The sequence below is a fragment of the Amia ocellicauda genome, chromosome 2 (assembly GCF_036373705.1).
Source record: "Amia ocellicauda isolate fAmiCal2 chromosome 2, fAmiCal2.hap1, whole genome shotgun sequence".
NCBI lineage: Eukaryota > Metazoa > Chordata > Actinopteri > Amiiformes > Amiidae > Amia > Amia ocellicauda.
This window is the reverse complement of record NC_089851.1, coordinates 39,081,025-39,369,382: the sequence shown is the minus strand read 5'-3', so window position 1 is coordinate 39,369,382 and position 288,358 is coordinate 39,081,025. Positions and strand designations below refer to the sequence as shown.

The following is a 288,358-nucleotide window of genomic DNA, read 5'->3' as shown; positions in this document are numbered from 1 at the left end:
TTAAATGAAAAAGCAAACTTGTGGGGATTTTTAACATACGCATTGTATTATTTGTTGTCCTGTCTTTTATTCTTTCTGGAAATTAAGGTTAATGGTTATATATATATATATATATATATATATATATATATATATATATATATATACACTCACCTAAAGGATTATTAGGAACACCATACTAATACTGTGTTTGACCCCCTTTCGCCTTCAGAACTGCCTTCATTCTACGTGGCATTGATTCAACAAGGTGCTGAAAGCATTCTTTAGAAATGTTGGCCCATATTGATAGGATAGCATCTTGCAGTTGATGGAGATTTGTGGGATGCACATCCAGGGCACGAAGCTCCCGTTCCACCACATCCCAAAGATGCTCTATTGGGTTGAGATCTGGTGACTGTGGGGGCCAGTTTAGTACAGTGAACTCATTGTCATGTTCAAGAAACCAATTTGAAATGATTCGACCTTTGTGACATGGTGCATTATCCTGCTGGAAGTAGCCATCAGAGGATGGGTACATGGTGGTCATAAAGGGATGGACATGGTCAGAAACAATGCTCAGGTAGGCCGTGGCATTTAAACAATGCCCAATTGACACTAAGGGGCCTAAAGTGTGCCAAGAAAACATCCCCCACACCATTACACCACCACCACCAGCTTGCACAGTGGTAACAAGGCATGATGGATCCATGTTCTCATTCTGTTTACGCCAAATTCTGACTCTACAATCTGAATGTCTCAACAGAAATCGAGACTCATCAGACCAGGCAACATTTTTCCAGTCTTCAACTGTCCAATTTTGGTGAGCTTGTGCAAATTGTAGCCTCTTTTTCCTATTTGTAGTGGAGATGAGTGGTACCCGGTGGGGTCTTCTGCTGTTGTAGCCCATCCGCCTCAAGGTTGTACGTGTTGTGGCTTCACAAATGCTTTGCTGCATACCTCGGTTGTAACGAGTGGTTATTTCAGTCAAAGTTGCTCTTCTATCAGCTTGAATCAGTCGGCCCATTCTCCTCTGCCCTCTAGCATCAACAAGGCATTTTCGCCCACAGGACTGCCGCATACTGGATGTTTTTCCCTTTTCACACCATTCTTTGTAAACCCTAGAAATGGTTGTGTGTGAAAATCCCAGTAATTTAGCAGATTGTGAAATACTCAGAGCGGCCCGTCTGGCACCAACAACCATGCCACGCTCAAAATTGCTTAAATCACCTTTCTTTCCCATTCAGACATTCAGTTTGGAGTTCAGGAGATTGTCTTGACCAGGACCACACCCCTAAATGCATTGAAGCAACTGCCATGTGATTGGTTGGTTAGATAATTGCATTAATGAGAAATTGAACAGGTGTTCCTAATAATCCTTTAGGTGAGTGTATATATATATATGTGAGTGTATATATAAGGCCTAGATCAAATCAATTTATATATAATAATAATACATTATTTATATAGCACCCTTCATACAATAAGTTGAATGCTTAACAGGATGAAACAGAGAGAATACATAAGACAACAAATACAGATTTAAAACTGTCAGAAGGCAGTAAAATTATGTAACACAAGAAGCATATTTAAAAAATGATGCTTTATAGTACTACGTTTTCAAAAGGGTTTTAAAAGAGGACACCAATTTAGCAACCTTAATCTCATCTGGAAGGCTGTTCGAGAGTGGAGGGACTTTAACTGAAGAACCAAGCCCCCATTAGATCTAAGTTTTGACACTGGAACAGTCAAGAGATCTTTATTTTGCAGACCTTAGATTTCTGTTAGGAGGGTAAGGATCTATATTTGGATAATATAATCTACACACAAACACTGAATACATACGTACACTAAACAATGTAAAGGTTACAATAATAAATATGTTGATATTGTAGTTTAACAGTGTTACAATCAGAGTTTGAAAGGGTTATACACATACATAAAGAAAAAAACAGGAAATAGCATCACAGTAACCACAATATGCTTCAAAAGATTACTTCTGCACTGAAGTGCTAAAGTATGCAATTGCATTACATTCTTGCATGTTACCAAAAAAAAAAAAGTAAGACAAAAGGAGTTTATTATGGAGACTCAATTCACATATTGCACTTCCCTCCCATTCAGAGATTGTATTCCCTGCATTACTGAACTCGAGATCTAGAAATAAAATAAGCTATTCAAGCTACCTGAAATTTTGGGTGTGTAGCAAAACTGTACATGTCATATAGCAAACTAGACATGTTTATTCATGTGTTCATTATAGCAAACTTTGTATGGCATAACAAATGTAATAGGCTATATATCAAACATTGTAAGTCATTTACCAAGCTTTATATCAAAGTGGAATAGGACACATTTAGTTTGTATATGACAAACCGAATTTGCTATATGACTAATTTATTTTGATATATGTTATAAAAACTTTAGTGTATGATATATCACACAGAATGATTTACAACATGTAGTTTGCAATATTAAAGGCAAACATTGGTATATGATGTATCTAGTTTGCTATATGAAATGCATAGTTAGATGTATGACCTATTCACTTTCTAATATGATGTATATAGTTTTCTATATGGTGTATTTAGTTTGCTATTTCATACTCAGTCGGTGCGCTTCCGTTGAGAGTATTTGGACGGAAGAGTGAAGCTGATCATTTGCGCGTCAAGGGGCGGGACTTCCGGTGTACGGCAACAGCAGCAGCCTGCGAAGAAACAGAATATGCGGCTTGCCATAGTCCACAAATATACTGGATAGTGCTTGTGTATTTATAGAAAATTGGAAGAAAATAAAATTCCGGTTGCATTATTGTATTCAACGTTCAATATTGTATTCAAAACCTTCCTTTGCGTACTGTTCTTTGATTAACTTAGTGTAACTTTAAAATAAACCGAGCAACAACAACAAACTTTTTGGACAGTGACATGTGTTTAGCTCTTCAGCAGATTTGAAGCAATAACAGCATTAAATCAATACGAAAAGTGAAACTAAATCCCATTTCCGGTGCACCCGCCTCCAGAAGTGAGCCGGACAGCAGCGCAGCGCCGAGGTAACGGACACGCCAGTAACCGTCGCGTTTATCCAGGTTTCAGGTTAAAGTGATTCGTGACATTTAGCGACATGCGGAGTAACAGTAGCGCAAGGATGACAGGTTTGCGCGCAAATCTCGGACAGACTGCGAAATAAACATGAGTTTTGTTCACTATTTTGATAACATTTGCCACACTGTAGGCTAATTGGGTACAATAAACGTTTACAAATTGGATGTAGTAGTACGGCTGAAGCAAATGTTATTTAAAGATGTGGCAAGAGTTGTGAAATGTAAACAGACTGTAAATCCAAATTATTGCGCACTACACTTAAACGTAATGCTGTGTATTTTGACTTCAGAATAAAGTTCTTGAAAGTATTTGTTTTACAGAAAAAACTTTATTTGTATTGTTATTATTAGTTATAATATTAACAACAACAATGATAATAACAGATACAATTCCTCAGGTGGTTTTACAAACTCTAATATACCTACATATACACAATATTACAAGGGTAAGATCAGAATATCAGGAATAACTGCACTGTGAAGAGCAGAAATGTATTTAAACAAGGATTTTAAAATATGCCATTAGCTTAAGGCAGTGATAATGAAGACAAGTAAAGTCTGATAAAGTTTCACACAAAAGATAAAATCTCAATTTAAAAACAGCAGAATCCAGTGTAAGGTATGCATGTGGATTGAGAAGTGTTCAAAGTCTAGAAAATAAGTATTTCTGAAGATGGGACACGTTAGGACCACTGTTTGCTCATTTAGCTTACTAGCTTATTTCTTAATAGCATGTTATTTTGTGTAAGACACAATAGTAGCAATTAGAAAACAGTATAGATGCAGCACAGGAATTCGAAAAGACACTGTTTAGGACTGGGCAGACACCTGGACATATAAATGTAATCTGGATTAATGGAAAATAGTATATGGGGATAGCAGGAATACAAATGATGCATATAACATGGAAAATGGGTGGCATTGAACACAAGCTTTAATTTTAATCAAGGAAAGTAATGCTAAAACATTTTAAATGGTCTTTGTACTTATATTGAGCAGGCATAGATGATGGCTCAATAATATGATGTCGGAATCAAAGATATTGGGAGATGATTAGTTCACACGTGTTCATGTGTTAAATTGTGTCACATTTTACCTCTGTCCCACTTCTTCCTTCCTTCTCCTACACATTTAGGTCAGTGTACAATGTTGCATGACATTGACATTTTCTGCCTTTTGTAATAATAAGTATCTTTCTTGAAAAACAAACACTTCCAGTCATAAATATAGTATGACGATTAACAACGTGTGTTAATACTCTTGGAGGTTGCTAATTTAGAAACTAAAAACAGTTAACATAAAATCTACCTTTTTGTTCTATCCACCCTTCTGCTTTTAAGGTCTTCACAGGTATTCCCCTGTGTTATTTCCAGCATGACTGATATAAGAAGCTTTGACAAAAAAAATCCTAACTGAAATACCATTTTCTTTCATCAGAAACAGAGAACCGAATGACATGGAGTCGACACTTCTGATCCTGCTGTGGATCTTTTAGGCCCGATTTCCACCTTAACTGAAGAGAACCCAGGAGCCATAAATAGATCAATATAACATGGGGAACTGTTGTGAAACCCAGCCCATCAGTGTGGAGGAAAGCAAAGGTTTGCTGCAAGACACATACAAGGTCCACAATCCCTCTCAAAGTAACATAGACGTTCCACCCAAAACTAAAGGGAAATACACTGAAGATGCAGTACATTCTGAGGAGGCTAATGCAATTGATTCAAATGACTCTCATAGAAAAAGGTAAATATTTTTTTTTGTTATGTTTTGTTCCCCCAGTATAATGTAATTATGTTGTTTTCTTGAAAATTGAAATCCCAGGTAAAGTAGCCCTCCCCCCCTTATCCAGTGCCTGACCTTGTACTGGTCATCTAATTAATTATGAATTATGTAAATTTGCCACACTGGACAATGAAATACCAGTAAGTGTTTTAAAACAATAAAAATATATTGGTTCAACTTTCTCTGCATCTCACCTTGAGGAAGCTACATTATCTGTTCTGAAATACACTTTTATGAATTAAAAAAATATGAAAATCATCAGGCCTATATTGCATAGTGTTATTATCATTGTCGATCTTTTTCAGATCTTTTCCAACAAGTGTGCTTGCCCAGGAGTAGCATAGATTACTGTTATCTATTAAACAGTACTTTTGATATAAAACATGATCGACACTCAAATGTTGATAGTTTTTTCATACATATACATTGTTCAAGTAAGTAATACTCGAGACATTGTATTTATGTAAGATGTCTTATTTTTATTCTAATGAATTACATGAATAATCACTAGAGTTTGCTAAATGATTTCTGATCTTTTCTTATCAAAATATGTTACAATTATGTAGATGGTTATGCCTAATGAGCAAATACATAAATCCTTTTTATTATAATTGATCATTAAAATAGGATTTTGATTATATAAGGCTGAAATACGTGGCCATACACCTTTAACCAATACATTATTATAAACAATAATTTCTGTGGTGTTACAGCATTGGTAAATTATATCAATTACATCGTTTTTCAGTTAAAAATCTTGTAACCCTTTTAACAGTTAAATCAGATGGAATCTCTGCACAGAATTCTCACGTTCTAATTTATATCCGATTGCGTGTAATTGTCCTTTCATGTTCAGATATAACCTCACAATATTTGTTTAGTAAAGTAATTAATAAAGTAATAAATGCCCTTGTATTATTATTCTCGTTTTTCTTTCTGAACCATACAAACTGTCTTGAGTGCAGTCTGCTCAGTGGGTAGGGGGGAACTAATGAATGGCAGTGTAGCTTTCCGCGGAAGGATTAAGCATGAGAACCATTATCCTGTACTAGGAAGTATAGTTTTGATTGGGGAAAAGGCTAGTTTCAAGCAGTACATGGTGAACTATAATGTCCATAATCCAAGTTGTTTTCAAGAAAGGCTACTGTGTGAAATCTCAGGAAAGTAGTTTCAATAATTAAAACCGAAGTTGTGGTGACACGTCGTCCGTATCGGCACGCAGAGACAGGGAACTGCTTTTCACTGGAGGCGAGTCAATTCCTCCGCGTATCTGGTTAAGGTGAGTTGTGCTGAACTGTCAAAATGCGTTTTCAAATGATTAGTCCACCTGTTTACATATTTTACAACTGTATACCCATTTTAACAACACATCGCAAGGATCGTTCTCTGTGGATGGACACCTGTTGTATCTCAGTATGGGCTTATTGTCTATAGCTGATAAGTGCAGTACTGTAATCGCTTCATTTTTGCAAATTATTACTTAGGATTAGCTACCGCTGTAAAATAAATGTCAGTCTGATTATCATCTTAAATACTTCTAACAGTAACATGTGCTTTTGTTTTCGTCTGAATATAATTTACTGAATATAAAAGTGAAAGTGAGACATCACACCTGTGTGTGCAAATAAATATCTTGATTGCTTCTTGTGTTACACTGAGCCCTATGTAGTCGGCAGAAAACATTAAGTACATCAATTGTTACATTGTTTCAATACACAAGTGTTTAAGGGAATAGGCCTAGTTACTAGATTAAGGAGTGATTACTAGGATTAGGTTTCTTTTAAAAGTTTTAATTTACAAAGTTTCACCTACCCAGCCAATGTTATTTTTTAGGTAGAGTAGTACTAACCGCTCCATGAAACCAGCCATAACTGTTAACATTACTCTTATTGTGTTACTTGTATTATACACTCACCTAAAGGATTATTAGGAACACCTGTTCAATTTCTCATTAATGCAATTATCTAACCAACCAATCACATGGCAGTTGCTTCAATGCATTTAGGGGTGTGGTCCTGGTCAAGACAATCTCCTGAACTCCAAACTGAATGTCTGAATGGGAAAGAAAGGTGATTTAAGCAATTTTGAGCGTGGCATGGTTGTTGGTGCCAGACGGGCCGGTCTGAGTATTTCACAATCTGCTCAGTTACTGGGATTTTCACGCACAACCATTTCTAGGGTTTACAAAGAATGGTGTGAAAAGGGAAAAACATCCAGTATGCGGCAGTCCTGTGGGCGAAAATGCCTTGTTGATGCTAGAGGTCAGAGGAGAATGGGCCGACTGATTCAAGCTGATAGAAGAGCAACTTTGACTGAAATAACCACTCGTTACAACCGAGGTATGCAGCAAAGCATTTGTGAAGCCACAACACGTACAACCTTGAGGCGGATGGGCTACAACAGCAGAAGACCCCACCGGGTACCACTCATCTCCACTACAAATAGGAAAAAGAGGCTACAATTTGCACAAGCTCACCAAAATTGGACAGTTGAAGACTGGAAAAATGTTGCCTGGTCTGATGAGTCTCGATTTCTGTTGAGACATTCAGATGGTAGAGTCAGAATTTGGCGTAAACAGAATGAGAACATGGATCCATCATGCCTTGTTACCACTGTGCAGGCTGGTGGTGGTGGTGTAATGGTGTGGGGGATGTTTTCTTGGCACACTTTAGGCCCCTTAGTGCCAATTGGGCATCGTTTAAATGCCACGGCCTACCTGAGCATTGTTTCTGACCATGTCCATCCCTTTATGACCACCATGTACCCATCCTCTGATGGCTACTTCCAGCAGGATAATGCACCATGTCACAAAGGTTGAATCATTTCAAATTGGTTTCTTGAACATGACAATGAGTTCACTGTACTAAACTGGCCCCCACAGTCACCAGATCTCAACCCAATAGAGCATCTTTGGGATGTGGTGGAACGGGAGCTTCATGCCCTGGATGTGCATCCCACAAATCTCCATCAACTGCAAGATGCTATCCTATCAATATGGGCCAACATTTCTAAAGAATGCTTTCAGCACCTTGTTGAATCAATGCCACGTAGAATTAAGGCAGTTCTGAAGGCGAAAGGGGGTCAAACACAGTATTAGTATGGTGTTCCTAATAATCCTTTAGGTGAGTGTATATACATTATATACAATTGTAAGTCACCCTGGATAAGGGTGCTAAGAAATCGGATAATAATATATATATATATATATATATATATATATATAATCACACACACACACACACACGCATGCACACACACACCAAGAAGTAGAAAGTATAGTAGGGGTTTTAGTAATCTGACCATTGGATGGTGTTTGATTTGTTGCTATTATGTGATATTTTGTACAAGCTAGATACACATAGCTAGTACTTGGGAGGAGTCTTCACTGTAGTATTATATATGGTGTTGGTTGTCTGCATTATTAGTAATATAATCTTTGGGTTTGCTTCTGTTGACCTGTGGTCTCTGTAACCCTGATGACTTTATGACTGTTATGTATTGGACACATTTCTAGGGAGGTGTTTGCTTTGGTGTAACAGCAGTTGATAAATCTCAATGTGTAATATTTCAAACAATATGTCAGGCTCTAGACTTCAAACATACAGTATTATAACATCAACAATAATACCAATAGAAGTAATGGCATGTTTTGTTTTATTACTATTAAATGTTGGATGCCAAAAAACGTAGGTGTATCAATCCATATGTAGGCCATTTTACTTAGCATCCGTTAGCAACTAAAAATGCAAATCTAGGTTACAAATTGTACTTACGGTCAATTTCCATTAATAGTTGCCATCTCATTACCTGGAAGAACTTCTTTGCTCCTGAACATCTCTTTGTGATTGCCAAATATTTCCTGAGTAAATATGAAACGAGAGTGTAGACTAAGAGTGTGTGGCAGCACTGTGAAACATCTTTCATCGGAAACCCCCAGGACATGTCTTTGTGTATGTTAAAATCGGCCCTTGTGCATTATTGTGTATGTTAGTAACTGATTACAGCACAGAGCTGTTTTTGTGCTTTATAATGTATCACACATGCAGTAGGGCTCTACATCCTTACACTACAGGGCAGGGTATGTAGGCTACTTGTTCTTCTTTATTATATTAATGGCTGGACTAAAGTTTAGGCTTATGTTAAAAAAAAAAAAGTGTACATATATGCTGTATTGTTTGCAGTATATTGTGTAGTAATTCACAAACTGAGCACACACATTTTATGCTCAATTATAGTGGCAACATTATCCAAAACTGAGCATTGTCTTTGACAGAGACTTGTTGTTTCTGAAGTTCTTGTTGAATGTGTGATATTACATATGGTAATATAATATATAATGGCTAAATTGCACCCACTTGTTGGATTGGCATTGGCCTGTTGATATGACAGGAATGTGAACTAATTGTGCTGCGTGGTAAATTAATATATTGGAATAATTGCTTTAAATTAACTTTATTTGTTTGTCTTTGTATAGCAAGGAGGTTGAGGGTGAACCACAAGACAGTAATGCATTAGAAGCTGGTGCTGTGCAGAAAGTATGCTGTGAAAAGCAGAGAGGAGAAGACCTGCCGCAGGCTCAGTGCAGACACCCAGAGGGGCTGGTTTCTTCTGACGAGGTTGTCCTGGAGGACAGGGCGCCCAGCCTCCAGAGGGCAGAATGTGCTCCTGTAGGAAGCGTTACTGAAGCTTCTTCCACCGGACAAGGCCTTGATGTTCAAGTGGGAAACTATAATGGGTAAGGCCATTCAGAGAGAAGTATAGTGTGTTGTGGTTCCACTTTGGCCTCTGCTGGATCTATTTCAGGAATTCAGCATTAAAACACTTTTAATTAAAGACTCTTTTTAAGATAATTTCAGGAAAGTTAATAATTATATTAATAGAACATGGCTGTTTTGGCGGCAAAAGGGGGACCTACACAATCATTAGGCAGGTGGTCATAATGTTATGGCTGATCGGTGTATAATAATAATAATAATAATAATATGCTATAATTCTGCAATATCTAAGTATTAACTTAGTGTGCCTGTTTTATCAGGTAAAATTGGACAAAGCAGGCAAACAATGTTGCCAAATGGATAACACAACTTCACAATAATATATGAAAAATATTTTTATTACATTTTATCTCTCAGTGTCCGCAAACTACCTAGCTACCTTTTATAATGAATTAGCCTACATGTCCTTTCAAATTAATAACTTACAGCTCCACTCCCTGGATAATTGATGTATCCTCCTGATTTTTGGCTTCTTGAAAACAAATACTGTGTGATAATTAAACTCATTAAGTTTACTAAAAATACATAAATAAATCATGGTGTGCATCTTATGCTGCAACCAATAACCTAATGGCAGATTCAATTTGTTTTTTTCTTTTTCCCCTCTTATTCTACAGGACAGCACTGGAAATGGTTACAAAACCTAAGGAACTAAGTTGTGCAATGTTTCCTGATTGCAAGGAAAAGAGTGTTGAACTCGAAGAACGAAATGCAATCAATGATGCCAAGAAAGAAAGCAAGATAGGTTTAGGAACAGAATCAGTGGATCTGGATCAGGAAATCTCTGTCCCAAGTTCAAACAGTGACATAAAAAGACCCAGGTTTTCAGAAGAAGTGGTGAGAAACAAGAGGTATGTTCAGCAGACTTTGTGCATGTTTGCACTAGGGGGTGCCAAATGATCACGTGGGACAGGTTTTTATTTGAATCCTGTAGCTGGAAAGAGTTGTGATATTGGTGTTGCACTGTTTAATCAATTGATTGTGTATTTACTGCTCCAGACGTGGGCTGGGAGGGGGGGTTGGAAGACTGGAATCTGCTTTCTGACCGTACACTGCACTTTGGCGAGGGTTGGGAACTTTAGACTCAGTTTCCTGAGTCCACTAGTGTGCTGGTGGAATTATTGTATATTTGAACATTTTAAAATCATGTATCCTACATTGTACAGAGGCTTAAACTATTGTACATATATGAAAATTATTGTACATCTGACAACACTGCCTGTGACGTGTTTTTGACAGTAATTCCACAGTCTTTGCAGGTCAGTCAAATCCACTTCATAGGATTCAAGTTGCTTTGTTTTTTTAATGAATGCATGTTGATATATGAATATGAGAATGTTTGATGTACATTTATTGATAATTTGTACCAAATATACTGAATTTTATGTATAATATCTTTTACACACATGCACATATTTTTGACAGCGATTTTAAATCCATTATAACCTTGAACAGATAACATGCAGCTAGCTGTGTGATAATTAACTGATTCAATTTTTAGATGGATGAAGAAACCTCTGGACTCATTATTTATACGTAATTTCTTTATTGCTCATCCCAGTGCTAAGCATTTCCAGTTTGGTAGTAGTATCCCACCCGGTCAGCTGTGAAAGAAACTCCTTTTGATAACAAAATAATCTTGAACTGGAACTAATTTACATACAATTTTGTATACACATCGGAGTATGCTGAGTTTTGAAGCAACATATTACATTCACTATATATATGTGTTAATACATATTAACATACATGATAAAGTAACTTATTATTTACCATAATGCTTTGTTCTAATACTTGGCTACATCTGATTTCCTTATTCATTTTTTAAACAATACCCCATTCACTTCCAGCACTATTTCAATATAAGTTTGGTTATTCCTTCTTTTTAATGTTACATTATTTTCTACATTCTCTGTGTATTTAATCTGCAGCTCCAGGTACTGGTCAAAAACATTGAAACGACAGACAAGGGTCATACAACATGTATGCAAAGTATGTGGCTGCCACACATAGGTGACTAGGGTGTGAATAATGCAGATCTCTTCCCAGCACTCCTGTCGTTGTGTATATGCAGGCAAGCTGTGCCTTGAGTCTGGTATTATGAGCCAGCGTGGCTGCAAGAGGAGACCTCAGTATCTTTGAATGGGTTGGCAGGCTTTTCAATGACTAAGGCTGCAGAGATTTCTAATGTGTCACGAGGAACTGTCTTGAAGGTGATGTCAGTCTTGGAAAAAGAAGGAAAAACATCACTGAGCAACAGTGGCCGGAAACGCATACTCCACAACCGCATGCACAGGCATTAGTCTGGATTGTGAGGCAAAGCAGAACAAAGTTGTGTGCAGAGTTCAATGTGGCTTGTGAGCATCCAGTATGATTGAAAATGATCAGAAGGGAGCTTCACAGAGCTGGACTCCATTTGTGGGAGTGTCTGAAGAGCTGCCTGTAAACACCTTTGGAAGAATGGGCCAGATTCCTACACACCCTTATCGCCATGCCACAGTGTGCCATGCTGTCCTGGGTGCACGCAGTGGCCAAACACCCGACTGGTTGGCATTTTATTGGTGTTTCCATTTTCTTGTTCACTACCTCTATTTTCAAATCCATTTATTTTGACTGAATATTTTCTTAGTTTCATTAACACATTTTCCACATTTGAAATTGACTGATTGAAATAGTCCATCTATGGCAATCCAGTGCAACACCGCAAAAAACCTAGGGCTGGGATTAAATCATAACTACAAACCTGAACTTGGTGGTGACTTCACAGGAAGGGTCTGGTGGAGCTGTAAGGAGCAGGACACTCTAAAGTCTGCCTGAGTTGATTTAAATTTGACTGGTGACTCTGACGCACACACTCTGTTTATATGTTACATAATATTAAATTAAGGTGCTCTGCGCAGACCAAATTGAAACAGTAAAAGAGACTAAATAACAACCATTCTGAAGATGGGGAAGGAAATGTATAACTGTACATTGTCTTGGGTAATGCCACTGGCTCAGAAATCTATTGAAAATGAAACAAAACATCCTTAACCTCATTCAACATACAGGCTTTCATTCAATGTTTAATATAGCACTCCCAAAAGGGCCTTTCGGAAGCATTTTATATTTTTTCTAAGAGACCTTCTACTTCTACCTTCTACCGTTCTTTTGCTACACATTGTGCACTCAGTTTATCTGCAGTACAGTTTGACACAGGAACATTTTCAGACATTTTAAATTGTCTCATGACTTGTGCACATGCTTCCCGCAGCCGAAAGAGATGCAGCAAAGATAGCCCCTAGTTTCCAAATGTGTGAATTGCCTTTTTTTTGTGAACCATACTCTGACTGACAGTTTCCCAGAGGTTATTCTGAGAATTAAAACTATGACACAGTACATACTGTGGCTGTTATCCATTGCAAATGATCAACTACTCTGCTGAAGAAAAGGAATGCAAACTGTAATTCAAATAAGTGAGTAGAATTGGGCTACTTTGCATAAGACCTTTTCATATATTTCCACAATGTTTTACAGCACACGAGTCTAGTGTATTAATTAGAAAGTGTGTGCATGTGTGTGTATTGGGGGTGGGGTAAAATGAAAACTTACTGCAGGGCATAATTGTTGCTGCACAGGAGTTAATGTTTTAATATAATTCACTTGCTAAAGATTTAATAACAGCCTATACATTTTTCATGTGTGTACTGTTATAAACATCAGCAACAAAATGATATGACTACACAGTTTTATCTTGTTTTTATTATTAATGGCAATATTTGTTGGACTATACATTATTTTGTGTGCTATATAATTTAAAGGAAACTCCTTGATGTGTTTTCAATGGTTTTTGCAAACATTAAGGTTATTGGTTATGGTTTTATAGCTTTTTCCTAAATTTGCAATAGATTTCAACCGCTTTGATTCTTTCTATACAAAGTAGACTTCCGAGGCTTGTTCTGAATTGATTTTTCACTGAAGTTTGTTTGATTAGGTAAAGCCATACAAAACCACTTCCCCTCCCCTCTCTGTGAAAGGGAACCAGTAACATTTTATTTTTTTGACTGAAAAAGGGCTTGTTTTGTGACCGGGATATTTCACAGATCTGTTTTGTTCTTCCCTGCTTTGACTTCCAAGGCGATATGTTTTTATTTGGTCTAGTCCATAGTGTTTATACTTCTATAACATATAACAGTTTTGTGAGCATTTGTATTATTAAATACTGCTTAATAGACCTTTAATCAATTCATTAAAATAAAATGATCTCTCTTTACATTAGAAAGAATGAACTGATGAAAATGTTAAATGATTACAGGCATTTTCTTACTTAGCACACTTATAATGTGATTCTTTTGGGTCCTGAATATAGTTTAAAGCACAGAATCTCCAAAGAGATGTTTTGTCATCTGTAGTTCTCATGTTTCCCCAACCATCTCTAGAGACTCCCAGGAATCATTAGCTGAAGGTTCTGCACCAGAAGTTGTGCTGATCAATGAAGTGTCATCTCTGGATGATATTGGACAGGATGTATCTGTGGAAATTGAAGAAGATGAGCAAGATAAGAGTACTCAACAGATGACGGAGGAAGACACCGCTTGCAGCGCCGAGATGGAGCTTGAGGGCCAGGCTGAAACTGAGAAGAGTTTGACTGAGCAACTTCCTTCTTCATCTACAGAAGCAGAACAGGTGAAAGATGAAAGTAGGACTGCTGAAGAAGATATTAATTCCAGGTATGTGTGTCCTGCATGTCACTTACTGTGGGGTCTTTATTTATAAACTACAGGTGCACTCCAACGTATCTCTATCTCCTAGGGGCATGCCCCACAATTTGGGAACACCCTAAGGTGTTAATTGGAGCCAGGCCAGATTACAATGATGTTAATTAACTGCAACCTTAATGTCTAAATCTAAATTGGCTTCTCAGTCCTGGGAAAGGATTTGTGGGGTATACCTTTATATTATTATTTAAACTGATACATTCTCTTAATGCATGATGAATTTTCCATTAACAGTAGATTATTTCTGTGGTCCTTTATGCTGCTTGTGTGGTGGTCACAGATTGGCACTTAGGTGCTGAATACTCCTATATCTCTTACCTCTATTCTTAAATGTCGTCTTGTAAATGTCTTGGGCAAATGGCTTCTCACTTGACAAAAAATGTACCCTAATCTGGAGACAAGTGTGCATTGTATTGTTCACACAATAGTCAAGAACACCATTATATTATTACATATAACCTGTTTTGAAAGCTTAAATTGCTGTGAAATTAATATACATTTTTGGGTAGTGCATTACAGCTGGAAAGTAAGAATACACAATAACTCTGGATTTGCCAAGCATTTGTAAGTCAGAAGTGAAGTACTAAATCTGTTTTTCTTCGCAGTGATGTTGACTTGTATCGTGCTGAGGAGGAGATTGAAGAGAGTAAATTGGAAAGAACAGATGCCCGCTGTAAGGATGAGCTAACGGGGATGTATTTTAGATTTTTTCATTGGAAATTGAAGGCCATATGTGGTCTGTTTTGTGTTAAAAATAGATGCTTTCTTAATTTTTTCTAAATTTCTTAAAAAAATGTTTTGTCTAATCCCTCCATTGTATTAAGAGGTGTACCTAATCAGGAAGTTGTTTAAGTAGTACAACTAAAATAACAAGGAAACTACAATTATTATTATTACTAATTAATACTACAACTACTGCTTATTATTATTTTTTTAATGTTTTTTCTAATTTTAAAGGCAAATGCATACATACATCAGTATGTCTAATTTATTTTGAAATGTTGATCCTTGACAGCAAAAACACTTTCTGATGGGTTGACAGACATTGATTATCACTAGTCTTGGACTACCCTACCTAAAATAACATTGTCTAGTTCAAGATTAGTGCTAATTAGAGTCTGTGAAACCACCACTTTGACTTATCAGATCTCAACTGTATTTAAAGTGTCAAAACCAGGCACCAAAAAAGTCAAGGTTATCTATTTATGTATTCTACGTAATTTATATATTCATTTATTTTGTCCTGTTGAGTTTTTAAATTGTATCTATCATATTTTGTATGCATGCAGTATAGCTTCAGACAAAGACAATGAAACTATAAACAATTTACTACACAATTCCACATTTGCAGAACCATCTAAACATTTTAAGGAGAGCTTTCCTCAGTTTCCCGAGAGGAGCAGATTTCGTTTTTTCTCTTGTGATTAGTTTTTATTTTTTCACTGTACCTCCTGCAGACTGTATTCCTGTGTACACTTATATAATGAATATTAAACACAAAAGGCAAAGACACTAATGCAAGAAGACAAGGATATTAACATGTACCTCGTGTGATGTCTGCTTTCATGCAATGTGAATTACAGAGCTCATTTTAAAGACTTCATACGAGTCAGTAGATTTCCTCCTTGTGTTCCAAATCATCCCTTAAGGACACAAAATGCAGGCTGATGAAGAGACTACAAAACCCAATACATATGTTACTTTCAATATCTTTGAAACTGGGTTACTGAATAATTTACTAAGAACAGTGGCCCTGAGGCCATTTTTTTGTTTTGCGGAACTCTTTCCTTTTCTGTCATTGTTGGCATCGCAGAAGGGTGTTTGCTTTTAGGTGCGTTAACTTACAAATTGTGGTTTAATTGCACTGCACATATTTTACACCTATTTTAATTTACATTGTACTTCCATGCAGAACTTATCTCTTAGGAAGCCATCAGTAAGTGCTAAGTCAATCACAGACAAAAAATAACAAATCCCACCGTCCTGTCAATCTTCATTACTGCTACATAGAGAGCCAATCAACAGTACAGGCTTTAAAATAAATGATTATACTAAAAAAAAAAATATATATATATATATATATATATATATATATATATATATATATTGAACGCTCATATATTATCTCTAATATATACACATGCACTTAATTTTATGTTTGTTTTTCCTGATATTGTAGTTCTTCAAGACAAATGCAGTATTGCTCCAGAGGTGGACATTTTAGCGTACAGTGAAAAAGAGTGGAGAGGAAACACTGCCAAGAGTGCTCTGATTAAAAAAGTATGTTAATGTTAATGTTTTTCAGAAGTGACAATACATTTCCAAACCCACTGTCTCATTTTAACAGTACAATTCTGCTTGAGTGAATTGAGTTCTTTGAAGTCAGTTGTATACACTTTCTCACAATACTGATCAGCTTCTGATCATGAATTTTGTATCTGTCACAAAACAAGTTCTGAGAAAAAGGAAAGATATGAAATTATCACTACATTTTACTGAATGTGAAATTAATGTGCAAACTGTTCTCCTGTTGACATGTTGTTCATTATTTTCTGTCTTCAGGGTTATGAAGAGGTCTCCAAACACTTCAGTGGGTTGCGCAGAGTGAGAGGTGATAATTACTGCGCTCTTCGAGCCACTCTGTTCCAGGCCTTGTCCCAGAGTACCGAGGTCCCGAACTGGCTTCAGAAAGAAGACATCACCCAAGTATGAAAATTGATGCATTCATTTGTTTGTGGACTTGGTCAGGGTTAGAATTGTATTGTCTGCAAGGTCACTTGACCCAATTTACCATCCTGAAATGCTGAAATAGTCCACCACAAATCAAATGTGTTATTAAATGAGATCATGTATGTGGGGAGAGCCCTGATTTTGCCATGAATTTTAAAGTAAAGTAAAGGATGACAGATAAAAAAAATATTTATTTAAAAATGAAAGAAGCACAGAACACTCAATGATTTCACAGTAAAAGTACAGTTTAGACTGGCACAATGCAAAACAACATAAAATAATATTAATATCAGTGTGTACAGGAACCATTCTTTGCAATGGATTAGCATGGCTTAGACAATAAGATTGTTTTTAATGCGAAATGGAAGAATCTCAGCAGTCAGGTGAAGTTCTCCCAGTAGTTCATTCCAGATCTGTGCAGGGAAAACAGAGAACAGGGTTTCCTGAAGGAAAAAGCAAAGGCCAGGTGGCAACCTCCCACAGATGGCAAAGCTCTGTGGCACGGCTGAGTGTGATGTAGCAGGACGTGGCGCAGTGTGACAGAGTAAATAGGGTTCGGCAGTACTGGTCATAGTGGAGAAAATCATTGATCACAAAGTAACAGATTAAACCGTAATCGAGAACATTTATTAAAGTACACACAAATAAGTACTAATAATGAACTTAAACTTAATCCTCTTTCACACACAGAGTTGTCACAATCTGGAACAAACTCCCCAGCGATGTGGTTGAAAATTTGGGAACATTTAAAAATAGAGTGGATAGGATCCTTGTATCACTTAGTTATTCATGGACACCAAACGAGCACGATGGGGCGAATGGCCTCCTCTCGTTTGTAAACTTTCTTATGTTCTTAATATGGAAAAAATGTTGGTTTGGTTTACAGAGATCTTGCAATGTTTGCTCCCTCCTGTCTAGCTAGCTAACCAAATAAATAGCTACACATTTGTGAACTAACTAGCTATATTTTTATTTTACAGATTAACAATAACATCCTAAACAAAACAAATTGTTTTATTAAATAGTCTACTTCACCAGATATTACCAAAGTAATTTTTATTGGATGTTGTTAACAATATCATCATCCACTGCAAGCTGCCAACATGAGATCATTCTGGCCTCCTCTTAAACGGTAATCTTAGGGAATGTTTTTAATTGTTGCTCATAATTAATTTTACTCGCCAAAAAGTGAGCATGACAAAGGGACACATCTTCTAAATCTTTTATTTTTGACCTTGATTGATTACGTTCAGTTCCCTACCATACCATCGCTGCAGCTGTTAATCCTGCGATATTTATCTTGACCAACAGATGGCATCATTGATTCTGATGTTTTCAGCGTCAAAGAAACACTTCATACTGCCAAGGAGAAAAGTGTTTTAATATAGATTATTGTGTACATTTTTTTTATACATTCATGCATTTGTTTGGCTTGACTGTATTGAGCTTCTGTGCATTTTTTGTAAATGTATAACTTGCCGTCATCCAAGTTAAAATAGTTTTAAAGTGAATGCAACATTTTCATGTTATGCTTTATAAACATTAATCTTAAAACGATACACCAGTGCTTTAAGGTGCCATTGGTGCTCTGCTATTTCAGTTGCCTGAACAGCTGGCTGCAGATTACACGTGGATCACGAAGTGGCGGTTTCCCCAGGCGTCTGGAGAGGAAACCAGCATCACACAGTTGCTCAAACAAAACCTAGAACTTCTGAAGGAAAAGGTACATTTTCATGTAGTATAAAGAAAACTCAGTGGTTGTAAAACTGGCCTTTTTAGGTTGATGCATTTCGTCTTATGAGAAAGCAAAACTGCTGCTTTACTTGAAACCCCGTCAAGGCTTGTGTGTCAGAGAATGCAGGGCTCTATCTGTGTCACCCTGTGTCATCTCTTCTCCCAGTTAGATTCATTACAGAATTATTTGACTGTCAACTCCTCTTTAATTATAATATTTATAATAGAAAAGTCTTTGAATTAGACAATCTTCAATAACAACCAATGAAAATATGCTAAGCTTGGAAATATATGGTAATTCTTTCTTATTCTGATCTTGGGACACCATCACAAAAGACAACACACATTTATTAAATACATTTATCATACTAAAAAGACAACATTTAGTCTTAACAGGGTTGGGAGGGGGGGTCGCTATTAAAGAAATATCAAGTACTAAAATCCTAAATGTAATTAATAAAACTATGAAACAATACCTAATCTTGGCCTTCCGTAGGATTTACTCATAAACAACCCCCAGCTATACAAAAAAAAGTTCAAAGAAAGAGCAGCAGCAAAATACGATAAAGCCAAGAAAGTGCAGTGCATGTTACAGTAGTGTCTCAGTCCATCTGGTTACTCCGGCGCCATATTCCAGCACCTCACAACACCCCAGAGTATAAACAGGAAGTGAACACAGTTTCAAAACATTTCATAAAAAGGTCAGATCTGTCTGTAGAAAAACTGCAAGGGTAAAACCTGATGCCCTGTTCACTGTCCAGTGGCAGGCCGTGGTGCAGGCCCCCGGCCCCGCAGAGCGCCGCACGCTGTGCAGCCAGGTCTTCTGTAACTCGGAGGAGGAGTACTGCGTCCTGGAGGCGCTCAAGTTCCTGATGTTGAGCACCGCCATCGAGCTGCACACCCTCATGCAGCGGGACAGCGACGTACCCGTCTTCTGCTGGCTCCTCTTTGCCCGGGACACCTCTGAATCCCCTCACACATTCCTCACCAACCACTTGAATCAAGTTGGCTTCACCGGTGGGCTAGAGCAGGTCTGTCATGTTTTCCAATCTTTGTGTGTTTTGCCCCCCCCCCCCAACTCGCTTGTCACCAAGAAATGTGTTGATAGGTCTAAAATGTCATGGATATTTTAATATTAACCAAAAAAAAAAAAAATGATGCCAGGGATATCTTTTATATATCGGATCAAAAATTGTCAGCTGAGATGCTTTATAAACACCAGTCTGTTCTGCATTCAACCTACTGATTTACGTAGCTCTTTTTTATTGAAATACAAATACTTGAGCATATACTTTCTAATTGGAAAATTTAACTGCATTATTATTTCATCATGAGACACTAATTGCTTGTTAGAATCTATTAAGACTGATAAATCCTCTTGTTCATGTAATCGTGCTAATATGATCGTGCTGTCTTGTGGTCTTGGCTTTATATTACAAATACAATGTCCTTTCTCTAAACCTTAATTCATCTGTTACCTCAGATTATTTAATCTGTGCTTCTAGAGCGGTGCCCTTGACCGCCACCCAGCCGGCTCAATCCCCGTTAGCGTTTTATTCCGGTTTACTGATTCACGTCAGCCTTCATTGTGAGCTTTTTAAAAGTAGAAAAATGTGCTTGTTTTAAAGGAATCCCTCCAAAAATGTCTCTTTCAGGTGGAGATGTTCCTCCTTGGATACACTCTGAAACAGACAATACAGGTGTACAGGCTTTACAAATCAGAGACTGAGGAGTTTGTGACGTATTACCCCGACGATCACAAGGACGAATGGCCACGTTTGTGTCTCGTTACGGAGGATGACAGACATTACAACGTGCCTGTCGCAGAGCAGGAAGGACAAACGCCATAACCAAAGGACTTGGACTGCGTAAGCTTTTGTGTTATTCAGCTGTGAAAGACGTGTATAATCTAGCTTGGTTTCATCTTTGAATCTATCCCTTTATTCAGGTAGTAATTCAAGCAGGTTTTTCAAAAAGATTTTGTTAATGTATTATTTTAGGAATGGTGATCAAAATCCTTTTTTTTTTTCCTTCATGAAAACCTTTCAGCACTATACAGTCTAGATGGGAAAGTTAAGAGTTCATTTATATATAAAAGAGAGAACACAATATATTTTGATACCAGTCCCTAAAGCGTATGTTTTCTTGTGTTTTTTCAATTGTTAATTTCTTTAACCTTCAGTCCTACAGACAGGCTTCTGAAGTAGTACCCTCAAAATCTGCCTGTGTCAGTTTACAATGTATATACAGGACAAACTGGATGCCGTGTAAAATGTTTTACTCTGGAATTGTAAGTACAGTGTTGGCTATTGAAACTAAAGTCAAACCAGTTTATAAACTAAATAAATTGGTGGTATTATAAAAAACACTAATGTTAAAAGTAAGAAGACCAATCAGAATCTGAAGTCATTGATTCATTTGAAAGCTCAGAGAGGATGGAAACCAGAACCCCGTCCTTAGCAAGGATCTGAGATGGACATTGCTGCCGCTGATGTCCTCAAGCTTTGCAGAAATAGAATTGACATTGATTGGCATCTGCGGACTTACTGGTGGTATCTGGGGTCATTGGTGCTACTGGCTTGCAGTTCTCAGACAGGACATGTTCAACTGTATGTTTTCCAAGGTCAACAATGGTATGGAAGCGATGGCATGTCCATAATTATCACAGGAAGCCTGAGTAAGCTTTACTCCCAAGTACAGGAATCTCCAGCAATGAACGTTAAAGTGACCAAAGCAAAATCTGAAATGAAATTGGATGTAATTTGTGTTATTGCTTAATAAATCTTAATTCAATTTCTATTTGTAATACAATGTAGATTAATTTATTTAGTAATCACTTTGATTATGCAAGTCGGGTTTGGAAATGGTGATTTATATGATTATACACATGCATGATTATGCTTTTGCATGGCATCTTAATAGTTCACAGCTTTGGTTTGGTGCTGCAGGCTGTGATGTGTAATCACTTGCTTTAGAGATACTGTAATGATGCACATAGTTGTAGCTGAAAAGGGTCTTTCACTGTCCACTGGAAGAGATGGCAAAGATTTTCTTCATGCAATTTGTATTCACAGCTTCCACCTTTTTGTTCTTCAAAAGATTTAAAAAAGCAAATCAGATTCACGACAATGAGAAGAGCAGCTCAGCTTGCAATGGGTGAACTATTTTATTTAAGAAATTCTGCTATATGACTGAATAATGATGAAAAAGACCACACATACAAATGTGAAATACTGTGTGAAAAACAACACTTTAGATCTGCACAAATTAAAGAACGAGAGTGGGAGTAGAGACATTTTTTTTCCATATCTGTTACGAATTGGGCGGTTAGCATCCATTTCCCTGTGTATGAGTTCTAAGGATATTTGATCATGGGAAACATTGCTAAATCCATTATATAACGTGATGTTCAGGGCCAGAATTAAAACAAGTTTCTGTGAAGACAGTTGACACTTCTGACAGGCAAATTAAATATTTTATTTCCAAAAAGATGGGAACATACAGTCAATGAGAAGACCAAGCTGACAGCAAGAACTAAGTACTAACTGGCAAGGGCAAAATATTTTAGACCATGGAAGATTTATCTTTATTTCAAAGCCATCTATTTTGTTGGTGTTTTTATCCCAGCTTTAGCAAATACTGTTAAATAAAACTAAAAGGAGAGGCAAAGTGGTTTTATTTATTCATAATCCACCTTTACAATATACAGCTGGATAAGGCTGTATAATCTAATTATTTCAGACAAGTAAAGCAAGTGGTTAGGGTGATTTGTTTTTCCTCTTTGATTCCTTGTGGACAAGATTTATATATATTGGCAAGACACAGTTGTAAGCAAACGGTGCTGAATTTATTTTGGAAATATAAATTATTCTACTATTGAAACAGCCTATTGAAGCATTTGTCTTCTCCAATAGCCAATCTGTAAATTGTAACTAAGAAAAATAATAAGACCACTGCAAACTTGTATTTTTGACTATTAATTGCTTTCCTTTCCATGGAGAGGAATTGCAGATTTGAGTTTTCTTGTCCTCCCAACAGTTTAGTATAGTTATATTTAAATGCAAAAGGGCCACAGAAGTCTGCCGAGACAGGGCTGTCAATTACAGTAACCTACAGAAGCTCGTGTACTTTTTACATGTTCCTGGGGCATTATATATATATATGAAGAGAATGTGTGAACTGGACCGACTATGTGTATCATGGAGATCCGTCCTGAGATTAAAAAAAATAAATTTCCAGAATCAAGAAACTGGTTCCAACAGACAGGATAAAAAGTCCGGAGTAGCTAACTGACCACCACTCGAGACAACCCCTGCCATTTCAGTTATACAATGTCACCTGTACAAAATCAACTGGTAACAGTATTTGTACACTTACACCATTCTATAATTTAAAAAAGCCCTATAAATGGCACTAAAGCACCAACCCTACATGCACACATCATTAAACACTGTAACCGCTATTTCAGAACAGGTCAAATTAAATATAAATCTAGATATAGTGACTCCTCTTCTAACTGCTCTGCCAGTTAAAAAGCCAAGCATTTTCAGTTTTTTTTTTTTTTTTTTTTTAAACCAAAGCTTAACTGGTCATTAGCAGTTCTATGGCAAATAAAAGCGCAACGGTCAACGACCTCAATGTAGTTTGTTTTTTGTACATTCAAGATAAAAAAAGTCTTTTCGTTTCAAGCAATTAGTTATAAAGTCGTCGTGTCTCTCTTTATGGTTCGTGAATGTAAAGGACGGTAGCACAAAAGTTTAGCCGACAGAAGGATATAGATGCACAACATTGCTTTGGTACAAAATAGCATCTTTGCTGTCCTGCGCTTGGGGGACCGGATGAAAGCTGGAAGACTCTTTTTCAGAGAGAATGCGTCACTCAAAGGATGCGCCAAACATCGCCATTGCATGCAAGCAAAGGCCTCCCCTCCGGCCCCTCCGACGGACACGCCCGGAGCGCCGTGAGGAGGGTGTGTCGGTCATTGGCAGTCAGGGTTCGGGTGGCAGCCTGAAAAGGAGCGTGGGTGGGGTGCGCCAGCGGGTCCCTGCAGAAGGAGAGCGCCCCTCCTCCGAGCTCCCGCTTCACTCATCCTCTTCCCTCATCTCCACGATGTCGTCGATGTGCCCTCTGGACCCGACCTCGTTCATCGGCGCCGAGTCTTCGCCGCCGGCCGCCGCTTCGTCTTCGCTGTCTTTCTTTTTCTTCTGGGGGAAAAAAGACGGGGCGATCATCTCTGTGCCTCAGCTTGTACGTGGAGACAAACGATTCGGGGAAATATAACTCGGCCTTATCTTTAGACCGTGAATCATAAACCAAAAAAGCACGGAAAGTCCTCGAAAAACGTAAAGAATGTGATGACACTAGTTTTCGAAAGGAAAAAAATAGATCTTGATTGTTAACTACAGTAGTTACGTTTTTAATCACAACCCCAACATGAAATGAGAATTCTATTTCAAAAGGCAATCGTGTGGGTTATGACCTGATCTCACACTGGGAGCAGGAGTAATCTAATTCCAAACCATATTTGTTTGCATTGCCTTTTTGTGATTATAGTATACTGGAGTAAAGATAATGTGAGTCTCTCCAAAAAACCTTCATTACAGGATGGTGAATGTGATATAACAGTTCAGAAAGAATCAAATCGTCAGAAACATGCAATCCTATATCTATGAATCCAACATACTCCATAATTATGCATGATTCTGATATAACACGAAGACTAAACATTAAGATGGTTCAGTCCATTTTTAGAAGTCCCTCAAACCATTTTATTCACTTTTTTTTTTTTTTTTTTTAATCTGGACAACAAATAAGAATCAGCCTGATAAACATACACTCATCAGAAAGAGAATAACCGTATCTACTCAGACAAGGAATTGCACATATTTAAAAATGACATTTAAGAATGAGACACTTCTGAAGCTCACATTGTCTTAGCAGCCCACGCTTGCTATAGTGTACACCAGACACTGAAAGTCACAGACAATCCCCTTGTTTGCGGCCCTAGTGACATGCAATGGCTAAACTGCATGATGGTTATAAAATGAACAACAAGTCAGTGCTGGTGCCACCCAGAATTATGCGTAAGAAGAAAACACCCCTGCATTGCAATCCTTCAGTCCATTTATAAAATGAAGATTGAATTTCTGTTGACTGTTAAAGCCCTCAGATTGAAATTGTATTCCTATTCTGAAATTATGTACTTTTTTCCCCAATCTGTATTAATTGACTGATTTAAATGAGTTTTGCACATTGCGTGTATGTAGCAGTTATTGAATCAACAATTATAATTATTTTGACTGCACTTTACATTTTTACTTATTTTCTTGTAGTGCCTTTGATATGCTTACAAAACTAAAATGTTACCACTAGAGGCCAAATTATTTGTAGTTTTCTGTAACTGCTTTCCTCAGTACCCCAAAATAGTTTGTAAGCGATTTTCATTTTGTTTAATACATTTTGTAGTAAACTGTGCTTTACTTACCTGTTTGCGATATACGTAGCAGGCAGCTATTGCAACCATAGTAGATTCCCCGAGGAAGCCAGCCAGCAAGGAGCCCACGCCTAATGTAGCTCCATGGACCCTAAATTAAAAAAAAAAAAAGGAAATCAATGCTACTTACAAAATGTTGATTTCATATCTGTCTACAATATACACTCATTAACTTGTGATTACTACAGAATAATACATCCTGGTATTTTTATTGGAAATTAAAGATCACACTATGGAAAAAAAAGGGGGAAAATAATCATTTTTGGCCGTATGAGAAATATCAGCATGACCGTGTCATTGTCACTCCTCAGTCACGTCACCACGACAAGTCATGACTAAAATGACTAAAAGTTCTTTATAGTCCTAAATGGTTTAGAGGTTCACAGTTGACATACATTAGAAGGTATAAATTGCCAGAAATTACTGAATGGAATTTCCTCTGGATGGCTGGTTGATTAGAATGTTTTCCTGTAATATATTGGCAGCTCGGTCATGCTTGAAAAAGTATTTTCATCCTCTTGAAGTGCCTATGAGACTTACATTTTCTTCAGTTCTGAATATAACTTCTGTTTTATAGAATATATGTATAGAATAAATGTTATGCCTGGATGGGATGAATAAATAAGAGAGGCCACAGGTTTCACTGCAGTGCACTATACATAATGCAGTATGTATAATATATACAGTTTAATGATTAATGTCATATTTCTTTGTCTTGATATTAAGTGTCCAGTTGAATGAAATCATACAATATGTGGGCTTCTTATCAGAAAAATCAATGTCCATCCGGAGTCAGAAAGCAGGAAATCAGAAACAAAATCAGGGACACAGTTCAGTGCTCCAGTTGAGACATGCATGCTTGTATAATAAATGTGTTATATCATGCTGAGCACAAGAATGTAAAGAAAACAATCTTGAATCTTCTTAGACTTGAAATACAATGGCCTCCAGATTTATTCCTACCCCTGAATAAATTGGATTGGATTGGATAATACGTCTAAACATTTTCAACTGTAGTGCCATTAGTACCGCAGAGAGCCGTGCCATATTTGGCATAAATAATTAACTTAATTCTAGAAAACACAAGGGCCGCACTTATTCACACCTCTATATATGCCTTTAAATAAAGTGGTTTGGAAGGTAAATATAAATCCAAAGGCAACGGTTGGAGATCTCCAAAATAGACTGGCATCTTCAGGATATGAAGTCTTGATCACCTGCATGAATGTGGCACTGATCATGATTACAATTTCTTAGAGAAGTGGCCATAAGACCCTTTAAGACAACACAAAAGTCTGTTCCACATCACACCAATAGGTATGTGTGCATGTATGTGTATTAGTAACAAGGAAAACGTACACAGTACTATAAAACTGCTCTTGGCTGAGTGAATGAAATGACAATAAATTCTTTATTTTCTGCAAAAAGACCAACTTTCTTTCAAGTAAGCCGAAGTATTAGATCAGTAAATAATTTACCTTCAAATTATTTGGCCATTATTATTATGGCTATAAGTGCCATCACATTCATTCAGAGCTCCTTTATCCAGATTCCACAGACACCTTCATGCATTCATTAGCCCGGGGAAACTGCTCTTCAAATATGAATAGGCCTCATGGTGTCCACAGTTGATTGCAACTACATTTGATAGCAAGGACGCATATAATTTAAGACTGGGATCCTTGCTTTTGCTGGTGCATTCCCAAGTGCATCAATACAAGAAAATGTTGACTTTATGTTTGAAACTAACAACCAAAAATAAATTCTAAATATGCAGACAGCCTTGAATTAAACAATTCCAGTGGTAGCTTTTTGAGGGAAATAAAACTGTTTCATATGCACATTCAGCAGATAAAAGACAGGTGCATACGTAAAATATGCCAGGAAAGACATTATTAGTGTCTGTTATTAAATAAATCAATATCATAATAATACAAATAATATACTAAACAAACTCACCTCAAAAACAATTATTTACCTAATTATATTCTGGACACTAATATATTCATTGGTTCTCCCATACAACTGACAGTTACTTTCTCTGTTTTTACTACTTTTTAACAGTTACACATGAAAATACACTTGCATTAGGCCTCCAGGCATTAGGATATGGTTGGTATAACAACAACAACAACAACATGTTTGTGTAACGCACTGTACTCAAGTGACAATTAATCTTTTCAGTCTGTCAAACAATTTATGTTGAAACTTGTGCTGTGCAGTTGTTTTTGTGTCCTATGTTTGGGACTCCTGCTCTGTTATCAGTGTGGCATGCGATTTCACAAAAAAGTGTCGTGCCAGGATTGTGTTTAAATTGGAAATATCTTATGTTGTCAGCAAAATGCATAGTTCTTGATATTCTCTGCCTTACGGGCTGGGTTGTGTCAAAAACAATCCCAGATTCTGGCCTTGTAATTACAGTTTGAACTGGTTCAAACAAGCCTGTGAAAGGGGCAGGAAGATTGCACTGACGCAGGCCCAGAGTTTTATAGTTTCACAATATCTTTATGAGCAATGGTGTAATTAGAGCATACAAATCAGTCAGTGTAAATGCATATCACACAGAATGTGTTATGTAAGGACAGCTGACATAGGCTTTATTTAATTTAAAATAACTCATGCAATATATTTTTCTTGTTGTTTTAAATCAAATTTAAAAAAAATAGTTTTTGTAGTTCTGGGTATGTGCATGTATACATTCTCTGGACAAACTAATTTCTGTATTGTTGTATACCTGTAAAAATCCAATTATATAAATATATGTTTAATAAACATACATCTAGTATAGTATAGCATCTAGTATGTGTTAAGCTCACTCAGTTCTATCAGTGGGTTTCTCTTGCAGTTGTCAGTATCCTATGCCTGCCTCAAAGATGCACAATAATAGTTCAAATAAGAATTTGTCAATTATTTGTCATCTTGCCTCTAGCAAACAGTTTTTATATATATATACACACACATTTATAGTTACAGAGTTACCATGTAGATGACCTAAGCTGCAAGAAAAAAACAAGTAAACTGCTGAAATTGCTTTATTAATAGGTAACGCTTTTGTAGGAGAAGATAGATTTATCTAGTATAACATTATATTGTGGATTCCGGTTGAAAAGCTTTATTTTAACCTTTCCTTCCCAGTAGACTACCAACTGTTACAACAATATCTGGTAGGTAATGTAAAACAATTACACCTGATGGAATTTCCCACTTTAAATGAATACATTATGTTCCATCCAAATCTTATTTTGTGTTCCCACTTTTTCTGGCTATAAACCTGGATGAATTTTCTAAAACTATGCTAATTCAATTTCTAATTTCCATACTTATTTCTCCTGCTCAGTTTGTACCTTTTCAGCTTTACAATTATGTGCTCTCTCTCTCTCTACTTGGCATTCATAAATGTATGTGTAGTCATCTTTCTGAAGGCACTTTCACACGGCATGCTTCAGAACAAAGTGAATGCTTTTATTTTATTACTGGAAGAACTTCCCCAAGAAAAGTATTATCTATTGAAACTGGCTTTATGCTGTTATGAGAGAAAAGATCACTATTAACAGTATGAATATAAAAGCTTAGTAGGGTGCATAGGGTACAAATGTGGCAAAGAAAATAAGGTTATTTAGATGCTGTCAATGCTCTTTCCCACAGACTAACATATAGAGAGAATAGTGGATGATTAACCATCCATTGCAAGACTGTGCTATTGATCGAAGCCAAGCCCGGAGTTCAGTTCAAGAGGTTTCCTGGCTTCACTTCTCCAGATGAGAGAAAGCGTTATGTATGCATGGTCATCTATCCACTGTTTGTAGTCTATGTTTTTAATAATTTACAAACTCTAACAGCACTGAATAGAATGACAAGTGCATAGCTTGAAAATTTAACTATCAGATTGCAATGCTTGGAGTAGTTATTTTTATTTTGACGTTACATTTCATTAGTATGATTCACACTGAGTTTTAAGAGGCTTGGGGATTTTTACAAGTACAAGTTCTTTCATTTCTTTTTACCACAGATTTTGTTCACTAAAGTATATTTCTAACAAAATTAATCAAAATTAATTAATTTTTTACATTGTTTACACTTTTTCAGGATTTCCAGTAAAATATTAAAATCAGGCTTAATTTTTAGTGCATCAAGGTTAGTGCCCTGTTAGAATGAATAACAGTACTTTTAAGTGACAATAGAGGACTCAGAAACAGATGCTTTCAATTAAGCATTTCAGACTATCTCTGGCTACACACATGAAGCATGGGTTGATTTTCAGTCCTGTCAACTGGGCTTTTGTCTGCATAACTCGTATTGAGATTGTGCTGCAGAAAGAAGCAGCTTCTCAGCGTGGGCTTCATAGTCACCCTCCTGCAGTACAAGCAGAGTACTACCTGTGCTGATATCATGCGGCTCGCAAAATGTTGGCATCGTCTCCGAGTTACTTGGAGGCACAACAAATGTTACGTGTATGAAGAGTCATGTCAGGACAGCACGTGAGGAATACAGAAGTGTTGATCTCATGTATCATGTTTTTATCCCGAATAACTCTTGCTTTCGACCATAACCACATTTTTGGCGATTGATGTCTATACATAATGTTGAAACGTACATGTTATAACAATCCCATTCTCACAGAGAACACCCTCCTTGCAGGTTGTGCTTTGAAAAGTAAATCTGGTGCGTTTTGGGGTGCTATTTATTGAAGAAACACTACTTGGGCCTTCCAGTGTACAAATACCCATGGAAGCTTCAGAAGGACAATACAGGACATTACTGGCAGAGTCTGACCTACCCCATGTATGGAAGCACGATGAGGCTGGTGATGAGAACAATGATTCTCAGGACTGAGCTGGGAGCCAACACGAACGTCTTCTTCAGCGTCATCAGCCAGCCAGTGAGATGTGCCCGGATCGTGACTGCACAGAGGACAGAACATGCAAGAGGTCAGGGGTCATTCAGGGGTTAAACTTGAAAACAAAAACAAAAAAACTTCTATGAAAAAGAAGATTCCTTAAATTGGAGGTGGAATTAATTGTTAACAGTGATTCTAAAATGGTTACATTGTTGAGGGATATTTAATATTTAACCAGATGATGTGAAACTTTACTTAATTTCCACGATTGCTTCAAAGGGCTGGCTTGATTAAAAAATCATTTTAGATGGTCGTGAATTTCACAAGGCTTTACTTATGAACACTATACCGGGGAATAAATTCAATAAATACATCTTCTCAGGTATGAACGTGACAGTGGAAAGGATTTCTTAAAGGGATTCAAATAAACAATGATTCAGTAAGAAATTAATGCTTGAGCAAACGTCACTGGAAAACCATGTGAATTGCTATAGCGTGCTGTCAGACATTACAAACTGTATTTAATAGTCTGATGGTTTAATGTATACAAATAAGTACAGTATACTCTGTATTTATCTAGATGGAGGGAGGCATATAACGATATTACGGTGAAACAAAGACCGTGACAATATCACCGCTTGTCCTGTGGATAATAACCGTGAATGCCATAACCATGCCAACTATTAGTAACCAGACAGGTTTTAGTTTAAGCGATCTGAGGAATGGCTAACATTTACATTTCACAATGCTAAAATTCCTTTATTGAAACATTGAATGGAAAAGATGTCATTCCTAATGAAGAACAAACTATAGCCTAAAGGAGCCTCCTTGTGTGCACCATCTTTCACACCGAACAGGCCAGGGAAGTCAGTCATTTTAAACTTCGGAATATCCAAATTATTATTATATCTGTATAACTGTAAAAATAAGTAAGTACACACTTTAAATATTTCCTGCTGATACAATTTGTATAGTCTATGTATTCGTTTTTTCCTCCTGGCAAAGCACCCTGTAACTTCCCTCTAATTGGCAGATGGGTGTATACGGCATGGCAAAAGATGAAAATATTTTATATCCTTCGTGCTGCTCCATCTTGCTGCTTGAGTGCCCTGCCCAGTTACTGGTGCGCATGCCCACCTTCATTGAAACATACTGCATCTTCCAGCACTGTCCATCACATCTGGTGTGAAAGCTCCTTAAGGGATATGTAATGTATTCAATTCTCACATACTACTCTTAAGATTATAATTTTTTTCTCCAAATCTGCCATCCTAGTAGATATCAACAGTGAGCTTCCTAGCTATACCCCTGTTCCATAAAGTGAAACAAAACAAAAACTGCATCTAACATGACATGAACTCAGCAGGAATGTATTATTACTACTATTCAATAATCAAGAATAAATCCTGCCAGGATTATTGCACTGTGACAGAGATGCTCTTTATAGAAGATGTGCTGTTTCTGTCTCTCTTACAATCTAGTAAATCAAATGAAAAACAGCAGATTATACCTGGTAGGGGGAAAAAGGAGAAAATCCGCAGGGGAGCAACACAGAGCTCTGCGAAAGCATAGTCCACACCAATGATATCCACCAAGATCTTCTCAGAAATGTGTGGGGTCCAGAAAACTACAAAACACAACTGGGAAAAAGAACAAGAAGTTGGACATTAACAATGAAATAGATAAAACTGTGAGAAACGTTATATGGTTAACCTTTTGTGTGTTGATCTGCTTTGGTGAAAATGTGTAACTGTCAGTATACACTCACCTAAAGGATTATTAGGAACACCATACTAATACTGTGTTTGACCCCCTTTCGCCTTCAGAACTGCCTTAATTCTACGTGGCATTGATTCAACAAGGTGCTGAAAGCATTCTTTAGAAATGTTGGCCCATATTGATAGGATAGCATCTTGCAGTTGATGGAGATTTGTGGGATGCACATCCAGGGCACGAAGCTCCCGTTCCACCACATCCCAAAGATGCTCTATTGGGTTGAGATCTGGTGACTGTGGGGGCCAGTTTAGTACAGTGAACTCATTGTTATGTTCAAGAAACCAATTTGAAATGATTCGACCTTTGTGACATGGTGCATTATCCTGCTGGAAGTAGCCATCAGAGGATGGGTACATGGTGGTCATAAAGGGATGGACATGGTCAGAAACAATGCTCAGGTAGGCCGTGGCATTTAAACGATGCCCAATTGGCACTAAGGGGCCTAAAGTGTGCCAAGAAAACATCCCCCACACCATTACACCACCACCACCAGCCTGCACAGTGGTAACAAGGCATGATGGATCCATGTTCTCATTCTGTTTACGCCAAATTCTGACTCTACCATCTGAATGTCTCAACAGAAATCGAGACTCATCAGACCAGGCAACATTTTTCCAGTCTTCAACTGTCCAATTTTGGTGAGCTTGTGCAAATTGTAGCCTCTTTTTCCTATTTGTAGTGGAGATGAGTGGTACCCGGTGGGGTCTTCTGCTGTTGTAGCCCATCCGCCTCAAGGTTGTACGTGTTGTGGCTTCACAAATGCTTTGCTGCATACCTCGGTTGTAACGAGTGGTTATTTCAGTCAAAGTTGCTCTTCTATCAGCTTGAATCAGTCGGCCCATTCTCCTCTGACCTCTAGCATCAACAAGGCATTTTCGCCCACAGGACTGCCGCATACTGGATGTTTTTCCCTTTTCACACCATTCCTTGTAAACCCTAGAAATGGTTGTGTGTGAAAATCCCAGTAACTGAGCAGATTGTGAAATACTCAGACCGGCCCGTCTGGCACCAACAACCATGCCACGCTCAAAATTGCTTAAATCACCTTTCTTTCCCATTCAGACATTCAGTTTGGAGTTCAGGAGATTGTCTTGACCAGGACCACACCCCTAAATGCATTGAAGCAACTGCCATGTGATTGGTTGGTTAGATAATTGCATTAATGAGAAATTGAACAGGTGTTCCTAATAATCCTTTAGGTGAGTGTATGTATGTGTATGTACCATGTATGTATGTATGCATGTATGTATTTTGAATTGTTATGTTTTAGCTAAGTTGAACTTGTAATGATTTATGCCTTGTACTTCTCTGTATTTTTGCACTTATCCAGGGCGACTTACAACATAAGGGCGTCTGCCAAGAAATAAAAATAATAATAATAAATTATATTATATATCTTCTGTGGAAGGGACAGGACTAAAAAAGCATCGACCAATCATTGCATTCGGTCCGAATGTAATGATAGGATGTCCTTCCGGTCTGTCAATCTATATTTGCATACCGCCGCGCAACTTGTTCGCGCAGAAAATCACACGTCATCAGCGCGGGAACCTTGACGCTGTGCAGAGCGAGCGCGAGAATGGAAGGCGAGCCGCAGCTAATTTTTAAAAACATATTAATCGTAAATAAGATGTTTACATTCGTTATTATTGTAATGTCTAACCTATGAATGAGACATGCGATAATCGGAAACTGTTGCGATCGATTCCACCCACACGTCTCTCCTGGCGCTGAGACTCTGCGCTGTGTGTGTGCGCATGTGTGATGGAGGGGGCGTGGCTTTGGAGACGCTCTTGAAGCGAGGGCGGCTCTGTGCTTTCAAAACAAGCTGCTGACTGCTGGCCTCTCAGGATTGCAAACCCTAGCTTTAAATTTATCTTGGATGTATATCAAATCAATGAAAACAAATCAACCTAACCAGAATCCATTTACAACCCTCCCCCCAAAAACATGCATTCCCAATTAGGCTTAACAATTGAATTCAAGAAAAGGGACAACCAAATGTAAAGAACTATTCTCATAGGAATATGTTAGAAGTTCTTAAAACATTGGATTTCAAAACAGTTCATTAACAGTCCAATGAAAAATAAAAAGATGTACATAGTTATTCATATTTTTCTTGTTATTCTGAATTCTAAGAAATATGTTGAACACAAACAATATTATTATTGCAAGAGAGAGAAACGAAAATGGCAAGAACCTGGACACATAGCAAAATAAATGGATCATCCTGGATACTGGACTGGATGCAGGAGACCAAAAAAAGTGAGCGTGAATATAGTAATTGAAGACAGACATTCATGACTGAAGCTTGGGGAGGCCTTCATTCAGCAGTGCACTGCCTAAAGCAAAATATACACATTAAATTATCCATTTGGAAAAATATGTATTTGTATATCTGCAAGGTATCAAATACATATACTGAGAATGGAAGGTTTAAATAACGCTATATATTTGCAGTCTGCTTCCATTTTACCACAAATGCTGACTGAATGTACTCCTGGTATTGATAAGGTAATTGAAGTTCCACTGCTTTTTGGGATGAAAAGGTTATTTGAAATTGAGCCTTCAATATCCTCCGTCTGATGCACGAGGAAACCTTTTATTGTGTGTGAGTATTCGACATTTAAAAAGCAGAAGAGAAATTCTGAGATGAGGTATTTGAAAACAAAACAAAAACATTTAAACACAGAACCTTTAATTTAATTTAATTTAAACAGGTTGTAAAATATGAAATGCTTTATTTGTCTGTAGGGTAAATTGGTGGCCAAAGTAAAATAATAAAGACTTTTTAAACCCAATGTGTCAAGCTGTGTGCTTGATGGTTCTCTCGTTAACATATCACTATTTGTCTAGGAATAATTTGGCACTGCGGATTTCTTTATTAATAAGGGAATTAAAATGCTATTATGTCAAAGCAGATGTGCCAGACTATCAAGACTTAATCTCCTTTTGCTTTGGGATAAATCAGCTTAGTTTTGGTATATTAACTCTAGCATGAAAACGGTAAGTCGCCCTAATGGTAAGAATGTCTGCTAAGAAATACTTAATAAACAAATAAATCATAAAAATAGCATAATTCACTTGATTCAGTCATTTCTGATCTAAGCGAGCCCAGACAGTCAAACATCTGAGGGAAGGCATGACTAACTGACCTGTATAAGATGAATAGAGAGGGAAAGAGGGGATTTAGGGAAAGGGATTGGAGGTAGGGAGGATCACCAGGGTGAGGAGAGAGAGACTGTAACTAAGACGTCTCTCAGGAAGCGTCTTCGGTGTTCGGTATATTTACATCACATTAAAGTATTATGTAAAGTGGGCTATTCAAATAAAAATACATACCAACCAGTACACATGCAGATTACAGTTATATTATTCAGGTTTACAAACATAGGAACATTACTGATCGGGAGAAAATTAACAATAAAAGAATGGGCAGGAAATCTGTAGGACACATCTGTAGGACACTTTTCTCTCTTTTTGTAGCTTAGGCTTGGCTCATGCCTGCGTGCCCATGGGGTTTCCTGGGATGCCCCTGAGATTTATTGTGTAGCTCTCATAGATCAGGGTTCGTCTCTCACATATATAACAAATTATTAGTCTGCAATATTAAGACCCTCACAATTATATCCATCTGGCACAGGAACTTAAGTAAGATTGCTGTTACTCTGGGCACTATCTGGGAAAATATTTTTACTTCATCAAAAACTTTGGCTCTTCAGCTCATTCAGTTTAAATCAGCTAACAAATTCTATGCTACTCTTCTCAGGAAGTTTCAGTTGAAAATTGGTGCCTTGGGAGTGACGGGTCCCTATTTCCATATGTCCCTATTTCTAGGATGTAAGACCTCATATTGTTTACTGTATATCTCGTATACACTTGTGTAAATTGTAATTTGTAAAATGTATTATGCCTTGAACTGCACTGTATTACTGCACTTTGTATTGCTCTTATATTTTGTAAGTCGCCCTAGACAAGAGCATCTGCTAATAAATAAATAAATAATAATAATAATGTTCTGGGAGTGCCCAAAGGTTGTTACTTTTCCTGTTCTGGGTGTGGTTCTCTCTCCTGCAGGTTGATAACATCTCAATCCAGGAAGTTGCTCCTAGCACAGATGAGGGCAGCTAAGAAAACTATTCTGAAGGGATGGGTGGAACCGTCTTTTCCGTTTTCTTCAATATGGCTTGATTACATTAAGGATATTATTAATTTAGAAAGATCCACAGCTCTACTGCACTCAGCCTCTGCTGGGACTACGATTGCATGGGACTGTGCTGTCGACAGTGTTACACAGCTATTTTAAGTTTATTTTATTGATTAAAAATAATACTTGGGAGGGAGGGGGAATCATAGGGGAGCAGGGTAAAATATATATATTTGTATTGCTATTGACTGTTTATGTTTCTGTCAACAACAAAAAAAACATTTGTTCACAAAAAAAAGGTGTACCATTTTTTGGGTAATAGATTTGGCCGTTTGGGTTTTATTATAATTGTTGTGTACTCAAGACAGAGTCTGGTTGCCCTGAATAGTAAGTATTACTGCTCCTGCTGGCACCCTGCAATAATTATATTTTTAATAATTATACATTTACAACACATATCCCAATACACCCATGATGTACAATGACATGGTATACCTAGGGAAAGCATTATGTACAAATGTTAGTTCATAAATGGTTGGATATGGTTCTTATATCCACCATAGATCTTACTTTTCCTTTAGACTTTCCGAAAATGAATATGTTTGGAAAACTAAATACATGTTTTTTTAAAAGGAAACTTCCCTGTTTACATGACGTTAGTTAAATTTTATATATTTTTCTTTAAATGTAAGATACCCGTACAGACGCTATGACCCAAACCAGAAATGTCTAGGTACTGTTTTCCAAAAAACTGAATACTATAATGAAAATCTTTACATGACTCTTGGTATTGTCAGGCTTGAGTAAATGCACTGCCATGAGATAGCAGTCAAATTCCTCATTCTCAATGTACAAGTCAACCATCTAATGGGGTTATCAGGTAGACACTTCCAGACTTATAAATTGGCAATCTGAGTCCTGGTCTTTGGTGTCTTTTGTACGTTTGCCCACTGACAAAGAAAGGATCCCTCTATAATTTTAATGGGAGGTGTATTTTAACAGTGAGAGACAGAATAACAACAAAAAAATCTAGAAAAACGCATTTCAAAAAAGTTATAAATTGATTTGCATGTTAATGAGGGAAATACGTATTTGATCCCCTATCAATCAGCAAGATTTCTGGCTCCCAGGTGCCTTTTATACAGGTAACGAGCTGAGATTAGGAGCAGGGAGTGCTCCTAATCTCAGCTCGTTACCTGTATAAAAGACACCTGTCCACAGAAGCAATCAATCAATCAGATTCCAAACTCTCCACCATGGCCAAGACCAAAGAGCTGTCCAAGGATGTCAGGGACAAGATTGTAGACCTACGCAAGGCTGGAATGGGCTACAAGACCATCGCCAAGCAGCTTGGTGAGAAGGTGACAACAGTTGGTGCGATTATTCGCAAATGGAAGAAACACAAAATAAGTGTCAGTCTCCCTCGGTCTGGGGCTCCATGCAAGATCTCACCTCGTGGAGTTTCAATGATCATGAGAACGGTGAGGAATCAGCCCAGAACTACACGGGAGGATCTTGTTAATGATCTCAAGGCAGCTGGGACCATAGTCACCAAGAAAACAATTGGTAACACACTACGCCGTGAAGGACTGAAATCCTGCAGTACCAGATAAGTTTCTGGTAAGCCGCTACCACTACAGTCAGACTGTGTTTTGCTTAATGTTTATAAGGTTTTGCTGCATTGTCACATCTCTCCTACAGGATTGTATATTGTTTGGACTAGAAATAATACGACAATGAAAAATACGGAATAATATTTTATAAATAAATTACACTCTAGTTGGGTCTTTTACTTTACCACGATATAGTGCCTCCTTGTCAGGATAAAATGTAATCGTCGACTCAAAGATATCAGAGGGTGCTATGGATATTCTAAAATTATAAAGAAATGAATGCATCCTGTTGCTTTTTTCTGTGGTATATTGCTACTGAAAAAATGAACCACTTGTTTATTTTGTAATAATAACTTGTGCGGTTTCTTTGTTTAATGCTTACGTGTTCCACTGCCAGATGGAAAAACAAATGAAGATACTGAGTCTCAGTAATTACATTTTGTGATAACAGGAAAATGAATGTTTTTTTCAAAACAAAAAATGATGATATTATATATTGAGTTTAAAACAAACGGAGGCACTGAAAATAATAAATTGAAGCTTCATACAACAAAGAAATGTAGTTTACCATTTATATAGCAGGTTTTTGTTAACCATTTTACTAATACACTGAACATTGCTAGACATGTTTTAGTTTTAAATTGTATTTTACACAATAAATTATAGCGCTGCAATAGGGGCAAAATGTAGAGTTGTAATCTACTGGCAACCCTTGTTTTATGAATTAATGTTTATAAGGTACAACAAAACAACAATATTTATAAACGTATAATAAACAGTGTGAGATGTGTGTGTGTGTGTGTGTATATATATATATATATATATATATACATATATATATACATATCTATCTAGGATAAGATACACAGTCCCTTTTTCATACTGTTTGTTCCTCCTTATCATCAAAAGAGAAGAAAACCAAAATCTTGCAGGGCTCTCCCTTGCATGACCGTCAGGCTTTGAAAAGACTGGCCCTGTTATTAATGCGTCTCTGCACCCATCTGGATTACAGCCCTGGCTCTGCCCTGGCCAGGGTCGCTTTGTTTACCAGACAGAGATTCCACATCTGGCAAAGGCGGCAGCTGCCTGATGCCATGCTTTAAAAAACTTCCTGTTTTTGAGCCATAAAACCCAAGACAGATTTTAGCCTGTTAACATCAAACCATTTCATTCCCTTATTTTTTGTCCTGCCGAGTCTATTCTATCAAATGAAAAACACAACCCATAGGAATGTGAGAAAGGCACCCTACCTGAGGGTGACTAAATGAGTCAAAACAGGTTTGAACACTACAGTCTGCAAACATTAGGTGAAATGCAATTTCTGTTATTATTCTATTAAGATGTCTAAATATTGCACTTACTGTTGTATTCACACTGTATTTTGAGAAAGAAAAACATAGTATTTTAAGTTAAACAGACAGGAAATTAAAAATATGTATTCTAAAAAGGGAATCTAACATGCATAACCCTGGTAACATCCTGATTTGCAGCACATATTTAGGGGAAAACACAAAGCCACTTTAAAGTAATCTGTTGTTTATAACCCAAGTATTATTATAATTACAATTATTGTTAAAATAAATGTGAATGAAAATGTGATTGCTAAATATCCTATTTTGTCTCTCTCATGAAATTGTGGAAAATTACTAATTCTTCTATTGGCAATTGCCTTCAATTATATATCCTGAAGACACTAGTCTATAAATGTATGTAAAAAGTAAAAGGGAATGCCATTATCTCATTATTAGTGTAATAACCACCTGTCAGTATCAAAATCATGATTTTGTGAGTTTTAGGTGAGGCCAGTTTTACGGATAAGTGAACTTTCAAGGAAACTGACAACTTGTTTAATGTATGCTAACAGGACAGGTCACCTCTTCAAAATGTGTTTAGCTAGCTACTTTTAGCTGCTAAAAACAAACAAACCAAAAAAAAACAAAAAAACAGTAGCTTATAGTGTAGCCAGTAACTTTTTTATCTGCCAATAACCACCATGAGACACTGGGAAACAGAAGCAGACAATATTCCACAATGAGAGAGAACACAAGTATAGGGCTAACATAAGATGCCATAGTCACCAACACACTTTGAGACATTTTAAAATTTGCTTTTAAATGGAATGACACTAACATTAAAATCAACCATTTCACTTCTGCTAAATGGAATACTGATGCTCAATCACCCTATATAGCCACTAAAATAACAGACTTGTGTTTTTGCTGAGTATTAATTTATAATGTGACATACTGAAGGGAGCAGTACAAAATGGATGTTATGTAAGAAGGGATCCTGCTGGAGCTGTCTCGTAATCACGCAGCTGTCAGACCTGCAGGTGAGCCACACCTGCCAACACCAATGAACTAAACCCTATAAAAGGACAACACCCTCTCTGCCTCATTGCATGCTATCTGAGGGGAAGTGCAGGAGGGCATGAGAAGTGCTTCTGAGCAAGTAAGCAGCAAGGGCTAATAGCTTACTTTTGTACTGCGAACCCAACTTGGATATCAAGCTAGACTGAACCTTGGCCACAAATGTTGTATGACCCCCCTTTTGTCTGAATCATGACAACGAGACCGTTAAATGATTTGGATTGTGTACCTAGTGTTTAAATTAGGAATGAGTAGTGTCTCACTCCTAGACAGGGAACATCAAGAGTGTTAATAAGTGTCCAGGCATGGACTTGGTTTTGTTTTCATGTTTCTTTTCCTGGCCTTCTGCCAGCTACTAAGGCAGCAATGCACACTTTTCAACCTTGATCCCAAGACACACTCATCCAGCACCATGTAAAATGCCTCTCTTGGTGGAGAATGTGGGCAGTGCTCCGAATGTCCGCAGACTGCCATGATTTCCATAATGCAAAACTGATTTCTGTGAACTCTGACAACATTATAGCTGCATCAAAGAGAGTGACAGTTCTGGACACCGTCGTTCAAACCAAAACGACAGAGCATGACCATATGGAAGCCTGCTTGTTGACATTTGACATATCTACATTGTTTATTATTCAGTAGCCAATATAACCTGTTAGCTTTGTATATTAATCAGTATTTTATGCATATTCATTGATTCTTCCTCATTGTTCCCATATATAGACTTTTCTTTCTTCACTTTCGAGGTCTTGACCTATAAATAACCACACCTATTTTTGCTCTGGGCTCAGAACCTTCTCCGACTCCGGGGATCCGCCATATCTCTGTCACCAGTTTCTCTATTATTTTATTACCATTATACAATAAACATCTTACTGATTCACAGTGGTCCTGTGAATTCCTTACACTTCTCATTTCTTACACCGGGGTAATCAAAAGGCTAGTTGGGGGACTGATATCTCTGAGCTCTTCTATACGAAATAAAAAATTCTCAGGTCAATCATGGCAATCCCCAAAGCACTGGGGAACTTTTAGACTTGGTAGAATGACACCAAGCAACAGTGACCCTACAACCATGCTGTGCAGCCCTGTGAATTCCAGCCAAGAGATCAGGTGCCAGTCCTCATCCCTACCTCTGAAAATAAAGTCCTGGTAAGCTGGAGGTTATTGCATGTAAAACAAAATAGGGCCACGTGAACAATAAGATCTCATGACGAAATAAAACACAACAGGCTTAACCTTTTGCTATTGTAGCGTGTGCAGGTCAGAGCCCCCGTGCCGACAGAGGCGCACATCTGACTGCACCGCACCACACAGCACCATCCAGTAGGGGATAAAGGAGATTTATACACTCAACTGATTTCACATAGGGTTTACAGTAACAAGCTTATGTACACAATGAGCCATATTACAGTATAATTAAGTACCAATTAAGGAGACCAGGACACCACATCTCAGCAGGCGTGCCTCCAGAATGCTCTTAGTCAACAGAGAGGTTGGGCTTTTATAAATACATATTGTTATAAATCTGCTGACACGTGCAGCTCAGCCATCATTCATTGGCTGGACACCACCAGACCAATTGGTGGGCTGTCCTCTGACTAGAAATGCCATTGAAGAACCATCACATCACCATAGATCACAACCCGTAAATCTGAATTGTCCAATCACCACGGACATGGAAAGTGTGAAAAGAGCAAGTGTGCTCAGTTCACAAGAACAAAAGGTACACACACACACACACACACACAATTGTTAGCACAAAAAACCTCAGCTTCTGACTTCACTCTTCCTCCGTGCGCTGCAGTCTGTTCCTTCCAAGAAGTTAAACCACTTCATAAGCTGCTAGAATCACCTTAATTCTGAAACGGAGACAAGCCAGCAGCGAGCCTCGAATTACGAAATATACAAATACTTTCTACAAAGTCCTTTTGAACAAAGAACTTGAATTACAACGCATTTTTGTAACCAAGTTCCCTCTGATAGACAGACACCTAACAGTTTGAAACCTTCAAACTCTTTCACCAGCCTTGAAAGACATAGAAGACCTCCAGAGTTTTTCCTGCAGAACAACCTTCTACAAGCCAAACTGAAACACGTATCACAACTTCTTGGCAGGAGTGAATTGATAAGTATGACATTCATTATTCATCATCATTTTGAATTTGAGAAGTATAAACTAAGCGCACATACATTTATGAGTTATATAATCTGTAAAGATTGTATCCCCATTTATTTAATTTTCAAGTTTAATGAGAATTATTGCTGTTAGCCATCTGGAATCTAAACTTAACAAGAGGAAATAGTACATAGATTTGCATAGACCCTGTAAATATCTAAAGTGAAAGAAACCAATTCTTATAAGAATTAGATAATTATAGGACATTAGATAATGAGACAATGAGATGATTAGAGATGACAATTTTCAATAACTCCAAAAACGCAATTTGATATTTGTGTCAGGCTAGCAATATTAATATTAACCTTCAATTTAATAAGTTATTAAAGTCACTAAACCCCCAAATTACATTAGGCATATATAATATTAGTATCGGACTAATTAAGCTTCCTCTTCTTGTATTACTAGTTTAGTTATTACTTTAAAGTGTTATGTTGTATTTCTTTGAAAATTAAACCGAGTTAGTTTATTCCAATAAATGTAGGCTCTACTGACTAATGAACTTCCTATTTGCAAATACAGTTTTTTCCATTTCTTGGTCAATGACACGACAAAACCAATTACTTTGTGCAGACTGTACTGGAATAAGCCAATTACTATTTACCTTGCAAGCACAGTAGATTCCGAAAATCACCCACTTAACATACATTACTCTGCATTAGTCTGTTCATACAAACCAGCGCATGCAAGTGGGATGATTTTAGTGTTGCAAGTGTTGGAATGCACTGCAATTAAAGGGATCATTGTAGATTGCTGATTTTTCACTCTTTGAATGTTGGATAGTTTACTAGTTCGCACAAACGAACTCCACTGCCCATTATTCTCCTCTGAAAGGAGAAAAGATTAACTTGGTCTTCACTGTTTTCCTGCAGCTGTGCACAGAGGAACAGTTAATGGAAATTACCTTCATGGAGTAATACCGTGAAACACTAACACATGGTTCACTTGATAACAGTAATGCCTTGAGTTGTCATGGGGAAGCCAAATCAGGTGCTTCTGTAGTTTTTATGCTGTGTTTCCACTATCCAGGAACTTATTACATAACATATCCTGAAACCCTGAAATAACACTTTATAAACATCTACCATTATTTAGTGAGTTTTACATAACAAAGTGTTAAAAAGCTGCTTATATGATAGAATCCAACTGGAAAAATCTCATATACCTTACTTTTTCATTTTAGGAACTGCACTAGTTCCCCTTTAAGACGTAATTATCTTGATGAACAAGTTCCTTTTGGGTTTCTTTTGTGCTGGGAATCTGTGGAAAAAGTTATTACTTCTTTCCTCCCTAAAAACAAGAAACTTGCATTTCCATACACACAATATTCAGAATATTATCTAAATACTCTTACTTTACATGTAATGTAAAAGATATAAAAGTACAGCGCTTACCGTTACAGAAAGTGCCAGACAGACAAAGGTGAACTTCTTGATGTGTGACTTGGTGACTGTTGTCCCTGTGCTGACCAGTTTATTGCTGGGATTATTCTATGGAAAATAGAAAACATTGTAACTTATTATTAAGAATAGCATTTTTAATTGACATCTTAAGCTTAATTCATGATTCAATAATAACTATCAAATTTTGTGATAATTATAATACTGTAATTTGACCATACTTTATACTGTGATTAGTGTAACTACTACTACCACCACCAATAAAAAAACAACAACCAATAAATCATAATTAAACACAATAAAAATAACAAATCAGGCTCGCTAATTCAAGTTCAAAAAGTTCTCAGGGAGCAGGGAATCAATGTACCAGTATGTTCATACATTCCAAATGGTAAAGTTTACCACATTTTGGTACCCTAATTTAAATCAGTTAGCTGCCTTCCAGGGATTAAGGTCTAAGAAGGTCCATTATATAAGCAGGGCCCTGACCATTTATGATATGAAAATGAAAAGGAAGTCAATGCAGATACTTTAAGACCAGAGTAATATGTACTGGCTGCCTGCTGCACCAACAACAATAGGTTGCATCCACGGATTTCTGAGACAACTATTATTTTCCTGTATGTCTGTGTAAATAAGGTTATTGTGTTACTGTGCCATAGTTCGACTCAAAATAACAGGCTTTGATTGGACCCAGTTTAAAGCCAGCAGTTTTGGGCTAATATATAATATGTAGCCCCTTTGATATTATATGTATCTCGATATTAGATGCAGATCTCAAGATTGCTCGTGCTGTACCAGATATGGCTTTTCTGCCAGAGTTTGCAGGCAAATAGAAGATAACTTATACTGATCACAGGCAGTACGTGATTCTTGCTTTCGCTCTTGTCTGCCAGCATAAGTGCTTGTACTTCTTACTTTGTTAAGATTGTTCTACTGACACTGCCTCATGAATGACCTTGCTTGCAGTAATGTTTTTGAGCCTTAAATCAGTGGCTTCTGACAGGAGTTAACATTTGCATAATTTTTTTAAATGTATGTGCAACTACACAATATCATGTAAAGTAATATTTTGTTTAGCTTTTTAGATCATCAAAAATGTTCTTGTTGTATGCACAGCTTGGGGGTCACCGATTTAAAAAAAAAATAATTGCACAAAATGATGCATTTTGTTTTGGAAAGATCAAAACAGGTTATGATCTGTTAACTACTCTTAAAATGTATATATCTTAAAATAATCAGTGAAACTTATGTTGAAAAGAATGTCATCCCCACTGTAATGTAATGCTTGAAACTACATTTTGTTCAGGGTGATAATACCCCCAACCCTCCAGGTGCCCGCAACTTTTTGGCAGGGGGATAATCTAATTTTATTACAAATGTATTACATGCAGATAGTTAAACAATTTTACTATTTTATGCAAATGTTTATAGTGTTTATTGGGTACTGTATTATGACTACCATACCACATTAAAATTACATTTGTGTTTATTGTTTATAAATGGGTGCCGGTGTGCTTGAAAACTGTTGCATGTTACGTTATGCATGTTGAAAACAAGGATGCAAGTACTGTGGTGGATTAAAGCATAGTCTTTAAAGGGGGTGAAAATTAACGGTGTGACAGTGATTGTCAAGCGACACTGTACAAGAGAAAAAAGGTAAACGAAAGATGCAGCAATTCAACAATACATACATTACAAATGATATTGGGATGCATATTATTATTTATTTGTTTTTACATTGACCAGATTTCCATTTTATCATATAACAGTTTGTAAATATTCAGTAGCAGCATGTGGTGGTCCATGAAACTTTAAAAGTTTTAAAAGGGGTTCGCAATCTTAAAACGGTTGGGAACCCGATTTAGAACATCGTGAATAATTCATGATTTATTAACTTATTCGTTATATTTAACTAATGCAGAAAATGGCAATATATACATTGTTACAAAGCAGACTGCATATCTGTTTAAATGCATCTCAAATGCCCTTGTGAAAATGTAAGAATAAACATAAATACTCTTGTCCGATTCTTTAAATCGCACCAAACACAAAAAAGCTGTCTGAAGAATTCCATATGTCCATGTCTTTCTAAATTCTAAAGAAATAACAAACCTGTCCAACTTCTTTTAAAAAATAATTAAAATATTTTCGATGTTTCTCCTTTCATGTGCCTTAATCTTTTTGGAACGTGTCGTTACCATAATGTCAATATGCTTCCATTGTAAATGCTGAAGCACTGAACTTGCTATTTTTGTCCATTACCAAAACTTAATACAACTACTAATAATAACCACAACAATTACAATGTCCATGTTTCAGCCTACATTTTACAGTTAGTGTGGCATACTACACTGTGTTTATACTTTGTGTACCCTGCTGCCAAACTGTACTCATCTCCCACGCTGGTTCGTTATGGTTCTGCTAAAGATATTGCTTATCATGTGGGACTCAAATTACTTACAGCCACTACCTTACTGTCCTGAAGTCATAATATTTCATGCTGAACACAAAACCTGCCAAACTAGAAACAAAAATGTACCATCATTACCTTAAAAGCTGTTATTACATACTCTATGATTTAGCTCTAGTCTCACACTGAGTCACCTGTGAATGCCTTGTTACACAAAAGGTTATGAAGGCTATTTCCAGACTATTTGTATTCAATGTTTCCCACCACAAATGAATGGCTTATATAAGTGTTTGCTTAGCATAAATTTCCTTGGAAGCTTGGCATGAATGATTCTTATGATATATAAGCACATCCAGTTTAATTCAAACAGCACTATCACACTGATATTAAGATTGTATCTCAATCTTGAAGAAAGAATAAACCTAAAATAATATGAAAATAGAATTAATCTCTGTGGTAACTTATCTATGTCCCCACTGGGCCGACACTCTTTAGTATTATTGTAGCCTAATTCCTTTGTTAGTTTAGCAGTCTAAAATGAAGGTAAACTCAACCCAGTTTAATACAATTCAGCACTTTGGGAAAACAGGAAAAAACAAGCCAACAAAGGTCACACTAATTCTGAGTTCATGATAGATGTCTCCTGCAGGAATATGAGTATGTCCCTTACCTTGTCAAATGCAGGATAGACAGCTCGCAGTTCTGTCAACCAGCCGTACGGCATGTGACCCACCGGGTATGTTGCCGTCAACACTGCAACAGCCTGCACAGCAATCAAACATAAAATAGAGGGGTGTCAATTTATACAAACCTTTTCCTTTTATGGGTAGTTTTTGCTTTACGGTTCTTCAAGGATGGAATTTCAAAGGCCACCAAGCATCAAAGATGAGCTGTATCCCAATTCAGTCCCTTTGACCCAGATATAGGTGTGTGACTTAAGTTTCTGTCTTCAGTGAGCCTGGAATATTATTTTTTATTGTTTTGTTTAGGCCATAATTATATTTAATACAGCATAAGATAACTAATTATAGTTAGTTCTGAAATAATCCTCAGAACACAAGGAAATGGGTGTATGACCACAATTAGCATGGGTTAATGAGTAAATTATAACGTTTTCTCTCTAAATAGACATTGTAACCACAGATTTGCTTTAAATGCAATGTTTTGTTTAATCCTTAGGAGCCCAGCATGACATGTCATATTACACATTTCGATCTTAAGGGTTAACATGCTGTCACTGTTATTCCTTCAGAAGGTTATTTAACTCATAGGGCAACCTGTAATAAATCCAAAGTTCAATTACTATATAGTGTCTAACCATGGATTAGACACACTGTTTTATTATGGTTATATTCCAAGTTGCTATACATTTTACACCACTGAGTAAACTAGAGAAATCAATCAAAGATAATGTCTTTAGGTAGTGATATGAAGTGTACTGAAACAAAGAAGAACATTTGTAAAAACTGCTGAAAATGCAGACGTTATAACAATAAAATACTCAATACAAAAAAATAAGATTTGAACATTAACAAACTTAGGAAATAAAAAACATTTATATACAAAGAAGAGAGTAAGTGGTTTTTATAGAGGGTAAAGGCTACAAAAATATATTTTCTACAAAAAATACTTGCAGTGAAATCTGCATTGTTGTACTTCAAGAAAAAACTAAATATTACATTTATTGGCTCTTAAAACACCAAAAACCTAAAGGCTTTCTTAAGAAAGAAAACATTGTCATGATTCACTGCTACAGTGTTTAACAAAAATGCTTGAGGGATCCCTTAGAACAAACAGCATTTGAATAGCTAGCTTGCCCACAGAAAATGATGAGGATGCTTACCTCTGTAGCTGCTGAGCTGCCTTTGAGATCGCGGGAGACAAAAAGATTGACAATGGGCCTACTTATACGCTGGGTCGCAAGAATTAGTGCAAGGGGCCACCAGAAACTCAACATCTTTTTGACTGTGGCATCGCCCTGAAATACAAAAAAAGTGTGCATTTCACAGTTGTGGTCTTGTTTAGGGTGTGAAAAAAATAAAACGAAAAGTTAAATCTCTCTCTAAACTGTATTACTTTACTTCTATTCCAATGTTTTAATTGTGCTTGTGGGACAGGACATGTAAAACAAATGTGTACATTTATGATACACAGGCATTGACAGTGAAATTGTTCCAAAATGTCTTAACTCTTACAAAAAATACACAAACTTTCAATCACTCTGTCACTTATTGCCTGCCAAACAAAAACATGAATAGTAATATTATATTGGAGCAACACAAATAACTGAACTAAGAATGACTAGGCATAGCATCTGGATGGAAACTCTACTATGTGGTATTAAAACAAGCTGAGGAATTAAGGAAGCTAATAAATCCACCCCATACCTCTTCAAATAGAGCTGGTTTCTTTGTTAGGTTCTACTGTATCATTTAACAGGGGACATATGAGGAAATCTCTCAAAACCACTGAGCTGAATAGGGAGCCCGGGAAAATCCACCCACAAAGAATCCTTAACCACTGGACTTTGTGCAGCAATGATTTGCTTCCTATTGTTTGATATGTTTCGAAACCTAAATAACTATTATTATTGAAGTTGAAGGTAATCTGAACTAAGATATCACAAGGTTACATACTTTCGGTATGCTCAGGAAGAACAATAGCCCCCAAAATGGCAGATATACATAGTATATTTACATGTATCTCCTTTATAATAACTCTGCATAATTCAAGGGTTCTTGACAAGTAAGCAAAGTTTTTTTTGTTGTTGTTATATGATATTGACCCGTTTATTTGTACCATTTACATACATTTGAGTAATGGAAGAACATTTAGAAAACCTACCCCCACTTCTGGTCCACTGGAGTCTGGGATAATGTCGTGAATGTTCCTGTAGTACCCAAGACCCACAATGGTGAAACGCACCAAGGCACCCATGTACAGAGACAGGATAGGGATGAGTAGAGGCTCCACACACTCCAGGTGACTGTGAAGTAATATCGAAACAAAAACAATCTAGAAGAGAAGAAAATTATTATGAAAACTATAAATACCTGAGATCTGCCATTATTTCGTGAAACAGTACATTTCTAATATATTATCTCAATTTAAAGTTGTTGTATACAAACAGCAACTTTACACCATTTTCATCTCTGTCACTATCTTATTCTTCAATCTATCTGAAACTGAAACTCTGTTTTAAAGTAATGCATAATTTCCACTGCCCGAGCAAGTACTTTTAACAGTAACATGAGAAAGCATTTCCATGAGGAAAAATGTAATTGCAATATTTGCATAATAATAACAATAAAAATTAATATATTTTCCTAAAAAAAGTACCTTTTAAAAAGCAGCACCTCCTAAACAATAAGATTGGGTGCCTTCTTTACCAATTATGATTATTTTATTATTATTACATTTATATCAACATCGCTGCATGCTGCTAATGACGGTTAACGGAGACGGTTTACCATGTTGTAACTCCATACCTGAGCTATGACATCAGAGATAGATGCACAACCCACAAGTAAACTGTACTTGTGTTTCAGCAGAATCCCAGCATGGGTCCAGGCCTACAACAAAAAATATTAAGCAGAAATTTGATTCCATACTTCAGCAAGCTAGAAGTTCTCTAATGTTTTTTTTATTTTTTTTACTTGCTTTTTACTTGTTTTTGTTTTGTTGCCAATGAGACCGGATGCATATGATAAAATGCAACTGATGGATGTCCAAGTTAGAAAAAATGCATAGTGTAAATTAACATGGATAAAGGCATCAGACAATATACAATATACAAAATGTTTTCAATTTGAGCTTCATTGTGGATATGTAAAGGAAATATCAGATATTCATTCATTCTTGGTTTTTAAAAAGTGCTTTTTTTCAGAATCAGAATTGCCGGCATTGAATTTAAACCCTTCTTAGCATTATCTCTATCACATTATTTAAATAATCTAGAAATGACACAGGTAGAGTCATCAATGGTAAAAGTACAAAAAAACTGGTGTTGACAACCATTTCCTAAAATGTCAGCAGCTGCATGATATTGTTTTCATTACACAGTTCATTACACCCTGGACTTCCAGTTCATTTGTAACTGGACTCGAGCAACAGCTGCTACACTTAGAACATCAGAAACAATCAGATAATAGGCTATATGTAGCCTTGAATCCAGCTGATTAATAAACACAGCTTAAAATCAGAGCTAATCTGCTTTATTGACATACTTGCTGTTATCAATATCCAACACATCTCTCTAGATGGACAATTAGGTGGAAACCTAATTCAATTTGGTTCAGCATTCATTTATTTTTTGCACAAAAACCATGTTTCAGGAGCTTGGAAAAGCCCAAATATACTTAGCAGAAGGTAAATAGAATTGATTTTGGACTAGACTTGCTTGGCTGAGGGAATGATGACCTGGCCATGGGGACAAGGCCATCAACCCCCCCTCCCTACTCAGTGGATCAACCAAGGAACAATGGAACCAAGAAAACACTCACCATTGCATCCAGTAATGGGAAGGCTGCCAAGTAGAGAAATGCTTTTCTGGTCTTATTACCCACAGAATCATCCACATGATGAAGTTTGTTAATGATATAGTACCCCAATTCTGTATAAGCTGCAAGTAAGTATATAGATAGATAGAAAGGTAAGAGAAAGATTCACAAATTGTACAAAATAGATCCAGTCTGGCCAATCAAAACACAAAAAGAACAAGCAGTTTATTTGGAAGGACACAAAGTTATTACAAGCTGAAAAAACAAAGATACATGGTTGCTTCAAACTCACACTTCTGAATACCTTGAACATGGGATTTTTGAAAAACCCAGTGTCAACCCTTTCAATAGTCTATGTATTTAACAGAGGGATTTAACAAGGCTGGAGTCTTACATTTCAATGAATAGAGCAAAAACGGCTAATGGCCGTGCAATAGTCACATAGTAAAGCCAACAACCATTATAATGCCAGTATATTAAATCAAACTGTAATTTAAATATAATTGGTCAATACAAATAATTCCAAATCAACATTTGTTTTAGAATAACAAACAATCCAATATGTATTCCATTACATATTCTGCATTTCAACTTACAGAGCACAGAGTTATAAACTAGAATGTGCCTCTAAAATTATAATAATGAACCCTTGTTATCAGCATAAATGTGCGATCCAACTGAAACATATCTAGTTCACTTGAAACTGTATTTTCCAGACTAATTTTCAATCTCTAACTTTTTAATGAACAACTTGTTTTTGGAATTGTTGTTGTGGCTTTGTCATGGGGCTCTCAATGTAAACTGTCTATTGAATATCATACTGCTTTATTATAGAATGTTAGCACAGGAGAAGAAATAAAATGACCACAACTCAGGATAACACACACATTCTTCTAAACGTAAAATTGATAGCCCTGCTGCCTTAGAAAACCCTGATAAGAGTGGGATTTGGAATATATCTCTGCTAGACACTCCCCAACACAACGACACAACATGCTGTACTGTTGGATAAGGACATTGAAGAGGGCAGTATGCTGCACAGTTTATATCCTGCATTAGAAATATGCTAAAAGTTGTATGCACATGTGAACAAACTATTAGAGACATTAGAGGTTAAAGACAAAGTACCACTATTTAAATGCAATACAAACTTAATTAAAACAAAACGCTCAGCTCTAAGAAGCATATTATTTTCTAAAAGTATTGGGTTACAATAACGGTAAAAATAAATGTATGTTTGCATTGTAATCTCCAAAAACAGAATGCCCTGTTCAAACACACGCATTTGAAGGGTAGTGTGGAAGTGCTTTGACTTATATAATATAAATACATAAACAAATCAATGTGTATTTTATTGGAGGTACCGTTATGTTTTTTAACTCAGTAAATGGCACAACTATGAGACTAACTGTAAGCGTTTCATTTAAAATGTTTATATAAAACAGCTCTCCAAGTAGGCAGTGTGGGATTCTATCGTTTCTGTTTTCTGTAAACAATGCACAGGCAGCATCTTGTCGCAGACATATCTGTTGTCTGCAGGGCTGTGTTTCCTAAGTTGGCTCTCAAAAATATGATCTAAATCCTACATTTAAAACAAACATGTTTGTGCTAAAAAGCAGATGGGAGTGTAAGACGTCTTACAGAGCATATAACGTCCCAATTCACAAACCTGACTACGGGTGCCTTACCTATAAGCATGTGGAAGATAACAGCTATTGTGCCGGCAGCGACCATGCACAGCACAGCCTTCGTTCGGTCTCGCTTGCTGTTCACGAACACCAGGCCCACGTTCTTAAAGTCGCTCATGGGCCCAGTAAAGAACTTCATCAGGGAGTAGGCAAGCCCGTAGCTGGCCAGCATCTCAACCGCATCCTCTTTAACTGCTGCTATACCCCTGTTCAAAGCCTGCGGGCGAAAGAAGGACAGGGCTGTTGTGAAAATGTCAACTTATCAGAAGTTATGGAAATGTAATGGTGGACAAGATGGAGTACAGGCTATTGTAAGATTAGTTCAGACTACATTTTATCAGTGGGAGTGTTTATTCACAATTATGTTTTTTTTTTTTGTTTTTTTTTTGGCAAACCACGACACCTACAGTAAAAAATAAACTGTTTTAATTGACTTATTTTGTTTATAGGATGAATGATGAAACAATTATACAAATAAAATAGTGCAAACATTATCCCTTATTTAGACAACCTGTGTTTAGTTTGAGGTGAGGGAAGGGAGTGTGGTGGTGAAATAATAAAGCCTTACCTCACTTTACAATAAATAGCTTTCTAGCAGACCTTTCATAACAGTCTAATTGTGAGTCTTAGGTGGCAGATTTCATGGGCTATTTCATTTATTATAATTCCTCAGTTCCAGGAAAACAATATCTCCACGCCCGCCTATTAAATACCATAAATACCTGTCCTGTTATATCCAGTGTGTGTGAGACGTATCTATGAAAACATAACCCTGAACTACCATATTTTAGGCAATATGGCCAAGAGACCCTTGAACCTAGTGCAAACCTATATCCCAATATTTTGCTTTTTATATGCCTAGCGATTATGGCACAGGTTCGGTAGGACAGGGATGTGCAATTATATTACACATTTTACTGTAAATATATAATTTTATCCACTCCCACATTTAAACATTGCCTTTTTTGTCAAATTTCAGCAATTAAACTATACTTCCCCTGGAAGAAGCGGAAGGCTACTTCATTCGGTCTTCTGCATTATGGCATGACAGCAAATAAACAGCTCTCTTATTTCCTGCAGGAGACCTGTAATTCAGTAATAAACCTCCATTCCTGTGCCAAATGTAAACCTAACCAACGCTACACATTGGTGTCCAGCTGAGCCTGAGCCTTTTCAAACTTAAGTCATCAAATGAGTCCCTCATTTGCACAAAAAGGGCGCCAGTGTGTAAACGATATAAACCAGCATCGAGACACAAGAGTTCTCCAAAAACAATGCAGCAAAATATTTTGAGCTCTGAAAAATAGCCTCCAGACTAAACAGTCCCATGAAACGCATCCAGACTGTGTAATGGTCCGTCTTTCATTACCTGTTGTTTTTTGTGCAGTAAACAGGCTTCACTGTGTTAAATATATAGGCCTATAAACTGAAGTACTGATCTTACCCCCCCCCCCCCCCACCAGAGGATTGGTGAATATGTTGCTTACATGTGTCTTTACTTAAATTTGAAAAAGACAAATCAAAAGTTACCTATGATGTCATTATAAAAATAAAAGTGGACATCCAACCCGAGCCAGAACAAAGCTGGAACCTAGCCAAGCCGATCTGGCTGCGCTGGGCGATTTTTCATAACACAAACTGACCTGAGGAAAATTACCTTAAAAGCTTACCTATTTCAAAAGCTGTGTTGCAACATGGAAATGTTTGGATTATTCCTTGTTACCATGGTTTAATTTGTAATGAAAAAGCTATCAGCTTTTACTGTTATCAATAATAAATAAACTTATCTATCGAGAGAGGAGAGAGAATTAGTTAAAGTTACTGGACTCTAGAGGTTAAAGACATACAGATGAAGGGCTACAGCTCAAAAAACGACCTGTAACAAATTATTTTATTTAAACTCTTTGTGTAGATCAATCCTATGATTTAGTTACCAATATAGGACTAGTAGTTCATTAAGTATTTGTAATGTATATTATTAATGTATTAAATATTTGTAATGTATTGAAACCTAGTAATAGGGTAGACTGACGCTACGTGATAACAAGTTCAGTTAACTCCACCCTCCAGCCCTACTCGTCTTCTCGGCTCCGAGCCAGCACTAGGGTAAGGAGCAGGGCTGAAAATTCAAGACCTGGTTCAGGGTTGGCTTGACAATATTGCCAATGGGTAACATGTCACATCACAGCCTGGTTCTAGGTCTGGTCAGATAATGGAAAAAGGGGTATTTTGTTCAAATTAAAAAAATTAAAAAAATATATAATTTTGTTCAAATTACAAACAGGTATGCAATGAAACTGGACAGCTTTCTCCATAACATTATTCTCAGTCAGTCATTTTCACAGCTTGTAGCTCACATACATTTGTATGCTGGTTTGTATATTTTCAAATCTTATTAAAATATTATTTAAGATCAACCAAAATTATTTTTTAGTCAATGCTGTTCTCTTCATAACCTCTTTTAATATTTTTTTACTGTTAGGCTGAAATCTGATGCATTCATTTTGAATTAGGCTAAATACTTTTTCTGGTTTTACATGATCACAAATTTAAATCCATCACATTATTACCATAGAAAAAATGATTTAAAAATAAGTATTAGGAGATTAAAATTATGTATTTGTATGGAAAGCAAACAGCAGAAAACATATACAGATGTACTATATTTCTCCTGGAAGATGTGTATAAGTATTTTAATTTCTGTACATTAGCATTATGATGCTTTTCTGCTAACCATTATTTATACAAGAGGAGTATATAACCAAGCTAAGAATTAGTTTACAAATCTGTAATGCTATTGATAGTTAGAGCTCACAGATAAGCAGATACACCAAATCCCTTGGATAAATGTCTCAAAGAAAGCATCAGTTACATCACTGTGTGACACACTAAACCAACAAAGCACAATTATAATGCTTGATCATTCTAATGAGTGCATAGTATTTTCAGATGCTGTGATAGGTCAAGTTTAAAAAGGTGCCTCTCTGATTGGATATTGCTTTTGTATTTTTTAACCCTAACGAATGCAGTGTGACAAATTTGGATAATGTATATATTTTTTTGACATATGCATCACATTGGACTCTTAAGGATTTCATAGCTTTCAAGGGTTCAGACAAAAAATAAATTACAATTTTGATTTGACTTTTAACATCAAGTAAAGGACAAAGTGGTACTAACTATGGTAGCAAATGTACCAATGTTCTTACTACAGAGTTTATTTATAACTTTTAATGAAATTAAATAAAAATAAGAATTGGAATGAAAAAAACAAGCCCTCATTAACATAAATAGAATAAGCCTTAAGCTGCCGCAAAATCATGCACAACTTATTTTAATGTAATGCCATTACTAATGGAAAAGCACAGCTATTTATAGTGCCCACATAACCATTACATAAGTATAATCCTATTTTCTGAGAGCTTCACTCCCACAGATTGGACAAATGTCTGCTGGGTAGCGAGTGTGAGTGTGAGTATGTGGGAATGATAAAAGTTCAGGTACATGATTCAGGTCATGCATGAAATGTGTGTGAAAGGGGAGCTGGAAAATAAAACTGAACAGACAGAAAACACACTGTTATGTTAAAGGTGAAACTGGGAATATAACTGCAAATGCATAGTTATAATGCATTAGTAAATACAGTACATTTAACACTATAGGCTAAAAGGAAGGCTTAGGTAAACTAGCAAATTATAAAAATACAGTTAAAAAGAAAAAGATAAAAGGACAGCAAAATCCTGAATACTGCATTTTGGGTTTATTCAAGTCTATACAAAGCACAGACTCATAACATTAAACTACAATCACTGGCTATTATTTCTGACTGGATGTGAAAAAGATGATGTGTTAAAAAAAGTGAATTAGTTACTTTAAATAAGAAACATGGAATTGATACAGTACTAAATGCACATAAAAAAAAAAAGATGAGACATTGACTACAGTGCGTCATATATATATATATATATATATATATACACACTCACCTAAAGGATTATTAGGAACACCTGTTCAATTTCTCATTAATGCAATTATCTAACCGACCAATCACATGGCAGTTGCTTCAATGCATTTAGGGGTGTGGTCCTGGTCAAGACAATCTCCTGAACTCCAAACTGAATGTCTGAATGGGAAAGAAAGGTGATTTAAGCAATTTTGAGCGTGGCATGGTTGTTGGTGCCAGACGGGCCGGTCTGAGTATTTCACAATCTGCTCAGTTACTGGGATTTTCACGCACAACCATTTCTAGGGTTTACAAAGAATGGTGTGAAAAGGGAAAAACATCCAGTATGCGGCAGTCCTGTGGGCGAAAATGCCTTGTTGATGCTAGAGGTCAGAGGAGAATGGGCCGACTGATTCAAGCTGATAGAAGAGCAACTTTGACTGAAATAACCACTCGTTACAACCAAGGTATGCAGCAAAGCATTTGTGAAGCCACAACACGTACAACCTTGAGGCGGATGGGCTACAACAGCAGAAGACCCCACCGGGTACCACTCATCTCCACTACAAATAGGAAAAAGAGGCTACAATTTGCACAAGCTCAGCAAAATTGGACAGTTGAAGACTGGAAAAATGTTGCCTGGTCTGATGAGTCTCGATTTCTGTTGAGACATTCAGATGGTAGAGTCAGAATTTGGCGTAAACAGAATGAGAACATGGATCCATCATGCCTTGTTACCACTGTGCAGGCTGGTGGTGGTGGTGTAATGGTGTGGGGGATGTTTTCTTGGCACACTTTAGACCCCTTAGTGCCAATTGGGCATCGTTTAAATGCCACGGCCTACCTGAGCTTTGTTTCTGACCATGTCCATCCCTTTATGACCACCATGTACCCATCCTCTGATGGCTACTTCCAGCAGGATAATGCACCATGTCACAAAGGTTGAATCATTTCAAATTGGTTTCTTGAACATGACAATGAGTTCACTGTACTAAACTGGCCTCCACAGTCACCAGATCTCAACCCAATAGAGCATCTTTGGGATGTGGTGGAACGGGAGCTTCGTGCCCTGGATGTGCATCCCACAAATCTCCATCAACTGCAAGATGCTATCCTATCAATATGGGCCAACATTTCTAAAGAATGCTTTCAGCACCTTGTTGAATCAATGCAACGTAGAATTAAGGCAGTTCTGAAGGCGAAAGGGGGTCAAACACAGTATTAGTATGGTGTTCCTAATAATCCTTTAGGTGAGTGTATATATATATATATATATATATATATATACACTATAGGTTTAAGCAAAAATCTAACAGGGATTAAGGATCAAAGATTGTGGAAGATATTGAGGTATAATTATAAATTAATATTTTCCTATTTTAAAATGAGAGTTCATAGGGATGTTATCAGTCTTTTTCCTGAAGCCGTTTGACAGGTTTTAACAATATTAATTCACATTGACCGGGCATTAAATTAAGCACTATGAACAACAGGTTGCTTCCATTATGAAATGCATGTGACAGCTCAGTCTTTTTAATTACACAGATCTTTCCAAGCCTTAAAAGACAAGTAGAGTAGTTTGAATTTAATAATACAATCTCCAATCTGGAGAAAATAACTAATAAAAGGTTTCCTGGCATTCTCCATGAAATGCATATCTACATGACATTCTATCTTCCATAGTTTCAACAACAATTTCCTGAAAAACACTGTAGGTGGAATACTAAATACTCAGCTACAATACCTAAAGATAAGCAAGTAAACCCTGCTTTACAACGAACAAACAAAATATAAAATGGTATGGAACATACAGGACTGTAATATAGGCTACAAAAAGAAATGTGCTCTTGACAAGGTATATACTGTACTTCACACTGAGTAGTCTCACAGTTGTAACGTTTAGTATGGGATCAGCCCAGATCATACATAGCTTCGGGTGTTCATTTCCGTTAATGGCTATTTACTTTTCATTATTAAAACATAACTGTGCAGTCTATACACACTGTTGTGAAGGGAAATGGAATTCTGGCAAATATTCTGTATTGTTTTCAGAGACAGACTCCGTGCCATAATGGATCAACACAATATTGAAAGCAGCAGGAACAATAGCATATTTACAGCGCATCATTTAAACTAAATAAATTGTTAAATTTCATGTTTTTTGTTTAATAAAAACTGTAGTAAAATTATTTTACAGTAATACAAAAATACAAAACACAACAACTAAATACACTATATCGGCATCTGCACGAATGTAACGCTTTAAAATCCGCATTCAACACATGGGGATTTCCGTTTGCACATCCATCATCTGCAATATGTAATTTCTAATATCCCCCAACCGTAGCTGGAATGCTACTTTTCATGAAGATTAACTTATTATTAACTGCCGGCAGAAGAGTGCTTCTATTGCCTTAAGAGTTACTTCGCTAAAAAGCAACTGGATTGGAGAAGTTGCGTGAGTTTGTGCACAGATACAGCTGCATCCATGACGGGAAATACAGTGTCCTGAAACAGATCAAGAAAGGGCCCTGGAAGCGAAGTGGATGCACAGTTCTTTCTTACTTAAAAAAAGCCTGGCAGCAACAATAAATGTCTCCAGATTTACATGCAATATGGATGTTGCTGTGTAAATAAATATGGAAACCAATGCCCTGAATTCTGGTTATGTTGCTGCTCACACTAAAGAACAAGAAAGTTAAAGAGTGGCGAATGGAAATGTTCCCCATCTTAAGGGAGATTTTGGAAGAATCTCCCCACCTCGCCATTTCTAAAGCTGTGTCCCAGCCCCAGGACGTAAACACTGAGTGTTGTCTAAATTAATAAACGAAGATGGCGGGAGGTCTCTTCTGCCTCTGCTGTTGAGCACAAAACTAAAGTGTGTGGTATGTGTATTGAACACACACACCATATTATTAAATTGCGGTTATTAACTACAATTTAAGACAATGTAGTTATGGCTAGGTCAGACAGGTGCCACTTATTTCATCTGCAACTTCACAAGTGCAATTTATTTAAAGTATTCTGAAATTAAATTCTTAATTGCTATATGACAAAGCCTTGGTAATGTTCAGAAGGTGGATGTATGGCAGCCTTCCCATTAACAGGATGCTTTTGTAGGTGTATTATTTTCCCTCATTCCTTGCAACAGTTTTGCTCTTGGTGAGGTAGTATCCTATTCTAGAATGGTGATTGAACATCTTCCACACCGGCACCAAGTGACTCCTTTCTCTATGTCTCTTTCCTGGAGAAACTGACAGAAAACATCATTATGAGATGGGTTCCTTCCAATTAATATTCATGTGTCAAAAAGATCACAAGCTAGACTTAAGGTGTCCGAGTCTATACAATGCACAGCCAAACTGCTCAGCATGAATAGCTTACTTGACTAAACAGCAATTCTAGTGGTAAAATTAGTAACTCAACTCAGCACTGCCTTGGTTTATAGTGCCATAGAAAGCATTTGAGAGATTTTGAATTGTTTTCATCCTTATTATTATGATCATAATTATTATGATTACTCTCTAGAATTCATTATCCTATTGTGGTAATTCACAGATTTGTGTTGGTTAGACTTAATTAGTTCAGTCTGAAAATAATACCTCTATTTAAACAGTAACACCACAGGACGGTAGAGTGTAACACCACAGGCACAAGAGTCAGTAATTGTCAATATTTGTCACAAGCAGAAAAGCGTGCGGTGGTTTCAGCTTCAAATGTATTAAAAGACAAGCTGAACACAATGTTTACCCTTTAAATGTTCTGCAAAATAAAACTGGTGTGCAGAAATTAAAATATAAAATGAACTTAGGACCCAATAAAATACCTCTCCATAAAGAGTGTTTTCATAAATTAAAGTGGAGGGAGATTATTTGGTTGCAAATGTACCTGAGCCACACCTAGTCCATGTAAAATTTAAAGGTGTGGTTAGGTGTGGCCTAAACATTACTCTCAATTAATAAAAATAACCCCCAGCTGTGCCCTTGAGTTTAGTAATGATGCTGATACACATTCTGTATTATCCTTAAAGGAAAAACTTATTGCACCTTGTAGACTTCACAAATGCACCCTGTAACTTCAAACTTTCTCATTAAGCTTTCAAAGAAAATATAGTGTCAACCTCAATATAAAAAAAAGGACTTCTTGTTTTCAATGTGTATTCGTTTTTCTAAGATTTCCAAGTCCAATCCTCTCAAAATATTTAGGTTATATAACGTTGTACTCTGAAATGCCTAAGTTGTGATGTCTTGAGACAACTTCAATCAAAACTTTGTGTTCCCCAGGCTATAATGTTCCTCATTAAAAAAAGTGATGGTACACCAGTGGTATGCAAGAAATAAAAAAATAAAAATTCAGAATGCACAATGCAACAAAGAATTTGTGCCAGTGCCACATACAGATGTTTGGATACATTTTGTGTTAATTCATTTGTAGGCTAGCTATCACCTTGAACATAGAAAATATGGAATTCTATCAGTTACCGCTTGAAGTGAAAAACTTAATATTGCAGACCCCTGATATTACTGCCAATTTCACAATTTCACTATAATTGGTGTATGGGGATATGTGTTGTTACTGTTTGACACTGAAGCAGGTGCTAGCAGGAATAATGCGGGGGTATCTGTGGCAACCAAACTTGGTTTTGAGTAGAGAAATATAGCCTAGTAAAATTTTACAAAAATCTTTTTATTTATTTATTGTATTTCTTGGCAAGAATAAAGATGCTATCGTTCCTGCTGCTTTCATGATTGTGCAGATACAGAATATAATGACAGTGTCTGAAACAGAATATGCCCCAGAATTCCACTTCCCTATGCGGTGTATATAGGCTGTGCACAATGTTGTATAATAACAAGTAAATAGTCATAAACAGAACTGAACTCCTTAAGTTATGTATCATTAGGTCTGATCATCCTCAAAAGCTATTAAATGCATACGTGTTATTTATTATGATCAGCCTATTATTTTTCATTCTGATATCTACTACTAAGTCAAGGCTGGTTGAATGACAGCTACAAACAATACACTTGAAACAGATTACATGAATTATCTGCAGAGGTTGCCTATATTTAGCAATTGAAAAAGGTGCAGTTGCCAATTTCAACAGCTCGCCTGTACACGTCTTTTCTGAAGACCGTCAAAATCCGTGCAGTCAAGCAGTCCCTTTCAAGGATTGTTTTAGATCACAAGCTAAGGCAATGATAATCAACTGTTTTTGAAAGGATCCCCGAAATTAGAAAATTATAGGTCTGTGTTCAGAGATCTAAATAATGTTACAGCTATGAGACTAATAACTGTCCATTATATACTTGGTCGACAGTAATTGTCTTTTTGTAGCCTGTGTAGTCTGTGCAGTCAGAGCCCCAGCTCAGATTTGTGACATTGGTGACCACGAAGTTGCAAAATTCTGTCTATTTGCAAATACGGTGTTCCTTAGACAGTAGAGCACAAATGTATTAGAAAAAATTAACAGATTGAAGTTCAAAATATTATTTTTTATGAAAGAAAGTAATAAACTAAACCAGTAGTACAAGAAGAGGAAAACTAGTTAGTCAGAGATACTAATATTCTATGTACTTTAGGGATTTAGGGTCTTCATTAAATAATTAATATGAATGTTAATATTGTTAGTCTGACACAAATATCTAATTTCGTTATTATTTTGAGAATCCTAATGGCTTTATCTAATGGCTAAAAATATAGTTATAGTTCTGTGTAGGTTGGGATGTCATTGGTGATCTTTCGAATTCCCATAAGATATTGTTGCTTTCACTTTAGATATAGATATATCCTAGTCTATGCAAATCTGTCTACTATGAACTATTGTTAAATTTAGATTCAAGACAGCTAACAGCAGAAGAATGAATATCTTTAAATGCAGTGTGAATAAATTAAAACAACTCACAATTATCAGTTACATTAATTCTCATTAATTTCTGAAGTTGAGAAAATTATGAATATAGAATGTTTAATACTTATTGATTTACTTTGTGATACGTGCTGCAGTTCCAAGGCTTGTGGAAGGTTTTTCTGCAGTTCTTCAAACTGTTAGGTGTCTGTTTGAAGAATGCATTGCAATTAAAGTTCTTTAGTTGCTGACTCGTCTTCATTTATCAGTGGAAGCATACTGGAATGCCAAGAATGTTACCACAATTATCAAGCCTTTCCAGATTAAAGAGAAAGGTACCAACCACCTGAATACATTACATACAAGCCCATGCAATACCTAAATTAAAGCAGAAATGGGTCCTTTTTTGGTAGCTGGTTGCAGATCTATGCATTTAATACATTTTATGCATAGATACATTTTAGAACTCAATGATCCCTTGCTCAATTAACAGACGAAATTTCAGATGCCTTACACATAAACCTACACTTCAAATAACTCAATTTTGAATGACATAATGGTACATCTTAAATGTAGCCTACTACATACATTATTTTGTTGAGGAGATGAAAACCCCACTGATCTCATTTCATTTTTTCCCCTCCATCTCGCAACAAACTGGATGCTACTGCAGGAAACCTATGACTGTGTAAATCTTCCCCCAGATAAAAATAAATATTTCCCCAAAAGCACAGCAGATGGCAGCAGTAAATTAACACAAAATAATTTAATTGCAGAAACAGATCATTTTCTACAGTACGTAATTTCACATGGGTTTGAATCGAACAAAAAAAACAAACGCGCAATTATGTAACAGCGATGTACAAAGTCCATTATTCGGAATGGCTCTTAAATTTTGTATTTGAAGAATTTGAAACTTGACATCACACAGCTGTGACATCCATGAACCACAAATCATATTTCAAATGCAGTTTGTTTTAGAAACAGGGATCATCACTGCCTGTCTGATGAATATCAGTCAAACCTTGAAATATGTTCAACTGCATGGACTTTCTCTGACTTTATGAATGAGGAACAGAGGGGAGCTGGAGGAATTTCTGGTGCTTCAAAATCAAATATAGTTATTCCAGGAGATCCTCCACGGTATCTGTCAGGATGTCTTGTCATGTGAACACTATTTGTGTTGATAATGACAACATGAACATGACCGTTAAATATGAATTCACCCACATACTACATGCACCCAGTAGTGAGTAAATACAATAACTCAGGGAATGTTGGCCGTTGTAAAATCTTAGGAGAATTAAGATCACAAATCGGGTTGACAGTTTACATACACACGTTTTTCCTTATTTACTAAATGTACATATAAAAATTACAGTATCATCCTTCCTTTGTAGGAGAAATGCTGTTGTTTAGAACAAAATGTGTGCTTTATTTGAGCCAACGAACACACATACCGTATGGTCTACACGTAGCCTATACCCCCATTTGGAATGGCAAAATGTAGTATGTATGTATATGACTTTGCAACAAGTATTTGGAATAAATATATTCTAGATAGGTAAATACATTCAATTCTATATAAACCTATAAGCCATATAAGGGGACAGACAGCCAACAAACAGGCTGATACTTATTAATAAATAGTAAATAGGAATTTAACAGACCTTTGCTCTCGCTGACAGCGCTGTATAGGTCTATATGCACTGCATTCTAAATGGTCATTACTTATGACTGAACTCGATTGTTACTCAAAATGTGGCTCTGGCAAACACATTTTTCCAATGTAATCCGTTTTGTTCATCTGACGAAAATGAAAATGAAATAATGCAGTTGTATTTTAGATTTTTTTTTTGCAAATATGAGCACAGCACTGGTGAACCATTTTTTTTATGTGGACTAATGTCACCAATTAGTACTTGTTTCTGCATGGATTCCACCCTATGCACTTTGTAGGGCACATTTTAATTAACTGGAAAAAAGCCATGGTACATGGTGCATGGTGCATGGTACCACAGATATCAGTATATAGAGAAATTCTGTAGCCGGGGTGAACTTACCCCTACTGGCGACCAGGGTTCAGATTTCCAACGCAGGACAAATCGTTCACCTCGTGCTTGAAACACGTTCATGTGAATCATCACCTGTGTATTGTTCCGCAAGGCAAATGTGAACACAAGCAGGGCTGAACTCAGGGGTGAATCACCCTGGATTTGCCACGGGTCCACTCAACCCGGGATTCCTAGATGGTGTAGCTTGAAAATAACTAATATCTATCACAGTGAATATGCACCACTGATAAATAAGGAACACTAAAACAAAATAGAAATCAAAAATCCTCAAAGTTCAGATTATTTGAAGTGTAAATGTATCCTGTTATTATGTATATTAAAGAACTTTACATTCTGTTCAGTATACTTAACTCAACTGCAGCTCAGAGTCAAAAACTGAAATAGAAGATCAAAGATTCCAAACAAGAGTAGACCATTCTGTATACTCTCTCATTTGGTTGCTCATAGTTTCATAGTGAATCAAGTGGTTTCTTAAATGATTCCAAGGAGCCTGAACAATGCAGACTAGGACTCTTTTCAACAAAAATGTGACTCTTTGTGTTAGGAAATGTTTTCTGTGCTGACTGTTCCAATACGGTCCAGGTACTTCCATCATTGTTTGGGTTTACCTGCACTTGAATAATCTTTTCCACACTCATACATTCTTCACGATCAAGCAAAAAGGCATCGGGTGGCACATTTTATTGGCAAAGTCAATCACTTTCTCTCATCATAAAATGTAGGAATCGTACTTATCTCTCAAGAGACTTCCGCAATCAAGATCCAATTTAACTGGCTTAATCTTCGTAGTCTAAATGGTATATCGTAAAACACACACACAAAATGCAAGTGCTGGCATCGTCATGACAATGCTTTAATCACAATGCCAAAGCATCATGAGGAACACTGTCAAGACTTTCATGAATATTACTGATCTTATAAAAAGTACCTGGATCATTTTGTCACTATTTTCCAGTAATGTGAACACCTGTATCTAGCCTCATGTTTCTTTACTTTCTCAGATTGAAGAGATTAATTTTTCTTTTAGTCTTTCCAATTATAAAATTCCTATTCTGTGCAGCAGCAATATCCCTCTTTTAGTGTGGTGACCAGAAGTGAACGCAATAGCCCAAGTGAAGTCTAATTAATTAATTAATGCATTGTATACTTTTACCGTTACTTCCTTTACATTCTATACTTGTTTCTATATGCAAGCCTTTTATTGGCCTTTTTTTATAGATTATCCAGATTGTCTACCTCAGCAGAAGTACAGTCAATATTAATTACAATACAGTCATAAGAAATCTATTTAACAATTAAAAATACTTTTTGGCTACAGTCGCCACAGAACAGCTTTGTGTTCACCCTTTCCATTCGCTTTCATGTAACCCAGAACTTATTTATGACTCAGGGGAACCTAAAATTTAGTGAAGTGTCAAATGTAAATTATTAACTCCCAGATTAATGAAAATCTGTGCCATTAAAAAGCAGAAAATGTAATTCAGATATTAAAATTAATGAATTAATTAATATTGGTTAGGTGTTACACAGTAGGGTAACAACCATTTTAAAAATGCATAAAACAATATTTAGTATGTTTAATAAAGGCAAACAAAAATATTACAAATGTGTGCTTCAGAAAACAATGCAGTTAATTTTGTAAAGAATATGCAAACAATATTTGGATTAATTTGTCTTTATTTACGCTTTGCAGGTAGACCTCAATAAATGTTAAAACTAAAAATAGTATGCTGTACAAAACAAACCATGGTGTTGCCATATTTTGATATCCTAGAATAATACTAATAATAACATAATAATATGAAGAATAATAAAACAATGTGAACTGGATGACAGAATATATTGATTGTTATTGTTTTTTTATTCTTTTTCAATATTGATCAATCTAAAGCAGTTGTTAAACTCAACCAGTGTAGAATGATGGGCTTATTTTAGAGCAAACTGTCCTCACTAGAATATATAGCCTATATTGTCATAGAAATTTAGGGCATCATAATTTGTCACCTTTCAGACTTGAGAATCATATCAAAAAGAAAGTGAAAACTATTTCATGTTTACATTTCAGCTGTCCTCCACTCTTATGCATATCTTGGTAGTGGGGGAAAACAAACTGAATTAATTATTTGATGTGGTTTAATATATATATTCATTTAAAGGGGATAACACTTTTATAATAACATTTTTGGTTTTGAAACTAGTCAAGCAAGATTCCATACTGCTACTACATTTAAAACTATATGATTAGGATGATGCATTTTTCCCCCTCTCTCTATGGGAAAAAAACTGTTTTTATGGTGAAAAACACTGCGCACTAGGTTAGTAGCACAGCAACCTACTAAAAATGCACAATCATCTCGTACATATTCTGTACCGGAACGCAGCTCATTGTTTCATCCCTGAAAAGAGCCAGTCCTATGTAAGAGGATGTATAGCCATTTACACACACAGGTGCTCTGATCGGGGGGGTTTGTGTTACACATACAGTTTTAGCCATTGCTTTTAATATACGCAGATGAAACGTGATTGGTACCCGGTATTTCGACTCATCATAATCCATGGAGCCAGGGCATAAACAAGGGGTTGTCAATAAGGAGATGTAATGCAAATGTCATGTTATGAGCCGTCTTCATGTAGTACTAGTTCATAGATTATGTAAAACTGCGGGGATGAGCAAACCACATTTTACACATTTAGGATTGCAAAATAAAGGAAGCTGTAATCGTCTTCATAACGGGTCTAGTTAAGCAAATTCCTAGGATGGCATTTCTTTTGGTAGATCATTTATAATAATTATAATAATAATATTAATAATGGTACTCACCTGTTCCCCGAGGTCGATGGCTATATTTGTGATTGCCAGAGGAATCAGAAAGCGGATGAGAGGCCAGTAATGTGTGAGTGCTGGGAATTTCACCATAATATCGTCGGGATGACAGCACCACATACATCTGCTGCTGGGTACGGAAGGGAAAAACAACAAATACCAATAACACGGCTGATGGTCTCGGTGTTTTCTAGCAGAAATCCAAAAAGATCAGGTCCGTCCCTGCCCTCCTACACAACAACAGCATCAAAAACAATGATCTACCGCAGGGGAAAAGAGGAGGGTCACCAGAATTTTCTGCTGACAGCTTCTCCATTGTTCATCAGTAGAAAAAATAAATACATTAAATGCGACTGGGGAAAAAACAATACGATCTCGCCGCAAAGTCGGGCTCCTGTGGGGGCGGCAGGGGCGGCAGGGAGGCGCTTTTCGGGGCGGCGGGCGGCGCGCGGGGGGCTGTCAGGGAGATTGAGCAGCTCGCGGCTCCACGAGCGCTTTAAGCACCTCTCTCCAGCACGTGGGCCCGGCGCAGCAGCCACGCCTCCGCTGACGTCACCGCGGCGTCACACGCCCGACACGCCGGCGAGACCAGCTTGTTTTCCGAGAGCCATCACGTGTGCTTTACGGAGCCTTGCATCGCTCCGACATGTCCTTCTCTTGTCAGCAATCAAAGCGGATAGCGGCCATTCATTTGGATACAGACAGAGGGACGTCTGCGAAATGGAAACACACTGAGATAACAGATATCGCTTCGATGCAGTGAAGCGTTTCTCTGTCATCCACCATTCGTCAACAAATATGTACTATGCATTTCCCTTACACCTCCTGACTTGAGCTCAGTCGCTGGTTATCGATTAAACTGCTCACCTTTGTGCTACAAGATTATTAATAAACTTAGGTGTTATTGCATGCTTACAATATAGGTCTACCACAGTAAACAAGTGGGCTAGTTTCGAATCTTCAACAAATAATGGCATTAAAGCAATGGGAAAGTAATGTTTTTACCCAAATTGAATAATCCTCAAAACCTAGTTGCCCTGATCTTTTATATAGTAAACATAATTTAAATACATATTTGTAACAAACAATGATCAAAAGAATTGCATTTTGTTTCTCAAATCAATTAAAATACGTAACAGTTTAATACTAACAAGGTACAGAGCAAGGTCATGTTTTATAAATATCAGCGAAGTTTAAAAAAGAAAAATGTTGACATTTCTTCACACCTGGAAGTATTTCAAAATAAAATCCTACAATATGAATCGTTCATTAACTTTCTGACGTCTGGAATTGAATAGGTGACCCTCAAAGGTCACCTGTTTCCATGGTGTATAAAAAATCCATTAGTGCTATTCATCAGCACGGTCAAGTTCAAGGCTACTGTAAAAGGCTGTACTGTGTCCAGCACAGAATGCAAGAAAATATTACCAATATTTCCAATATTACCAATACGTGCTGTGAGAAAAGTGGTTTGGGGGCAAATGAAAAAACCTCTTAACTGTTGCCCTTGGATTGGCAAGAGAGCGTCATCAAGATACAATGTCTTAAACTCTACCATTTGATGTCAGCTGCTTGACTTGACTTGACTTGTTAATGGCAGAATTATCAGGAAGACAACACAGATTTGGGAGCATGTTTTATGGTCAGATGAAACAAAAACTGAGCTTTACAGACATGTACATCAGCATTATATTTGGCTCCAAAAAAGGGAACTTCATGTTGAGAATATCAATTTCCTCTGTGTAATATGAAGGTCTATCTCTTTTTCTTTGGAATTGTTTTCACATCTTCTGGTGCTGGTGCCCTTTCTAGAATCAAGGGAAAGATTTTGGACAAAAACCTCGATCCCTCTACTAAGAACTCAAGTCTGGTTGAAAATTGACATTTCAGAAAGATAATAGTCCAAAGTATGCATCCAAGACTCACAATATGTTCACAATATAAGTGGTCAAAAATTATATTTTTTATTATTTATCAACTCTTTGCAGATGCCCTTATCCAGGGTGACTTACAGTTCACACAGGCATTATAAAAGTGCATTAATTAGAATCAATAATAATATTAAAAAAGTCCTTCATTAGAAGTGTCACAACCATAAAAAAATACTAGATTTAAGGTCAAAGGAATGCACAAAATACAGAGGGAGTATATATGTGTGAATAACTGATTTTGAAAACCATGCAATTATTTGCAAAACATATTTTCGCAAACCCCTGAGGCAGATTCAAGGGGAGAAACTTACTCAGTGATTTGCAGCACAATCACAATGCTGTATTTAGATAACATGTCCACGTGGTGTTCAGAATAAAAACGGAACAGCTGCAATTGGGGGTAGCTGCACTCTGAAGAGGCATAGCTCCCCCTTATACAAGATAAACTCACTAACTACATGTGACCACATGCTAGTCCAACCCCAAAGGTCAGCAGCCACCTATCCCTGTAACTTTCACCCTACATGACACACAACATAACCCAAAAGAATATTAATCCAAAAGCATCTTAGGGAATTAATTTACCAGAGGAACTCTCCCAGAAATATAATGTAATATGTTTAATTCAAAATCCATTTTTTTATTACAAAGTGGTTCACTACTTAATTTCAATTTAAAGTCAAAGCATAATGTAAACTAGAGTTCTTAGGATATCAGTTTTAGCTTGATAACAAAATTAATGTTCAAAGTGTCATCTATTTTGATAAAAGTATCAAACTATTCTTTTTCAGCATTAAGCTGTAATATCTAGTCAGTATGAAATATTCACAAGATAGTATCTTACATCAAAAGTGAGTTGAGTCAAGTTTCCATTTTTCTAAATACATAAAACAATATTATGTGGCAGTTATTATATTAAACTTATTTTAATCGTATAATGATGCACAATACACTAAGGGGTTTATTATATCGTGCTGAGAAGTATTGTGATTCATCGATGCTCCATGAATCAGATCACTGCCTTGAAAAATGAAGATGGCACAACCAGTGATTATCCAGAATGGCAGAATTCTACAGAAACCTGAATAGTATTGCTAATAGTAGTTAACAGGAAGGAAGTCACAAGTCACAAGCGACATGCGTAATACCAGATTTGATTAAAAAAAAAGTAGTGTATGCTATAAAGAGCATCACAGCAGAAATCCTAAAAGCTGAAGGAAATAATTTTTTGCAAGGCCTTGAATAAGGCATATCCCAGATAAATTGAACATTTCAGATGTGATTTGTTGTCACAAGAAAGGAGACAAATACATTAAGAAATATAGGTGTGCTGGTATGCAACTAAAGGGTTAAGTCACAGACTGCCAGGATGTAGCAAGTCTAATTGACGACAGACTGTGCAACTTAGCGATGTCTGGGAACTGGATCTTCCAATGTGGTAGACTGTAAATGCCTTTTATAATGTCTATAACTTTATTAACTAGCTGGGTGAAAGGTATGGTGTGTAAGAGTCTTCACGTTGGTGTGAAGTGGTATTCTTCTATCCCAGTAAACACATAACATGGTGTCAGAAGTGCCGAACTAAGTGAGTACAGAAACAAAAATGTAAATAAAAAATATTTAAAAAATAATTAAGAAAGTTTGCGCCAGAAACTAAATATGCAGCCCAACTGAAGTAACAAGATGGATCAAATATTTCCGATTACACCACCGGGTGTAAAGAGAGAAAGGTCAAACAAGAAGCATTAGTGGTGTCAGGTCTAGTGACACCACACTAGGACTACCAGCAATACAAAGCTGGCACCTTTTGAAACAGATACAAGCAGTTAAGTAAAAGTAAAATGGTAATTAGAAAGAATGGAACACATGGAGGACATCAATAATTGAACAGCCTACAGAATGGTGGTGGTTCAAAAACCAAACTGTAACATAAGAATCTGTGTAGATCTCACCAAAACTAAATGAAAATGTCTGAAGAGAAAGACATTCTGTCAGCTGCCGTCGAGACTTTAGCACAGTTGGAAGGAGCTGCAGTCTTCTCAAAGCTCAACGCCACTTGGTAAATACCACTGCACAGAGACTGACTACATTCATCATACCCTTTGGACGATACTGCTTCCAGAAGTTACCACTATGACTCTCTTCAGCACCAGAACATTTCCAGAAGAGAATTTCACAACTCTTACAGAGACAGAGAGGAACATGACAAAAGACTACATGAAGTACTTAAAACAAAGTCCAGCAAACTGGTCTGATGCTGAATGACAAGTCTCTGTTTGTAGTAAACAAGTTTTTGGGTTACAAAGTGAGTTCCCAAAGAATACAGGCAGATGCAGAAAAGATCAAAGTGATCCTAGACATGCCAGATCCCAGAGGTGTGGCAGATGTCCGCAAGTTAATGAGCATGGTGAATTTTGTGGGGAAGTTTTCACCGAATCTGCCGAGCCTCACAAAACCCTCTGTCATGTATTTAGAAGTGACAGTAGTTGGACATGGGATGCTCAACAAAATAAGTCGTTTGAAGACACACAAAAATAGTTATGTTTACCAGTAATTCTAGCACAATACAGTCCAAAAAGAGAGACAAGAGGGTCAGCTGATGCTACTTCGTATGGCCTAGGTGCAGTACTGACACAGTTACAGTTCATTTCCAGAAGCTTAATGGACACAGAATGCAGATCTTAGGGCTATATGTAATCCGCGTTGCGGAGAATACGGACGGAATCACGGAATTCAGGGTAAAAAATGGAAATCAGGCACTCAAACACATTACAACAAAATCAGTTTAAAGAACCTATATATATATATATATATATATATATATATATATATATATATATATATATAAAATTAAAACAATTAAAGAGTACACTGTTTGTATAATAAGAAGCTTCAATCCAAAAAAAGGGCACCCTGTCTTAGTGAAGTGTGGTCCAGAGGAAGGGGGCGTGCTGACGAAGTGTGTTGGGGGGGTGCTCGGGAAAAAGGGCAGGGGCTCAGATGGTTTGCTATTGAAAGGAGAGCGAATAGTGATTCCAGAGCAGCTAAGACCAGAAATGCTTCACAAGCTTCATCGAGGTAGTCAGGGAATAAATAAATGCATTGCAAGAGCTCAGGAGTCCATCTGGTGGCCAGGAATAGCAAGACCGGTACATGAACTAGTGAAAATATGCAAGAATCACAGGTTAGACCAGAGCCTTTACTGATGACCGCATTGCCATTGAGACCATGGCAGCATGTGGCAGCCGATATCTCCCACTGGAAAGGTGGAAACTACCTAGTAGTAGTGGATTACTAAAACAAGATACATTGAAGTTGCAAAAGTGATCTCAACAACAACGTTTACGATGCATCTTTGCCAGGTATGGTGTTCTAGAAACTCTGATTACAGATAATGGGTTGCAGTTTGGATTCTCAAAATTTGCAGACTTTGCAAAAGAGCACGATTTCAACCACACAACAAGCAGTCCTCGCTACTACACTGCTGAACAAAGAAACAGATCCTCATAAAGCATTGATGGCATACCGGTCCACTCCATTAGCGCATGGGATCTCTCCGGCACAACTGCTGATGGGAAGGAAAATAAGAACACCGGTTCCAACTTCGCCAAACCAGCTGAAGCCCAAATGGCCCAAACTCAGAGCATTCAGAGAAGAAAAAAAAATGCCAAAAACATTGAACCAGGACAGAGGGTTTGGATCAGAAACAAAATCTGAAGGAACAGTCCTAGGTCAAGCAGACACTCCAACGAAATAGCAACTGAACCGGGGAGTCTTCACAGAAACCGGTCACATCTAAGAGCTGTTCCAGAGAGTCCTCAGGTTAAGCCAGGAGAGACAGTGGCGGGATGTGTAACTAAAGGCTAAAGTCCCTGAGAAACAGGATGTAGGGAGGAGGATTTCCAAGGTGAAAAGCATGGTAAGTAGTTCAATAAAGAGTCTTCATGTTGGTATGAAGCATGTCATCTTCAACAATAGGCACATTGTCTACTTACCACTGTGTACACATCGCTTTCAAGAAACCTTGGACTTTGCCCAGCCAAGAGGACAAGCAGGATGCAGAAGTGGATATATTCAAATTGTTTGGGGAGTCTTGGAAATATGTAGAGAATACAAGCATCCTCTGAACCTGGGCTTTATTGACAACCAGAAAACATTACACTTATTCTATACATGTTCAGTCATCACTGCTCTAACAAATCACTGTAAATTGTTTAATTCCTGTTTGTCAATGACTCTGTTCAGTAAACCTAACTGTCTGCAAACAGGACAGAAGAGCGGGGCAAGACAATGATCTATCCTTACCAGATGAAGCGGTGGATCCTGCAGTTTGAGTGACGGGGGGGTGTCCCCTGAGACAGCAGAAGAGGCGTCCGGTCAGCCGGAGGTTCCCTGAAAACTGCAGGAAGATAGAGTTCAAGGCAAAGCAGTTAGCATACAAGAGAGTCTGTGCATAGAATTTGTGGACTTCTTCACCTGAATTGAGGGTTGCTTGCTTTTCTTTTATAACTTTTTTTCCCCCAATTTCTATTGTAGTTTTTGCAGGACTTAGATTGAAAATTCCTGGATATTCCTTTTTGGACTGTTTAAAAAGTAACTTTTTATAATGGTCTCCCCCGAAATATTTAAGGTGAATATACAGTTTTTCAAAAAATGTCTCCCTTTGGCAGATAGTGGGGAATATTATAGCTATTTATAATATTTTGTGTTCTCCTAAAGCCTCATCAAGCCTTTTGTTTGCGATGTGTAGATTGTCTATTGATTTAAACTAAATAAACACGAAATTAATCAAACTGCTAGCTATGAATTGGAAGTATTATTCCATTAATGACAAAATAATGATCTGATTAATATACATAATTTTAATGTAAATGTATGTCATATTTTGAGTTTGAAAAGGGATTCGCACCTCACACCTTAAAATGTTGGGAACCTCTGACCTACAGTGTCATGAGATCATTTTAAAAAGCACAAATCTCTAGATTCAGGCGCCCTCATGTGGAGCTTTTAGCCATTGCAGCTGTAAAATTTGACAAACCTATTGGAAAGCCAACATACTTTTTAAATGATTTTTATATACATTGTAAATTATTGAAGCCTATGAAAAGTCTATTTGACAAAGTGAGTCTATGTATGTATGTATTTATGTTAAAAAAGGATATAAACTCACTTCACAACATTAAACCCGTTTCGCTCTCCTGGGAAAGTCCCAGACTTTATTTATTTATTTATTTATTTTATTCTTTATACACAGGAGACAAGAATAACATTGAATTTGACAGCAAGAATAGTCATTCATATTAAAGCAAAATGAGGAATGCGAAGACTGGGCTGAAACTAGGAAAACAACAAGATGGCTGCCTCTCACCTGTACTGTCCTGTGTCTGTCTGTGGCAACTTGTAAATACTTCTGTTTACCTCTTGGTCTCAACAGCTGCTTTAAATAGCTTTTGTCTACCTGCCACCAAATCACACTTACTGGCCCCACCTGTACTCAACTGTCTGTCTGTCTGTCTGTAGCAACTTGTAAATACTTCTGTTTAGAAACAGATCCTCATAAAGCATTGATGGCATACCGGTCCACTCCATTAGCGCATGGGATCTCTCATGCACAACTGCTGATGGGAAGGAAAATAAGAACACCGGTTCCAACTTCGCCAAACCAGCTGAGGCCCAAATGGCCCAAACTCAGAGCATTCAGAGAAGAAAAAAAATGCCAAAAACATTGAACCAGGACAGAGGGTTTGGATCAGAAACAAAATCTGAAGGAACAGTCCTAGGTCAAGCAGACACTCCAACGAAATAGCAACTGAACAGGGGAGTCTTCACAGAAACCGGTCACATCTAAGAGCTGTTCCAGAGAGTCCTCAGGTTAAGCCAGGAGAGACAGTGGCGGGATGTGTAACTAAAGGCTAAAGTCCCTGAGAAACAGGATGTAGGGAGGAGGATTTCCGAGGTGAAAAGCATGGTGTGTAAGTAGTTCAATAAAGAGTCTTCACGTTGACATTAATATTAATTTGTATTCAATGTGGTGGAATATATATTCTGATTCATATACATATATATATACATATATATACATATATATATATATATATATATATATATATATATATATATTGAACTGAAGAGTGGACATTTTATTGTATCAAGGAACAAAATACGTTTTCAAGTAGTCTTGGATTCTTTATACACAGGAGACAAGAATAACATTGAATTTGACAGCACTTCAGATAGGGCGGCAAGAATAGTCATTCAGTGAACAAAGAGATATCAACTAGTCCCAGCCTAGGCACCTACATCAAGCCACTCTGACAAGGAAATAGAAGGAAGAGTATGCTTTTAAAAATCACTTTGGAAGACTTCAATGCAAGAACTGGAAAACAAGATGAGAACTCAGTAGCTAAATATGGATATGGAGACAGGAATGAAAGAGGTGATATTAGTCACTGTCGCAGCCAGAGATTTTAAGCCACTGGGGGAAAATTAAGGGGTGACCGATCGGGGGTGCAGCGATTGCCTCATGCCCCATTCCCAATGAGGTCACCCCCCCCCCAGTAGCCGCATGGGGCATGAGGCAAGCCTGATTGGGTGACTGCCTCATTCAGCCACACCTTGGCAACACTAGAGCATATACACATACACACACTGTGAAGGGCCTCTGCAGCAAGAAGCAATGCAGTGCTGGTGATTAAGTGACAAAGCACACAGATTAATCAAAAGGCCTATAGGCTAGAGCTGGACTCTGAATAACACCGACACCCACCCATGACTTTAAACCATGAACAAGCATTGTCTGTATAGCCCAACTGCAGATTCATTCTGTATGGGAACAAACCCAAGAGCAAGCGTGGGAAAACACTCTTTAGTAGCCGAGATGGACACAAACCTACAATGCAAGATCCAACAGAAAGCATATTAGAAACAGCCTTCTTGTATTAAGTTGGAAAAGTTACGTTTAAAGATTATATTTATAAAGCAAAATAACAACCAAAAGACATCACTTACCGTGAGACATGTTGTTCTTCATGTATCCCGATGCATCCGCTTTTCAAAAACAAGCACACGGAAAGTAAACGTGGCTCAGTGGAGCTGGATATACTACGGGTTTAAAAAAACATCTGATGTTTAAGAAACAAACGGTGTTTATCTGACGCCCACAAAGCGCTGAGCTGACGTCATCAGTGCGAGTCCCTCACCGACCTGATTGCATAGCACCTGTGCCCGTGACGTCATCACTGCCTGCCTTCTTCACAGACACGCCCACGCTCAGACGTCAGAGACGCACGGAGCCGCCTGCGCTGCTGTGCGGCAGGGTGCGCCAATTACAGGCTAATGAAGGCGAGCCTGTCTTTTTATTTTATCTTTTTAGCACAACTACCAAGTAAATAAAATTAATTAAATGAAAATGAACACCAAGGGTCAATTGCAACGAACCTGCCTAATAAGTTGCCTACTACCTAAAACTATATCGAGATCATCCCCAGCTGCATACTAATGCCCCGTTTCCACTAGACTTTTTAGCTGCACCTCAGCGTGTCCGTGCCGGGGGTTTCCACTAGGGCTCAGCTGCGCCTCCGCCTGCGCACAAACTAGTTTCAGACGGCAGTTTCGTACGTCGTATTGGTCCGGGGCACGTACTGTGACGTCACGACGCAGCGCGTCTGGACTCTGACATTGTGACTACAGTAATGGCGGCCGCTCTCGATGCGAGAGATGCGCTAGAAACGGACTGCAATACAATGTGCCCTGACGAAATACAGTCCTTTTTCTGTTATAAATAACCGCAAACATTAAATATTCGTCCTGGATTTCAATTAAATGTCCCGATGTCTTGCAAATTGCCTCAATTATTTAAATGTCACGGTTTTTAGCTTCCCCCTGTTTACACTATCTTAAAACTATTAAAATGTTTAAAACACAGGCTAATTTTTGTGATCAATCGCATGAAGAATCGTATATTTTAATTACATTTCTAATCCCTCATTATTGCTATAACTACACTCACCTAAAGGATTATTAGGAACACCATACTAATACTGTGTTTGACCCCCTTTCACCTTCAGAACTGCCTTAATTCTACGTGGCATTGATTCAACAAGGTGCTGAAAGCATTCTTTAGAAATGTTGGCCCATATTGATAGGATAGCATCTTGCAGTTGATGGAGATTTGTGGGATGCACATCCAAGGCACGAAGCTCCCGTTCCACCACATCCCAAAGATGCTCTATTGGGTTGAGATCTGGTGACTGTGGGGGCCAGTTTAGTACAGTGAACTCATTGTCATGTTCAAGAAACCAATTTGAAATGATTCGACCTTTGTGACATGGTGCATTATCCTGCTGGAAGTAGCCATCAGAGGATGGGTACATGGTGGTCATAAAGGGATGGACATGGTCAGAAACAATGCTCAGGTAGGCCGTGGCATTTAAACGATGCCCAATTGGCACTAAGGGGCCTAAAGTGTGCCAAGAAAACATCCCCCACACCATTACACCACCACCACCAGCCTGCACAGTGGTAACAAGGCATGATGGATCCATGTTCTCATTCTGTTTACGCCAAATTCTGACTACCATCTGAATGTCTCAACAGAAATCGAGACTCATCAGACCAGGCAACATGTTTCCAGTCTTCAACTGTCCAATTTTGGTGAGCTTGTGCAAATTGTAGCCTCTTTTTCCTATTTGTAGTGGAGATGAGTGGTACCCGGTGGGGTCTTCTGCTGTTGTAGCCCATCCGCCTCAAGGTTGTACGTGTTGTGGCTTCACAAATGCTTTGCTGCATACCTCGGTTGTAACGAGTGGTTATTTCAGTCAAAGTTGCTCTTCTATCAGCTTGAATCAGTCGGCCCATTCTCCTCTGACCTCTAGCATCAACAAGGCATTTTCGCCCACAGGACTGCCGCATACTGGATGTTTTTCCCTTTTCACACCATTCTTTGTAAACCCTAGAAATGGTTGTGCGTGAAAATCCCAGTAACTGAGCAGATTGTGAAATACTCAGACCGGCCCGTCTGGCACCAACAACCATGCCACGCTCAAAATTGCTTAAATCACCTTTCTTTCCCATTCAGACATTCAGTTTGGAGTTCAGGAGATTGTCTTGACCAGGACCACACCCCTAAATGCATTGAAGCAACTGCCATGTGATTGGTTGGTTAGATAATTGCATTAATGAGAAATTGAACAGGTGTTCCTAATAATCCTTTAGGTGAGTGTATATGTTAATGGTAATCCAAGTATAGACGCTTTACCGACTGCAGAAATACAAACCTTACAACCTTATTAAACGTAGCGATTAATACTGATCTGTTCATTACGGTGTCAAAGGCGTTTTTAAAGGAATCCCATTCGCAATAAAAGCTGATGCCCCTTATGTTGCACAGGGATAAATCTGCAGCTACAAACTGTTCAGTAAGTTACGGATCCCAGTGTTGTAGCCGTATTTATATACACATGTATGAGTTTTGCTTAAGAAACTGTCTGTGACTGTCAGACTGTGTATTTCATGATATATAGATATGTAGTGAGTACACGGGACAGATTTAAACCCAGCGCACTGTATTTAATAATGCAACGCAGTTAATTCTCCGACAGATAAATAATAAGGGTCAATATGTAGGATACTTAAATTAATCTATATCGTAAATGTTAATCATATCATGATACAGGGAGAAGTAACACGGTCATTTACGATGCGCTGGTAAACAAAATAAACTAGATTAAATTTTAAGTGATGTCATTTGTTTTATATATTGTTTCAGTGTGTCCAGGTTTCTACTTTTGATATCTGGTACAACTTATACTATAAGACTGTGTTAGACATCGTAAAAACATTTCAGGCCAAAGTTTATTGCACTGTAATGTTAGCGGTATTTCAGCCTCCAGTTTAAAACACTAAATACCAGAATGCCGAGCGGCCCAGATGCGGTTTGACCTTCCGTGTCTCACAGTCTCAGAAACCCTGAGGCCTCTGACTGCTGACGCCGCTGAAATCGCTCTGGATAAACTGATGTCTTTTGCACCGACGTCTCTGTGTGAAACCAGTGTTTCTGCACTGACACACATTACACACCCGCACTGTTTCTGCACTGACACACATTACACACCCGCACTAACACACATTACACACCCGCACTGTTTCTGCACTGACACACATTAAACACCCGCACTGTTTCTGCACTGACACACATTACACACCCGCACTGACACACATTACAAAACCGCACTGTTTCTGCAATGACACACATTACACACACGCACTGACACACATTACACACACATACTGTTTCTGCACTGACACACATTACACACCCACACTGTTACTGCACGGACACACATTACACACCCGCACTGACACACATTACACACCCGCACTGTTTCTGCACTGACACACATTACACACCCGCACTGACACACATTACACACACGCACTGTTTCTGCACTGACACACATTACACACCCGCACTGTTTCTGCACTGACACACATTACACACCCGCACTGACACACATTACACACCCGCACTGCTTCTGCACTGACACACATTACACACCCGCACTGTTTCTGCACTGACACACATTACACACCCGCACTGACACACATTACACACCCGCACTGTTTCTGCACTGACACACATTACACACCCGCACTGTTTCTGCACTGACACACATTACACACCCGCACTGTTTCTGCACTGACACACATTACACACCCGCACTGTTTCTGCACTGACACACATTACACACCCACACTGACACACATTACACACACGCACTGACACACATTACACACCCGCACTGTTTCTGCACTGACACACATTACACACACGCACTGACACACATTACACACACGTACTGTTTCTGCACTGACACACATTACACACCCGCACTAACACACATTACACACACACTGTTTCTGCAATGACACACATTACACAAACGCACTGACACACATTACACACCCGCACTATTTCTGCACTGACACACATAACACACCCGCACTGTTTCTGCACTGACACACATTAAACACACGCACTGACACACATTACTCACACGTACTGTTTCTGCACTGACACACATTACACACATGCACTGTTTCTGCACTGACACACATTAAACTCCCGTACTGTTTCTGCACTGACACACATTACACACCCGCACTGACACACATTACACACCCGCACTGTTTCTGTACTGACACAATTACACACCCGCACTGACACGCATTACACACGCACTGACACACATTACACACCCACACTGTTTCTGCACTGACACACATTACACAAACGCACTGTTTCTGCACTGACACACATTACCCACCCGCACTGACACACATTACACACCCGCACTGTTTCTGCACTGACACACGTTACACACCCGCACTGACACACATTACAAAAACGCACTGTTTCTGCACTGACACACATTACACACCCGCACTGACACACATAACACACCCGCACTGTTTCTGCACTGACACACATTACACACCCGCACTGTTTCTGCACTGACACACATAACACACCCGCACTGACACACATTACACACCCGCACTGTTTCTGCACTGACACACATTACACACCTGCACTGACACACATTACACACCCGCACTGCTTCTGCACTGACACACATTACACACCCGCACTGACACACATTACTCACACGTACTGTTTCTGCACTGACACACATTACACGCATGCACTGTTTCTGCACTGACACACATTAAACTCCCGTACTGTTTCTGCACTGACACACATTACACACCCGCACTGACACACATTACACACCCGCACTGTTTCTGTACTGACAGAATTACACACCCGCACTGACACGCATTACACACGCACTGACACACATTACACACCCGCACTGTTTCTGCACTGACACACATTACACAAACGCACTGTTTCTGCACTGACACACATTACCCACCCGCACTGACACACATTACACACCCGCACTGTTTCTGCACTGACACACGTTACACACCCGCACTGACACACATTACAAAAACGCACTGATTCTGCACTGACACACATTACACACCCGCACTGACACACATAACACACCCGCACTGTTTCTGCACTGACACACATTACACACCCGCACTGTTTCTGCACTGACACACATTACACACCCACACTGACACACATTACACACCCGCACTGTTTCTGCACTGACACACATTACACACCTGCACTGACACACATTACACACCCGCACTGCTTCTGCACTGACACACATTACACACCCGCACTGTTTCTGCACTGACACACATTACACACCCGCACTGACACACATTACACACCCGCACTGTTTCTGCACTGACACACATTACACACCCGCACTGTTTCTGCACTGACACACATTACACACCCGCACTGTTTCTGCACTGACACACATTACACACCCACACTGACACACATTACACACACACACTGACACACATTACACACCCGCACTGTTTCTGCACTGACACACATTACAAACACGCACTGACACACATTACACACCCGCACTGTTTCTGCACTGACACACATTACACACACGCACTGTTTCTGCACTGACACACATTACACACCCGCACTGACACACATTACACACCCACACTGTTTCTGCACTGACAAACATTACACACCCGCACTGTTTCTGCACTGACACACATTACACACAGGCACTGTTTCTGCACTGACACACATTACACACCCGCACTGACACACATCACACCCGCACTGTTTCTGCACTGACACACATTACAAACACACACTGTTTCTGCACTGACACACATTACACACCCGCACTGTTTCTGCACTGACACACATTACACACCCGCACTGACACACATTACACACCCGCACTGTTTCTGTACTGACACACATTACACACCCGCACTGACACACATTACACACATGCACTGACACATATTACACACCCGCACTGACACACATTACACACACGCACTGTTTCTGCACTGACACACATTACACACACACACTGACACACATTACACACCCGCACTGTTTCTGCACTGACACACATTACACACCTGCACTGACACACATTACACACCCGCACTGCTTCTGCACTGACATACATTACACACCCGCACTGTTTCTGCACTGACACACATTACACACACGCACTGACACACATTACACACCCGCACTGTTTCTGCACTGACACACATTACACACACGCACTGACACACATTACACACACGCACTGACACACATTACATACACGCACTATTTCTGCACTGACACACATTACACACCCGCACTGACACACATTACACACCCGCACTGTTTCTGCACTGACACACATTACACACAGGCACTGTTTCTGCACTGACACACATTACAAACACACACTGTTTCTGCACTGACACACATTACACACCCGCACTGACTCACATAACACACCAGCACTGTTTCTGCACTGACACACATTACACACCCGCACTGTTTCTGCACTGACACACATTACACACCCGCACTGACACACATTACACACCCGCACTGACACACATTACACACACGCACTGTTTCTGCACTGACACACATTACACACCCGCACTGACACACATTACACACACGCACTGTTTCTGCACTGACACACATTACACACCCGCACTGTTTCTGCACTGACACACATTACACACCCGCACTGTTTCTGCACTGACACACATTACACACCCGCACTGACACACATTACACACACGCACTGTTTCTGCACTGACACACATTACACACCCGCACTGTTTCTGCACTGACACACATTACACACATGCACTGACACACATTACACACCCGCACTGACACACATTACACACCCGCACTGTTTCTGCACTGACACACATTACACACCCGCACTGACACACATTACACACCCGCACTGCTTCTGCACTGACACACATTACACACCCGCACTGTTTCTGCACTGACACACATTACACACCCGCACTGACACACATTACACACCCGCACTGTTTCTGCACTGACACACATTACACACCCGCACTGTTTCTGCACTGACACACATTAAACACCCGCACTGTTTCTGCACTGACACACATTACACACCCGCACTGACACACATTACAAAACCGCACTGTTTCTGCAATGACACACATTACACACACGCACTGACACACATTACACACACATACTGTTTCTGCACTGACACACATTACACACCCACACTGTTACTGCACTGACACACATTACACACCCGCACTGACACACATTACACACCCGCACTGTTTCTGCACTGACACACATTACACACCCGCACTGACACACATTACACACACGCACTGTTTCTGCACTGACACACATTACACACCCGCACTGTTTCTGCACTGACACACATTACACACCCGCACTGACACACATTACACACCCGCACTGTTTCTGCACTGACACACATTACACACCCGCACTGTTTCTGCACTGACACACATTACACACCCGCACTGACACACATTACACACCCGCACTGCTTCTGCACTGACACACATTACACACCCGCACTGTTTCTGCACTGACACACATTACACACCCGCACTGACACACATTACACACCCGCACTGTTTCTGCACTGACACACATTACACACCCGCACTGTTTCTGCACTGACACACATTACACACCCGCACTGTTTCTGCACTGACACACATTACACACCCGCACTGTTTCTGCACTGACACACATTACACACCCACACTGACACACATTACACACACGCACTGACACACATTACACACCCGCACTGTTTCTGCACTGACACACATTACACACACGCACTGACACACATTACACACACGTACTGTTTCTGCACTGACACACATTACACACCCGCACTAACACACATTACACACACACACTGTTTCTGCAATGACACACATTACACAAACGCACTGACACACATTACACACCCGCACTATTTCTGCACTGACACACATAACACACCCGCACTGTTTCTGCACTGACACACATTAAACACACGCACTGACACACATTACTCACACGTACTGTTTCTGCACTGACACACATTACACACATGCACTGTTTCTGCACTGACACACATTAAACTCCCGTACTGTTTCTGCACTGACACACATTACACACCCGCACTGACACACATTACACACCCGCACTGTTTCTGTACTGACACAATTACACACCCGCACTGACACGCATTACACACGCACTGACACACATTACACACCCACACTGTTTCTGCACTGACACACATTACACAAACGCACTGTTTCTGCACTGACACACATTACCCACCCGCACTGACACACATTACACACCCGCACTGTTTCTGCACTGACACACGTTACACACCCGCACTGACACACATTACAAAAACGCACTGTTTCTGCACTGACACACATTACACACCCGCACTGACACACATAACACACCCGCACTGTTTCTGCACTGACACACATTACACACCCGCACTGTTTCTGCACTGACACACATAACACACCCGCACTGACACACATTACACACCCGCACTGTTTCTGCACTGACACACATTACACACCTGCACTGACACACATTACACACCCGCACTGCTTCTGCACTGACACACATTACACACCGGCACTGTTTCTGCACTGACACACATTACACACCCGCACTGACACACATTACTCACACATACTGTTTCTGCACTGACACACATTACACGCATGCACTGTTTCTGCACTGACACACATTAAACTCCCGTACTGTTTCTGCACTGACACACATTACACACCCGCACTGACACACATTACACACCCGCACTGTTTCTGTACTGACAGAATTACACACCCGCACTGACACGCATTACACACGCACTGACACACATTACACACCCGCACTGTTTCTGCACTGACACACATTACACAAACGCACTGTTTCTGCACTGACACACATTACCCACCCGCACTGACACACATTACACACCCGCACTGTTTCTGCACTGACACACGTTACACACCCGCACTGACACACATTACAAAAACGCACTGTTTCTGCACTGACACACATTACACACCCGCACTGACACACATAACACACCCGCACTGTTTCTGCACTGACACACATTACACACCCGCACTGTTTCTGCACTGACACACATTACACACCCGCACTGACACACATTACACACCCGCACTGTTTCTGCACTGACACACATTACACACCTGCACTGACACACATTACACACCCGCACTGCTTCTGCACTGACACACATTACACACCCGCACTGTTTCTGCACTGACACACATTACACACCCGCACTGACACACATTACACACCCGCACTGTTTCTGCACTGACACACATTACACACCCGCACTGTTTCTGCACTGACACACATTACACACCCGCACTGTTTCTGCACTGACACACATTACACACCCGCACTGTTTCTGCACTGACACACATTACACACCCACACTGACACACATTACACACACACACTGACACACATTACACACCCGCACTGTTTCTGCACTGACACACATTACAAACACGCACTGACACACATTACACACCCGCACTGTTTCTGCACTGACACACATTACACACACGCACTGTTTCTGCACTGACACACATTACACACCCGCACTGACACACATTACACACCCGCACTGTTTCTGCACTGACACACATTACACACCCGCACTGTTTCTGCACTGACACACATTACACACAGGCACTGTTTCTGCACTGACACACATTACACACCCGCACTGTTTCTGTACTGACAGAATTACACACCCGCACTGACACGCATTACACACGCACTGACACACATTACACACCCGCACTGTTTCTGCACTGACAAACATTACACACCCGCACTGTTTCTGCACTGACACACATTACACACAAGCACTGTTTCTGCACTGACACACATTACACACCCGCACTGACACACATCACACCCGCACTGTTTCTGCACTGACACACATTACAAACACACACTGTTTCTGCACTGACACACATTACACACCCGCACTGTTTCTGCACTGACACACATTACACACCCGCACTGACACACATTACACACCCGCACTGTTTCTGTACTGACACACATTACACACCCGCACTGACACACATTACACACATGCACTGACACATATTACACACCCGCACTGACACACATTACACACCCGCACTGTTTCTGCACTGACAAACATTACACACCCGCACTGTTTCTGCACTGACACACATTACACACAGGCACTGTTTCTGCACTGACACACATTACACACCCGCACTGACACACATCACACCCGCACTGTTTCTGCACTGACACACATTACAAACACACACTGTTTCTGCACTGACACACATTACACACCCGCACTGTTTCTGCACTGACACACATTACACACCCGCACTGACACACATTACACACCCGCACTGTTTCTGTACTGACACACATTACACACCCGCACTGACACACATTACACACATGCACTGACACATATTACACACCCGCACTGACACACATTACACACACGCACTGTTTCTGCACTGACACACATTACACACACGCACTGACACACATTACACACCCGCACTGTTTCTGCACTGACACACATTACACACCTGCACTGACACACATTACACACCCGCACTGTTTCTGCACTGACACACATTACACACCTGCACTGACACACATTACACACCCGCACTGCTTCTGCACTGACACACATTACACACCCGCACTGTTTCTGCACTGACACACATTACACACACGCACTGACACACATTACACACCCGCACTGTTTCTGCACTGACACACATTACACACACGCACTGACACACATTACACACACGCACTGACACACATTACATACACGCACTATTTCTGCACTGACACACATTACACACCCGCACTGACACACATTACACACCCGCACTGTTTCTGCACTGACACACATTACACACAGGCACTGTTTCTGCACTGACACACATTACAAACACACACTGTTTCTGCACTGACACACATTACACACCCGCACTGACTCACATAACACACCAGCACTGTTTCTGCACTGACACACATTACACACCCGCACTGTTTCTGCACTGACACACATTACACACCCGCACTGACACACATTACACACCCGCACTGACACACATTACACACACGCACTGTTTCTGCACTGACACACATTACACACCCGCACTGACACACATTACACACATGCACTGTTTCTGCACTGACACACATTAAACTCCCGTACTGTTTCTGCACTGACACACATTACACACCCGCACTGTTTCTGTACTGACACAATTACACACCCGCACTGACACGCATTACACACGCACTGACACACATTACACACCCACACTGTTTCTGCACTGACACACATTACACAAACGCACTGTTTCTGCACTGACACACATTACCCACCCGCACTGACACACATTACACACCCGCACTGTTTCTGCACTGACACACGTTACACACCCGCACTGACACACATTACAAAAACGCACTGTTTCTGCACTGACACACATTACACACCCGCACTGACACACATAACACACCCGCACTGTTTCTGCACTGACACACATTACACACCCGCACTGTTTCTGCACTGACACACATAACACACCCGCACTGACACACATTACACACCCGCACTGTTTCTGCACTGACACACATTACACACCTGCACTGACACACATTACACACCCGCACTGCTTCTGCACTGACACACATTACACACCGGCACTGTTTCTGCACTGACACACATTACACACCCGCACTGACACACATTACTCACACGTACTGTTTCTGCACTGACACACATTACACGCATGCACTGTTTCTGCACTGACACACATTAAACTCCCGTACTGTTTCTGCACTGACACACATTACACACCCGCACTGACACACATTACACACCCGCACTGTTTCTGTACTGACAGAATTACACACCCGCACTGACACGCATTACACACGCACTGACACACATTACACACCCGCACTGTTTCTGCACTGACACACATTACACAAACGCACTGTTTCTGCACTGACACACATTACCCACCCGCACTGACACACATTACACACCCGCACTGTTTCTGCACTGACACACGTTACACACCCGCACTGACACACATTACACACCCGCACTGCTTCTGCACTGACACACATTACACACCCGCACTAACACACATTACACACCCGCACTGTTTCTGCACTGACACACATTAAACACCCGCACTGTTTCTGCACTGACACACATTACACACCCGCACTGACACACATTACAAAACCGCACTGTTTCTGCAATGACACACATTACACACACGCACTGACACACATTACACACACATACTGTTTCTGCACTGACACACATTACACACCCACACTGTTTCTGCACTGACACACATTACACACCCGCACTGACACACATTACACACCCGCACTGTTTCTGCACTGACACACATTACACACCCGCACTGACACACATTACACACCCGCACTGTTTCTGCACTGACACACATTACACACCCGCACTGTTTCTGCACTGACACACATTACACACCCGCACTGACACACATTACACACCCGCACTGTTTCTGCACTGACACACATTACACACCCGCACTGTTTCTGCACTGACACACATTACACACCCGCACTGTTTCTGCACTGACACACATTACACACCCGCACTGTTTCTGCACTGACACACATTACACACCCACACTGACACACATTACACACACACACTGACACACATTACACACCCGCACTGTTTCTGCACTGACACACATTACAAACACGCACTGACACACATTACACACCCGCACTGTTTCTGCACTGACACACATTACACACACGCACTGTTTCTGCACTGACACACATTACACACCCGCACTGACACACATTACACACCCGCACTGTTTCTGCACTGACAAACATTACACACCCGCACTGTTTCTGCACTGACACACATTACACACAAGCACTGTTTCTGCACTGACACACATTACACACCCGCACTGACACACATCACACCCGCACTGTTTCTGCACTGACACACATTACAAACACACACTGTTTCTGCACTGACACACATTACACACCCGCACTGTTTCTGCACTGACACACATTACACACCCGCACTGACACACATTACACACCCGCACTGTTTCTGTACTGACACACATTACACACCCGCACTGACACACATTACACACATGCACTGACACATATTACACACCCGCACTGACACACATTACACACCCGCACTGTTTCTGCACTGACAAACATTACACACCCGCACTGTTTCTGCACTGACACACATTACACACAGGCACTGTTTCTGCACTGACACACATTACACACCCGCACTGACACACATCACACCCGCACTGTTTCTGCACTGACACACATTACAAACACACACTGTTTCTGCACTGACACACATTACACACCCGCACTGTTTCTGCACTGACACACATTACACACGCGCACTGACACACATTACACAACCGCACTGTTTCTGTACTGACACACATTACACACCCGCACTGACACACATTACACACATGCACTGACACATATTACACACCCGCACTGACACACATTACACACACGCACTGTTTCTGCACTGACACACATTACACACACGCACTGACACACATTACACACCCGCACTGTTTCTGCACTGACACACATTACACACCTGCACTGACACACATTACACACCCGCACTGTTTCTGCACTGACACACATTACACACCTGCACTGACACACATTACACACCCGCACTGCTTCTGCACTGACACACATTACACACCCGCACTGTTTCTGCACTGACACACATTACACACACGCACTGACACACATTACACACCCGCACTGTTTCTGCACTGACACACATTACACACACGCACTGACACACATTACACACACGCACTGACACACATTACATACACGCACTATTTCTGCACTGACACACATTACACACCCGCACTGACACACATTACACACCCGCACTGTTTCTGCACTGACACACATTACACACAGGCACTGTTTCTGCACTGACACACATTACAAACACACACTGTTTCTGCACTGACACACATTACACACCCGCACTGACTCACATAACACACCAGCACTGTTTCTGCACTGACACACATTACACACCCGCACTGTTTCTGCACTGACACACATTACACACCCGCACTGACACACATTACACACCCGCACTGACACACATTACACACACGCACTGTTTCTGCACTGACACACATTACACACCCGCACTGACACACATTACACACATGCACTGTTTCTGCACTGACACACATTAAACTCCCGTACTGTTTCTGCACTGACACACATTACACACCCGCACTGTTTCTGTACTGACACAATTACACACCCGCACTGACACGCATTACACACGCACTGACACACATTACACACCCACACTGTTTCTGCACTGACACACATTACACAAACGCACTGTTTCTGCACTGACACACATTACCCACCCGCACTGACACACATTACACACCCGCACTGTTTCTGCACTGACACACGTTACACACCCGCACTGACACACATTACAAAAACGCACTGTTTCTGCACTGACACACATTACACACCCGCACTGACACACATAACACACCCGCACTGTTTCTGCACTGACACACATTACACACCCGCACTGTTTCTGCACTGACACACATAACACACCCGCACTGACACACATTACACACCCGCACTGTTTCTGCACTGACACACATTACACACCTGCACTGACACACATTACACACCCGCACTGCTTCTGCACTGACACACATTACACACCGGCACTGTTTCTGCACTGACACACATTACACACCCGCACTGACACACATTACTCACACGTACTGTTTCTGCACTGACACACATTACACGCATGCACTGTTTCTGCACTGACACACATTAAACTCCCGTACTGTTTCTGCACTGACACACATTACACACCCGCACTGACACACATTACACACCCGCACTGTTTCTGTACTGACAGAATTACACACCCGCACTGACACGCATTACACACGCACTGACACACATTACACACCCGCACTGTTTCTGCACTGACACACATTACACAAACGCACTGTTTCTGCACTGACACACATTACCCACCCGCACTGACACACATTACACACCCGCACTGTTTCTGCACTGACACACGTTACACACCCGCACTGACACACATTACACACCCGCACTGCTTCTGCACTGACACACATTACACACCCGCACTAACACACATTACACACCCGCACTGTTTCTGCACTGACACACATTAAACACCCGCACTGTTTCTGCACTGACACACATTACACACCCGCACTGACACACATTACAAAACCGCACTGTTTCTGCAATGACACACATTACACACACGCACTGACACACATTACACACACATACTGTTTCTGCACTGACACACATTACACACCCACACTGTTACTGCACGGACACACATTACACACCCGCACTGACACACATTACACACCCGCACTGTTTCTGCACTGACACACATTACACACCCGCACTGACACACATTACACACACGCACTGTTTCTGCACTGACACACATTACACACCCGCACTGTTTCTGCACTGACACACATTACACACCCGCACTGACACACATTACACACCCGCACTGCTTCTGCACTGACACACATTACACACCCGCACTGTTTCTGCACTGACACACATTACACACCCGCACTGACACACATTACACACCCGCACTGTTTCTGCACTGACACACATTACACACCCGCACTGTTTCTGCACTGACACACATTACACACCCGCACTGTTTCTGCACTGACACACATTACACACCCGCACTGTTTCTGCACTGACACACATTACACACCCACACTGACACACATTACACACACGCACTGACACACATTACACACCCGCACTGTTTCTGCACTGACACACATTACACACACGCACTGACACACATTACACACACGTACTGTTTCTGCACTGACACACATTACACACCCGCACTAACACACATTACACACACACTGTTTCTGCAATGACACACATTACACAAACGCACTGACACACATTACACACCCGCACTATTTCTGCACTGACACACATAACACACCCGCACTGTTTCTGCACTGACACACATTAAACACACGCACTGACACACATTACTCACACGTACTGTTTCTGCACTGACACACATTACACACATGCACTGTTTCTGCACTGACACACATTAAACTCCCGTACTGTTTCTGCACTGACACACATTACACACCCGCACTGACACACATTACACACCCGCACTGTTTCTGTACTGACACAATTACACACCCGCACTGACACGCATTACACACGCACTGACACACATTACACACCCACACTGTTTCTGCACTGACACACATTACACAAACGCACTGTTTCTGCACTGACACACATTACCCACCCGCACTGACACACATTACACACCCGCACTGTTTCTGCACTGACACACGTTACACACCCGCACTGACACACATTACAAAAACGCACTGTTTCTGCACTGACACACATTACACACCCGCACTGACACACATAACACACCCGCACTGTTTCTGCACTGACACACATTACACACCCGCACTGTTTCTGCACTGACACACATAACACACCCGCACTGACACACATTACACACCCGCACTGTTTCTGCACTGACACACATTACACACCTGCACTGACACACATTACACACCCGCACTGCTTCTGCACTGACACACATTACACACCCGCACTGACACACATTACTCACACGTACTGTTTCTGCACTGACACACATTACACGCATGCACTGTTTCTGCACTGACACACATTAAACTCCCGTACTGTTTCTGCACTGACACACATTACACACCCGCACTGACACACATTACACACCCGCACTGTTTCTGTACTGACAGAATTACACACCCGCACTGACACGCATTACACACGCACTGACACACATTACACACCCGCACTGTTTCTGCACTGACACACATTACACAAACGCACTGTTTCTGCACTGACACACATTACCCACCCGCACTGACACACATTACACACCCGCACTGTTTCTGCACTGACACACGTTACACACCCGCACTGACACACATTACAAAAACGCACTGATTCTGCACTGACACACATTACACACCCGCACTGACACACATAACACACCCGCACTGTTTCTGCACTGACACACATTACACACCCGCACTGTTTCTGCACTGACACACATTACACACCCACACTGACACACATTACACACCCGCACTGTTTCTGCACTGACACACATTACACACCTGCACTGACACACATTACACACCCGCACTGCTTCTGCACTGACACACATTACACACCCGCACTGTTTCTGCACTGACACACATTACACACCCGCACTGACACACATTACACACCCGCACTGTTTCTGCACTGACACACATTACACACCCGCACTGTTTCTGCACTGACACACATTACACACCCGCACTGTTTCTGCACTGACACACATTACACACCCACACTGACACACATTACACACACACACTGACACACATTACACACCCGCACTGTTTCTGCACTGACACACATTACAAACACGCACTGACACACATTACACACCCGCACTGTTTCTGCACTGACACACATTACACACACGCACTGTTTCTGCACTGACACACATTACACACCCGCACTGACACACATTACACACCCACACTGTTTCTGCACTGACAAACATTACACACCCGCACTGTTTCTGCACTGACACACATTACACACAGGCACTGTTTCTGCACTGACACACATTACACACCCGCACTGACACACATCACACCCGCACTGTTTCTGCACTGACACACATTACAAACACACACTGTTTCTGCACTGACACACATTACACACCCGCACTGTTTCTGCACTGACACACATTACACACCCGCACTGACACACATTACACACCCGCACTGTTTCTGTACTGACACACATTACACACCCGCACTGACACACATTACACACATGCACTGACACATATTACACACCCGCACTGACACACATTACACACACGCACTGTTTCTGCACTGACACACATTACACACACACACTGACACACATTACACACCCGCACTGTTTCTGCACTGACACACATTACACACCTGCACTGACACACATTACACACCCGCACTGTTTCTGCACTGACACACATTACACACCTGCACTGACACACATTACACACCCGCACTGCTTCTGCACTGACATACATTACACACCCGCACTGTTTCTGCACTGACACACATTACACACACGCACTGACACACATTACACACCCGCACTGTTTCTGCACTGACACACATTACACACACGCACTGACACACATTACACACACGCACTGACACACATTACATACACGCACTATTTCTGCACTGACACACATTACACACCCGCACTGACACACATTACACACCCGCACTGTTTCTGCACTGACACACATTACACACAGGCACTGTTTCTGCACTGACACACATTACAAACACACACTGTTTCTGCACTGACACACATTACACACCCGCACTGACTCACATAACACACCAGCACTGTTTCTGCACTGACACACATTACACACCCGCACTGTTTCTGCACTGACACACATTACACACCCGCACTGACACACATTACACACCCGCACTGACACACATTACACACACGCACTGTTTCTGCACTGACACACATTACACACCCGCACTGACACACATTACACACACGCACTGTTTCTGCACTGACACACATTACACACCCGCACTGTTTCTGCACTGACACACATTACACACCCGCACTGTTTCTGCACTGACACACATTACACACCCGCACTGACACACATTACACACACGCACTGTTTCTGCACTGACACACATTACACACCCGCACTGTTTCTGCACTGACACACATTACACACATGCACTGACACACATTACACACCCGCACTGACACACATTACACACCCGCACTGTTTCTGCACTGACACACATTACACACCCGCACTGACACACATTACACACCCGCACTGCTTCTGCACTGACACACATTACACACCCGCACTGTTTCTGCACTGACACACATTACACACCCGCACTGACACACATTACACACCCGCACTGTTTCTGCACTGACACACATTACACACCCGCACTGTTTCTGCACTGACACACATTAAACACCCGCACTGTTTCTGCACTGACACACATTACACACCCGCACTGACACACATTACAAAACCGCACTGTTTCTGCAATGACACACATTACACACACGCACTGACACACATTACACACACATACTGTTTCTGCACTGACACACATTACACACCCACACTGTTACTGCACTGACACACATTACACACCCGCACTGACACACATTACACACCCGCACTGTTTCTGCACTGACACACATTACACACCCGCACTGACACACATTACACACACGCACTGTTTCTGCACTGACACACATTACACACCCGCACTGTTTCTGCACTGACACACATTACACACCCGCACTGACACACATTACACACCCGCACTGTTTCTGCACTGACACACATTACACACCCGCACTGTTTCTGCACTGACACACATTACACACCCGCACTGACACACATTACACACCCGCACTGCTTCTGCACTGACACACATTACACACCCGCACTGTTTCTGCACTGACACACATTACACACCCGCACTGACACACATTACACACCCGCACTGTTTCTGCACTGACACACATTACACACCCGCACTGTTTCTGCACTGACACACATTACACACCCGCACTGTTTCTGCACTGACACACATTACACACCCGCACTGTTTCTGCACTGACACACATTACACACCCACACTGACACACATTACACACACGCACTGACACACATTACACACCCGCACTGTTTCTGCACTGACACACATTACACACACGCACTGACACACATTACACACACGTACTGTTTCTGCACTGACACACATTACACACCCGCACTAACACACATTACACACACACACTGTTTCTGCAATGACACACATTACACAAACGCACTGACACACATTACACACCCGCACTATTTCTGCACTGACACACATAACACACCCGCACTGTTTCTGCACTGACACACATTAAACACACGCACTGACACACATTACTCACACGTACTGTTTCTGCACTGACACACATTACACACATGCACTGTTTCTGCACTGACACACATTAAACTCCCGTACTGTTTCTGCACTGACACACATTACACACCCGCACTGACACACATTACACACCCGCACTGTTTCTGTACTGACACAATTACACACCCGCACTGACACGCATTACACACGCACTGACACACATTACACACCCACACTGTTTCTGCACTGACACACATTACACAAACGCACTGTTTCTGCACTGACACACATTACCCACCCGCACTGACACACATTACACACCCGCACTGTTTCTGCACTGACACACGTTACACACCCGCACTGACACACATTACAAAAACGCACTGTTTCTGCACTGACACACATTACACACCCGCACTGACACACATAACACACCCGCACTGTTTCTGCACTGACACACATTACACACCCGCACTGTTTCTGCACTGACACACATAACACACCCGCACTGACACACATTACACACCCGCACTGTTTCTGCACTGACACACATTACACACCTGCACTGACACACATTACACACCCGCACTGCTTCTGCACTGACACACATTACACACCGGCACTGTTTCTGCACTGACACACATTACACACCCGCACTGACACACATTACTCACACATACTGTTTCTGCACTGACACACATTACACGCATGCACTGTTTCTGCACTGACACACATTAAACTCCCGTACTGTTTCTGCACTGACACACATTACACACCCGCACTGACACACATTACACACCCGCACTGTTTCTGTACTGACAGAATTACACACCCGCACTGACACGCATTACACACGCACTGACACACATTACACACCCGCACTGTTTCTGCACTGACACACATTACACAAACGCACTGTTTCTGCACTGACACACATTACCCACCCGCACTGACACACATTACACACCCGCACTGTTTCTGCACTGACACACGTTACACACCCGCACTGACACACATTACAAAAACGCACTGTTTCTGCACTGACACACATTACACACCCGCACTGACACACATAACACACCCGCACTGTTTCTGCACTGACACACATTACACACCCGCACTGTTTCTGCACTGACACACATTACACACCCGCACTGACACACATTACACACCCGCACTGTTTCTGCACTGACACACATTACACACCTGCACTGACACACATTACACACCCGCACTGCTTCTGCACTGACACACATTACACACCCGCACTGTTTCTGCACTGACACACATTACACACCCGCACTGACACACATTACACACCCGCACTGTTTCTGCACTGACACACATTACACACCCGCACTGTTTCTGCACTGACACACATTACACACCCGCACTGTTTCTGCACTGACACACATTACACACCCGCACTGTTTCTGCACTGACACACATTACACACCCACACTGACACACATTACACACACACACTGACACACATTACACACCCGCACTGTTTCTGCACTGACACACATTACAAACACGCACTGACACACATTACACACCCGCACTGTTTCTGCACTGACACACATTACACACACGCACTGTTTCTGCACTGACACACATTACACACCCGCACTGACACACATTACACACCCGCACTGTTTCTGCACTGACACACATTACACACCCGCACTGTTTCTGCACTGACACACATTACACACAGGCACTGTTTCTGCACTGACACACATTACACACCCGCACTGTTTCTGTACTGACAGAATTACACACCCGCACTGACACGCATTACACACGCACTGACACACATTACACACCCGCACTGTTTCTGCACTGACAAACATTACACACCCGCACTGTTTCTGCACTGACACACATTACACACAAGCACTGTTTCTGCACTGACACACATTACACACCCGCACTGACACACATCACACCCGCACTGTTTCTGCACTGACACACATTACAAACACACACTGTTTCTGCACTGACACACATTACACACCCGCACTGTTTCTGCACTGACACACATTACACACCCGCACTGACACACATTACACACCCGCACTGTTTCTGTACTGACACACATTACACACCCGCACTGACACACATTACACACATGCACTGACACATATTACACACCCGCACTGACACACATTACACACCCGCACTGTTTCTGCACTGACAAACATTACACACCCGCACTGTTTCTGCACTGACACACATTACACACAGGCACTGTTTCTGCACTGACACACATTACACACCCGCACTGACACACATCACACCCGCACTGTTTCTGCACTGACACACATTACAAACACACACTGTTTCTGCACTGACACACATTACACACCCGCACTGTTTCTGCACTGACACACATTACACACCCGCACTGACACACATTACACACCCGCACTGTTTCTGTACTGACACACATTACACACCCGCACTGACACACATTACACACATGCACTGACACATATTACACACCCGCACTGACACACATTACACACACGCACTGTTTCTGCACTGACACACATTACACACACGCACTGACACACATTACACACCCGCACTGTTTCTGCACTGACACACATTACACACCTGCACTGACACACATTACACACCCGCACTGTTTCTGCACTGACACACATTACACACCTGCACTGACACACATTACACACCCGCACTGCTTCTGCACTGACACACATTACACACCCGCACTGTTTCTGCACTGACACACATTACACACACGCACTGACACACATTACACACCCGCACTGTTTCTGCACTGACACACATTACACACACGCACTGACACACATTACACACACGCACTGACACACATTACATACACGCACTATTTCTGCACTGACACACATTACACACCCGCACTGACACACATTACACACCCGCACTGTTTCTGCACTGACACACATTACACACAGGCACTGTTTCTGCACTGACACACATTACAAACACACACTGTTTCTGCACTGACACACATTACACACCCGCACTGACTCACATAACACACCAGCACTGTTTCTGCACTGACACACATTACACACCCGCACTGTTTCTGCACTGACACACATTACACACCCGCACTGACACACATTACACACCCGCACTGACACACATTACACACACGCACTGTTTCTGCACTGACACACATTACACACCCGCACTGACACACATTACACACATGCACTGTTTCTGCACTGACACACATTAAACTCCCGTACTGTTTCTGCACTGACACACATTACACACCCGCACTGTTTCTGTACTGACACAATTACACACCCGCACTGACACGCATTACACACGCACTGACACACATTACACACCCACACTGTTTCTGCACTGACACACATTACACAAACGCACTGTTTCTGCACTGACACACATTACCCACCCGCACTGACACACATTACACACCCGCACTGTTTCTGCACTGACACACGTTACACACCCGCACTGACACACATTACAAAAACGCACTGTTTCTGCACTGACACACATTACACACCCGCACTGACACACATAACACACCCGCACTGTTTCTGCACTGACACACATTACACACCCGCACTGTTTCTGCACTGACACACATAACACACCCGCACTGACACACATTACACACCCGCACTGTTTCTGCACTGACACACATTACACACCTGCACTGACACACATTACACACCCGCACTGCTTCTGCACTGACACACATTACACACCGGCACTGTTTCTGCACTGACACACATTACACACCCGCACTGACACACATTACTCACACGTACTGTTTCTGCACTGACACACATTACACGCATGCACTGTTTCTGCACTGACACACATTAAACTCCCGTACTGTTTCTGCACTGACACACATTACACACCCGCACTGACACACATTACACACCCGCACTGTTTCTGTACTGACAGAATTACACACCCGCACTGACACGCATTACACACGCACTGACACACATTACACACCCGCACTGTTTCTGCACTGACACACATTACACAAACGCACTGTTTCTGCACTGACACACATTACCCACCCGCACTGACACACATTACACACCCGCACTGTTTCTGCACTGACACACGTTACACACCCGCACTGACACACATTACAAAAACGCACTGTTTCTGCACTGACACACATTACACACCCGCACTGACACACATAACACACCCGCACTGTTTCTGCACTGACACACATTACACACCCGCACTGTTTCTGCACTGACACACATTACACACCCGCACTGACACACATTACACACCCGCACTGTTTCTGCACTGACACACATTACACACCCGCACTGTTTCTGCACTGACACACATTACACACCCGCACTGACACACATTACACACCCGCACTGCTTCTGCACTGACACACATTACACACCCGCACTGTTTCTGCACTGACACACATTACACACCCGCACTGACACACATTACACACCCGCACTGTTTCTGCACTGACACACATTACACACCCGCACTGTTTCTGCACTGACACACATTACACACCCGCACTGTTTCTGCACTGACACACATTACACACCCGCACTGTTTCTGCACTGACACACATTACACACCCACACTGACACACATTACACACACACACTGACACACATTACACACCCGCACTGTTTCTGCACTGACACACATTACAAACACGCACTGACACACATTACACACCCGCACTGTTTCTGCACTGACACACATTACACACACGCACTGTTACTGCACTGACACACATTACACACCCGCACTGACACACATTACACACCCGCACTGTTTCTGCACTGACAAACATTACACACCCGCACTGTTTCTGCACTGACACACATTACACACAGGCACTGTTTCTGCACTGACACACATTACACACCCGCACTGACACACATCACACCCGCACTGTTTCTGCACTGACACACATTACAAACACACACTGTTTCTGCACTGACACACATTACACACCCGCACTGTTTCTGCACTGACACACATTACACACCCGCACTGACACACATTACACACCCGCACTGTTTCTGCACTAACACACATTACACACCTGCACTGACACACATTACACACCCGCACTGTTTCTGTACTGACACACATTACACACCCGCACTGACACACATTACACACATGCACTGACACATATTACACACCCGCACTGAAACACATTACACACACGCACTGTTTCTGCACTGACACACATTACACACACGCACTGACACACATTACACACCCGCACTGTTTCTGCACTGACACACATTACACACCTGCACTGACACACATTACACACCCGCACTGTTTCTGCACTGACACACATTACACACCTGCACTGACACACATTACACACCCGCACTGCTTCTGCACTGACACACATTACACACCCGCACTGTTTCTGCACTGACACACATTACACACACGCACTGACACACATTACACACCCGCACTGTTTCTGCACTGACACACATTACACACACGCACTGACACACATTACACACACGCACTGACACACATTACATACACGCACTATTTCTGCACTGACACACATTACACACCCGCACTGACACACATTACACACCCGCACTGTTTCTGCACTGACACACATTACACACAGGCACTGTTTCTGCACTGACACACATTACAAACACACACTGTTTCTGCACTGACACACATTACACACCCGCACTGACTCACATAACACACCAGCACTGTTTCTGCACTGACACACATTACACACCAGCACTGTTTCTGCACTGACACACATTACACACCCGCACTGACACACATTACACACCCGCACTGACACACATTACACACACGCACTGTTTCTGCACTGACACACATTACACACCCGCACTGACACACATTACACACCCGCACTGACACACATTACACACACGCACTGTTTCTGCACTGACACACATTACACACCCGCACTGTTTCTGCACTGACACACATTACACACCCGCACTGTTTCTGCACTGACACACATTACACACCCGCACTGACACACATTACACACACGCACTGTTTCTGCACTGACACACATTACACACACGCACTGTTTCTGCACTGACACACATTACACACATGCACTGACACACATTACACACCCGCACTGTTTCTGCACTGACACACATTACACACCCGCACTGACACACATTACACACCCGCACTGCTTCTGCACTGACACACAATACACACCCGCACTGTTTCTGCACTGACACACATTACACACCCGCACTGACACACATTACACACCCGCACTGTTTCTGCACTGACACACATTACACACCCGCACTGTTTCTGCACTGACACACATTACACACCCGCACTGTTTCTGCACTGACACACATTACACACCCGCACTGTTTCTGCACTGACACACATTACACACCCACACTGACACACATTACACACACGCACTGACACACATTACACACCCGCACTGTTTCTGCACTGACACACATTACACACACGCACTGACACACATTACACACACGTACTGTTTCTGCACTGACACACATTACACACCCGCACTAACACACATTACACACACACACTGTTTCTGCAATGACACACATTACACAAACGCACTGACACACATTACACACCCGCACTATTTCTGCACTGACACACATAACACACCCGCACTGTTTCTGCACTGACACACATTAAACACACGCACTGACACACATTACTCACACGTACTGTTTCTGCACTGACACACATTACACACATGCACTGTTTCTGCACTGACACACATTAAACTCCCGTACTGTTTCTGCACTGACACACATTACACACCCGCACTGACACACATTACACACCCGCACTGTTTCTGTACTGACACAATTACACACCCGCACTGACACGCATTACACACGCACTGACACACATTACACACCCACACTGTTTCTGCACTGACACACATTACACAAACGCACTGTTTCTGCACTGACACACATTACCCACCCGCACTGACACACATTACACACCCGCACTGTTTCTGCACTGACACACGTTACACACCCGCACTGACACACATTACAAAAACGCACTGTTTCTGCACTGACACACATTACACACCCGCACTGACACACATAACACACCCGCACTGTTTCTGCACTGACACACATTACACACCCGCACTGTTTCTGCACTGACACACATAACACACCCGCACTGACACACATTACACACCCGCACTGTTTCTGCACTGACACACATTACACACCTGCACTGACACACATTACACACCCGCACTGCTTCTGCACTGACACACATTACACACCGGCACTGTTTCTGCACTGACACACATTACACACCCGCACTGACACACATTACTCACACGTACTGTTTCTGCACTGACACACATTACACGCATGCACTGTTTCTGCACTGACACACATTAAACTCCCGTACTGTTTCTGCACTGACACACATTACACACCCGCACTGACACACATTACACACCCGCACTGTTTCTGTACTGACAGAATTACACACCCGCACTGACACGCATTACACACGCACTGACACACATTACACACCCGCACTGTTTCTGCACTGACACACATTACACAAACGCACTGTTTCTGCACTGACACACATTACCCACCCGCACTGACACACATTACACACCCGCACTGTTTCTGCACTGACACACGTTACACACCCTCACTGACACACATTACAAAAACGCACTGTTTCTGCACTGACACACATTACACACCCGCACTGACACACATAACACACCCGCACTGTTTCTGCACTGACACACATTACACACCCGCACTGTTTCTGCACTGACACACATTACACACCCGCACTGACACACATTACACACCCGCACTGTTTCTGCACTGACACACATTACACACCTGCACTGACACACATTACACACCCGCACTGCTTCTGCACTGACACACATTACACACCCGCACTGTTTCTGCACTGACACACATTACACACCCGCACTGACACACATTACACACCCGCACTGTTTCTGCACTGACACACATTACACACCCGCACTGTTTCTGCACTGACACACATTACACACCCGCACTGTTTCTGCACTGACACACATTACACACCCGCACTGTTTCTGCACTGACACACATTACACACCCACACTGACACACATTACACACACACACTGACACACATTACACACCCGCACTGCTTCTGCACTGACACACATTACAAACACGCACTGACACACATTACACACCCGCACTGTTTCTGCACTGACACACATTACACACACGCACTGTTTCTGCACTGACACACATTACACACCCGCACTGACACACATTACACACCCGCACTGTTTCTGCACTGACAAACATTACACACCCGCACTGTTTCTGCACTGACACACATTACACACAGGCACTGTTTCTGCACTGACACACATTACACACCCGCACTGACACACATCACACCCGCACTGTTTCTGCACTGACACACATTACAAACACACACTGTTTCTGCACTGACACACATTACACACCCGCACTGTTTCTGCACTGACACACATTACACACCCGCACTGACACACATTACACACATGCACTGACACATATTACACACCCGCACTGACACACATTACACACACGCACTGTTTCTGCACTGACACACATTACACACACGCACTGACACACATTACACACCCGCACTGTTTCTGCACTGACACACATTACACACCTGCACTGACACACATTACACACCCGCACTGTTTCTGCACTAACACACATTACACACCTGCACTGACACACATTACACACCCGCACTGCTTCTGCACTGACACACATTACACACCCGCACTGTTTCTGCACTGACACACATTACACACACGCACTGACACACATTACACACCCGCACTGTTTCTGCACTGACACACATTACACACACACACTGACACACATTACACACACGCACTGTTTCTGCACTGACACACATTACACACCCGCACTGTTTCTGCACTGACACACATTACACACCCGCACTGTTTCTGCACTGACACACATTACACACCCGCACTGACACACATTACACACACGCACTGTTTCTGCACTGACACACATTACACACCCGCACTGTTTCTGCACTGACACACATTACACACATGCACTGACACACATTACACACCCGCACTGACACACATTACACACCCGCACTGTTTCTGCACTGACACACATTACACACCCGCACTGACACACATTACACACCCGCACTGTTTCTGCACTGACACACATTACACACCTGCACTGACACACATTACACACCCGCACTGTTTCTGCACTAACACACATTACACACCTGCACTGACACACATTACACACCCGCACTGCTTCTGCACTGACACACATTACACACCCGCACTGTTTCTGCACTGACACACATTACACACACGCACTGACACACATTACACACCCGCACTGTTTCTGCACTGACACACATTACACACACGCACTGACACACATTACACACACGCACTGTTTCTGCACTGACACACATTACACACCCGCACTGTTTCTGCACTGACACACATTACACACCCGCACTGTTTCTGCACTGACACACATTACACACCCGCACTGACACACATTACACACACGCACTGTTTCTGCACTGACACACATTACACACCCGCACTGTTTCTGCACTGACACACATTATACACATGCACTGACACACATTACACACCCGCACTGACACACATTACACACCCGCACTGTTTCTGCACTGACACACATTACACACCCGCACTGACACACATTACACACCCGCACTGTTTCTGCACTGACACACATTACACACCTGCACTGACACACATTACACACCCGCACTGCTTCTGCACTGACACACATTACACACCCGCACTGTTTCTGCACTGACACACATTACACACCCGCACTGACACACATTACACACACGCACTGTTTCTGCACTGACACACATTACACACCCGCACTGACACACATTACACACCCGCACTGACACACATTACACACACGCACTGTTTCTGCACTGACACACATTACACACCCGCACTGTTTCTGCACTGACACACATTACACACCCGCACTGTTTCTGCACTGACACACATTACACACCCGCACTGACACACATTACACACACGCACTGTTTCTGCACTGACACACATTACACACCCGCACTGTTTCTGCACTGACACACATTACACACATGCACTGACACACATTACACACCCGCACTGACACACATTACACACCCGCACTGTTTCTGCACTGACACACATTACACACCCGCACTGACACACATTACACACCCGCACTGCTTCTGCACTGACACACATTACACACCCGCACTGCTTCTGCACTGACACACATTACACACCCGCACTGACACACATTACACACACGCACTGTTTCTGCACTGACACACATTACACACCCGCACTGTTTCTGCACTGACACACATTAAACACCCGCACTGTTTCTGCACTGACACACATTACACACCCGCACTGACACACATTACACACCCGCACTGTTTCTGCACTGACACACATTACACACACGCACTGACACACATTACACACACATACTGTTTCTGCACTGACACACATTACACACCCACACTGTTACTGCACGGACACACATTACACACCCGCACTGACACACATTACACACCCGCACTGTTTCTGCACTGACACACATTACACACCCGCACTGACACACATTACACACATGCACTGACACATATTACACACCCGCACTGACACACATTACACACCCGCACTGTTTCTGCACTGACAAACATTACACACCCGCACTGTTTCTGCACTGACACACATTACACACAGGCACTGTTTCTGCACTGACACACATTACACACCCGCACTGACACACATCACACCCGCACTGTTTCTGCACTGACACACATTACAAACACACACTGTTTCTGCACTGACACACATTACACACCCGCACTGTTTCTGCACTGACACACATTACACACCCGCACTGACACACATTACACACCCGCACTGTTTCTGTACTGACACACATTACACACCCGCACTGACACACATTACACACATGCACTGACACATATTACACACCCGCACTGACACACATTACACACACGCACTGTTTCTGCACTGACACACATTACACACACGCACTGACACACATTACACACCCGCACTGTTTCTGCACTGACACACATTACACACCTGCACTGACACACATTACACACCCGCACTGTTTCTGCACTGACACACATTACACACCTGCACTGACACACATTACACACCCGCACTGCTTCTGCACTGACACACATTACACACCCGCACTGTTTCTGCACTGACACACATTACACACACGCACTGACACACATTACACACCCGCACTGTTTCTGCACTGACACACATTACACACCTGCACTGACACACATTACACACCCGCACTGTTTCTGCACTGACACACATTACACACCTGCACTGACACACATTACACACCCGCACTGCTTCTGCACTGACACACATTACACACCCGCACTGTTTCTGCACTGACACACATTACACACACGCACTGACACACATTACACACCCGCACTGTTTCTGCACTGACACACATTACACACACGCACTGACACACATTACACACACGCACTGACACACATTACATACACGCACTATTTCTGCACTGACACACATTACACACCCGCACTGACACACATTACACACCCGCACTGTTTCTGCACTGACACACATTACACACAGGCACTGTTTCTGCACTGACACACATTACAAACACACACTGTTTCTGCACTGACACACATTACACACCCGCACTGACTCACATAACACACCAGCACTGTTTCTGCACTGACACACATTACACACCCGCACTGTTTCTGCACTGACACACATTACACACCCGCACTGACACACATTACACACCCGCACTGACACACATTACACACACGCACTGTTTCTGCACTGACACACATTACACACCCGCACTGACACACATTACACACATGCACTGTTTCTGCACTGACACACATTAAACTCCCGTACTGTTTCTGCACTGACACACATTACACACCCGCACTGTTTCTGTACTGACACAATTACACACCCGCACTGACACGCATTACACACGCACTGACACACATTACACACCCACACTGTTTCTGCACTGACACACATTACACAAACGCACTGTTTCTGCACTGACACACATTACCCACCCGCACTGACACACATTACACACCCGCACTGTTTCTGCACTGACACACGTTACACACCCGCACTGACACACATTACAAAAACGCACTGTTTCTGCACTGACACACATTACACACCCGCACTGTTTCTGTACTGACAGAATTACACACCCGCACTGACACGCATTACACACGCACTGACACACATTACACACCCGCACTGTTTCTGCACTGACACACATTACAAAAACGCACTGTTTCTGCACTGACACACATTACCCACCCGCACAGACACACATTACACACCCGCACTGTTTCTGCACTGACACACGTTACACACCCGCACTGACACACATTACAAAAACGCACTGTTTCTGCACTGACACACATTACACACCCGCACTGACACACATAACACACCCGCACTGTTTCTGCACTGACACACATTACACACCCGCACTGTTTCTGCACTGACACACATTACACACCCGCACTGACACACATTACACACCCGCACTGTTTCTGCACTGACACACATTACACACCTGCACTGACACACATTACACACCCGCACTGCTTCTGCACTGACACACATTACACACCCGCACTGTTTCTGCACTGACACACATTACACACCCGCACTGACACACATTACACACCCGCACTGTTTCTGCACTGACACACATTACACACCCGCACTGTTTCTGCACTGACACACATTACACACCCGCACTGTTTCTGCACTGACACACATTACACACCCGCACTGTTTCTGCACTGACACACATTACACACCCACACTGACACACATTACACACACACACTGACACACATTACACACCCGCACTGTTTCTGCACTGACACACATTACAAACACGCACTGACACACATTACACACCCGCACTGTTTCTGCACTGACACACATTACACACACGCACTGTTTCTGCACTGACACACATTACACACCCGCACTGACACACATTACACACCCGCACTGTTTCTGCACTGACAAACATTACACACCCGCACTGTTTCTGCACTGACACACATTACACACAGGCACTGTTTCTGCACTGACACACATTACACACCCGAACTGACACACATCACACCCGCACTGTTTCTGCACTGACACACATTACACACCCGCACTGACACACATTACACACCCGCACTGTTTCTGTACTGACACACATTACACACTCGCACTGACACACATTACACACATGCACTGACACATATTACACACCCGCACTGACACACATTACACACACGCACTGTTTCTGCACTGACACACATTACACACACGCACTGACACACATTACACACCCGCACTGTTTCTGCACTGACACACATTACACACCTGCACTGACACACATTACACACCCGCACTGTTTCTGCACTGACACACATTACACACCTGCACTGACACACATTACACACCCGCACTGCTTCTGCACTGACACACATTACACACCCGCACTGTTTCTGCACTGACACACATTACACACACGCACTGACACACATTACACACCCGCACTGCTTCTGCACTGACACACATTACACACCCGCACTGTTTCTGCACTGACACACATTACACACACGCACTGACACACATTACACACCCGCACTGTTTCTGCACTGACACACATTACACACACGCACTGACACACATTACACATACGCACTGACACACATTACATACACGCACTATTTCTGCACTGACACACATTACACACCCGCACTGACACACATTACACACCCGCACTGTTTCTGCACTGACACACATTACACACAGGCACTGTTTCTGCACTGACACACATTACAAACACACACTGTTTCTGCACTGACACACATTACACACCCGCACTGACTCACATAACACACCAGCACTGTTTCTGCACTGACACACATTACACACCCGCACTGTTTCTGCACTGACACACATTACACACCCGCACTGACACACATTACACACCCGCACTGACACACATTACACACACGCACTGTTTCTGCACTGACACACATTACACACCCGCACTGACACACATTACACACCCGCACTGACACACACTACACACACGCACTGTTTCTGCACTGACACACATTACACACCCGCACTGTTTCTGCACTGACACACATTACACACCCGCACTGTTTCTGCACTGACACACATTACACACCCGCACTGACACACATTACACACACGCACTGTTTCTGCACTGACACACATTACACACCCGCACTGTTTCTGCACTGACACACATTACACACATGCACTGACACACATTACACACCCGCACTGACACACATTACACACTCGCACTGTTTCTGCACTGACACACATTACACACCCGCACTGACACACATTACACACCCGCACTGCTTCTGCACTGACACACATTACACACCCGCACTGTTTCTGCACTGACACACATTACACACCCGCACTGACACACATTACACACCCGCACTGTTTCTGCACTGACACACATTACACACCCGCACTGTTTCTGCACTGACACACATTACACACCCGCACTGTTTCTGCACTGACACACATTACACACCCGCACTGTTTCTGCACTGACACACATTACACACCCACACTGACACACATTACACACACGCACTGACACACATTACACACCCGCACTGTTTCTGCACTGACACACATTACACACACGCACTGACACACATTACACACACGTACTGTTTCTGCACTGACACACATTACACACCCGCACTAACACACATTACACACACACACTGTTTCTGCAATGACACACATTACACAAACGCACTGACACACATTACACACCCGCACTATTTCTGCACTGACACACATAACACACCCGCACTGTTTCTGCACTGACACACATTAAACACACGCACTGACACACATTAATCACACGTACTGTATCTGCACTGACACACATTACACACCCGCACTGTTTCTGCACTGACACACATTACACACATGCACTGACACACATTACACACCCGCACTGACACACATTACACACCCGCACTGTTTCTGCACTGACACACATTACACACCCGCACTGACACACATTACACACCCGCACTGCTTCTGCACTGACACACATTACACACCCGCACTGCTTCTGCACTGACACACATTACACACCCGCACTGACACACATTACACACCCGCACTGTTTCTGCACTGACACACATTACACACCCGCACTGTTTCTGCACTGACACACATTAAACACCCGCACTGTTTCTGCACTGACACACATTACACACCCGCACTGACACACATTACACACCCGCACTGTTTCTGCACTGACACACATTACACACACGCACTGACACACATTACACACACATACTGTTTCTGCACTGACACACATTACACACCCACACTGTTACTGCACGGACACACATTACACACCCGCACTGACACACATTACACACCCGCACTGTTTCTGCACTGACACACATTACACACCCGCACTGACACACATTACACACATGCACTGACACATATTACACACCCGCACTGACACACATTACACACCCGCACTGTTTCTGCACTGACAAACATTACACACCCGCACTGTTTCTGCACTGACACACATTACACACAGGCACTGTTTCTGCACTGACACACATTACACACCCGCACTGACACACATCACACCCGCACTGTTTCTGCACTGACACACATTACAAACACACACTGTTTCTGCACTGACACACATTACACACCCGCACTGTTTCTGCACTGACACACATTACACACCCGCACTGATACACATTACACACCCGCACTGTTTCTGTACTGACACACATTACACACATGCACTGACACATATTACACACCCGCACTGACACACATTACACACACGCACTGTTTCTGCACTGACACACATTACACACACGCACTGACACACATTACACACCCGCACTGTTTCTGCACTGACACACATTACACACCTGCACTGACACACATTACACACCCGCACTGTTTCTGCACTGACACACATTACACACCTGCACTGACACACATTACACACCCGCACTGCTTCTGCACTGACACACATTACACACCCGCACTGTTTCTGCACTGACACACATTACACACACGCACTGACACACATTACACACCCGCACTGTTTCTGCACTGACACACATTACACACACGCACTGACACACATTACACACACGCACTGACACACATTACATACACGCACTATTTCTGCACTGACACACATTACACACCCGCACTGACACACATTACACACCCGCACTGTTTCTGCACTGACACACATTACACACAGGCACTGTTTCTGCACTGACACACATTACAAACACACACTGTTTCTGCACTGACACACATTACACACCCGCACTGACTCACATAACACACCAGCACTGTTTCTGCACTGACACACATTACACACCCGCACTGTTTCTGCACTGACACACATTACACACCCGCACTGACACACATTACACACCCGCACTGACACACATTACACACACGCACTGTTTCTGCACTGACACACATTACACACCCGCACTGACACACATTACACACATGCACTGTTTCTGCACTGACACACATTAAACTCCCGTACTGTTTCTGCACTGACACACATTACACACCCGCACTGTTTCTGTACTGACACAATTACACACCCGCACTGACACGCATTACACACGCACTGACACACATTACACACCCACACTGTTTCTGCACTGACACACATTACACAAACGCACTGTTTCTGCACTGACACACATTACCCACCCGCACTGACACACATTACACACCCGCACTGTTTCTGCACTGACACACGTTACACACCCGCACTGACACACATTACAAAAACGCACTGTTTCTGCACTGACACACATTACACACCCGCACTGACACACATAACACACCCGCACTGTTTCTGCACTGACACACATTACACACCCGCACTGTTTCTGCACTGACACACATAACACACCCGCACTGACACACATTACACACCCGCACTGTTTCTGCACTGACACACATTACACACCTGCACTGACACACATTACACACCCGCACTGCTTCTGCACTGACACACATTACACACCGGCACTGTTTCTGCACTGACACACATTACACACCCGCACTGACACACATTACTCACACGTACTGTTTCTGCACTGACACACATTACACGCATGCACTGTTTCTGCACTGACACACATTAAACTCCCGTACTGTTTCTGCACTGACACACATTACACACCCGCACTGACACACATTACACACCCGCACTGTTTCTGTACTGACAGAATTACACACCCGCACTGACACGCATTACACACGCACTGACACACATTACACACCCGCACTGTTTCTGCACTGACACACATTACACAAACGCACTGTTTCTGCACTGACACACATTACCCACCCGCACTGACACACATTACACACCCGCACTGTTTCTGCACTGACACACGTTACACACCCGCACTGACACACATTACAAAAACGCACTGTTTCTGCACTGACACACATTACACACCCGCACTGACACACATAACACACCCGCACTGTTTCTGCACTGACACACATTACACACCCGCACTGTTTCTGCACTGACACACATTACACACCCGCACTGACACACATTACACACCCGCACTGTTTCTGCACTGACACACATTACACACCTGCACTGACACACATTACACACCCGCACTGCTTCTGCACTGACACACATTACACACCCGCACTGTTTCTGCACTGACACACATTACACACCCGCACTGACACACATTACACACCCGCACTGTTTCTGCACTGACACACATTACACACCCGCACTGTTTCTGCACTGACACACATTACACACCCGCACTGTTTCTGCACTGACACACATTACACACCCGCACTGTTTCTGCACTGACACACATTACACACCCACACTGACACACATTACACACACACACTGACACACATTACACACCCGCACTGTTTCTGCACTGACACACATTACAAACACGCACTGACACACATTACACACCCGCACTGTTTCTGCACTGACACACATTACACACACGCACTGTTTCTGCACTGACACACATTACACACCCGCACTGACACACATTACACACCCGCACTGTTTCTGCACTGACAAACATTACACACCCGCACTGTTTCTGCACTGACACACATTACACACAGGCACTGTTTCTGCACTGACACACATTACACACCCGCACTGACACACATCACACCCGCACTGTTTCTGCACTGACACACATTACAAACACACACTGTTTCTGCACTGACACACATTACACACCCGCACTGTTTCTGCACTGACACACATTACACACCCGCACTGACACACATTACACACCCGCACTGTTTCTGTACTGACACACATTACACACCCGCACTGACACACATTACACACATGCACTGACACATATTACACACACGCACTGACACACATTACACACCCGCACTGTTTCTGCACTGACACACATTACACACCTGCACTGACACACATTACACACCCGCACTGTTTCTGCACTGACACACATTACACACCTGCACTGACACACATTACACACCCGCACTGCTTCTGCACTGACACAGATTACACACCCGCACTGTTTCTGCACTGACACACATTACACACACGCACTGACACACATTACACACCCGCACTGCTTCTGCACTGACACACATTACACACCCGCACTGTTTCTGCACTGACACACATTACACACACGCACTGACACACATTACACATACGCACTGACACACATTACATACACGCACTATTTCTGCACTGACACACATTACACACCCGCACTGACACACATTACACACCCGCACTGTTTCTGCACTGACACACATTACACACAGGCACTGTTTCTGCACTGACACACATTACAAACACACACTGTTTCTGCACTGACACACATTACACACCCGCACTGACTCACATAACACACCAGCACTGTTTCTGCACTGACACACATTACACACCCGCACTGTTTCTGCACTGACACACATTACACACCCGCACTGACACACATTACACACCCGCACTGACACACATTACACACACGCACTGTTTCTGCACTGACACACATTACACACCCGCACTGACACACATTACACACCCGCACTGACACACATTACACACACGCACTGTTTCTGCACTGACACACATTACACACCCGCACTGTTTCTGCACTGACACACATTACACACCCGCACTGTTTCTGCACTGACACACATTACACACCCGCACTGACACACATTACACACATGCACTGTTTCTGCACTGACACACATTACACACCCGCACTGTTTCTGCACTGACACACATTACACACATGCACTGACACACATTACACACCCGCACTGACACACATTACACACCCGCACTGTTTCTGCACTGACACACATTACACACCCGCACTGACACACATTACACACCCGCACTGCTTCTGCACTGACACACATTACACACCCGCACTGTTTCTGCACTGACACACATTACACACCCGCACTGACACACATTACACACCCGCACTGTTTCTGCACTGACACACATTACACACCCGCACTGTTTCTGCACTGACACACATTACACACCCGCACTGTTTCTGCACTGACACACATTACACACCCGCACTGTTTCTGCACTGACACACATTACACACCCACACTGACACACATTACACACACGCACTGACACACATTACACACCCGCACTGTTTCTGCACTGACACACATTACACACACGCACTGACACACATTACACACACGTACTGTTTCTGCACTGACACACATTACACACCCGCACTAACACACATTACACACACACACTGTTTCTGCAATGACACACATTACACAAACGCACTGACACACATTACACACCCGCACTATTTCTGCACTGACACACATAACACACCCGCACTGTTTCTGCACTGACACACATTAAACACACGCACTGACACACATTACTCACACGTACTGTTTCTGCACTGACACACATTACACACATGCACTGTTTCTGCACTGACACACATTAAACTCCCGTACTGTTTCTGCACTGACACACATTACACACCCGCACTGACACACATTACACACCCGCACTGTTTCTGTACTGACACAATTACACACCCGCACTGACACGCATTACACACGCACTGACACACATTACACACCCACACTGTTTCTGCACTGACACACATTACACAAACGCACTGTTTCTGCACTGACACACATTACCCACCCGCACTGACACACATTACACACCCGCACTGTTTCTGCACTGACACACGTTACACACCCGCACTAACACACATTACAAAAACGCACTGTTTCTGCACTGACACACATTACACACCCGCACTGACACACATAACACACCCGCACTGTTTCTGCACTGACACACATTACACACCCGCACTGTTTCTGCACTGACACACATAACACACCCGCACTGACACACATTACACACCCGCACTGTTTCTGCACTGACACACATTACACACCTGCACTGACACACATTACACACCCGCACTGCTTCTGCACTGACACACATTACACACCGGCACTGTTTCTGCACTGACACACATTACACACCCGCACTGACACACATTACTCACACGTACTGTTTCTGCACTGACACACATTACACGCATGCACTGTTTCTGCACTGACACACATTAAACTCCCGTACTGTTTCTGCACTGACACACATTACACACCCGCACTGACACACATTACACACCCGCACTGTTTCTGTACTGACAGAATTACACACCCGCACTGACACGCATTACACACGCACTGACACACATTACACACCCGCACTGTTTCTGCACTGACACACATTACACAAACGCACTGTTTCTGCACTGACACACATTACCCACCCGCACTGACACACATTACACACCCGCACTGTTTCTGCACTGACACACGTTACACACCCGCACTGACACACATTACAAAAACGCACTGTTTCTGCACTGACACACATTACACACCCGCACTGACACACATAACACACCCGCACTGTTTCTGCACTGACACACATTACACACCCGCACTGTTTCTGCACTGACACACATTACACACCCGCACTGACACACATTACACACCCGCACTGTTTCTGCACTGACACACATTACACACCTGCACTGACACACATTACACACCCGCACTGCTTCTGCACTGACACACATTACACACCCGCACTGTTTCTGCACTGACACACATTACACACCCGCACTGACACACATTACACACCCGCACTGTTTCTGCACTGACACACATTACACACCCGCACTGTTTCTGCACTGACACACATTACACACCCGCACTGTTTCTGCACTGACACACATTACACACCCGCACTGTTTCTGCACTGACACACATTACACACCCACACTGACACACATTACACACACACACTGACACACATTACACACCCGCACTGTTTCTGCACTGACACACATTACAAACACGCACTGACACACATTACACACCCGCACTGTTTCTGCACTGACACACATTACACACACGCACTGTTTCTGCACTGACACACATTACACACACGCACTGTTTCTGCACTGACACACATTACACACCCGCACTGTTTCTGCACTGACAAACATTACACACCCGCACTGTTTCTGCACTGACACACATTACACACAGGCACTGTTTCTGCACTGACACACATTACACACCCGCACTGACACACATCACACCCGCACTGTTTCTGCACTGACACACATTACAAACACACACTGTTTCTGCACTGACACACATTACACACCCGCACTGTTTCTGCAGTGACACACATTACACACCCGCACTGACACACATTACACACATGCACTGACACATATTACACACCCGCACTGACACACATTACACACACGCACTGTTTCTGCACTGACACACATTACACACACGCACTGACACACATTACACACCCGCACTGTTTCTGCACTGACACACATTACACACCTGCACTGACACACATTACACACCCGCACTGTTTCTGCACTAACACACATTACACACCTGCACTGACACACATTACACACCCGCACTGCTTCTGCACTGACACACATTACACACCCGCACTGTTTCTGCACTGACACACATTACACACACGCACTGACACACATTACACACCCGCACTGTTTCTGCACTGACACACATTACACACACACACTGACACACATTACACACACGCACTGTTTCTGCACTGACACACATTACACACCCGCACTGTTTCTGCACTGACACACATTACACACCCGCACTGTTTCTGCACTGACACACATTACACACCCGCACTGACACACATTACACACACGCACTGTTTCTGCACTGACACACATTACACACCCGCACTGTTTCTGCACTGACACACATTACACACATGCACTGACACACATTACACACCCGCACTGACACACATTACACACCCGCACTGTTTCTGCACTGACACACATTACACACCCGCACTGACACACATTACACACCCGCACTGTTTCTGCACTGACACACATTACACACCTGCACTGACACACATTACACACCCGCACTGTTTCTGCACTAACACACATTACACACCTGCACTGACACACATTACACACCCGCACTGCTTCTGCACTGACACACATTACACACCCGCACTGTTTCTGCACTGACACACATTACACACACGCACTGACACACATTACACACCCGCACTGTTTCTGCATTGACACACATTACACACACGCACTGACACACATTACACACACGCACTGTTTCTGCACTGACACACATTACACACCCGCACTGTTTCTGCACTGACACACATTACACACCCGCACTGTTTCTGCACTGACACACATTACACACCCGCACTGACACACATTACACACACGCACTGTTTCTGCACTGACACACATTACACACCCGCACTGTTTCTGCACTGACACACATTACACACATGCACTGACACACATTACACACCCGCACTGACACACATTACACACCCGCACTGTTTCTGCACTGACACACATTACACACCCGCACTGACACACATTACACACCCGCACTGTTTCTGCACTGACACACATTACACACCTGCACTGACACACATTACACACCCGCACTGCTTCTGCACTGACACACATTACACACCCGCACTGTTTCTGCACTGACACACATTACACACCCGCACTGACACACATTACACACCCGCACTGTTTCTGCACTGACACACATTACACACCCGCACTGTTTCTGCACTGACACACATTACACACCCGCACTGTTTCTGCACTGACACACATTACACACCCGCACTGTTTCTGCACTGACACACATTACACACCCACACTGACACACATTACACACACACACTGACACACATTACACACCCGCACTGTTTCTGCACTGACACACATTACAAACACGCACTGACACACATTACACACCCGCACTGTTTCTGCACTGACACACATTACACACACGCACTGTTTCTGCACTGACACACATTACACACCCGCACTGACACACATTACACACCCGCACTGTTTCTGCACTGACAAACATTACACACCCGCACTGTTTCTGCACTGACACACATTACACACAGGCACTGTTTCTGCACTGACACACATTACACACCCGCACTGACACACATCACACCCGCACTGTTTCTGCACTGACACACATTACAAACACACACTGTTTCTGCACTGACACACATTACACACCCGCACTGTTTCTGCACTGACACACATTACACACCCGCACTGACACACATTACACACATGCACTGACACATATTACACACCCGCACTGACACACATTACACACACGCACTGTTTCTGCACTGACACACATTACACACACGCACTGACACACATTACACACCCGCACTGTTTCTGCACTGACACACATTACACACCTGCACTGACACACATTACACACCCGCACTGTTTCTGCACTAACACACATTACACACCTGCACTGACACACATTACACACCCGCACTGCTTCTGCACTGACACACATTACACACCCGCACTGTTTCTGCACTGACACACATTACACACACGCACTGACACACATTACACACCCGCACTGTTTCTGCACTGACACACATTACACACACACACTGACACACATTACACACACGCACTGTTTCTGCACTGACACACATTACACACCCGCACTGACACACATTACACACCCGCACTGTTTCTGCACTGACACACATTACACACCCGCACTGACACACATTACACACCCGCACTGTTTCTGCACTGACACACATTACACACCTGCACTGACACACATTACACACCCGCACTGTTTCTGCACTAACACACATTACACACCTGCACTGACACACATTACACACCCGCACTGTTTCTGCACTGACACACATTACACACATGCACTGTTTCTGCACTGACACACATTACACACACGCACTGACACACATTACACACCCGCACTGTTTCTGCACTGACACACATTACACACACGCACTGACACACATTACACACACGCACTGTTTCTGCACTGACACACATTACACACCCGCACTGTTTCTGCACTGACACACATTACACACCCGCACTGTTTCTGCACTGACACACATTACACACCCGCACTGTTTCTGCACTGACACACATTACACACCCGCACTGTTTCTGCACTGACACACATTACACACCCGCACTGACACACATTACACACCCGCACTGTTTCTGCACTGACACACATTACACACCCGCACTGACACACATTACACACCCGCACTGTTTCTGCACTGACACACATTACACACCCGCACTGTTTCTGCACTGACACACATTACACACCCGCACTGACACACATTACACACCCGCACTGTTTCTGCACTGACACACATTACACACCTGCACTGACACACATTACACACCCGCACTGTTTCTGCACTGACACACATTACACACACGCACTGTTTCTGCACTGACACACATTACACACCCGCACTGACACACATTACACACCCGCACTGTTTCTGCACTGACACACATTACACACCCGCACTGTTTCTGCACTGACACACATTACACACACGCACTGTCACTCACAGCAGCGCAAACTGGGTCTTTACTGGACTCGTCCATCTCCAGTCCTGGCCAGTCAGAGCAGAGGACCGTCAGACAGCGTGTCTGAAAGCCGCTGATTGGGCTGCGTCCCAAATCGCACACTTGTTCCCTCGTCCCCTTCCCTTGCGGGCGGCGGTGCTCCGGTGTCTATTAAGCCTGTCTGCCCCTCAGGAGCGAGAGAAGGAGCCCGACGCGCTGTTTGCTCTTCAGTGCTGCTCGGCGCAGTGAACACAAGAGCGCACTGATGCGGAAGAGTTTTAGCGCTGAAGTATGGGCTCAAATTAGCGCCATAAGTATCGCATTAATATATATATATATATATATATATATTGTAAACAAAACAAAAACTTGAGAAAAAATTGATGTTGAAATCAAAAATAAAAAAATCGAATGCAAAATGTATAGAATTGTAAACAAAAAAAATGTATCAAAAGCACAAAAAAAACTTAAATTGAGAGCAAAACCTGTCTGCAGTTCCTGTCTTTGCTTGCGATGCTGCGATTTTTGCTTTCGCCGCCAGTTTCTTTGCTCTCGATTTATTTATTTTTCGTTACAAGTTTTTGCGCAGTTTTGTCGTGAGGGCGGGATTTACAGGGAGGCGTGGATCCTGGGTCTCCATTGGTCCAGCAGGTCTGAGTGACGGGTCTTGCTGACCCAATCAGTGAGGTGGGCTGGTCTGGCGATCTCTGTGGGTGTGCACACTTGTCGAAGGGTGTGGGAGCGAGTGTGCGATTTGGGACGCAGCCTTGGTAGTTTCAGGTCAAAAACACACAGCAGTTTATATGAGCTGATAATTACAGTAAAATAAATACATAAGAATAACTTGTCATCGAGTGGAAACGAGCTCGCCACGACTCTCTGCCGCAATATTTAAGAAACGCATTAACAAAAAATACATTACACGCGAAATAATGCAATGTGACAATTTTTGCAATTGCAAGAAGTTCTGAACTTGATTTTAAAATACTCATCTAACACAACTTTATTAAATACATTCAGAAACATACCTGTGCGTTCAAGTTGCAGTGAAAAAAAAAATATAGCAATAGCTGTCTGTGTGTTTTAATATCAGTTCGTTTGTTGCTCCTCTTCCCTTTTCTGTCATCACTAGTTTCGCAGAAGGGTGTTTGGCTTAGGTGGGTTAACACAGCAGCTGTATATTTGTGGTATATTAATAGCACTGCACATACTATACACTTAACAGTCTTTTAATTTACTTTGTCAAAGTATTTCCACGCAGAAATTCTCTGAGCGGAAGCCATTGGTCGAGATCTGCGCAGATCTGCAGAACTGCACGGATCCCATTGGCGGAGTCGCTCAGATCTGTCATTGTCAGCCAATCACAGACAAGAAATATCATTACAGCTACACAGAGCCAATCAACCGTACAGTAAAATAAATTATTATTATTATTATTATTATTATTATTATTATTATTATTATTATTATTATTATTTTAACATTTTAACGAGCTGTGACCCAAATGTTTTTGGGGGCGCCACCAAGAAAGTTTGGGAACCACTGCGCAAGAGCACTGTTTAGAGTATCAGAATCAGAGTAGAACGAACAATTATAAGGCGATTAATAAGGCTTTTACACAGCTTCTCTTAAGTAACAGGTTTGTACTACTACTAGCCTACTACTACTACAAATAATAATACTAATTTAGCCTTACGCTTTGTCCTTGGTGATTTACCTGAGTAAGGTATTCAATCAAATTAATATAAGCTACATGAACATCATTATACATAAATAATCATATATGATACAGTTCATAAAATGAAGAGAAGAAGAAAAGGTATTGGTAGACACATCCAAGAACAATAAGTAACCTAACATTCATTTTAAACAGCTCCTGGTTCAGAAAGTGATTGTATTTTTATCTTTTGAAAATACAGTACAGTCCTTCTGACAAAGCTAATGGATTTTTTTTTAAATAATGGATGCCTCATTATTATTATTAATAATAATTATTATTCCTTACAGTCTGCCTGAATTTGACTAATGATCCACTCTATCTGGATAGCAATTCATTAATTTACCTTGCTTTCTCTAACAGCAGAAATCAGAAAAGTAATAAAGAAACCAAACAAGACAATCGACATACAAACCTCATAAATCTTGAAGGGGGAGTACAAATTAGAACTGAAGAACCGATTTAGAGTCCTTATGACCAAAAAGAAGACATTGATGCATTACAGTTACTGTATGTGAGAAAATATCGACACATCACAAGATACAAATCTCTCTCAATGAACAAGAGAACTTATGAAGAAGAGTAATAAGATACAGTCAAGACCCCAAATCAAAAGTAAATTACATTGAGCTGTGCAAAACCTAAAGGGAAAGTATTAGTATTACTGAAGATGCATGAAAGTCGAACAACCTAATTAAACCATTGAAAATAATGGGGAACATAAAAAATGCAAAATAGGAATAGGAAACAATCAAATCATTGCTCTGAAAAGAGATGAAGGCACAACAATAAAACAAAAAAAACAGATTGATTATCAATGTAAGAATTCTAAAAAAAAAATGATAGTGATGACAGCAGTGAAGAAGATGAAGAGGAGGTCTTAATGAACACAAGTGAAAATCAAGGAGGAAGATATGTAGAAGATGAAAAATGGAAAAGCACTTGTAGATGATGGAGTCCTAGTGGAGATCCTAAAAGAAGCTGAAGAAGACTATTTAATATCTATTACTATTCATCTATTTGTTTGTCTGTCTGTCTCCCTTATGAAAATGGCTTACAGGTGTCAATAGAATTCACTACCTATCCATCTATTGCAAATACTCATTGCATAAACATATGCCTACTAAATGTTGTCTGTACAAAACCAGGATACCAATGCCAGGTGTTTTTCTGTGGGGAAAAAAAATAAAACGAAAAATTCGTAATGATCATGATTATTGCTTGCTCTGGGTTCGATACTATTTCATACACATTTCTACATGAAATAAGAGTGTGTTGAATGTAAAGGTAATGGTTATGATATATATTCATTTTTTGGGGTGCAAGCTGTAACTATTCTTGGGATACATTGTGTTGGGATTGCTAATACTATGCTCAGTCCCAAACAATTTTATTAAATATGGCACCAAAAACTGCACAAACAGAAATAAAATCTTACACATCCACAGAATCAGAGGAGAGGAATCAGATTCAAACGGTAAATATGCTACATGTAGTCTATACAGTGTGTATGTTAGCTGGCTCAAATAAACCAGATATGGTTTATGTTTTCATCAAACAACAGAATTTCTCACACAACAGAATGATGACACTGTAATTATGTTATATATGCATAAATATATTTGGCAAATAAATAATTAACACGTGCATTGTATCCAGGAAACGTCTTGCAGGGTGCATTTTTAATGAAAACTGTGGAATGGCAGAGGCACAAACGGCAGAAAAGATAACCCAATTTGGATTACACTCTTCAAAATACAAAAAGGCATTGTATTCTATTAAGTACTGGGTGCATGTGGAATATGTGTGAATTCATTTAACTTAACACATTCATGTTGTATTTGTCAACAAAACAAACAAACAAACAAAAATATATATATATACACTCTAAAGGATTATTAGGAACACCATACTAATACTGTGTTTGACCCCCTTTCGCCTTAATTCTACATGGCATTGATTCAACAAGGTGCTGAAAGCATTCTTTAGAAATGTTGGCCCATATTGATAGGATAGCATCTTGCAGTTGATGGAGATTTGTGGGATGCACATCCAGGGCACGAAGCTCCCGTTCCACCACATCCCAAAGATGCTCTATTGGGTTGAGATCTGGTGACTGTGGGGGCCAGTTTAGTACAGTGAACTCATTGTCATGTTCAAGAAACCAATTTGAAATGATTTGACCTTTGTGACATGGTGCATTATCCTGCTGGAAGTAGCCATCAGAGGATGGGTACATGGTGGTCATAAAGGGATGGACATGGTCAGAAACAATGCTCAGGTAGGCCGTGGCATTTAAACGATGCTCAATTGGCACTAAGGGGCCTAAAGTGTGCCAAGAAAACATCCCCCACACCATTACACCACCACCACCAGCCTGCACAGTGGTAACAAGGCATGATGGATCCATGTTCTCATTCTGTTTACGCCAAATTCTGACTCTACCATCTGAATGTCTCAACAGAAATCGAGACTCATCAACCAGGCAACATTTTTCCAGTCTTCAACTGTCCAATTTTGGTGAACTTGTGCAAATTGTAGCCTCTTTTTCCTATTTGTAGTGGAGATGAGTGGTACCCGGTGGGGTCTTCTGCTGTTGTAGCCCATCCGCCTCAAGGTTGTACGTGTTGTGGCTTCACAAATGCTTTGCTGCACATCTCGGTTGTAACGAGTGGTTATTTCAGTCAAAGTTGCTCTTCTATCAGCTTGAATCAGTCGGCCCATTCTCCTCTGACCTCTAGCATCAACAAGGCATTTTCGCCCACAGGACTGCCGCATACTGGATGTTTTTCCCTTTTCACACCATTCTTTGTAAACCCTAGAAATGGTTGTGCGTGAAAATCCCAGTAACTGAGCAGATTATGAAATACTCAGACCGGCCCGTCTGGCATCAACAACCATGCCACGCTCAAAATTGCTTAAATCACCTTTCTTTCCCATTCAGACATTCAGTTTGGAGTTCAGGAGATTGTCTTGACCAGGACCACACCCCTAAATGCATTGAAGCAACTGCCATGTGATTGGTTGGTTAGATAATTGCATTAATGAGAAATTGAACAGGTGTTCCTAATAATCCTTTAGGTGAGTGTATATCCTAACAGATAATGTGGAGGACAAATAACTTTATTGACAATGGAGTATGAAGCACCAGAGCTTCCATTTCCTCCTGTTCCCCTCTGTTCCTCTTTCAGAAAGCCAGAGAAAGTTCATGCAGTTGAACCACGTTTAAGCGTTTAGCTTATATATATAACATCAGAGAGACAATGATGACCTCTGTTTTTGAAACGATCTCCACATTCAAAATGATTCATGGTTCTTCTGAGCCACAGATATTACAATTGTGTGATGTCAAGTTTCAGATTCTAGTAGACTATGTGTTTGTACATCACAGTTGCTTACATTTTCTTTCTCTCTATATTCATATACTGTATGTGTGTCTGTTATTTTTGCTGGTTTCAAACCAATGTTAAATTCTTTAGTGTAGAAAATGATTCAGTGTCATTAAATGACATGGCATGACTGTTACTCGAATGTGGTATTTTTTTCTCTTCCTGTAAACATTAGTGGTAGTCTTTACAGGTTGTGGTTATTATGGGTTCCTGAGTTCATGTATGAACTGCTTGAACCCTACTGCTGCCATCGACTGCACTTTTACTGAAATGCTTTCATTGTATAGGGGGAAGATTTCTTCAGTCGTACATTTTCTGCTGTTACACCCAGATCTGCATGTATGGTGCTTTCAAAAAGTATTCAGCCCCCAAAACATTTTCCACAATTTGTTGTCTCAGATTCAGATGTCCTTGAGTCCTGACCTTAATTCCATCAAAAATCTATGGCAAGACCTCAACATTACTGTCCATCACTGTTCCCCAACTAACTGGACACAGGCTGTGAGACTCTTAAATGTGAAACAAATGTTGTGGGCTGAATACTTTTTCAAGGCACTGTATGTGGATATAAACTCCTCTTGCTCTCTATATTACCAATCGTTTCTCTTTTCAGGTTCTGAAGCACTTTAGGGGCACAAGTTGATTGATCTCAAGATCAATAACAGGGAATAGAAACAGCATGTGTCTGTAGGTAATGCTATTTATAGACTATATAAACCACCTGTATCAGCGATTATATTGTACAATCCAGCTGTGCAAACGTGGTAGAGACTTTAAAAGACTCACAGCTGTAATTGCTCTTCTGCAGAAGCATACATTACTTGTACACTTTGGGAATGCAATTTTTGAAAGACCCTTTGACGGGAATATGTTAATATGACTGGATTTTAATTAATTGGAACACAGACCTGTCGTTTTCCCTGTTCCAACACAACAAACTGTGGCTGGCAATCTTAGGTATTTGAATCCTTGCCTTTGTCTGTTGCTCAGCATTATTCTTTGGGCATGGTGACAGCACTCATTATTTAATTATCACCTTGGAGTTTCCTTTGTTTTCAATGTGTTTTGCAGTTGTCTTATTCACAGTTTGATAGAATCTGTGATTTTCATTTTTCCATTTTTTGGGGGGGAATTTTGTGTTTTAATCATTTGTTTTATTAAATTATGGCATGTGTTTTGTTTAGTATTTACTAATTAGTTTTAGTAATGGTTATTCCCCTTATTGAAGTTTGCATTTGGAAGTACAGACTTCATGCCCTGTGTTTCCCTGAGGAAAAATGTGAAATACTTGTTGAAAACTTACCTGTGTCCGTGGTTGAGTGTCCTGAGATCCTGAGATGCACAGCCTTGGGAACACATCACTCTTGTACTGTATAACCTGCTCTGGCTACCAGTAAAAGACCATATTAATTATAAAATGTTTACTGATGACCTACTTAAGCTCATAATGGTTTAGTTCCTACATATCTGAGTGACTTGTTGAACTTGTACATTCCATCCCCTCAGGTTAGGTCCATCCCTGCTGGTCATCTTCTTCCTCCAAGGACAAAATTGTGTACTTCCAGGGGAATGTTAGCACAAACAAATGCCTCTGTCAAAACTAAATTTACATCTTACCTCTTGCCTTTTGTTTGCAGTGTTTTCTTCTGGTGATAAATGTTGGTCTATTGCTTGAGTGTCATCTAAGGGGAAATTGCAGGCTGTGCAAAATGAATTATTCCTATCGAAGCATAGAATTTAAGGTGAATGTTTTTTGCTCAATTAAATTATTTTTGATTGCCATCTCAACATTTGTTTTAATTTAATTCAATTACCTTATTCAATTCTTAATTGTTAATTAAATAACATAACATTGGGGACTGCATGGACATCTGGGGCATATCAGTTGAATTACAATTGGTAAAAAATAACAGAAAATGCAGGGACCTACAATACTGTGCAAAAGTTTTAGGCAGGTGTGAAAACATGCTGTAAAGCAAGAATGCTTTCAAAAATAGACATGTTAATAGATTATATTTATCAATTAATGAAATGCAAAGTGAGTGAACAGAAGAAAAATCTACATCAAATTAATATTTGATGTGACCACCCTTTGCCTTCAAAACCGCATCAATTCTTCTAGGTTCACTTGCACACAGTTTTTGAAGGAACTCGGCAGGTAGGTTGGCCCAAACATCGTGGAGAACTAACCACAGCTCTTCTGTGGATTTAGGCAGCCTCAGCTGCTTCTCTCTCTTCATGTAATCCCAGACAGACTCGATGATGTTGAGATCAGGGCTCTGTGGGGGCCATACCATCACTTCCAGGACTCCATGTTCTTCTTTACGCTGAAGATATTTCTTAATGACTGTCGCTGTATGTTTGGGGTTGTTGTCATGCTGCAGAATAAATTTGGGGCCAATCAGATGCCTCCCTGATGGTATTGCATGATGGATAAGTATCTGCCTGTACTTCTCAGCATTGAGGAGACCATTCATTCTGACCAAATCCCCAACTCCATTTGCAGAAATGCAGCGCCAAATTTGCAAGGAACCTCCACCATGCTTCACTGTTGCCTGCAGACACTCATTCATGTACCGCTCTCCAGCCCTTTGGTGAACTGAACAGAACTGCCTTCTGCTACCGCCAGGTATTTCAAATTTTGACTCATAAGTCCAGAGCACCTGCTGCCAATTTTCTGCACCCCAGTTCCTGTGTTTTTGTGCATAGTTGAGTTGCTTGGCCTTGTTTCCACGTCGGAGGTTTGGCTTTTTTGCTGCAAGTCTTCCATGAAGGCCACTTCTGACCAGACTTCTCCGGACAGTAGATGGTGTACCAGGGTGCCACTGTTTTCTGCCAGTTCTGAGCCAATGGCACTGCTGGACATCTTCCGATTACGAAGGGAAGTAAGCATGATGTGTCTTTCATTTGCTGCAGTAAGTTTCCTTGGCCGACCACTGCGTCTACGGTCCTCAACGTTGCCCGTTTTTTGTGCTTCTTCAAAAGAGCTTGGACAGCACATCTGGAAACCCCCATCTGCCTTGAAATATCAGCCTGGGAGAGACCTTGCTGATGCAGTATAACTACCTTGTGTCTTGTTGCTGTGCTCAGTCTTGCCATGGTGTATGACTTTTGACAGTAATCTGTCTTCAGCAGCCTCACCTTGTTAGCTGAGTTTGGCTGTTCCTCACCCAGTTTTATTCCTGCTACACAGCTGTTTCTGTTTCAGTTAATTATTGTGTTTCAACCTACATATTGAATTGATGATCATTAGCACCTGTTTGGTATAATTGTTTAATGATACACCTGACTATATGCCTACAAAATCCCTGACTTTGTGCAAGTGAACCTAGAAGAATTGATGCTGTCACACCAAAGACGGATTTGATTTAGATTTATCTGCTGTTCACTCACTTTGCATTTAGTTAATTGATAAATATAATCTATTAACATGTCTATTTTTGAAAGCATTCTTACGTTACAGCATTTGTTCATGCCTGCCTAAAACTTTTGCACAGTCGTGGCATCTGTCCTTGAGGCCTACTGGTCTTGGACATGGCCATTTTGACTTTCATTTTCCTGTTAATGGACGCGGTGCTTGTAGTGCTCTGCGTGTGTCTGTCGTTTGTCCTCTCTAGGGACAGCGTGGATATACAGTATCCCATCCTCCATTCAGGAATAATTTTCAGCTTGAAAGATAATACTAGGTTGCAGATATGACCTTGCAAATTTGGGAATTATTTTCTCTTTCAAATAACTAGGGTTGCATATACCAGGAATCACGCTATAATCACATACCATGACGAAAATATTATATTTCTTGGCAGACACCCTTATCTGTCTACCTGCACATGTTACACTTGCAACAGCTGTCTCTTGCTAAACTAGTACATCTATTATTGTACAGTACAGATCCCAAAAATATATCCCAATAAACACTGTTACAGTTTCTGTTTGCCAGAGTCTTAGTGTGGCCCTGTAATACTCAGCGTGTATTAAGTTTCAGTTCATGTGCAGCGCTAGTCTTCCCTGTTTCAGTGCTCTGTCTTTGGCTTGGCAGAGGACCAAGCTCTAATTATAGCTTGAACACTTTAGCCAAGTGGAACCTCACCCAGTGCTGTCTTATTTCATTACTAAACATGGATTGTCTGTCATTCAGCACGTTCATGCAGTATACTTAGTAAAAGTTGACCTTGGTTTCACTTCCAGAGAATTTGGTACCGCTACAAATGTTTAGAATACCTTAATGCTGTACTTGTCTGTTCCTCTGTTCAATAGAATAAAATTGAATAATGAATCTACTAAATTATTTATATTTTTGAATTAGTAATTAATTATTAATTCCACTCAAAAAAAAAGTTCCTTTAAAGAAGTATTTTATTAGAAAAGAACGATAATTTTAAATAACTATGAACGTAAAGTATATTTAAAATGTTCAATCCTGGCCCCGAGGAACCCAGCTCAATTAGCTCAATTAGCTCCTAATCATGTAGGCTTCCTGGACCATCAGTCCAATTATTTTCATAGTAAAATTATCTACACATAGATCGTGGTGTCTACTGTGTGTTCAAATCACCTCTTAGAAACAGTTTGTCATATCTGAGAATTTATTTGCATTGAATAACTGTAATATGGGTCAATAAAAGTACATTATTCACATACAGTTTTCCTATACTGTTATTCAAATAAGTTAATATTACCTTTATAGAAATACAACAGAACTGCTTCCTTAGATAATTATGTCCCATTACAGTGCAGACAAAACAGGGAAAGCCATTTACAGCAAAGTGTCATAACCTCACAGACTACACCACAGTTAAATAATAATGATGATAAATTCCTGTTGAGTTTGAGTCATGTTAGACAGTTTGTTTTGATGACAGCAGTTACTTTTGACCTGCCTGTTATACTTCATTATTATTATATTTCTTAGCAGACACCTTTATCCATGGCAACTAACACTTGTTACAATATATCACCCTATTTTATAGCATACAATTAGTCATTTAAACATTGATGTGTTTACTGCAGCAATCTAGGTAAAGAACCTTGCTCAAGCCAGGTACAACAGCAGTGGCTCCCACCTGGGATTGAACCCATAATCCTCCAATCCAGACTCCAGAGCCCTAATCACTACTCCACACTGTTGTCCTCTATTCCACCCTGCCGCAGAGCTAATAGTTATTAGTTTCATTTAGAAATGAAAGACCGTAGGATCAGAAACCCCTGAATAATACTTAATGCTGTGTAGATTTTCAAATACAATGTAATTGTGAAGATATTTAAAGCTACATTTGGTTAACATCACCTTACCAATTCTAGAGACATAAAACAAACTCATCATACAAATTCTGTCAATGCTAGTTCCAATTCTTCTAATTTTGGATATATATATATATATATATATATATATATATATATATATATATATATACACTCACCTAAAGGATTATTAGGAACACCTGTTCAATTTCTCATTAATGCAATTATCTAACCAACCAATCACATGGCAGTTGCTTCAATGCATTTAGGGGTGTGGTCCTGGTCAGGACAATCTCCTGAACTCCAAACTGAATGTCTGAATGGGAAAGAAAGGTGATTTAAGCAATTTTGAGCGTGGCATGGTTGTTGGTGCCAGACGGGCCGGTCTGAGTATTTCACAATCTGCTCAGTTACTGGGATTTTCACGCACAACCATTTCTAGGGTTTACAAAGAATGGTGTGAAAAGGGAAAAACATCCAGTATGCGGCAGTCCTGTGGGCGAAAATGCCTTGTTGATGCTAGAGGTCAGAGGAGAATGGGCCGACTGATTCAAGCTGATAGAAGAGCAACTTTGACTGAAATAACCACTCGTTACAACCGAGGTATGCAGCAAAGCATTTGTGAAGCCACAACATGTACAACCTTGAGGCGGATGGGCTACAACAGCAGAAGACCCCACCGGGTACCACTCATCTCCACTACAAATAGGAAAAAGAGGCTACAATTTGCACAAGCTCACCAAAATTGGACAGTTGAAGACTGGAAAAATGTTGCCTGGTCTGATGAGTCTCGATTTCTGTTGAGACATTCAGATGGTAGAGTCAGAATTTGGCGTAAACAGAATGAGAACATGGATCCATCATGCCTTGTTACCACTGTGCAGGCTGGTGGTGGTGGTGTAATGGTGTGGGGGATGTTTTCTTGGCACACTTTAGGCCCCTTAGTGCCAATTGGGCATCGTTTAAATGCCACGGCCTACCTGAGCATTGTTTCTGACCATGTCCATCCCTTTATGACCACCATGTACCCATCCTCTGATGGCTACTTCCAGCAGGATAATGCACCATGTCACAAAGGTCGAATCATTTCAAATTGGTTTCTTGAACATGACAATGAGTTCACTGTACTAAACTGGCCCCCACAGTCACCAGATCTCAACCCAATAGAGCATCTTTGGGATGTGGTGGAACGGGAGCTTCGTGCCCTGGATGTGCATCCCACAAATCTCCATCAACTGCAAGATGCTATCCTATCAATATGGGCCAACATTTCTAAAGAATGCTTTCAGCACCTTGTGGAATCAATGCCACGTAGAATTAAGGCAGTTCTGAAGGCGAAAGGGGGTCAAACACAGTATTAGTATGGTGTTCCTAATAATCCTTTAGGTGAGTGTATATATATATTGGTATATATGTGCACTCACAATTTATCAAGCCTCAAACTTCAGTCAATCCTTCCTTTTTTTCTGTATATAATGTCACAGGCATTTTTTTGTACCCAAATAATCCATCCATCCATCTAACTACCCATTCATATTCAGTATACACTTTAGATAGTATAGGGTCATGATGAGACATGCAAGGTATCCAAATGAAAAATCATAATAATAATGTTAAAATTCAACCAAATATCCACACGTTTAAATGATGGGCAAGGTTTTGTCCACACTGGTGTACTGTCAAATGTTTCATTATTTCACAATAGAAACATCTTCTGAAACAACTTATTGTAGACAAGTAATTATATTCAATAAAAAGGATTTACAAGAATAAGTTCTAGACAATACATTTTAATGTTATTTATCTGTTATTATCTGAATTAATTTAACAGAATTGAGATTCACATTGGAAGAGAGACATAATATTGGATTGCAAATGCCACAATGCTTATCTGAAAGACAGAACAGATCCCAATAAAGGGATTATGTGTATTACCTTTCACCAGGAATTGAAACTTTATAGTAAAGCTGCCAATAGGCTATTCTGTGCTGTGAATGCTTGGCCCATCACCTGTGACAGTCCAAGTTCACAGGACGCAGGCTGCCCCAGCCTGTTAGGACTGCAGAATGACTTGTTTTCCCTTTCAGATAACAAAGGTTGTATCCACAGCCCAACATTATTTTTCAATTTGAAAAAAAGAGATTATGGGATACTGTGTAAAGACACTTGCAGAAAATATACACAATAGAAAATGGGAGCACCACGTCCAAGGGACAAGTGCAAGCATCAAACAGACAGAGCAGGGAGGAACTCAGCCTGCTCAGGCGGTAAAGCAGAACTGAGTACAGAAAATGTAAGGAAGAGAACAGCGCCCAAGTTAGAACTACATAAACAGATGTGGCCTAGACCAGCTCGCCACAGCACAGACCTCGGACAAGGGGAAGCAGCCAAGAGGCAGCCACACCATGTGTGGAATGTGCTACCAGCCGTTCAGGCACCTGGAGGCCAGCTGACTCATGAGCTAAAGCAAAGGCATCCACAATCCAATGAGGCAGGCACTGTTTGACAAGACCTGCTCCAAGGTGCGAGAACCATGGCAGACAAACAGCTGGTCAGTCTGCTGCAGAGGGCACGTCCTGTGCATATAGCATTGCAAGGACCACACTGGACAGAGCTAATGCAATTGGCAACACTCTTCCGAAGAGAAGGAGGGAGGATGAAAACCATCAAGTCCACCAGCCTTGCAAAACACAAGCAGGAGGGATGCATGCAAGTCCCCCAAATCACTTAGCAACAGCTAACAAAGAAGCATGTAATTTCTTTTAGGAGAGAAACTTCAACTTACCAAGAGAAGGGGCTCAATTGGAGCCATCACAACATCAAGGTCCATGAAAGGAAGCATATGAGACACAAGGGGGTGAAGATGCTAACTCCTTTCAGAAAGTGAGAACCAGGTAACATACTAACAATTTGGGAACGGTATGCAGATATCTCCACCAGATGGACCCAAAGCCTTCTCCGTGTCCAACACCTCCTGTAGTAATTGCAATACAACCACCATGAGACAGGAGACAAGGTCATGATCCTTGTGCAGACACCAAGTCTTGAACAACTGCCAGTAGGAAGCATACCAAAACTTGCGTAGAAGGGGCTCTTGTGCTCAGCAAGGTGGGACCACCACAGCTGGCAGCCCTTACACTGAAAATTGGACCCTCTCACCAGCTAGATCCACACATGCCCTACCAAACTGAGCCCAAATGCTATATACAGGGCCTTGCAAAAGTATTCAGAACCTCTCACAGTTTTCACATTTTGTTGCTCTAAAACTTGCAGTCATGACATTTTGAAATAAGAATTAATGTGTTATACACAACCAAATCCACACATTCAAAGAAAAAGTAAGTAGAGAATTAATATGAAATAAAAATTGAAATGTTATGATTGCATAATTTTTCAAACCCTTTGCTGTGAGCAACCCTAACTTAATTCAGTTGCACAAAATGGTGATAGTCACACAATTGTGGAATGGCCTCTGCCTATGTGCAATCATAGTGTCACCCAGACACTGTCTAGATCAGACCATCCCTCCAAACTGAGTTGCCGGGGAAGGAGGAAACTGGTAAAAGATGCCACTGTGAGGTCAATGACAACTTTAAAAGCACTACAGACTTCAATGTCTGAGATGAGAGAAAATGCACATCTGTGAACAATATCCAGAACACTCAAAAAAACTAGTCTGTATTGTAGAGTGGCAAGACAGAATCCATTACTAAAAATAAGTCATCTCAAAGCACTTGAGTGATCCTGCAAAAAGGTGGCAAAAGGTGTTGTGGCCAGAAGAGACCAAATTGGAAATTCTTGGTCTTAAAAACTGCTATTCATATGCAAACCCCAAGCAACTTGAGAGATCTTGAGCAAATCTGCCAAGAATAGGAAAAAATGGCACCAACATGGTGTGCAGGCTGGTAGAGACTTACCAAAAATACTTGATGTTGTAATTGCTGCCAACGGTACTTTCACCAAATTTTGATTATGCAATAGTTGCCCATTCTTCAAAATTGTACAAATTCTGTCAAGTTGGATGCTGATCATTATTATTATTATTATTATTATTATTATTATTATTTTTTTTTTTTATTATTTCTTGGCAGACGCCCTTATCCAGGGCGACTTACAACATAAGTGCAAATAAAATGCAAAAAAACAGAGAAGTACAAGGCATCAATCATTACAAATTCAACTTAGCTAAAACATACTAATTCAAAATAATACATTTTACAAATTCCAATTTACAATTTACACAAGTACAGTAAGAGACTTCCTACATCCTGGACGGTGAAAGCTAAGTGCTGTCAAGATGTAGGGTTACAGACGAGGGCTACGGGAAAGGGAGCAAGGAGGAAAACAATCAAGAATGCGAGGAGCATAATAAGCTGAAGTGCTATCTAGCAGGGATAGAGTACTAATTTTACAAGTGCTGTCGGAAGAGATGTGTCTTGAGTAAGTGCCGGAATGAGGTCAAGGACTCTGCTGTTTTGACTTCGGTGGGCAGGTCGTTCCACCACTTAGGGGCCAGGGATGAGAAGGAGCGGCTCTGGAGGAAGGAGAGTGGAGAGGAGGCAGAGTTAGCCTTCTGGCACTGGAAGAGTGCAGTGGTCTGGAGGGGATGTATGGAGAGACGAGTGTCTGAAGGTAGCTTGGTGCAGTGTGGTCGAGACAGCGGTAGGTGAGGGTCAAAGTCTTGAACTGAATGCGTGCCGCTATCGGGAGCCAGTGGAGGGAGCGGAGCAGTGGAGTATCGTGTGTGAATCGTGGCGAATAGAGAGAATACCAGACGAGCCGCAGAGTTCTGGATGAGCTGGAGCGGCGTGTAGTAGATGCAGGCAGGCCGGCCAGGAGGGAGTTGCAGTAGTCCAGGCGGGAGAGGACCAGTGACTGGACGAGTAGCTGAGTCGAGTAGTCGGTGAGGAAGGGACGGAGTGTATGTTGCTCAGGAAAAATCTGCAGGTGCGCGTCAGCGTGGTGATGTGCTGGGAGTAGGAGAGCGCAGGATCGAGGGAGACTCCTAGATTTTTAGCGGAAGAAGAAGGAGAGAGTGTGTTGGATTCCAAGAGGATCGAGATGGGGACATCAGTCTTAAAATCTTGCCACAAATTCTCAATCAGATTAAACTCCCTCTTGTTTTTAAGCCACTCCAGTGTCGCTGTGGCTATGTGTTTGGGGTTATTGTCCCAATGAATAGTGAATCTCTGTCCCAGTCTTAGGTCTTTTGCAGGGGTTTTTGAGGCTTTTCTCAAGGATTTGCCTGTAATTTAGCTCCATCCATTTTATGTCTCTACCCTGACAAGCTTACCAGTTCCTACCGCAGTAAAGCATCCCCATTACATGATGATGCCACCACCATGCTTCACAGTAGGGATGCTATTACCTGGGTGATGTATTGTGTTGAGTTTGCGCCCGATATAACACTTTGCATTTAGGCCAGATAGATATTTAAATTGTATGTATTAAATCTCACCACAGAATCTTTTGCTACGAATCTTTTTACGAATTACAAGCTGGATTATACACACTTTTTTTTCAGAAATGGCTTCCTTCTTGCCACTCTTCCATACAGGCCAGGTTTGTGGAGTACCTGAGCTATTGCTGATACATGGACAGTTTCTCCCATCTTAGCCATGGAACACTGAAGGTCTTTCAGAGTTGTCATTCGTCTGGTGGTTTCTCTGAATAATGACATTCTTACCTGGCTGCTCAGTTAGGGAGGACGGCCTGCTCTAAGCAGATTCTGGGTGGTGTGTATGCTGTCCACTTCTTAATGATCGAGTTGACTGTTCCAAGGGATATTCAACACATTTGAAATCCCTACCCTGATCTGTGATTTTCCACAACTTTATCCTGGAGTTGTTTTAAAAGCTTCTTGGTCTTCATGGTGGTATTTATGTTTGAATGCACTACCCAGAATTTACAGAGACAGGTGTATTTAATCTGAAATCATGTGAACCACTTTTAATGCACACAGATAGATTCCATTCAACTTATTGTGTTAGTTTATTAAGAAATGTCATAGCATCCATCCATCCATCCATCCATTTTTGAAACTGCTTATCCTGGCGAGGGTCGCGGGGAAGCCGGAGCCGATCCCGGCAGGCATAGGGCGCAAGGCAAGAATACACCCAGGAAAGGACGCCAGGCCATACATGTCATAGCAAAGGGGGTGAATGCTTCTCTAATGAAGACTTTTCAGGTTTTTATTTTCAATGTATTTTTTTAAATTAAATGATTTGGAAAATCTATGATTTTTAGTTGCTCTGTGCAGTGTTGTAAGGATTACATTTTACATATTTTCATTTATTTGAGCTTCAGGAGTTCATAGAACCCTAATACGTGTATGTAGTCAAAGGTAAATAGTTTATTTTAGCTTAGATTCTCTTGACTAAGGGAAATATGACCTGGCAAGGAGGATAAGGCCTTTGGAACCCCTCATAATTGTAATTCATCAGCCAGATTACCAGACATTTCTGGTTTCCTGTTATAGGTTATGTAGTTAAATTGTAGCATGCTGCCTGACAACACCAGCAGCAGAAGAACTTGTGTGTTGGCTCCTGAGAAGGTGAAAAAACTGAAAAACCCATTAATTGAATAAATATGGAGGCCACGGTATAAGTACATTAGCAAAATAAATATTTAGCACTGGATTTTAAACTTTGAGGAATGGGATGCATCTGGGTAGATATTTACCTCACGCCTCTTCCCTGTTGTAAATTTCAATGAAATCCACAATGCTGTATTGCCAAAACCTCAAAATAGACTTTGATTTTTCTCCCTTTATCTCATGGCATTTTGTAACCACTGTAAGATTAATTGCCAGAGTACATCTGTTCTAAAGGACGTCTGCCCACACCATTGAGGAAATGGGCAATTAATGTAGCTAACACATCACCCTCACATGAAGCGGGAAACAGGAAGCGGTTTTGACTATGAAAACCGAACAGTAGCAAAAAGAAGAGGCATTGATGACACTGTACATTCCTCTCTGTAACTTACAAACAAACAAGTGACTATTTAACTTAGGCTAGGGCTGTAGTATATTGTTCCCAGTAATTAATGTTTTCATAGAATGACAGAAGTTCCAGAAAATGTGCCTTATTATTTCACACAGTTTGATACCAGCAATTAGAATGACTTGTACCCATTTTCTCTACCTGCTTAGTGTGGAGCAGCAACACTTGTTTGTATCTATGGTCAATCTGTGCTGAGATGTCCATGTTAGTAGTGCAATTTGTTTTCCTAGTCTTTCTGACAAGTGTTATAAGTCCCTGAAGCCTGATTTTGTCCAATCGTTTTTTCCACTCAGATAAAATCCAAGGAAAACAAAAAAGCAGATTACAGTAATATCTCAAGACAATAACAAGACATCAAGGATTTCACAGTACTTAAATGACTGGCAGGAAGTGACGAATGCATGCAAAATAATATATAATTGCAAGGGATGAAGCTAAAGTGATCCTCCATTACTCTATCACTAGAAAACAGCAGAGCACATGCGTGATTTACAATATGTTTTGTCCTGTATTTTGGACAGCATGGCGATTATCCTTCAGTGCAATTGGAGCTGGCCCCACAGACACACTTTCAATTGTTTGTCTGTGTTCAACATCCTATGAGCACAGTGACATTGCCATATGTCTTACAGATTTTTCCTTCTGGTTATGAGCATTAGCTTTGTCTAACTGTGGGATATTTACCATTTCCATGTCTGATTTAAATAAATAAATAAGTAACATGTTAATTGACTTTTTTTTAACCTTTTTTCAAGTGGGGTCACAGAAGATCACTGGAGTTCACATTATTTACTTATTGGTTGATTTATATATTGACTTATATATTTTTCTTATTTCTCTTTTTGTGGTTTATTTATAATAGGGTGCTGTATTTGCTATTCCTTTTCACTTTATGTTTGGACTTTATTTAGTTTACTCATGATTGCTTATTTTTGTTACTGTATTGAATGATTGATCGCAGGGTTGTTTTAATGAGCTCCAGATACCATAGTTTACATCTGAAGGAGATAAGTGTGTTTCCCTGACAGCAGCTCACACCAGAGCACCCTTGGATTGTGCTGCCTGCTTAAAAGACGAGAAGCAAGAGGGAAACACAGTAGCTAATGGAGCAAGTAGAAGTAGTAACCAGGACAACTCCAGGAACAGTGACCCAAGTGTGGGCAGGGCGAGAGAACTGCAGCTGGAACACAGGACGGTATTTCATGCTGGGACTGTGATGCGTGCCTGAGTAGGGAATTGCAAACTAAATGCTAAGTACTGCTGAACTATTAGAAAGATACTCCCCTTTCCATGTTGCTGCTTGGTTGGAGAAGAACCTTATTTTCTTTATATTGGCATGCTGTGGAAAGAAAAGGGGCAGGAAACACAGTAATGATTGTTGAACCAGTGGGTTGGCATTGAGGGGAATAACCACAGTGCTGGGTTTGTGGATAGGTGGGATCTAGGAATGTAGGCGTACACAACAGGGAAATGGGTGAAATGTGGTGCTTTTATTATATACAGTATAGAGCTAACTACACATGTGTTGAACATACACAAAACATACCACACAACTAGTCTGATCCATATATTCCATGATAGGAATTTGATCCCTTCCTGTTTTATCATTTGCAGGGTACATTCACTGGGCTCACACTAAGGGGGGAGGCACCAAAGATGGCCACCTTATGCATTTGTGTGTGGAGAATTGGAGGTAGAATCCAATAAATATCTCTTTTTGGAGTTGCCATACAACTGACATACAACTGAGTGTTGAGTTTATGACCCTCTTTGGAATAGTTTGCTTGAATTGCTGACAAACTCTCCATTCTTTGTGAATTAATAGCAGAAATGGCCCCTGTCCTCAAGAGCCTCAAACAATCTTCTCCTCCTGCAAGCCCTCGGCTGAGAAAAATCCTAAAAAAGGAAAGGGTGGCATGGACATCAATCAGGAAAATAGGATGAAGAGGAGGTAAGAACATTTTTCACAAAGATTAGTACTGTTGTTGGCAGAAGATTGGACCTCATTAGACCCCAACATTAATCTAGGAACTCTGAGGTCAAATCATAATCAAACCTAATCAATGTCAAGCTAGTGAACAACAGACCATTCAATCATGCTATGTTGCCAACATTCTTAATGCCAAATCCCAGATCTCTTGTAAATAAGATTGATGAGTTCCAGGCTATAACATGTAGATGTGGTTACAATCTCAGAAACTTGGTTTACTCCCTACATACCTGACGAGTTACTGTGCACTGTGAAGAGTATTCACCACCCCATTCACCACATCAGAATTAATTAATTGAACATCTAATAACAATTGTGTCCTTTTGAGAACTAACGCACAACCCAGACCTTTCCAGTGCAATAAAAGAGTAATACGACCTATAAGGGAGCCTGGCTTGAGCGACTTTGGCAGGTGGATTACCACTCACTTATGGCTAGAGGTGAACGAAGCAACCAGCAACAATGAAAAAGCCAACACTTTCAATTTCAACAACACCATCCTGCCTGAAATTGATAGACATTTTCCTATGAAGACGGTGAAAATCTATCCCTCAGACAAACCATGGATCACCCCTAAGATCAAGCTGATGAACCAGCAACAAAAAGCCTTCAAGACTGGAAAATCATGTGCCCTGGCAAGGTTCTACAGAAGAAGGTCCAAAGGGAAATACATGTGATAATTGCAAACGCAATCAACACAAAGTTCATTAAGGTGTCCCAGTCACTTCCACCTCTTGAATGTTCAGCTCTATCTTCCTTCCTGACAACCCTCCCACTGCCAACCATTCCAATGTGGGATGTTTATAGTAAACTATCCTTGCATGTGAGATAAGTGTTCCTCTCTGTGATATCATCAACAGTTCTTTGAAAAAGGGGGTTGTCCCTGAACAATGGAAAGAGGCTACTATTGTCCCCATACCGAAATCTACCCCACCAAACATTGATGAACTGATGCCAATCTCCTTAACAGCCCAGCTCTCCAAACTATGAGAACAGTTTGCTGCACACTTGATCCAAAACATCAAACCCAAGCAGTTTGGCAGCCGACAGAATCGTTCTGTAACACACTGTCTCGTCAGTCTGATGGACTTTGTGTACAAAGCCTCTGATGTTCCAGGCTCAGTGAGTACAATAATTGCAAGTGATTTTGCCAAGCCTTTGACTCTGTAGATCACACAGCAGTTCAGTGCCTCCTTGACCTTGAAGTGAGACCGGGCCTGAGTCCATGGATCTGTATCCCTAACCTTACTACCCCTTACACAGTTCCCTGACTACAGACCAGACTTAAAATCTGGAACGCATACAGAAATGAGCCTGTTCTCAGGGTACCCAGAGGCACTCTGCACTCTCATATTGTGCACTCTATCAGAGATTCAGTTGTGCCTGGATTTTGCCAGAAAGCTGCTAAAGTCCAACTTCAGGGACTGGATACCTTCACTCAGGGAGGAGCTTACAGGTCGTCAAACAAGGACCTCAATCAATCTGGCCATCCCAAGATGTCAGACAGAGAGATACAGGAGATCACCGATCCCCTATGTGCAGACTCCTAAATGACAACCGATTTTAGCATTGGGATATTAGATTTTAGCTTAGCTTTACCTCCAAGATATTAGCTTTGACAATTGTTGCATTTTAAATTGTATATGTTACGGGCGGTGCGTGACGGGCAAATTATCACTTAATTGGTTAATTATTGTATTATTTCTTTCATTAAATTATACTGTTGTGAGCACTTGATTATGGTTGTTCTTTTCACTTATTAAGTATGTTTTTTTGCTTCTCAATTTTGTTGTATCTTTTTTTACTTGTATAATTGGTTTATTGGTTTTTTATTGGTTTATTGTTTGTCTTGCCAAGTGCACACTGCCAACCCACATTCTCACCTGGACTTACCTGCACACTCTCTCCTAATCACCTTCACCTGCACCCCTGTCTCAGTATTTAAGCTGGGAGAGATCCTTCAGTAGCAGAGCAAACAGAATGAGACAGCTTGCAATGTGACCAGTAGTAGCACTGGAGAGGGGACCTGTGGAAACTATTGCAGTGACAGATGAACTCTTTACTTGCTGGTGGATTATAAACAGGGCAAACGGAGATCCCGAACCCTGAGATGGCGACGATACACCCCAAGGACTTGGCGGCAGTGGCATTGATGGCGTGAGCTTCGAGCAGCTAAGTTGAGGGGTTTTTGATTGACTGTGTAGGCAGGAGGGTTGCAGTAAGCGAGACTGCACTGAGCAGAATTGAAGAGACTTTTAATATGGAAATCAAGAGCCACAGGCAATTGCACTTGGAACTATGGAACTGGCTTTATTTCGAACTTGGTCTGCGTTACAGTGAGGAGGCCTAGATCTCTTGCTTATCTCCTCCCTCAGGTATGCTCTGCATTGAACTTTATTTGAAGAAAGTATTATTGTGAATTATACTTAAGAGCTGTGGCAAGAAGCTAACATTGAACATTGACTGCTCTCATCTTACCTGAGGTTTCACTGCCTTTGGGCAATTAGGGAGCCCCCCTTTAGATAGATCAAAACACGGGTTTAGTGAGTTCTTTACTAACCCTCTTTTTGTTCCTAGCCTGCTGCTGTCGGCCTGTGGGGAAGAGAAACCACCAGAAGTTAATTCCACTTCCCTGTGTGGCTTGAGTGCTTATCGCACCTGCGAAAGCAAGAGGGACTAGAGTTAGTGGTGTCTTTGTGCGTTTGTAGTATAGTTGTATGGAAATGGTAGTTTTATAATTTTACTAATTTTCTTCTTATTTTTGGGTAGGCTTTTTAGTGTTTTATACACCCAGGGAATTAAGGCCGTTTGTCCACCAAAGCGTTTTTCCGCAGCTGAAAGCGCCCGGAAGAGCGCTCTGGAGGCGCAGCGCTGTTTCAGTGCTATGATACGGAATATCTGCGGAAGTCATGTGTTGAAGTACCTAATGTCGCAGATAGTTTGTGTTGCTAACAAATACTGAATGTACAATGTCGGCACAAGGTAGAGAGAAGGCTGAAGTGCATAGAGAGAGAGGATGGATGGTTGGAGTGGTGTTTGTCCTGCCCCTCCTCTGCTGTGATTGGACAGCTGGGTAAAAAGTGACAGTGCGTTTTACCCAAAATTTAACATTTTTCAACTCGCGGCGACCAGATGAAAACGCTCAGTGCTCAGCGTGAAAAAGGCGCTCAGTGCCGCGTCACGCTGCCGGCGTTTTAAAAACGCGGCGCTCCCATTGCAAACAATTGAGAATTAGCTAGGTTTTATATAGGAATTCTATTTTATATTCTGTACAACTTGTGACATCCAGGACAGTCTTCATGCCCTGACTGGAATTTAAATATTTAAATATTTTCCTTTACCTGTCCTTGTGGGAGTGTCTTGGGGTTCTGTCGAGCCTGGCCGGGGAGAGAATTGGTGTGGGTAACAAGGTCCTCTCTCCTTTAACAAAGGAGGTGGCGTGGTCGTGGATTGTAGTTGCCCCTAAACGCCCACTATGGGGTATGACATATATGCATTGATTTTTATTGTAATGGCAAAATTCAGTGTTTTTAATGACAATCGTTTCAGGACCTGTAAAGATCAATAAACAAATGTCAGGTGCTTCTTTTGTGTCCCGCCCAGCATGGCCCCAGAAAGTAAAGGAATAAATCCTCCCGCCAACACAAAGGATTTTTTAAATTTTTTTTTAATTTAAGTCATTCCAGGCACATAGGAACTCCCAATTAAGGTTATGGTGCCTAAGAGGATTTAGGCAGTGAGTGAGAAAAGCATCTATTAATTGAATAACACAAGAGAGATGGCTGCCAGTAGTATAAAACTGGTGAGTAGACCTACAAGTAGGAATTGTTTTACATCCCTGACCCAATGAATATCTGGATGTGGGGCAGCCTGTTTTAGTTACAGCAAATTAACCAGAATTGTAGCAAAGCTAGGGTACCAGATTGGGTATTTATATGTGGGATATTGAAAGGCACTACCTTGAGATCCTAATCTTTGATAATTTCACCAGTGAAGGGGATGTCAAATTTTAAACTGCATGTAACACTCCAGTAAACAATATTGCATTAATTAGTGCATACCAAGAACAGCAGCATAATGGGTAAAGTGAAATTGCATGATTGCATAAATTCACGTGGTTGGTTTCCTGTTTGCAAAAGAGGAATTCCAATGTTCACCTCAACAAACATTTTTCCATTTTGTGAAATGGACCAACAAGACCACCTCTTCCAGTTGCTCACCACTGTTCTCCAAACTACCACTTTGGATTTTAAGTTAGCTACAGCAATTGTTTTATAGACTTCTACATATGTTTTCACCATATGAATATGTATAATAAACATTAAGGTCAGATAAGAGTTTTTCAGAAAAAAAAAAAAACACATTACTATGCACTTTTGAAAGTTAAGTGTCCACAACTTGGCTTTTGTTTATGTCCAATCTTATGCAAAATGGTAACATATCGCAAAATGCAATACCTCCTTTGAGTTGTGTTTTCTTCAGACTTAAGCTGCATCTCAAACCACTCCTTTGCTACCTTCTCATTTTGATAAGTGTATACATATGATTTACTGATGTTACAGACTGTGTACTTGAGTCATCGAGGGAGTAGGGTGTAGAGAGCAGCACAGAGCATTAAATGGGATGCACTGCATCAGAATACTATGTATTGGTATCAGTATATCAGAATGAGTAACCATAAAAGACTACAGTAATTTCAATACTCCCCAACACTCTTTATAAATGGAAATAACTGAAGACTGTTATGGTTGAAGGGGGAATAATGTACAAAGTACTTCTAAATAACTGCAGGGAAAGGAACAAATTTAAGAAAATTGTGAGAATCTTTAGGGGTCCACTTTGTTTTAATTTATATGCAGCCAAGCTAAAGGGTGCATGAATGAGCTCTATTCTGCAAACAATATCTCATGGTACACAGGACTTTATTTTAAAATAATAGAATCAGTCAAGTCATAATCAGAACATCTGTATTAATTTATGTAGAAATCTGAAGCAATGCATAGCCTACATTCATTATTTTATATCAGGATACATAACAATAACAAAATTACAATAAATATATGAAAACCTTAGAGTTGCTAATATTTAGTTTCCAACTGGATTCTCAACTTCCAAACAGCTAACTGTAATCCTTCCTTAAAACACCTGCAATAAATAGTGATATTGATAATTAATTGTAATACATTGTAATGAATCAACAATCCTTATTTTGGTAGACATTCAAGCACTGCAATGACTAGATTAAAATACATCCTTCTGATAAAATAATGTCTACAATATGACATAAGCAACTGAATTATACAGGTATAGAAGTAGGCTAAATAATGTTTGGAGCTGTCCCACCTAGGAGTTTCAACACTACCTCTGATTAAAAGATACTATAAAACTAAACTTGTGTTGGACGGGTTTAAGTTTATGTGACTTCACCACCCAAAGACATAGACAGATAATCAAATTCACCTTGCATGTTTTAGGAAGCTAAAATGAAGATCTCTTTCCTCTCTGGGCATGAAAATATGAAATCATGCTAATGATCACTCTACCCAATGTTGTTCCAGTCAGTCAGAGCTATCTAGGACCATTGTACAATCTCTTGCACACTTCAAATAAAGAGCAAAGTGATGAGAAAGAAACTACACCTTCATGTTTTACCAATTGGACTAAAACCCTGCATACAGATATGATTGTCCTTGTTAGATTGTCATTGGAGTCATTGGATTTATCTCTGCTATGTTACTACCTGCTGTAATCTCACCTTAAATACAAGATGTCCATTACACCAAGCTTTGAAAAGACTACAACCCAACAGAGCCGTACATCCTTATTTCCAGCTAGGTCACTGCTGTTTTACACCCATAAATAAAATTGCCACAAATTACATTACATGCTTGATGTTATAGGCTACAAGCTGGCATTTTGTCCATGTGCATACCTGTAGATTGTAATACCCATTTATGAGCATGGTGAAGCTTGTGTGTATTCCCAATGCATTCTGGGTATTTTGTTACTTACAATTAGGCAGTGTCCAGCAGCAGCTTCCACTGGAGAGATGCTGAAATGCTGTTATCCTAAATAGCCTATAATGTCAGAAACACTTCTCACAGACCCAAAATAAGTCTAAAAAATCTAATGTTGTGAAATTTCCCTTTGATCAAATTGGGCCTTCATGGGAAACACTGGTTAATGCTTAACTGTAATTGTGGTGTGGTGGTTAGCGCTGCTGCCTCATAGCTCCAGCGGTCCCAGGTTCAAGTCTTAGCTCGGGGTGCCTGTCTGTGTGGAGTTTGCATGTTCTCCCCATATCTGCATGGGTTTCCTCCAGGCACTCCATCCTGGGTATATTCCTGCCTTGCACCCTATGCTTGCTGGGATCAGCTCCAGCTTCCCCACAACCCTCACCAGGATAAGTGGTTTCAAAAATGGAGGGATGGAGGTAATTGCCTATCCATAGGCCAAGCTTTTGCTTTAGTAGACTGTGATATAATAGGTGATATAAATATAGGATATAATAAATTCACCCTGTTTAAACTTATCTAAATGAATACATTGCATTTTAAAAATAATATTACCTCAAAGCTGAAAATTTTAAATAGATTAATTTACTTATATTTGTAGGTCATGTTGTTGTGAAACTTATTAGAATATTTCTTATATTTACATATAGGACTCATATTGGATCTAAGTATTTTGGTATTTAACCTGGATGATTCTTTAAGAGCTTTTGGTATTACAAGAAGCCTGGCAGAAATGGTTGTGTAGGACCTCCAACCACTTTAATTTGTTGAAGATAAAGTTTTTCAAAATTTTGTTAAGACCCTTGACCCACATTACAAGATTCCAAGTAGGAAACGGTTAATGAAATAGCTGAGCTGTATCAAGGATGCCAATTAAAAAATCAAGGAATCACTGGGAGGTTTCAGCAGTGTGGTCCTCACCACAGATATGTGGACATCATGATCCACAGAGGCCTACTTAATGGCCCTTGCAATTTTATTGAGAACTGGCAAATGCAAGAGTTTGTCTTAGAAACCTGCAGTTTTGAAGGCCAGCACACCTCTGGCAATATTTCCTCTGAATTAAGAAGGATAACAGATTAATGGAACATAACTGAGAAAGTTCAGGCTGTCATAACAGAAAATGGTGCCAATATGGTTTCTGTGGCGTGCAAAGCAGGTTGGAAACATTATCCATATTTCCACACACTTCATCCAGGCTGTTCCTGATGTACTTCACATTCAGGAGACATGCAGTGTTTTCATAGCATTCACAGCACAAGAGCAGTTGTGAGGCTCAAACAGATTCAAAAGCAGTGGAAGATGACAGATCACAAACTGATTCAATCAGTAGAGAAAGGTGAAACTCAGTGTTTGACATGAGCAGAAGGAAGCTGTTACCACAGTCCTCCTTGAAAGAGCTCACTGTGCTTAAGTGAGGAAGAATGGTCCATGATTGATGCCTTGAGACACTTTGAAGAAGCAACATGGGAGATTTCAGCTGAAAAACATGTCTCGGTTTCAAAAGTGATTCCACTTGTGTCATTACTCAGGGAGAAACCGCATCTTCTGAGGGACAAGGTAGCTCCCCAGCTACAGAGCTGTCAGTGCAATGTCAACATCGGTTCTGTTGCCTTGAAATATTTTATAGTCTGCCTGTCAGCACCTTCTTGGACGCAAGGTTTAAAAATCTTGCATTGCGCGACAGGGATAATGTTTGAAACATGAAAGGGTGACTCCTCTGTGAAATGCAGGTTATACAACATACCTCAGCCACTTCAGTATCAGCTCCTACTACACCTACCTTGAGCAAGCTTCCCTGCAGTGGCTGCTGCATCCCCATCTGCAGAAAAAGCTGGGATATGGGAAGAGTTGGACATGGAATTACTTCAGCCCAACAGCATCACACAATTGGCACGGATTAATTTATTGAAATGCGTTGGTCCACGAGATCAGGACTCATTACTTTGTTGGAAACCGCATGAGCAACCATTCTCCTCTCTAAGCAGACTAGCCAAGAAATACCTGGGAATTGTTGCTTCATAGGTACCTTCAGAAAGGATTTTCTCAAAGGCAGGAGAGTTAGTCAGGCAAAAGGGAAATAGATTGAAGGGGAAAAATATCAACATAATTTAGATTCTCTACAAAAACCTCTCAATGGAGGAGTGATGGCAGAGGGCAGTTTGCATGTCCTTGTACTCTGAGCAGCAGCTATATTTTAATACAGGCAGTGTGTTGTTAAGAGAATATGTCAAGGTAAATTTACTCCAAGCCTGGGTAAACAGCAATAACAACGAATGTGATTGTTTTTGAGTAAAGGTGGCTTACTCCAAGACTAAGCAGCAATTATTATTTTGTATACATTTTTATATATTTTTTAAGTTTTAACATTACACAATGTTGGGGGCACACTAAAACAACTTTAAAATAAAGCAACATCTTCCTCACCCTCACCCCTGTACCATTAGATACACCGTGGAGCTGCAGCTGCTGCTGGCGCTGCTGTAAGGGGTCAGCAGCTCTCAGGAGGTGAGGGCCACGCATTTCGAAAGCCCTCATCTGACCCCTGCCCACTGTCCAGAATGGCAGGTACAACAGTATACTTGCATTATGTACTCTGTGATGGTGCCAGCTCCTCTAGTGACCGGAGACAATGAGCAGCTGGGAAATTGAATAGTGGGCAGTGGTTTTAATCACTGCATTATCAATACAGAGTCATAGCAACACTGTTATCAATCAGTCACACCTGCTCCATCTACACCAGAGCCCAGATCCCATCAGCCCTGTGACTCTCACAGCACTGCCAGCTGACAACTACTGGGGTTTATGGTGAGCTGATTCCACTAGGGGGCGGCCTCAGCTACACTATATTAAACCTCTGCAGAGTACACTGCAACAGGCTGCACTTTGGGATACGCAGTACCTGACACTATAAACATAAATTCATATCCCTACATAAACAGGAACATGTATCTCAGAAAACATAATTAAGGATCCTGGTTAACTTCACACATCATCTGTCTCCCCTCCCATAATTCCTACACAAAGTCTACTATTACTGCTCTTATATTTTTATAATACAGCACAATAACAGAGCTTTCCACAGTGGCAATGCCACCTATCACTGAAACAAACCAGAGTGCGATACATAATGAAATACTGATGAAAACTAGTCAGTACTATTATATGACAGGAATAACTTTGCTCAGTTACTTGTATTTAATATAAATTCTTTAACATAAACAAAGCGGCTGCTAATGCAGTACTAGGCCACTCATCATTAATGCTGATTTGTAGCGTTGACATGTAAAAACGCGTACCATGACAAGTAAAGGGAAGTAACATAAATAACCCAAAACGTGAACAATTGTACAGCGCGAGTAAACCAGTTAAACAGGCTGCAGCAACATGCATCCATTCATAGATATCATCATGAAAATGGCTGGTCAGCTCCATGATTTGTTGATCTAACCCCTCACTCCATAGATGCCTCAAGTCTTCATTGGTTTAAATACTGACCAATTTCCCAATTGTGCTTGTGACTAAAGATGCACCAAATGTTGCAGGAAGTGACATCCCATTTGTTGCTGTCGTTGTTTTGAATTAAGTCTTCAGTTAACAACAAGTTGTATTGTCTCTAAACTGCTTGAAATATGATTTCAAGCCATCAATCAAATGAATGCAGTCCGTGACAGACACAGCAGGTGACCACTGCCATTTCAAACATCCAACAGCCATTTCTTTGAGCACTCCACCTCGAGAGGCTTGTTTAATGACCGAGTCCCTCCTCCAATTTCATTTTTTTTAAATACTTTTTAATAGAGCTTTGCCATTGTTAGCATTAACACCACCATTGCTATCCCCACACTGTATTGTAATCAGTGTAAGTGACGCTGACGTGAAATATAGGATGGTATTCACATATACCAAACTAATTGGATAATATGCATGGACACACATTGTGACAGAAGCCGATCAGATTTCATAGCTTAAGTTATTGACCCATCCACCATATTCTGCAGGAGATTTATGTTGTTTAGCATTATGGCCGAAACGTCCGGCGGAAGTGTATTTCGTATTGTTTGCTACCAGCTAGGAGTTTCATAGCTAGTCAAGTATTCGGTTTATTTGTTGTTTGCTTTACCAATCTTTTTTTCTGTGTGGTTAAAGCTTAACATTAACACAAAGTGTCTCTAGATCTAGTGAATTTAAAAGTGCAACATTGTTCATGGCTGCCAATACAACCAGGCTAAACTTGGAGTCAACAGTGCTTTGATCAGACACCATTAAAGGTCTGAATGCTCATGTCCACCATCGTATACATGCCATCATCTACCAACAGTTGAAGAAGACAATCGAACAACTGCAATAATGTTTATTTCATACATGGTGATTTCAAAAGTTTGAGATCAACAGGATTGAAAGGAACAAAAACAGACAGGTTAAAACAGATAGGCTTAGTTTTTATTTTTATTTTTTTCTGATATTTCTGAGTTTCCTCCACAGACACACGTGTTGTACAAGACATTCTTGCCACCCAATATGGAGTAGGCTGTTTGCTTGCAATTTTAAATACAGTAGAAAATAAAATAAATACAACTTGCAATAAAAATAATATTATGATGATGATCGTGATGATTATCATTATTTCATATAACAACCTGTTAAGTAAATAAATGTGCATGTGTAGTAAAGCCATGTCCCACTTGTAGCCAGTCTCCAGCGCAATGGTACATGATTTCTGACCCGTTTATTTCTCAAATAGATAGTTTTCACACTTCAACCACTGTTACATTTCTCATTATTTCAGTAGACGTGAAAACATTGAAAAAATTGAAATTTCACACCACATACTGAAAAAAAATAATATGAATGTTTATCCAAAATCTATTTTATTTTCAAATCAAAACATTTAATATATGACCATAATTTTCAGGAACTTTCAGAAAATTGAATTGATAAGCCTTACACGGACCCCCCATCCCTACTCTTAGGGTTCTATGTAGCCTCATGAGTAAACTTAAGTTCCCAGCAGCAATTGCGAACTCAAAACTCTGGGAATACCCTGGAATGGTGGAATGGTGACCCATCAAAATTATCAAAATTAGCATGTTCTTTTTAAAGAAACGTAAAATGTCAGTTGAATAAATTAAAATGCAGTGTAGTTGCAGCAGAAATAACAATATGATCATGTATTGAAACATAAAGGGACAAGTTCACTTATTATATGCACATGTTGCAACAATGAATGCTTAAAAGTGAAAATACAAAAATTAAAAACCATAACGGCAGAGGGCGCAGTCGCACCACTTTACAGAGGGAACAAAGCACTTCTGCCCCACCTCGTACAGCAGCAGTGGGTCTGGAGAGACACTTCTCAGAGCCATCAATGCATTGTTTGCACACATCACTCAAGTGTTGCAATAGTGATGAACTGGGCCACTAAACATAAACTGCTCTGTGTACAGTGTCACAGAACCATAACATCATATTTATAATTGTGCAGTTGGCAACACCCCCACCCCCAGCCGGAATAAGGGATTTTGAATAAACCTTTAAAAACACCTCCAAACTACTGAATTGTATTTTTCAATAGAGGGTAGTAAGAGCACAGATCTGTTTTAAATGAGAATAGCAGCACATATTCGCAGTCAATGTTATGATTGCGAGGTCAGTAAGTATAACTAAAGTACATCACACAGCATTTATTTCCAAAGGGGATTTTTATGTTTTGTCACAGGACCAAATTGGAAAGGCGAGGAAGTACCGTGCACTTGGACAGCATTGTGGATTTTGGAAATTGGGAGGACACTGCAGTTATTATTATTATTAATAAAAACAACAATATGTAAACAAGGTGCCCAGTCTATAATAATAATAATAGTCAAGGTTAAACCTCAGTTTTTATTAAAATGAATACATGTGTGTGAATGGGCTCCTTGTTTACATATTGTTGTTTTTATTATGACAGTTCAAATCAAACCACATTCGGGAACGCGTCGACATTTCCACTACGACACGCCAGCTACTACTACCACTACTACCACTACTACTACCACTACTACCACTACTACTACTACCACCACCATAAGCCCTGCTGTCTGTGTGCGCCTCCTCTCACTGTGGCCACACGCCCTCAGGTACAGTGGTGCATTACTACTGTTTACTACGGCTGCTCAGCCTGTGCCATCCCGCCCCCCTTCCGCACTGAACTAATATCCCCCACCGCCCGGGCCCCCGCCCCTCTGCGCAGGCGCGGCAGCGAGCGCCGGGCCCCGCACTCCCTTCAGTTGGCGGGAAAGCGTGACGCGCGGAGGTGGGCGGGGCGCCGCGGCGCAGGGACAGAAAAAAAGCCGCAGTCGTATTAAAAGCCGGCGCGGCGGCCGCTCTGGTTCTCACAGTGCCTGACACCGGCGCACAAGCAGGCGCAGCCGCCGCGCACAGCACACGGGCTACAGGGGCTTTTAAACCCGACACCCGGGGACACGACTCCCCCTCTGGACTATTACTTTCACTTGGCACTTCTCAAGCGGCTGTGTTGATATTCGTGTCGGTTTATTCGCGACAAGCTGCGTTTTGTGTTTCGGGTCTTTAGTCTCTGACTCGGTAAGGCATTTAAATTATTATTATTAATTTTGTTTGTTTGGTTTGCACGGCAATTTTATTTTACAAGCGTTTTTGAATATTGATCGCATTCGTACTTAAAATAAGTGTGTGTGTGTGTGTGTGTGTTATATTGTGTAGTATGCCGTGACCGGGATCATGCGGAAGAAAAGGCAGCGTTTTAAATGCCGGCTGCTCCTGTAACCCACTGACAGCTGCTGTCTTGGCCCGCACTGAGCCGCCCTGCGCCTCGCTCATCTGCGGTCATACTGGAGAGCCGTTTTTCATATCCAGGCTTTAGTTGTGGATTGGTTAGAGATGAATCCAGATCAGTGCAAGCGCCCCAGCTTTGCTTTGAAAGCCGATGCCCAGCACGGGCAGGGAGGAGGTGTGCGTTTACACTAACACGCTTCTTCGTGCTTTCGCAGGCGAGTCACCATGCCGCTCCAGTCCAGCCTCTCGAGTAAAAACTACGACTACGACTACGACTCCATCCAGCCCTACTTCTACGTCGACAACGAGGAGGACTTCTACCACCAGCAGCACAGCCAGCTCCAGCCGCCGGCTCCCAGCGAGGACATCTGGAAGAAATTTGAGCTGCTGCCCACCCCTCCGCTCTCCCCCAGCCGGCGACCCTCTCTCTCCAGCCTCTTCCCGTCCACCGCGGACCAGCTGGAGATGGTCACCGAGTTCCTGGGGGACGACGTGGTCAACCAGAGCTTCATCTGCGACGCGGACTACTCGCAGGCTTTCCTCAAGTCCATCATCATCCAGGACTGCATGTGGAGCGGCTTCTCCGCGGCCGCCAAGCTGGAGAAAGTGGTGTCGGAGCGCCTGGCGTCGCTGCAGGCGGCCAGGAAGGAGGCGTCCGGCGACGGCGTGGGCGGCCGCTTGAATGCGAATTACTTGCAAGATCTGAACACCTCGGCGTCGGATTGCATAGACCCGTCCGTGGTCTTCACTTGCCCGCTGAACGAGCCCCCTAAGCCGGGCAGTGTGACGCTTCCCCCGGGGCTGGCGGAGGATACGCCGCCTAACACTAGCAGCAGCAGCAGCAGCAGCAGCGGCAGCGATTCTGGTGAGTGTTTTACACGGGTCTGTACGTTATAGTGCGGATTACAGGGGTACATTGTAGTAACTTGTCTGATTTGAAATGCATTGTGTTGCATGGGTTGTACGCAGTGCGAGCCGGAGTGCTGAGGGAAAAGAGCGGGCAGGATGCAAATGCGTGTTTGTGAAGTGCTGGTCGGGCGCATATGTTAATGGTAGGAAACCAGTGCCAAATGGGTGATCCTGTAGTGCGGAAAACCCGCAGGCGGCGGCGTCCTTGGAGTTAAGGGTGGAAAGCGTTAAACTGCAAACGGGTCTGCCATGTCATTGGGAGTTGCGTAAGAGTCTCTCTCTCTCTCTCTCTCTCTCTCAGCGCTAGACTAGTCTGGAGGGAAAGGGTAGGGTTCAATGCTACAATGTGCACAGGAAAATCAGCTGATGAGAAGGGAGGGGGCTGGCGGGGCAATGCAGAGATTTGCTTCTATAGCGTAGCCAACGTGCGTCTAGATTTCCTTTTCACTTTTTCATACAGGTTGGGGGCGGGGTGGAGTTTAACTGCTTATTTAATGTGAACCTTTTTTTCTCTCTTCTTGCATGTGTAGAAGACGACAACGAGGAGGAGGAGGAGGATGAGGAGAATGACGAGGAAGACGACGAGGAGATCGACGTGGTGACGGTGGAGAAGAGGCACATCCTGAAGCGGGCCGCGGCGCACCGGCAGCAGCAGCTCGGCCCGCTGGTGCTCAAGCGCTGTCACGTCCCTATCCACCAGCACAACTACGCCGCGCACCCGTCGACGCGCAGCGAGCAGCCCGCCGGCAAGAGGATAAAGTTGGAAAGCAGCGGGAGGGTGCTAAAGCAAATCAGCAACAACCGCAAATGTGCGAGTCCCAGGACATCTGACACAGAGGATAATGACAAGAGACGGACTCACAATGTTCTGGAGCGCCAGAGAAGAAACGAGCTGAAACTGAGCTTTTTTGCATTGCGGGATGAAATCCCTGATGTAGCGAACAATGAAAAAGCCCCCAAGGTTGTAATACTGAAAAAAGCTACAGAGTGCATCCTCAGCATGCAAACCGACGAACAAAGACTCGTTTCATTAAAGGAGCATTTGAGGAAAAAAAGTGAACAGTTGACACACAGACTTGAACAGCTGAGGAATTCTCCTATATAAACCAATAGGATTCTGGACCTTTTTAAGCCTTTTTGTGTGTTTTGTCAACAAAGACTTCTATGTATTATAATATACATGAAATTGCATGCACATGCAAAAAAGTAAAGAACAATATGGGGAGAGGAGTCAAAACTACACAACCTGTGTTGGAATCCTCTAATGGTTCTGACAAAAGCTGAAACTGCCTCAGTTAACATAGAGGGGAGGTTTTTGTTTTTGAATTTGCAAATGTATTTGTATTTAAGTCATTTATTTTTATTAAAAAAACAAACAAAACATAAAAAATGAAGGTTGGTGCCTAATCTGTCTCAAAATATTTTGTATCTTCCCCCCCAATAAGTAATTTGTATATTAATGATTTAACATTTTGAAAGATGTCATTTTTGTATGTAAGCCATGCAGTGTTTCAGTTAAAAACACACAGGTCTGGTTTCAATCAACATGGTTTGTGCCATAAATGTAATGTTTCTGAATTGTTAAATACATTTCTTTATGAACTTGACTGACTTTTTATTGCCCTAAATCTTTTGTTTATCCAGTATTGATTAACCATTTTCCACTGTTTGCAGGTTATTGTTATTAAGTCACAATACCCATACTTAAAGTGCATGATGCATAATCCTGTAAAAGTGCTTAATTTAATGTCCCAGATAAGTATTTGTGCATTTATTTCAATGTAGTTAGCATCAAAAATAGGCAAACTGTATTGCACCTTATTGCATACAAAGAAAACCATCCCAACAATCTGAAGTATTACTGCACTACATTAAATTCAAATGTAGTCAATGCATGTATTCCAAAAGTGAGTTTGTCCTTTTTCTTAACATAGTAGGTGAGTACACAGAGTTTATGAAATACTGTTTGTTAAATTTTTTCAATTTTCACATTACTTTTTAGATTTCTATTATACAATACATAAAAGTAAACTACTATATCCTATACTATAATATGGGTCCTTTAGAAGCATTGGCATCTACAGTAAATCCCTTACTTTATATGGTGATGGTTCAGATTTGTAGCAATTAGGGCTGTAAAACTAAGTTTAAATTTGCAAACCACTTTCAATGTGGCCATTTATACATTCGATTTTTCACTAATTACACCTTTAATATTGTATCACCAATATTTATGGTTACATTTGATCCCATTTTATTATATGGAGTCCTTATGACATATTCACTAAGTCAAACAACATTTATATTCTGTCAATAAAATGAGCCCTTATGCATCTTTACATTTGTTTCAAGAAGTGTTTTTTTCTGAGGTTTCTAAAAAGGTGTGTATGTTTTCCCTTTAATCAAGATTTACCATATAGAATATAGGGACCACAGTTCTAGAATGGACAGTCTGCCTATGTATCACTTTCTACTGTATCCATCCCCCTTTTAATATAAAGTGAAAACGCTCACATGTACCACTGAATATTATGCAATTTCTATACACACTTGACAGTATGACCGTTGTTTGTTATAGTCTATTTATTTCCTACAAAGTGTCATATATTTCCATTAGAAATGTATATTTTTCAAACATCTCTTAAAAAAAACATTGAAACATGATCTAGTCCTGAAATACAGAAATAATAGCTACCGACCATAAGATTCAGCATTATACATTTGTTCCACTTCCATATTGAATGTCTGGAAAGCAACACGCTGCATGAAGTTTACCGTCCTTGAAATGAAATACACTTTTTTTTATATTAGCGATTTTGTGATAATAGGCTACAGGCTTTCTAAAGTATTGTCTGTGAAAGTTGAACCTGTTTCTTCGACGTCGAAAGGAAATTATATTTATTCTGGCATGTGACAATCATAGATCTCACATCTGCTATTCAGTGTTAAGCTATACGTTTCACAGTAATCAAATGACCATCTCCTTCACCTGCCTTTTTGTGGTCTTCCACATCTTGTTAATTTTAATTCCATTTTACCAGCCTACATTATTGACATTGGCATATCCCAGCATCAAATCATGGCCTCTAGTTTTTAACTCTTCAACAAATATCTACATCCAATATGAAAATGATAGAGGGATACTTTCCCTTTTAAGATAATATAAAACAATAATGAAAAACTTTAAATAAGAACCTTCATTCAACAAGAGAGCAATGCACAATACCATAGAGACATTTATAGTTGTGAAGTATATTCTTTCTTTGTATTTTCATTCTAGGTAAACAGCTCTAGACCAAAGACATGTGCATTTCCCTTCCCCCCATGTAAGATATATAATCTCATTCTTCTTCATACATCTGTTATTTTGAAAATGAATTATTGATAATGCCAAGACCATGTTCCATTTTATTATGCCTCAGAGCTCTGAAATCCATTACATGTTTCTTCAAAGAAACCACAACATCATGTTGGGGAGGTTTTTGTTTGCCTTATAGGGTAGTCTGCCTGGGGAGAAAGCAAAGAACCCTACAGCAAGACTGACTTTACAGTCATTAAATCCCCATCTTCTGCATACTTATTTCTTTAACAGTTTGAAAGTGGTTTTCTGTTTCTTTTTCTCTTGAACAACTCAGCATTATCTGATATCACATCCATTCTACCTCCCGAAATATACAAATTCTACCTGATTATTTAAAGATGTTGAATTCAACCTAGCATATTATCATTATGTAACAAAATCTTGACTTTTTTCATCACTTGTTTAGCAGTTTTGTTTCTTCTGTTTACTGCATTACTTTGTGACATATATCATTCTTTCATGTTTTCAGATGCTGAAGAAGTATGCCCCTTTTTGAAGGGTTTTACTAGTCTTGCATTTTTATGCTTGCGTTTCAGCAGGAAATGTGCTCTCACTTTTTAAACCACAGTTTTGTTACTAAACCTCAAAATCATAGCTTAAAAACAAGTATTTTTTCATCTTGAAGATAGCATATGAAGCTGATAAATGATATCACAGAAAACATACTTTCTTTAATGCATTTCATATATGTCTTTGATAATGATAAAATGTTAGCTCATCTGACATAAAATACAATGTCTGAATATATACATACAAATAAAAAGCTCCAAAACTTCAAAAATCACATTCATTAACACATGACATGGACATGAAAATGTTAGCACTGGGGTTTAAAACCAGTTAATATAACTATATAATTATATATACTGTAGACATTTACAGGTAAACGTGTTTTGTGACATGTAAGCGGCAACATTATATAATGTTGAAAGCATCATCTATTTACCATGTTCATCTTTGCTTAGGAGCAGAAGACTTGCTAGTGGTGGGCATACATGTTGTAATATACTTTATTTGAAGACAAAAACATGCTGAGTTCAAGCTTCTGTAAAATGTATCATTAGATAATACATTGTAATCATTGTGGTCATGTTGTGTTGCAGAGTACTGTAATTAAGGTATAGCAAATTTGATTTTATACGTGAAATATTAAAGCTTACAAACACCCTATTTTAACATAGTTCAAGCAGGTGGAATCTTTAGTTTTCTCTAGTCTGAATCAGTGTTCAGCAAATTCTGGAAATATACGATTAGTTATTATTAACTGCTTAACAATGTTTATATATATATATATATATATATATATATATATATATATATATATATATATATATATATATTGTGTAGTACAGATAATTACAGTTAATGTCCATAAGGACTTCCGTCCATCCACCCATTTTTAATAACATGTCATCCAGTACAGGGTCACGATGAAGACTTATTTCATTTAATATATTATCAAAGGCATCTGAATTCACAGAGGGGATATTCCATTACGCATTGAGGTTACAATATCACAGCATCCAGTCTGATATATAAATACAGAAAACCACAAGTTAACCAGTATGCTACACATTAAATTGATGTTGAACACACAATATGAAAAAAAAAAACATTCTAATTTATTGTGTGTTGCTTCTCTGTTTATGTACAGGCTCCACCACTTTTTGCATAATGGACTCATTACACTTTACTGGTTTTGGTCCAGTATACAAATACACAAAAGTAGGAGCAGACAGAGATGAAAAGTGTTGAGTGTAATAAACTGCAAGTTACAGTTGCAGGTTGATATCTATTACAAAAAAAAACCCAACAACAAAGAAACAAGAATGACAACAACTATGTAAATGAATGACATTTGAGGTAATCTTCCATGACATTTATATATCAAATGGTTGAATCACCTAAAGAACCCAAAAGTTATATAAATAAAATGCTTGTGATTATTATATAGTGAATTTCCCTATAATTGTAAACTGCTGTGGTATGGAAAGAGTCCTTACCAACCTTAAACTTTGCATGGTAGTAAATTATAATAAGTTACTTTAATAAATCAGTACATTTTAATATATTCATATTAAAATTCATGCACTCCTGTAGTCGGATAGCATACAAATGTGAATAATGTGAATGATAAGGCCAGCTATGTCATCTGATTTCTTATTACTCAGGGATGTTTATTGAAACCATTTGTTTTGCTAAAAAACAACCAACCAACCAAACAAACAAACAAATAATACAGTATTATTTGTATTTCAGTTGTGGCCAGCTATAATCCCCTGGAGAGGCTCTGGATTTAATCTCTTGTTGGGGTTTATAGTATAATCTTCCCCCTGTCTGTTTTCATTTTGGGGTAATGCTTGAAAATTATGTTTGTTAACATATGTTACCTGTACCAGACTATTTCATGTGGAAGTTTTGATTTCAATTGTTATGGGAAAATAACAATGGCTTTGTCAGTAGTAAGTAAAAAAACGTTATCTATTGTTCAAGCAGCCTCCCTTTGTTATCAATTCATCCTGTTGTGTTGTGTTTACTGTCAAAACAAGATCCATTCCTCACTCTGGAGAATCTACCCTGTTTTCAAGATTTACAGGCGCTTACTGTAAATGCATTTTAGATAACGAGCACACATATATAGTCATCTGTCGTTTTGTGACGCATCACTGGTCACATTCAAAAGCGACACTTTGAATGGGTGTGCTGCAAAAGTCAAATATGTGTGTCCCTAAACAAAACGACGCAGTGAGAACCCATTCATAATTGAGCACTGACGTTGTGCAACACAGTTCCAACTCTGTGCAATTACTCCGCGTCGGTCAAGCAGGTCTATGGCACCGTATTCAACAGTTGCTCCGGCGTTTGTTGCGCACCGCACTCATTTTGCGCACATGGAAGTACGCCGACATGCACGAAACGAGCGATTGTAGGACGTAACGGGACGTATACAGACCTGCTCCCGTCGAGGCGTGCAGCGCGCATAAACCCAAAGCAGCGCAACGAAGCGCAGCCGTGCAGCCCCGGCTCTGATCTCACCCGCGCCGTGACGTCACGCGCGGTCCGTGAGGTAGCAGAGCGTTCCGCGCAGCGCGTGCTCCGAGCACATGGAAAGAGGTCGCGCCGAGCCGAGCCGCGCGCGGGGCTGCGTTCATGTCACTTTCTGCGGCTTTTCCACCGCTTACCTGGGATATAAACGCCGCAGCGAGATGTGGGACAAGTCGAAGAAAGGGTAAGTCCTTGCATTCTTCCACCCCCTCCCCCCCTTCTCCGAGGCTTGGCTTTCTGATGCCCAGGGATGCAGACAGAATGCTTCAAATGCAACGAGTTTGCACGGCGACGTCATTGTAAACCACACACGGTTGGGTATTTTTACATGTAAATGGGGTTTTCTGCTGTAAAGTTGGATTTGGGTGCATGGTTTGAATGTGCTTACTGTGTGGGCATACTACTATAATACTAATAAAAACCATAAACTAAGCAGTTTTATTATTAATATTGCTTATGATAATCCTACCCAGGTAGTGGCCTTGATTTATAAACACGTTTCAGGTTCTTTGCTTTCATTATGCCCATCCCCCCCCCCGTCCTACGTCAACTGTTTCGTTTATTTTAGCGTATTATTTAGTAGTAGTGGTTATATTATGTATCATATGAGTCATTATTGGTATTAACAGCAGGTGATCTTTTCTTCCATCTGACTTTACTTAAGTATCATTGCAGTCTGCTTCCTGAAATATAGGTTACAAATCAAACCAAAGTACTGTAGTACCTCTCCTTGCAGTTCTAGATACAGTAACAGTTTTCAGAAGCAGGATCTGTTTTCACATATAATGTAGTACACATGAGATTAAATCACGTCGTTATGAGTAGTCCTAGTCTATGTAGTAAAGTGAAAAGTCTGATGGTGAAGATGTCCCATTACCATAGATGCGACATATAGCTACTAGTTCCATAACCTATACTAGATACAGGTGTTATGTTCTAGTTTCATTTCAAGATGGAAAACAAACACAACAAAAGGAAACCCTGCACGGAGTCTCACCTTTTATGTTTGATTTTTATGTATGTATTGATTTCTTTGATCTATTTGAGAATGTGGCTTTCACTTTTATAATTCTAGAAAGGTTCTTTTTACTTATTTCCTATATATAGGGTATGATTCTCAGTTTAGCCAAGGTTAGGTTGAGAAATGCCTATTCAGCTAATATCTGACAATGTGATCAAATTATTCTGTGTTAGACCGTTCATATTTACCAATACATATTCATTTGCTGAAAGGGACCTATAATAATTGAATGGAAGTAGTGTGGAATTGTATATTGGACAAGAAGCAAATGGCCAAATCTGCAGGTGCCAGACATTGAAACATTGTTACTGAGAAACAATTTGTGTTACTTTATAGACATGTTCAGTGTGATATGTTATGATCAATTGTTAATTATATAATAATAATAATCATATATTGGTGTTTTAAAATGCCTTTCATCCCAAATTAAAACAAGATGCTTTAAAAGTTGGATCCCAAAGTGCTTTCTGCCATTTCACCACAGGAGATAAGCCAGAGAAGAGAGGAACATCTTATCCAGTTTAACTAGAGGGGGAAGATTTGGGAAAAGCCTGAAGTAGATTTGATCTTGGGCCTGCAATTTGCACTTCTAAACTGCCCTGCAGGACTTAGGAGTTAAGAGTCTTTCTTACAGGTTGATGGCAGTACATGTTCTCCTGTGCATTACTAAAGTCCCCTAGCTGGAAGTGCCAGTATGATGTTTGATAAAGGTTGAAGGATGAAGGGTTTGCTATCTAGGTATTTCTTACAGCTCTCTCTGCACCTGTCAGATATCTGAGTCTGAGTGAGTACTTCAGGCCATTTGTGAAGAGGACCACTCTTGTTTCCATGTGGTGTTATCCTGCAGCATGCTACTTTATTTTGTGCCACTATGGAGAATATTGTATTTTGGGAGTTTTCATTAAGTATAGGCTACCACTACATCTTTCTTTATGTCTTTCTCTCTCAGTAAGAGATGCATAACTTTATTTGTTTCTCATTATATTAAATTGTCAATCAGCAGATGCTTTAACCAAGTAGATAAAAAAATGCTGCTACAGGCCTCGATTTTGTATCAAATCCAATAGACACGGTATCTTGATTAGGGTGACACAGTGAGTCAGTGGCAAATCTAGGGTTTCAACCTCCTGGTAAGAAGCTCTTTCCCTTAACCAGTGATCCATCTACCCAGCTATTTCAGGTGTAGGTCAGCAAAGCAATGTTTGTTAATGTCGGTGTAAAATTATAATATTTGTTTTTGTAAGCATGAAAAATCATCTGAAATAGTTCATATGTAACATACTGAAAGGGATAAGTAGAACCACTGCCAAATCAATAATTACCAATATAAAAACTAGTTTTTCCTGTTCCTTTACTACAGGTAGCTTAAAAATATTCTTCTACACTTTTGATGTCCCATGCTCAATACACTCTTCTTCCCAAGAACATACAGTAATCATAACAAGATTGTAATTATGTATTGATATGAAGATTGTTTAAATATATATTTTTAAGACCTAGCAATACTATTGACATTAAATTATGTTTGTTGGATGCTCTTCCTACCCACATCCATTTGAATTAAACTGTGTAGGCAATATGGCACTTGTTTTCTTGTTGTTGTTTTGTTAAATTGTTGTTTTAAATGTCAGGTATTTTATCTTTAAACTCCCAAGTTCGGAAACACATTTTTTCAATGGGAGTGATAAAGAAAAAGTATGTGTCCTTTGGCAATGTTTAATCTGCTTCAATACCAGAGCATACAAATCACCTCTTGTTTATACATCTGCTTTCTTAACTCATTTCAGTCAATTTTCGTCGGTTTTCTCTTGGCTGAATCAGTTTTCAGTAAACAGTGAAAGGATTTAATTGATAAATAAGCAAAGTAAGCTGAGTTATCTTACCTGAAATCTCTGTGAAATACAGCACATATAATAGAACAAAAATATACACGGAGTAAACTAACAAGAAGAATACATACAGAACATTATACATGAGACAGTTACATTAATATCAGTCTTGTATTAATGGATTTTTTATTATAATCTTGAATAGACTAGTAAGTGGGATATCTTTAGAGCATGTAGCCTGTTTGTTTACAAATATGAAATAACACAAAATGTAGCATTACAAACTATAAATACTTGTCACATTGTGAAGTTAAGTAAAAAAGCTGTACTACCAGGTATCACCCAATCTGTTGTCAGGGAAACATTGGAACTGAATTAAGAAATTCAAATATGACAGGAGAGTATTTATTGAGGATACAAAACAGCACCGATATCTTCAGCTAAGCTTGACTATTCTTCAGTTTCATTATTTGAATACTTTCAGGGTGAGGCAGTTTATTCTGTGTTTTAATATTCACGCAAAAGAGAAAGTGTTGGTACAGAGAGGTAATATTGTCCCTGTGGTTTCTTTTAAAACACAAAAAATACATTTGACATTACCTTTACTGCTAGCCTACGATTGTTTTTTTTATTTTACGTCTACTTAAATAATTATATTCATATTTATTGAAATGATAAAAATAATGAAACAAAAAAATACAATTACTGTTGTAATTAATTTGGCTCCATGCATTGTGTATTGAGATCTGTGAGTCCTACTAGTTATTGTTCTAAACCAGCCTGGGTGTGTCAGCCCTCTTGAAGTCTATACAAGCAGAAGTATGCATTATGCTGCGGGATATAGGCTAATGTACAGTTATTTTTCAGTATTCCGGAGAGTTTTGAGGTGGGGTGATGTGCGTCAGTTGAAGTGATACAAAGACAAAACAAATGCAAATATTCCTAAAAAGCTAACAAAGTAGGCCACATTTGTTTCCAATTAAGTAGGGTCTTTGTGAAAGTTTATGAATCCATGTAAGCTAATGCTCAGTTAACAAAGTTTCATTATATAATGTTTTACAAAAGTCAACTTTCTATTGTTTATTCTGCCACCAGACAATAGGGAAAACATAAACAAAAACAGGAAACGCATATTGAACAGACAAATTGTATAATGCATATTAGAGTATTTCATTGTCTGTATTCCTCTTATTCAGTATTGCCGTGACACAACATTGTAAATGATCCGAAATATTGTAGCGATTTGTTTAAATTACATTCCTTGAATGTATCACCTATTGTCTACCCATGAAGATAATACAGACAGTACTTTATTCCTAGAGGAATAATTAACTAATTTCCAATACTGAGTACTTGTATTTAATACCAAACAATATCATCTTGCATACCATCCACAAATATTGTACAAGTCATATACACTACATGGCTAAAAGTATGTGGACATCTCATTCCAAAATCATGGGCATTAATATGGAGTCGGTCTCCCCTTTGCTCCTATAACAGCCTCCACTCTTCTGGGAAGGCTTTCCACTAGATGTTGGAACATAACTGCAGGGATTTGCTTCCATTCAGCCACAAGAGTATTAGTGAGGTCGTTCCCTGATGTTGGGCGATCAGGTCTGGCTCACAGTCGGCAGTCCAATTCATCCCAAAGGTGTCAGATGGGGTTTTGGTCAGGTCTCTGTGCAGGCCAGTCAAGTTCTTCCACACTGATCTCGACAAACCATTTTTGTATGGACCTCGATTTGTGCACGGGTGCATTGTCATGCCAAAACAGGAAAGGACCTCCCCAAACTGTTGCCACAAAGTTGGAAGTGCAAAATCGTCTAGAATGTCATTGTATGCTGTAGCGTTAAGATTTCCCTTCAGTGGAACTAAGGGGCCGAGCCTGAACCATGAAAAACAGCCCCAGACCATCATTCCTCCTCCACCGAACTTTACAGTTGGCACTATGCATTCGGGCAGGTAGCGTTCAATGGCATCCGCCAAACCCAGATTTGTCCGTCGGTCTGCCAGATGTTGAAGCATGATTCATCACTCAAGAGAACGCGTTCCCACTGATACAGAGTCCAATGGCAGTGAGATTTACACCCCTCCAGCCAATGCTTGGTATTGCATATGGAGATCCAAGGCTTGTGTGTGGCTGCTCGGCCATGGAAACCCCATTCATGAAGCTCACAGTTATCGTGCTGACGTTGCTTCCAGAGGCAGTTTGGAACGCGTTAGTGATTGTTGCAACCAATGACAGATGATTTGTACGTACTACGCGCTTGAGCACTCGGCAGACCTGTTCTGTGAGCTTGTGTGGCCTTCCACTTCGCAGCTGAGCAGTTCTTGCTCCTAGATGTTTGCACTTCACAATAACAGCACTTACAGTTGGCCAGGCAGCTCTAGCAGGGCATAAATTTGACTTGTTGGAAAGGTGGCATCCTATGACAGTGCCATTTTGAAAGTCACTGAGCTCTTCAGTACAGCCCATTCTACTGCCAATGTTTGTCTAAGGAGATTGCATGGCTGTGTGCTTGATTTATACACCTGTCAGCAATGGGTGTGGCTGAAATAGCCAAATCCACTAATTAGAAGGGTGTCCACATACATTTGGCCATGTAGTGTATGTTAACTTCCAATGTAACACACAATAGGATTATAACTGAATATGACATTTGCCATGTGGACAATACAGTGGATACATTACCCTGCTTTGGTGAAGTGTCAGTAGTAGTCTCTACCGTATCTCAGTACATTGTCAGTGCTCGCAGAGACCAACTTCATGGTTCTTAGGAGATTACACCTAGTACACTGATATGATATAATAATATTGTGGTATTATGAAATGTTTTGGAGTATACTACTATTATATAATGATTAAGTACAATCACCAGCAGGTTAGAAATGTTTTATTTCGATTTTGTATGTAGTCTTGATATACCCTTTAAAAAGAATGTAAGGGAAGTTCAAGCAGTCAGTGAACATGTATTTGTTTTTGTGTTTCTGTATTATTTTTTCTGTAATCTGAGAGGAATGATTTTTCTGAGGAACACGTTTGAGAACCAGGGTCTTAACTGACAAGCACTGTTTTTTACACTTTGAGTACCTTACTGCCTAATCAAATCTGTTACCCAGAACAGATTTAGAACATTTTGAAAAACACCTTTAATGAGCACATTATTTATGCAGTGTCTAGGTAACTTGAGGGGTGGGAATCTAAATATCTCTGGGCAATTCTGTTTTCCATTTGTCAGCATTGTCAGGGCATCACACAGTGGTTGCCTAGTTATTAAGTATATAGTGTGCTCATGTTTTTTTAGGTACAGATGGTAATGCTTTTGCTTCACAGAAGATTAGTAAGTCTTTTAGAGAAATCACATACCTATTGTTATCAAAGAGGCTCTACTGTAAGGATGTGGGATGACACAAAGTAAAACGGAATGATACAATGTTTTGAGGTATCGATCCACATCTTCATAAATTGCAAAGTAGTGTCTCATCATCAATTAAGGATGAATAAGAATATTTTTTTCAGGATTGGTGATAGTGAGAGAATTTATCAAGTCTCTTATCTTGTATTAAGTATTTTTTTAACTTTCTGCTGCAGTAGAGCAATTATTTAGAAATGAGAAGAGGATTGATCACAGAGATCTTATACAGACTCTACTAAAGAGCCTTATACAGTAAGTGCTTTTCAGTCCTCTCAGCACTACAGTGTGTTTTAACAACCACATAGTTTCCTTATGACATATTTTTCCTACCGTAGTCATGCTTCCATACGCGGATGGGCTTTTCTGTAACAAAGCTTCAAGGAAGTTGCTTTCCGGAATGTTGACCAAGGGTGTCCTCTTGCCAAGTATTTTCCACATATAAGGTTTTCAGTTCTGGGATATGGGCTAGGGCACCATGGGCAACATATAATATGATGGAAAGTAAGGAGTGTCTCTGATTTGAACAAAACAAGGAGATAGATACACCCTTCCGCTTTTGAGGAAATCTATCAGTGCTTTATCAGAGCCAGAGCAGAAAATAGAGTCTGGACCATCGGCAATGATGCATGGAATTGCTTAACAGCTGTTTGGGAAATCATATTAAGTTTAAACTTGTGCGTAGCTGTTCAGGGGTGGGATCAAAACTTGTGCTGATAATGGTCCAAGAAAAGCATCCGTGTTTTGAAAAGAGTTTGAATTTCATCAGTTCCTAACTAAATGTCTCTTTTACTAAAGTATGTTATTGATTTTGAACCCCTTAGTACACAAGTCTGATTTAATTCTGTGATATTGTAATTTGCAGTTCTAGATAATAGGCAGACATTTCAAAGGATGAGTGTTTCTCAGATGTCTGTTTCTCTTTTCAAGATTGTTTGAAATTATCTACAAATGTTATACATTAAGTGCATCCACTTGCGGGCCACGACCACCTCCCCCACCCCCCAAAATTAAAACAAAATTAAGAATAAAGTAGTATATTTATGCATACATAACTGCATATTTTGTATACATGTGTTACTTCCTTAATACATTGTTGATATGTATGTATTGCATTATAGTGTTTTTTTTTAAATGAAAATTTAGTATTTGTGGCTTGTAACTGTGGTAAAATGGGTCTTGCGGCCCAGGCAGTAATTTGACACCTGGACTTCTGGCCCACTGATTAAGTTAGGTTGCCCATCACTGATCTAAGCCCATGAAAACAAAAACATTTAAAGTGTCATTAGACAATTATTATTTTATGTATAACATAGTAGCCTATAATTTTCTATAAAAAATATTTAATTGAACTTGAAATGTGTATTATTATTTTGATATGCTTTATGGTGCAAATTCATTTTATGTCTTCAGTGTAAGACAGAATCCACTGTCAATTTTTCTTGCATTTTATGGTTTGTGATTTTTTTATTTATTTGTAAAACAAGGAAACTTCCTGCAAATTTCAAAAGCCTAGTTTAAAATTGTTAACATACAACATACAATTTTCACTTAATATACTTGCATTATTAGAGCCACATCTGTTATGTTTTGCAAATGCTGTCTTAACATAATCACCATAGGATTGTATGATGCATATCACAGATAATTATTAAATGGAATGTTGTCAAGAAACCACCAAAGTCTCATTTGTCTTAAAAGTTTAAGAGGGAAGAACCACATTTGGTACCAGCTGTCTAATGGTTAAGCACTGCCAATCAACATGACTGCCATGTGCTCTAACAGGTTTGTGAAGAGGAACGTCAAATGTTATGACCTTGTCTGAAGCTTTAAGTCAGATGTTCAGTTCCTATTGAAAGACCTTGGAGGTAAAAGGTCTTAAATAACCTTTCATTGGCAGGTCTCTCTAGAGTGAATATAAAGTAGAAAAAGAAAAATGGTATATATTGAACAGCTGTTTAATATTTGTCTCTGTAGTAAATATAAGGTTTGACCACAAAAAAAGCAAAACTGAAATCAGGTTCTGTGTTGGTGCATTGTACATTTTGAAATGTTAATTTCTCACTGGAATTCTTTTCTCCTTATTCTCAGAAGATGAAGAAGGTGGGGAGCAGTGCTTTTCAAGAATGAGGGATTTACAAAACCACCAAAGGAACAGCTGGAGTATGCTGAGCAGTCTGAAGGCAGCTTTGAAACAACTCGGATGGAAAACTATAAGAAGAATTTGTTTTCTTCAGTGAACTGCAGTGGTGGGTGTAAATGTCTTTACCCTGCATTGATTTGAGAGTATTTATCTCTCTCAACACAGCATCATGGAGATACCACTAATATATTTCCTTTGGAGGAAGCGCATGTTATTATAGTCCCTTGCCTGAAGAATCACTACAGGTTTACAACTCTCAGCCCTTTTGTTGCAGGTACGGATAGCTTCTTATTGTATCCTGGATCTATACTGTCATTTGCAATGTTGCCAGCACTTCTTTAGTTACAGCCTGTTGTAATTCACGCACCAAAAGTGTGACTTTCTCTCATTCTGTAGTTTTACTGTGGTATTTCAGAGCTGATTTGAACATGATCCGTACCATTCTCACTTATTGCCTATACCTTTAATCAAATTTGATATGTATCTTGATTTTATATGTAGACAAACTTACACTATACAATTGATAAATAAGTATAGTTTAATTAACAATATCTACTAAACAAACAAATGAATTAATTATATTGTGTGAATACAGTGTGAATACAACTATATATATATATATATATATATACAAAATGGGGCTGTATTCTCAAGCATTTGAATGGGGCATTTGAGAAAAATGTATGACCTTGTCTAATGTTTTCTTCAACTATTGATTCTGAAAAAGTAGAATTTGGGTATTCAGAGTAATTCTAATAAACTTCTCCTGTTTTGTTTATAATTTCTGTTATTATAAACTCGAATAAACATCTTAAATATGTACACTGATACACACATTTCTTAATTCATACATCATTCTCATTGTCAGAAATCTCATCACTTTTAATTATAGTTTAATATCTTCAGTATCATTCTTCTGATTGCCATAATGGATTCTGAAATGTATTTTGATCTTTTTAGCATTTTGCAAATTTCTGAACTGTTATGTAGATGATTCAGGATCAATATGGGTTGGCCTCAGACAGACAATATGAAATGGGCAGAGGAATCTCCAGTAAAAGTAAACAAGTGGAACTTTTATTCACTAATTACATATCTAAGGATGAAGAATAGGGTTGTACAACTACCAAAAAGCACTCATATACCACAGTACATTTTATGATCATTCACTGCTTTCTCCTGTAATAATTGACTTAAATAAGGAACAGAAAAAGCATTTTGAACTTTGTGAACAGAGAACAAATGTGAAGTCTCAATTCAAATTCCACATTCCACAAAACTATTATCGTAACAATTTCAATGTTTGAGAATAATGTCCAGCATTTGAAGTGTAATCATTGCCGCTGAAAACTTTTTTCTTTAAGTTAATTTGGGTATTTGCCTCAACAGCATTTTCTATAATATAAAAAATATTGGAATGACTATTGAATAAAGGAAGAAAGGTCACCAATAAAACAATCCTACATTGCTAACAGTGTAATTTACAGACCAGCTATGTCTTTAAAAACAAAAAAAACATAAACTCATCACAATCTGTCATTTCTGTGCTGACTCACATTGCAGTGGGCAGGGCAGTGTAAGTACATTTGTCTGAGTAAAAGTGGTTTGTGATGCCTGTGGTTGACTTGATGAGTAGGTCCCTGGTGTTTTGATTGTAAATTGAAACAGCTGCTGAAAGACCGGGATTTTTTTGTTCTGGCTGGAAGCATAGGTGTCACTGAGCAAGCAGCTCCTGGTGACCCGATCAAATGTGTTTTGTATTCGGTGGATTAAAGGAAACTCTCCGCTGAGATTGGAACTATAATGCCCAAAGGCCTGTTGTGAGGGTTGCTACAACATGTTTTCATGAAAGAGAAAAAATGTTGGCACATTGCAGGAATATTACTGTGGTGACGAATGGCTTCTCCTCAAACACAGTCTGTAATCCTGTGCCGGCCGCACATACGCACAGAGAGTGGGGGGCTTGCTCAGGCTTTTCCTTTGTTCTCTGCGAGTCAGTTCAATGAGGAAACTCAGCAGTTGATGAAAAATAATAAAAAGAGGGCTGTAGGCTTTAAATGTCAGAAGCTCATTGGGTGGGATTTCTGTCGTCTCGATTCTCGACATTTTGAGAGATCCTGACATCCTGTACTTGCAGTAAAAGATTTGTTTTAAACTTTTGAGGAAGAATTGAGTTGGGAAGCATTTTTTAATTTTTGAGTAATGCAAGTTATTATAATTATGTTTTTATCTCATGCATCTTCACATGCTTTGAGAACACATGCTTAAATATCACTTTGTGTGTAACGTATTCAGCTTATTTATCAAAGATACCAAAAAAGCTATACAATACAAAAACTAAAGCATATTTGAAATAATGTTGTACTAAATCATTTTTACTGACTTGCCTACCTACCTATCTTTCCATATTTGTAGTATTATTCTTAAGAAATAAGTATTTTTTATGGTATTTAGTTTTGTTTCTGTTATCTTAACTGAGAGTTAAGAGTGAAAATTAATGGATCAGTATTTGTTAGTGTTGCAGTTTACAACCTAATTTAGTTATCAGCCATTGTGAAATCATTTATTAACCATATACCAATGTAAACAATATATTGACATCAATACCTTTTAATTTTTCACACAAGATACCATAACTGATTATAATACTAAAGCAAAAAAGGCATCAGTTAAGTTTTAATTTAACTTATGATAAAATTAACAATACACTCTCTAATAAAAATAGCTCTGATTATAAAATATATACCAAATCAAATGTGTTCTCATTCAAATAATGTAAAGCATAATTAGCATAACACTAAGTATAACACTAATTATAGGCTACAATATAAACTTAAAAATATAATATTTAAAACTATAAAAATAAGCATCTTTATAAAATCCAGAAACGTAGTACATTGAATTTTGTCAGTATTTGAAAACTGGTACACTTATAATAATAATAGGCATTCCATGTTCATTGTATACTGGATACAACAATTCAGACTTAACCAATGATGCGACTGAAATTTTATTTTCCATTGTATCCTATAGAAGGAGGATAATTTTAGTGTGGCTTTTGTTTTGTTGTGAACGATTTGCACTGCTGCTTTTAGCAAGCCTAACCGAATAGTAAAATGTAACAAGTTTGTGGTATTTGGACAGAATGCCATTTCAGCAATGCATAGTTTGCAAATAGTTTTGGTTTTATTAAAGCAAAGTCCGTTCCCATCAAAACAATTTCCAAGAACATAACAAGCATCACTTTTCCATTCTTCCTTTGCTTTTCCCCAGAACCCTGCCCTAATAGTTACTGTATATACCTATACAAATAAGGAAGTACATTTTCACAGTTGTCTTGAGTGGTGACTTGTTGCCACGTACAGCCTGAATCATTTTGTGTTTTCCTGACCAGACACTGTTGTGGTTCCACATTGTAAACTGTTGTTTGACTTCCACATGGATGTAATTACTGAGCTGTTTGCTCAGCTGTGGCAGTTAAGTAAAGTTAAAGTGGATGGTATACTGTATATAGTGTTCAGCTTCAAGTACCACTGAGTTTACTTTCCATACATGATGAGGAAGCATTCACTCACACAATGGATACATTAGCAATGCAAACATAAGCTACTGTATAGACAAGATGCAACTAGATTTGAATGAAAAACATTGAAATACAGTTTAAAGCAGACACTGCAAATAAACTAGACCTTTGTTAGTAGCAACATATGTTGTCCCTTGTCCTGTGTTGCTGTTAAGTGTCGTTGATATTACCAGAGGTGTCATCTGACCAAAGGCAACACGCTTTTTTCTGAAAACTTAGCATGTGCAGCACACACCAGTGACAGTAACATTTTAAAGTACACACCTATATTTGTTTAAATAACAGATCTTTTACAAGGCCAAATGTTTATTAAAGGTCTGCATACCATCAGCATTGTACACTTGTAAACTTCAGTATGGTATGCGTTTGTAGCGTACATTGCAACAAACCATTATTACCATGAAGTCAACCATCAAACATGACAGAAACAACCTTTTATATTCATTCTATTATATTTATTCAGTTAGAACTACATTCACTTGTGAATTAAGATGAAATAGGAGTCCAAGAAAACTAAAAATAAATATTAATAACATGTTTCATACTATTAATAAAATACCTATAAAGAAATAAGAAATGTTTGCTCTGCTTCTGGTTTGCCACAATTTTGAGTTGAAGGTGTCTTTCAATATCAAAATCTTCCTGTCTCTTTATTATCCCCTAGATAGTAATATGTTTTACCCAAACAAGCTTGTTTATTTAGCCATTGCAGCAGTTGCAGTGCTCAGTAAGTCCTTGTTAGTTAAGTCTGCGAATGTGATCAAATCTTCATCCACAGCTTTGTTACGTTGACATGGAGCAACCAGGCATCCCAATATAAATCTCATCTGTCAGTTGAAAATATCTTCATGAATACATTAATTTGATTCAACTATTAAAAATACATTTAGCTGGTCCTGGTTAGATGAAGAAGTTGAAGTTTATTTACCAAACAGGTAAGGCAAGGCAACTCACATTAAAATCGTTGACTGCATTAAGAAAAATCAACAGCCCTAGTTACACCACTTGCAAATCACTTTACAACTTGCTACACTACGCAGTGCAAGGAAGGTCTCATACTCACAATTGATCAGGTATGATTATTGATATCATTATTGATATAATGTATGTTCAGGTCTAGGCTTACATTGAATGGTACAATTATGAATGGAATCAAAATGTAGGTCTTAAATTCTAATCTAGATGTAACAACATTCGCTAAATTTGATTTGCTTAAACTTTAAGTATATAATGTATTAACATGAAAAATATTCATTATTAAATATTTTATTTGGTCTTCTATCTATTTTTTCATTTCTTGGGATCCATTCGATAGCTTACTTCGATGCGTCTTTGGTCTGTTCTTCTTGCCCATTACCATTTTAACATTTTCACTTTTTCAATGATTTCACATATTTGTGTTTGTTCCTGGATCCATTTATTTATTTTTCTATCTCTTGTTATTCCAAGCATACACCTGTCCATGCTTCTTTGCGTTGTTTGCAGTTTCTGTAACATTTTTGCGTTTAGTGACCAGTTTTCACAGCCATAGGTGAGCCATGGTAGTATGCATTAATCAAATACTTTTCTCTTCAGGCAAATAGGCATCGTGCTGTTTCTTCCAAATGCACTCCATCCCATTTTCACTCTTCTTTTGATATCTTCCATAATATCATCTGCATTGATTTGTTTTCCAAGGTAGATATAACTTTTGACCATTTCAAGTATCTGTTGATTTACAAAAATTCTTAGATTAAACAAAGCTGTTAAACATGACTTTTGTTTTACTTGTGTAAATTAAAGTCCTGTTTTCTTGGTTGCATCTGATAGTTCTTGAATTTGAAGTTCTTCAAGTGTTTTTCCTAATTTCAGCAAATTGTAAGTTGTTCAAATAAGCATTTAACTTATTCCTTTTTTGAACACTTCTTCAAGAGTTACCGTGCAGAGGTTTGAAGAGTTTTGGAGAGAATGTGATTCCTTGACATACTCCTTTTCAGATTATGATATTGCTAGTGTCGTGGTTGAGTGAGATTGTTGATGTTGCATTGTTGATTTCTTAGAGCCCTTATGACTTATTGAATCAAATGCATTTTCGGCATCGATAAAAGCCAGGCACAGAGGAATCTCCTATTTTCTGCATATTTCCAATACTTTTTGGACAACTTGTACATGATTCGTATACAATATATCGGAATCAGATCAGATGCTTTGCTTGTGTGACCTGGAAAAGGCCTTCATCCAGCAGTGGATCAATGAAGCCTGATGATGATGATGATAACCTTTACCTTTCAGTAGTCAGAGAATGACAAACTCTGTTTAGATTATTATTATTATTGTTAGTTTCCCCATGTTTGTGGTACTAAACTTCCAATTCCCAAGGTTTTCTGCCGTGTAATACAATTTATATTTAAACACAGTCTACTACTGTGTGCAACTCTTGCATGTTTTATGTTCGTCTTGTAGTTGAGCCAAGTAAGCCTGAGTATATTTTACTTTCCAGGGAAGGCATGTTTAAAATTGTGCAAATATTAGACGGGACACAAGATCCCCACAGTGGAGGAGTTATGCTTTGGCAGCTTCTCACAACCCAGAATGGCCTCCAGTAGAAAGCAACTGCTCTGTAGTAGCCTTTCTGAAACCTTACGGCATGCCATGATGCCTGACCTTATTTAAAGCAATCTCTCATGACAGTCAGATGACAGAGAATACTGCAGATGCGTAGTCTCTTGGACGGTAGAAATGAATGAGTAATCACTTTTAATAATTTTTTCTCTTTCTGTCTAAAGTCAGGCACAGTGTCAGCAGGTGTTACAAGATCTATCTCTCACACCACTGTAAGCACACATCGGTTTGGATGGGAGCCTGGCATGTCATTCAGGCCTCGGCTCCCTGTCAAGACAGATTGCAGAAGTATGCTGAGTGAGGTGGACCTCACTGCTCTGTAGTGCCATCTCAACCTTGCCCTGGGGATGACATGATAGTTCAGACTATATCAAAACTCTGCCACTTGTCTTAAGCGTTCCCATAGGGTGCCAAGACCGTAATGAACTCTGAGGTTCTTTCCCAAGGTATTGACACGACAGCCACAAAGGGATACATTAAAAACACTGCACTTGTATTGCTTGTGACAGAAGTCATCACCAGAGGCAGAGGTGAAAGTGAAAACACTAGTGATTTAGCTCCTTGCTTTAAATATATATTTTTTCTCTTCCCCTGTTCCTACCATTCAGCATGTTAATAAAAATACAGTATCCCCTATCTTGGGCCACATTCCCTCATTAAGGCTAAATGCATTTACAGTGTAACTGACCTGACTTCCTTTTCTTCTTCACTTTGACTAGTGGACTAGGGACACAATGGCTTGCTCCTCTTCTGAAGCGCCGCGTGTCCCCGGGGAGAGTTTGATTGCCTCTGTGGTTCTATGTAAAGCAATAGGAGATTGCTAACCATCTGGTGAAAATGATACTAGACTGCTGATTCATACCATTAAAAAAAGTGTCCCCCCCACAAAGATTGCCACAGGGTGCTGCTTCTGGTGGTTGTAAAGCTAGCCTTTTTTTTGTAAAGACCCTTGTGTCTTTATGTAACAAAAATAAAGTGGGGAAAAAAAAAAAAAAAACAAGACTGGAAAAACCCCCTTGCCACACTAACCACACACACACACACATACACACCCACACACATACACACACATACACACACAGTTAGTTTTAATGATCAGTTTTTATTAATCTAAATTAATAACCAAGTAAAGTTGTTATAAATAAAGAGTGTATATACTTTTTAACTGTTAATGGTTTAGATTTTCCTCTCCTTTTCCTTCATGGTTTGAAAAAGTCTTTCAAGGGATAATAACTCTTCTGTTACATATTTATTCTCCAAACTTAATGTCTTATTACACTCACAGTGACAGTCTCTTGCTTGATGTAGAATTCAAAAGAAACTAAGATGGTTAGATACTGCAGCATAAGGAAAAGCAAACTAACAACTGATAACCTTTCTCCTTTCGCTAACCTTGGAAATTGTTTGCTAGTTCTGAAAATTCACCCGTGTGCCAAACTTCGATAAATGACAGAGTGAACTTTGAACTAGTCAGTTAAGTTAACAACTCTGTTCTTCATGTGTTTTACAATAAAAATGCAGGTCTTATTTTGTCCTCATTTATACTGCTCGTCTGCTTTGATTGAACAAGACTTGGAAAAAAAAATTGGATGGGATGAATAAATATAAATCAAATGCTGAAAGTTCACATCCCAGATTGTGTTTTGATCATTTTAAGACATGTTATGTGACTCAGTTGAGAGTTTGACACGCTTGTAGTAGGTAGGGTCAGACACTTTCTTTTCTTTTCATTGACAAGTGGTCATTTATTTTGACTGAACAGATGGACCCACACAGGCTTATGCACTTCCCTACCTCGGAATGTCATTGTCCCTTTTTCATTAACAGCTACATGCAGTGTCATTTGGCATATGTATTTTCTCCCTTTTAAAGCTGTAAGTAGCTCTTTAAAAGCTAGCAAACCTGTCACACCTGCAAGGACAGAACTAATGATACAGATAATTAACTCATTCAACTAATGATACAAATAATGAACTCGTTCTTAAGTTAATTACATTTTATATACAGTTTAAAGAGTGGATGTCATATAAAATGTGTTTCTTGTAATTGTATAATTGAAATATCCAGATACAGGGAACATGAATAGCAAGGACTGAGCCTGACTTGAGTGCCGACACCATCTGCCTCTTCTGAATTCCTTGACCAAATGTTTTTTTTCTGTAGCTGTACTTTCTGCTTCTACCAACTTTGGTCTGTGCAATTCTTATTTCCCTCCATGCAGTGCAGTTCTTCTGGTCTTCAATTACATTCACTTCAACAACCTTACATCAACAACTCTCTACTACAACTCTACTTATGTAGCTAGCCTCCTGTTTGACCTGTTATGCATATAAGATATTTCAAATTGTATTGCTTGATATATGTGTGTGTCTTATACAGAAACTGTATAAACTGTACAACTGCACAGTATGTAGCCCTAATTTATCAATATATAACTCATATGTTTCCATTAGAAAGAAAAATGCTAATAGACTCACTGCATACGTTTACTTGCTTGCAAATATACTAATGTGCTATAGTGAAAACATATTGCAGACAATTAAATCTCCACTGTCTCCACTCTTGTTTTGTTTAGATTTGGATGTCTAACTGCCAAAGAAAAAATCCTACTGAATAGTTTTGCATGTCTTATCAAAGTTCATTTCAGTTTTTCCCATGGAATGTTTGGTTAGTGTTCCAGGATGTTTTGTCTTATTATTAAAATTATTGTTGTCTGTATTATTATTATTGCAGCAATTAATAGTTAGTCTGGCTGATAATGATCTTATCAAAAACTGCAAGAGGTAATCACACATGACCAAATGACATAATAGGAATGATAAGCACTTTTTACAGCAAGGCATTAACAGTCAAGATACCAGATTAGTCTTGTAATGAAGCCTGCATGAATAAAAAGGGTGAGGTTTGTTTACATTCACATGCTGTTTATTGTTTTTTAAACTATTCATGTGGCCCAATTGTTTTATTTCAGTTATTTAATATTTTCATCTGTCAGTTGTAAAATCTGCACTTTTATACCTGTAATTTGTGGCTGCTTAAGCCTTTCTGTAACAGCACTTGACATAGTACCATGTGTAGGACAATTTTGAATGATTTATGAATGTAAACAAGTGCTAGGAGAACTTGCTCTTTCTGAAAATAGGCTTAGAATGTAACCTAACATTGAACTTCAGAGCAGATACAAGCATTCTAATTATGAGTGCTTAATTATTATTATCAGTATTTGAAGTTGTTGGATAATTGAACAAACAAAGAAATTATAATTGAACCCTTGGATTCTCAATCTAAATCTAATTTAGAATGCAGTAAAAGTAAACTTCCATGATGTATTCTGTATATTCAGGAAGTGTAAATAGCATTTTTACATTTATAAATGGTTAAATGCTCTCTATAATGTTTTCTTTGTTTTTTTTAATATCAAATTATCAAGTTAGGTATTTAATATTATATTGATAAGTTGATATGAACACTTTAATTTAAATTAGTTGTCTATATAAACTATATAAACCTATTTAGTACTGACAAACATTGAAAAGGAATATTAAAAGGATCTTCATATACATTTTATTGTGCTTTCCAGTAGGTTATAAAACATATTAACCTAGAATATCCCTACATTTCTACATAATATACAGTTATAGATATGTTATGTTTTGATTTAGATATGTTTACATAAGTAACAAATACTTCTACTGGTCCTTTATGAATCAGCTGAAAGAGAATCTTTAATTACTAATACATTCAGGAACTTGAGCTATGTGTGACTCAGCCAGGCATTGTAAAGGTCTTTTTTATGAAGCACAAGCTGTCAGTGTCAGTGTCAGTCTGCTGCTTTATGTAAGAGTAAAGACTGAGATAATGTATGCCAAAAGACTTTAAGGAATATTAACCGATTAAGCAATTTACTTTAGGCAGATTGCATATTCAGATCGGTGAAACAATATTCTGAGTGACATAGTCCTAATGTGAGAACCCAGCTTCTGGGTTTCTGTAATCCTGGACTTACTGTGTAGTTGAAAAAGCCCCCTATTGTCATACAGATGGCAAGCCCTCAGATGAGTCAAATAACTTTCCACTCATGCCCAGAGGTAAGTGAATACTAAAATCTTTGTTTCAAAACCAGCCTCATACTTAATCAATTTCCTGTTATAAAATCAGTAACGTGTACCTTTTCAGTTGACAAACTAGGTTTTTACATGTATCATTTTCCTATCAATACTACTACTACTACTACTAATAATAATAATTACTTTTCACAAAATGAATGGACACATCAGTGCTGATTTACTTTAACTTTACAGCTTTAAAGAAACATAAGCATTTCTAAATTGTCTACACTAGCTTCCCTTTGAGTCAGATGTAGATTTTAAAAAATAAACTTGATTTATATATGTCTTCATAATTGCCTTCTTATTTATCAGTGCTGCTGGTCCCTGCTCCTTATCATTCTCTTAGGTCTTCTGGACAGTGTGCAATTCATCCCATTGATTTAACACAAAACCTTTGCTGACCATGCTTTTCGTGTCAATGCTTGTAGAATTTAAAATTCTCTCCCTGCTGACATTATAGTAAAACATAAATTAAAAAAAAGGCTTTTCGCTAAGTTTTAACATTGAATGACAACATTGATGACATTTAGAATAATATTCTAAACAGAAAGTTCTCTAAAATACCACCCCTCCCAAAATAGAAAAATTAAAAACATATCATAGGGCATACAGGGTGTGGATGAAAAAAATATTTTCAGAGATTGTGGAAAGAACAAGCTTCCAATACAGTAATAACCATTTATCTCCCACGACTTCAAACCCTATTTTCCTGCATGATTTCCCCAGTAATTGAATGCATGATTCACTTTGTAAATCATGAAAATCAACCACCTGTGTTCTCTACAGTAGTGTATTTCAGGGTGTATTATTGAAGAAATGTGGCAGTAATCTGTTGAGTATTCAAATTACTTGATCATTGCCTCTTTTCAGACCTAGTAGTGCAATCATCTATTTATTCACTGCTGTGTGCTCACTCATTTGCAAACAATGAGAACCAAATAACTGGAAAATAAATATTCTTATTCACGCCCATTTGAAATGGATATCCAGTCATGAGTAATACATTCATGAAAATGATCTCACAATAAGGCATTTTTGTAAAGACCACACATTTGACAGTTTTTTAGCAGTTTTCTACCATCATTTCACAAAGACTGAATAAATATCACCATCATTTTCCAGTTAACTTTAACAAGAGTAAGAACAGGCTAGAATAATCACAGGAACAGCTCATTAGGGTTACTCAGGATGGATAAGAAGTTAGCAATGTATCATTCATAAAACAATGCAGTTGTTCACTGACACACTCTCACTCAGTAGAGTGACTTTCTGATGGAGCTTGATTCCAGACTGCGGCCAATTTAAATAAAAGTACCCGTCCACTTGGCGGGCCAAGGGCAGAGCTGTCATCATATCCTGTTACTCAGCGCTTCGTGCCAGATGGCCATTGTGTTTGACTGTGTTTGTCTGAACAGAAAGGCATGTGTTTTTCTGACAGCTGATCTGTCCCAGGAGGCCAGGCAAAATTTGTGAGTGCTAGCTGTGCCTTGAGAGGAGAGGGCTGTATTGCAATACAAGCTCTGAATATGGAAATATTTTGTATTCCGGAGGCTGATTATGAATACAAGTAGCAGATGAAAGTGAGATTCCTGTTGAGTAGAACAATCAAAAGAAAGTGATGTTGTAGGTAAGTTGGTGTAAGTTGTTTTATGAAGAACCTCCAATAAATGCACATGCACTAAATACTAGAAGAAACTTATCAGATGTTTTGTACACTGTAAAACCATCCTTCTGCAGTGTCAGTGAAAATGAAAATGTTCATTTGACTGATGTTTTTTGTGTCCTGTGTTTAATATCAGTTTTTACAATGGCTTTAACAAGGGTCTTTAACCAAAGTATACGTATATCTATTAGTGTGTGTATCACTGAGGAAGATATTGAGACTGGAGTTTAACTGGAGTAAATATGTGCAATAAAACTGATATTATTCTATAGTGCCATTAGCAATAGTTAATTTAATTAATTTTTCATGTAGAATCAACTATTATTATTTCCCCATTTTATAGTTCCCAATATAAAATAGCAGAGTGTTACTCAACACAGCTTACCACTGCAGCCACTGGCCTGAGAAGGGAAAAGACAAATGCATCCTCTGAGACATTATTTGCCAAGCCATCTGCTTTTGTTGTCATGCTGAGATCCCTGACCACAATTAGCCCAGATTTTGTGACTTCTACAGGAAGGGTACAACTCTCATTGCGAGCATTCGGCCCCAGTGCTGACAGGGGTTGTTGGTGCACAATATGGGGGTCACAGAACCCTCTGCCCACTCCACCCAGCCCAGTCCCTGCGGTACTTGGCCAGTCACATGGCACTGTTTGGAGTTTTTGGCAATAATTTGAAAATACCACAGTCTGAATTTAAATTAGCACTCTGTAAGATATAGATTAAATCTTTAGCAAGACTTTAATTTAATAAATTGAGTAGAACAGGATTTATTTTCTGGACAAATAGGTTTCTAGGGTGTAAACAGTAATTGAGGCTTCTATCTTCTATCCCAAAAACTTAAATTTAACTTTTGGGCAATACAGAAGTGTTCCCGAAATAAATTATTCTATTGTTAATTCTAACTTCTATGTATTATACATGTATGTGTTTTTTTTTCCTTTCAGACAAAAATTGCTCAAATGGTACTTGGGTTTGTGAATTTCCCCCATTGTGTAGAGATTGTGAGAATGCAAATGTATACCTGATGCCCACTTTAAGGTCTGGACTAAGACTCCCAGAGTAACTCCTTTGTTGTATTTTACCCATACCTGGGTACCACATTGCCTTGTGTAGCATGGACTGCAGATCTTAGATAAGATAGATCATACAGTTAAAAATGAAAGTTTATCATCATAATTCTCTAAGTAAGGTTGGTTAATTTATCTTGGCATTCATAATTCCTTCACCTAAATTACAAAAGTAATATTCTTGGCAGGAAGAAAACAAAGAAAAACATATATGTTTGTGTGTTTGTGTTTGTATTATGTTCACAGGTTCATATAAAAGGCTGTAAAGTTTGAAGGTATCCATGTGCTAACATTCAAGAGCGAATCTTTGATCTGCATTAGAATTAAACAGGGAAAAGCCTCAGCAGTCACTATGCCCTGAAAAGGAGGTCGAACCCAGAGACAGGGGTGCATTACTGTGCAATGGAAAGCAGGAGGTCTGGCAATCATCAGGGGTTTAAAGGCATTTTGTCCAAACTGTTTTCTAATTTGCTTTTTACCATGTATTCAACTTCACAAGTGCATTTCAAACATTAAACAAACACAGGCTGCTGTGTAAATATTTAGCCCTCCCTGTTTAAGACATTCAAAGAAATCTGACAAAATGACTGTAAGACTTTTATTTTGGTCCCCTATAAACACTACATGATCTAAGTTTAAACAATTGCAAGTTTAAATAGAATGCTAGACAGCCATAATTGAATGAGTGCAGCTAAAAATATAAGACAATGGGGGAAATACTCAAGGCCAAGTATCATTAGAGCAATTTGTGTCTGAAAGGAATAAAAACACATACATGTAGAATATATAGAAGTTATAATTAACAACAGAGGAATTTATTTTAGGAACAGTTTTGTATTCCTAAAAGTTAATTTTAAGTTTTTGTGTTGTAAATTTCTATATTTAAATCATAAATCTGAGGAACAAACAATCACTACATGTATAATCATACTTCTGTAAAACTCTACACCATAGAAAGCATTTTTTCCAGAAAATTAAATCCTTAAATTAGATAATTTATTAAACTAAAGTCTGTTTATTAAACTAGTGTCTTAGGATAAATTGTCTGGTGGTAACCCTTTGAATTCAGCTTTGTGAATGAAAATGCACCCATTTATTATCTAATTAAAGGCTGTCTGAATGAATCCTATTGTTTTTGTTCTGTTTGTTGTTTGTTTTTTACAGTAATTTTCTGCTAAATTAAAGTTTATGTAAAGCAATGTTTAGTAAAAGGTGCACTGAGAGATGAAGATTTTGTTTCACGCTACAGGAATAACACTGGGAGTGACATGATATCTCTAATGCCATTCAATACCGGATATCCACCAAGAGTTTTATACAACTTTGTGCTGGTTAATATCTAAAGTGCTCTATGTTGATATCCCAATGTTTATTTACATTACTGCTTTCCAACTGGGATAAGATATCCAACAAGCAATACCTTGGGCTCCACGTAGGTCTATATTCTTTGTAATAGCAATCAAACCTCATAACATTTTTTGAAACACATAGATTGGTACATAGTACATAGATTACTGTCTGATTATAGATAGTTTCGTAAACAAAGCAGTACTGCTATCTTTCTCAGATTCATATAATCTGGCAAGGTATCAAGGAATTTAATGTGGAGTTGTGATCTTATCACATTGCCACCATTGGTTAGCTGACACATATCCTATACATATCTATGTCTTCATCGCAGGGCAGCGATCTGTTTACATTAGTCAATAGTACTTAAACTTCAAAGCTGTAGGGGGAGGAATAGGTAATACAGCTTCCTTACACTTGGTTGTTAACACTTGTCCCAAAGTGATAAGGAGAATTTATCATAACACTTCATGAAAGTCGTAAAAATTATGTTGTTGTGGCTTTTGGGAGGCAGGGTGACTTCTCTCACAAGCTATTTGAGGCTTCTGTCTCCAAGTCTTGCCTGAGGATTATCTGTTTCAAAGTATTTAACATCTCCAAGTGATTAAATTATCACTTTTCTCCTCTTCATGTAGGATTAACCCATAGTTGAAATGAGGCTCTGGTTACAAGTTAATAATCTTGGGTGTGTTCTATAGGTTGGATTAGTTTTTTTCAAATCCAGCTTGTGACATTTCTGGCTCGAGGGAGAGTTACCAAGGGCTGATGCACAATTGGCTAAAGACTATATGCATTCTGGGCTTCTACAAAAAAAAAAAAAAACAACAACAACATAATGTCCATATTTTTTTTGTAGTAGTAATACTTGAGAAAATGTTGAGTGACCTTTAAATTGCCCCCCCCTCAACAATGTATGCCAGGCTCCATAGGTGTACAGCCCACTTGAGAAGAATATTGATGTCAACCCCTCCCCACCCCCAGCTGGCAAGAGTCCAGGCAACCCTGGCAAGAGTCCAGAACCCCTGAGACCACTATAACAGTAAAATCCATACTTTTATGTTTTCTTTGGAATTAGTTGGAACCTGGCAACCAAAAAATCTGTTGGCAACAAGTGGTAAGTGCTGTACATCAAAGTCTCAGACATCAAAGCCTGGTTTTATTGATGGAAGGTTGAATTGTATATGGATGCTGTTACTGTAGAGACATCAAGAGCGGTATAAAGCATTCTGATGCATTTCAAATTTTTGTTTCATAATTCAAAACAGTCTGCTCTTAAAATAGTTTGTGAGCTAAAGCTCCATGATTAGGGTTAGGCCAACAGTACCACAGAGAGAAAGATGTGCTGGAATGGATCCAAGTCTGAAGAATGAGTTGTGCGATCTTAGTAAGACTGGTCACATCATGCTAACCAAATTATATTCCATGTGGAGATAAATTGGTGTTTTCCCGCTTTCAGCAGATGGAAATAATGTAGGCTTAGGATTTGTTTTAGCCTAACATCTGAACTGGAGGCAGTTTGTCTTTGCATTAATTCAAAGGTCTAAGTGTTTTAAAACATAGCAGTTCTTTGTCCCATCACTTTCTGACCAATTTGTATGTACACTACCGGTCAAAAGTTTTAGAACACCTACATTTTTCCAGTTTTTATTTAAATGTACGTAGTTTAATGTCTCAATGTTCTCTGACATGAAAGCATAGAACAAATAAACAATTGGAGATAAAAAATAAATCATGGAATCATTTTGTTTAACAAAATTTAAGCTGACAAACCCCTCTGGTACTCTGGCACCAAATCCATGTGCTTCTCTTTCATCCCATGTGTACTCTTCACTGTTGTGTTGTTTGCCAAGTGTTTGGTATCCCATGAAAGCGAGATGCAGCTTTGTAACGATATGAAAAAGTCTGTGATGTGATTTTTTTTTTTTTTATACCCCCCCCCACACACACACACATTTATGCCGTGTGTGTGTGTGTTTTATATATATAATTATAATTTAGAAAATATAAACAATTAATTGATTATTTCTGGGCCCACAATTTGTACTATTTTGCCCTAAACTAAATAGTCTGCTTAAAATGGCTTTACAGCATGTCTTAAGGTGGAAAATTGTTGTTGTTGTTTTTTTTCTGAATACATTTATTTTAAGATTTGATATCAGTTGTTTTCCTTGTATTTCCTTGTATTTTGGGTTGAACTGACAGTTTAAGGGGACTCTTCTCATGCAATGTGTTGCTAGTTTTGGGAAGAGATGTGGCATGCCCTATGGTATGCTGTGAATCCTTCCTAAATATAGATTTTTTTTAAGCAACAGGTGCTTTGGTTTATTACTATTTTAAACTGGTAAATCAATAGTAAAACCCCATGATATCATGGGGAACAGAAAAGCCAAAGGACAGATCAGAGGAGATATCTTGAGTGATATAGAATTCAGGAAGTTCACCCTTTGTAAAACAATTTCAGGTATACGATTTAAACGTGTAGTGAGACATGGGGGAATAATATCTTAAATGTTGTAGAACCCCCACTACCTGGACTTTAAAAGAGACATCAGTAATATGTAGTGAGTCAGGACCAGTAGGGAGTGTCATTTGTTCTACCTGACTCATGCATATTTATCCCCACTGTCCTCTCATTTAACTTTAATTTAATTAGATTGTTTCCCACATCCCTTTGGTTTCTTCCCCTCAATTTATATTCTCATCTGTACTAGACAGTGCCTTGAGGTCGGCCTGTGTTTGTGGTCAGTATAACTTCATGGTCTCAACACTGTGAATAACTTTTTTTTTTTCCCTCGCAAATACTTGAATCGTTTCTGTACTTTTCTGGCCTTGTGCCTGGAACACACTGTAAATGCCAAAGAATCTCAAAGCTACAAAAAAAAAAAGAAAAAAGAAAAATGAAGCCCGTCACTAGTAAATAAGACCCCATGTGAATTGAATATCGGCTATACTACGTTGAAGGTGGCGTCACAGTGCCAGGCTCCAGGCGGAAATGAGGCTGTGTGAGCTGTTGGCTTAGCAGTTTTCCAGTAAACGGACAGTAATCCTGTTTCTTTTCCAGCTATGCACTCACTTTCCAGCCAGGGGAATGCTGTGTCACTGAAAACCTCACCACTTCATGAGTAAACCATTTAAAAAATAAATGTTGAGTAACAGATGCATAGTTTCAAATTACCCTCTCTCTTTTTAAGGAAACAATGAGTATAAAACACACAATGCAGACATAGAAAGGGTTTCTTTTTGGTTGTTTTTTTTTTACTTTTCTTTGTATTTTTCCAAGAATTTTCTTAAGTACTTGAAGGGATCAGAAAAGACTCATATTAAAAGATACATTTCTCAGTTCTTACCGCGACTTGTTGTTTATATTTTATTAAGAAAGGCTTCCTTCCTTTCATTTTATAGTGCTTATTATGGGATTTTAAAACAGTTTTCCCGTGTTTGTGGCAGGATGTTGAATTCCTCCACTCCAGCTGATTAGTGGCTACTTCAGCTCCACTCCGTACTCAGAATAAATAACTTACTTACTCAAAAGAATGATGTACTACAGGCTTTGTCTTTTTTTATTATTATATATTTTTTTTGTTCCTTTGTAACATTTTCTATTTTTTAGAACTAAAATAGTGAATCTAAATTGATCTACTATTGTCAGCACTGTATTCAAGGGGTGGGGCAGCAAAGGGAAATGTGCTTTGTTTGATTTATGACTCACTTTGTGGATTTGAATAATATTGTTTTTACATACGTAGCATACACCTGCACATTTTTAAAACATCTATGCCATCTATCTAAGCAAGGCATTTAGTTTAAGTTTTGCTAATGTTTGATATTGTAATGATATTTTTAATTTAATTTAATTTTTAAATTATTCACTTTGTACTATAATGAATCTGTGCATAGCAGGTCGAGCAAAGCAGGGAATATCTGTAAGTTACTTTTGAGATATCTGCATAAATTACAAGGTTATGATACCTGAATTGTGTATAAAAGTTGTACGATTCCACCACAGGAATAATAACTGTTCTGCAGCATCCACGAAAAGGAATTCCATCCGACACTAGGCCGTCTTTGTTCTCATATCCAAAGTACATCCATGCAGTAGATTTAATAGGGGTTGGTGAATATTAAATATTAAATATTTTTCAGGCATTTTGCTTCCACAATAAGGGAGACTGCACAGCGAGTATTATATACACTATACAGGATTATATGAATATATATTCAATCCAGTTATATTTCTAAAGCATGACCAGTAGGGCTCATGTCACAGAAAGGTCATATACCATGTATACCATAATTACAATAATTACAAGAAAGGTATACCGTAATGTATTTAAGCTGCGGTAAACCGGTAAACCACCCATGTCTACTACATTTAATAACCAGTCAGCACAAACAGGTTCAGTAAAAGCTAAAGGATTCATATCAACCAATTAATATAATGTCACATACTTTTGCTTGCTTGTAAGAATCACCACATGATTTAGCACTAATGTAACTAGTCTCACTACCCCTTAACAAAACAGTATTTTCTGTATTTGATAGCCTGTAAAATGACAGGTGCATGTTTACAATTATCAAAACTTGCTCTTCCTCAAAGTAGTGAAAGTGGCATCAACCATAACCTTGTGACCTGTATTTGTTTCTCAAAAATGACATTGGACAGGAATGTTGTTGCAAAATGACTGGTAGGTCTTCTACTTGTACTTTGTTTGCCTTGAATAGAATACCTTTCATTAAATAAAATAAGTAACTATTTGAACAATGCCCTTCAAAACTTTTCAACTATAACTTCCTTCTAAACTTAATTAGAAATGTTAGGAGTTAACCCCAATGTGTAAAAGACAGAAGGGTTTTGAAATATACTATATTTTTTCAAATTGCTACTAGCTTATGCCACTTTTTCTGATCAAGGCTGTAGAAATATAGATTTAATATGAATCTTTATTTGCTGTGCAGAATGAACATTATAACAGCTTTCAAAAAACAAAACCTGTTGAGAGGGGGCTTTAATGGGGGAATTTTAAGCAACTCACATTGTGAAGTTTACAACAATATGTTTTATGTATTATTTTAATGCTCTATATTTTGCACACTGCCTGCAATTAATCAAAAAATTCAATTAAAATTAGCTTCCTTTACATTTCTACTGGAATAGGGGCATATTTTTTCCATGAAAGTTACCAAATACAAGTAAGGAGGTGTTTTTGCTTATTGATTTTGTTTAGGCTAAATAGTAATTGGAAAACTGTGTTGTAAATGTACTCAATGTACCACCATAAACAAACTCTCTTCCCTCCTTGGTGGAATTGCCTGAACAAAAATATTCTATTCACAGCTCTGCCCAAAAAACCACAACACCTCCCCATCCTCTATGTTTACACAAAGACCGATGACCCTCCGTCTCCCTGCTGTTCAGACCTCTGAAAATGTTTAATGTGCTTCAGGCCTGATATATGCTACAGAGCTCAAATTAATCTTTCCCCACCCATGATCTGTGGTCTGAATTTTGGTGAATATTTTAGTAAACAACATGTTCTAACCGCAGTCTAACAGAGTTGAGAAATTGCCAATAGACTAACATGCACTGAAGGACAGTGTCCAAAGTTGGCTGCTAAGAAAGGAGCTGTTCTTTTCAGTGGCCCTTTCTAAATTCTGTTTTCAAAGCAGATGTGTTTATCTGAGGTAAATTCTGCAGCCCTTTAAGCTATGCATCAGTTCAGGCACTTTAATATGTCTGTTTGCAAAAGTAGACATTTCTCTGATAATAACAAATCACATTAATTGAGAAGAATTTGAATGTTATCCACTAAAACAATTTAAAGAATGTCATAAACACCATCAGGATCTGGGAACCAGGGTGCAGATACCTTGATTTATTTTCAGTTTTCACAGAACATTCTTAATGACACAAAATAATAATCTTCAAAACCGTAGAAAAGCTAGAACAGTTTAAATTCTTTAAGCCTGTTTCCACACTAGATAACTGAAGGATTGGGGATTGTCCTGAATATGGTACATATACTGTACATTATATATATACACTCACCTAAAGGATTATTAGGAACACCATACTAATACTGTGTTTGACCCCCTTTCGCCTTCAGAACTGCCTTAATTCTATGTGGCATTGATTCAACAAGGTGCTGAAAGCATTCTTTAGAAATGTTGGCCCATATTGATAGGATAGCATCTTGCAGTTGATGGAGATTTGTGGGATGCACATCCAGGGCACGAAGCTCCCGTTCCACCACATCCCAAAGATGCTCTATTGGGTTGAGATCTGGTGACTGTGGGGGCCAGTTTAGTACAGTGAACTCATTGTCATGTTCAAGAAACCAATTTGAAATGATTTATCCTTTGTGACATGGTGCATTATCCTGCTGGAAGTAGCCATCAGAGGATGGGTACATGGTGGTCATAAAGGGATGGACATGGTCAGAAACAATGCTCAGGTAGGCCGTGGCATTAAACGATGCCCAATTGGCACTAAGGGGCCTAAAGTGTGCCAAGAAAACATCCCCCACACCATTACACCACCACCACCAGCCTGCACAGTGGTAACAAGGCATGATGGATCCATGTTCTCATTCTGTTTACGCCAAATTCTGACTCTACCATCTGAATGTCTCAACAGAAATCGAGACTCATCAGACCAGGCAACATTTTTCCAGTCTTCAACTGTCCAATTTTGGTGAGCTTGTGCAAATTGTAGCCTCTTTTTCCTATTTGTAGTGGAGATGAGTGGTACCCGGTGGGGTCTTCTGCTGTTGTAGCCCATCCGCCTCAAGGTTGTACGTGTTGTGGCTTCACAAATGCTTTGCTGCATACCTCGGTTGTAACGAGTGGTTATTTCAGTCAAAGTTGCTCTTCTATCAGCTTGAATCAGTCGGCCCATTCTCCTCTGACCTCTAGCATCAACAAGGCATTTTCGCCCACAGGACTGCCGCATACTGGATGTTTTTCCCTTTTCACACCATTCTTTGTAAACCCTAGAAATGGTTGTGCGTGAAAATCCCAGTAACTGAGCAGATTGTGAAATACTCAGACCGGCCCGTCTGGCACCAACAACCATGCCACGCTCAAAATTTCTTAAATCACCTTTCTTTCCCATTCAGACATTCAGTTTGGAGTTCAGGAGATTGTCTTGACCAGGACCACACCCCTAAATGCATTGAAGCAACTGCCATGTGATTGGTTGGTTAGATAATTGCATTAATGAGAAATTGAACAGGTGTTCCTAATAATCCTTTAGGTGAGTGTATATATGGATTTATTTGAATAAGAGGGTATACAAGAAGCTCTTGCTGAGTGTAAAATGCAGTCAACACTTCTGGCAAACCACAATACACAATACCAGATGCAATAATGTTGAACCACACTCAAATCTGCCTCCTGAACTTTCTACAGTGTGGTTCTAGACTCTACTATGAAATATTCTGAAGTGTGGATTCTGACCACATTTATTCATTTTAAGGTTTCAGGTTATTACTACAGTATTAATGCACATTTTGGATAGTATATTATTATATTATATCATCTTAGTAAATTTTAAAACACCCAATTACATCCATTGTAAACTCTAATAATGAAGTAACACATACAGATATTCACAAATACATCCACCCTCCTGCAAAATTTCCACATTGTGTTACCGCCTGAGTTTGAAATCATGAAACATTCAAATAGGACTAATCTACTCCAACCCTTTCTATGGCAACCCTAAATCAGTTCAGGTGCAAAATATAAGCTTGAAAGGTTAAAGAAATGTTGGTCTCTTTGTAATCAAAGTGGTTTAACTTGACTTCAGAGTAAATTAATCTTTTTCCTCAGTTAAATATTGCATTTCAAGCCACAACTCACACATTAATATGGCACACCAAACATAATGCCACTGTGAAGGCAACAGTTTTTTGTTTTTGAAAGAATCAGTCTGAATCAGTGTACATACATCGACAATATCCCAGTCCCTACACAAAGCTGGCCTTTGTGGGTAAGTGGCAAGAAAGCAGCCATTACTGAAAAAGACCCATCTTATATGTGGTTTGCGACAAATCATGTAAATGATACTGCAGACATGTGACAGAACGATTTGTGGTCAGATGAGACAAAAATGTAAGCTTTTGGTCTAAATTCAAAACATTACATCTGGCACAAGCCCAAAATAGCACATCACCCAGTCAATTACCATCCCAACTGTTAAGCATGGTGGTGGCAGCACCATGTCCTGGGGATGCTTCTCTTCAGTAGGGACTGGGAAGCTTGTCAGGACTAAGGAGGTTGCAAAGTACAGCCAAATCATACAGGAAAACCTACTTGAGTAGTCAAGAATGAATACTGGGTCGAAACAAAATGACAGTTCAGTGGGACAAACCCCAAAGTACAAGGCCAAAGCCACACTGGAATGGTTTTAAAAGAAGAAAGTGAATGTCCTGGAGTGGCCCAGTCAAACTTGAATCCAATAGAAAATGTATGGTGAAACTTGAAGTTTGCAGCCCATCAACGATCCCAAATGAACTTGTCAGAACTAGAGCAATTACACTACCACTTTTATTTATGCTTCAGTTTCATTTTTGGTGAGTTTCTATCAGAAGAAAATTATCCCTGTTTTTTTTAATATGGGCTTGTATTTTCTGTGATGCAATGAGGGAGGAAGGGAGAGGGAGGTGGAGAATGCAGTTTTGTCAAGTTTCTCAAGCATGTACTATACAGTATGAAAGGCCTGGATATAAATAGCTACTCCAGCTTACTGATGGAGCTCCTGCCAGTTGTGAAACAGTTTGCCAGATTCCTATCCCATGACCTGTGTACAGTATTCCTATATAAAGTAAGCAGGCAACAGGATATTTACATGTGCCAGATGGGAGTGAGCCAGCATTGTCAATTTTGCCATAGTGTTCTGTTATGCCAATCAAAAACTGAGAAGTGCTGAATACGGTTGTTGCACATTCTGATGCAACATTGCCTCCCGTGTGAATGTTCTGTTACAGGAATTCATTTTGTCATTCTGTCAGGACACAATTGAATTAGGTTTATGTATGTGATGTGACATATGTTTGCTTTAGCCTGTGAACTGTCATTCTTGTTTTTATTTTGTCAATTTATGCAAATGTACGCAAATTGCCAGGACAATTTTAAAACATTTTGTTCCAGTACAAAATGAAGTAGAAAGAGTTCCAGGAGAGGAAAAATGTAATGTTTTACTTTATTGTTTATTTTTATTTTTTATTTTTTTAACTCTAAGAAATCTGGAAAAGTGCACTGAGAAACCGTCTGAGAATTGTTATGGCTTGATAATTGACATAAGAAAAAAAAGTTAAAATATGCCACCAGTCTTAAAAGTGCAGTATTTACAGCAGGTACCCTAACTAAATTAAACTGATAACTACATAAAAACAACTGGAGAATGTAGTGCTGCTTCATGTGTGATATCTTGCATTGCTCCCACATGGGAAAGTCACAGTCCAGCACTTGTAAGTCAGAATCTGATGGCACCAAAGAGTTAAATAAAAATGCTTAGGTCATAACTCGGTGTTCCTCACTCTGTAGAATCCCTTCTGCCAAGAGACACACCTGTTTTGCAGAGTATATGCCAGGAGCTAAATGTCACATATTCTATATATTTTTAATTTATATTGCACAGCTGTGTCTTGAAGTCAATTAGCGTCTTGTGAGGCAACCCTTCAACATTTCACTGCTGTGGGTGTATCAGTGGCATAACTGAGCTGTAACTCTGAAGGACAGGGAGTCTGTTACAACAGTGGTCTTAACTCTTAACCTGTCGGATGGTGTCCTCTTCGCTTGTGTCTTTTCCAGACATGATGCATATTTATGTGATATCTGTTGGATTAACTGATGTCTCATAGGAGCAACACCCCCCCACAATATATTTAAGGACAGGTGCTAATTAATATTGTAATCCAGCAAGAGCACTTGAGCTGAATGTGGCAACCTTTCATTGTACAGCGAATTTCAAGTGTAAGGCATTGCATTTGAAGCTGCAGAGACAAAATGCAGCATTAAAGCAATGTTGAAATACGTCTGTGTTCTGAACTGGCAGTAGTACTCTGTTGTCATTGCTATTGTAGTGAATTGCTTTTAGTTAGTGGTACAGTCTATGAGCAGATTAAACTAAAACCCTTATCAGGTTCATGAGCTTTACATTGATTTCTATCAATAACTAACAACTAATAACTCAAGAGTTGTTTTTCCAGTCAGACCTGCTATTCAAATACCAGGAAAAGGTCAAGAGTATCATCTTAAATAAAAAATAAATATAATGTAACTTTAGAATATTTCATGGAAATGATAAACAGCTTGCCAATATGAAAAAAAACTCTGAGAAAATGTATAGTCATAGGTTTTATTTCACAACCCGCGCGTTTTTAGTGGAAATGTAGTTCCTTGCGGATGAAGCAGAGCAGTGTAGCGGCAATGCTTTGCAGAAATGACATGTCCAGAGGAGGTTTGCCCTATGTTAACCTTCCGCCCTCTCTTGTTTTCCTAAAACTCAAGTGAACAGCTGTGGGAAGCTGTGTCAGAAATACCAATACGTAAAACAGAAGCTGTTAATGGGAAATAAGCTCAGTAGGAAGAATTCTCCCTGGAGCCCACTCAAGCTCTTGCTGAGGTACTTTAAAAAAAATAAAACTTTCTTGTTTCAAGTGACAAGGTCCCCCTGTTGCCCTTGGGTATAGGGGTGATTAGCTTCAACAAGTGAAGCAATTCAGAAGGGGGTTATTAAGATGTCTATCAGACTCATAAAACAGCAGTGTTCCTCTGGCTGCCTAAGCTGAACATTGTCCTGGTTCAAAGTTTTATACACGCCGGATATTTCAAGTGTGATTGGCACAAAAGGCAAAAGACACGACTGGTGAACAATAGTAAGTTAACCAAAGATGAACAGCTGACGTTGTCGACTGCTCAGACTTGGCAATGGGAAATCAAGGGAACATACATTCATCATTCCATACTTATTATTTCATTCCAGTCTTAGGGTGTTTTGGGAGTCATGCCACATTTTTGTCTAATGGGAACATCTATGGGAATTTCTAAACATTTTAGTTTATTAGCTAGTTAGTACTTAAACAAGGACAGCATTGTGACAAATTAAAAATTGAACAGTTTCAGTTAAGTATTCTGCTTCCTTTGTGACTGAGTATCTGAAGAATACGTTTTGATTACTTCCACTTTGAGAAATTGTGTACCATAGGGCTGCAATGTCTTATAAATCACACTGCCTTTTAGATCTTTCTGCCATGGCACAATATGGCTAGGGCCTTTTCAAGTACTTTCTAAGTACTTCCACCATGTTGCTATTTATACAGTAGCCACATGACTTATTTGTGATGTGCCGGGGAGGGTCTGATAGGAAGACATGTCAAACATGGGCTGTGTACTCGCACATCTCATTTTACAGAAGTGAAAGGTCAGAAGGCCACAAGAATAGGGAACACATACAATTCATTTATACATATGTTTCAGTGTTTTGTTTCGTTATTTGACCTTGGATATTGAAATAATCAGGCAAGTGTACTCCTTCATACAGAAACGTGTTTTGTGAAGCAGTTGTTACTGACAATTGTATATAAATACAAGTGATATTTTTCACTTATTATGCCAGACATTACACTTAAATGTATCACCTAAGAACTCTGGTGACTTTAAAGACAAATATAGTCACTTTATTATTACAGTAATATGTGTAGTAACAGTAATTTGCATTGAGAATATGTTCTTTATAACCACACCGCAAAACAAAAAGTACAAAACGGGTGCAACTTTACCTCAGAAACCCATGTTATAATCAAGGATTCGTTCCAGTTTCTCAAAATCACAGCAAATTAACCATATTTTCTACAAGAAAAATTCTAAATAAACGCAACATTTTATATAAAATCCAAATAAATAAACTTTACAAATACAAAACTAAATATACAAAATAAATTAAATGATGTACATATCTTTTGAAAACCAATACCAACTGGACGAATCTTTCAAATCTTTCAAGTACTTCTGTCTTCATACCTAAGGGACTAGCCTTCCTGTTCTTCTGGGATTCCCAGATATAGATATTGGTATTTTTATTTTTTATAGGAAAGCACAACATAACCCAGTAGGGATTCTCTTTGACAAATGGGTCACTTTGACAAATTTGGCAAACCTGAGGTGTTCCCTAAATAATTGATGACACACAAACAAAATGATGCAAAAAGGGCTGACACAAAAGGGGGGATTACTGTATTATTATTATTATTATTTTATTTCATAATATGTTTTTTTATATTAAGTTATCTTTCAATTTCTAAGCAGTTGCCCTAGGTAGCATCTGCAACACATTGTAATTTGGCACCCACCATTATCCAAAACTACTTTATACTACAATGTACTACATATACTGTACACAACATTACATCATTTTTTTTTTTCAATCTTGTAAGATGGTCCCTTTTCCTGATTCGGTTTACTTCAAACACAGCTTTGCTGCCTGTTCAGCTTCAGTCAGTGAAGCACACTAGTCAACCAGAGGACTGAGCCATTGTATTTTAGTAGTTCTAACCCCTCTCCTGATGAGGAATACAGACATTCCTGGTTTTGCTTGAAAGCTTAGAGCAGCAAACACCTCAGCTGGCCGAGTAATAAACTCAAAAGCAAACATATGGACAATAGCTCTTTAAACTGAGAAGTGTCTCGAGTTCACAATGCTGCAGCTCTGGCTAGGAATGCCGTATGCACATCTTTTGAAAGCTCTGGGTCTCTTGTTTCAAATAAACTATGAAGCGTGACTATGTTTTGTGGTTTTTGAGATATTTCAACTTTAGTGTTCAGACTGTTGGAAATAACTTTGAAAATATAAGAAAAATAATTTTGATTTGTAAAAAATTAAGCAATCTATTTTGGTGTTTTATATGAACTTTATGTTGGTATTAGGTACTTGTTTGAAATTCCAATGACACAATTTCACGTAACGCTCTGATTTCCAGGAGTGTAACTACCATGTTGTTCGAGGATTACCTGTAAATCTGAATAATTAATTTAGAAACTTCCCACTCTTAAGAATTGAATTACTGTCAGCTCCAGCACCAGTGACGACAGGTGTCCCAATTCATTGCAAAGATGCTGTTAGTCTCCAACCCCCCCCCCAAAGAAACACTGTTAATTGACAACAAATACTCTTAAGCTTATTTACTACAAGTGCTGGCCCATTTGTTAAACCCCTTAAAGTGTGCTTCAAGGAATGTGTATTCAGCATTATGTATGGTATTACTTTCATTATCTAGGCTTTAGGTTTTCTTTCCTAATCACACAAAATATGTTATTTAAACTCTCATTCAATTGTAACACAATACTGCCGAGAGAAATATAAACCTACCTTTCAAGAAAATCTAGGATGTCCTTGTATATTTTGAGGAAAAGAAAAGAGAGGTAGGAAACATCCAAAGATTAGCATTATATTGATTTGCAGCTCTTGCTAATTGTGAAAGTTTGCAATTTCTACTTATTACAAATCCTAAAATCATTTGACGTTAGACAGTTCACCTCTTGCTGTGAACTGACACTTACAGTGAGGGAAAAAAGTATTTGATCCCCTGCTGATTTTGTACGTTTGCCCACTGACAAAGAAATGATCAGTCTGTAATTTTAATGGTAGGTGTATTTTAACAGTGAGAGACAGAATAACAACAAAAAAATCCAGAAAAACGCATTTCAAAAAAGTTATAAATTGATTTGCATGTTAATGAGGGAAATAAGTATTTGACCCCTTCGACTTAGTACTTGGTGGCAAAACCCTTGTTGGCAATCACAGAGGTCAGATGTTTCTTGTAGTTGGCCACCAGGTTTGCACACATCTCAGGAGGGATTTTGTCCCACTCCTCTTTGCAGATCCTCTCCAAGTCATTAAGGTTTCGATGCTGACGTTTGGCAACTCGAACCTTCAGCTCCCTCCACAGACTTTCTATGGGATGAAGGTCTGGAGACTGGCTAGGCCACTCCAGGACCTTAATGTGCTTCTTCTTGAGCCACTCCTTTGTTGCCTTGGCTGTGTGTTGTGGGTCATTGTCATGCTGGAATACCCATCCACGACCCATTTTCAATGCCCTGGCTGAGGGAAGGAGGTTCTCACCCAAGATTTGACGGTACATGGCCCCGTCCATCGTCCCTTTGATGTGGTGCAGTTGTCCTGTCCCCTTAGCAGAAAAACACCCCCAAAGCATAATGTTTCCACCTCCATGTTTGACGGTGGGGATGGTGTTCTTGGGGTCATTCCTCCTCCTCCAAACACGGCGAGTTGAGTTGATGCCAAAGAGCTCGATTTTGGTCTCATCTGACCACAACACTTTCACCCAGTTCTCCTCTGAATCATTCAGATGTTCAGTGGTAAACTTCAGACGGGCCTGTACATGTGCTTTCTTGAGCACGGGGACCTTGCGGGCGCTGCAGGATTTCAGTCCTTCACGGCGTAGTGTGTTACCAATTGTTTTCTTGGTGACTATGGTCCCAGCTGCCTTGAGATCATTAACAAGATCCTCCCGTGTAGTTCTGGGCTGATTCCTCACCGTTCTCATGATCATTGAAACTCCACGAAGTGAGATCTTGCATGGAGCCCCAGACTGAGGGAGACTGACAGTTATTTTGTGTTTCTTCCATTTGCGAATAATCGCACCAACTGTTGTCACCTTCTCACCAAGCTGCTTGGCGATGGTCTTGTAGCCCATTCCAGCCTTGTGTAGGTCTACAATCTTGTCCCTGACATCCTTGGACAGCTCTTTGGTCTTGGCCATGGTGGAGAGTTTGGAATCTGATTGATTGATTGCTTCTGTGGACAGGTGTCTTTTATACAGGTAACGAGCTGAGATTAGGAGCACTGCCTTTAAGAGAGTGCCCCTAATCTCAGCTCGTTACCTGTATAAAAGACACCATGTGACCCAGAAATCTTGCTGATTGATAGGGGATCAAATACTTATTTCCCTCATTAACATGCAAATCAATGTATAACTTTTTTGAAATGCGTATTTCTGGATTTTTTTGCTGTTATTCTGTCTCTCACTGTTAAAATACACCTACCATTAAAATTATAGACTGATCATTTCTTTGTCAGTGGGCAAACGTACAAAATCAGCAGGGGATCAAATACTTTTTTCCCTCACTGTACCTGAAACATTATTAGATATATTTTCTGTAGCTGATGCATAACAAAGTTTGTAGCTGAGCCCTATCCTATACAGCACATAAAACAATACATCTTTCTCTAAATACAGTATGTAGGTTTTCAAATCCTTTCTATAAATGTACTTATTGACTTTTGACACCCATATTTACAAATTCCACTTTGCTAATTTGTATATTTAAATCTGTCATACTAATTATTGTAACTCCAGTTGACTGATTTTGCATAGAAATGCTTCAGATCATTTAACATTACTGCATTTCTCAGAATACATTTGCAGTTTTAATTACAATTTACACCAGATCTTTTACAGGGGTCTTTACAGAGACCCGTTCTTGCATCTTTGGTATAACAGCACGTTGAACCTTACACATTCACAGGCATATATAATTAGTGACTTCGTAAACTTCAAAACCTAGTAATTTCTGCTGAATTATGTTGGGCAGGAAGCCAGCAGTTCAGCGATGTTTGAGATATGCAAGCTTTATCAGAAGAGCTTCCGGTGATGTCTGCTAAAAATAGAGCCCCACACAGGCAAGGAGGTGGAGAAAGTGAAACACAACTGTAAGGAACCATTGTGTATTAATTTGGGGTTATGGTTTAACTTTTTTATTATGTTGTGCTTGCAGTTAGTCTTTAAAGCTTTGGGCCTCACATTATGTGTAAAGGAAATAGTTTTTTCTTCCAGATTTGTAAAATCAGCTGATTGTCAGCTGTCTAGCCATAAAATGCAACAGCCAGCAGTGGCCTCAGTAGAACTGAAAGTGCCTCATTTATGCTTTGGTTGTGATTTGTTTTAGTGATAGTAGTGGAAAAAAAGGCTGTACTTGTAACACCACAATGAGATCTCTTCTGATAACACACTCTAGTTAAGCTTTCTGAGTGTGTAGGTTCTGTGTTTGGATGATAAAAATGAACACATCCATTTTAACCATGCGAAAACAAAGCATAAGGAAACCAAGAGGCCAAGATTGGGGATAACTGCCAACTGCAACCCTTCTTTTGTGATCAGAAGAAAGAGATAAACATTGAATGAGGCAGATGCAGTAGTTCAACAGTACTACATGAAACATCTTTCAATACTATGAAGGTTAGTCCATTATAGGCATGATATACACACACACACTGAGTAAGATAATAACAATGCATGACAGTGAATTCTGTACTTCTTTACATAAATGTTTTCTTCCAGTAAAATTATGATTCTTAAAAGAAATAGAAATAAATTCACACTTTAAAACAAATGATATTTTTAAAATGGCAAATTGGAAGTATTAAAAAAAAAAAAAATCCCCCCCAGTAAAAGGAAGTACATTTGAAAGTGGAAACCGAAGAAAATATATTTCTCAACTCGGTTCCTTTGACCTACAGCTAAATACACCAGTCTTTCACAATTAGAAGTAAATAATACAAATCTTCAGCTTAGAAAAGTTGGCCACCAGCTCCTGGTGTACTGGTTTCTTGAATGAAACAGAACTGGTCCTATAGTCAGAACATTAGATTGTGTGCTGACGTATTCCCTTAGTCCCTTATTCCCTTAATTATGTTGCCTTGTGAAGTTTACTGTCGAGCATAGTTTAGGCTGTTATCTCAGGAGATGGAGGCTGAAAAGGGAAGTCTTTTTCACTTAATATCAAATTCTGTAGACATATAATAAATAAAAATATATCCCCAGTTATAGTTTTCGATTTGAAAAGCCAAAATTGGACGTATGTAATTCGTTGTTCATGACACTGCCATTGTTCTCCCGAGTGGAGCTTCCTCTCAGATGATATCACGGGTCGGTTGTGTTTGGAGAAATCTCCAGCCTCGATAGATGAACAATGGTGAGTAATGCTCAAGTGGCTGTGCAGCAAAACTGTTTAGGTGTGCATTGTATTGCACCTGACGGCACAAATCATAAGTATAAACAAATGTGTGCATTATCATTGTTTGCCTATGGATAACAAAGCCTTTTATAACTATGCTTTTATAACTTACTTTGCTTTCCTTCACATTCCAACAATTGGCCATGCCATTTCACTACTGTGTGTTTATATATCGGATTAAACTTCCTGCCAACCTGTGATGTCACTGGAGAGTCTCGACAATATGGTGGAGAGTGTCTTGGTGAATTTAAGTCATGTTATTTTATTATTTGCGTGGTATATGCTTCTTTTTGTTGCATAATTTATTTATTATAATAACATAGCAGTTTATTTAGCTAAAATTCATCCCTTGCTTCTGTTAACCTTTAACATTGAAAGGACTACGGTGGCAATTTATTGAATTTCACCACCTTCGGTCATGGTCTGTCCTCTCCAGGCAGTGATTCGAAATGATGTTGTTGTACCAGGAAGGCCAGAGATGGAAAGTGTTGCTATACCACATTGTCTATTGTAGAGCTGGGCTGAGGTGGCACAAGAACCCACAGTCACCACCTTGGAGAAGTCGAATTGGAGAAGAGAGGGCTCTGTGGTTTCACTGCTGTAATCAAACATTACTCTAGAGTAAATCAAGAGTGTAGATATGGAGTGAGTAAAAGTTCTGTATCCCAGATGTTCATGTTTGCACGATCACTGTTGCAGAGGTTTTAAAACTTACACACAAACCACACAAGGAAGTACTTTTGTATTTTTTGGAAGAACTATCAAGGTGAATGTTGGTACTGCTGTATGTCCTTTGTTTATATTAAATTTGGATCAATTTCTTTGAAAACCTTTTCAGATTCTTTGTGTTTTTGGGTTTGCATGAACATAAGGAGCTGATACAATGTGTAGAGCAGCATGGGATTACAACTACATGACAGAAAAATTCAGTAAACAAATCTTAGTGTGTCATAAAGGAAACAATTTCCGAGAGCAAAAACTAAACAAAACAATAAACATATTACTAAGAACACCCAGAAGTCAATTGGGAAATTACATGTAGCCTACACTTTGTTTTTGCATGCAGTTATAGTTTCCAGACTTCAGTCCTTGGTTGTCTTTGCCTGAGTGCATTTCGTATGTATGAATGGGTAATAGATTATGAGTAGGAGTGTAATACATCCTTTATGTGCTGTATGATCATCAAGTGTATCATAGGTTAAAGTGCCTGGACACTGAGAAGAAAGCATGCATGTCAAAAGAAAGTGTCAAACAGAAAAGGTTGTAGTAACACAGATTTCCATTTTAGGTTCCACCCTGCAAGATTAAAAACAAACTCCTGTCTTAGATTGATTAGATACATTTGAACTTAATGTAACAGTTAACAAAATACGCTATTTTACACTGTGAGTTCAGTGCTTTGTTCCTCAGTGTCTAAACGTATGCATATTGAGTAAGAAGAAATAATAATTACTGTAGATGTAATGGGTTTAACACAGTGTTCCCCAGCTTGGTCCTGGTGGGCTATAGTGTATTCATGTTTTTGTTTTACCTAGGTCTGTGGACTCCTACTTTAAAATACATATTTGACACAAAAACTGCCATTGTTTGAATGTTGACCAGAGAGAAAACTATTTCTAATTGTTTTGCACTTTACTATAGGAGGAAATGGAGTTTCTGTGTCTTGATTTACTACTAAAATCACATTTAAATTCACGCCAGCATTGTATTTGATTATCTCTCTGTGGTTAAAGTGCTTCTGTGGAATTATCATTAACATCATCAGGCTTTGTCAATCCACTGCTGCATGACTGCCTCCCCAAGATATTTCCACTTGTAGTCTATTCTAATTACATCTTTCCTTCTTCTATGTGGTCTTTTTCTTGGTATTTCGTCATCTCTTGGGATCCATTCTGTAGCTTCCTTAGTCTACCGCTCATCTGTTTTTCTTGCAGTTTCCAGCTCATTGCCATTTTAATATCTTCACTCTGTCAATGATGTTACATATCTTTGGTTGTTTCTGATACATTTATTTTTCGTTCCCTTTATGTTATTCCAAGCATACATATTTCCATGCTTATTTGTGCTGTGTGCAGTTTCTAAGTATTTTAATTTAATTAGCATTTTATTGTGTGTATATTTATTTATTTATCTGTATTTTCAGATGCTAAAACCAATCTAATTTGCATGCTAAATTGGCCTTTGGTTGGTTTGTATTGAAGTGTATTGTCTGTTTCATAAGTATCATAATTTAATCATATTTGAATAAACATAATTTTAAAATGTTCACATGAGAACAGTCATGTATAACCTCATGTGAAATATCATAATCTAAGATAAATAAATGTGTGTATATATATATATATATATATATATATATATATATATATATATATATATATATATATATATATATATATACTGGATATAAGAAAACAGAGTTGTGACTCTGCCATTGTCTCTGTGCAGGAATGTCTCTGCTATTACTGTGTGTAGTTTTTTTTTAATGTAGTTGATTCCTTTAACAGACCATTTCAGACGAATCTTCTGTGGAAGTACATGTCAGGAAGCAAGTACCCAGGGGTGTACTTACTGTTTAATCAATGGGAGTAAGACTCAGTGAGTGTGATTCACACATACACTTTGTACACCCTGTTTATGATTTTGGCAGACTGAAGGACTGCTGCAGCTTGTGATGGAAAAAGATGAATGCTAAGGAGCTAATAAATAATAATAATGATGATAATAATAATGATAATAATTGGGTTTAGTTTGCATTTCAGGCCTCTAATCTAGCTAAATTCCCGATCGGATTCAAAGGCTGTTTTTAGGAGTTCTCTCAACCCTCAAACACTTATACTCACCTTTACTTCACAAAAATATGTGAATGGTTCTGTAGCTTTAGACCAGTGGTCCTCAAAGTAAATTGGGCATGGGCATAAATGTTATCTTACTTAGTTGTTTGATGGCATACTGACTAACAATAATGAAATAAAGTAAAAATAATAATACTATATTATAATACATATATATACTGAGTGTACAAAACATTAGGAACACCCTCCTAATATTGAGTTGCACCCCTTTTTCCCCTCAAGACAGCCTCAATTCATCAGGGCATGCACTCTACAAGGTGTTGAAAGCGAAATGTTGACTCCCCACAGTTGTGTCAAGTTGGCTGGTAGTAGCTCATCCCATCTCATCCCACAGATGCTCTATTGGTTTGAGATCTGGTGACTGGGCAGGCTACTGCAGTGAGCAGAATTCACTGTCATGTTCGTGGAACCATTCCTGGATGAACCTAGCCTTGTGGCATGGGGCATTATCCTGCTGAAAATAGACCAGGCAATGTTTTTCCAATCCTCCAGTGTCCAGTGTTTTCATTCCTAGCGGACTGCAACCGCAGTTTCGTGTATTTTGCTGAAAGAAGTGGAACTATGTTAGGTCAGCAGCAGCCATATCCCATTTTTGTGAAAGTATGATGTGTTGAGCAGAGCAGATAGAGGAGCAATGTTATTTTAAAATGACAAAACTTGAGACCTTCATTGTCTCAGGGGGAAAAACTCTTCTATGGCAAGAGAGAGATGTAATATTACTATTGATATATTATTATTATAATTATAAAATAATACTACTACTAATAATAACAATGATTATTTATAAAGCACATTTCATGCTCAATTCAGCTCAAAGTGCTTTACATACAGAATAAAAATACAAGAGAAGAGACCAAAAATGAGACCATTTGTATCGAGACAGATCATGAGACAGGGTACAAAGACACAAAAATAATGTATAGAGAGACGTGAAAGAGTTTAAAGGGACAGACAGTGATCGTATATGTTGACAAAGATACAGGCAGTAAAGTACTAACATTATAATAACATTGAGGGTAATGAGAGAGAAACCAAGGAAAACACCAAGGAATTGCTTTCACTCAATGTGATGTTCCCTAAGATTATTGTGGTGTCATTGTAGTGAAGTCCACAAGTCATATAGCGTCCATCCAGAAACAAAATGAATTGCCACCACCAGCCTGGGTACAGGATTTGAAGCAGGGCTCTGAAACGGCAGTCAGCGCAGCACAGCTTCCTGTCATTTCTCCACAGCAGAGCAATGAGGACAGAGAAGATGACTAATGGTCCCAGAAACCACAGGCAGACATAAGTGAGTCTCACCCACACTGGTGAAACAGTATTGCTGGAGATGCTCAGGACTTTGGATCGAAGTTCATCAGCGAATTTCACACACAGTTTTTTGGACATTGTGAAACTGCCTAAATTGTTCGGGAGGTGCTTCAATTCGATCAATCAGTTTTAATTTGGCACAGAGCTCTTCCTGTCTCAGATTTAAGGCAAACAATCACTTTGGCAATAATAGCCAATGTATCGATCAGGCACAGTGGCGAGAAAACTACAAAATCCCCAAGGTGGAAAAGAAAAACTATTTTACTATTTTATATGTGCCAGTGAAGATGGGAAAGGCTGTATGTGTATAATTTGCCTGAAAGTTTTCCCTAATTGAAGATACAAGTTAAATAGGCACTGCAGTACAAATCATCCAGAATATAAAGACACATACCTGATGTAGTGGAACGATCTTAAAGCTGTTTAAGTTTTCAACAATGTAGGCAGTGCAAATCTGACCACCGAAGCATAATTTGGAATCGCATGGGTACTCACAGAGAAAAAAACATGTCAAGGTAGGGAAATGGTCAAAGAAAGTTTTCCGCAATCATTTCATTTAGCCCCCCAAGGGCTCTAACCTTGATTAAAATGGTTAAAGTTTGAATACAAATGTTTAATTGTACTCAGTATATTGTGTATATTCTCTGTCAAACCGAAACATGTATTTCCTGCCAGCGCCTCTGCTCTAACACACACCTTTTAGGATCCTTATATTTTGGGACTCTAACCCAGAAGTTGTGAGACTCTTATCCACGCCTTTAGAATCCACTTGAAAACACTGTATAAAAAAATGATTGTGTTGCCTGGTTGGTCATATCGGATTCAGTTAATTTCTTAAAACATCACAGCAGTTTAAACTTTGCATGCTAGTATTTCAGTACTTTTCTTCAACATCAGCTTTCAGCTTGACAAAAGCATGGATATTGAGGATGTTGTTGGAGTTGTAGTTTGTTTAAGATACCCACATGGTGTTGGACATGCTTCTGATGAAAGCTGCAAAGTGGATGCATTTCGAGAAGCTTTCATAATAGATGTACCTGTTCACTTCAGCACCTTGAACTTTACCCAACAGGGAAAGGACAAAACCCCAATATAAATGCTTCCTGCAGTAAAAACATTTAAACCAAAATACCTTTTTAAGGATGATGTGAACAACAAAGACTTTACCATTTCCCGCAGCTGTGGAGCATGACAATTGAAAACCAGAATTTAACAGAGCAGTTTCCGACTGATGTGCACACGGAGCATAAAACCGACCTGGAGGGTAAATTTGACAGTCGCTTCACAGAGATTTTGTACTTCAAATTATCTATCACATTGCTAGATGCTGCTTTCCTACAAAATGTGAGATAAACGGTTTCTAGTCTTAAACCTTTTTATTCTGAGAAGGCAGCTATGCACTTCGAAATGATCTTTTTGCAATAGTACTGCAAATCAGTGTAGATTTTTGGCTGCAGGTACCAAGAGAGAAGTACCTGTGTTTGGAGGATTAGGACAGAAGAGAGGCCCCAAAAGCAGATGTTATTATGTGTATAAACAAATACATACATTTTAAGATGGATTGCATGTTCAAAACTAATTGTGGATATCCCACAGAGTAGGTTATTAAAACATTAACATTATCTAAGTATACATATTCATCTAATGATTCAAACCATTTATTCTCAAAGACATTTCGGTCTTCAGACATTAAAGAATCAATAAATAGGTTTCCCCCATCAGCGTTAATCAGATGTCAACATATTTTGGATAAATTTACTCTACGAGTTGCAGGTATCATTTAAATTGCCCTGTTCTGAAAGTTGAGAGCCTTCAGGAAGCATCTTGATGTAATTTGACTTAATTATAAACTAAACAAACAAATTGTCTCTTTTTGTTATCTTAACCTATCTTTTATAGTATTGCCAGTGGAAAGATAATTTACTCCAAGCTCCACTTGCTCCATGTCAAGCTCAAAATCTAATTTTTACATGCTGGTTTTGTACGTCAATTGTATATTTTTCAGTTGTGGTTATGACAAATATTCAGTTGTTATTCTGAAGGCTTAAACATTTGGGAATTTCATAAAATAATATTGTTCGAACAGCTAAGGCATTCTGGCAGTTAAAATTTGCAATGCAAAACATTGTTTTACATAAAGGTGCAGCTTTTTCATTATCTCTTTGTCTGAAATGATTGCCAAGAAATTGTTTTGCTTGGTAAACACCCCACCCCCAAAAAGAGAAAACGTTAAATTCAGTAAATTCAAAGGATTACATTTTTTTAAGCAAACTGAAATTTAGGAAGAATTTTGGAATGTAAAGTTGATTTGATACTGCTCAGTTATGTTTTTTTTTTTTTTTGAGTTATTTAAGTCACTGAATAGAAGTCACATGTAAGGTGAAATTTAACAATAGAGTTATGTTGTTATAATAGAAAGTAAAGGAAAACAATAATTAGCAATAATTCACCAAAGCCAGAATTGCACAGTATATTCAGTAAAGCATTTTTTATTTATTTGAATACTGTCAGGTCACTGGCAGAGTTATGAAATACTGCCCATGCTCATCCTAAAGTCACCATTGCAAAACAAACAAACACTCACAAAACTCTGTTACCTGTAATTTACAAAAGTAGCTATTTATATATAAAAATACATTGTATGACCGCAATAGGCAGACATAGAAGTAGCTGACATATGAGTGATAAAGGGAGAGGAAAAAATACAGAAATAACCAAAATGAGCGAAACAAAAAAACTATGATATTTGAATACCATTGTGTTTCTTATGCAATAGCTCTACTGCTTTTCAACTGTGGTTTATCCTTTTCCTTAGGAAAATAGAATTAGTTAATGATTAATTTTAGGTGTCAAAGTGGCATTATGTTTTTGGAACATTTCATTATTATATTGTAATTAAGCAAGTTAGAACATTTTTACATAGTCTTAAACCTTTATGAAGCTCACTCTTTTTAATTAAGAGTTCCTGGACAATTTGCCTTCCATAATATTAATGATAATAAAAACTGCATTATTTTACTTATGTTCCCAATGTCTTACTATGACAGAAGCTGACAGGGTGCATTTGTTTTAGCTGAAGTTGAAGCAGTTCTTTGAATCCAAATTATATGCAAATTGGGTGTTAAAATGAAATAGATAATGTAAGTGATTTTATTGTCAAGTTAACATTCCCTGCAAGCTGTTGTTTCTAAGTTTGTAAGTTTAATGTAAATCATTTATTTACCCATTTTACTATTTATAGGCCTTCCCGTGATAGCACACAAAACTATACATAAACTACTACAAAACTACCAACTATTGTTTACACTTGTAGTTCAATTTACTTTTAACAAGTAGGAATTATATAATTATATATAAAAAGTTATTTTCCCCTTACAAGCAACAAGTGACCTCTGCATTTATATATTTATACCAAGTGTACAAATATTTATTGGAGCAACTGTTTATATCATTTGAAATGTAGAGTCTATGGGGTCTAATGTTTTCACTATATTATTCTTATTGTACTCAGGTGAAATAAATATATTGAATGAAGTTATAAATCACTTTTGCTAAATTAAAATGAGTGAAGTGAAGGCAGCAACATTATTTTTCTATAGTTAAAAATTGAAATCATGACCTGTTTCTGAGTTTCAGATATTTGAGAGGAGGATTATTTTTAGGTTTGTGTCGATAAGAGCATCAATTTATTTAGTCCTTAGGTAGTCTTCACTGGACAATCCTAGGGAGCAATGTTTTTTTTCATATTTGATCGTACACTGCTTGAGTTTCTTGAAAAGCGCTTTATAAATAAAATGTATTATTATTAGAAGATAAACCGTTCATAGTTCTGCATTTGTGGTATGGCTTCTTTGTGGATTTGGATGCCTCTTCCACTTGTCCAAGCCATAATTTCCTCAGCCAAGCATGATCAAGCTAAATCTAAATACATTATTACACACCATCCATCAAAGTCTTATTAGGGTTTGGCCAAAGTTCCTGCATTGGTGTTGTAAATGAAATTTCGGCACCATAATCTTGCCCACAGCAGGTATACATACGGGGCTCAGACACTACATTCCCACAATTCATTGCTTCCCATTCCTTCAATTTCTCCAGACCATCTTTGCAGCAAACGTCCTGGCACATCCACACCAGGCCATCGTTCCCTCTGCCAAAAGAGTTCAAGTCAAATCTAAATCTTACACCCCGTCCATGAAAGTCTTTCGGCCAAAGCTCCTGAACTGATATTTAGTGCTATAGATAGCTACCTGATTGGAGTGATGCTTTTTCTATTTGCTTTTCCCTCTGGGATAACATTTTGGTGTTGAGAATGGAACAGGTGCTGTGTTCTCTGTCACAATTTCCTCTTAGCCCAGGGCCATTTCTTAGTCCCAGTCCGTCCCTGCAACCAGCTGGATTGTGTTGCGAGAGCTTGTGATTGGCATATATTATTCATTGGACATTAAAAATATAAGAGGATGCTAACGAATAATCATTTTAATAGTCTAGTGCCTATGACTAAAATACAGTGAAAAGGAATTTTGAGCAAGGTTAGCTTCCTTTTTTATGTTTCATGTAACCTAATACTGATTATTAAAAAATATTTGAAAGCTATTCAAGTCTCAAGTTATTGCCCTTTGCACTATAGCCAGAGATATTTAGTAAAACAGTGAAGATGGCATTTGTTCTTTTGAAAATTACAACAACAGAGGAGATTCATTCACAGCAGAGATTGTTTGTGCAATAAACAATCACACATTCAAACAACAATGAAAATAAACGGCGATCGCAGTGCATTCCAACATTTGCATCACTCGATCACGACAATCGCCTATGCTGGTTTGTACGAATTGTGTGTGCGTGTGTATGTGTGTGTGTTCGCCAGGTAAATAGTGACCTTCTTATTCCAATACCATCTACAGAAAGTATGTTGTCTTGCCAATTACAGGCTCTCTCAAAATAATCAAATTGCTTGTATTGTCCAGGCCCAGTGGAATGAACCCCTTTACTCTGTGAAACTGTTTTATCTCAGTATGCTTTACAACTAGGTTAAAGCTGGGAAATAACTATGTGAGCTTTGTTATTTAGTGCTGCTCTCTATTCTCTAGTGCTCCTGCTACAGAAATTACAGAAATCTGAAAATCAGACAAAGAGACGAGTGATTGTCAGATTGTTTCAGATTACAGATTGATATCTTATTCTGACGCATAAAACCGTATGGGACCGTTAGAACTGTGGAACCTTCCCTGCTTTACCACTCTAGGTTTTGTACAGTTTTACAGTATTGGTGTGTTTATAGATTGATTTCTGATTTTTAATAAAATATAAATAAATATATACTGTACATGCTAGCATACACACACTAATGAATCCAAAACAGTCCAAAACATCAGACTTTTTAACATGTATGTTTACCATAAATTAATCTGATCATAATTGGTAGGAATATTAAAACTACAATAATAGAATCATAGAAAATAGTCTGCAGAATTGTTCTTTATTCCTGATCAGAACAGTGAATATCTTTTTAGTATATTTGTCACTGTGATACATATGTAGGGGCTATTTGAGCTATTTTAGTTTCTGGCTTGTTCAATGTCTGAGTACATTAATCACTGTGTATTTTTTGCACCAATTATCACGTGTGAGTTGAATCATTCTTCAGTGAAGTCTAGACATTTATTACACCACCACACTGTTCATTCAGACTGCACTAAACTACTTCCTCCTGGCAATTTACTTCCTTTGGCATAACCAAATGTTTATATATTAATCTCGTACTAAATAACTATGGTTCATTTTGTAGTAACTTTTAGGTATTTACATTAAAATGTGCTTTACTGAGAAGCCTCAAAACACAATGGACAATACACAGCAGAGACAAATAAATAAAAAGCTGAACAGGAGGACAACCCCCAATCTGGATCCAAGCACAACCAATCAGATACTCCCTCCTGTACACACACTGTCATTTATACCATGTATCAGCTTCCTTTCCTCTGCCTCAGTAGCTTTGCTTCCAACCGTGCTCCCTTCTTGCATAAAACATTAAGAACAACATTCCTCCAGCTCCCCAGTCTCTGCCTTTGCAGCAGCTTTTTGGGTTTATACATCATGTTTCCGATGGCCTCGTCCTCATGGCCAGGCTGCTGTTTCCTCATAAGCAGGTTAAGGCCAAATAAACATCATTACTTCAAATACTATCTTTCACCTGCTTCTATAGGGGATCGCCCGAACTCCTGAAATCCTATAATCTATATAAACTATAACCATATTTGTAGTGGAAAACCCTTGAGGAAAATCAGAAATTGGATGGTTGCATTGAATTACGGTAATGGAAATATTGTATCTATACGTATCATCTGGAGGAAGCAAAAGTTCCCCCACCTTTTCTGTGCGTTACAGCAGACTGGAGATGTGTTAACCCCAACATATGCAGCTGTAGTCTATGTCGTGTTTCAAAAGATTCCCCTGCATAAGCTCTGAAGAACAATTATGTCATCAGTGGAGTGCCCCCATTGGTGTGAAAGACCCTTGGTATTGCCACCTTGTGAGAGTGGGTTACTGTTTTGTGTTTTGCTCTGAGTTCCCCTTATGTGCTCCTACACTATGCTTGAGGTTTCGACTGAGTTTATTACTCTCAGGACATTATGATCCACGCCTATCTGTTGTTCTGTCTCCATTTTGTAATTGTGAAGGCAGAATAAACTGAAAGAGTGGCAGGTATAAATTAAATACAATTTTTTATTGCTTTTCTAAAATTATAAGTGTGTAACATTTTTTGTTTTCATTATTTAAAGAAACTTACTGTGTGTGTACTTTTTCATATATGCTAAGTAATCGTAATATGATAAGGCTCTCGAATCTTCAGCACTTGTCATTGAGTGATTTATCTCCCTATAAATCTGTTAATTCATGTCTGGTTATAAATAACATGTGAGAAGTAAGTTAATTCAAGTATTTACTATATTCAATTTAAGCAAGAATTTAGACATGGATTGCTGGAGATCAAAATCTGCCAGAAGATCAATGTGTAATTGTAATTAATTAATGGCAGGGTCACAGTATTAAACTCAGGATCAGACTCTTTTTTTTTTAGTGGTGCTTTATCAGCAAAGAGATCATTACAACTGTGTTATGAAAACAATCTCACCTCGGCCCCCGTCTACACTTGTCTCATCTCGTTCCAACTGCCTTTGACTGCTTGGAAAAGCTTATTGACAGGTTTTGTGTCATTTTTTTGTTGCAGGAAAATCATGAGACGATGACCTTTCAACTCAGCCAGCCCTGTGGAATGTCTGCTATACAGGATTGTCTGAAGCTGAGAAGTTATTTGGGGGAAATGAGTCCGACCGAGGAAATGGACCAAGGTGTAGCAACAAGGTAAACTGAAAACCAAGATTTTTTTCCAGCCACGATAATATGCTTAAATGTAAAATATACATGCATAAAATCAAATATGTTTTGTACATGGTGGTTAAGTAAGCTGTGAGAAGAATCAATTTTTTTTATTTAGTATTGTGTTTATATTATTATTTCTCAAGCAGGGTTTTTGATTGACTAAGGAAAGTAGAACTATGTACTACATTTACATTTGGGAGTGAAAATAAACACCCCCAGAAGAGTTTTAAGAGGTTATGTGTCTAAACTAGAAAGAACACCTTGAATCTGCTACTAAAAGGAAATGCGGGACTGGCTAGAGGATCCAGCAAATGCACACACAAACAAGAAAAACGTGAATACTTCTAGGCAAGTATGAGCTACAGTCAGCCATATGTTGGAGTCTGATAGAGATCTTTATCAAAGGATGGATTCGATTACACAACGAGGGATGACATGTCTTATCAAAGGGGATGGAGGTCTGATCTGCAAGGTGGTATTTCGTCCTGAGGGATACAATTTCCCTAATGGAGAGGGTGTTATCTCTTTCTTAGTATAACAAGGGTTTGGAGAATGCGGGGTGAATGAAAAGAAGAAAAAAGGTACTGCAATAAAGAACACACAGTTTACAAGCACCATAATATCAAGTTACCACTTCCCCCTTTCTTATGTTGGGTGGTTCCATGGTGTTTGCTGATGCAGAGAAAGGGGCTGTGTTCCTCCCAAAAGGGGACTACTTTAGTTCAGTGTCTGAAGCATAATGGATAAAGATGCTAAATACATTTTTTTATATTGATTTAGCTCTAAGTTCATATGTATGATAGATACCATTTTGTTGGAATCTATCAACACATCTAGGTAAAGAAACTAAAATAATTTCTCCATTTGTTTTTCTCAAGTACTGTAAGAAGGTCTTAAGAAAAGTAATTTAAATTTACTGTACCATTTCTTAAATAAATCTCATTTGCTTTGCAATGTGCATCACAGGTTGCACAGTCATCACCCGACTTACGTTGTCTCGTCTTGCGTCGTTCCGGACTTACTTTTAAATTAATTAACTGTTTACTGTTTCCTCCTGAATTTTCACTATGGCTTTGAATAGCTTCAACATCTGACTGGACCTACGTCGCAAGTCTTGTAACCACTTACGCTGTAACTTCGTGTGGCTCATATTGCTCTAGCAAACTAATTGTTGTTACATAACTGCCAGCTATACAGAGCTGTGGACGGAAGCCACCTTTGTGTTTTGGCACCGGTAAACGGTTGTCAGGATTATATTAAATAACATGGAGGTGAAACATCTGTCATACTACCAGGGAAATAAATTTGGGTCATGTTTCTACTAAAGTTACATATAAATATATTTATAATAATGCATCTCAATTAGCTTAGACTAAGGAATTAAGCTTATGTATTGAAAGTTACGCTATATATCTCACATTGGGCAAATTAATGTTGTATACATTAGGCTTGTTATAATTTTTACATTTACAATGACATGTTTATCAAACAAACTTTAATTGAAGCACAGCCAATGAAGCAAATATAAAATCAAAGCCATAAATGTTCATGCAAACGTTTGACTGGTGGTACCATCCACGAACAAGTAGACAATAGAACAGTAGCAGAGACAACTACTTGATCATAGAGTGAAGTAAGACACTGCCACTTCAGTCCCAGCATTGTTCTGCCATTTGGCACTATTATTGGGGATTGCTGTCACAGTCTGGGAGTAGTGCAGCTTGGATTGTTCCATTTCTAAACCTTCTTCATGTGCACAGACAGCACACATTTCAGAAGCTCCCCAATGAGAACTTCTATGGTAATGAACTAATTGTAACATAGTATTCAGCTTGGTAAACTGAAAAAGCTTCCATGGGCATTTTATTTATGCGATTAAAATGACTGAGAAGTACTTGGTCTGACTAGGTGATGCATAAATCTAATGTAATATCTGATGAACTGCATTTAATGCCAGTTATGCGGTCCATAACAATTAAAATGAAACCATTTTCAGTGCAATACTGGAAATAAAATCCCCATTTCTTTTAAATATTTTACATCATGATAAGGTGTGACACCATTTCCTGTCAAAGAATTAAAGATAAACAGCTGCTCATATCCGTTCTGATGATAAATAAAGTGTTCATGAAAATAAATGATGTTAGCACCCTCTCTCTGCTTTAACAGATAAGGAAAATTAGGGGGGGTTCCCCTGCATCAATATCTATAACCAAGGAAATTAATCTGATATGTAAAAGGACTTTACATTGGAAACCAACATTTTACACAGCCTACACCTTGCAATACCCAATAGGTGACTCACTTGACCTTTTTGTAAAGCAGATAACAACACATAATATATCTGATCTCTTCTTATGATGAACAAGTCATGTTTACCAATCTTTTTTTCAAAAAGGAAAACCAAATTCCTCATATTATTAGATAATAAAGGAGACTGGCCAGAGAACTCTTACGTAAGCATTTTGAAAGATATGTGTCACACTTTACAGTTTCACTGTATTATACAATTAATTACTGATTTCATTATTGCCATCTGTGAAGTATTTGAAGTTATTTGAAGGGTAGAAATTATGAATAGGTAATTTATTCCTGTGTAAAACCTAAAACATGTATTTGAATTATCTACAGAAAGTTTAATACACAATTGTACCAGCCCTGACACTTATTTCCTTTTGTTTTTTCACATTTGTTTTCAAACTCATTTAGAAACCAAAACCAATTCAACTTCTGAATTCAAGAAATGTAGGCCCTATATATGTATAGATGGATAGATAGATTTATATAGCTATATTTAGTTAAATGTGTTTCTAAGGTTAATTGTGCAGTTACCACTAGAATACTGTATTAAATAACTAATATAGAACATCTGTTTTATTGGAATGGAATGGATCGGGATTACAGTGTTTGCTATGTAAGAGATAATCTGTTAAGTCTTAAATTACAAATGCCCATGCTTTCCAACAACACTTAGGCCTAATAGTTAATGAAATTCAGTGTAAAATGTATTTCTGCTAAGTGCTCAAGTTAGATTTGTAGCCTGCGGGAAAGCATATCGGAAAGTTATTCTTTGTTAAAGTCTAATGTGGTTTACTTCCCCGTTACTGTTTCTCCCTCTGGTATGGGCTGTCTCTGACATTTGTTTTTTCCCAGAATAACAAGTTAGCTCAGAAGATTAACGGTCATATGAACGTAAATCAACAGATTATTCCATACAATACACAGGATTCACTGGAAGAAAGCGGTGGAGGTATAGGAAAACACAGTTGATATAAAATACTCCTTTAACGAGTTTAGAAGGATAGTACAGGGAAGTATAATTGAGCGCAAACATTTTTTAGGTCTGTCTAAAAGAGGTTTCATTGACTAACTGATTGGCATGAGAATTCAAGGAATGTGGAAACAGTCAATTGGTTGCTAAGGGCAGCTAACCACGTAGAAAAGGGACATAAGCTTTTTTTGTTCATGCTCTTTTGGATGCAGGCTATAAAACCGCTGAACTGAGGGAAAACCTTGTCTACCGCAAAGAAGGGAATAACTCTTTCTGCATGTTAGAAGAAAATAAATAAATGCAAGTGAAGTGAAGTTTGCAGGAGCTGCCCCACTAACCTATGTTGAGAAAATGTTACGTACGTGTTTTTTGATTACGGTTTTATGATTGATCAAAATAAATACATTCATATACATTATTATGGAAATGTTGTGCTTGTTAAATTTGTTGTTAATGTTGTTTATTATGTAAGATACTAGACTTATTTACTGCCTCAACCCTAAAATGAAAGTCATATTCATTTACAAAAGACAAAATACTAATTTGACCACCTTTCATGTTGAAACGATGTGGACACACAGGGGGATTTTGGGCACAGCAGAGACTGAACAGGTTGTTACTCACATTTCCTCTGGGGCCAAGGGACACCCCCTGCCCCATCCCCACCCAAGAGCACAGGGTTAGTATACACACTATCAGCATTTGAATGTTTCCGACCAAAGTTGATGTTTGCAGCCCATTTTATAGGAACACTTTGATATTTTTAGAGAATTCGAAGGAAACTGAATCTGTATATGGTCTAATTTGTATTATTAGCACAGTCATGCAGCATTAAATGTTTGCCATAGTCTTAAATATAAATGTGCGTGTTTATATCATTTGTTTATTTTTAACCGCATCTTCTAAACCAACTAAGCCTGAATCCTTATACTCATGCAAAGCTAATTCCTAAGGAGCACAGAGTAATATGGTACTGTTTTCAAATGCTATTCACTCTTCTCAACAGCCTGTCTGTATGAGGCAAGGTTTAAAGAAAATCCCACAGATTCTTGAAAAGCAAACGTTAACATTTTCTGCAGGAAGCTGATTAGCTGACGAATTTCATCTTTTGTGTTTTGTCTTTTTCCCCATTACAATACCTAGTAATAGCAGGGGTTACTCCATAAAGTTACTCCATAACGTTTTGGTCTAGTACAGTGATGCAGTGGTTAGCGCTGTTGCTTCCTAGCTCCTGGGACCTAGGTTCAATTCCAGTCTTGGGTGTCCTCCTGTGTGGAGTTTGCATGTTCTCCACTGTGGGTTTTCACTGTATGCTTTCATCCCAAAGACATGTTGGATCTCTAAAATGCCTCAGAGGACCATGGTGTTCATTTCTGGATTCGTACCCCTGCCAGTTTGTTTTCCATATACAAAGGAGAAGTGTATTAGTTTAATTGTAATTCTAAATGATTCACATACAAAATCCAGACACTGATATTTTTATACTAATCTTTAGCAACACATGCAGCAATCTCCAATGGCTCACTGGATGACATTAAGAAATTTTAGGGATGTGGGGGTGAAATTTAGAATTGTTAGGCAACAGATTCTTCCTCTGTTCTGGGATGTGTCAGTACATGGTATCAAGGGATGGACAGTAGCATATGCTTTATATTTAGAAAAGAAGGAAGTAATATTGACCCCTGTGCAGAAGCTAAACTGTGAGTGTTGACATGCAAGAAGCTGTAAGAACAAAAAGCAGAACATCTATTTAATATAATATGTACTTTTGTTACCATTAAGGTTTTCAACAATAAATAACTATAGGAGACATTTGTTTTTGCTAAAGATGTTTTGTGGATGATAGAATATAGATTTCTAAAATAAATAATACATAAAACAAACCAGGAAGCATTTTCAGTATCTGATCAAAATCCTGTTTAAATCGTTCCCATTACTGGGTGAACGTAATGAGATTCAGAGATAAAGGTAGTAAACTGTGTACAATGGGAGGCTTTGGAAAGTTCACACCACTTTCCCTCTCTCTGTTATGAGTACAGCCATTGTACAGCATTTGATAGAAGACCACAGATTTCCATTGGGATTACCTACCTAAGCAGATACACTCAATGATAGAAACAGACAGGGATATATATATATATATATATATATATATATATATATATATATATATATATATATATATATATATATATATATGTCTATATATAAACTGTGCTTAAAAGATCTGGGTAGTTGTAAAGTTGTAAAGTGTTGTAAATCGTTACTTTTCACACCTATTGACAGTGTTCTTCCTTTGTCTTTTTGGAATTTGCATATTTAACAAACCACACAGGCAAAAACAGACAGCTAGTCTGAACGCTCACGGTTCTCTTAGGAATTCAGTGGAAATGGATGATACTCAAATATGTAAACCTAAGAATCCCAGACATTTAAAAGACAGTTATATTTGTATTGCTTTTTTAATGTTAATAAAGTTTTATGTGTATAACCGTCTAGCTTTTAACTTTGTACATGACTTTGTAAATTGGCTTTGTCCTTTTAGCACGGTTTGAATTTCAGTTAATTGGTCCATCTATGCTAGGAAGCAGAAAGTGCACTTGAAATTCTGAATATTGCTCTTTTAGGTGATCCTGTGTGTAGGGTTTTTCGCAGTCAAGACTTTTCTCCATAATATAATCCACATTTATTTTATTTATTTATTTATTTATTTATTTATTTATTTATATTGCTTCCCTAAAATGTAGGAGGCAATATAACAATTGCTTCATCAGTTTATTTGAATTTAAATAAAATGTCTTCTAGCTCTAGATGCACACAATTTGAAATTTGAAATATGAACATCTCATTCTTATTTTAAACATACCTGTAAACTAGCAGTTTGTATGATTGAGTATTTGGTTGAAAAACTAAATGCAATGTATGTTTATATGCTATACTCCAAACAATTATTTTAACATTTATCACTTCACAACATACATTTAAAATAGAAAAAAAAGCCATTTTACCCATCGTGCTCGTTTGGTGTTCATTAATATCTGAGTGATCCAAGGATCCTATCCAGTCTATTTTTGAATTTTCCCAAACTTTCAGCTTCAACCACATCACTGGGGAGTTTGTTCAGATTGTGACGACTCTCTGTGTGAAGAAGTGTCTCCCGTTTTTCATTTTGAATGCCTTGTAGCCCAAGGCTACCACATACAATATTAATATATAGACTAGATTATAATACTACCACTATTGTGTGTTTGTTTGTGTGTTACAAAATGTGAATAACATTGTAACTAAAAACTAAACAAGCAGTATGTGGTAGTTAGAGAATTATGGTTCTTGCTGGAATATTCATGGCAATACAGACGTGCACAAATTTGTTGGTACCCCTACACAAAAAACGAAGAATGCACAATGGGTCTTCTTCTATGGAGGCCACTTTCGCTCAAAAAGCGATGGATGGTGCGATCAGAAATTGACGTACCTTCAGCTTGTATCTCTTTGGCAGTTATCCTTGGTTCTTTTTCTGCCATTCACACTATCCTTCTGATTGTCCTCTTGTGGCCGCCCAGGGAGGTTGACTACAGTTCCATGGACCTTCTTAATAATATTTGTCTGTTGTCACAGGAACATCAAGCTGCTTGGAGATGGTCTTGTAGCCTTTACCTTTACCATGATTGTCTATTATTTTCTTTCTGATCTCCTCAGACAACTCTCTCCTTTGCTTTCTTTGGTCCATGTTCAGTTTGGTGCACACAATGATACCATTCGGCACAATGACTACTTTCCTCCATTTAAAGAGGTTGAATGACTGATTACAAGATTGGAGACATGAGTGATACTAATTCAAGAAACAAATTAGTTTGGAATATCATTATACTCCAACTGTTTTTGATCTTTTCTAAGGGGTACCAACAAATGTGTCCAGGCCATTTTAGAATATCTTTGTAGAATGAGCAATAATTAATCTCTTTTCACAGCTTTGCTTTATTCTATGTCATACCAAAGGCATGCAAGTATACATGATGCAATTGCTTTTAATTTAATCATTTTTCAGGAGGAATGAAGCATTATTTCAATGAGCTGTAAGGTTACCAACAAATTTGAGCACATCTGTACATGCAACTCACAGTATTGAGTCTTTATTTCCTATAGTAGCCGGTCATTAACACTTCCCTTCCCAATTATCACTATGAGTTGATAAATTGAGATAAGTGTGATAAGTCTGATCTGTATAGTAACACATTTACTTTTACATGTAAACCCAGACAATGCCTGTGGTAAATATGTCACAGGCTAATGCCTATATATTTATATTAATAATAAACAAATACTAAATCTTTTGTTGGAGTCATAACTAAACCAACTATAATAGTTTAAACAGACAGCTAAGCCATTTATTGACAAACCAGTATATTCACACATACCAATATGTTTCTCGTTTCTCTAAACACTATAACATTGTTTTCTTTGTCTTCCAGCTCCACAGGAAAATGGACTGTCCTATAAACCTGTGTCAACTTCCCAGCAGGAACATTTGCATCTTAATTCCTTGTCAATAAGCTGTATTATCCAGATGAATTCCTAAGTAAGTACTTGTCCAGCTGAACAGACTACAGTTGATTTAACCCTTTGTTTCTATCTACTGTCTTTTATCTAAACCTTGTATTTTATGGCGTCCTATCATATGTACAATCCTTCTGCTACCATATCCATCTATTACAATATTTATGTTATAGTCTCATGGTAGCAGTCTTGTTAAAACATTGATTTTATATATGTATTAATGCCTCTGTACCTTGATAATTATATAGAGGTCACCAATTCATGTTATTTCTGGGTATTGTAATAAGTTACTTTTTTCTTCTACTTAACTCTGTCAATGACTTGTCATGACAGGGTATTGTTTTTCTAGTGTATTTGAATCATAATATGAAAAAGTTAAAAATAAAGCCTATACAATCACTGTTAGAATCTCTCAACAAACATTTTTCTTGCAGTTTTCACTTGGAAAATTTGTCTTAGGTATAAGTGTAATAAATTACCAAAACATTTTTGTTTAGTCAGTGTGAAACCCTTGTCTTTCACAAGTCTTAAATTGTGAAAGTCCTTTTAACAGTCAGTTGGTGTTTTTCTTCTAAGAAGGTATGAGATGAAAAATACATTAATTACTGAATAAAACATCATATCTATTTATTTCTCTTTAGGGACAGCACACCATTGTTTTTGGTTTCTACGCACACAAAACATTTCTTCTGATTGCAAAATAATTTGGAAATGATGGATTAGAACATAACTGTGTTCAAAAGTCCTCCTATAAACGTAAAACTGTGTGTGAGAGGTGGTGACTATTTTTAACTTTCATTACTATACAAACAAACACATGGGTACATATGGCATTGTTACAAAACATGTTGGGCTCAACACCCTTCCTCTCAATTGTCAAGAACCTCAAGACCACAAGTTATTTTGTTCAGTCAATTATTTTGAAGGCAAGACCCCTTTTAAATAATATTTTCTGTTATAGGGAGCTTCCCCATCAGTCTGTGGCTGCAGAACAGTTATTCAAATATCTTCACAGAACTTCTCTTCTGCAGTCTAGTTTTACACTTCTTTGAGGGGGAATTCCATCAGTGAACAATCAGTATTAGTAACTGAGAAACTGAAGTTCCAGCCTGGTTTGAAAAACTCCTCCTCTGAGCAGCTGCCTCTCTTCCTCGAAACCATTGGACCTGATCAAAAAATTGAGTCATGGACTTTTTCAATTAGAACAACTAGCAATTGTCTTTTAAAAGTCTTTTTAAACCTAGAAACTCTTTACAGTAGAGGTGTCCCTCGTGTGGTTATGCGGTTTTCACAGAAATGCTAGTAAGAAAATGCAGAACATTAACTAGAGAAGCTGCCCTCAAGCAGTAGTGCTTTACTTGTCTGAGAGCCAGTTCTCATTCATATCCTTTGTCTCAATTCCAATTGGCTTGTTAAGCCTGGCCTGCAGTTGCAATACTACTGTGAAACAGCAGAACATAAGCACTTCTACGGATAATCTGTATCTTAAAGAAACTGGGTTACATTCAGATTCTTCAACACATATAGCCCATAGCAGACAAATGTTCCTTATTATAATATATGCCTATCTGTGGACCCTGAAGTACATGTTTAATTGTAGATCCCCACAGATACAATTCGAAATCCATGATTCACAAAAATCAGTCAGTACTACTCAAGAAATAACTGGGAAAGATTTGGAAGGTGTTTTAAGTAATCCCCATTACAAGATTATACTTAAATAAATTTACACAAACAGTTCAAATAGATTATAGGGGACCAACTACATCTATATTTATTTGTTTGTATTTATTACACCCTTGTCAGAAGAACCCCTGAATAAAGTTTCTGTTGTCCCTTATATTTTCTCAGGTGTCTAACCTGCTTCTACTGTATATCAGTCACACAATATATAGGATCAAATCAAATTGATTAATTAGTAGTAGTATTTTTTTCGTTATCTCTCGAGGAGCAAGATTTAAAAAAAAATTCTTAGTTCTTGGTGCTATTGATTGCACACATGTGCTATGATATGGCGTAGTAAAATTTCCATACATTGGGTATTTAAATTGATCCATTTTTATTTAGTATAGCACGCTTTGCAGTGTAGCCAGAGTTTGAAAATGAACAGACAAATAAACAAATGAACTATTAGACACAGAGGGGAGAAAATCAAAAACTCCTATAGGATGGCTAATTGCTATAAGAGAAAATAAATCTCTGGGGGTCCACGGCTTAAGGCCTAGGCCTAATGGTTGCCTCCCCTCCAGGCAGAATGAATGTATTAAGATCATTTTAAAATATGTTCAAAAGCTTTGAGAATTGTGATCTTTGAGAATTGCCATTGATCTTTTTAAAAATGTTTTTTTCCTTCCTAATTCAGCAATTCACAGAAATATTTGTGACAAATGTGAGAAATAAGAGCCTTTATATTTCAAAAGCATTATTAAAACAATCAAAAGGATACAAACCTATTTTAAAGACTGACTGCGTTGCCCTTGTGAAAAACACATCTTTTGTAAAGTGACTTCACTTTGTATCTTTTTTATTTTCAGTACCCTTAGATTTTGCAGATCTGCTATAACACATTAATGTCAACACATTACTAACTAAGAAAGTGTACCCAGAAGTGTAAATGTACATAACTCTATTATCCACATTTTTGTGTATCTACTATAAGTTGCCTATTAAATGCAGCACAGTTAACAGTAAGAGTGGAGTAAAGGAAATGTTTTCTGGCATTTGTAGCTAATCATTTTGAGTTATTTTCCCCCAGCTAAATTTGAACTTGTACTACCTTTCTTGTGAATGGTTGTTGAAAGAGTGGGGAAATTGTAGAGAAATTATTTTTTGGGGCAGGAAATCCCTACTGTACTATATGTGAAATCAGAAGGTATTGAGTTATACGTTGTCAGAGAAAAAGCAGTTCCAGAAATAGACAAAAGTTGTGGTAATTGAAGTTGTGGGTTCATATGGGGGAGGAGGGGAGTGAGAATGACTAATTGTAGGTGTATAGGTTAGGAAATTAATTTGAAGTTCCTCTCATATGTATAGACCACAAATAGATTAATTTGTCAACTAATGGTAAGTGGAAAGTGCAAGATTATAACTGCTTCCAGATTTTGAATCCTGCTGAAATAATACCAATGGTACAGTGGATTTTACCTACTGATTGATTTTTCTTAATTGGTCTGTGTCGGTTCCCACTACAGTGGTGGAGCATTGGGCAGGGAATAATAATTATGCACCAAGCACATACACACAATAAATATTCATTTTATTGGATGAGGCAAACAAATAAACTAAATTAACAAACTGAAAAATCGCGCACGGCAGTTTCTCAATGTTACTCAAAAATGTACTTACAACCCTCTTAAAGAGCCTCCCTAACATTCTCTCTATATATATATATATATATATATATATATATATAGAATGAGAGAGAGAGAGAGAGAGAGAGAGAGAGAGAGAGAGAGAGAGAGAGAGAGAGAGAGAGAGAGAGAGAGAGAGATTTTATTAAGCATATACATCTTATTCTGAGACTAGGGGCCGGATTAAATTAAAACTTTGACCCATCCGCTAATAGAAAACTACAGAACTGTACTCAGTTGCGGATTCATTTTCAGTAAGATGCCACTTTATTCTAATCAGAAATGTAACCGCTATGATGTACAGGTTTGTAGTTTGCTATTAGCGGGTGGGTCAAAGTTTTAATTTAATCCTGCCCTAGATGTTGAATTATTAACAATATGGAGAAATGTAAATATGTATAAACCAATGGGGTGCAGACTCATGTCCAAATAAGCCATGCAGCCAATTATCCTTTGATCATTGTGGACATTTTAATATGTAATGCTGCCCTTATTTTTAATGGTATATGTAATTACACAATTAAACTACATTAGTAACTATACTTGTAACTAAGTTACAACCCCCCTTGTAAAACAAGTAAGTATGTGGCTTCCAGATGTGGAGAGGCAGGAAAGAGAGTCAGGGAGACAGAGTGACATTTGCTGGAGGTAGGCATTTGTAGTGACCACTCCCATGACTACTGTCTGTGAAAAGTTAGTTTCTCACCTTCAATCTTTTGAAAGTTTAGCATCACAAGTTCATCGTGCATTAATGCTGAGATCCATTTGCTCTGTATTGCAAACATTGTTTTATTTTATCGGGTCCTTTGTTACAGTTAGATTTAGATTTTTTGGTTAATTAGCAACGTATTCATTGGAATTAGCACAGACCTGTGCTTAAAAAGCCTTGAAGGGCCCACACTTGACTACACCTACTGGTAGTTATGACTCAGCTAATTGGAAAAGAAAGGATTGCCTTGGGATTTTTTGAGCAGCACCATGGAACATTTTTATATCAGTTTGGGCATGCTTTCAAGGATACTGCGGTTTTGAGGAATTTAATAAATGTATGAGGCAAAGCACTTTGGAATGCCAAACGTGACTGCCTTGCAATAGCTATATATTTATATATATATATATATATATAAATATATGTGTGTGTGTGTGTGTGTATATATATGTATGTATGTATATATATATATATATACATTGAGGGAAAAAAGTATTTGATCCCCTGCTGATTTTGTACGTTTGCCCACTGACAAAGAAATGATCAGTCTATAATTTTAATGGTAGGTGTATTTTAACAGTGAGAGACAGAATAACAACAAAAAAAATCCAGAAAAACGCATTTCAAAAAAGTTATAAATTGATTTACATGTTAATGAGGGAAATAAGTATTTGACCCCTTCGACTTAGTACTTGGTGGCAAAACCCTTGTTGGCAATCACAGAGGTCAGACGTTTCTTGTAGTTGGCCACCAGGTTTGCACACATCTCAGGAGGGATTTTGTCCCACTCCTCTTTGCAGATCCTCTCCAAGTCATTAAGGTTTCGTGGCTGACGTTTGGCAACTCGAACCTTCAGCTCCCTCCACAGATTATCTATGGGATTAAGGTCTGGAGACTGGCTAGGCCACTCCAGGACCTTAATGTGCTTCTTCTTGAGCCACTCCTTTGTTGCCTTGGCTGTGTGTTTTGGGTCATTGTCATGCTGGAATACCCATCCACGACCCATTTTCAATGCCCTGGCTGAGGGAAGGAGGTTCTCACCCAAGATTTGACGGTACATGGCCCCGTCCATCGTCCCTTTGATGCGGTGCAGTTGTCCTGTCTCCTTATCAGAAAAACACCCCCAAAGCATAATGTTTCCACCTCCATGTTTGACGGTGGGGATGGTGTTCTTGGGGTCATTCCTCCTCCTCCAAACACGGCGAGTTGAGTTGATGCCAAAGAGCTCGATTTTGGTCTCATCTGACCACAACACTTTCACCCAGTTCTCCTCTGAATCATTCAGATGTTCATTGGCAAACTTCAGACGGGCCTGTACATGTGCTTTCTTGAGCATGGGGACCTTGCGGGCGCTGCAGGATTTCAGTCCTTCACGGCGTAGTGTGTTACCAATTGTTTTCTTGGTGACTATGGTCCCAGCTGCCTTGAGATCATTAACAAGATCCTCCCGTGTAGTTCTGGACTGATTCCTCACCGTTCTCATGATCATTGAAACTCCACGAGGTGAGATCTTGCATGGAGCCCCAGACCGAGGGAGACTGACAGTTATTTTGTGTTTCTTCCATTTGCGAATAATCGCACCAACTGTTGTCACCTTCTCACCAAGCTGCTTGGCGATGGTCTTGTAGCCCATTCCAGCCTTGTGTAGGTCTACAATCTTGTCCCTGACATCCTTGGACAGCTCTTTGGTCTTGGCCATGGTGGAGAGTTTGGAATCTGATTGATTGATTGCTTCTGTGGACAGGTGTCTTTTATACAGGTAACGAGCTGAGATTAGGAGCACTCCCTTTAAGAGAGTGCTCCTAATCTCAGCTCGTTACCTGTATAAAAGACACCTGGGAGCCAGAAATCTAGCTGATTGATAGGGGATCAAATACTTATTTCCCTCATTAACATGCAAATCAATTTATAACTTTTTTGAAATGTGCTTTTCTGGATGTTTTTGTTGTTATTTTGTCTCTCACTGTTAAAATACACCTACCATTAAAATTATAGACTGATCATTTCTTTGTCAGTGGGAAAACGTACAAAATCAGCAGGGGATCAAATACTTTTTTCCCTCACTGTATATATATATATATATATATATATATATATATAATTTCAAGGCTACTTTTCACATTCTAAGCATGTTGTTTGCCAGGGTTTTCCTGGCATTCTTCAGTTTTATCATGATTCACATTCCAAACAAGGATGCCTGACATGAATGAAATGAACAGCACAATAATATTATACTTAAGGCATCATGTGATAATAGTTTCAGCTGGCATTCTAAAAGATTTTTTGCTTACATTTGCAGTGGTTTAGCTAAATAGAGGGGACGAATCAAATCTTGTAATTTGAGTTTTCTTTATTAGAATTCTTCTAAATATGTATGCCTGAAAGTTTGAAAGCGTCATAAGTTGATATTGCTGTTTTGTTTTATTTTATTTCCCTTATTGTTTTGGAGGATTTTTAAGACTATACAAGTAGATGAGAAAACAGAAATGTAATCTTTCATGTCCTTTCAAACTATCATTATGATTAGGAAAAGAACAATTAAGTGTTTTTTTGAAGAATGTCATTGCCTTTAGCTATTTATTTTAGTTTGTTAAAGTAAATGTCTCATGACCTGAAAACATTTACTGCCTCTGTTATTTACTGATTACTGAGTAATTTTAAACATTTCTATTTTTGAAATTGTATTTTTTTTTCATATGAACGGGTAATGAGGCATTTGGTGACTGGTCTTGATTCTTATTAAATTAATCATTCTGTACCTTTCTCAGAATGACACTACATTTCTTTATATTTGCAGTAGCATAACGCATACACACATGAAAGAAAAGTAAAGTAAATGTTGTGTATTTTTTGCGATGTAGCAAATGTGGTTATGTTAAGAAAACTGAAAACAATCTTTAAAAATCTAGTAGAATAATAAATATTGATTGATTGTTGTTATTGTTACTGTTATATATCCTGAAATGCTACAGACTTGCAATATCTGTTGTTATTACATTAATTTAGTAATGTATTAATTATAATTTGAAATGTATTTAGTTCTTGCCATGAACAACCTAACTGACTACAGGTATCTACAGCACCTTTCTGCAATTGCTTTTTCTGCTATCCTGTACGTTAGTGGTTTTCAAACCAGTCCTGGGGTACCCCCTGCCCTGCTGGTTTTTGTTCCAACCAAGGTCTTAATTGCTTAATTGCATCCTTAATTGACCTAACCAAGCAATATACCATTCAATTAAGCAATTAAGACCTTGGTTGGAACAAGAAACAGCAGGGCATGGGGTACTCCAGGACCGGTTTGAAAACCCCTGCTGTACGTGATGAACAGTGATCCATTTTGCTTTAGACAAGTCATGGTTGTTTAAGTCTTAAAAATGCTAATATGCTAATGGAACTGAACAATCTCAGATATGTTATTTATACACTCCAACCAACACGAGGACATATAAACCCAAGCACCTAATCATAAGAACAGGTTTTCAAAGCAGAAAGCTCACCATCTTCAAAAGTGCAAAAGTGAGTAGATTATAAATTATAAGTCACCTACCCCTAAAAAAACTGATGATGGGATATCAAATCTAATTTAGTAAAATGTAGCCCATATATTCTCATTCTATAATAGAAGATATGCTCCCAACTTATGTAACAAAAGCACACAACACAACAAGCTTTATTAAATTACTATGTACCTACTTTATTTTACAGTGTTATAGTTACACATTACTCTGACATAGATTACTTAATGATAAAGTGAGAAAAAATTATGAATGTGTCTGGTTTAGCACCAGAGAGGAGCCGGCAGGGATAAAGTTGTGTTTCCATAGTAATGCTCTCACCGCAGCACTGCTGTCGCTGTTCATTTGTTAGAAATATGTGTGAAGAAAATACTATGCTCATACATTTGTAGGTCTCTGCCTTTTATGCGACCTGCTTTCTAAGCCTGCACTTCATTCCTCTAAGCGCAAGTTGGCAGTGTAGTCTGCTTAATTAAGCCACTAAATGATTAATAATCCCCTGATTCATTCAATCATCTTAATTAGTCATTGGTCATTGGTCATTCATTATTTTATTTAAAGGGACTGGAATCCCTTTATTAATAATATGTATTATTAAATATCATTTATTTGAATGTCTAAATTAATGTTTTTAAAAGCAGCACACTAAGTGTCACAGTTTCATGAAAGAAAATGTCCCGTGCATTACATTTTGCTCTTAAATGTGAGCTTTTCATCCCAGACATCCTTGGACATTTAATAACCCTGCCATCATTCATAGACTGACATTCTGATGAAAAGCTAAGATATGTGTCATTTGTAACTTACTCTGTAGATGATGAACGAAGTGTTTCTGCTTATGGCCAAGTATTTATTTTAAACTTTGCACATCTGTAAGCAATTTCTGGAGGTCCTTTAACAGTGCAGTGTTTGGTGAAATGTGCATTTCCTTTTCCACAAAGCCTTGTGCCAGGAAGATTCCAACATTCGAGAAGAGAAAAAAATATTTACAAATGGCTGCACATTTATAATTGTTACTTATTACTAGTTTGATTCTCATTAATCTGTTTGTCAAATTCTGCAACACACATACACACACACATGCAAATACGATTTAAACAATCAGAGTAACACCATTTGATGTATCTGCAAGAGGATAATTATTTCAGTGATAGAAATAACGTTTCTTTCTTACTGTGTTTGTTTTGCTAAAGCATAGTCACTTTTCATAGGTTAAAAAGGTTTCTTTCTTAGAAAAGTATGAACAGGAATTCTGGTTCCATCTAACTTTTTTGTTTGTTTGTTTAGTCAGAGAGGGTGGGGACTTGCCACATTTTTTACAAATTGTGTGCCATAACACTGTTGTGACAAAGGCTTGCTTTGAATTTCTAAATGTTTCTTTCCATAATCAAGCATAGTACCATGTAAAACAAAAACACATTATGCTTGCTTATACGCAGTTAAATCTATATAGGCTGGTTTCACAGACCCAGATTAGCACTAGTGATGGACTACCCAATGTTATTTTAGCTAGAGTTGCACTAATGCTAGACTAGTGCTAATCGAGGTCTGAGACACCAGTTATGTACGTCATTTCTGAAGCGAAATCACTTTCCAAGGACCAACATGAAAATACTGAATATTATCACTGAGAGTTTATTTTATCATGTTTTTGTTTTGTCTGAAACGGCCTGTTGTCAACAAAACCTTCCTTTGATAAGAAACAAAAATAAAACAAAGCAGTGAACAAAATATTATGTTATTTTTGTAGCATTTTTTGAAGAAGAGTGGGTGCTGAATTTCCCCCATAATATTGTGCCTTATAAAAAGAACATGTGGGTCCTGTCCATTGAACATTTTAACCACTAGACTTCTTCACTGCATCCCTAATCTCAAACCATGAAATAATCATGTTTCCTTCTTCAATGGCAGTTCCTGAATTTGTGTTGTGTATATCATCATCTGGAAAAAAAAAATTAGATATTGTACTGGGAGAGTGACAGCAATTATGATCATGAATTAGATTGCATATGATTCCAGTTTAGATTTGCCTGAATTGTGGTTAAATATATATATATATATATATATACCTTTCAACCAAGCAATACATACATTAAACTGCTTCGGTTTCTCTCTGCATTGACCATTTATCTCCAAACATATCTGTATAAGCTGTGTTGAAATTACATTTGAACGGGTTTAACTTACCTGTAAAGACAAGCTGTGCCTTGAAAACATTGAACATGATTCTACTCAACAACCTCTAATTGCTTTTGGGAATTTAGGAAACTTAACATTCTACTTCAATCTAATATGCCTTCTGTGGTAAAAGAACAGTATATTAAACATGTACATATAATACTAATAATATTATCTTTCAGGGACATTATTTTAATTACTCAGACTGCTGGAACTTCATGAATATTTGGAAAATGTGTATGTGATCCTCTATGCTTGAAACATCTAGCCTTAGACATGAATTGGACATTGATTGGAGCTTTCTGAAATCCCAGACTGTTTTCCTGCAAAATGCTTTCAGGCTGTAGGGCTGTGCTATAAATTTAATTTAATAGCCAGGAGGCGGGAGGATGACAGGATCCTGGGAAACATGAATAAATGTGAAACTTTCTCACATTGGTGCTTTAACTTTTGACAGTTGGTGGAATGGAGGTACTGTTTAGTTGAGTCATCCAGAGAGTTGCCTGACCTGTTTTGTGACTGACAATCTGTCAGTTGCTTCTGTTTCATTGGTATAACTGTAGTGAAATTGAGAGTGTGATTTATCAGTACTTAAGAGAGAACAATAAACTAGGGAAAGACCAAGATAATTCTTGATTACTTGGGTCATGGAACAAAAAGGGTTTCATTAAACAAATGGTGTATATTATAAACAATAATATTTTAAAATGTATTTAATCCAGTATGTAATTCTTGTTTGGTGAAGCATTGCATCTTTTGAACATGACTGTTTATTGAAAAGAGAAGTGACAATTAATTGAAAACAAAAGCTAGTGAAAGGAGATATGGACATAAATTGCTGTCCACAAGGGTAACTGAGCTTCAAACATGAGGTTGTCTTAATACGTTTTTAAGATTTTCAGGCAGATTGTCTTCCAGAAAGGGAGCCGAACAGGTTCTTGTAATTTGGGTGTCACACTTTTCAACACTGTGATTTTTTACTTTGTCTAGTTCCAAGGAAATGAAAACTACAGGTGTTTTTAGTTTTTTAAAAACAGAATCATTTTGTTCTTTAAAATTATAAAAGTGAATTTTCACAGCTGTGTGATATGTTTTGTTTGTTTAGGTATGAAAAACAGAAGTCACTTCCTGCAGGTTGCATGTTTTTGCTCCACAAACACCCCACTGTCATGTTTATAATAGTCTTTTTGCAGTTTCCATACATATTTTGTAAACATTTATGTCCAAATACAGGTAAAGGCCAGGCACAGGAGACACACAAAGAAATCACACACTGGGCAAATCAGCACTGACTTCTCTTAGGTGTATATTCACAATTCATATTTGCACTTCAATTTAGTTTTGTCACTCACAATAACTGCAAGTCAGGTTCATTTACAGTAGACATAGAATGTTATGCAGCAATTGAATGATTTATTAAATAAAACTGCAACATATCCACAAAAATTCATTTTGATGTTAAACCTGGACAAAAATGTACAAAGATAAATGTGCTGAGCAGGTAACCTAAAGCAAGTATGTTATGAGCTAAATAAATATCTGTCCTGTATTGCCTGTCATGCTAGCAAGTTGTGAAATGATTTAAGCATAGCCATTTTTAATCAGATGTTGTTTGACAAAAACAAGCAAACAAATACAGTCCCCAATTCTATGGCTTACTAATATTAATGCTCTATTACATTTTATTGTTTCCTGGGTGAAATAAATGTATTGTTCAGTACATTTTCTTTTCATAGTCATTCTACCTAACATATTTAAATGTTTTTTGGAAGTTTTCAACATAGATAAATAACTGAGAGACTTTAATTATGATCTCTCAATTGTTCATTATTATTTCCAGGTATCTAATGTCAAATGATCATGCCAGTTATATTCATTTATTAAGAGATCAGCTGCCGATGCAAAGAAGTTGGTCTTGGTTTCATTACTGCAATGGACTATTAGCAGGGGTGTCTGGTCAGTTCAGCAGGCATCACATCACTGCTGTTTAAACATCCCTTCACTGGTTCCTGTGAAGCAGACATTATTTAAATTTGATTTTACTTACATTGATTTACCTGTACATTTTAGCACCACTTTTAGTGTTTTATTGGGTGACAAAAAACTGATGGTTGTTCCAAAGATGATCAATGGCCGACCATGCGTTTATGTTATGTGCCTTGTCTTTGGAACATTATTGCTATTTCATTGTTTTGCTGAATGCATTTCTTTTCTGTGAAGTAGATGCTATATATCTCTCTCTCTCGCTATCTATACATTATTATTATTCAGCTATTTTTCAGAACAGGTTTTACAGAAATTGACCTTGACTATTGCAACATGTAGCATATGCCTTTGTCTCTTAAGTAATTTATTCAGTACACAACAAAATTAAAATCACAAACAATTTATGTAAGACATAGTACAGTATATACAAAATGCAATAATTATAATTAATTGTATGTATTTACCCTAAAGATACTTTTCTGAAAATTAGTTGTCAAAAAATGGATAATACTCTTTTTTTTCTTAAGTTATATACAGCATATTATGCATTAAACATCTGTGGAATAATCCACTTTTTAAATTAAGTTAACATCTGTTAAACATCTAAATCTGGATATTTTAAGTGTAAATAACATGAATTAATACATAAATAATAAGTAAATAGCACTAAATATGTTATTCATTCAATGTTGGCAAGTATAACAGCCCTGCATACATTCTTAGTAAAGCACAAGACTCAAGACTCAAGTGCAGTAATATGTTGGGGTTAGTGGCGATGATGCCGCTGATAAGGTTGCGCTGCTCAGATGACCAGTGAGACCAGATGCGCTTCACAGGTGTGTCTGCAGTTCCCGTGTCGAGGGGAGAGAAACTCGACGTCTCTAGTACCACAGCAGGCCTATGGACAGGTCGAAAGTATATCTATAATGCATCAATTTCCATTTTTGATTAAACGATTAAGTATTATTTAAACCTCCCTATAAAATTACATTCCCAAGACACAATTACACAACACATTTTAACCCACTGGGGGTTTCTGCCCCACGGCAGGGTGGGGACTCGAACCCCTTTCTCCTGCACCACTGAGCGACCCGCCGCATTACTGAAGGACTAGCGAGGCTTCAGAATCACCACAATATTAGATTTCCAGCATATTGTACTTTAATATTTTTTAATAGTGGGTAAATAACTATTACTATACTACTACTATAAGCTGTCCTTCATAATAATCGTCTACACATTATATCTAATATACGGCCCTGGGGCCATGTCTAAGAAAAAACGAAACAAGACTTCATCATGTTAAACCCGAACTTTAGAGATTACAAGTTTAAATTTCGAGTCGAACTTTGGAGGGTTTTTGTTTCACATGGCAACAGGGCTCTTCCGTACTAATACGATAATTAATGACTTTTGTTAATTGTAAAATTAACTCAAACAGAACACAAACAGATTATTAAAATAAATCAGTGTTACTTACCTCTCATAATTTCATGGTCACAGAACAAGTTTTGTAGAAAGTTCAAACACTCAGCGCTGTTCTCGAGTAAGGGTATGTGCAAGGCGATTGTTTGAAAAATATTTCGCAGAGGATAATGGTTAAAAATAAATAACACACTTCGATTGTGTTAGAAGAAAGACAGCCCTGCACATGTGTCATAGAACTATTAACACATTTTTTGTATAGAACTTCAACACATTATATCTAGGAGTGTATCTTTTGAAAGTATGCCTTCATATCATTTTCTGGAATGTATAATGTGCTTTTTCTGTAACTCAGCATGCAAACACAGATCTCATGCCACTTTTGATAGAGTTTAAACTGAATAATGTAATGCTGATATCAGTTAGCATGTGTGTATACACTGCCAAGAATCTGCATGAAATGGATTAAGGTTACTAGGGGGAATTCAGTGTGAGCTACAAGAAGAAATAACACTAATACAGACATACAATTGCTAATTAATCTCACAGTACTTCATCTAACCACTTTTTTTGCTGTAGATGTCATCAGTAGATTGCATGTAATGTTAGGGCAGCCCCATTACTTGACTGCTGAATAAAGAACCACAACAAAATCCCTATTGTCATTTGCAGGCATGCTTAAGGGTTATCCCCAAGGCAGTCTTATTATACGGCAGCAGAAGTATTTAGTCTCTTCCACTTAACTTGCAGAAAATGCAAACTATGACATTCTGGATCCCACAGAAATAGAACAGAGAATCCGTTCCCTTCATTCTTCACCCTCTAGCAAAAGGAAATTGAAAATCTCTCTCAATTTCCTACTAGGCTCAGCTGGTGTTTGACAAGAAACATGTGTCATCCTTCCAAAGCTAGGCCCTGGCCCTGCTCTGTGCTGTGGGGAGGAAGACTGTGGAACTTGTTAGAAACCACCCAGGCACTTCAGTAAGTCAAGCACTATGAACTCACCTATAGTTTACAATGGAAAAAATAACATGTATTACTATAACCTGTCTCCAGTGAATGAGTAGAGCCCAACCAGGTGATCCTTTTATGTACAATATTAACGGGTATATTGCACTGGAATCAAAGTAAAAATAAATAACACACCAAGAGGCGAAACATCACAATGCTGTGGATTTAGATATATTAACTAATTAGTTAATTAATTATATCATCTTAACAGCACACTCTTTTGTAATGTAACAAAAATGAGAGCATAGAAATTACTTCTGTAGAGCAGGATTAGTGCTCTTCTGTGCCACAAATGTTTTCTGGAATGAACTACAGAGGTACTTTAAGGGTGGCGGCAAACTATATTTTGTCAAGGAAGAAACTGCAAAGTAATAAGATAATATAATCACCATTTCATCTAAAGCTGGTCATTGTGGGGAATATACTTATACAAAATAATAAGTCTGTCTATTCATCTCTGTATCACTTTTTTTAACAACACAAAAATATCAACATTATTTTATGGTAGAATACATTCATACCCAGATTTATGGAGAAAACAGAAAAGCGATTTAAATGTTAACAGATATGCAAGTAATACTCATTTAATACATATTTTAAAATATGTAAAATCATTAAAATAAATACATTATTCAAATGGTATTTTTTTATTCATTTTTCTGTGTTCCTTCAGTTTTTGATTTACTATTTATTTTGTCATTTTAACTTACAGTTAAACAAACAGGAAGTTTGTATATGGATTTTGTGTGTGTGTGTGTGTGTGTGTTTATATGTATACTGTAACAGTTTTGGTAATACTGAAACCCTTGTGGGTCCAAGTCAGATACCAAATAGAGGTAAACATGCTCTTTATTTCTTCACATGTTCTTACACTCTCTTAACAAAGAAATACTTAACAAAGGCAGATCAGGCTGCAAGTAAGGGCTATGGCTATTCAGAGCTTGTATAACTGAAACAGGGGGGACCCAAACATGAAACAGGCATACAGAAAATAAGGGAGAATATCAACACATATCAACACAACATCATAACAATACAGAACAGGTGAACGATTATGATTAACACATTTCCTAATTAACCTTATACAGTCTGTGGGACCACCTCCCAGGAGTCCTTGCGGAGATGCCTGCATATCAATGAAGTGGGGCGGTGCTGCCTTTACAATATACAAATGAGTGTATATTTTTAAAAATATTTAACACAGTCACACTCTTCTAGGTGCTCTGGAAACCGAAATTCAAAATCTGTTACTAAGCAACAAGAGTACAGTGTGTCATAGTGCCGTCCTTTGATTTGTACCTCAAGTTCACATTTTTCTGCCTTTGTTCAGAATCCCTGAATTCATGATCCATTTAGAAATTTTCTTTGTTACAGTTTATTGGGACTGAGACGACTGCACTATATTTCACTCTCTCCTCATCTGTCTTCTCAACAATATATGTGCACTGAAGTGAAATGAGATAGACAAGCAATACCTTTTCTGCCTATACCAAATTAGTCTATAACAATGTAAACAAACAAAAAGACTGCAGTGAATTATTGTGGAATGTTTTTTTTATATATATATATATATATATATATATATATATATATATATATATATATATATATATATATATATATAATTTTCATATTTCATATTTAGGGCAAAGTTTATCCAAAGGTGCAGTCTTTCAAAATAGTAATAGAAATAAATTTGACTTTGTTATGACCCTTATTAGATTGCAAACAATCAACATTACATTACATTAGAATTAATTTAAGCAGTAAACAAAGAAACACAAGATGGGGTCATTCAGATGTTTTGCTTGTTTGTATTTTGGTAGCTAATGGACTAAAGGATTTCAAACAGATATTTATTGAAGAAACCTAAAGAATCAGTCTCAACTTCATGGGAGATGAGATGGGAAGCTTGAAGATTAATTTCCACTTGTGGCCTCTGCACCATGTTACAGAATGAGTGTGAAGTAGTTTTTGAGGTTAGGTTTTTCTGTGCAATTTAGGATTTTGAATACCTGAATAAAATACCTTCAATATTACCTGTTCGCAACTAAGGGGATTTAGTTCTCGTCACCTGTCTGCATCACACATTCTTGTGAGACCAGGGATTATTTTATTTGCTTTTCTATTAACTCTTTCCACAACATCAATGTACTTTTTCCAGCAATGTAACCAGAATTACCAACAAAATTCTAAATGAGGACTTTGAAGTGTATGTGTATATATCCATTAGCTAACTTCTCTTTCCATGAAATATGACGGCATCATACGTTCAGACTATACTATTTAAAGCAGGTAGGCAATTGTGTGTGCACTTCAGAGGGAGAATGGGCAAGAGAAACGATTTAAACAACTTTGAACGGGGCATGGTAGTTGGTGCCAGATGTGCAAGTATGAGTGTGTCAGAAACAGCAACCCTGCTGGGGTTTTCACGCACTACAGTGTCATGGGTGTGTCAATGATTATCCACCATCCAAAAAATGTCCTGTGGTCAGAAACAGCTCATCGATGAAAGAGGCATCCCTGTCCCCACCTAGCCCTATGCCTATGATGCCTGGTAGAGCTCCAAAGCATCCTAACCAGACAAATGTGTACTTATACCATTAATAATTTTTACATATTAAGTGCTTGTTAATAATTTATTAATTACACTGTTACTATGAGTAACTAACATGTAGTTAATGAGTACCTACTATGTTAATAAACTGTAATTTGGGAGACCTATTGTAGTGTTACCCGATTCATTATATAGCCAAGCTTTACAAGACATTACAATGTCTAGAAGAATATAATGATGACTATGATGTTATGCTAATTATACTGAACAAATAATTGGTCACTAAAATAAATAAGTAAGACCAATGGTCCTCAGACAGATTCCTGATGTACTCCACAACAAAGCTAACCAAATTACACTGTGGCAACACTACTTTTTGGACTCCAGGGGGTGTTGTCTAAACATTAAAACAATGTAATCAAAGTAAATTTATGTAATTAAATACAAAAGATGAAATATTCAAAAACTGCCAGACTCTGAAAGGCGGGGCTCAGGAGAAGAACAGGCAGAAGTGTGATGTAAAAGTGCAGGTTTATTTAAATTACAGATAGTGTGTGGGGCTCCAAAATAAACAGAGAGCAATGTAAAGAAAAACTAGCTCCTCTTTGAGCCCACCTACACAGATGAACACAGTTCCCTCTCTAAACACATAACTAATAGAAACATAAGAACAAGACAAACAGCGTGACAATCCAAATGCTGTTATTCAAAGTTCGAGTTCAAGTTCATACCGTTATTGCAATCCTCAAGGATGTCTCACTCACTCTCCCTGACTCTCCGCCGGCCGCATCACAGTACAGAAGTCGGGCACTGCCTGCTTTATGGAGGAGGGGAGCTGTCTTGGCGGGAACAGCTGTTTCTCTCCCCCGGGGTCTGGGCAGGTGCAGGGCAGTTCGGGTCGGGGCCTTATTGCGTTGCCCAGGACAGCGTCACGTGTTGTGTCATGTGCGTTGTCCCATTTTTTGCTCGTTTTGAATTGATCTACTTTTGTTTTGTGCTCTTGTTGTCAGTTAATGTTGAAGTCCTAACACGTGTCTTGAATGCTGTTTAGAACTGGCTATGTTCTAAGTTACATCAAACATTGACAATTGGTAATTTTCTCCTGATTTTTGTACGACTTTCCTCTACCGTGACTATGGCAGCAAGTGATTGTGGATGTGGTCTAGACAGACAAGAAAATCTTGTCTTAGGATGGTAATATGAGGCTGAGCAGAGAATCCATAACCCTCAGTGTTGCTTCTGTGGTGGAAGCTCTCAAACAGTCTAGTAGCCTCCTCTACCAGTCTAGTAGTCATATCAATATGATGGCAGTGTAATTGTCTTCTGAACTTGAATTTCAACAGTCTACTGTACTGTCAAACCTGGCATCACTTAACTGTCTTCCAAAGAGGAAAAACATAAACTAAATATTATGGTCAGGAAAGCTTTATCCCAGTGCTCCTCAATGTATGTCTCTTGAGCCAAAAGTGTCCCTCAGCTGCTTCAAAACCTAAACACAATGATTTTAGTTTAGAGTCGTTACTGTCACACTTTAAAATAAGGTAAATTACGATATAAATACCACAGGATTAACACATGGATATGTGATGCATTTAATCTGAGTTCTGATATTTCTGTGACTGATGACACTGATGAGTATTACTTTTTTGAGATTAAAATGATAATGCAAATAAAACAAATTTTGTATTTTGGGAAATTTCAGCTAGCACTAAGCAAGGCCCTTACATTGTATTTCTCATTTCTTTTTAAACAAACTGCAATAATGCAGTTCTTAAAGATGAATTAAACACAATAAATGTAAATGAATACATTATTACATAAATAATATAGATTTAGCTTATTGTAGCACGTACACAGTCAAAACCATAACACCAGAATTTGGTCATAGACTAACGTGAGAAAAAGAGATAGTGAAAATCAACAAATAATATTAGTACTTTAAATGTGAAATTCACCCAACTCTAGTTATTCATTTACACCAATAGGTATACTTATATTTCAAAAATATTTAAATGCATTCCATTGTTTTTGATTAAATCACCACTCATCCTATCAACAGTGCATTGTTCAATGCTCACACATCTGAATATAATTAATATTATTTATGGTTTGATTCATCAATATGTTGAAAGCTGGGGCTTTCAGTTCTTATCATCTTATTGACGTTTTATGTTTACTTTAATTGACAGATCATGTTCACAACATAACATACCACATGGACAAAGCAACATGTATACAATATAGATGTAGAGATGTATTCAATCTCACAATTTTGGTGCAGGAAGCACACTGTGTAGGTAAGCACAGACAAACCATTTACTGCTTTTAATGTTAGTCTAATTTCATCAGTGCAACACCTACCCCAGAGATATACTACTATTACCCCTACTAATGTCTAATTTGTAGCTTTATTTTCCTTCTGGCTTTTAGATGTCAAATATAGGTTTTTAAAAATATCACATTGAAATTAATAAAGACACAAACATTTAAAATAAGGTTATAACATCTGTGCGTATTACCTGTTTGGAATGGATCTGAGTCCAGGGAAAGCTTTTAAGATGCTGCAGTAAATGTTCCTCCTTAATGAAACCATCTTCCTCTCCAACACCTACTAAGGGGCTAATGGTTACTCAATAGAAGATCAAAAGCAAACAATTCAACTGGGTTAAATGTTTTTTTATGTTGTTGATGATGTTCCATTTGAATCAACTGAACGGATCAGCGCTTCTTTCAATCTGAGTAAGAATTAACAGTCAGAATGACTCTTTTGAAATACAACTGAGTAATTTAAAACCCCCATTTCTGAGTTTTAATCCTAAATGCACAGTTAAGCATATTTCCTCTTGTGCCTGCTTTAATGTACTTGTGTGCCATAACCTGCAAAACAAGTTCTGTGATGTATTAAGACTTGTCAGCTGGTGTGCGAAATGGAAACGGCTCGTGTCTCATTGTCACATTCAGTGTCACCCTGAGTGACACGCTTGGCTGAACCATTCATTGTTTGCTCTGGGCCGGCCCAGATTTACTTACTTCCTTTTGATGTGTGCTAATGTTTGTTTATTAGCGCCAGTGGTCTACATTCAAGCCCAGAGTCTGGCTTCAGTTAAATCCCATTCATTTTCCATCTCCCCACTCTTTTCACGGGGCGGAGACTTGATAAGACTAAGAGCCAGTGGTGTTGGCTTACACACACTGAGATGTAAAAACATCAATCTCTATCACACCTACTCATTACTGCCTTTCTCAGTAGTGCTCACATAATCCTTTGTTTCAGAGGTGAATCATTCTCCACAGAAGTTGAATTATCTGCTTAAGAACATATTTTGTATTATTAGACCCTCCCTAATTAAATCATCTTCCTCTCCAATGCCTACAATCAAAGTAATGGTTATTCTCCATTCAAAGGAAGATTCAAAAGCAAACAATTCAATAAAAAATATTGGCTTTCAACAACTCTTTTCAATTGAAATAGTACGCGACAGCATTACTTTTTGCTGCATTTCACTGTATCACCTTATTGCAGTTTAACTAATATAATTGTAATAGCAAAGCATTTAAAAATAAGCATATAAACACACATGAATTAATAATCAGATCTTAAATTAGTAAAGGAAATTGATTAACAATGCTAAAAACTTGTAAACATATAAACTCTTTTATCACTGTTAGAAAGGTGGGAATAAACACATCATTTTGACCTCTTTTTATCCCTCAATTAGTAATGGTTAGTAATTTGCTTCAGACATTCAATAACACACATTGAGAGAATGAAAAGAAATCTGTTTGTTATGTTTAGACCCTTTTCATTAGTCCTACAAAAAAGGATTTCACTGATTGTTTGACCATGTTGCAGCATTTGCACTCTGAGCTTAATTGCATGTTAAATATTTGCCAAAGGTTCTGAAAACCTCACCTGTGACTTCACTGCAAGAAACATAAAAGTAATGCCTACTCCAATCTTTCTGTGATATCAATTTCAAATATCCAGTCCTTCTAGTGTAAGTCGCTCAGTGAACGCTGCTGGTAATACAGTTTCCTCGGGGCTGCAGTTTCATCTTAGATTGCAAAAAAACAAGGGGCACAGGCTTGAAATGCACATTCAACTTAGAAAGGACTGAAGTCTGATACTGCAATTACTGAGGCCCATTCAGACATGATCATTAAGGCAATATTACTTGTCTTAAAATAAAGTGAACAGTTTTAAATTTTGATTGAGTCATTTAACTTAGTTCTGTATGGTGTACAGAGTATAGTTCATTTAAAGTTAATTGAAGTGCTAAGTCATTTCACCACAGTGGTAGATAATACTTTTTAAATTTTTTACAGAGAAACAAGATTTTAATCTTTTAGATTGTTTTTTTTTTTTTTTTTTTTTTCTGGTATTTATTATGCTTCTTGCGTTTTTAATTTGTTTCCTTCTTTCTCCCTTTCCCGTAGCCCTTGACTGTGACCCTACATCTTGACAGCACTTAGCTTTTACCGTCCAGGATGTAGGACCTCACTTACTGTACTTGCCTGTGTAAATTGTAAATTAGAAGTTGTAAAATGTATTATATTTTGAATTGCTATGTTTTATGTAAATTTAATTTGTAATGATTGATGCCTTTATTGAATTGTATTTTTGCCCTGAATAAGGGTGTCTGCCAAGAAATACAAATAATAATAATATTTACCAGCATAAACCTTTGAAATTGAGTTTTCTGTATCTCCAAATGCAATTAACAAACTCAATGTGATTTATCTGAAGTCTCATGTGAAATTAATAGAAGTATTAATCATAGTATCAAAAGAAAAAGTATGACTGGTTTCAATGTAATTTTAGATTAAAAAATCTAGTTTAAGATACTAATTTCCCCAAAATGGGAGGGTATGTGAATATTAAGTATCTAATAACAATTGAATATTTCATATTATTCCCAATTGTATGGGAATTCATAATTCATGGGAATTATTCCCAATTTTAACTTCAGAACAGAAGTTAACATTAGATTGATTGTTTTACAAACTGTGTCATATTAGTAACATTGTTCATAAATCTTCCAGATGCATTTAAGCCAGTTCCAATATCCAATGGTTTTGTAATTTATTACAAGAATCATAGAGATTAATAGAGAAAAAAGACTGACTCATTATCAAAAACCCCAAAACAAATGTCATCCATCAGATTGTTATCACAGTACTGTGGTAAAGACTACAAAATACTCTTCAAAGTACAGAAATAAGAATTTAGATGGTAGTTATTTTAATCAGATGAATCATAAATGGGGTAACATAAGCTGTCTTATGTTTTTTTGACTCAAATCATAATTTAATAATGTGAGTAAGATTCTCCATTCAGTACTCTTAAAACCGGTCTACATCTGGACCAGCAGACATCTAGTAGGGAAATGAAACCTATAAGAGCATTTCAATATTCAAAATACATTTTGTTTCACACCATATCATTTATAATGAGCATTCAATGTATTTTAAGCAGAGTAATCTATATTCCAATACATTTTGAAGTGGAATACATGTTTTTACATATATTGTAATATATTTTCATATTTTCCAAAGGGTATTACATTGTGAAATATTGAAGTATATCAAATTGTTGGTGTTTGCATGCTCATGTAAAATATGCCTTGCTTTAATAGTGTTATTTGAATACCATGTGCGATCTTAATCGGTGATAATAGTATTGTATCAGACACTATCCTTTTCCTGGGAAAAAGGGGAACAAAGTAATATTGAAAGTTGTTGGGCTATATAATGAATAGTCTGAACCACTTCTATGGTAGGAAGAAGCTTTCCATATGATTTGTGTAAGAATTTTCTGGTTGCGTTTTTATGAGAGTTTCAGTTGTGATAAATCCTGTGCATTAAGTGACAAATTCAAATTTTAAGACTGAATTACAACAACATTGTGACATAGACAAGTCCATACTGTTTTTATCCAGAGGAGCTTGATGTATTCTTTAGGGGCTGCATTACTGTCCACGCTCTGTAGTAGCAATGTGGATTGTACTTGTACAGTGCAGATTGATTGTAAGTGTTGTGATTAAGATGTCTTTAATGAACATTGAAAATAAAGCACATGCACATTGATTAGACAAACAAAAGCATCATCATATATTACTATTATGTTTTTATTCCATGTTTTAAATATAATTATAATGAATTAAAGAGCAAATAGCCATAATGTATTCATATCTGTACTTGCAAAGTTTGAGCTGTAGATTAACATATGTACATATCTCTCTATTTATCTATCTATGTGTCTGCAAAGCTGATTATTAGTGGTTGTCCCTGATTCCATCAAAATGAAGTAATCCCATTAATGAAGTACTTGAATTTGTCTAAACTGGGACATTTTATTAAGCTACAACAGAGAGCATGTATCTTCATTTACAGAAGGGAAATTGGAAACACTAGAGACTAGGAGACTAATATATATAGTAGATACCAAAACTAGCATGAATAATAATTCCATCAATGGGATGTAGAATAAAACCTTCATATTGACATGAATAGGTGGCTCTTCTTATGCCTGGTAGTATTTCTGTACTTTCATTACAATTAAGCAATGTACATTTTGTTTTGATTTAATTTTGTGATTCATGCAACATTGACATTTCTGGTGGTAACTTAAATTACAGTGAAGAGGAAAATCATTTTGGGCAAAAACTGGAGAATTATCTCTCCTATTAGTAAGCATTGTGAACATTATATTTATTTATCCATTCATCCACCCAAACTTTAATAACTGTTTCATCCAGTACAGGGCTGAAGTGAGTCAGAGTTTGGTTTATGCATGTATGTATGTATGTATTTATTATGGTTAATGAGTCATAGAAATATCAGCCAAATCCCTAATACCTGATACTGCACTGACAATAAGAGTGCAAGAGGCTTTCAGGTGTATAAAGAGAGGTTTAGATGAGGATTAGGAAGAATTCAGCATTTAGCTGTTTTCACATCAGTAGGGTGTCTAGGCACATAATGACTGCTTTGTGATTGTCAATTTATTTCAGTCTTTTGACTAGATAGTCTTGTGAAGAATCACTCTTCAGGGAAGAACAGGATCTTTTAAAAATAATTGTATTGCCTAGGGTAGCACAGTGTTTCTCAGATGGTATAATCTGCTTGTTGAATTGTCTTAAACAATTTAAAGTTTACAAAACAGTATTTTTGAGTTTACTAAACAGTTTACATGAGGATGTTGAATTCATATTATTATTCTACTTTGTTATACTTTATTCTGTCATCTTGTTTCTCCATACTTGCTCTGCGACTGCAGGCTGATGAGTGAGTGCAATGAAGTGGGAAAAAATGCCATTAATACAATTACAACTACTCACTACTCACTATATATACACTATTGTTTGTGTGGAGTTTCCTTAAACATATCTTACTCATGTGTCAATTTGTGTTATAGTTCCTCTTGCTGACACTGTCTCCTCATTTACTATGACTGATGATTTCATACGACTCCCTGCTGGCTATCTTGTCTGTCTGGAAGCCTTTTTCAGTCCTCATTTAAGATGTCTTATAGGCTATGGTGCTGTTTTCTTCAGAGCATCAGCAATAATATACATGTTTTAGAGGCAATCCCAGCCACTTTCATGGGATATATACCAACACTACCATCAACAATCGAATCTGAAATGTAGATTGTATTAAATTATCTGCATATTCTAAGGTACACCTCAGTACAAAACCATTTTACTCCTTTTATCCCCTTTTCTCAGGGAGATATCCTGTCATAGTCAAACTGCAATGATTAAGACACATTGGGTCTTACCATAATTACACTCTCACCGTAATTAACAATGTTATTTTACCTATTTTGTCTTGTTTTCGCTTTCTGGAAAAAGGTCAGACCTTGAATAGGGGAGATTTGTACACTCTTGAGATTTAAGAGGAATGATGTTCCACAGTGATTCATTTTACCCCAACCATACTGGTACTTTTGCATGCTATACAGTAGTGTTACCAGTGTATAACTGCAGCAAGGCCAAAGGTGGGCCCACAACCAATCAAAATACATTGAGAACAGCTGTTTTTTTTTGTTTTTTTATCAATACTTTTGGTAATGTACGATATATCTCCATTAAATGCAGAAAAGAAATAGGCTGTTTATATGGGGAATCCTTAAGCACAATCCTTAAGAATCCTTATAAAACACAAAATCACTTAAACTGGGCTCAAGTTGATCCACGTATATCAACAGAGCTGACTGTGTTGAGTGTTTTGTAAATGTATTATTAACATTAAGAGGAGGTATGATCATATCAGTGAATTAACTGGGCCTTTGAAAATTCCTACTCTTACAGAAGATAATTTTTGTAGCTTAGCAAATCTCTTAAGCTATGAATTACAAAAGTCAGCATGAAGCTTCTGTAAATGGGGAAATACAAATACTTGCTGCTCTTTTATTGCATAAGAGCTACTGATGATAAATAAGACACTATCATTGTTTTCTTTCTACCCACACCTTCATGGAATGATTTTAATTAATTCAGTTTTGTTTTAATATCTTAAATGTTGAAACTGATGTTCACACGTTTGAGTAAAATAAACACTTTACCACCACAAGCAAGACTCATAACTTCTGCTTTCAGTAACTGACTGCTTATTCTCTATCTAAATGTTCCTCTTTGTAGGGTGAGAAAAGTTATGCAAAGATCTTCCATGAATGTCCAAAAGAATTGAAGACAAATATTTTAAAATATTTTAATATGTCACAATACGTTTGATGTGATGTGGGTTTTCTGTTTCAAGTTTTCTTTCTTAAAATTAATACAGTTGTTCTTTGAGGAATATATGAAAATCCACTTTGTAAATATAGGTATAGTAGACGATAATTTACTTTAAATTACATTAAATGACAATACAAAATGGGCACTTAAGGAATGCACTATTAGAAATCTAGTCTAAAAGCTAGGACATGTTAAGTACTTACAGATTTATCCTATACCAACATCTTGAAATTATGTATATATTGGTGTAAACCTGTTTATATATTGCTGCACTCCTTTCACACTGTAATAAATATGATTTATTACATGCTTACCATTAGAAAGCATTCTTGAAAACAAAGTGATTGATAAATAAAGTGATTCATTCATACTCTAACCATCAGCGTTTGAAACACAGCACTTTAGCAAGTATAGGAAATCTCCCCATTTAGTTAATTGATACTTCCTTTCAGGCTTCGGTAATAAATTATAAGTGTTTTTTCAAAGTGTGTCCTCAATTAAAATGCAAAGCTCGATACATTCTGTTCATCAACATTTTTAACTTGTCAAGCAGGATGGCTTCTTTCAGTAGGCACAAAACAGGCTTAGCGTCATTTTCCATTTAGATGTTGAGGTAAAAGGTGAAAGGCGATTACCATAAAATAGAAAATATTTTGAAGTAAGATTAAATAAATGGTATATTTACACATTCTAACATACACTCACCTAAAGGATTATTAGGAACACCTGTTCAATTTCTCATTAATGCAATTATCTAACCAACCAATCACATGGCAGTTGCTTCAATGCATTTAGGGGTGTGGTCCTGGTCAAGACAATCTCCTGAACTCCAAACTGAATGTCTGAATGGGAAAGAAAGGTGATTTAAGCAATTTTGAGCGTGGCATGGTTGTTGGTGCCAGACGGGCCGGTCTGAGTATTTCACAATCTGCTCAGTTACTGGGATTTTCACGCACAACCATTTCTAGGGTTTACAAAGAATGGTGTGAAAAGGGAAAAACATCCAGTATGCGGCAGTCCTGTGGGCGAAAATGCCTTGTTGATGCTAGAGGTCAGAGGAGAATGGGCCGACTGATTCAAACTGATAGAAGAGCAACTTTGACTGAAATAACCACTTGCTACAACCGAGGTGTGCAGCAAAGCATTTGTGAAGCCACAACACGTACAACCTTGAGGCGGATGGGCTACAACAGCCGAAGACCCCACCGGGTACCACTCATCTCCACTACAAATAGGAAAAAGAGGCTACAATTTGCACAAGCTCACCAAAATTGGACAGTTGAAGACTGGAAAAATGTTGCCTGGTCTGATGAGTCTCGATTTCTGTTGAGACATTCAGATGGTAGAGTCAGAATTTGGCGTAAACAGAATGAGAACATGGATCCATCATGCCTTGTTACCACTGTGGAGGCTGGTGGTGGTGGTCTAATGGTGTGGGGAATGTTTTCTTGGCACACTTTAGGCCCCTTAGTGCCAATTGGGCATCGTTTAAATGCCACGGCCTACCTGAGCATTGTTTCTGACCATGTCCATCCCTTTATGACCACCATGTACCCATCCTCTGATGGCTACTTCCAGCAGGATAATGCACCATGTCACAAAGGTCCAATCATTTCAAATTGGTTTCTTGAACATGACAATGAGTTCACTGTACTAAACTGGCCCCCACAGTCACCAGATCTCAACCCAATAGAGCATCTTTGGGATGTGGTGGAACGGGAGCTTCGTGCCCTGGATGTGCATCCCACAAATCTCCATCAACTGCAAGATGCTATCCTATCAATATGGGCCAACATTTCTAAAGAATGCTTTCAGCACCTTGTTGAATCAATGCCACGTAGAATTAAGGCAGTTCTGAAGGCGAAAGGGGGTCAAACACAGTATTAGTATGGTGTTCCTAATAATCCTTTAGGTGAGTGTATATATTCTGTGTCTCACATTTCTTTGGTACCTCCTAATTCTCAAAATAGTTTAGTTTTCTGAAGAAGTTCGGGAGAGATGCTCGCAATGCCGCCCATAGGTTACCAATAGGGAACCTTTCAATTTATGATTAGGCACAACCACATTAAATATACACTAGATATCAATCCGCTATATTGTTAGCTAATATTGAGTTTGGTTTCATCTAGATTACGCAATAATACATTAAGTGTTTTGCAGGTGTAGCGTATAGTGAGTAGCTACTGGACTGAATTATTCGGTGGTCAAAAATGTTCAAACAATGTGAGGAATATTATTCACAACGTTCGATGACTTTGGGAAGAAGTCTTGATACGGCACGAAGCACAGAGTTGCATTGTGTCCTGAAGGGAGCTGAGTACGTCGCTAAGCCTCAGGTATCTGTGTTTTCGGGGAGTCTATGTAGAGCACAAGGAGCATCTATTCATCAGAGCACCACATTTTTAAGGAGAAATAATATGAGTGCTGAGTGTCTTACTTCCCTCTGTGGGCTGTAGTTCAGGCCCTCATGGTACATTGGTGGATTCCACATGGGATAGATACATCACCTACTGATTGGCAGCTTATTAAGTAGCTGTCAGTGGATTTACAACCTCATGTTGCCTCTGGACACCTTCCAGATCACAATCATAGATTTCGATCATGTGGGAAAGTGTCAAGCGGTCAAGCTTTTCTGTCATACTTTTCGTTTTTGTTTGCTAGATTTCATACAGACTGATAATAGACACATCCCTGAAAAGGAGACTTGTTTATTGTTGAAGACACAATATAATTAGCCATTTGAGTTTCTTTTATACAGCTGAAATATACATATTTTAAATATAAGAAAAAGGGGAAAGCCGTAGAAATACTTGATTGCTGAAACACGAACAGAAGTAGAATTTTACTAAATCTTCTCTTGCCGTGTTGACTTAAGTGATAGGAATGCCTGCCTATTCCTTCAGAGGGTTTGTACACGGGATGCAAAAGACAGGGAATGAGAAAAACAGGCATGTACTTTACACTAACCAGCCACCAGTAAAATAATTTTTAACCCAAATTTACAAAATAAATGAAAACATTTTCTTACACTGCACTCATTTTTGTGCCAGTACCTTCTTCTGTACATAGAAATGCACAATTCATAGGCACTTACCATGCAGAACCTCTGCTAAAACACAAGTGTCATTAGAAATTATCCTATCAAACCCTACATGCCAAGAGAAAACGTGCTGTTGACTGTAAAGTTAGTGTTATTGTTTTTTTTTAGATAACCAGTGTGGCATGCACAACCCAACGTTATCTTTCCAATCAAAAATAGCTCCCAGAGGATTACGGGATACTGTGTATCAACAGAAGCCCAGGGAAACCAAGTCTGAAACCTGTGGCCTGCAAGAGCACAAGGCAACCGCTGAGACAAAGACATAATCAGGAGCAGGGGTTCACAGGCAGGGCAGCAGACTTATAGGCCATGACGATAGTATTAACAACCCAATGGAACAGGCGTTGTTCAGACAAAGCCTGCACCAGAGACCAAGCTCCGTAGTCTGGCACACGCCTCTGTTACGACCCATATATCATCTCTAACGCCGGATCAGTGCAGAGCAAATGCAACCGGTGCTCCTCCTCGGAAGATATGGGGGAAGATGGAAAGCTATAAACTCCACCAGCTGATTTACCTGGAAGAAGGAGATAACCTTGGGTAGGAAAACAGGGTTAGGCAGAAGTGAAACCCTGGTCCCATCACCAGCAAAGCTAACGCGAGATGAATGCACAGACACATAGATGCAGTTTGCTTATGTGTTTGGCCATCCAAACACTGTCTTCATAGGAACCAGCCTCAGCTCAGCCAAGTGAAGTGGTTCAAAGGGTGCCTTGGAAAGCACATCTAGCACTACAACAATACGCCATGCTGGAAGGCGTACAGAGACACTATGGCAAAGCTCCCTCATTCCTTTCAAAGAAATGGGTGGCCAAAAAGTGGGCAACCCTTTTGCCGTGAGATAGACCTTGAGTATGGATGGGGATGTGCCGTCATCCAACAGCTCCTATTAAAACTGCAGTATCACTGTCATAGGCAGAATCATGTCTTCTACCCAGACGCCATGTCTTGAAAGTACTGTTACCTCTTAGAGGGAGATCTCACACTCACACACTAATTATTATTATTTATTTATTATCAGACTTCCTTATCAAGAGTGACTAACAGTTTTCACAAGAAACATTTTCAGCAGTGTCTCAACTCCGCTCAACTAAGTTGTGGAAGGAAAGCCCTGTGAATTAAATGGGTGACAGCAAAGACACACAGTACAGAAAGGAATTAATTTAAAATGAATAAGTATACCTTTCACCCTTAACAAAGGACATAACGGTATCTAAATATGAAATCATTGAAATTCAGTATGAAATATTACATACATTATGCTAAAGTTGTTGAGTAGACATAAAATAGTCTTCATTTTCAGCAAATTATAAATATAAAAATGTATGTTATCAAATTGTATAATGTTTTTGAAATACAAATGTGTACTTTTTTTATTGCACCCTACTTTTAATATTCAGATATCTTTACCACTGTAAAAGGACTACATTTGCTAAATCAATAACCAGTGTATCAACAGAGTATCTCAGCCCTTGCAAATGCGGAAATCTATAGAATTTGTTTTATTGGTTTCTAATAATACCTCAGCCTCTTTAGAAGCGCCATTCATAAAAAGGAAGCAGTTGCTGCTTGTCTCTGACATCTACTAAGCCGTAGCCCGATCTCACACTTAAGAAGGCCAGCTGGAGAAGAAATACCTGATGAGGTTTCCATGTGGGCTTATTGATGAGGACACCTGGGAACGAGAGGATGTTTACATTTTTTTTTTAACAAACACTTACACAGATGTTTTAATTTGAGGATAAGAGGGATACAAAAATAAAGGCAGACTGCTCAAGTGGCACAGAACTGAGGGGAATATATAAACAGACAAACTGGGTGTGAGGGATCAACAAGAATGTTTTGAGATGGGCTTTGACGGTGCCTGGCACTTCTGTGACTGCTAGTGTGTGGGAAAAGTCAGCAGCCTCCAACTTATAACTACTTCTCAAGCATTGACCATTCAGGGTACAGAGCTCTGTACTGTTTCATGGTTGTTCCATCTTTACTGCCTGTTTCGTGGTTTACTGCCAGTTTTAGACATATTGGAAGCATGAATTGGAAGATAATTCAATTATTTTCTAGGGCTGTATCTTTTCTTCTAATGCAATCCAGGAGTGTCTGTGTGGGCTTGAGCTGCCATTTCTTAAACACTGTCATGATGTTAGGATCTCCAGAGAGAATATAAATATTACAGAAGCACTACCGCAAATGCAGGACTGATTTATGCTTTGTTTCCATTTGCCAGGCAGAGCTGAACAGTTCAATAAGAGTTTCATTAAGAGTGGCACTGACCCTATCACCGCTTTCATCCACAGCATTGTTTTTATTATCTATCACGACAGCATTTAATTAGTCTGAAGTATTTTATTAACATTATCCACATTTATACTTAGTAGGACTTTCATTGTTGCACTGGGTATATCTGAAGCTAAGAACATTCTCTGAACTTGCATAACGTACATAAATATTGCCTTTGCTATTCAAATCAGGATTAATAATGTTACAAAACATTACAGATCACTTAAAACGCTTATGTATGTGTATATGACCACCTTTAAGTTTTAACATAAATAATCAAGGAATTCTTAAGTAATCACATAATGAGTCAGGAATCATTATGAATGCTTCCATACACAGCATTATTTACATGAATTTTCTTTTGATGGTAGCTTTAATTGTTCAAAATTGTATTCCATGAAAAATTATAAATAAAAAAGGAAACAATCCAATTTAAATGCATCAGAATGTCAAAATGTGAAAAAGTACAAGGGGGGTGACTACTTCCTGCATATGAATTACATAGAATGAAGACATAAATTGGTGGCAAGTAGTGCTGTATAGTGCAGAAGGAAGTACTGAATGAAAGAAAAAAAAAAGCTAATTGCAGCCCCCCGTGTGGTTTTCACAAAGGTACATTCTTCTCAAGAAACAAACTTAAAAAAATGAATGTTACAAATATGACGTTTCAACATCAAGAAATAACCATACATTTGTACACACAATGATATGCTTAAAGAAGAAAAAATAGCTAAAGGGTGTACAACAGCTAAGAAGTGCAAAAATAGTATAACCTTTCTGTCCCCCAGTTTAGATACGGCTGTGGTTTCTGAGCATGTTATTTCTAAGAATCATTGTCGGACAGCCTAAAACATGTTCCTCTTACAATTACAGTGGTTTTTACACTATGCTCATTCACTAAATGTTACACCTTCCACAGTGTTACTATTGCTCAGATATAAGTCAGTGGTTTGTCGTTTTTTTGGGGGGTTATTTCCTCTACTACAACTTAGCTCAACTAATGTTGCAAAACTAAAATTCGAGTTGCACTGCAGGATTAAACAGGTAAGAGTAAATTATTCAGTGATGAATGAAATTGGTTTTGCAATTCATTTTAAATAATTTTAAAGTAATGTTAAAACAAGTTAAATCTTGTTTATTTTATTTTATTTAGGAAAGAAGCAAATAATTGATCGAAGCTTTGGAGCAGGAACCAGATAATTATATATAACAGGATGACCTGTGATGTTATGGTTAATAAACCATCAGCTACAGTTTAAAAAGTTTATTGAGTTCATTCTGAAAGTGGAAGGCCTAAAATGACAAATAAACCACATCATTAAGCCATCTGCTTTAACTGCAGTGTTGTGAGTCATGCTGTAAGGAAATGTAACTGTAAGCCCTGTTCCTCTTGATAATCCTTTATGGTAGTCCCAGATAGGTCTTAAAAACTTCTATTAGGGACTGTATCTGCTATTGTCATCCCCTAAGGGAACACTGTTTTGTAAGTTGTGGTAGTTTGTGGTAGAGCAGTTTGAAAACCGGTGTAATCTTGGGGATGGGTGGAGCACTTACATAGTTCTCTGATCTCAACTTTCACTTCTAGATTCCATAGAATCTCAGACATATTGGTTAGGAGAACCTCAATATTCAAAACAGGCACTTTATATCCATTGACAACAGGAACGTGTTATGAAATAACAGACTTAATTCAAATTAGCAGCACATTTCAAAGGTTTTGGTAGAGCGCAACTGGTTCTACGTTTTCTAACATATTTGTTTTCAAAACTAAAATTAAGTATAGTGCCTTGAAAAAGGTATTCACTCCCTATCAAAAAAATATAATTACTGCTGTGATTTTTCAGGTAGGTTTCTACCAGTTCTGACAAGTTTGTTGGGAATTGATAAACTGCAATCTTCAAGTCTATTGGATTCAAGATTGGACTTTGGGCCACTTTCTTTCTTTCTTTAAAGAATTCACTTTCTTTATTTTAAAACTTTCCAGTGTGGCTTTGGCCTTGTACGTCAGGTTTTCAACCCAGTATTGATTCTTGGCTGACTTGGGCAGTACTTGTGTCTATGTCCCACTCAATTTTGACAATATTCCCAGTCCTTGCTGTTGAGAAGCATAACAATACTTTAAAACCATAACCAAAAACAGAAATTACGTTTTAAATTTAGACATGAAGGTTCACATTTTGTCTTGTCTGACCACAAAACCAAACTGTCGCATGTCTGCATTATCATTTACATGCCTTGTCACAAACGCCATATGAGATTTAAGATGTATTTTCAAATCAAAAGACAGCCATTACCGAATGGGAAGAGCCCTCTGACCTGCCAATCAGTGAAAACATGTACCAAAGCTGCCCAATAGGGACTCTTTGAGCAACACAACCGTCCTCCATCGACATCAACATCTGTCGACCTCTCGACCAACTATCGACCTATCGACCATACCGTCGACATCTCAACCAGGCTGTCGAAACTCTCAACCAAACATGTTGACCTTGACCACCACTGTCGACTTCTCGACCATCCTAGTCGATATTGACCACCACTGTCGACCTCTCGACCATCCCTTGTCGATCTCAACCAAAGCTGTCGACCTCTTGACCATAGCCGTAGACCTTGTCTTATTCCATCGTCCTCTCGAACCTTGACGTCGACAACTTAGATCGATTTTGAGGCGCCAGGACGACCCATCGACAAACCTCGACCAAAATTGACATTTGTTTCGACAACATGCAGGTAGACAGTATTTCCTATGAGGGGTTCAGCAAAGTCTTCCTACCCCAGGAATTGTCTGTATATATCGAAGGTCTGGACGAGGAAGACATCAGGATAGACCTCTTGCTATCCAGGATGAATACTCTCCGCCTCCTTGCATGCATTCTCCAGAGAGGAGATCACGCTCCCCCAGAAGGAGATCTTTGAGGGATAGATGGTCCTGATTCCCGCTCATCTCGTTGCTCTACTCCACAGCGAGTTTCACCTCGCCAGTCCTTTCCCCCTAGAAGGCAAGGGGCACCTCCTTGCTGGAGAGAGGAAGAGGAGGAATTTAAGAGCACGATGCTCCACCGATTTGGAGAAGTGACAGAGGCCTTGGCCAGTCAGCAGCGCATGCTGAACCAGCTACCGCCACCTCAGGAGAGGCTTTCCCCTGTGGCTTCTCACTCTGACATCTCAGATCCCCCATCCTGCACTGGGGAGACCGAGGAGGAGTTCAGTTTCTGAGCAATTCATGGGCCCGAGCACAGAGTTCAAGGCACTGATGCGGCATGCAGCAGAGGCAGTGGAGATTCCCTGGTCCCCTCAGGAGGAGGTTCCGAGAAATAGGCTTATGAGGGAAAAAGACTCTAGACCCTCGGAAGCCTTGCCCGTCTTCAAAGACTATGTGGATATTGTTCAGTCCTCCTGGAACCGGCCAGCATCTGCTCCTGTGGCTTCCAGGCAGGCAGACATGATGTGCGCAACAGCGGGGGCGGAACAGAAGGGCCTGGGTTCCTTCCCACCAATAGGAGACTCAATGGCGAGACTGGTGCAAGCTAACGCGTTGTTAGGCAAAGAACCCCTTTGTCCTAAATAACAGTGCAGGACGCTATGCTCAGAAAAGCATACTCCGCCGAAACTTCAGCGGTCCGGGCAGCCAACGCACAGGCCATCCTAGTCCTCTACATGGGACACCTGGCGGGTCGGATGAGGGAGCGACACTCTGCGGGAAATGCAGAGGAGCTGGAACTTGTGTCTGCATATATGATGAATTTGCTGCATGAGGGAGGGAAAGCCATGGGGAGATCCCTCACAGCCATGGCAGCAGCCCGACGCCATCTCTGGCTCCCGCAGGCCAAGCTCCAAGACACGCAGAAGGTGGTGCTTCTCGATGCTCCTATCACCCCCAGCAAGACGTTTGGTGAGACAGTGGACCTCTCAATTGAGCGTTTGGCTAAGGCTAAGGAGACAGCTTCAAAGTATGCAGATCTCCACAGGCTTGAAGACTTGTGTAATGCTGCAACTTGGTCCGGTCAAAAGACCTTCACGAGATTCTACCGCCTCAACATGGTCCGGCTGCGCCCAAACTTGCGCACCCAGGTACTTCAAACAGCTGGCTCTCAGGTGCCATGAGGCTCTGCTATGCTTGCCATGATGGGATTGGAGCTTAAATCAGGTGTCAGGACTCACGACAGCTCTGGTATAGTCTTCCCATTCGGTAATGGCTGTCTTTGGATTTGAAAGGGAATGATAGGTTATTATCATAACCGCAGTTCCCTGAAAAAGAAAGACAGCCATTACCCTTCAGGGGTTGCTCGGCCAGATGACCTTCCTGATGAAGAAATGGCAGGCAGCTGCAGTCAGGAGAAGACTTTTCATAGATGCCGGGGGTGGCAGCTTTGGTACATGTTTTCACTGATTGACAGGTCAGAAGGCTCTTCCCATTCAGTAATGGCTGTCTTTTTTTTTCAGGGAACCGGGGTTATGGTTTTCTTGCCAATCGTTCACACACACCAGCTTTGTGTAGAGACTGGGATATTGTTGATGTATGAACACTTACTCCCATCTAAGACATAGAACTTTGCAAGTCTTTCAAGGTCATTATTGCCTTCACAGTGGCATTCCTAACTAGTTTCCTGCTTGCCTGGCTGCTCACTTTGAAAAAGTGGCCTGTTTTGGGTAGTGAGTGGGTGGTATGAAGCACATTCCGTGTCTTAATGATGGTTTTCATCATATTCAGTGACTGTGAAAGCTTCTCCTAATCTGTGTTTCTTCTACCATTTTCCCCCTGACTCCTCGGTCTTCGTGGTTGGTTTGTTGGATCACTATGTGAATTGTGGCCTGACATTCAATATTTAACCTACAGAAACAGATGAATTTACTCTAAGTCAAGTTAAACCACTTTGATTACACAGAAACCATAACACTAATTCTGTAACCTTTCAAACAAATCCTTTGCACCTGAACTGATTTAGAGTTGCTGTAACAAACGGGTCGAATACATATGCAACTCAGAATCTTCACATTTTCTTAAAAAATGTAACTTATTTGTATAATAGCACACTTTTGTATCTTTATCAGTTTGGAGTACATTGTGTAGATTGTAAATATAAAGTCCTATTTGAAGTTTTCAATATGGCAAACTCACAGCAACAAAATGTGTAATCTCTGGGGTGACATAAATATATCAGCTCACTCCCTATAAAAGATGCATCTGTCCTACAGCCCAGTGCAAATTATGTGAAGGGAAAAGCAAGGAGGATGTTTTAGGAGAGAAAATGCTGTAGTGAAGAGTTGGAGGATTATTGTTTTAATTGTTTGGCTTTACCCCTTTGTTTGGACTGACCACTGACTTGTTGGGAGAACCTGATTTGACTTTTGAGCCTGGACTGCATGAAATTAACAAGACCACTCACTTTTTGACCACGTTTACTTGTACCCTGGTCTGTTTGTTTTACTCAGGTAACTGATTAGCACCCTGAGTGTTAGTCAGGGAACCTCCTACAAAACAGTATAGCCCTTCACCCGGGCCAGGTCTATTTTCTGTTTATTCTGCTTTGAAACTTCCTTTTGGCAATGGATTAGGCAAAATAAATAATTCAAAAAGCCAAGAATGTTTTCCTGTTGTGAGATAAGTGACAAAATGGAAATGGGATCAATATTACGATTGTTGATAGCTTAGTAGAAACTGATCACTGCCATTTAGGTGCTGAAATTGGACCTAGTAGTTGATTATAACCTTATTTAATACTGGAAACGAATTAATCTACAGGTTTCCGATACTATACTATATTTCTTACTTCATGTGTAGATGTGTCTGCTTATTAAGCATTTGGAATTGAAGTAACTGTGAACTCAAGGAGTAGATGGCTTCTTAATGTATAGCACAATCAATACTATAATTAGATTGCTCAAGGTGAAGAAAACTGCACAGTGTGCCCATCGGTCTTGCTTGTGAATCAGCTCAGTCCTTGTGGAAATGTCTTCCTCTGGCAAAATGTTCACAACAAGAAAAGTGTATCTTAATGTATTTTTTTCAAAGTAAATTGTAAAGTCTATGCACAGTAAAGATAGACACTATGTTCTGCAATTAAGTATACAAAACCATTCGAAAAAAACTACTGAAGCGATTTAAATTTCAAGATCAAATGTCTTATTAAAAGGCTCATTAAAGTAATTGAAGAAAGCCTTGTGCAATTAAAAATATCTAAATATATAGTTTGTTTTTCTATCTAATAAACAAACCATGTGAGTTTACACAACAAGAATTTGCTTATACATGAAAAAATGTGTGACACCTGTTTTGCCATCTGTGAGTAAAATGTGATTATTTGATTATGGGACTGATACTGTAGGAATATGTGTATGGTAGTTTCTCATTGATTAACAAATATTTGGTTTGGACTTCCCCATGGCCCCCCACTTTGATCGTGATACCTAGCCAATGCCCTGATGTTATAGGAGTGACTAATTTAAAACAAACAGTTAATAGTGATTGGCCAGTCAAAAGGAGATGTGTGATTGGCTTACTTGATTGGCTAGTAGGAATCTGCTGCTTGTCTGATGATATTGTTGAAAGTTAGTGGGTGGGGGTAGTTAAACAGGGTCATGGTGTATAAAAGCCTTTTACGGTGACATCATTCACGCTAGGCTTGGTAGTGCATTCAAACCCCACGCATCCGGGGACTGGTCTTTTGAATAGTGGTTTCAATCTGAGTAGGGGTCTGACTGCTAACATTACATTGAGACTATACTGTTTTGAACAGTTTTTCTTGTTTATTCACTCAAATTCACTCTCAGATTGATTTGGTCTCAACAGCTTTGATTTCGGAACAGTTTAAGAAATCTTTCACACACACACACACACACACACACACACACACATATAAATGTAACATACTGGTGTGTAACAAAGACAAATATTTTTCCTTTGTTACTGACCAGTATTGTCATATAAATCTACAATAAAGAGTTGTTAAACAAAAGTTGTAGGTACATGAAGTGCTTCTTGAGATTTATTTAACAACAAAGACGACTTACTGTGGGATTTATAGCAAGTTGTATTTTCTTTCCCTAGGGATGCAATATTTTATATAGTTGACAGCATATCTTCCTTGTGTCTGATTCAGACTGCTACTATGATTTGGAGAGACTAAACAATAGTAAAACTAGACACATTGAAACTGTGTCGAAAACTTTTTGGTGTGCACAGTGTTCCTCAGTAAAAAAAAAAAAATAATTGATGTCAAAGTAGTGTTATATCACTGTGTGTGTTTGAAAAGCTGCTCCTCTGAATATTTAGAGATCTCTGCTTTTTTGTGCTATTCCTTTGTTTCCTCCATGTCAACTCTTGTTTTCTCCATGTAAAAGTGACAGTCTATTTAAACTCCCCAGAGGAAATCGTTTTCTTAATCTGTAGGAGTATTAACTAGTCATGGTCAAAATATTAGCTTACATGAAAATAGTGCACTTTCTATGTGGCAGATCTGTTGATAATTAATAGATTTAAGTGTAACAGGGCAGGTTCACATTTAAATGCCAGTATGTATGTATCTTCTTTCAAATTAAATAAACGATTAAGTAAAGTAAAACCTTTCAGTCTCTTTAGATCTACTAATCAGTCTAATGCATTCTAACCTGTTTGCTTAATGGAATGTCTTCTTGGCTGAGTGGCATTGCTCGCCATATCACATTGGATCACATTAAACCTCAAAAGCCCTTGAGTTACTGTTCTTAACAATATTTGAACCTAGGACCTTAGATCTGACAAGCTTGGAATTAACACACCTAGTGTCATTAAGCCCTCACACCTACTTCCCGCTCTTATCCAACTCTTTCTTCAGCTCAGTTCTGTTGCTTTTTCATGTCAGGCAGTTTCTATGGAAACTGGTACAAACCCAGGCATGAGGAAGATAACCTTGGGACATGATGTACATGTAGGAAATTTGAAACCTGATTTCGAAACATTCCAGTTCTTCACTAAATACAGCATTTCCATAGGAACTGAATATAATCAAGTATACAACATTGAAGATGGTATGAACATTCTGTTCAATTGAAGTAAATCATATATCAGTTTAAATGTAATGTATCATTACCCTTTTCTATTTGTTCTTTTTATTATCACTGCATGTCTTATTTCTTTCTATTCTGCTTAGTTTTTTCTAAATTCCTGGCTGGCTTGTGACTATAAATTATGTGTATGGGTATATATGACATTGTGGTATATGTATGTTCATTTGCAATTATCAATATATTGTTCTAGAAATTAGTATGTAAATGGTAATAGTTTTTAGATTGTTATTTAGTCCTTTTCATTGTATTCTGTTGCTTTTGATTGTAAAATCTTCCAAAGCACATACACGGCAAGTGATTTGGGCTTTAAATCCATTGACATGTAAATAGAAAAGGCTAGAATTGTTAATATATGGGCATGTGGGCGGGACTGAGTTGAAAGGAAATAAGCCGTATGTTTATGGGACTGAAGAAATGTAGAACTACATTGTGGGAAGCAAATTATGAACTGAGAAGACAACAGTTGATAGAAGAAGCTGTATAACCTGGCTTAGTGAAGACGCTCAATATTGGTAGCGAGAAGATTTATACTATGAAAGTTATTATTTTTATGTTGGTATCCCAAGCAAGTTTGTATTTCTTTAATTATTTAATAAAAGTGTATCTTGTTTAGCTTTACTTTGTAGATATTAGCTAATTATATATTTTATACGGATTATGGGTAGGCATTTGGTTTCCTTCATTTATGCAGTATACAGTCTCAGGCCGGTAATTCAGCTCAGCATTAGCTATTTTTGTTGCCCAATAAGATGTTTCTTTATAAGAAAACAGCACTGTGAACACTTGAGTGTATGGCAGCAGTTTGTATATTTATTCATAAGTAATTGGGGGAACATTTCCCCTGCTGTTTGCTGTTACTGCTAATGAAAAATGAATCTGAATTTCAAATTGAAACTGTAGAGTTGTACAAGCAGAATTATTATTATTATTTAAATACATTAACTGTTACAGTTTGTATGACCAGGCTGGAAGCTAAACATGTTTATTGATATCAGAATTAATAGCCTACATGATTCATAACACATACTTTCTGTTTTATTTTGCTTATTATTGTGCTCTTAAAAATTATATGTTTGTCAGGGTTCTAAACAAAGGATTGATTTAACTGAGAGATTCAAGCAGCATTTCGCTTTTTTCCATTTTGTTTTGCAATAAACCATGGCATCTTATGAGAAACTGCAACATAAAGTCTATCAAATGCTAAGTGGTACAGTTTGGGCTCGAACTTGCTGATCCTGCACTCTAGGCAGAATATTTTACTGACTGATCCCAGCAGGATCCCAATGGCAGATATTTTAAGGTAGCTTTCATGTACACTAGAAAATACAAATCCACAAGTCTTGACTAAAAGCTAATGTCAAGTGTTTTGAGTTATAGAATAAAAAACCTGTGACAATGGATTATGGAAAAGAATCAGCTTATAAATATTGTAATGAACTGTGTATGGTTATTGTTCAGGCCATAAAAACCTTGGCTATGGTTTCTATGCAGTTTTCTATGTTTCCATGGAGGTACTATGGGGGTGAGTCTGTTCAGCTTAATGCTGTGGGCTCTCTAGTGCTGATGCTTTTTCTGAGTAAAATCTTTCCAGCACTTAGAAGGTTGTTTGAAAAAAAGAAAATAGAAATGTCATAATGGTATATATTTGTGAAGTTTGTTCAGCCATCAAAATTGAGTTACTGAAAGAAAGAAATGTTAATTTTCTTCAGTAATGTTCAATTGTAATTAGCAGGCTGACATCTAGACCAGGGGTTCCCAAAGTGCGGCCCGGGGGACAAATGCAGCCCTTGAGGATGTTTGGTGCGGCCCCCCCAAAGCCAACCTTCAACCCCCTCTTTTCTGAACCTTTACTATATTTTTACACTTTCTGAAAAAAATGTTACAAATTGCACATGTAATATGGGGGGAAATAATAAAACAACAATTAAAGTTCATAAATGTTCCCTTACAGAAATGTATAGGATATTAAAAGGTATGCTTTTGGACATATTTTGTTTTCATCGGTGGTTAATTTTCTACTGCGGCCCCCCGATCTCATGCAACTTCCGGAAATATGCCCTCCATCATCAGACATTGGGAACCCCTGATCTAGATGTTTTTTCTACAGCAGCCCCTGGCTTGCAAGGCCTTTAGCAGGGATGTACTGGAGGGTCTATTTAACATATAGTGTGTATCCAGCATCATAGCTGAACAATGCACTTTGTGTGACATTTATTTGTAATCATATATCTGTGATTATCAGTTTATTCTTAACTGTAATATAGGATGACAGTGCAATTTCTATTCTTCTCACAATCGTTATTCTGTACAGCAATGTTTGAGCCTTAGGCTGTGATTGGTCACAGTAAAATATAGCAGTCACTTGAATCCAATCAAACTGTGTTGTGCAGAACAAACTTGCAGCCTCATCTTTGCCCCTATAGTATAACCAATTTTACCATTGCGTTACCAGCCTATAGACGTTCATTGTCTTTCTGCTCAGAATATCAGCAGAATGCCAAATTTGCCATTCTGTCATAATTCCTTCATCCAAACCAAACCCCCTTTCTACACACTTAGTCATATGCTAATCCACCCCTTCTGTATTTCAGTCCACCACCTAAGTACAGTATTCATTTGGGAATGATGAGCCCTAAAACCTCTACAAGACTCTACAAGTTTCCTAAACCACAAAGATACAGTGACGCACTGAAACTTTGGCTGTACTTTGGCATTTTTTTGGCAGTTATTCAATCAGAAATTAATACTAATAGACTAACAGAGATGTACAGCTATTGAGCTTTATTAGTTTAGTTTTACTTATTTTTTTGTGTTGGTTCTGTAGGTTGAACACAATGAACTTATTTATTGGGGTGGAAATTAATTAAATCCTTTGCAAAGCAGCTAAAAGCAGCTAAAATGAATCATATTCTCATTACACATTATGTTTAAATAATATTATGAGCCTTCATCAATGAACGCCTTTTTTTTCATACGAGTGCATGTGAGGGCTGCATGGACCTTGACATCTAAGAGGAGGTCTCTCTGTTCTAGTGGTGTTCATAGGTATGCATTTCATTTCTGCCGTGCTCTGGAAATAGCTTGTTGGCCCTGGCTCTGGGACAACCACAGCTGGCAATTTGCAGATAGAAAATACCTTTGAAAAAAAAACTTTTCTGGCAGCAAAAATCTCTTTTATGCTGTTAAAGAGATAAAGCACTAAAGAGGACACTTCATTCCTCACAGAAAGTACACTAGAAATATCAAAAGAAAACGTGCATGTTTAACTAGTCCCTATAGGCCTTCAATTGTAAGTTACATGTATAAATTAGTAAATGAAAACTGTATTCTTAATATAGTAACTACAATAAAAAAAAATCCTTGCGCCTCGGTGTAAGTACTATGGTAAGTCATTCAGTTAACTGCCCAGTTCGGATGGGAAGATTTACACTGACATCATTGTAGGATTGTGCCTGGGGAAGGGGCGGCGTCTGGATCCAAATGGGTCAAAGAGCAAATTCTCTACATTGGCAGGCTTCCCAACTGTGCTCAGTGTCCTGCCACATATATACATGTGGCATTGAATCTACCTTCAATAAATCATCCCTATTCTTCCAGCAGGAAACAGTTTCATCTCAGTTTCCAATACCATGAGTCATGCTGGGGCTTATGCTGCCTACATAAGTGAGTTTTGCTGTTAACTCGGTCTCCCCGCATTGTCAAGCATGGCTGTTTGCCAAGGGCTGCTTCAGCAGTAGCTTCAATTGTGCTGCACAGGATTTCCTACTTACAATATTCTTCTTATCTGAACCTGGTCATGAATGTTGGAACAGAGCGCCATCACACAGACTCACAAGTAGATCTCTGTCTCCAACTGACGCTATACCAAACATGTAGGCATACTTTCTTTTCCACTGCTGAGGAGACCTACCACAGAGACCTATTAAATAAGCTCAGAGAAGTCTTTTGGAAAGCTGGGAAAGTGATTTAACAAGGAAAATATTAACAAGGAAAACAAACAAGAAATAAGCACAAATAGCAATTATAGAGCATCTTAAAACAAATAAGATATCGAATACATAAAATATAAAAAATATAACATGATAAATTCCTTTAAAACAGACTTCAAACAGAACTTCAACAGGAAAGTATAAAGTAGCTTATTCTTGTACCAAATATGGATCAGTTTTTTATGCAGTTTGTACTGTGATAAAAATAAACATAATGCCCCTGATAAATGTACTACAAATTTACTAGAGGTTTTATTTGTTGTTTTCATCTAGCTGCACTGAGTTATGTTCAACTTTATGAGCTTTGCAGGTTTCTATGCCAAATCTACACTAAACCATTAAGGGTTGATATCTCATGCACCCTTTCACTTTGAGGGTTTTATACAGATAACACATAACTTAATAATTAAGAGGAAGTTTGCAGAGGACAAAGGTACACACTGTATTTTTGTGAATATGTAGCACTGTAAATGCTCCCAGTCATTCACAAGGCATCATGTAATATGAACGAGTAAGTAAAACAAATAATTAATGCCCGTTTGCTGTTAACATAGTTTACACATAATTAATGCAGACCTTTTAGACTGTGTTATCGTATCTGGCAGGAGATGAGACAGCAAAAATGTATTGCTTGTACACAACCATGGTAATTAAGGCCAACATGTGATTCTTTATTGCAATTATGATTGTACAGAAATGTAAAGCAAACTACTTATTTCTCTATGATGTTTTAAGACCTAAACAAAGTCCTAATCAAAGTACATGTTTACTCCTTAGGTTCATCAGTGCTGGAAGAGCTGAACAATACTTTTTTCAGCCTATGATTTTTTCCACTTATGATGTGAGTCCAGTTTTTGTGAACTGTTGTTTTGTTTCCAGTATAATAAGTCTCTTCCCCTAATAAGTAGCACCTTCAGTACACAACAGTAGGGACACAATCTGTATAAATCAAATGCATGAGCTGAGGTAATGTTAATGCTCTTGCACCAGTGGGAGTAGCCTGCACCAAGAGAGAGATTTTAATTAAATAGAGCACTAGGTGCACGGCTAATTTGGCACTATCTTTGCACTTAGCCAATCCATGAAACATTCGGTTCAGTCATAACCACTGACTTTAACAGACCACTGCCTGTTGTGCCAACATGCTCAGTATATTTGAATAATACATTAAAAAATTAGTGCTTTGGAATACTTTGGAATCCAGAATGAGTTTATAGCTGTGTACCACCTCCCCAAGCCAAACACCAGAAACATTTTTTGTAACACATTTCAAATGATCAATTGGTCATAGGTAATGGCTCAGATACCTTTGTTTATCAGGGGTACTTACCCTGCAAAATGGTGTCATAAGCCATCTTTTGAAGGGTTACGACTATCAATATTAGCCAGCCACCCAGACTGCCCTCTTGCTAGCAGCTGTGACTTCCTAAGTATTAAAGAATCATGAGCAAACATGTGATAATGTATTTCACCTCACACTCTACTTGCACATTCAGAAAGTGTCCACCTTCATGATTTATGGAAATGTTACTATTCCATATCAGTGCTCATTTCTACTTTTCAGATCCATCTGCCCCATTCGTTTATTTCAAAGGCTTTAAGACTGTACACCTTTTTTCAATATTGCCTGTCTAATATTTGCTTTGAAGATCCACATCTTCAGAATGACCTTCCCCTTTGTTATTATTCAATATGTGTAACCTGCTGTTGACTTTGCATGTCCTCTAGAATGACTACAATAGGTACCGACCTTTGAACTAGCGAGGAGGCCATTGGGAACTGGGTTCTGAGTCTGTTTTTGTGTGCAGTCTAGTTAATATTCAAACCTTTTGATCTGATCTGAAGCTGCATTCCAGGAATTCCTGGCAAGCATATCAAAAGCATGTCACTGTTCTCTCTATCTTTTTATCAAAACGTTTCTAAATAAATACTATGAATGTGCCATAAATCCGCACATATCATTAATTGCCTTTATGTTCAGAGGACAATTCCCATGTTAGTATGTGGTTAATGTGATCACAGACCTGCCCTGAGCTCCTTTTCCTTTGATTTTAATCCTCATGTATTTTCATTCTTTTAATGAATCATTGTCTCGGTTGTGAATTGATGCATATCCCTTTGTGGAGTGAAATATCTTGATCCATATAGAATCGAGTTATCATGCCACACAACATTTGTGTTAAAATTGCAACTTTTCCTTGATTTCCTGCATCGTCTTCCCAGAATACATTGAGCATATGTAAAAGCTTAATCTTCCTCAGTAATTTTAAAGATAAGCAGTTTTTAAAAAATCTAGGGATCTTTAAAAAAAGTAGGATTATTGTATTACAGGTGTAAGACTAGACCAAAAGCAGATTTATGTAATAATGTCCTGATAAACAAGTACACAAGTCACAGCTAACTGAGATGCTACACAACCTTTGGCTATCCCTGTAGCAGCTTTGGTGTTAATGTATTAGTTCTGTTGTATGGGTGTGCACAGTATCATTGTAGCTTCTCTTCATCTTTCCATTAATCATTATTCAATGACCTCAACTAATCTTAAACAAATACAGCAATTCCATTTAACTTTTTTTTTATAGTAACATTTCTGCTCTCTTTGTTTAATCTTTGGTTACTTTGTTTACACAGTCAAATGTTCTAACTGTGGCATTGTCTCTAGAAACACTATAGAACTACCAGGAATGATCAATCCTGCAATGACACATTGTGGTTTTTGGGGACTGATAAGAGAATGAGATGACATTTCTGTGGTCAAGATGACCAAAAGTTCAAAGAACTTTAAATGAAACATGCAAAACACACTGGGACTATTTCCATTTAGTTTCAGTTTATCATTCAAATAGATATTATGAATTGCTTTCTGATACTACATGTTAACGATTAAACTGATATTGATTCCTCACCACTGTTTCATATTCCATAATCTAATATAATATTAGTGAAGCATTTCCTTAAATCTTGTGATGCAAATGATAGAAACACACATTTTACCATTAGAACAGAGTGTCACCTGTTATGTTGGTTATTTGTAAAGAACCATCAGTAAGTATGAGACTTGCTCCAATTGATTCATGAAACAGACCTGGACCTGGACCTGCCCATAATGAAACCTGCTTGTCAGCACCAAGGACAGATACTCTCAATTAATTCTTCATCTATATGTATTTGCTTTGTACTAGCTAAGTGGAAATTGCTCAAAAGAAACAAATAACTACCTTCAATCAGTCTACATGAAAGTAAAATAAGCATTTGGAAGGCTATACACCGAATAGATTAAATATTGAAGTTGGCCTAGTCCATATTTCTAATCCAATCTTTCAACCTTAATGCTCTTTTTAAATTTCAGAAATACTATGGCCTCCACATGCATTCATAACATTGATTGTTTGTAACAAAACAGTGATTTAACAGAAGAGTAACACATGTCCAATAATTTGTTTTGTGAAAGTTTTAATACACTTGACAGAGCAAAATCATTTTACAAATAATGGCATGCTTTTCTGAAAAGACAACAAAATCACACCTGTAAGTATCTCAAAATAAAATCCTTCATCAACTTCCTGTTGTCTAGAAATGAATGGGAAGCTTCTGGAACAGTTTTAGAGACTTCAACAGGTCATCTATTTCCACAGGGTATGGAAGGACACAGAAGCAATCCATTATTAGCATTAATTGTCATGGTCAACGTTAGAAAACTGTCAAACAATTGGAGGAAAGAGTCATTGACCTGGACAAGTTGGGTGATGGCTATTGGTTTCTACTATAGTGTCCCTTATCAAGAAAGTGAAGGCTACTGGAACAGTTGCTATCTTGCCAGAAGGAGGATGCAAGAAAATATTACCACTACACTAAAGAAAAGTGTTCTGTGTTAAAAGGTTAAACAGTTTTTTATAAGACAATCTGGCATCAGGATACAATGTCTCAAAAAGTTGCAAGGAAGAAGGCTCTTCTGACCGCAAAACTGGAAAATAAATTGTATTAATTGGCAAAACTGCATCTTAATGAGACTTGGGACCATGTTTTATGTTCACAAATTGAGCTTAAAGGATAATTTTTTGCTCAAAGAAAAGGTGAAAATTAACATCATCCCCTTTGTAAAATGGGTGGATCAGTTTAGTTTTCAGGTTGTTTTAAATCCTCTTGCCCTTGTTAGAGGGAATGATGGGTTGTATCTGTTGTATCTATATCAAACTCAAAGGAAGATGCACAAAATACAAATTATGGGGAGGTGAATAAATGTGATCAACAAAAACAAATATTTGGCTCTTGCATTCCCCCTGTTAAATCATTAAATAGAGCAGGGTGTGAATACATTTGGAGGCCACTGTAGATGTTTTTATTTTATTTGCATATGTCAAATCTTCATAGCAGCATTTATATACATGTATATATAACTGTCTATCTAGAAAGGACTATTTCATGTATTTCCTTATGTTTGATGTTATGTCTCCCCCCATTAAAATGCATAGTAGTCAATGGCAAAATGGCCAGTTGTCTCGGTAATGAAGGTTAAAGGGTTATATACATAGACAGCCAATCACCCAAGTAAGCCCCTCTCTACGGTTCTCCAATGTAAGCACAAAGAGAAACACACAGACAAGAACAGCTTTCCCCCCTTCTAGATGCCAGCACTTTGCTCGTATCCGCCACTAATCTGGCCTTTTCCCTTTCAGATGCGGCTCCACCATGGCAGGGCTCCGAAACCATAGCTTTAATGCTAAAGGGATTACGGAAAAGCAGGCAAGTCTGTATACTTCCCCCATTATTGCACTATGTTAAATGGAATTGTTTATGTCCATCTTGTTCAAATGGGCAATAAATACATGAACAAATCCTCTCTTCTGCCTTTGGAATTCCTTACAAAATGGAATCAAAAAGTGCTTCAGTGTCTTGAATATGTGCAAATCATATCTCCCTAGCAACAGTCCCAAAGATTAAAACAAACAAACAAACAAACAATAAATAAATAAATGCCTATATAACTCTGCACCTGGGGAGTCAGCATTAAACAAAGTCTCAATCTGACCCATAGTTTTCCTCCAAGCATCTACACAGCCCAGACAGCAGCTCCTACCCCCAAGGCAGCAATTCTCTTTGCTTTATACATCCTCTTTCCATAGGAACTATTTTCCCTTGAGTCCTCACTGCAGCAGCGTGTCTTTCCATTGCTGAGCCCACAGTCAGTTTCTCCTTATAGACATATCCTCTCTACCTGCTCAGGTAGCTAACTGAGCTCAACAGAACCAATCAGAAATCAGGATTGATTTGGGCTGCAGGAGGAATGCAAATGTAGCTCAAGTGTGCAGAGACAGCACATTAAAGGGAGCTGTTCAATTAATCAATTAATTAGTAATTAATTATGTCTAAACACAAATGGGTAAAGTAATGAGTCAAAAGTGCAAATAATTATACATGTAAACAAGAGGCTGCACTATCAGAAGTGCTTCAGTAGGAAATTAGAAAAATGACATGAAAATATATACTATTTACCATAACTCCTATTGACTTATTTATTCTGATAAAGATTCTGATGATAATTATAAATGTCAAGTGGAGTGTACTATTGCTTTTATCTTTTAACAGTCAAATCCAGTTTTGTGAAGAGAACATGGCAGCAGGTCTAGCTGAAAGGTAAAAAGCTCACATATACTGTATATTACATAGATACAATGCTCAGTGAATATGTCTTACAAAAATTGTCTCTACATATAAGGATTTAACACGTAAATCTTATTTTCTATTGAAAATGCATGGATGCATTTTTAATTCAGGATTGTTCTTCATTATCCTGCTCTGAAGCAGGCTTATTTAATTAGTATAAATTACCAAGGATTTAAGCCCGCTTTATTATTATTATTATTATTATTATTATTATTATTATTATTATTATTATTATTATTATTGTGTTTTGTGTAACAAACTAAGTGTGACTTTAATAACCTGGAAGTTAACTGGATTAGTTTTTAAACACTTTTGTGAAACAGACCCCAGGTCCTTAATAGTCAAGGATAATGTACATCCATCTTCTTACTTATTTGTTTTTTAATTATTAAGAATACATTTGCATATAAGGTCGGCCTTAATTCCCCCAAATTTGGCTCAACAATATCAAAGGTATGTAAAGATTTCACCCTCTGTTTGTTCAATAAAATAGAGACCATCTTATCTGCCATCATTCACATTTATCTTTGCATACCTTTGAGGTAATATAATCCATCCTCTTATATCCACCACACATTTAAATAAACTCCTATCTTTAAGTCCACATGAAAATACAGGGATTTAAAATCAAATAGTGATTGCAGTTATTCTAAAGATAAAACTGACTAAGAACAGAATGAGTAATGTTTCAAATTTCTTTCAGAAGTCTGCTTTTTAGTCTTAGTAATGTTTTAGATACGATTACATATTTCTTAACTCCCAGTGTAATTGAGTTATTCCATGAGATTTTCTCACATAGTGAACATTTCAAAGATACCACAATGAATTTCAGATATTTTCCCATATTCCAGACTTCATAACTGTGTGAGTAGAAATGGAAACGTATGGCTTAATCCAGTATTCCTCAACTTTGGTCCATTGAAGGTCATCTGAGCTCTGAATTAAATAATTAGCATCAGTTATTCCTTTAATTAATCAACTAATTATTTTTAAGAGACTTATATAAAATCTGCTGGACTGTGTTTTTGTCAGACTGGAAACACAGTCTAGCAAAGATAAACAGTGTCTTCATGTATACAGTAGGGATGAGAGTTGTCTGTATATGTAGATTTCTGTGTTTTTGCTGACCAAATATGTTGTCCCTTGGGATCTGTGTTAAATCATTTTAAACTGGAAGAATGAACATCCTGCTGGGGACATTTATAAGAAAAACAAGTGGAGTGAACAAAACACCAACCAGATATACTTGGGAGATTATATGCGGAAAGTCAACATTGCATGAAAAGCGTTTTGCCCAGATATGGTTGGATATGAAAGCCGTGGTGCAAAAGACAGAGAACACCACATCAGAATGAAAAAACATTAAAAAACAAACAAAATTAGGAGAATGAACTGCACCTTCCTTTGTGTGGTCCAGAGGAGTCATTATGTAATGATCACAGGATGGTGATGCTAAACCACTTTGTGACAGAATCAGTCATCAACAGCTATGTTGATTATCAAAGTTTAATATTTGTATTTGTGCGCATACATTATATAGCTTCAATCCATATCCTATTAAAATTAACTGTGACAAACTAGATGTTAAGGTTGTAGTGCTATACTGGTATCATGATCTTATTGTGGTATAAAACGTGATACCGTGACCAATTTCATGCTGTGATGTTTGGGTCATTACAGTTCACATAGAATTAGATGCATAATGTCAGTCTTTTCTGTGAGTGTTATTATATTGTGATTTAACCCCGATCATTCACGTGCATTCGAGTAGTGAACAGGGCTGACTTCAATAGTGGAGCTTTACGGTACCAAAATATTTCAGTAATACTACTAGGCTAGAACTGTCCCTGCTCCCGACAGGAAATATCAAGCTTTAACAATGGTTTTATAGTTTGTTATAGATGTTCATTTTGTCACTTTAGTGATGATATAGTTACCAACAATGTGTTCTATCAGTAATTAAAGATCATGTTAAATTTGATTAATTCGATAACTGATTACATTGTATAATTGCATGTTTGGTTGGAGTACAAACCAAAGCGCCTCCAGATCATAAATGCACAGGTCTGCTCCTGTAATCCGGGAAGATTGATAAATCTCTGATTAATCTGGGTTATAATGAGCTGAATAAAGTAGTTAAGACAGTGTGGCCCTCCAGTAAATCAGTTGTACACACCTGGTGTAGTTCTACAACATTATTGTTGTCCTGTTAACCAAGGTTTGTTGTCTCTATTTTTACTCCACAGCTTCAGTCTTGTCACACATGGCAATTATATGATTGAGGCATTAAGTGGCTTCTTAAGTTTTACAATAAGCAGCTTATGCAAGAATGGTTATACAGAAAATGGGTCGTATTTGATCTTAACTAATGTGGATATGCAAATAGGAATAATTGTATTCATGTATTATCAATGTGGTTAAAATATGATGTAAAGAAGTATAAAGTGTAACATTGTTTTGGTTTTTTTAAGACTGGGTAAAGGGATATATTTCCATTTATCACATTTTCAGAAATTGCTCTGCGCCACGCTGAAGTTCTACTTTGAATAATACAACTTTCACTTAAAAGAAACCAGACATGTTTTCCCCCTAAAGTTCAAAAGTAGAAATTCTTCCACAGCTCTTTTTCGGTGAGCGGTGGACCTGTGTGAAAGCACAGCCTGTTAACATGTGCCCCCTCCTACGGTTTCAGTGGCCTTGTCCTCCTTTCTTCTTTCCGCGCCTTATCAGTGTCCGTTCAGACAGGAACACGTGTATCAATCTCTTGGGATTGGAAGTCTGGAGTAAATGCATGTGCAAATAAAGAACAAAGGAATAAAACAGACAAGGGTAGACAAATATTTAGACAAACATATCATTTAAAATAATCAGTGATTCCTTAAAATTATGTTCTCACAATTGTACCTACTGATATCTATATATATATTTAGAACCCATTTTACACTGTTGCTTTAAAGCAATAATGTATTGTATAGGCTTCTATGTCCAGGAGGTCATTTGTAGTAGGTGGGAGGGTATTATACACTAGAAAAGTCAAGCTGAGACAAGTAGGGCAAGGATCGAATTTGTTTATTTATTTATTTGCATGTGTGTTGCATGTGTTTATGACGGTGACCTTGCTCCTAGCACTGCTGTGTTTCTTCAGATTGTGTTTTTAGTCATGCTGGGAAAGTACAAATAATTGAAAGTATAAGGAATTACTGAACCAATTGAACTAGAGTTGGGTCACTTAGTTAGGGAATATTGAGAAACTGAATTGTAATTTACTCAGTGTGCCCCTAATGTTTGTATGGAAGTTAATACCAGGAACTCAAATACATTTCCACAGGAGGGATGTCATTATAAGGTAATTTACGGATTAAAGCTAATGTCACAATTAGTAAAAAGCAGATTTCTTACTTTTGATCTTTGATTGACTTAATGTAAATTGGTAGAATTGGTGGCGGGATTCTCTTTTCCCCTCTTGGCTGAGAAAGCGTACATAGGAGGATATCTGTCCTTCTGTGATGTTTAAGGAGATTGATAGCTGGGGACAATGAAGAGCCTGTGAAAACGAAAGCTTATGACAGGACAGTACCTCCTCTCTCGTTGTAAGTTGGTGTGAAAACTTTTTCCATGGCCTGGAGCAGCATTTTATTGTTCTAGGGGAAGAGCAGGAACTCTCAAAATGGTATAGCAGAAGGCTATGGTCTTTGTTGTTTGTTGTGACAGCTTGTTGTGACATCTGTATATTGCATATATCTACTTGATGTCTGCTTTTCACTTTGGACACAGGTCAAAAACCAAAACAAAATAAAACAGCATGAGCATTCAAGTTAAACAATTTAATTAGCAATACTTGCAACAATGGAACACAGATGCTGGCCCAAATCAAATATATCAATTGTATATGTAATTAAATTATTATTATTATTGATGAGTATCTTTAGTTGGTTCCCTTTCATACTATGTCACACCAAGATCTTTTCATTCACAATAAATTATCTGGGGTAAATAAGTAACAGTTTATTATAAAAAGTGGCAAAAATACTTTGTAAGTATTGCTTTAAATGTTTTAATCACATTTGCCATATCATAAAATAGAAAGTCTCTCAGAGGAGGGTTTGGACACCTATAATATTTAGACCTTTAAAAAAATAATATAGATAACTAGTATTGTAATGTGTAATTTCCAGAAACGTAATTTAATCAAACTACTCCCCTCTGTAAAAATAAAACATTGTTGTTGTTTTGTAAAATACTGCCCCTATATTTGTCTCTATATTTCAATTGGGTTTACAGGGTAGGAGAGAACAGTGCTTACAGTGAAATAATGAGAAGGCTGAATGCGAATCACATGCAGCCTGCCTTTCGATTGACCTCGAGTCCTTAAATGCCCTTGTAATTAAAAACTGAAACAGCACAGTACGCCCTGTTTGTATGGTGTGGAGCTCCCTCTATTTTCAAAAGTGAGTTTTAAAATGAAGAGCTTATCGCGCTCGTTCATCAGATGCAACAACCTGTAAAAAAAACACAAAAACCAACAACTCGGCCCTGTACAGATTAACCAACATACGGTGTGCAACAGCGTTCAGATTATCTTGGGCTACTTCCAGCAGCAATAAAGCAGCCTAAACCCGGATTGCATGACATTGCATCATTCACCTGCGATGCTTTAAAGCTGCTGCAGTTGAAAGATGAGCCCAGAATGGAAATCCCCTTCTGACACACATAACTGGATACAGTTTCTCATAAACTTCAAGGAATTTGTCTGCTGCCTGTTCTTTTTTTTTTTTTTTTTTTCAATCCTGCATTTTTTACAAGGCAGTCTTTTTAAATCATAGATTGGGAAAACACAGAGAAAATCTCAATATCGGGATTTACATTAAGGATGACACGTCTACTCTCCCGCTTTTTTCCCCTTCTTTTTTAAACATTGTGTGGAGACAAAACTGACATGAAGTGCATAAAAGCTTGTAATACCTGGAAGAGAGGATACAAATAATGTACTCTACATCAACAAGCCTGTCACAATTGCAAAACATATTTTATTTTAAAACCCTCTACCTGTGGTTTCCTCTATTGACTGCTTGAAATCAAGAACAGTTGTATTCCCACCATTCACATTCAAAACACCCGAGGCTCTTTCATTCTAAAGTTTTCCCCAGCTGTCTGTGGTCTCTTTTTCTTTTTCTGAAGGATGAATTAAAGGGGGCGTAGTCATATATTAACCTGAAGGCAAGCTGATGATTTTTTATTATATATATGAAGTATAAAAGTACACTTAAAAATTCCTCCTGAGGATCATTTGTGGCTTCATTTTTTTTTAATTGAAGGATTTCTATACAAAATAATAATAATGATGTTTCAGTTTATACTGAAGGATTTCATCAGTGCCTTGTGAAGGAGGAACATCAAGGTAAAAGGAGGACCGTGCGTGTGTTTGCATGTGCATAGTGCATTTGTGATTGAAAAGCTGAAAACGGAGGATTTAGATAATACTTATTTGGCACGGAAGGCTACGTTTAATTAAAAGTGGTAATGTTGTAAAAACATTGGCAGACACAGTGAAGTAAAAGACCAACATTATCACACAGACTTATGTTGTGACACTTATTCTCATGTCAGTTATCACTCAGACACAGGGCCATGCTGGGCCACATTTGTTTGACATTTCAGTGGCAAACACAGACAGAAATAATAAGGGGGAACTCCACTGAGGTAGGTGGGGTTCAAGATAATCTTAAACTAAAATTTGCACCCCCTGACCCCAACTAAATACATACATAAATAAATAAAATATATTTGTTTTAAACAGTAGAACAGAAAACATCAATCAATCTGAAGATGTTCAAGGGTAAATGTATTCATTTATTTATTTATTTTTAACCCTGGAATTGTGCTTGACCCAACAACCTCCATGCTTTGTCAGGAAGGATGAGACGCAACAATTGTGGGCCTACTTCTGGAAACGTTTGGCCGAAGCAGGGAGGATTCCAGACTAACTCGCGCTCATATGCAGTAGAATATCTCGTACTCAGGATGGTGGACATTTAATTGCTGCAACAAAATGAATTCATTTCCTTACTGAAAATACTTTTTTATAATAGAGCATATAGCACTGTTTATTAAGTGTTCTGCTGGATGGCACGGTCAATGTAAACTAGGCATGATTTTTGTATTAATGTTCAGACATTAAATAATATGATTTGCAACATTCTAGCATGGTGTATCAGGGAGGAAAAGATCAATGTATTTCCCAGCAGTGTCAGGCTTCATATTAACATTATCCTGTGACACATGTTCCTTATCGAGGCATGAAGGCAGCCATTACAAACAGTCTCTCAGTATGAATAATATATGCTGAAATGCTTCACTAAGCCATTAAAATTGACCTTGGTAAATAATTGATTGGGGGATTATTCTATACCACCACCCTCCTTTCTTGAAACTGCGTCAAGGAGGCCTTCTGTGCCTCATGTTTGGCTCAGCTTTCATTTTATTAGTCATAAAATCATAGATTTCTTTTTCCTGCTGGATTGTAAAGATTGTGAAGAAACGACACCACTAATGGGGTTTAATCGCTATGGCCCCTTGCCAGGCTGATATTTGAGATGCTTGTGGTATGGACACAGGAAGTACATTTTTTTTTAATGGTTTATGCCATCCAGTAAAAATGACTATATAAGTGGAATAAGGTGCATTGATTTTGCATATGCAAGATGTAGATCACATTTAAACGTATGGGTACCAAATGCAGATTGTATTGGCAAGTAAGAAATTGAAGGGAAAAGTGCAGGCAGCATAGAATAAATAACATAAATGCATGTCTATTGTTGTTTCTTTACAAAGAATATATAATATTTAAAGCTAACTGTATTGGTCATATCCAGGACATTTTTACTAGTTATGTTTTTGTTACATAAAACTCACCATACACCCAAAACAACTGTTCCTGTTTGGAATATTTGTGGGTTAAAATTCCACAGCAATATTTAAACATTTCAATGAAAAAGTATATAATTCCTAATGACATTCTCAGTACCAAAATACTTTATTAACACTATTAACATCGGACACAAATACAAGTTCAAAAGACACAAACTCTTTATGATAAAACAAAAGGTACACTGACTAAGCTAAATTACTTAAATGATAGATACAATAGGAAGGTAGAAGGTAGTATCAATCCATTAATGCCTAGGTTTGTATATTATAGTGTCCCATATTGCTAGTATATCCCCCACTCAATGTGTGGCTATTCTATTTTTTATTCAACAATACACACAATTGCTTGCAGTCTTCTGTGAAGTACCTGGGGAATATAATTTCTGAGAAGAGAATTGAGGCTGATCAAGAAAAGGTATCTGCATTGAAAACATGGCCTGAACCAAAGAGCATTTTGTGTTTTTCTGGATATTACAGAACATGTGTCCATAATTATTCCAGAATTGTGGCAACGCTCTACCAGTGACAAAACAGGTAAATGCGTATGATTGCAAACAATTGCAGAGGACTTGGCAGAAGTGTGAGGAAGTAACCAGCTCACAAGTTTAAATTGCTTGCCTAAAATGGGCAATCACAGATAGGTTTCATGAATACCACTTAGGCTATGAGTTCTGATATACCTTCCTACCACAGCTGGATATAACAGCATTATCCTATACTGTACCACTCTGGCAAGCAAAATGCAGTTGTGAATGGGCTATCGCGATGACCGCACACTCTTTCCCCAGTTGACAATGAGTTTTTGGAGATGGAAAAGGAGGATGATGTAGCTAGAATCCAGAGTAATGCAAATGCCTGAGACGGATGCCCTGGTTCCAGGTCAAGATCCACAAAATGCTACAGTCTGTCATAATTTCGAAGCAGATGACAGACCTAGTGAAAAGAAACAGAGTAGGGAGCCTGCTGAAGTATGAATAATGTTGAGAGAATGGGACAAACTTGCACTTTGAGAAGGAGTGTCTGACTGAGAAGATCAAGATCACCACAGAGAAACATTCTTCCAGTTAGTTGTGCTTGCAAGTCACCGATCACATGTACTTGAAGGAATTCACAATGAGACTGGACATTGCAGTACAGACAGAACTCTAGATTTCACAAGTTTTATTGGTCTTGTAAGACTCTTGAAGTAGACTAAATGTATACGGAGTGACCCAGATGTGTTAAGAGGAAGGCCAGACTGCAGAATGCTGCTAAACTGGTGCATATCAAGATGTCCATGCCTCTTGAATTAGTCTGCATAGATTACCTCAATTTTGAACCTGATACTTTACAAAGCATGCATTAGCAGCACCAACCAAGGATTAAACCACAAAAACTGGGTCATTCACTCTCTGGTAAAAATGTAATTCTTCACTTTATATTTCCACACGAGAATTCACAATGACCACGGTGCTAATTTAGAGTCTGAATTGATAGTTTAATTGTGTGTTATTGTGATTGGGGTTAAGTCTCATACAGCACCATACCACTGTGGGGAAACCCAGTAGAGAGATTCCATAGACTCTTTTAGACACAGTTGGCACTCTGAGTGATAAGTGGGAGTGACCTACAATTGCACTCAGAAAGACACTACTGGAGAGTCTCCTTTCTACTTCATGTTTGTGCGGCAGGCTCGGCCAATAACTGACCTGTACTTTGGCCTAAGTCCAGCAGGTCATGATGCCAAGACACATCAGCATACACCAAACAGTTCAGAAAACAGCTAAAGTATGCATAAGCATTGGCAACTAGATCCACTGGGAAGAGTGAGCTGGCCAAGAAATGTAAATCTCCAATTACTGAAGGTAATAGTTGTATTCAGGAACAAGGGACTTTGTTTAAGAAGGTCACAGAAGATATTCCGGTTTTTGTTGTTAAACCAGAAGGCAGAGATGGCAGAGAAGGATGCTTCATCATAACCTGCTATTACCTGCTTCTGACTTTTAGAACGAGATGGAGACCCTTTAGCGACCGAACACAAGACTGCAGCAGATGGCTTTGGAAAATCTATGGATGGACCAGAGAGACAGGAACGGTGTCTTCCCACTCCCAAGAGCTGGCATGCAAGCAATATGAGACATGTTTAAACCAAATGGAGAAGGGTTTAGTTTGCCAACTCTGATGGATGAGATTTGGGCAAATAGAGATGGATGTGGCTGAAGAGGTGATGGTGACAGTGGAAAGTGTTGTTCCTGCACCAAGGAGAACCACTCGAGTATGGAGCCCCATGTGAAATACCAGAGCTTAAAGACATTCAGGAGCTCAATACCTTTATTGCTACACAAAATGAGATCATGCAAAATCAAGATCAGATTTTAAAAACAATGTTCTTGGAACATTTAAATGCCTATGTATTAGAAGGAAGTGTAGTTGTTTGTCAAGGACGGAGAATGTAATGCCCCACTAAATATGTGGTTATTCTTTTCTTAATTAAACAATATACACACTTTTACACACAAAACTTAAGAGTGCAATGGTTACTGGTTAAACTGGTTAAGATTAAACACTGTATGGTGTTTAACTAAGATGGTTGCTGCTGCGTTCGCTCATGTTTCTGTAAACTGTGAATAAAAAGTCGTGTGTATTTCCACAACTCTGATAAGGGGCCATGGTTATGTTAGTTTTCAATATCTGGTAATTGGTTGAATATTTGTGAAGATCGCTTCACCTTCCTGCGGAGAGCATGGGAATTCTTGTGACTTTTCTATTTTTCTGAGATTTCTCTACCACGCCTTCACCGTGAGACTCTCATTTGTGGGGGACACAGATGAGTGCTTCTGGTGGATTTTTTTTTATGTGTGTATACGTTACAGTTCAGTCTAATTTTTTTCCTACACTGTTTATTTCCTATAGCAACAGAGTTTTGTTTTTCTTTATAATATTACTGTTCTATGAATAGTGTTGATTGTGTGACAAGGGTGAATAAATCCAAGAATATCTTGAGTTTAAAACGCCCAATATCTGCCCTGCTGACTTATTATTGTAGTTTACCTCATTGTTTCATGGTAAGAGAACACCAGCATTACACATAAATACATAACAAGGTAATGGTAAAGTTGTGTCCATGTTTTAGTACAGGTTATACATATAAACAACAATAAGTTACATATTTTATATCTTCATTTAATTACATACAGGACCAGGGAGATGCACATTTTGTCCTATATATACAACATTTAGTCATTGGAGATTTTCAAATATGTGCCTACCTTAACTTTTATGGTATGTGTGAATCAGGATTAAGGATATTGGTACTAAAAGAGCTAAAAGAAAAGTATCCTCTCCTGTTGCTACTTCTTTTAACATAATCTCTGTTCCCCAATAATCTCCTCTGGAAAATTAGTTTTGACATTTATGTCTAACAAAATCCCTGCCTCTCTCATATTGTGTTTGGGTTTTATTGAACATGATGAGTCATATTTTCCATTTTCATCCAACAAGGATGCCTTGCTTCTCCATGCTCTATTATAAGCTCTGTGTAAGCCAGGATTGATTAACATTGACCAGTCACAATGCAGGCAGCAGGAAACAATAAAGAGCAGGACAGTGACGACAAAACGATGTCGCTCTGCAATCGCAATGACCTTTTGTGGCATTTGGTGCAAGTCATTATCTTTTTTATTTTTTTCTCGGTCGCCTTGCTGATATTGATCCGAGGACAAGACTGGTCTTGTGTTAATAGAGAAATGCTTTATGCAAATGCTTTGTCATTATAGCCTTTTTGCCCAAAGATCAAAGCAAATGCCAATGAAAAGCCAGGGTGATAAATAAATGTACGGCATAAAGGAGAAGATTTGTGTTCAACTGTGTGTGACTTATGTGGGCTGAGTCATCATTTTTAAAAGTAAATAAAGAGGTCCAGAAAATTACAAAGAGCAACTAGTAGTTGTAGATAAAACACTTTGAAAAGCAGATATATGAATGAATGAATCATACAAGTTGCTGCAAACAGGGGAGATTAAATCTTTGTTGTATACAAAGTTTTTAATATAATATATGTATTATGTGTTATCATGGGAGTGAGGTTAAAGAGTGAAAAATATGTTCTTTTATAAAGGGCACAATACTGATTGTATTTCCAATTTTCTTCAAAGACATGTTCCTGATATGTCTGTAATTTCATAAAAATCATGGTTCCTTTCAACAGATTGTGTGGCCTATATGCCTATAGCCTATAAAACACATCTTTTAGAATGTAAATAGTTGGGCACTTCCCACGTATTTGGACAGTAAAGGCTTACAATTGTTCTTCTCAATTTTTGACAATGATTTGTGGCCATTCAATTATTATTATTAGGAACATTACAAAAGTTGGTACTGGTACATTCACTTATTACAAAATAACAGAAAGTCCCAAACCTGCTAAACAAATTTTGTGAAAATGTAGTTGTCAACATATTTTCTGTTTAAACATGTCTGACACGAGACATTGACAATGATTTAACACCCCACCAGCTTGTTGAGGCTGGAGCTCTGCCCAGTGCTGATTAAATGCTTCTTGCTGGTCTTGCAGTGTCTTGCTATATGTCCACTTGCTATATTTGTAGATAACATATAATTTTAATTGAAATCATAAAATACATTCCCTTGCAACCCACAATAGTTTTTCTGTGGTTATATTTATGTAGAAAAACAAATGTCAGAAGGAAGAATAGAAATGAAAATTGCATGTTGTAGGAACATATGCAAATTTACAGACATAAAAAGAAATACCACTTTCAGAAGAATGATACTATAATCAGCTGAGTATTTGAGCTCATTGTTTTGACCTTAATCCTCCATCTGACAGAATACGCTGACAATACTGGACTGTGTTTTGTGTGACAGTTGGGCATCCCTGCTGAATAGCAACACTTTTGCCATTGGAGCTTTCCTAATATCTCTGTTAAGTTGTATACATCGCCTGGAAATTGATTTATTGTATTATATTTACATTTCCAGTCTCCATTCCTTATATTGAAATAAATTGAACATAAATTAACTATTGCATATATTAAAAAGGGTCTTTTAAAGTTTTGTGGACTACATTTATCAATATTATGGTTTACAATGGGGGCGTTTACATGCAGTTTTTTGAGTGATATTAGATAGTTTGGCCCAAAAACTATCAAAAGAAAAAGAAAAGAAAAAAAATGCCACAGAGAAGGAGGGGGTCAATCCCAAATTCTTGAGAAAATTACATAACAATGATGAAAACACTGGAAAAATACACCCATTTCCACATGTAAACTCTAAAAGATAAATTAATACTTTAGAGCTAAATTTGCATTCAAATAACCGGAGTAGGCTAATTCATCACTATTTAAGTAAAGGGTATCAACAGCATATGTAGATTTCATCAGTGATTCAAGTGATTTAAAAACACAAAGGTCTGAATTTTCTTGTCCTGTCATGTAAAACTTAAGCATTTTTAAGAAACCTGATGACTTGTTCCACAAAAATACAGAAGCTGGAGATAAAGTAAAGAATGTACTTTCAGCCCACATTTAATGTGCGTGGGGAGCAAACAAAGTCATAAAATGTTTATTAATTTTGGGAAGACATTTGTGCATTATAGTTGCCAAAAGTGATGCAGTATTTGAAAGTACAGAATAAACTGGAAACGTAAAACAGTAGATGCTCCCAAAACTTAATTCTGCCAGGAAAAACAATCAATTATAATGAAATAATATTATAATGTATGGTTACATTAAGAGGGCTGTAGAAACATGGTAGTCTGATTGATATGTATTCTATGGAAGATTTAAACAAGCATCCGAGATTAGGAGTAAGGATTATTATTATTGTGCTTTAAATCTTGTAAATCAGGCCTTAACTATTCTTCATCTAGTCGATGTAATGAGAGTTTGGTTCAATTAGTTCACACTCGACTGAGGGAAGCAAACCCCTCTGGACTTCTTTTATGTTGCAAAAGTGACTTAATCCATCCCTCTGTGTGTTTTATACAAAGGGATTAGGATTAATTGAATTAATCAAAAGTAGTATAATTGGAATGTACCTTCCACCAGTAAACCAGTGATTTAAAAGGGAAGAAAAAAACAACTTGTTAGTTTAATATTACTTTTTCTGATTACTGTTTACCATGTTTTCAAAGAAATGAGAGCTGCTTTACAATTATTGCAATTAAGATCCGAGACCTATTCTTGGACTCATTTTATTAATTATTGGTTTCTGGCTATCACTTCTGCCAAACAGTAAATCAGTGTGTATTCAATTTATCTGTGTTGGCAGCGTATGACCATTGCTGGAATGAGCCACATGGCATTCAATCTAATAAATTTGTTATGACCCCCAAGAAAAGAAGGTAGTGTAGCTTCTGTTCCTTGCATAGATCTGGCACTTGTCTGAGATGGTAATGTCTCAGATTCCTCTGTGGCAGATCAAAGTCAAGGACTCTTAAATTAAGCTTGCCATTACAATTCTAAGACTTTTTGTTTGTTTGTTAGACAGACTGGGGCCATTCCTCTGAAATGCCTTGAGAAACGCTCCTACACATTAGGTGACATACCTAGCTGTATGCACTCCTTAAAAGCCTTTGTTATGCAAGAAAGGTGGGTTAAAAGTCGCAAGGTAATTAAGATAAAACAAACTCCCACTGACCTGACACAGACTGCAAGGCTGATTTACAATGGGGCCCTGCAGTCTACAGTCAATCTAAATTAAACATGAGATCTATATGAAATCAGAATTAAAAAGGACAGCATAAGGCAGAGAAAAAAGAAAGGCAAGGACACAGAAATCAATTTATAATAATAATACATAAAAGGAGGCAGACATAATCCATTGTGGCTGCATAACTGAGTATTTGTGAGAGTGTATATCTTATGAAACCTTTTAAATGTCCCAGAGGCTGAGCTCTTCCTCCAGTGAAAAGGCATCCGGTGGTCTCAGTTAATTAGTGACCTTGAATATCAGAGTGGGTGTATTGCAGAGTTTACATTATTGCTCGCAGGAGTTCAGCTAAGCTAAGACAGAGTATGTTTGCATATGGGCTCTATATGCGAGCAAACTATAAATTATTCCATTATTTTTATACAGTATGAAAAGATAGATAGAATCAACTAATTTGCAGGGCTTTCAATGAACTACTAGCATTCCCACAGTGTGCTGAAGTGCGTAGGATGTGCCTGCATTCCTGATTTATGTGGCCAGTGCTCCGATCAATAGTCCAGTCTAGACCTCAGTTGCATTTTGGAATATGCCATATAATTTTGAAGAAGAAACCGCAGTGACACAGGTGTTTGAGATGGCCTGTCAAATCCCAGTAAGGACAAATCTCTTTGTAGTGTAGCTGGGATTAATCATGAACAATGTGAACAGGCCGGTCGTTGGAAGCAACAAAGAACTGCTTGGGGGTCTACAGATTGGCTTTTTCTCACTGTCATCTTTATTTCACTGCATATATTATCAAACGCATGTGGATGAAATGCAAGTGCACTCCAATAACCTTCAATTTTATTATAAAGTATATTGCCATCTTTATAATCTTTACAAAATATGTTCTCCACATATGAGGACTCCTTATTAAATATATAATTCTCATAAGAACCATTTTTGTTTATTTAAGAATCATGTTTAAATTATATCCTTGTGAAGGCTTTATGAGGCTGAGATTTACTAGCACATATTTACAGCAAGGCCATGTCTCTGGAAAAAGCCCAAAGCAGCCCCACGCCAGCTGCTCCATTCTTCATGTGAGGAGTAGGACAGCGCGTTCACCCCTAGGGGAAGCTCCATAAACTGATTCCTTTGAGCTCATTGCTAGCATTCCCCTGTCATTTACCATCAGCATCTTGAGATGTCTAGATCATTCTTCGGTTCTGCTAAGTTTCCTCCAGGCCTTCATGATGTTGTGACATCCCATTAGTGTTCCTCAAAATGACAATAATCCTTAATGTTTCAGTTCAATAGTGAATGGATGTTGAACGACACAACGGAACCCATCAATTCTGTGCTTGTAACTCATAGCACACAATATAATGTGAACTATAATTGAAAATAATAATATCGTAGGTTGACTCTTTTGGAACCAATTTTATTCAAACATTTAGATATTGGAGAGTGACTCATAAGCATCAGAAGGCAATCTAAATGTAGTGTAATTAAAAAAATATCAAACATCAACCTTATCATATATGTAATTTGTTATGAAATTAGAATTTCCAGCTGGAAAATCACTTATCGCTGATAACTACACACACACACAAAGCAACCCAGGAAAGATGAAGACAGCAAACATACATCCTTGAAAACATGCCTGATAGTCAGCGGGATATTATTTTCAGCAATTTGCTAGTTCAGTGTGTGAAGAGTTATAATTGTTGTTGACATCCATCTTCTTTGCTCGAGGAGTACTGTATGAATACAATTAAACCAGAAACAGATGATCTGAACAAGACGAGTATTGCACAGACACATAGAGAAACATATCTTCACATTTGACACACAGACAAATATAGAACAACAACAAAAAACCTCCATTGTTAGATAGATGACAGATGACTACACTTAATTACTTAATTACTACAGCTTAATTGAAAGCTAAAGTCTCTAATAGAATTTGGAAAATCAAAAAAGATTTTAAAAAGCATTTCTTTTCTTACAGCCGAAGAGGATGTTTTCCTGGATGGGAACTGGGACTTGCGTTTCAAGAAGAATGAGTAGTGCCCACAAGCAACTCTGCTAACCCCCTCCCCCCCGCTTGATAAGAAGCTGTATTGATGCATGACACATGACACCGGAGCCAGGGATTGCCAGAGTTGTGATGAATTGCCCTTTCTTGCCTCTCCAGCTGTTTCCCACTGTCCTGTGCCATCGGCCTCAGGCTCCCACCACTGAGAACTGGAGTCTTTATTTACAACTACCTTTTCTTTTATGCCTCTTTATGCCTCATTTAAAGACACTAGATTCAGTTCAACTAAAATATGATTATTCTTCAGATATGACATTCATTCTCTACACTAATCCTGTTGACTTTCATTTCCCCATCCAGCCAGTTAGATTGGCTTTTGTTGTCAAAGCTTTTAACATCTAGGATGTGTTTGCATATGTACGTTGACATATAATACATGTGTTTTTAAAGATTACATTTATATTTTGAACTATGGTTTTGCTGCTGTCTAACTGTTGTGGATATTGTAGTCCATACACGATGACTCATCTGGTTAAATAAAGTTGAACTAGATAATCATGGAAAGGTTTAAGTTATTAAATATTACTTGTGTATAACCTTTGCATGTTATATTTGTAAAGTACACTTTGTATAAAACAACCTAGGGGAATGACATATTTCTTACCGTTTTTATTTAAATCCTTATTTAATGTATTTGCTTTATTCTAATGTAAATATTAAGCAATTGTTGATATTAATTAAACATGAATATTAAAATAATCCTAGGGGTAAACACAGGTGCAACTATTTCTGTTTTCTTGATATAAAATAGTATTTTCTAGCTATTTTACATAAACAGGTTAAGGAGCAAAAATGCATCCATATAAGCATATAACTAAAATTGATCCGAGGATTTTCTGTGGTTTGATTAAAACATCAACTATCACACAGACACAAACACTTTTTTTCATATGTGCATATGTTTTTAGGAATCAGTCCCCCTTCTATTGGGCTTGTGTTTCAAGTCATAAGTATGATTTCACAGAATCCGCCAAGGTAATTAGTCTATAAACCTTTCCAATGTATGGCGTCAAGACAATCATATTTTGACAGCCTGGCTTTGTTCACAATGGTGGGAACTCAATGTAACTAGCTGTGGCATAGTGGGTTTTAGCTCAGACGCATATCTGTGCTCCACATTGCAGTGCCACTGAGAACCACGTCCCAGAAGACAGATGAGCTGTCAGGGCCAGAGACACAGCTAATGTGAGGGAAATGTCAGCTGAAGTAAAATATGAAGCCCCTTCTCTCTTTCATTGCCTGTCCTTACAGAGAAGTGCAGTGTCTGAGTCTGCCTTGTAACAGAGGTGAGCAAACAGCCATGAGTTGAAAAAAAAAAAAAATCCTGCAAACACGTTTTGATGGATTCATGTATGGGCCTCATCAATATTACTAGCTGAACAGTAGCTGTTGTTTTTTGAATGCATCATCATTTTTTTGTTGATTTTTTTGTAGTAGTGTTTTATTGGATTTTTGTATTACATATCAAACAAAATATAATTAATTATAACCAACCATTATTTTATCTCTTTAGCACTTAAGTGGGTGCATGTTGATACAACCATGACGGTTTTACATTCACTAGGTTGCGATGAACGACAATTGCTGTATAAGACTACATTGTTCGACATTTTACCTTTTCCATAAATATTGCATATAGATTTGTAACGGGGTAAATGTAGTCTTCTGGTGCAGGAAAACAAGAGAAGTATGGAGGGAGTAAAAGGAGCGATTAGAGTCTGAAGGTAACTAGGTTTAATCTGGTTGAGATAACGGTAGGTAAGAGTCAACGTCTTGAACTGGATGCCTGCCGAGATCCACTCCTCTTGTAATAGCAATCCTAATTCTCAACATGTTTTAAATTGTAGTGATTTACATGATTTCATGATAAATTCAGTTTCTGTAGTTTCCCTCTTCTGGGTAGTGCATTTCGGAGCAAAGACTCAAACCATGAGAACCAAGGAGATTTCAAAGAAATCTTATTTTTGTATTGTCTGCTAACAAATACATAATAATCATAATAATAATAATAATAATAATAATAATAATAATAATAATATCAAACTGTCACTTTTCAACTGCCAGATGATTTAGAATGGACAGCGAGAATCATTTTAATTAACATTATTATTATTATATTTATTTTAATGTATTGTTACAGAGGTTTGTTGCACTCAGTGCTTTTTTGTGTGGAACCTAGTAGCAGCCCTTCCTGGTCATTAGCCAATAGGATGTTACGTATTTGCCATCATATGAGATATCCTATATGGAGCTAGTGTTCCCATTAGTTGATTGCTTGGTTCATGGTTTGGACGTCTCAATACACGTTCTGGACTGAGGCAAGAGTGTCACTTTGTTCTAGTAAAAAAAAAAAAACATGTACTCGGTTTGTTTTACAGATTTCTATAAATAAACATCTAAACTGCGGATCATTTGTCGTGCAGACATATTTCAACCTCGCCTCCAAAATATAAAAGTGCATACACACAACAAGTGGCCTATTTAAGGTGGGGGGGTGGGGGGGAGTACGGTGTCATTGCTTGTATTCACCTAGAAACTCCTATACAGACGTGCTCAAATTTGTTGGTACCCCTCCACAAAAAACGAAGAATGCACAATTTCCTCCTGAAATAATTTGAAACTGACAAAAGTAATTTGCATCCACCATTGTTTATTCCATATTTAATAGAAATCAGACTTTGCTTTTGATTTTGTTTTTCAACATAATATTGTAAATAATAAAACAAATGAAAATGGCATGGACAGAAATGATGGGACCCTCAACCTAATATTTTGTTGCACAACCTTTAGAGGCAATCACTGCAATGTTTTCTGTAGCTCTCAATGAGTCTTCTGCACCTGTTAACAGGCAGTTGGGCCCACTCTTCCTGAGCAAACTGCTCCAGCTGTCTCAGGTATGATGGGTGCCTTCTCCAGACTGCAAGTCTCAGCTCTTTCCATAGATGTTTGATAGGATTCAGATCAGGACTCATAGAAGGCTTCACTTCAGAACAATCCAATGTTTTGTTCTTATCCATTCTTGGGTGCTTTTAGCTGTGTGTTTTGGGTCGTTATCCTGTTGGAGGACCCATGACCTGCGACTGAGACAGAGCTTTCTGACACTGGGCAGTACATTTCACTCCAGAATGCCTCAATAGTCTTGAGATTTCATTGTACCCTGCACAGATTCAAGGCACCCTGTGCCAGGTGCAGCAAAGCAGCCCTGAAACATAACCGAGCCTCCTCCATGTTTCACTGTAGGTATGGTGTTCTTTTCTTTGAAAGCTTCATTTTTTCATTTGCAAACATAGAACTGATGTGACTTGCCAAAAAGCTCCAGTTTTGACTCATCTGTCCAAAGGACGTTCTCCCAGAAGGATTGTCGTTTGTCAATATGCATTTCAGCAAATTCCAGTCTGGCTTTTTTATGTTATTCGATCAAAAGTGGAGTCCTCCTGAGTTTTCTTCTATGGAGGCCACTTTCGCTCGACGGATGGTGCGATCAGAAACTGATGTACCTTCACCTTGGAGTTCAGCTTGTATCTCTTTAGCAGTTATCCTTGGTTCTTTTTCTGCCATTCGCACTATCCTTCTGTTCAATCTGGGGTCGATTGTCCTCTTGCGGCCGCCCAGGGAGGTTGACTACAGTTCCATGGACCTTGAACTTCTTAATAATATTTGTAACTGTTGTCACTGGAGCATCAAGCTGCTTGGAGATGGTTTTGTAGCCTTTACCTTTACCATGATTGTCTATTATTTTCTTTCTGATCTCCTCAGACAACTCTCTCCTTTGCTTTCTTTTGTCCATGTTCAGTTTGGTGCACACAATGATACCAAACGGCAAAGTGACTACTTTCCTACATTTAAAGAGGCTGAATGACTGATTACAAGATTGGAGACATGAGTGATACTAATTCAAGAAA

At 38.9% G+C, this 288,358-nt stretch overlaps 4 protein-coding genes and 2 long non-coding RNA genes across 10 annotated transcripts in view; 4 read left to right on the top strand and 2 right to left on the bottom strand.

Annotated features, from left to right (window-relative positions):
* Nucleotides 1–17, top strand: part of otulina (OTU deubiquitinase with linear linkage specificity a) — a 1,382-nt gene extending 1,365 nt beyond the window's left edge. The window contains exon 3 of the mRNA XM_066723474.1: nucleotides 1–17. This exon is cut by the window's left edge and continues 491 nt beyond it. The gene's annotated coding sequence lies outside the window, so the exon portion shown is untranslated.
* A 2,641-nt stretch (nucleotides 18–2,658) lies between these two features.
* LOC136771239 (myosin-2 heavy chain, non muscle) lies at nucleotides 2,659–21,657 on the top strand. The gene is made up of 11 exons (XM_066723454.1): nucleotides 2,659–3,028; nucleotides 4,517–4,825; nucleotides 9,339–9,599; nucleotides 10,257–10,490; nucleotides 14,058–14,348; nucleotides 15,002–15,069; nucleotides 16,576–16,676; nucleotides 16,959–17,102; nucleotides 18,727–18,849; nucleotides 19,622–19,891; nucleotides 20,516–21,657. The coding sequence occupies exons 2-11, from the start codon at nucleotides 4,632–4,634 to the stop codon at nucleotides 20,708–20,710; spliced, it is 1,881 nt and encodes a 626-aa protein (XP_066579551.1). The 5' UTR covers nucleotides 2,659–3,028; nucleotides 4,517–4,631; the 3' UTR covers nucleotides 20,711–21,657.
* Nucleotides 21,658–22,002: 345 nt separating this feature from the next.
* Nucleotides 22,003–74,780, bottom strand: ankhb (ANKH inorganic pyrophosphate transport regulator b). Of its 3 annotated transcripts, none has more exons than XM_066723456.1 (14): nucleotides 74,472–74,780; nucleotides 73,201–73,294; nucleotides 66,962–67,094; nucleotides 52,275–52,491; nucleotides 50,590–50,708; nucleotides 49,576–49,659; nucleotides 48,932–49,102; nucleotides 47,931–48,065; nucleotides 46,758–46,850; nucleotides 43,669–43,764; nucleotides 31,701–31,830; nucleotides 30,131–30,254; nucleotides 25,345–25,444; nucleotides 22,003–24,061 (listed from the first exon to the last, which is right to left on the bottom strand). In XM_066723456.1, exons 1-14 carry the CDS (start codon nucleotides 74,482–74,484, stop codon nucleotides 23,942–23,944), a joined length of 1,629 nt encoding a protein of 542 aa, XP_066579553.1. In that variant the 5' UTR covers nucleotides 74,485–74,780; the 3' UTR covers nucleotides 22,003–23,941. The 3 variants fall into 3 exon arrangements, with proteins under 3 accessions (XP_066579553.1, XP_066579552.1, XP_066579558.1); XM_066723455.1 differs by having other exon boundaries at nucleotides 22,003–24,064; nucleotides 74,472–74,779; XM_066723461.1 differs by lacking the exons at nucleotides 66,962–67,094; nucleotides 74,472–74,780 and having other exon boundaries at nucleotides 22,003–24,064; nucleotides 73,201–73,295.
* A 78,496-nt stretch (nucleotides 74,781–153,276) lies between these two features.
* On the top strand, nucleotides 153,277–156,253 carry LOC136771223 (transcriptional regulator Myc). Its single transcript, XM_066723453.1, has 3 exons — nucleotides 153,277–153,527; nucleotides 153,953–154,602; nucleotides 155,177–156,253. Exons 2-3 carry the CDS (start codon nucleotides 153,963–153,965, stop codon nucleotides 155,749–155,751), a joined length of 1,215 nt encoding a protein of 404 aa, XP_066579550.1. The 5' UTR covers nucleotides 153,277–153,527; nucleotides 153,953–153,962; the 3' UTR covers nucleotides 155,752–156,253.
* A 3,977-nt stretch (nucleotides 156,254–160,230) lies between these two features.
* LOC136771202 (uncharacterized) lies at nucleotides 160,231–284,954 on the top strand. Of its 3 annotated transcripts, XR_010822305.1 has the most exons (8): nucleotides 160,804–161,236; nucleotides 169,410–169,735; nucleotides 212,268–212,401; nucleotides 220,163–220,269; nucleotides 263,912–263,975; nucleotides 267,811–267,877; nucleotides 268,721–268,768; nucleotides 284,370–284,954. It is a non-coding gene; the product is annotated as an uncharacterized LOC136771202 (long non-coding RNA). The 3 variants fall into 3 exon arrangements; XR_010822304.1 differs by lacking the exon at nucleotides 263,912–263,975 and having other exon boundaries at nucleotides 160,811–161,236; XR_010822303.1 differs by lacking the exons at nucleotides 212,268–212,401; nucleotides 220,163–220,269; nucleotides 263,912–263,975; ... (1 more) ...; nucleotides 268,721–268,768; nucleotides 284,370–284,954 and having other exon boundaries at nucleotides 160,231–161,236; nucleotides 169,410–170,281.
* Nucleotides 237,491–241,341, bottom strand: LOC136771191 (uncharacterized). Its single transcript, XR_010822302.1, has 2 exons — nucleotides 239,498–241,341; nucleotides 237,491–238,467 (listed from the first exon to the last, which is right to left on the bottom strand). It is a non-coding gene; the product is annotated as an uncharacterized LOC136771191 (long non-coding RNA).
* Nucleotides 284,955–288,358: the final 3,404 nt, after the last annotated feature.

Excerpts from the sequence above, each read along its gene's own strand:
- LOC136771239 (XM_066723454.1), top strand. The coding sequence starts at position 4,632 with ATGGGGAACTGTTGTGAAACCCAGCCCATCAGTGTGGAGGAAAGCAAA. Across the intron at positions 4,826-9,338 it reads AATGACTCTCATAGAAAAAG|CAAGGAGGTTGAGGGTGAAC; the intron begins GTAAATATTTTT and ends GTCTTTGTATAG. Across the intron at positions 14,349-15,001 it reads GAAGAAGATATTAATTCCAG|TGATGTTGACTTGTATCGTG; the intron begins GTATGTGTGTCC and ends TTTTCTTCGCAG.
- ankhb (XM_066723455.1), bottom strand. Across the intron at positions 49,660-50,589 it reads TCCCATTACTGGATGCAATG|GCCTGGACCCATGCTGGGAT; the intron begins GTGAGTGTTTTC and ends TTTTTGTTGTAG. Across the intron at positions 30,255-31,700 it reads CTCCTTTTTCCCCCTACCAG|TCACGATCCGGGCACATCTC; the intron begins GTATAATCTGCT and ends TCCTCTGTGCAG.
- LOC136771223 (XM_066723453.1), top strand. The coding sequence starts at position 153,963 with ATGCCGCTCCAGTCCAGCCTCTCGAGTAAAAACTACGACTACGACTAC. Across the intron at positions 154,603-155,176 it reads CAGCAGCGGCAGCGATTCTG|AAGACGACAACGAGGAGGAG; the intron begins GTGAGTGTTTTA and ends TTGCATGTGTAG.